This window comes from Typha angustifolia, chromosome 11 (genome assembly GCF_048772165.1).
Source record: "Typha angustifolia cultivar Huaian chromosome 11, ASM4877216v1, whole genome shotgun sequence".
NCBI classification, from domain to species: Eukaryota; Viridiplantae; Streptophyta; class Magnoliopsida; order Poales; family Typhaceae; genus Typha; species Typha angustifolia.
Window position 1 is genome coordinate 2,601,441 of NC_133249.1, and position 267,221 is coordinate 2,868,661.

The 267,221-nt window shown below is 38.4% G+C and overlaps 49 protein-coding genes, 1 non-coding gene and 1 pseudogene across 99 annotated transcripts in view; 19 read left to right on the forward strand and 32 right to left on the reverse strand.

Moving 5' to 3' along the window:
• The first annotated feature begins 1,292 nt into the window (after positions 1-1,292).
• On the forward strand, positions 1,293-4,550 carry LOC140770919 (transcription factor TCP3-like). Of its 2 annotated transcripts, none has more exons than XM_073112248.1 (3): positions 1,293-1,480; positions 3,326-3,445; positions 3,624-4,550. In XM_073112248.1, exon 3 carries the CDS (start codon positions 3,686-3,688, stop codon positions 4,400-4,402), a length of 717 nt encoding a protein of 238 aa, XP_072968349.1. In that variant the 5' UTR covers positions 1,293-1,480; positions 3,326-3,445; positions 3,624-3,685; the 3' UTR covers positions 4,403-4,550. The 2 variants fall into 2 exon arrangements, with proteins under 2 accessions (XP_072968349.1, XP_072968350.1); XM_073112249.1 differs by lacking the exon at positions 1,293-1,480 and adding an exon at positions 1,659-1,673.
• Positions 4,551-6,149: 1,599 nt separating this feature from the next.
• LOC140769475 (RING-H2 finger protein ATL39-like) lies at positions 6,150-7,091 on the forward strand. Its single transcript, XM_073110169.1, has one exon. The coding sequence runs from the start codon at positions 6,423-6,425 to the stop codon at positions 7,089-7,091; it is 669 nt and encodes a 222-aa protein (XP_072966270.1). The 5' UTR covers positions 6,150-6,422.
• Positions 7,092-7,489: 398 nt separating this feature from the next.
• LOC140769473 (uncharacterized) lies at positions 7,490-9,837 on the forward strand. Its single transcript, XM_073110167.1, has one exon. It carries the CDS (start codon positions 7,490-7,492, stop codon positions 8,996-8,998), a length of 1,509 nt encoding a protein of 502 aa, XP_072966268.1. The 3' UTR covers positions 8,999-9,837.
• Positions 9,838-9,870: 33 nt separating this feature from the next.
• On the forward strand, positions 9,871-12,223 carry LOC140769474 (basic leucine zipper 34-like). The gene is made up of 4 exons (XM_073110168.1): positions 9,871-10,870; positions 11,310-11,400; positions 11,509-11,635; positions 11,772-12,223. The coding sequence occupies exons 1-4, from the start codon at positions 10,464-10,466 to the stop codon at positions 11,885-11,887; spliced, it is 741 nt and encodes a 246-aa protein (XP_072966269.1). The 5' UTR covers positions 9,871-10,463; the 3' UTR covers positions 11,888-12,223.
• Positions 12,224-15,646: 3,423 nt separating this feature from the next.
• Positions 15,647-22,405, reverse strand: LOC140769521 (phospho-N-acetylmuramoyl-pentapeptide-transferase homolog). 4 transcript variants are annotated; one of them, XR_012105921.1, is made up of 9 exons: positions 21,971-22,402; positions 21,818-21,892; positions 21,516-21,748; positions 20,244-20,694; positions 20,051-20,115; positions 19,030-19,223; positions 17,762-17,970; positions 16,321-16,778; positions 15,647-16,149 (listed from the first exon to the last, which is right to left on the reverse strand). XR_012105921.1 is itself a non-coding variant. In XM_073110234.1 (9 exons), the coding sequence occupies exons 1-9, from the start codon at positions 22,079-22,081 to the stop codon at positions 16,515-16,517; spliced, it is 1,434 nt and encodes a 477-aa protein (XP_072966335.1). In that variant the 5' UTR covers positions 22,082-22,405; the 3' UTR covers positions 16,178-16,514. The 4 variants fall into 4 exon arrangements, 3 of the variants coding, with proteins under 3 accessions (XP_072966335.1, XP_072966333.1, XP_072966334.1); XM_073110234.1 differs by lacking the exon at positions 15,647-16,149 and having other exon boundaries at positions 16,178-16,522; positions 16,691-16,778; positions 21,971-22,405; XM_073110232.1 differs by lacking the exon at positions 15,647-16,149 and having other exon boundaries at positions 16,178-16,778.
• Positions 22,406-22,838: 433 nt separating this feature from the next.
• LOC140771394 (la-related protein 6A-like) lies at positions 22,839-27,334 on the reverse strand. The gene is made up of 11 exons (XM_073112916.1): positions 27,001-27,334; positions 26,379-26,460; positions 25,210-25,304; positions 24,944-25,015; positions 24,769-24,848; positions 24,602-24,683; positions 24,251-24,298; positions 24,093-24,161; positions 23,898-24,023; positions 23,393-23,450; positions 22,839-23,123 (listed from the first exon to the last, which is right to left on the reverse strand). The coding sequence occupies exons 1-11, from the start codon at positions 27,274-27,276 to the stop codon at positions 22,975-22,977; spliced, it is 1,137 nt and encodes a 378-aa protein (XP_072969017.1). The 5' UTR covers positions 27,277-27,334; the 3' UTR covers positions 22,839-22,974.
• A 1,299-nt stretch (positions 27,335-28,633) lies between these two features.
• On the forward strand, positions 28,634-32,221 carry LOC140769486 (protein BIIDXI-like). Its single transcript, XM_073110183.1, has 4 exons — positions 28,634-28,825; positions 29,891-30,058; positions 30,158-30,490; positions 30,565-32,221. Exons 1-4 carry the CDS (start codon positions 28,741-28,743, stop codon positions 31,158-31,160), a joined length of 1,182 nt encoding a protein of 393 aa, XP_072966284.1. The 5' UTR covers positions 28,634-28,740; the 3' UTR covers positions 31,161-32,221.
• Positions 32,222-37,134: 4,913 nt separating this feature from the next.
• Positions 37,135-39,101, forward strand: LOC140770513 (gibberellin 2-beta-dioxygenase 3-like). Its single transcript, XM_073111733.1, has 3 exons — positions 37,135-37,708; positions 37,843-38,188; positions 38,528-39,101. Exons 1-3 carry the CDS (start codon positions 37,203-37,205, stop codon positions 38,771-38,773), a joined length of 1,098 nt encoding a protein of 365 aa, XP_072967834.1. The 5' UTR covers positions 37,135-37,202; the 3' UTR covers positions 38,774-39,101.
• A 2,825-nt stretch (positions 39,102-41,926) lies between these two features.
• Positions 41,927-44,705, reverse strand: LOC140770763 (uncharacterized). Its single transcript, XM_073112027.1, has 5 exons — positions 44,400-44,705; positions 44,102-44,236; positions 43,564-43,803; positions 42,369-42,428; positions 41,927-42,278 (listed from the first exon to the last, which is right to left on the reverse strand). Exons 1-5 carry the CDS (start codon positions 44,517-44,519, stop codon positions 42,174-42,176), a joined length of 660 nt encoding a protein of 219 aa, XP_072968128.1. The 5' UTR covers positions 44,520-44,705; the 3' UTR covers positions 41,927-42,173.
• An 872-nt stretch (positions 44,706-45,577) lies between these two features.
• On the reverse strand, positions 45,578-48,019 carry LOC140770802 (interactor of constitutive active ROPs 4-like). 3 transcript variants are annotated; one of them, XM_073112080.1, is made up of 4 exons: positions 47,472-48,019; positions 46,894-46,953; positions 46,674-46,806; positions 45,578-46,599 (listed from the first exon to the last, which is right to left on the reverse strand). In XM_073112080.1, the coding sequence occupies exons 1-4, from the start codon at positions 47,699-47,701 to the stop codon at positions 45,799-45,801; spliced, it is 1,224 nt and encodes a 407-aa protein (XP_072968181.1). In that variant the 5' UTR covers positions 47,702-48,019; the 3' UTR covers positions 45,578-45,798. The 3 variants fall into 3 exon arrangements, with proteins under 3 accessions (XP_072968181.1, XP_072968182.1, XP_072968183.1); XM_073112081.1 differs by having other exon boundaries at positions 45,581-46,599; positions 46,674-46,803; positions 47,472-48,005; XM_073112082.1 differs by lacking the exon at positions 47,472-48,019 and adding an exon at positions 47,041-47,456 and having other exon boundaries at positions 45,583-46,599; positions 46,674-46,803.
• A 3,333-nt stretch (positions 48,020-51,352) lies between these two features.
• LOC140770766 (heavy metal-associated isoprenylated plant protein 28-like) lies at positions 51,353-52,296 on the reverse strand. The gene is made up of 3 exons (XM_073112031.1): positions 52,149-52,296; positions 51,987-52,062; positions 51,353-51,888 (listed from the first exon to the last, which is right to left on the reverse strand). Exons 1-3 carry the CDS (start codon positions 52,152-52,154, stop codon positions 51,527-51,529), a joined length of 444 nt encoding a protein of 147 aa, XP_072968132.1. The 5' UTR covers positions 52,155-52,296; the 3' UTR covers positions 51,353-51,526.
• Positions 52,297-53,913: 1,617 nt separating this feature from the next.
• LOC140770988 (protein CONSERVED ONLY IN THE GREEN LINEAGE 160, chloroplastic) lies at positions 53,914-57,876 on the forward strand. Of its 3 annotated transcripts, none has more exons than XR_012106083.1 (10): positions 53,914-54,373; positions 54,493-54,548; positions 54,632-54,728; positions 54,819-54,917; positions 55,325-55,405; positions 55,596-55,687; positions 56,447-56,539; positions 56,917-56,985; positions 57,144-57,346; positions 57,439-57,876. XR_012106083.1 is itself a non-coding variant. In XM_073112334.1 (9 exons), exons 1-9 carry the CDS (start codon positions 54,041-54,043, stop codon positions 57,268-57,270), a joined length of 1,047 nt encoding a protein of 348 aa, XP_072968435.1. In that variant the 5' UTR covers positions 53,914-54,040; the 3' UTR covers positions 57,271-57,876. The 3 variants fall into 3 exon arrangements, 1 of the variants encoding a protein (XP_072968435.1); XR_012106082.1 differs by having other exon boundaries at positions 57,144-57,340; XM_073112334.1 differs by having other exon boundaries at positions 57,144-57,876.
• Positions 57,877-58,675: 799 nt separating this feature from the next.
• Positions 58,676-59,481, reverse strand: LOC140770537 (dof zinc finger protein 5-like). The gene has a single exon (XM_073111763.1). The coding sequence runs from the start codon at positions 59,366-59,368 to the stop codon at positions 58,874-58,876; it is 495 nt and encodes a 164-aa protein (XP_072967864.1). The 5' UTR covers positions 59,369-59,481; the 3' UTR covers positions 58,676-58,873.
• A 5,949-nt stretch (positions 59,482-65,430) lies between these two features.
• Positions 65,431-74,486, forward strand: LOC140769904 (phosphatidate cytidylyltransferase 1-like). 8 transcript variants are annotated; one of them, XM_073110798.1, is made up of 13 exons: positions 65,431-65,571; positions 65,635-65,744; positions 66,187-66,281; positions 66,675-66,922; positions 67,070-67,221; positions 68,610-68,751; positions 69,635-69,791; positions 70,249-70,296; positions 70,407-70,493; positions 72,391-72,519; positions 72,618-72,674; positions 74,024-74,107; positions 74,194-74,486. In XM_073110798.1, the coding sequence occupies exons 3-13, from the start codon at positions 66,204-66,206 to the stop codon at positions 74,281-74,283; spliced, it is 1,272 nt and encodes a 423-aa protein (XP_072966899.1). In that variant the 5' UTR covers positions 65,431-65,571; positions 65,635-65,744; positions 66,187-66,203; the 3' UTR covers positions 74,284-74,486. The 8 variants fall into 8 exon arrangements, with proteins under 8 accessions (XP_072966899.1, XP_072966895.1, XP_072966897.1 ...); XM_073110794.1 differs by having other exon boundaries at positions 65,638-65,775; XM_073110796.1 differs by having other exon boundaries at positions 65,638-65,771.
• A 1,408-nt stretch (positions 74,487-75,894) lies between these two features.
• Positions 75,895-80,908, reverse strand: LOC140770241 (trihelix transcription factor ENAP2-like). Of its 2 annotated transcripts, XM_073111321.1 has the most exons (3): positions 80,693-80,908; positions 79,672-80,629; positions 75,895-76,205 (listed from the first exon to the last, which is right to left on the reverse strand). In XM_073111321.1, the coding sequence occupies exons 2-3, from the start codon at positions 80,543-80,545 to the stop codon at positions 76,195-76,197; spliced, it is 885 nt and encodes a 294-aa protein (XP_072967422.1). In that variant the 5' UTR covers positions 80,546-80,629; positions 80,693-80,908; the 3' UTR covers positions 75,895-76,194. The 2 variants fall into 2 exon arrangements, with proteins under 2 accessions (XP_072967422.1, XP_072967421.1); XM_073111320.1 differs by having other exon boundaries at positions 79,672-80,907.
• Positions 80,909-84,558: 3,650 nt separating this feature from the next.
• On the reverse strand, positions 84,559-85,679 carry LOC140770801 (uncharacterized). The gene has a single exon (XM_073112079.1). The coding sequence runs from the start codon at positions 85,411-85,413 to the stop codon at positions 84,928-84,930; it is 486 nt and encodes a 161-aa protein (XP_072968180.1). The 5' UTR covers positions 85,414-85,679; the 3' UTR covers positions 84,559-84,927.
• Positions 85,680-88,237: 2,558 nt separating this feature from the next.
• Positions 88,238-100,957, reverse strand: LOC140769903 (probable serine/threonine-protein kinase SIS8). Its single transcript, XM_073110791.1, has 17 exons — positions 100,651-100,957; positions 99,038-99,436; positions 97,774-97,977; positions 96,028-96,219; positions 95,641-95,900; positions 94,771-94,896; positions 94,464-94,556; positions 93,781-93,870; positions 93,547-93,633; positions 92,777-92,897; positions 91,627-91,903; positions 90,659-90,782; positions 90,545-90,564; positions 90,215-90,371; positions 88,831-89,119; positions 88,648-88,720; positions 88,238-88,551 (listed from the first exon to the last, which is right to left on the reverse strand). The coding sequence occupies exons 2-17, from the start codon at positions 99,284-99,286 to the stop codon at positions 88,469-88,471; spliced, it is 2,445 nt and encodes an 814-aa protein (XP_072966892.1). The 5' UTR covers positions 99,287-99,436; positions 100,651-100,957; the 3' UTR covers positions 88,238-88,468.
• Positions 100,958-102,096: 1,139 nt separating this feature from the next.
• On the reverse strand, positions 102,097-103,052 carry LOC140770448 (abscisic acid receptor PYL12-like). The gene has a single exon (XM_073111647.1). It carries the CDS (start codon positions 102,827-102,829, stop codon positions 102,266-102,268), a length of 564 nt encoding a protein of 187 aa, XP_072967748.1. The 5' UTR covers positions 102,830-103,052; the 3' UTR covers positions 102,097-102,265.
• Positions 103,053-106,314: 3,262 nt separating this feature from the next.
• LOC140770446 (uncharacterized) lies at positions 106,315-109,858 on the forward strand. 3 transcript variants are annotated; one of them, XR_012106027.1, is made up of 3 exons: positions 106,315-108,487; positions 108,563-108,779; positions 109,262-109,855. XR_012106027.1 is itself a non-coding variant. In XM_073111645.1 (2 exons), the coding sequence occupies exons 1-2, from the start codon at positions 107,663-107,665 to the stop codon at positions 108,602-108,604; spliced, it is 867 nt and encodes a 288-aa protein (XP_072967746.1). In that variant the 5' UTR covers positions 106,315-107,662; the 3' UTR covers positions 108,605-109,858. The 3 variants fall into 3 exon arrangements, 2 of the variants coding, with proteins under 2 accessions (XP_072967746.1, XP_072967747.1); XM_073111645.1 differs by having other exon boundaries at positions 108,563-109,858; XM_073111646.1 differs by having other exon boundaries at positions 106,321-108,457; positions 108,563-109,857.
• A 322-nt stretch (positions 109,859-110,180) lies between these two features.
• LOC140770449 (multiprotein-bridging factor 1b-like) lies at positions 110,181-112,139 on the forward strand. Of its 2 annotated transcripts, XR_012106028.1 has the most exons (5): positions 110,181-110,420; positions 110,849-110,932; positions 111,376-111,458; positions 111,545-111,811; positions 111,907-112,139. XR_012106028.1 is itself a non-coding variant. In XM_073111648.1 (4 exons), exons 1-4 carry the CDS (start codon positions 110,279-110,281, stop codon positions 111,662-111,664), a joined length of 429 nt encoding a protein of 142 aa, XP_072967749.1. In that variant the 5' UTR covers positions 110,181-110,278; the 3' UTR covers positions 111,665-111,897. The 2 variants fall into 2 exon arrangements, 1 of the variants encoding a protein (XP_072967749.1); XM_073111648.1 differs by lacking the exon at positions 111,907-112,139 and having other exon boundaries at positions 111,545-111,897.
• Positions 112,140-113,585: 1,446 nt separating this feature from the next.
• LOC140770770 (tubby-like F-box protein 9) lies at positions 113,586-116,465 on the reverse strand. The gene is made up of 4 exons (XM_073112036.1): positions 116,008-116,465; positions 115,682-115,769; positions 114,871-115,000; positions 113,586-114,390 (listed from the first exon to the last, which is right to left on the reverse strand). The coding sequence occupies exons 1-4, from the start codon at positions 116,344-116,346 to the stop codon at positions 113,835-113,837; spliced, it is 1,113 nt and encodes a 370-aa protein (XP_072968137.1). The 5' UTR covers positions 116,347-116,465; the 3' UTR covers positions 113,586-113,834.
• Positions 116,466-119,438: 2,973 nt separating this feature from the next.
• Positions 119,439-126,792, forward strand: LOC140770236 (protein MALE DISCOVERER 2-like). Of its 4 annotated transcripts, none has more exons than XM_073111312.1 (14): positions 119,439-119,684; positions 119,817-120,021; positions 120,128-120,260; positions 121,106-121,177; positions 122,091-122,234; positions 122,310-122,450; positions 123,404-123,499; positions 123,615-123,676; positions 123,753-124,190; positions 124,797-124,987; positions 125,089-125,221; positions 125,315-125,469; positions 125,737-125,919; positions 126,062-126,792. In XM_073111312.1, exons 2-14 carry the CDS (start codon positions 119,916-119,918, stop codon positions 126,320-126,322), a joined length of 2,115 nt encoding a protein of 704 aa, XP_072967413.1. In that variant the 5' UTR covers positions 119,439-119,684; positions 119,817-119,915; the 3' UTR covers positions 126,323-126,792. The 4 variants fall into 4 exon arrangements, with proteins under 4 accessions (XP_072967413.1, XP_072967414.1, XP_072967415.1 ...); XM_073111313.1 differs by having other exon boundaries at positions 123,756-124,190; XM_073111314.1 differs by having other exon boundaries at positions 123,621-123,676.
• Positions 126,793-127,224: 432 nt separating this feature from the next.
• On the reverse strand, positions 127,225-128,530 carry LOC140770238 (protein DOG1-like 3). The gene has a single exon (XM_073111317.1). The coding sequence runs from the start codon at positions 127,964-127,966 to the stop codon at positions 127,280-127,282; it is 687 nt and encodes a 228-aa protein (XP_072967418.1). The 5' UTR covers positions 127,967-128,530; the 3' UTR covers positions 127,225-127,279.
• Positions 128,531-129,067: 537 nt separating this feature from the next.
• On the reverse strand, positions 129,068-132,594 carry LOC140770237 (CBL-interacting protein kinase 19-like). Of its 2 annotated transcripts, XR_012106009.1 has the most exons (3): positions 131,000-132,594; positions 130,676-130,760; positions 129,068-129,755 (listed from the first exon to the last, which is right to left on the reverse strand). XR_012106009.1 is itself a non-coding variant. In XM_073111316.1 (2 exons), the coding sequence occupies exon 1, from the start codon at positions 132,443-132,445 to the stop codon at positions 131,006-131,008; it is 1,440 nt and encodes a 479-aa protein (XP_072967417.1). In that variant the 5' UTR covers positions 132,446-132,594; the 3' UTR covers positions 129,068-129,755; positions 131,000-131,005. The 2 variants fall into 2 exon arrangements, 1 of the variants encoding a protein (XP_072967417.1); XM_073111316.1 differs by lacking the exon at positions 130,676-130,760.
• A 4,242-nt stretch (positions 132,595-136,836) lies between these two features.
• Positions 136,837-143,598, forward strand: LOC140770695 (uncharacterized). 3 transcript variants are annotated; one of them, XM_073111949.1, is made up of 9 exons: positions 136,837-137,415; positions 137,582-137,642; positions 138,900-139,156; positions 139,794-139,995; positions 140,866-140,997; positions 141,115-141,221; positions 141,314-141,432; positions 142,513-142,609; positions 142,822-143,598. In XM_073111949.1, exons 1-8 carry the CDS (start codon positions 136,999-137,001, stop codon positions 142,577-142,579), a joined length of 1,362 nt encoding a protein of 453 aa, XP_072968050.1. In that variant the 5' UTR covers positions 136,837-136,998; the 3' UTR covers positions 142,580-142,609; positions 142,822-143,598. The 3 variants fall into 3 exon arrangements, with proteins under 3 accessions (XP_072968050.1, XP_072968048.1, XP_072968047.1); XM_073111947.1 differs by having other exon boundaries at positions 142,825-143,597; XM_073111946.1 differs by lacking the exon at positions 142,822-143,598 and having other exon boundaries at positions 142,513-142,795.
• A 1,835-nt stretch (positions 143,599-145,433) lies between these two features.
• LOC140770918 (nucleobase-ascorbate transporter 2-like) lies at positions 145,434-149,920 on the forward strand. Its single transcript, XM_073112247.1, has 14 exons — positions 145,434-145,842; positions 145,943-146,040; positions 146,650-146,826; positions 146,972-147,072; positions 147,384-147,459; positions 147,966-148,025; positions 148,131-148,315; positions 148,390-148,486; positions 148,572-148,658; positions 148,763-148,821; positions 148,898-148,989; positions 149,071-149,148; positions 149,258-149,418; positions 149,526-149,920. Exons 1-14 carry the CDS (start codon positions 145,752-145,754, stop codon positions 149,736-149,738), a joined length of 1,575 nt encoding a protein of 524 aa, XP_072968348.1. The 5' UTR covers positions 145,434-145,751; the 3' UTR covers positions 149,739-149,920.
• A 2,163-nt stretch (positions 149,921-152,083) lies between these two features.
• LOC140769739 (uncharacterized) lies at positions 152,084-152,851 on the forward strand. The gene is made up of 2 exons (XM_073110593.1): positions 152,084-152,439; positions 152,547-152,851. The coding sequence occupies exons 1-2, from the start codon at positions 152,302-152,304 to the stop codon at positions 152,688-152,690; spliced, it is 282 nt and encodes a 93-aa protein (XP_072966694.1). The 5' UTR covers positions 152,084-152,301; the 3' UTR covers positions 152,691-152,851.
• Positions 152,852-153,040: 189 nt separating this feature from the next.
• Positions 153,041-154,057, reverse strand: LOC140769738 (glyoxylate/hydroxypyruvate/pyruvate reductase 2KGR-like; annotated as a pseudogene).
• A 108-nt stretch (positions 154,058-154,165) lies between these two features.
• Positions 154,166-159,067, reverse strand: LOC140769736 (aspartate aminotransferase, cytoplasmic-like). The gene is made up of 12 exons (XM_073110590.1): positions 158,794-159,067; positions 158,623-158,694; positions 158,476-158,537; positions 158,296-158,379; positions 157,574-157,673; positions 157,357-157,477; positions 156,962-157,125; positions 156,540-156,677; positions 155,832-155,953; positions 155,509-155,603; positions 154,686-154,806; positions 154,166-154,540 (listed from the first exon to the last, which is right to left on the reverse strand). Exons 1-12 carry the CDS (start codon positions 159,019-159,021, stop codon positions 154,456-154,458), a joined length of 1,392 nt encoding a protein of 463 aa, XP_072966691.1. The 5' UTR covers positions 159,022-159,067; the 3' UTR covers positions 154,166-154,455.
• A 2,304-nt stretch (positions 159,068-161,371) lies between these two features.
• Positions 161,372-171,767, forward strand: LOC140769737 (proline iminopeptidase). Of its 2 annotated transcripts, XR_012105949.1 has the most exons (12): positions 161,372-161,530; positions 162,086-162,288; positions 162,747-162,845; positions 162,930-163,040; positions 163,111-163,173; positions 163,321-163,414; positions 168,523-168,620; positions 168,809-168,910; positions 169,769-169,882; positions 170,358-170,511; positions 170,690-170,764; positions 171,409-171,452. XR_012105949.1 is itself a non-coding variant. In XM_073110591.1 (11 exons), the coding sequence occupies exons 1-11, from the start codon at positions 161,410-161,412 to the stop codon at positions 171,496-171,498; spliced, it is 1,170 nt and encodes a 389-aa protein (XP_072966692.1). In that variant the 5' UTR covers positions 161,372-161,409; the 3' UTR covers positions 171,499-171,767. The 2 variants fall into 2 exon arrangements, 1 of the variants encoding a protein (XP_072966692.1); XM_073110591.1 differs by lacking the exon at positions 170,358-170,511 and having other exon boundaries at positions 171,409-171,767.
• Positions 171,768-171,858: 91 nt separating this feature from the next.
• Positions 171,859-175,873, reverse strand: LOC140771422 (homeobox-leucine zipper protein GLABRA 2). The gene is made up of 11 exons (XM_073112969.1): positions 175,655-175,873; positions 175,279-175,538; positions 175,043-175,160; positions 174,737-174,931; positions 174,150-174,530; positions 173,807-173,908; positions 173,516-173,725; positions 173,225-173,399; positions 172,877-173,145; positions 172,696-172,782; positions 171,859-172,610 (listed from the first exon to the last, which is right to left on the reverse strand). The coding sequence occupies exons 1-11, from the start codon at positions 175,715-175,717 to the stop codon at positions 172,227-172,229; spliced, it is 2,244 nt and encodes a 747-aa protein (XP_072969070.1). The 5' UTR covers positions 175,718-175,873; the 3' UTR covers positions 171,859-172,226.
• Positions 175,874-178,194: 2,321 nt separating this feature from the next.
• LOC140770838 (probable protein ABIL5) lies at positions 178,195-180,815 on the reverse strand. Of its 2 annotated transcripts, none has more exons than XM_073112132.1 (7): positions 180,572-180,815; positions 180,381-180,463; positions 179,510-179,657; positions 179,191-179,290; positions 178,952-179,098; positions 178,766-178,842; positions 178,195-178,495 (listed from the first exon to the last, which is right to left on the reverse strand). In XM_073112132.1, exons 1-7 carry the CDS (start codon positions 180,680-180,682, stop codon positions 178,403-178,405), a joined length of 759 nt encoding a protein of 252 aa, XP_072968233.1. In that variant the 5' UTR covers positions 180,683-180,815; the 3' UTR covers positions 178,195-178,402. The 2 variants fall into 2 exon arrangements, with proteins under 2 accessions (XP_072968233.1, XP_072968232.1); XM_073112131.1 differs by having other exon boundaries at positions 178,201-178,495; positions 178,952-179,101; positions 180,572-180,812.
• Positions 180,816-181,910: 1,095 nt separating this feature from the next.
• LOC140770895 (protein CURVATURE THYLAKOID 1C, chloroplastic) lies at positions 181,911-184,828 on the forward strand. Its single transcript, XM_073112221.1, has 7 exons — positions 181,911-182,077; positions 182,161-182,269; positions 183,185-183,276; positions 183,682-183,768; positions 183,950-184,012; positions 184,127-184,164; positions 184,625-184,828. Exons 2-7 carry the CDS (start codon positions 182,170-182,172, stop codon positions 184,677-184,679), a joined length of 435 nt encoding a protein of 144 aa, XP_072968322.1. The 5' UTR covers positions 181,911-182,077; positions 182,161-182,169; the 3' UTR covers positions 184,680-184,828.
• A 187-nt stretch (positions 184,829-185,015) lies between these two features.
• Positions 185,016-188,962, reverse strand: LOC140770894 (uncharacterized). The gene is made up of 13 exons (XM_073112220.1): positions 188,689-188,962; positions 188,535-188,611; positions 188,379-188,459; positions 188,064-188,192; positions 187,879-187,965; positions 187,612-187,665; positions 187,415-187,505; positions 187,261-187,331; positions 187,093-187,162; positions 186,519-186,571; positions 186,268-186,361; positions 185,757-185,854; positions 185,016-185,321 (listed from the first exon to the last, which is right to left on the reverse strand). The coding sequence occupies exons 1-13, from the start codon at positions 188,888-188,890 to the stop codon at positions 185,232-185,234; spliced, it is 1,197 nt and encodes a 398-aa protein (XP_072968321.1). The 5' UTR covers positions 188,891-188,962; the 3' UTR covers positions 185,016-185,231.
• A 477-nt stretch (positions 188,963-189,439) lies between these two features.
• Positions 189,440-196,713, reverse strand: LOC140769631 (protein tesmin/TSO1-like CXC 5). Of its 2 annotated transcripts, none has more exons than XM_073110418.1 (9): positions 196,100-196,713; positions 195,313-195,420; positions 194,262-194,439; positions 193,197-193,553; positions 192,623-192,723; positions 192,418-192,512; positions 191,282-191,686; positions 190,002-190,312; positions 189,440-189,902 (listed from the first exon to the last, which is right to left on the reverse strand). In XM_073110418.1, exons 1-8 carry the CDS (start codon positions 196,360-196,362, stop codon positions 190,113-190,115), a joined length of 1,707 nt encoding a protein of 568 aa, XP_072966519.1. In that variant the 5' UTR covers positions 196,363-196,713; the 3' UTR covers positions 189,440-189,902; positions 190,002-190,112. The 2 variants fall into 2 exon arrangements, with proteins under 2 accessions (XP_072966519.1, XP_072966518.1); XM_073110417.1 differs by having other exon boundaries at positions 189,442-189,873.
• Positions 196,714-197,251: 538 nt separating this feature from the next.
• Positions 197,252-201,448, forward strand: LOC140769630 (pentatricopeptide repeat-containing protein At2g33760). 4 transcript variants are annotated; one of them, XM_073110415.1, is made up of 5 exons: positions 197,252-199,273; positions 199,361-200,537; positions 200,683-200,797; positions 200,923-201,135; positions 201,230-201,448. In XM_073110415.1, the coding sequence occupies exon 1, from the start codon at positions 197,261-197,263 to the stop codon at positions 199,013-199,015; it is 1,755 nt and encodes a 584-aa protein (XP_072966516.1). In that variant the 5' UTR covers positions 197,252-197,260; the 3' UTR covers positions 199,016-199,273; positions 199,361-200,537; positions 200,683-200,797; positions 200,923-201,135; positions 201,230-201,448. The 4 variants fall into 4 exon arrangements, with proteins under 4 accessions (XP_072966516.1, XP_072966514.1, XP_072966513.1 ...); XM_073110413.1 differs by having other exon boundaries at positions 200,683-200,754; XM_073110412.1 differs by having other exon boundaries at positions 200,683-201,135.
• Positions 201,449-201,581: 133 nt separating this feature from the next.
• LOC140769632 (rac-like GTP-binding protein 2) lies at positions 201,582-204,782 on the reverse strand. Its single transcript, XM_073110419.1, has 8 exons — positions 204,381-204,782; positions 203,746-203,833; positions 203,555-203,664; positions 203,047-203,110; positions 202,874-202,938; positions 202,730-202,795; positions 202,497-202,606; positions 201,582-201,844 (listed from the first exon to the last, which is right to left on the reverse strand). Exons 1-8 carry the CDS (start codon positions 204,477-204,479, stop codon positions 201,808-201,810), a joined length of 639 nt encoding a protein of 212 aa, XP_072966520.1. The 5' UTR covers positions 204,480-204,782; the 3' UTR covers positions 201,582-201,807.
• An 892-nt stretch (positions 204,783-205,674) lies between these two features.
• Positions 205,675-212,850, reverse strand: LOC140771242 (peroxiredoxin-2C). The gene is made up of 3 exons (XM_073112698.1): positions 212,619-212,850; positions 211,582-211,661; positions 205,675-206,163 (listed from the first exon to the last, which is right to left on the reverse strand). The coding sequence occupies exons 1-3, from the start codon at positions 212,771-212,773 to the stop codon at positions 205,910-205,912; spliced, it is 489 nt and encodes a 162-aa protein (XP_072968799.1). The 5' UTR covers positions 212,774-212,850; the 3' UTR covers positions 205,675-205,909.
• Positions 212,851-213,644: 794 nt separating this feature from the next.
• Positions 213,645-215,902, reverse strand: LOC140770579 (protein NRT1/ PTR FAMILY 1.2-like). 2 transcript variants are annotated; one of them, XM_073111831.1, is made up of 4 exons: positions 215,731-215,902; positions 215,366-215,583; positions 214,715-215,277; positions 213,645-214,634 (listed from the first exon to the last, which is right to left on the reverse strand). In XM_073111831.1, the coding sequence occupies exons 1-4, from the start codon at positions 215,813-215,815 to the stop codon at positions 213,749-213,751; spliced, it is 1,752 nt and encodes a 583-aa protein (XP_072967932.1). In that variant the 5' UTR covers positions 215,816-215,902; the 3' UTR covers positions 213,645-213,748. The 2 variants fall into 2 exon arrangements, with proteins under 2 accessions (XP_072967932.1, XP_072967933.1); XM_073111832.1 differs by having other exon boundaries at positions 213,646-214,634; positions 215,735-215,874.
• Positions 215,903-217,013: 1,111 nt separating this feature from the next.
• LOC140770765 (beta-arabinofuranosyltransferase RAY1) lies at positions 217,014-221,692 on the forward strand. Of its 2 annotated transcripts, none has more exons than XM_073112030.1 (6): positions 217,014-217,244; positions 217,327-217,667; positions 218,155-218,407; positions 218,494-219,315; positions 219,409-219,655; positions 220,525-221,692. In XM_073112030.1, the coding sequence occupies exons 1-6, from the start codon at positions 217,158-217,160 to the stop codon at positions 220,962-220,964; spliced, it is 2,190 nt and encodes a 729-aa protein (XP_072968131.1). In that variant the 5' UTR covers positions 217,014-217,157; the 3' UTR covers positions 220,965-221,692. The 2 variants fall into 2 exon arrangements, with proteins under 2 accessions (XP_072968131.1, XP_072968130.1); XM_073112029.1 differs by having other exon boundaries at positions 217,015-217,244; positions 218,488-219,315.
• A 932-nt stretch (positions 221,693-222,624) lies between these two features.
• On the reverse strand, positions 222,625-226,357 carry LOC140771168 (transcription factor bHLH68-like). Of its 3 annotated transcripts, none has more exons than XM_073112600.1 (8): positions 225,826-226,351; positions 225,317-225,632; positions 224,986-225,057; positions 224,801-224,866; positions 224,540-224,605; positions 224,263-224,316; positions 223,677-223,724; positions 222,625-223,589 (listed from the first exon to the last, which is right to left on the reverse strand). In XM_073112600.1, exons 1-8 carry the CDS (start codon positions 226,107-226,109, stop codon positions 223,437-223,439), a joined length of 1,059 nt encoding a protein of 352 aa, XP_072968701.1. In that variant the 5' UTR covers positions 226,110-226,351; the 3' UTR covers positions 222,625-223,436. The 3 variants fall into 3 exon arrangements, with proteins under 3 accessions (XP_072968701.1, XP_072968702.1, XP_072968703.1); XM_073112601.1 differs by having other exon boundaries at positions 223,677-223,721; positions 225,826-226,350; XM_073112602.1 differs by lacking the exon at positions 224,263-224,316 and having other exon boundaries at positions 223,677-223,721; positions 225,826-226,357.
• A 3,888-nt stretch (positions 226,358-230,245) lies between these two features.
• Positions 230,246-230,327, reverse strand: TRNAS-CGA (transfer RNA serine (anticodon CGA)). Its single transcript has one exon. It is a non-coding gene; the product is annotated as a tRNA-Ser (tRNA).
• A 233-nt stretch (positions 230,328-230,560) lies between these two features.
• LOC140770791 (uncharacterized) lies at positions 230,561-232,337 on the reverse strand. Of its 2 annotated transcripts, none has more exons than XM_073112064.1 (2): positions 231,338-232,337; positions 230,561-231,161 (listed from the first exon to the last, which is right to left on the reverse strand). In XM_073112064.1, the coding sequence occupies exons 1-2, from the start codon at positions 232,202-232,204 to the stop codon at positions 231,000-231,002; spliced, it is 1,029 nt and encodes a 342-aa protein (XP_072968165.1). In that variant the 5' UTR covers positions 232,205-232,337; the 3' UTR covers positions 230,561-230,999. The 2 variants fall into 2 exon arrangements, with proteins under 2 accessions (XP_072968165.1, XP_072968166.1); XM_073112065.1 differs by having other exon boundaries at positions 230,562-231,158.
• Positions 232,338-235,122: 2,785 nt separating this feature from the next.
• LOC140771446 (L-gulonolactone oxidase 3) lies at positions 235,123-237,566 on the forward strand. Its single transcript, XM_073113009.1, has 4 exons — positions 235,123-235,532; positions 235,609-235,942; positions 236,029-236,284; positions 236,573-237,566. The coding sequence occupies exons 1-4, from the start codon at positions 235,192-235,194 to the stop codon at positions 237,394-237,396; spliced, it is 1,755 nt and encodes a 584-aa protein (XP_072969110.1). The 5' UTR covers positions 235,123-235,191; the 3' UTR covers positions 237,397-237,566.
• On the reverse strand, positions 236,956-240,596 carry LOC140771447 (uncharacterized). 2 transcript variants are annotated; one of them, XM_073113011.1, is made up of 5 exons: positions 240,243-240,596; positions 239,189-239,633; positions 238,935-239,050; positions 238,102-238,547; positions 236,956-237,092 (listed from the first exon to the last, which is right to left on the reverse strand). In XM_073113011.1, exons 1-4 carry the CDS (start codon positions 240,562-240,564, stop codon positions 238,126-238,128), a joined length of 1,305 nt encoding a protein of 434 aa, XP_072969112.1. In that variant the 5' UTR covers positions 240,565-240,596; the 3' UTR covers positions 236,956-237,092; positions 238,102-238,125. The 2 variants fall into 2 exon arrangements, with proteins under 2 accessions (XP_072969112.1, XP_072969111.1); XM_073113010.1 differs by lacking the exon at positions 236,956-237,092 and having other exon boundaries at positions 237,870-238,547.
• A 349-nt stretch (positions 240,597-240,945) lies between these two features.
• On the reverse strand, positions 240,946-242,636 carry LOC140769797 (uncharacterized). Its single transcript, XM_073110666.1, has 4 exons — positions 241,971-242,636; positions 241,763-241,864; positions 241,574-241,623; positions 240,946-241,186 (listed from the first exon to the last, which is right to left on the reverse strand). Exons 1-4 carry the CDS (start codon positions 242,160-242,162, stop codon positions 240,946-240,948), a joined length of 585 nt encoding a protein of 194 aa, XP_072966767.1. The 5' UTR covers positions 242,163-242,636.
• A 658-nt stretch (positions 242,637-243,294) lies between these two features.
• Positions 243,295-246,562, reverse strand: LOC140770731 (uncharacterized). The gene is made up of 2 exons (XM_073111990.1): positions 246,045-246,562; positions 243,295-243,471 (listed from the first exon to the last, which is right to left on the reverse strand). Exons 1-2 carry the CDS (start codon positions 246,445-246,447, stop codon positions 243,464-243,466), a joined length of 411 nt encoding a protein of 136 aa, XP_072968091.1. The 5' UTR covers positions 246,448-246,562; the 3' UTR covers positions 243,295-243,463.
• Positions 246,563-247,723: 1,161 nt separating this feature from the next.
• LOC140771316 (probable RNA methyltransferase At5g51130) lies at positions 247,724-252,812 on the reverse strand. Of its 13 annotated transcripts, none has more exons than XR_012106142.1 (9): positions 252,644-252,812; positions 251,966-252,080; positions 251,338-251,385; positions 250,155-250,428; positions 249,897-249,984; positions 249,749-249,814; positions 248,513-248,581; positions 248,203-248,293; positions 247,724-248,095 (listed from the first exon to the last, which is right to left on the reverse strand). XR_012106142.1 is itself a non-coding variant. In XM_073112802.1 (9 exons), the coding sequence occupies exons 1-8, from the start codon at positions 252,746-252,748 to the stop codon at positions 248,267-248,269; spliced, it is 792 nt and encodes a 263-aa protein (XP_072968903.1). In that variant the 5' UTR covers positions 252,749-252,812; the 3' UTR covers positions 247,724-248,095; positions 248,237-248,266. The 13 variants fall into 13 exon arrangements, 4 of the variants coding, with proteins under 4 accessions (XP_072968903.1, XP_072968902.1, XP_072968900.1 ...); XR_012106143.1 differs by having other exon boundaries at positions 247,724-248,110; XR_012106144.1 differs by having other exon boundaries at positions 248,198-248,293.
• Positions 252,813-253,947: 1,135 nt separating this feature from the next.
• On the reverse strand, positions 253,948-256,737 carry LOC140769801 (ABC transporter G family member 1-like). Its single transcript, XM_073110669.1, has 8 exons — positions 256,284-256,737; positions 256,138-256,217; positions 255,572-256,036; positions 255,399-255,485; positions 255,190-255,321; positions 254,859-255,050; positions 254,681-254,767; positions 253,948-254,604 (listed from the first exon to the last, which is right to left on the reverse strand). Exons 1-8 carry the CDS (start codon positions 256,735-256,737, stop codon positions 253,948-253,950), a joined length of 2,154 nt encoding a protein of 717 aa, XP_072966770.1.
• Positions 256,738-261,108: 4,371 nt separating this feature from the next.
• On the reverse strand, positions 261,109-262,657 carry LOC140770526 (E3 ubiquitin-protein ligase ATL42-like). Its single transcript, XM_073111751.1, has one exon. The coding sequence runs from the start codon at positions 262,472-262,474 to the stop codon at positions 261,221-261,223; it is 1,254 nt and encodes a 417-aa protein (XP_072967852.1). The 5' UTR covers positions 262,475-262,657; the 3' UTR covers positions 261,109-261,220.
• A 1,733-nt stretch (positions 262,658-264,390) lies between these two features.
• LOC140770948 (carotenoid 9,10(9',10')-cleavage dioxygenase 1-like) overlaps positions 264,391-267,221 on the reverse strand; it is a 6,799-nt gene continuing 3,968 nt past the window's right edge. Inside the window, exons 6-15 of the mRNA XM_073112283.1 lie at positions 266,494-266,756; positions 266,208-266,387; positions 266,035-266,113; positions 265,875-265,956; positions 265,708-265,770; positions 265,500-265,638; positions 265,073-265,391; positions 264,933-264,979; positions 264,678-264,833; positions 264,391-264,501 (exon numbers count right to left, since the gene is read on the reverse strand). Of these exons, the coding sequence (XP_072968384.1) occupies positions 264,391-264,501; positions 264,678-264,833; positions 264,933-264,979; positions 265,073-265,391; positions 265,500-265,638; positions 265,708-265,770; positions 265,875-265,956; positions 266,035-266,113; positions 266,208-266,387; positions 266,494-266,756 (1,439 nt within the window). The remainder of the gene's footprint in view (positions 264,502-264,677; positions 264,834-264,932; positions 264,980-265,072; positions 265,392-265,499; positions 265,639-265,707; positions 265,771-265,874; positions 265,957-266,034; positions 266,114-266,207; positions 266,388-266,493; positions 266,757-267,221) is intronic.

The following is a 267,221-nucleotide window of genomic DNA, read 5'->3' on the forward strand; positions in this document are numbered from 1 at the left end:
TTATGACCAAAAGTAAACCTAAACAGCATATAAATACTTTCAAAAAAACAGATATAATAGTTTAAATCAAAAGTATAAAGAGTAGTAGCATGCATGCCAAGTTCGCACTACTTTTGATAGAAAAGTTAATCCAAACTTTGCACCATCTAGGAACCCACTAATCTGAGTATCAGTTAACTGGTTTAAGTGTTTAACTAGATAGGTAGAAAAGAATAAAAATAAAAAGTAAAATGCCTTTTAGGGCATTGGGTAGAGCGTATAATACGACATAGTACTCTATTGTCAGCAAGAGTGTGACAGATTAATAGGTTACCATGATAATTAAAGATTAAAACCTAGCAGTCAATCAAAAGGCGAAATGTGTATAGATTGGATCTCACCTTCTTCTTTTTTCAAATGAGAAAGGTTATACACTGATTATTTCATTAAGTTCTAATAATGTTCACATTATTACTCGATACACACGAGAAAAAAATATGTATAAAACAACAACCCTAAGTATATTTAAGCTTGCCAAATAGATGATGCAGGAGATCTAGGATGGGAGGGAATCAGCCGAGTTATTGCGGGTACAGAAGAGCAAATTCTCGAGGGCGATATAGAGGAGAAGATAAGATTGGACATGAGAGATGTGAGGAAGAGTAAATACAAAAACAAAGAGAGAAAATGAGGCAAAGATGACGGTGACAAGGAATTTATCGTTGAAGAGGAATGAGAAAAATAGGAGAATCCTTACATTACATTAGGATAGAAACGTCTTTTCACTCCTTCAAGCCAAAATAATTAGGGAAGGGCAAAGTGAACCGTAGGAAGAGAAGAGAACAAAACTTGCAGCGATAGTTAAAAGAGAAAGTTAAACAAGTATAGTAGCAAACATTTTTATTTATGTGGATGAATAGTAAATAGTTGAACCATTATGACACATCAATTTTCCTGGTGATATATAGTGTTTTAGTTTCTTTGCAAATTTCTATATATGCAGATCCAGAAGACGATGCTACTAGAAAAGATTAAATAAACATGCTAAAATTTAAGATTTTTGATCAATTGTCTAACATAATATCAGAGATTAATTTTATTTAGAGTTCAACAGCACAACGATGTATAAAAGCTGCACATTACTTAGCGGCTTAAGTTCTTAATTAGGTCAAAAAAAATATAAAAGAAACGATTTAATAACACAGGACTGGACCAAGTTGAGAGACTCTTGCACTTTATAATGGCGTTTTGATATAAAATATCCAAATGTACTAAAACCTAAACTAAGTTCACAACTTTCCCTCATAGGAGTCGGCACACCAAAGCGCAATGCCACCATGAAAATAGTGGGTTAGTAGCTAGTAATGGAGGATGACAATAGTATGCAGGATCTTGGTACCATTACGATGGATTTTCTAAAATCTGTGGATTTGTAAGAAGATCCAGAGATGGCATTAATTAAGTTTTTTGAGCTTTGGCTGCATCAACGAAGACAACAAAGGTACACAAATTATTCCTTTTCCAAATCCCCTTTTAAGCACCTCTCCCAAAGTTTAATCGATGCAAACGAACACATAACCAACTCTAGCCTTTTTCCAACTCCTTGATGCACTTCTATTATCATATTCGCATCTTTCTCTCCTTACTTTTATGTGCGGAATTGTGGATGCATCTCGAGAAAGAAGTTGATCTAGGTTTGTTTTCAAGCTTTACTTTTCTAAGCATCGATTAAGAAAAGGAATGACTTTATTCTTAAGAATCTTATGATAAGGGACTTGTTTATTGAGGAATTATTTACCATCTTGACGGGTATACCGTTGAAATGGACAACTTGGTTTTGACAAACAATATTATCGTTGGAAGAAAAAAAATTCTGCCCATGACCTGTATGACGAAATGGCTCACTAATTCCCACATCCACTTCCTCCCCTCTCTTGTCAACCGTGAATAAAGAAGCTCGTTCGATTCTAGTCCACATCTTACTCTGGGCTACTTTGTACACTTGATTAACTTAAACGTTCTGCTGATGCTCGGATCAAAGTGGGAAGATTAGGTCATGTCTACATTTGAATCTAAAAAGTCCTCCTACTCTGTGCAATCCCTACCAATGGAGAAGTTGCAGCATTATTCTCTTATTAAGTAGTAATAGTAAGTTGAAGTTAGGTTAGAGTAGCTCCAACTAACCTAGAACAAACTTAGGATTGGTTTAGATTATCCTAAGTGAGCAAAAAGCTTTTTTTGTTATTTAATTAGAGAGCATAGAACAATATTAGGAAGCAAAGTTAAAATAACACACACATTTATTCCAATATCCACCCATTTGCCCTCTTGTTAATATGTTACGATATGGTAATATATTATGGTTTAGAATTGGTTGAACAGTGTAGTGTGACTATAATATATAAAATTATAATTTATATTTAACTCTAATCTATTTCTTGTTTTTTTTTTCTCAAGAAAATAATACATATCTATTTACATTCAACTATGAAAATGATAATGAGATCAATTTAATCACTTTTATCCCTTATTCCAACTGAATTAAAATAAAATTTTATTTTATTATAAAATAAATCCTTGTTTTATTTCAATTCTAATTTTTCACCCTCGCCTCCTCCCTCATCTAACTCCTCCTCGGATACAGAGGCCTCAATTAGCAACTAACCTTACTGCCGGCTCCTGCAATTAGGATATTAATCATCGATTAAAAAGAAAATCAATGGGTTACCGAATTATATCACCTTTCTTTCAATCTAGGCCGTAGATTTTTAATCAACGGTTCATATCCCAACTTCATGGGCCCAAATACGTAGGCCCAAACAAAACTTGGCCTGGCCACTGAGAGTTTTGCAGTTAGTCGATCTCATTCACGTCCTCACTTCGTTGTCTTCTTTCCAGTTCCCATTGCAATAATAATAACTCAACTGGTGGAATGCAATGGATTTCACATGCATCGATCCCCTTAACTGCAGCGAGCTCTGTCGACGTACAAGGTGGCCTGGCATGTATAGTTGAGAGCTTAGAAGAGATGGTACTAATACTACTGATGCCAAGCAGTCTACTGATCTATTCCGAACTATTACTTCGCCACTTTGGACCCTCTCTTCATGTTTGAAATAGTGAGCATCCACTACGATCATTGCCCCCATTTGCCCTGCTGTACTTATTTGCATGTACGTAACTTGTGCTGGCTCGGTCATGATGTGTTTTTTGATAATATCTCAGCCATATTCCATTCGAATTAAACTTCTATTTTCAGGATTTAATATTTGTTAGGAAGATCAATTTTTGTCATGAAAATTAATTAGATAAAAACATTTTATGTATATTACCTTGTTGTTGGCAGTTCCAGGAGATAAAAGGACAGATGGATTCCTCCAAAGAAAAGTCTCAATGAGGAGTCTCTCTCTACCCTTTCGCAATCCCGAAGAGGATCTAAGACAAGATATCCAATCAAGAAAAGAAGGCAGATAAACGTTTCATTCTTTCTATTCCTTTATAATTATTTAGGCCTGGAAATGTAAATTAATTTGTGTGGTAGGCTAAGCCGCTGATCTACCCAAAACTCCCCAAAAGCTAGCCTTTGTTTTCCTGACTCTTGTAATGGGTTAAATTCTCCTTTATCTCGTTGTTTGTCTATGTAGGTATAAAAGTTGGAATAAGGTAGCGAATAAATGTAACAAGTCGAGAAAGTCTTTATTCGAAGATGTCCGATAACCGTCACCGCCGCCAGCACCACCACTTTATCCACCAAGTAGGAGGCCACGTAGCCCGCCCGACCGGGCGAAAAGATCGGCATAGCAAGGTGTGCACCGCCCGCGGCCTACGTGACCGTCGCGTCCGGCTCTCCGCCTACACCGCCATCCAATTCTACGACGTCCAGGACCGTCTCGGCTACGACCGGCCGAGTAAAGCCGTCGACTGGCTCATCGAGAACGCCAGGGCCGCCATCGACGAGCTCCCCGTCCCTTCCCGGCCGTCCGATCACCACCACGTTAACAACGACGGAATTCTTCCAACTTGTTCAGATGCCAACGACATCGCCGCAGCCATCAAGTCGAGTAGCCAGAGCTACTACCCAGTTGAGTTCGAGATGTCTCAGAATTCAGCTTGGGCAGAGCACAACCAGAGGATGGCTTCTTGGGAGGTGGCGGAGGCTAGCGGAGAGTATGGCTTCAATCAGAGCCAGTTCTTTACACAGAGGGAACCCCTTCAGTCCAGTGTTTTACCTTCTTTTCGCGCTTGGTTGGATCCGATTGCTTCTTACGTCGTCGGCGGTGGATTCTCCGGATTCAATATTCAAGAAAAGACTCAGGGTGAAGAAGAGCATGATGGTAGTGAGAACAAGCTCTCCTCTACTTTCTCCGGATTCCATACTCAAATTTCGAATTACTCAAAACCTCAGAACGAGTTTCATGGTTAGATCTTGTTGTTATTGTTGTTGTTATTAGTTGGAGTACGAAGGATTAGCAGAGCAGAGAGGAATACATTGGACTACTGCTGTAGGATTAAACAGCAAGAACTTTATGGATTATATTATGCATTCAACTTCCTCATAATAAACTATGCACTACGAGGTTGCAAATTTCAATGCCTTTTTGAGATGGATGCTTAGGACATGTCATTTTCCTCGTACAGTGTCAGATCCAATTGCCAGGCTTACAACCCACTTTACATTGCATCGCCTACAATCCAACATCCTATTTAAACAGTGACCAGGAAAAGGAAAAACAATAACAATAATAATAATAATAATAATGGTAACAAAAATGCAGCCATGTTTTGGAACAGTTTTGTCTGGTAAAGAGGATCTGGAACTAACTGTTAGTAAAATGATAGGTGGCATGTGTCTGATGCTATACTTTCTTCCTCCCATTTGCTGCAAGTGGCTATCTTTTGGGTGCAAATTCCGACTACTTTTTCTGCATGCTACTTTTGGCTGGGGAACTTGGCGGGAATTTCCTCACCAGGAGTCGGCATTTTGGTGTCATTGAGTACTGGTATCCCTTTTTTTTTCCTTTCAAGATTCCATAGGAGAGGATCAAGTGATCAACCCAAAACCTGATATATTCCGACAAATATTATAGTATCACCTCTACAAATAATGCATACTATTTCTTATTTCAGAAAAATAAATTATCAAAATATCCTATTATCATTCCCACTTTATAAGTTATTAATTCGACCCTTATATTTATTAATGGCTAAGAATATTCTGAGTTAACTTTAGCGCTGCGGCATCTATTGAATTAGATAATATTTTATTAACTTTTAAAGACAAAGTCTAAGATAGCCCTTATATGATCTTAAAATATAGCTTTATTTTATTTTTCACTTAATTTAAAACTTACTCTATAACATCAAGGGGGCCTTTGGTTTCATGCATTTTAAGATGTAGTATTTTTTTTTTTTTTGGTGTTATATTAAATGAGAAACCAAGTTTAAGTGGATATCAAAATAATTCATACGTGCCCAAATTAATCCTCAGAAAGGGTACTTCCTAGGGTCTATGAAAAGAAAATTGGTTTTTCTAAATGCATGAAGTCAAACAAACCCTAAGATTATATTTTTCATATATTGTTAACTCAGCTCATCAAATAAAATTAATGTGTTTTTGAGATATTAAAAATAAAATAAAGGAGTTGAATAAAGTACTCAAAAGGCCGTCTAGGCCCAACTAGCGAACCGGCCCGTAGAATCCAAAAATCCTCATAGGATAGCAGGAAAGTAAAAAAGAAGAAAGAAAAAAGAAAAGAGAAAAAGAAGCCATTTCTAGATGAAATACTCCTGAACTTTTTATTGGCCTATATATAAAGTCTTCGGTGCAGACCTCGTAGTGTTTGCTCCCACGTACGTCACACCGAGACTATATTCGGATCCACAAATTAAGTGGGAACATGAGACTCGGACTTCATCGGCAGTCATCTAAGAACGAGTTGATGCATGCATGGAGGAGACCCAAGTGGCTAATAAAAAGATTTGGAGGTGATGCTACCATATATCTTATGTTTAAACTTTAATATTTAAGATGGATAAAAGATTAGCTCCTTATCTTAAGCCCAAATAGCCGGTTGAATTTAAAAAAAAAAAAAAAAAAAAGAGTAAGAAATGAGATTTGAACTGCTCACATTAACGAATGAGAACACGAAATCGGGAAGAATCCGGTTCCAAATTAATTTGTCGTAGTAGTTGAAATAGCACGGCATAAGCGAGTTCTTCACGTTATTATTGTAAAGTGCCAGTCTAGTCAACGATAGAATTTAGAATAATCAAATTTCACATTTCTTCCTCTATCTAGTATGGCAACCGATCAAATTTTGCCAACTAACCCAACTGCAGGAAACTCGTTTGGCTTGAAATGCAGGGGGACAATCTACTCTGATAGATGATAAAAGAAGTATCACTAGCCACCAAAACATATCACAAACACCAACACCACCGTCATGTCGAACACCGCCATCCCACCGGAACCCGACTACTTGCTCGATTTCGACGAGAGGCAATCAAATTACAACCTCAACACCAAGATCCTCGCCACCGCGATCATCTCCCTTGCCTTCGTCATCGCCTTCGTCATCCTCCTCCACCTTTACATCCGCCGCTCCCGCAGCCGCTCCGCCGTCAACAACCTCCTCCACATCAGCTTCAACACCGCCGCCGCAGCGGCCCACGACGATCCCGCGACAGCAAGAACCGGCCTTGATCCAGCCGCCATAGCAGCGCTCCCTTCCTTCCCTTACGAGCAAAGGGACGAGGCGAGTCGCGCCGAGTGCGCGGTATGCTTGAGCTCAATAGACGGAGGGGAGACGGTCCGGTCGCTGCCCGGCTGCGGTCACATGTTCCACGTGGCATGCATCGATATGTGGCTCGCGTCCAACTCCTCGTGCCCGGTGTGCCGAGCTGGAGTGGAGCCACGTCAGGAGTTAGCTCAGGAGTCGTCTAGTAATGGAGCCGTAGAATCATCCCAGGAGGGCACGTCGGCTGCGAAGGAGGCCGGCTCGATCTCGGTGCGGCTGAGCGCGTCATTGCATAGGATGTTAAGCAGGGAGAGGTCAGGGAGGAGAGTTCAAGATGATCGAGTAGTGGAAGATTTAGAGAGGCAGCAGCAGTAAAATTTCTTCTACTTTTTCAACTTTTAATATGTTGATCTATATTTCATTATGCATACGTATAAACACTAGTTTTGAATGAGTTGAGTGGTCATGCATAGCATAGGGTTGTTGTTGTTGGTTAGTGAGTGGGGCCTAGAGATGGGTTAAGTGGGGATAGTTTCAAAGGATTTGGTAGACTTTGATTTGGTTTCCACATGGTAGTTAATTTTGTGCAAGGATTTGGAGTATTTAATCTCTAACAACTCCCAAACAATCCCGTTGGACATTCTGAGGTAGTTGTAAACAAATAGAGTTCTGAAGGCCCATTTAGTTGAGCCTGTTCAAGTGAACATGGGCCCAGACAATATTTCCAAGTTCCAACCCCGTTTCCACCTCATTCTGGTTGCCTCGAAAGCCTAATGGCTTCTACCACCTCCTCCTCCGCAGACCGCGATGACTTCTTTCGCCACGAGCCCCTCTTCCGCGCCATCGGCCTCTATGACTTCGCCTGCCTCCCCCTCGACCTCCCCCTCCGCTCTGACCTCGTCTCCCTCCTCGCTTCCCACTACGACCCCGTTTCCCACCTTAGCCTCGTCCGCGGCTCCGCCATTTCACTGACACGTGATGACCTTGCCGTCGCTCTCGCCCTCCCTTTGAATCCGGAACCGGTGGAGTTCGACGCCGAGATATTCTCGGATGCGGAGCCCGTTGAGACCATTGTGCGGTTCATAGTGGAGCGGATGCTGCTTCGGTCGGAAGAGGAAGTGGGGGTAATGCAGGCGGAGGAAGAGGCGGCGGTGAGATTGGTGAAGGAGGGGAAAGCCCATTTGGTGGATTGGGCTGGAGTGATGTGGGCGTTGGTGGAGAGGGATCTCTTGGAGGCCTCGCGGTCCGGGAGGTGTTGTTCGTACGGCTTGCACCTCCAATGTTTGATGAAATGTCAGAGGCCTGAGCTGTTTGAAGATAGTGGGAAAATAAGAGATGCTGCCTCTAGTATGCAGCGTTGCAGCGTGAGAGTGGCTGTTGGTGTGGATTGCGAGGATGTGGATAAAGAGAGAAGAGATGGCCCTGCAGCTAGGCTTTGTTCTTCGGAGGAGTTAAATTCTGTGGAATTTCTTGACATGGTGAGTGGTGATGCTTCTTGTAGTCCTCTGGTGCAACCCCTTGAACCGACTTCTGGAGAATCATTGCATATGAGTATTGACACATGTAAAATATCGGCAAACAATGATTCCAATAGTTTGTTCTTGACTCTGAATAGCTGCAAGGGGGAAATGGTTAAAATCAATGACGAGGACGACGATAATCAGAAGTGCATGCCCAATTTTGGGTCTTCAGACCATGAAGCATCAGATTTTGATACTTGCGTGGAGCAAGTACAAAGTTGGATGCGGAAGAGTAAGATGATGTGTGTCGAAAGGAATCGAGAGTACAGGAATACCCAAGCAAAGATTTGGCACGTGAAGGAGTTGATGCAGAAAAAGGATCACATTATCCAATCCTTGGAGAAAGCCAGGGTAGCAGAGTTAGAGAAGAGGCAGCTCCAGACTTGCCGGTTGAAGAACGAGCTCAGAGTAATGAGCTCTTTAGTTTATGGTTACAGAAAAGCTTTGAAAGATACCAAGAGTGCATTTGCTGAGTATAGAAAATATTTTCCAGAGGATCACAATTCTCTTGGCAAGGATGTCAGTGGGACTAGTGGATTGATACTTAGTAATGTGGAGTTGGAAAAGCAACATTTGATGGAGAAACTGGGACTGCATTTCCTGGCTGCAGAGTTAATCAACAAATTTCAAAAGGATTGGTGCTTGAAATTTGCAGAATGTGCTGAGTGGTTTACGAATATGGCTAGGAAATTGGTGGAACTAAATAGGGAGGTTGAAATTCTTTGGAGAAGGTTAGAGGATCCAGTAGCTATGACAGAGTAACTCTTTAGTTTATCCTGAAGATAGCTTATGCATAGAAAAAAAGGAGGCTTTTATTGCATTTCATGTAGGTCAGGAAACATAGGTATGTGTAAAGTGCAAAGATTTTAGACTCACAGAAACAAACCCTTTGATGCTCTTGAATTATATAAGACGCTCTTCTCTTGTAAAATAAATTGATAATCCACAGTTTAGTTTTGTGTTTTTCTGACTAGCAGATGCTCATTATATTTGTGTAAATTAAATTGATAGCCACATAGTACATCTGTTCAGTCATAGAAACATAGAGTTGGACCAGATAAAGCTATGTCTTCCATTTTTGCACCTATTTCTGGGGCCGCAGCAGGAGCTCCTGATAGGATTAACCCACCATGTTAATGGTGCCAGGAGCTGATGTAATTCGAGTTACTGTGTGTGTCCCTGATCTGGTCTTATTGTGGCTCGACCATTTTAGCCTGCATACTCCCTTTCTTTTGTGTCCTTTTCCTTTTCATCCCCACATGCACTGCTTTTTCTCTTTTCCTCAAATCCGGAATGTGGAGGAACAAACTAGACATTGCTGTGATATTATTATGGGCATTTACGATATCCTTGATTTGATTTCGTTAGGCCAAAAGTTGTTATATCGTACATAAAATATGGTTGGGTGCATGGGCAATCATTGGTTCATATCGATCGACGACCCTAATCTATTAATTTACATCCGCACATTTGTTAACCTCTTGGACGATCCCTTCACTTAGTCCAAGTTGCAGCGAGACTGTTTTAAGTTTCAGAGGGTGGCAGGAAGCCTCAGAGAGAAGATAGAAGAGAAAGGAATACATAATAGAAAGAGAGGGGAGGGATTCGTATTGGAAAGGAAAAGGGGAGGGGGGGCAAGGAGACACAAAGGGAAGGAACTGCATGTGAAAGTGGAAGGTTGTGATACAAAGCAAGTAGCCGAGTAGAAGTAGGAGGCGTGCTAACTTTTGCACATGGCAAGGCATGATTCAACTCTTACAACTATCTCTCTCTCTCTCTCTCACACACACACACACACACACTCTGGAGATCTCTAAGCAATTAATGGAGAGATTAGTACCATCTTTATGTTGTTAATGAACTCATTCCTTCATCACTAAACATAAAAAAAGGAGGTCGGGTGACATGGACACGTGGTTGCGGATTCCTCCGCTTTAATTAAACTGACCCTCTGCAACTTTCCTGTAATACCGTTGAGCCCTAACTCCCCCCCACCTTCACTTCTCTCTCTCTCTCTCTCTCTCTCTTCTCTCTAGCTGTTGCAAGCTGTCACCCTCTATTCTTCTTCCCTCCTTCCACAAGAGAAAATGCGACCTGCCACATGATCACTGGGCAAGAAAACAACTAGAAGAAGTTAAAAGAGAGAGAGAGAGAGAAAGAGAGAGAGGTACTAATTCCAAGAAAACAACATCTCGAATGTCTACATTTGCATGAGAGAGAGAGCTTAATGGCGCAGCTTCCTCCCAAGATCCCACGCCCCTCCCCTCTCTCCCCAATGCTGACTCCCTCCTCCCAATTGCAACCCTCCTGGGTGGACGAATTCCTCGACTTCTCCGCCGCCAAGCGTGGCGAGCAACGCTCCGCCGTCAGCGGCTCGGTCGCCTTCCTCGAGGCCCCACTCGCCGACTTCGACTGCCTCGACGCCGACGCCGACAAGATCATGTCCATGTTCTCCGACGACGTGCCGCCCTCCAGTTCGCCGTCCGATCATAATAGCATCAACGACGACGACGACAAGCCGACGGGCGACGAGTCCGAGGACGCCCTGAGCGCGTGCAAGGTCGAGCCACAAGATGCGCCGGCTCAAGCTTTCGCGACAGTGGAGACAATCTTCGACCCTAAGCGAGTCAAGAGGTGAGCCCAAGAGCCCTAAATTTTACTCATTCCAGCTTATATCGTAACAATCTTATTATCCAAAAGCCTATGCTATCAGGAAAAATAAAAAAACTTATCTAGTCTTCAATTGACTAAAGAAATAAAGAACAAATTGAACACCAATAACTACACTACCCTCCTAATACGTTCAAAAAATTAATAACCTTACAATATTGGTGGATGATTAGGGCATTTTCCGGCAATTGTTAGTAGACAGTATGAGCCTTAAGGCACCTATTGTATCAAAGAGAAGTAATGAATTTTAAATGTTAAAGACATAGTATACGTTGTTAGTTAATTATCTAAATGCTTAAGCTTGTGGATTAACTGATTATCTAAACAGTTATCTAACATGTAATTAGTCTTAAAAATTATCCAAGCTTCTGAAGTTTAACTTTGGATTGGAATAATGGAACAGGATATTAGCCAATAGACAGTCGGCGCAGCGGTCAAGAGTGAGGAAGCTGCAGTACATCTCAGAGCTCGAGCGCAGCGTGACAACATTGCAGGTACTTGCAGTCTGAGTTATGTATATACCATCTTCTTGATGGTTGTTTGCAATTTTGATCACTTAGCTTTGATCTTCTTGTTGTAAAATGGCAATGGCATTAACGCAGACAGAGGTATCAGTGTTGTCTCCTCGAGTGGCATTCCTCGATCACCAGCGTTCGGTTCTGTCGGTCGGAAACAGCCATCTCAAGCAGCGCATCGCCGCTCTCGCGCAGGATAAATTTTTTAAGGATGGTGAGTTACTTCATTAATTATATTGTTAGTGTACCTAAAAATTTAGTAGACCAACGTGCATGCAGACATAATTGATACCTAAGTCTAGTGGAACTCAGCTGACCTTGTTTTAATTATCTGGAACTAATTGATGCAGCCCACCAGGAGGCACTTAAGAACGAGATAGAGAGACTGAGGCAGGTTTATCACCAGCAAAGTCTCAAGAACATTGCAGATCCGATTGCACACTCACAGAAAGAGTTACTAAGCTGACATGATATATAATTATATATATATAGTGATGGTCGACAGAAAGATTATGCAGCAGTCCCTGTGACAATTTTATGCTTAGGGATTGAGGTGGTGGTATTTATTATTCACCAACGTGTTGTGGTTAAGGTGGTGCTGGTAGTTGTTGTATTCTTTGTGTGCATTCTTCATGCATTTTATTTTTCCTCTATTTTTATGGGATAAAAAAGCATGGTGATCATGGTGGTGTAATTTTACTATTTGTTTAAGATTGTTCTTGCTTTTGCTTTTCTTGGAAGCATTGCCACCGGAGTACTGTACTGCCTGAATTAGTGGATCAGAAGACGATTTATTTTTTTAACACTCACTTTTTTCTACTAGCTTATACATGATAACGTTTTTTATTTCTTCTTTTTTTTGTTGTTCACTTTGAAAATGAAGGGGGCCATTTTTATCTCAGTATTTATGCAAATATGAGCAGAATCATCAGTACTCTTTGGCTCTCTGCATAACATTTATCTGGAAAGAAATTAAATGGAATAAAGGGTATAGACAATAACAACATTGAAACACGTATACGAATCCTCTCATCTCCGAGTAGTGGGATAACATAAAAATTAGCATGCCTCGTTCAGTTAATTACTATGGTCTTTTAACCTCAAAAATCACGAAAGTTCTGGGCCTTGTGTATTGGGCCGGCCCAAATGGACGTTTATAAAGTAAGGTCAATTTATAATATTGTAAGGTGTAATGTAGCTAACCTTTGGTCAAACTTAACTTGAAATTAATTTTAAATCTAATTATAGAATCAAGTCTGAATTAAAATAATTTTAATTCAAATTAATTTCGAGCTTGAACTACGCTTGAGCCTGATAAGCTTAGATTTCAAATGAGACCTGTATCACTGATGAAGATATAAGAACCGAATAATATTATGAGTACTCAAATATTGATCTAAAAATTTATGTTAATCATATATATTATATATATATTATTAAGTTTTATTTAGTTGAGCTTAGTTGATCAAGCTCTGCCTGAAATTAATCTCAAGCATGTTTAAAACAGATTAAGCTTAAACCATTTGACTCTTAGCGAGCCGACATGGGTTATTTTGACAGCACACGTCCAAATGCAATAAAGATAATTAATATGACGAAATAAGTGAGACTAATTCAATATGCAAAGGTAACATACAATTTTCTTTGAAAAAAAAAGAGTTAAACAGATCTCACCCACTAGATACTTAATAGTCTTAATATAATTAACACACTTAACTCACCACCAAATTAATCACTCACTCCCACAAGGGACTATACACAGTTTGCTCCATGGAAGCCTCATCATCACTATAGCAGTAGCAGTAGAAAGAAGAGTAGTCTCCTCTCGGATGATCTCCGACGCACTCGTCGACATACCAATCACCCATCTCCATCTCTACCCAATCGAACGGGTCGTCGTCGGCGACGTACGTCGGATAATATTTCGAGCATACCTCATGGCTATCGAGATCCGATAAGATGTTATCCAACCCACAGTCCTCACAGTCCTCGTGAGGGTGCATTAAATCCAGAGCAACCTTCTCTTCTTCAACCTCCACACGATGCGTCTCCTCCAATAACTCCGTTAGGATCTCACCGTCGATCTCCGGCACCTCCATCTCTTGCTCCTCGAAGCCAATCTCCCAACACCCACTTGCCATGGATCCAAGAGCTTGGTGAATGGTGACTACTAAGATTAGCTACGAGGCAAATGGTTTAAATACATGATGGATATATATCGCCCATTTGCCACACCTAACGTCTTATCCACCTAACACCGGTTGCACTTTATAGGTGAAATAGATGGAGTGTAGATCGGAGCACGGGCTTAGTGCCGTTAATTAGCAAACCAAGCAGTACGTCTTGAGACATAAGCCAAAAAAAGAAGAAGAAGGGATGTTTATTGCAGTTTGCACCCTATAGTTTTGTTATTTTTAAATTAATTATTGATAAAATAAACAGAAAAAAAGGGGGTGATAAGTTAAGTAGCGTGTTTTGTATGAATTAATGATAAATGCAGGGGTCAAATTGAAAATAGTGAAAAGAGCTGGAGTCCGAAGAGCAGAACGTAGGGTGCGAAGTGAAAAATCCCTTGATAAAAAAAAAAAGAAGGAACGAAGAGTGGAGTCACGGGAGCACATGTAGGCGTGGAGGAAGGGAGACAGGAGGACATGTGATAATTAAAGAGATTTGGATTAATGACAGAGTGGGGAACGATTCCAGACTGTAAAGGAGAAGTGGGATATATATATATCTTGATAAGGGATTTTTCTTTTTGTTGTAAAAATAAAAGAGTTAAATTGTATAGATTAACTACTACCGTTACAGATGGCGGGTATTTAAGAGACCTTTTTATTTTAATAGATGTTGAATGTGGATCAAAGGTCATAATTAAACGTAGAGATGTTGGCCAACTCAAGCTTGTTTGGACTGAAAGAATCAATCATGCCATTGCATGCTTGGGCTAATTAATTATTTTCCTTGAGGTGGTTGTGTTAGCCAGGGTATGTATAGAATGTTAATATTTGACAGCCAAACATGGAAGCATGTCTTCCACCTATCAGTATCCAGGGCCATGCTATGTGGGAAAAACAAGGACGAGGGGCCATGTTTTCAGAGCTTCATGCTGCTGGAACACTAAATATGTTGGATTAGACATTCTAACTGAGACCCATGTCTGATTGTTAAATATAGTTTTAAGTATATCTTTAATATCCATGGAGTAAGAGACTTGAGAATTCTTTAACTAATTATGAGATTATGAGAGGTCTCCTATTGTAATTATGATAAATTATACTAGGAGAAGAATGTAGGTTTTAGATGTCTATGTAAATATTTTGAGTTAGTCCTTTTGTATGGGGTAAAAACCTGTGGTGAGTGCATTAAGAATCCACGGTTGATGTCCATAAAGAGTCATGTAGAGATATGCACAGAGTAGCATAAAGTAAGTGTGAAAGCGCTAGTAGATTGCCTTAAAAATATTTATATGGAGTCAATATATCGACAACAAAAAATTATATATATACAATAAGAGAATATTATATGGTTAGTCGTGTATAAATTTTATACTAAAGCTGAGTGTGGTTTCTCAGGTGGGGTCTGTGTACTCCATATCTTGTATAGTAAATTTGCTGTTGTTTCGTAATTTTATTATATTAAAATGGTTTCCCATTATATATTTGCTATTTAAGTTTATTATGATCAATTTGTTCTCTTGTATTGTTTGGTGAGATTGAATTACACATGGAGAGCGAGAATGCTTCAGACTATTAATTTTATGTTATGTACAAAGAAACTTCAGGGTCAGGAAAGTAAAATGGGATAATTTCGACGAAGGATTTTTTTTTTTAAGATGATTTCAGAATAGATCTTGGGCTGCAGAGGAGTTGTGTGTGTGTAGATATATAAAAGTTTAAAATCTCAAAATGCTTGGAGCAGGCGTGAAATTTGTAGCATATTGGGCCTGGACCGCAATGCTTCTCATGGGCTAACAGTTCAAGAAGGCAAGCTTTGGTAAATTGCTAGGCCTGCAGTCCAAAGCCCAGCAAAATTAACACGTCGAGATATGATGTTAGACGCCCATATTCTCCTATAGCCTTGCTTCGATGGAATCGGTCAAACCTCCTCTCACAAGTACGTGCAGTTCCTTTTGGCTTATTAAATGTAGATGCTATTATAAAAAGAAATGAAACAAAAGATACACGATAGAACTGGAGGACAGCTATCGATACGAACATCACGAGCTGAGCTGTCCTGTAATAAAAACCAGTTGTTGCTGATACCTCCTTTTTCAGGAGCAGAGCATCAAATGAATGGAAATGAAGATGATTATTCTAGAATTGTCATCGCAATTCCTCAACAACTTGTGGGGCCCTATCTATTCAATGCATCCTTCTTCTCAAAGGTTGCATGAAGCAATAACCAGTATGTTTTCCCACGTACTCATCTGCATGAAAATTCCTACAATCTCCTAGATGGGTAAACTTGGCAGTTGTTCTTAGGAGCTATGGTAGGATTAATGAAACAATAACCTTAACTCTTTTTTTTCTTTCTTTCTTTTTTTTGAGAAATAAGCAGTAGCCTTACTAATTGATAAACCAATACAAAGTTCGGTGGATGACCACATGAATAATCAGGCAATACTTAATATGCAATTGAAGTAACATGCTTTACTGGTACCTCGTACACCTTTTGCAATATTTCCAGTAGCAACTTTTGCCCTGAGGTAGTCGGAGCTGCAGATTTACGCTGGATCAAGCACAAAGAAGAGGAACTATTGTCATGTTATTAAGGTCATCTATTAAAATTGAGATTGTTATCATATAAACCTAGAAAAACTTGAGGATATTTAGCTATCCAGTCTTGATTACTGAGCAAACAAGAGAACTAATTTACTATAAGGAAACTACAAGACATCACCAATTATTCGCAGTTGACTTGAAAACTTCTCTCTTTTGACAGTACTTCAACTGTATCGCTCGTCATCAGAGAATTCTGACTTATCCAGCAGCCTTCCTAATATTTTCTCGCATTTGACATAAGAGACACACAAATGAGAGACATCTGACCGGTTTCCATCTTCCTTGTTTCAAATGATACACCAAAGGTATGTACTAAAACCCTATGTGAAACACTTAATCAGTGAACAATAATACGAGGAGCAGGAAGAATGTCAGAACGAAGATAGTAGCAAGTCATGCTGAAATTAGACCAATATAACCAGCAAACAGGGCCAGGATGTATGATATAGCATAAGCACTTGCAACAATGACTGGTTCTTTAAACCCACATAGTTCGAAGTGATGGTGCACGGGTGCCATACGAAAGAAGCGCCTTCGAACTCCATAGAACCTTTCAGTAGCCTTCATATGAAGAACCTGACAGATGAAATAGCCTTCAGTTTGGGAGATTTGTCAGCATAGGCTGAGGACATAATTAACTAGTTGCACATTAAGAAGGAAATGACTTCCACGAGTTTGTGTTGGCAAATATCCCAAACAAAAGTTCTACCATATGAGATGAAAGACATGAATCAAGTACATACTTTCATTGAAGATCACATGAACCATAATTTCAGATAACCAATCTAGATTTTTCTGGCCAATGTGAAGAAAATAATAACCAATTACTATATTAGTCTAATACATAAATGTCAGAGTACTATTTTGCTCAAGCTGAAATTAAAATGATTTCAAAATAGGCCTTCCGATTGGTCTATGAGAACAGGCCCTCCTCTAGTACAGAAATATTTTGCTCGATTTAAAGGTTTGAATTCTCCAGCATACAAAATGGTCCTTCGCCGACTAGATAGGTTGTGTAACTAGAAAAAGGAAAGCAAATTGTTTTGGCTATACGAAAAGTAGCTGTTCTGAGTAAAGCTAGCCTGTTTCACTGATAGAAGCTAGCCTGACTAGCTAGCATATGTAATTTGATGGCCCCTACCATGTGTAGATCTAAGAGGAAATCTATTGTTTCTTAAGTTCTTGAAAGAATCCGGTCCCAACCTTTTGACATCATGAATTCCCAAATATCGGAAATTATAGGGCAGCATATCAATTTCCTATTTTACACGTATGATGTCCCATATACTATTTCCCATTTTCAGTACAGTGACTATCAAATACAGGGTTGTTTGCCAATCACAGACTAATTTAATCATGAAAAATAAGAAGCAAGATGCATGATTGTACTTTCTATATCACAAACAAGAGCAACCAAATAGAAAATGAAAGGTATGAAAAATGAGAAAGAAGAAAGCATAGGTAAAAAGTATTGGTGTCAATACATCCACATTAAACAAGCAATTGTCCTAGGGTGTATCCTCAAACCAACAGTACAGATAAAGGATAAATAACCATACCTGAATTATGACTGACATTACTTCCATGAAGAAAAGACCAGATGCTACAAATAGTGGAAAAAACATCCCAGTACAGGAGGCCATTGCAGCAAGTGCTCCGCCAAGTGCCAAGGATCCAGTGTCCCCCATAAATATAGAGGCTTTGTATCGATTATGAAACAGAAACCCAATGCACGACCCAGCCATCGAGGCTCCAAAAACAGCTAGATCTGTTTATATTGAACAATTGGTAACTAGTAAGAACTTTTTCAATACATTTAGAATACATACCAAATATTAAATCAAGAAAGCAATCATCAAATCTACTGCTGTAAAATGTCAACAAACTGAAAGAGATATATCTATTTGATCTCACACTAGTAAGTATATGACAACATATAGCTTTACATCCTAATTGTTAGGGTCAACTTCATGAATCCTTTTCCCTTGTTTAGCTTATTTAGGAAGCAAGATCACCAAATATACTGAGACTTTCAGTTGTAGAAAGAAAAAACTAAAAATTATAGGCAAAATGTGACTTAAAGTATGCGCACTAGTTACAAGTGAAAAATAATAGATAAGTAGAAACCACAACAATTATGGTGTTGCTATGAATTGTTACAAGATAATAGAACTATACAAGATATTTCAAAATTGCAGATGAGCCACCCCAAGTCCAAGTCCTAACCTTCTATTATGGGAAAATATTTTCCGAAAAAAAGAGAGTAAAGAAGAACCATGGGAAGATAAATAAATAGAGTCCATGGGAGAGTCTCAACCAAGGATCTATGAGCTGCCAGCACTATTGTTGGCATGAGGTGACAGGGTGTTAGGCATAGTGTTGGGCAGCATGGAAGCAGCCTGCCATCAAGACAACAATGGCAAAGAGAGATAAACATAGAAAGAAGGAGAAGAGGGCAATGTTGTTTATTCTTGAATGGACAGAGGGGCCGAGAAAAATTGTAGGAGAAAAGAGGGATAGTTTTCCAGACCTAACCCTCTGTAACTTATGTTATGAGGAAGTGGGTTTCCGATCCTCTCAACCATTTCTACTAAACATGGGATAAGCACAAATAATTTTTCTTTCTCAATTTATTAGCAAAATCAAGTAAGTTATTGAAAGAAAAAAATGGTAATCATAATATTGATAATAAATGATAGCTACGGGTGTCACACCATGTGTCAACAGAAAGAAAGCTTAAAAAATAAAATAAAGAACATTCTAGGATTCAGGTGCTTGACAAGTTCCAAAAGTATGAAAAGATAAGTCCACAGAGCACTCTACTGACCAGGACATATTGCAATGACAGCTACAGACATCCCAACAAAAGCAAGTGCAGCTGCTCCTCCAGCTAATCCATCAAGCCCGTCAGTCAAGTTAACTCCATTCCCCATTGCAGCGAAAGAAAATGTTGTCAAAACCAGATACAATTTTCCGAGATAGACAAGGCCAAATGGTGGAGGCAGAGGAGCCAACAATTTCCTTCATTGGACAATTGCAAAGAATTAATACCAAAGGCAGAACGGAAACAATGTACTGCAAGTTGGAGATTCCATTGCAGTACAACTCATATTCATACTAAGGCAAACTTAAGTTCAATAACAGACAATTCCTGGAACCAGCAGTAGTGAAAGTATGATTCTTCCTTTCAGAATAGAACAGCATATGCAGTTGAGTAACAAGATAAAGAAAGAAATAGTTTGATTTTAGAGAAGTACAGGAAGATTTATCTCCGACAGTCTCTCATTTCACATTCATCCATTGGGATGGACAAACCTTATCCTCAACTACATTGAAAAGATACACTGTCTTCTGCTACAAAGATCAACATTCAATATGTGATCCAAGCATCTTCAAGATATTGCATGCGATCTCTATGGTCATGCTTTTTATCATCTCTCCATACACTAAAATCTAGTGACAAAAGATGTAGGATCTCATAATAGCTTGATTTTAGAGAAGAACAGGAAATTTGCTAGCTATCTCTTTATATGGTTCAGCTGATTATCTCTGTATGCCAATAATACTGCCCTACAGATGCTCCAGCAATCAATTCTGGACCCAAATTTCTTTATCTCTTTTTTACTTAGGATTTCTATGAATACATATGTACATAGAACTTGAAGCTTCCATGTTAATAAATGATAGTTTAAATGAATATCCTCAAATCAGTTCATTTATGTGGAAGGTGCATTAAGTTTCACCTTAGTATTGGGGAAAATAAGAAAACAATCAGCCAACAAATTCAATTTGACACTTGTAATGCATTAACATTCAAAAGTGTTGATCTTACAGATTATGAGATATACATGTTGTATGGTGTGGGTATGCTTGCTGAATCCAACCAAAAAGAGAACAATGTCCCGGCAGCTACCTGTTAAAGCATCATAATGTTGTTGTTAGTTAATAATTAACTTAGAAATACAACAGCTTAATTAACACACACACACTAAGAGAGAGAGAGAGAGAGAGAGAGAGAGAGAGAGAGAGAGAGAGAATTGCCTGTAAGCTTAGTTTCACCCATCCTGACAACCCATAATTGTGACTCTTAATGCAACTTAAAAGGTCGTCAAGTAATCCAATTGCAGCAAATGCAATAGTTGCTACCATTGCTCCATTTACTTGGATGGAACTATCACCAACTACGAATCTAGATACAATAATGCCAATAGGAATAAAAAATAGTCCACCCATTGTTGGGGTTCCGCATTTGGAAGAGTGCGTACTTGGCCCTTCTTTCCTAAGTATCTGGTGAATCTTCATGTTATCAACTAAAGGAACATATATAAATCCAGCAAATGCAGATAAAATTGCTGACAATGTAAAAGGTTGCGTTAAGAAAAAAGGCTTCAACGGTAGTCTAATAATCCGCCACGAACACCAGTCGAACCATAAAAGAAACACGCCTATGAAGGTGATCAACCAAAAATTAATCAACACTCCTGCTCGAATTCTGCCATTTGAAAAGAAAAACTAGTTTTGTGTTAGCAATTGTATATCCCATTACATGGAATGCATGAAGAGAATAGCAAATAAGATAAGCTATGAAACATTTTCATGGCATCCTGACCAAAAATCTTAGATCATGTACATGCTGGGTCTATAAGGTGTAAAGGTACTTCAACGGTTTACCATAAACCATAACAAGAAATGTCCTGAGGCCCAAAATTCTTTCACGTGTTAATTGGACACAGTAACATTTGCTAGAAGAGCACAAGAATGTTGAACTCCAGTATTCCAACTGAAGCTTGGAAATGCTTGACCTATTCTTAAACTCGAAATAGCAGCACCATCTGCCAATTGAGGGCATTTTATCGGATTGTAAGACTAGGACATACAATGCCTAAAAAGTGTAGAGAGCTAACATCAAATTACTGGAAAGAAATAGAATCTACTCCTATAAATGGAAATAACAAATAGAAAAGTATACAAAGTTAGAACAACCTTGATCAAACCATAATGAAAGAAATTACGAGACTAGTATCTACCAGATGTCTTTCATGATGCAAATTATCTTAAAAAATTCAACTTCTAATTCATGGTGCAGATGAGGCGATGGATGTACTAATTAGGTAATACAACATGATTATCATTATTATCATTATCTAAACCCTTTCTAATCAAGTGTTGAAATGAATATAGTCCAAGTTGACAAATGCAATTTGGACGACGAGTTGTCAACCTATTGTCAGGCCTCTGTCGTTTCTATGTGGTCAAATTAGCAAAAACCACGTGAAACTAAGAGTTCACGCACGGTTTTAGCAACCTCCTCACCTTCTCCTTTTGCGAGCTTGTCGAAGGTTTGAGAACCGGTGGGTCGCCACCGTCAAAGAAGCATCAGGCGTTTCAACTCGATTCTTATTCACCGGCAAATCGACATCAACATAAGGATAAACAAGCAGATCACCATCACTCTCCTCGCCCTCACTTGAATAGGCATTGTAAAAGGACTTCCCTCCACAAACGCCACTGCTGTCCTCTTCCAGCGAAGGAATATCTCCAGGACCCTACCATATAAAATCCGAATCAGAACACAAGGGGGTAAAAAAATCTAATAAAAAAAAATCCCAGCTCACATCATCGATCACAGCTATTTGAAATAACCGATTGCGACGATTATATCTTCTCCGGATGGATCTGAATTTAGGGAGCTGTAAAAGATGAGGATGAGAAACAACATCGAGATAGCGATTTGATCAAAGAAAGCCGCAAAGTGACCGAGAGATTACGAGACAGGCGGATCGGAGAGCCGCGGCGGGGATCGGAAGAGTCGGCGTTGCGAGGGTTCGACGAAACCCTAAGCGGAGGAGGACGTGGGCATTTGCGACGGACGAAGACATGGGATGCGAAATGGAAAGGGAGGGTGGCGATAGGATCGAGGCGTTGGCGTCGCATCCGAGTGTTATTTATAGGTTAGAGAGATGACGGCGACGACGACGAAAAGAAAGAGCGAGAGAGATGGGAAGCGAGAAACTCGTTTGAGATCGCGGCTGTTGTCTTCCCCAGAGGAGTATGGTAGCATCCAAGGCAGGTGAGAAGGGTGATGCTTCTGTTGAGTTCCGGCTTCCGACTTCCGAGAGAGTGGACTTTCTGTTGAGAGTGACACAAAGTTATATTACAGTTAAGTGGGCCTCAATTTGAAGTTTGAGAAGACGTCGCCCAACAACAGAATACCAAATTGCAATTCTGTAGACTTCCTTGTTTTATCTATAATATAAAAAGACATCGCATTACGCAAGCAGTTCCATTTGATTAAGACAATAGACTAATAGTATTTACTACCAATTTCAGGCATCCAATGCGTGAGGTTAATTTTATTAATACAGCTATTATAGATTTATTTAATTCTGAATAATTACAGTTATAGATGTTTGCACTCAGTATGTTTGCCTTCGAATCGAATATAAGATCGATAGTTGCCTGCAAAAGAGGAGGAAACTTTTCACAAACCTTAGGATTGGAACCTAAAATGGCATCACTTTGGTCACAATATACTAACAAAGTTTTATAAGAATACAAGTAAAATAAATTATCCGCTTAGAGGAGAGAAGAAAACGAGACACAGATACACAGGTCTACAGTGCAAACTACTTGCAGTTAGTTGTACATATAGACAATTCATTAATATAAAACTCGATAACACAGCAGTAAGTAGTTCTTATGCTATTACATTCCATATCTTTTGTAAAAAATCCAAGCATAAGAGCATCTGGAATACAACTCATGAGTGCATCTATGCATCTTGGTTACTGGTTTTGTCCTCAGAATTAATAGGTTTACCACGTCCAACTGCAAAACCTCTTGTTCCATCCGGCATCCTTGGTCCTGGAATGGGCTTGATTGTGAACTCACTAGTAGAACCGGCAGGAACATATCCGTGGCCTGAGTTGTAGAGTCGAGTACATCAGATAATGTATCAGAAAATAAAATGATAGACAGTTACATGAGAAGATGTTTCAGAAAATAAAATGACAGCAGCATCATAGCGAAACTACTACTATAATGCAGTCAATCTATAGTTTTCCTACTTGAGCCTGGATTTGATTACCCATAGAGCAGCATATTGCCATCAAATTATAGAGAGATTGATTGACAGTAGCATTACATATTGTAGAGCTATGTAACTTGCATTTTTCTGAATACAACCTTACCTCTATTTTTATGCCGATTTCTGCGCCCTCCTTTAGCATTAGCCGTTTGCTCCTCTTCCTAGACAAAAGAAGTCAAAATATGTAGAATGTGAACTATCAGGGAGAAGAATAGCAATTTGTGCCCGTACAACTGATTGAAGACATTATGCTTGAAAACAGAATGCTGACCAAAATAATAAACTAAACTATCGAGAGCAAAAATTTAGCACAAACACATGGCAACACATTCAAGAAGAATTTTTAATCAATTTATCAATAAAGAAGGTATATCATCTTCAGCATTTGCCAAAAGGTTCAGTATAAATTTCAACCAACAATTTCTGGATCATAGTGGAGATGAAAGATCATCCTCCTAGCCCAGAAAATTTTTCTTTCACATTCACAAACATTGGATGTAACATGAAATTACAATAGCTTACAGCAGCAACAGCTGAAGCGGACAGACAAATAATTGCAACATTCAGAAGTTCTAAAATCAGCATATTTCTAAAGAAGAAAGTCATACCGTCTCATCTTGGTGGCTTCCAGATTTTATCTTCTCTCTGTCTAGAGCAACCCTGCCTCCTTGATTATCATTCTTCTTCTTAAAGATCGTCTCTTTGTCTCCTTTTTGGAACAGCCCATGTTTTTCCTAATATTTTTAAAGTTTAGTTGCAAAACAAGACAACAACTCTAAGTAACAGCATTAGACGCAAAATACCATTCGCTTAGACAATTGCTCAACACGCATACCACTTCTCCAATTCTTTTTGTCATTTAGGGTGGCTACCTGAGACAGTTGCAAAATGATGATTAGGCATGTTTATCTCATGAAGTTTAAAAATCTACAGGAGTCCAGAAGGCACATGAAACACTCACTGCTGCCTCAGCTGCCTCCGGTGATTGATACTCAACAAGGGCATGTACCTGCAAATCAGAACAAGGAAAAATAAGAGAATTTTATGGAACTCTAAGAACAAGAAGCTAGTTTGATATAATAGATGACAAAAGAGGCAGACACTCTCACAGATCAAAATTTAAAAAATCTAAAAGTTTTTGCTTTTGCAAGTTGTCAGAAAATTTCCTAACTAATATTAGATATAAAATAAAATAATACCATCAATTTAAACAAATATTGCTGAAGGTAATAAAGAAGCTCCACAAGAAGTACACAGGTTCACCTGAGTTTTAGAAACAAGATGAAGCAATAAGGGCTTAGTGGGAACACACCTTACTACTGAACTTACTTTCCGACCTCTTAGTCGCTGCTCCATCTACCGAATGTGGATCATGAATGGTTATATTTAAAATACTGAAATACAAGATAGTAAAATGAGTCTTTAGAGATATAACTAGCTTGTTGGCAATTGGAGTATTAAGAGTAATGGAACACTTACTTGCCAATTTTGCCAAATATTTTTTGAATATGTTCTGTTGAGCAATTCTCTGGTAGATTCTCCACTATAACAGTCCGTAACTGACACAAGTTAGCCCAGAGGTTAAAAGAATATGAATATCGACTAGCTGCAGCAAAATTGTAATGCAATTTAAAGTGGAATCCAAGGAACAAACCTTCATGCTTTTAGAATCAGTAACTGGTAATGGATGTAATCTCTTCACTTTTTTCCCATCCAAACTAACAACCTGTAAAGATGAGAAAAGATGTATGAAATAAACATCTATTAACTTGCAAAACATCCTGAGTGCAATCCTCATAAGACGTGGTATTAAATACGCCATTAATAATGCATGGTTACTTGATGAGTTCAAGTATGAGTTTTCCAGATTTATATACACTAGGAAAAGGAAAATCTGAAAGCTTAATAGGAGAAACCTACAAGCTGTGACGATGTCCTGAGTGCAGCTTCAAGCAAAGAGAGGTCCTGAACTAGCTTTTTCATTCTTCTAAACGATGCAACAAGTGCGATAGGGACTGCAATAAAAATATTGTCAATTTGCAATTTCACATCATTATGTCACTTTGAAAGTTTCTCATCTTTATACCATTTTTTACATCACTATACCCTGTCTAGATGGTAGAATTTGCAATTGACATGACAATGATTGGTATTCAGTTATGCCACAATTACTTTTGTACCCTAATCGTTGCAATAAGTGGACATTCTGGGTGTATCATTGAAGATGGAGGTGTCCTGGGTGACTAGTAAAAATAATTAAGCTTTATTCTAAAGTTAATCAACAAAAAACCTGAAAAGTCTTGCTCTTTAATTCTGCGATGAATTAAGCACAGGAAGCCAAGAGAGGTTTTAAAACATTAAATGACTCGGGAGAAGAATTATATATAGAATGTCGAGAAAAGCACGAACATTGCTCAAGGCTTATTTCATCTAGACAAACTCTTGCCTAACAAGGCTTTCATAACTAACTCTAATCTTCATATTACTCACCAGTCATCAGAATAGAGTGAATCAGATACAATTTCTTGAGTAGTCATACGGATCTAAACTAGATGCTCAGCACAACTGTGGAAAAGCTGCACCAGGAGGATCTAAGTCAAGGGCCCGTCATAAGTACCTGTTATACTTCGTCATTTTCATCTCTATTCTTCCGACTGATGGATTACTACTATGTGCACCCCCCACCGCTCATGTGCAAATCAATCAACTCAATCAGCTACACAGTTATGTCCAGTTACAGATATATAACAGTACGAGGGTGGTGCTATATGAGTAAAGAATCAAACTATGTCCTATTGAAAAAGAAAATGAAAAACAGCAGCAAGGAAATTCGCATATGATCAAGAACAGAGGAGAAAAAGAACCTAATTTTCCCTATGTCCCTATTATGTGCATCATGAAGAATAAAATATGATATCAAAAAAGTTGAAAGAAGTCTTTTTTATGTTTCTTTTTTCTTTTCGGTTAGGACCCGACAATTACTTGGCATATCAAGAAATCTGCATCAATCTTGTAATAGATGCCCCTTCAAACTCCAATTGCAACAGTAAAACAATGTGAACCTGAATTACAAAAGATGTAACACTTACCAAACCCTTCCTTGCCCTTCTTCACAAATTTCAACAAAAATTGATCTGTAGGAAGATTTTCATCACTAAAGTAGTACTCAACCTGCAAAATTGTAGTCTTTTGATTGTGATAATATAAACAAAGAAGCATATAAGACAAATCATAGAAATGTAAATGTCAGTTATCATTCATAGAGTTTACATTAATTACAGTCATTCCATTTCTGATGTCAGAGCTACATCTTAGCAAGGTTCCATCCCACTATCAAATAAACCAGTACTATCCCACTCCTCATTCTACTATCATTGAATCATAACACTACCAAAAAGAAACGATTTTTTTCATGCCGTCCCATTCTACTTCTCATCGAAGCATACATTCTACAGTTGCCTACAAATTCCACTTCTCAGCTATAAATGCATACTACAAAAAAAAAAACAGATCGAATTTTGCAATGCCAAAAATATTTATAACCCAATTATAATATCTGACGAACTTGTGTTCTTCGAGTTTATTCACGCTCCGCATTCCCGAATGTTAAAAGTTCATTATTTTATTTGCATTCCACTACTCCATATACTAAAGGCATCCAGAAAAACCAATCATGGTCCAAAAACAAGAAGAAAGAATTGAATAAATCACCTGCCGCACGATCTGCTCCCGGAGCTCATCAGAGAGAAGAGCGACACCATTTAAGGTTACATCTTGCTCTTGTGGGGCATCGGCAAATACCTCAGATTGCAGTAATGGATCAACAAGAGATGGCTCTTTCTCTTCGTATTCGGCAGCAGGAGGAGGAGGAGGAGCGATCTCAGCCATCGGAGATAAATCGACAGCGGATGAGGAAACCTCCTCTCGGAAGCCAAGGACTCCTGTGGAGTCGGAGGAGGTGTCGGGCTCGGGAGAACCCTTTTCCATTGCAGCGCCGAGCAGCCGCCACCGCCTCCTCCTCCTTTCCTCACTCGGTATAATCACTCCGAGTGCTTCTCTTATATAGCGGTGAGCCAGAGTAGAGCTGACTTGCTATTACTAGTATGGGCTAGCCTTGGGCTTAGGGGATCGCATAATTTCCTTGTCTAAGGCCCAAAAACAACCGACATTGAAACAGCCACACAGCTACTAGCAATTAGTCAAATTTTTACCCTAATTTTTCTCCTCCTTTTATTTGTTAGACCACCGGCTACACAAAGATGTTAGCCTTTTTTTTTATATAAAATTTTATTTTAATTATAGATTAGATAGAGTGATTAGTTCTTTTTGCTAATATTTTATTATAATTATAGGCTAGATAAAAAGATTAACTCTTCACGATAAAATAAATAGGCTAAATAACTAAATCAATTGTTTCAACAAAAGAAAACATCACAACAAGCTCAAAATATACTTATATAAAATAGTATTAGTTGTAAAATAACTTTTAAACTACTTTAGCTATCTTTATTTTTTAAAACCTGCATAGAAAAACTTATATCAGTTTAAACTATTATGATGTTTGATTTATAAATAACTGCAAAGTAGAAGAATTATATTTGATATGATATCAAAAATAATAAATAACAAATTTATGAGATATTTTAGAAAAAAATAGAGGAGAGAAGAGAGAGAGCAAATAAGGATAAGAGGATAGAAGAATAGTATTAATAAACTAGTATTGAAATAAACTGTTATTTGAATACTAATCTACTATAGGCTCCTTATACTGGAATAGATTTATACTTATTTTGCAACCAAATTAAACCCAAGTATATAACAACATGATTTGCTTTCCCACATACCTTCCATCTATTCACCTCAATGCTTATCATCTTGGAAGGCGTGCATTCCACACCAAATTCCTAGCAAAGTTTTTTTTGTCCAAAAGATCGCCTACATTAATGCTATATTATAATGGAGAAATGGCCCACCACCGCTGCTTTTATGGGGCAATGGGATTATTACGTGTGGACCCGTCACCAGCCGAAAGACGGACGGATCTATCAATTTAAAACACTACACTTAAATTTAATGACTTGTGTCGTCCGGAACATATACTAAATAAAAGACTAAAATAGATTTGTTACAATGTCCTGTCTTGCTTTGCACTTCAAGGATATCAGACTTTGCGATTGCAGTTTTAGTACAAAGAAACTGTTATAGAATACTATGTAGCTCATTTGCAGATTTGGGTCACCACCAGCCTTTTGGTCTGGGGTTGCAAAAACCATCATAATATCGTCGTCGGTTAATTTTAATTATAAAATAGAAAAAAAAGGGAATCAGCTGATAAAAGGGCGTGGGCAGCTCCCCTCCCAGTGTGAGACAGTGAGAGGTGAGTGGGTCTTCTTTCCTAGCTATTGTGTCCTTGAGAGGAAGAAAGAGAGAGAGACAGTCAGCGTTCCAGAGATGGGCGAGTCTTCAACTCGGAGCACCCTCTGCTTCCTGTCGCTGCTACTTCTCTCCCAGTTCGTCTCGGCCGCAGTAGAAGATGGTATGATCCATTTCCCCCTCTTACTTCTCTCTTTTTGTTCACAGCATTCAGTGTTGTTTTATGTGGGTCTTGTTGAGGAGAATGGCTGATCTCCTTAATAGGGCTTGTGATTTTGGAGGTGGAGGTTTTGGAGTGGGAAAATGGAAGCTTGATAGGTTAAGAGATAACTAACAATGGATAATTATTACTCAAGAGAAGGAAGGAAAAGAAGAAAAATAAAAGAAAGTAGATTAACCCCCAATACTAGAAGGAATTTTCTAATTTCTTTTATTGCGACATGTTAAGAGATGATCACTCGGCTTAAGTTTATGGTCCACATTTCAGCTTTGGATGGCTTAATGTATTTATTTTCGATTGATCATGGATTATGAGTTGGCTACCAGTGAATAGCTAATTTGGTAATAAGTACTTATTATTGCGTTTATCTCATTGCACAGCTGTCTTGTCATTTGCTCTTCTTAATTTTCGCGTTGCCTTGAACGTGACTTGCTCGTACTTATTGCTATTATAGCATGGCACCTAGGCTTAGCGAAATTCGGAGCCTTTGCCGCTCCATCCTCAATATATTCTCTCCATTGTATCGAAAATTCCAATCAACGCTGGGACGAGAGGAAACTACCAAGCGGAACGAACACTTGTTGGGTCAGAGAATATTGATAGCTTTGCCAGTGCCAGAATAATCTTGTAGGAGTAAATTACACGCCCACATGATCAAAAGTTAAAATAGTAAATTGCATCCATAGTGATCCTCATATTCTATTTGGTTTATTGGCTTGCGTTCCCACTTCCAAACACTATCCATATTCTTATAGTAAATTGCATCCATCGTGATCCTCTTGTTCTATTCCGTTTATTGGCTTGAACGCTATCCACATTCTTGTGCTTTGACAAGTGAGTGGGTCCACCATGATTTGGAATACCGAGGAGTCGGTGCGTCTGTTGGCCATTCACCACCCACATGATTCTGTTACCGTGATGGTGTTCTCCTTTGATGTCTCCGATCCTTAAATATTATGATTCATATAGTTGCATAGAGTAATGCTAAGCCACGATAACTCTCTGCAGGCTTGCTCAACAATGGCGACTTCGAGACAGCTCCGGCCGGTGGATTCGCAAATGCCGTCGCCTTTGGTGATGGGAACAAGTCACTCCCAGGTTGGACCACCAATGGAACAGTGGAGCTCATCTCCTCGGGCCAAAAGCAAGGCGGCATGATCCTCATCGTGCCACAAGGTGACTAGCTAACTCAGTTCAATTCCATGCATTCATGCGCAACAAGCCTATGCTTCTTCCAGTTCAACAAAGTGTTTGTGAATATTCCATTGTGAACAGGGGAGCATGCTGTACGGCTGGGCAACGATGCAGAGATTGCACAGGTGGTCGAGCTGGAGAAGGGGTCGGAGTACGCGGTAACGTTCAGCGCCGCACGGACTTGTGCGCAGCTCGAGTCACTGAACGTGTCAGTGGGGAGCGCGTCGCAGTCGGTGGACCTCCAGACGCTGTACAGCGTCGAGGGGTGGGATGCGTACTCGTGGGCATTCCAGGCGGCAGAGGAGGAGGGCCGGCTGGCGTTCAAGAACCCCGGCATGGAGGATGATCCTACCTGCGGGCCTGTAATTGACAACATCGCTGTCAAGAAGCTCTTCACCCCTGATAGATCTAAAGGTCCGGCGGAATTCTTGAAAAGCTCGATTTATAATGTCTAAAGGATAACTATATTATGCATTGCCTTGATACAGATAATGTGGCCATCAATGGTGACTTTGAGGAAGGCCCCTGGATGTTCCCCAACGCCACCCTCGGTGTCCTCCTCCCAACCAACCTCAACGAGGAGACCTCCTCCCTCCCCGGCTGGATCATCGAGTCAAACCGCGCCGTCCGTTACATCGACTCCGACCACTACACCGTCCCCCAGGGGAAGCGCGCGATCGAGCTTCTCTCAGGCAAGGAAGGCATCATCTCCCAGATGGTAGAGACAACTCCGCAGAAGCAGTACAGCCTCACCTTCACCTTAGGCTCCGCAGGGGATTCGTGTCAACCACCTATGGCCGTCACGGCCTTTGCAGGAGACCAAACCCAAAATTTCCATTACTCCCCGACGGGCAATGCGACGCGCCAAGCCGGAAACCTTACTTTCATGGCACGGGCCGAAAGGTCGCGCATTGCCTTCTACAGCATCTACTACAATACGAGGAGCGACGACCGAAGCTCGCTATGCGGGCCGGTGGTGGATGAGGTGAACGTCTGGGGGTTGTCTGGTTCCACTGGTTTGAAGGCGAGAGGAGCTCTTTTTCTTGGTCTGGTCCTTGCAGTAGTAGCTTCACTCGTAGCTTAGAATTGTTTTTATCTCTGTTTTTGGTAGTAACGGGTTTTAGTATGCGAAGCAAGTCCCTGTAGGAGATGTTTGCCGTTGTTTTGCTTTGATTTGAAAGTGATTCGCATATAGAAGAACCGTCTGCACGATTCATCTCCTCTAATTAGAAATTGCAACCAAGGAAACTCCGTGGTGTATATAAAACTTTACCCTGAAGCTGATATGGATCGATATGATTTGTAAAATATCGAACCCGATCTGAGTTGGATCCGAATCCGACATCCTAACCTTGACTTCCCCTCTCCGGCAAGCAAAAACCTACTCCCTCCAACGGTTAGTTCTGTCGTACCCACCCACTCGCCGCACGCCACGCGTACACTTTAACGGCTAGTTCACACAAAGTGGTCCCCACCCACGCGCGACTGCCGGAATTCGAACGTTTCCGGAGGTCCACCTTTCCCAACGGCTATGTTTTTCTTGTCCCCTCGAATCTGAGCCTATAAATAGCTCACCCAAATCACCCCTTCAGCCATAAGAAGTACCGGAGACCACCAAAGCCCAATTGAAGAGGAGAGGAGGAGAAAGGAAGCTAATAGCTCTACTTATCTCTTTGCTTTCCAACTTTTCCCCCTTTTCTTATCTATCTTCTCTTTAGCTACTTACTGAGAATGGAAGCCTTGATGAAGCTTGCACTTCTGCTCGCAATGCTCCTTGCCTTGGTTGTTGCTAACGCACAGGAGGACTTGGCTCCGGCTCCGGCGCCGTCGATGGAGAGCGGCGCGTTCGCCGCGGTTCCGGGCGTTTGTGCTCTCTTGCTGACTTCTCTTGCTTCACTCGTTGCTCTCTTTGCTCATTGAGGCCCATTTCTCATGGCAGATGGGTGAGAGATGTCATTTTAAGAGGACTATACTATCTGTGAGCCGGGAACTCTCTTTTTGTGCGTGTTCGTGTGTGTGTGTGTGTGTGTGTGTGTGTGTGTGTGTGTTGCTAGAGATATGATGTATGGATTTGCATATGTTAATCTCCCTTTACTCCATATAAGGGAGACATTTGGTTGATATAATAGACATATTTATTGTTCATTTAGTTGCAAATGGACCCATCTCTGTGAATTCGATTAGTTTCCCTCAATCTCTTATGAGAGATGGAGAATACTAGACGGGGAGGAGGAAGGCAAAGACTACTAACCTATACGATGAAAAAATACCGCTAAAATTGCCCAATAGCATTGAAAGCAAACTCAATCAAGATCTATAAAATATTACAAATAAATGAAGCCCATATTATGGATAAAGCTTTTTTTTCAATATTTAAGGCGAAGAAATATGATTCAAAATTTCTGATGCCCAGGAATTGGAAAGAAGGAACTTGGCTATTGGGCCGATTACTTCCAAGCGGCAAGATTCCATCGAATTTATGAGTAACAAAGAAGGGCCCCAACTTGGGGGTTAGCCCGGCCCAACTTAGGTAGTAGTTGAGATTAGACCACACTACATCAAATCTCAAATCTCTTTGAAGATTATGCCATCATACGGACTTTGACAAACCCATCCACGCATGAACTCCCCAGATCTGTCAATTATTGCTCCATTATATATCCTCCTGACCCAGGACCCAGGCCATATCACGCCTAGTGCCGATGAGTTGGATCTTCTAGACAACAGCATGCTCTTATCGTAGCTATTAAATGCCAGGTTTTCAATTAGATCGGCAACTCGTATTGTGCCAGCGGATAACATCACAAGAAGAAGATACAGATAAAAAGCTTGATAGTGGCGGTCTAGATGGTTAGATATAAAAAGTGGGCACATTTCAAGTGGCGTCTGGTTTATAAATAACAAATACTTATTTAAATTATGCTTTTTATTTTAGATGTATTTTACAATCAAACACATATTTATGTATATTTTAGTCAAATTTTATATAATCATGTGACAAATTATTTACAAAATTTCATTATTAGTAGAGTTAGTGATAAAATTATATACATTTTCTAAATAAAATTTACCTATATATAGTTAGTAATTAAATACAAATTTTATATAACTTATTCAAAGTAATTATTACGTTTTATAATCAAACAATAAAATATAAATAAAATAATAGATATATATATAAATTATATTTAAGAGGTATACATAAAATTATCCTTTACGTACAAATCAAAGGAGGCTATTAATAATAGCCACGCATAGCTATTTCAAAGGCTACACATCGGCTGAAATAGAAATAGAAATAGATGTGAATGACATTTTAGGTTGCAGATATAAAAAAAAAAATCGTGCCTCGGTGCTAGCAAACTTGCACCGCTAGGATTTTTTAGACATTTCTATTTTATCTTCCCTCTTTTTAAGGGTTTTCTTGGTCGCCTAAGACTTTCTAACTATGGGAGGGATATCTTTTGTTCCTTGGATTTTTCTTTTTTTTCCCATTCCTCCTTCGGTCATGATTGGGGCATGGACATTAGAAGTCAATGTGAATGCATTTGGTGGTCAAATGAGAGAAAGCTGGCTAGTCTACTCGTTCTTAATTTGATATATATATATATATATATATATAATTAGCATAATATTGCATGCAGGTTAGGTCGGATTTTGTGATTGGTGGTAGTTGATGCAAGTGATGATAACATATAAAATTCCAATCATTGTATAGTATAGTATAGTATAGTATAGTATAGTATCTTAATATATGGGCGAGAGGCAGGAAAAATTTGAGCCGCGGTTGTAAATTGTGGGTGTTTATAATAAGTATAAGTCAAGAATGTGATGGGATAGATTGCAGGTGGTCTATTTCTTTGATACAAATTTGGGTGATTGACAACGAAATAAGGGCTGCTAATTTAACGAGCATCAATTAGCTAACTTGGGTGATGGACAGCTAATGTGCATGGTTCTTGATTCCCAGAATAAAATAGGCAGTGGAATCAAAGTTCTTGATACTCTATCATTAAAGAAGAGAATAGCAATTAGCAGCCATTGACTTGGCTGGAGAATAGAATGTTTTAGACAAATCAAACTTTCCTTGGGATTGCATAGACTTTGTGGTATTTCTTAAAAGTCAAAATTTCGCCGTATAGCGACATGTTAGATTCTTGGGTGATCAATGTCAGTGAAGATTGTTTTATTCTTTTGTGTAGAATTCAACACAATTTGCAAGGTGATGAAAGCCTTCTAGAGACTCATAACATCTAAGCACACAAGCTTCATACTTAGTTGAACACAGATTAGACAATAAAATAAATTATCATATATATGGCAAGCAAAATAAGGTCTCAAGTATAATTAAGATCAGAGGGAAAAGGGCGTATGCTATTATTGATAGCAATATAGAAAAAATACGATAATAGACTCTTACTGTACATGTCTTTAGTTGAAGCAAAACATAAGCATGAAAGCGTCATATCTTTATTGTTTCGTCAAAACTATATAAAAACTTGGCGTGCAAAATCTGCTATTGCTAAAAAGTGACATTAGGAATAGAGAAAAAAATGAAAGAGATGGGTAAAAAAACTTAGACCTTGCATCAATCCTTACTGTGGACCCAACACTGCCATCTCATATTTATCTGTATGCTTACAAACTCAACTTCATCTTCGTTGTTGGCGAAGCTGAAGGAGTCACGACAAGGATGAAATGATTAACATCGGAAGCTATCTATTGTGGGGCGAGCTTAGTTACCATTGATTTGGTCGATTATAAATAATGAGAAAAACAGCCAGAGAGAAAAAGCGTGACATGATTAGAGTTGTAAATAACGATGAGCAATGTCATGTGTTGATGAATGTGGAGAGTTGGATAGTGTCAGTCAAGGAAGTGGGATTATGGGAGGTGGAAGAGGACAAGAAGAAGAGAGTTGACAAATAGTGCGATGACATGGTGAGGGGAAGGGGAGAGGAATGAGAGATAAGAAAAGAAAGAGGAGAAAGAAGAGGAGTAGGAGAGATGAGCAAGTTTTGCTAGCATAATAAGTTTGAAATTAATTTTGCTAGCATAATAAGTTTGAAATTAATTTCAAGTCAGATCTTGATGATGACCCGACTTGATAAGATTCAAAAATAATAATCTAATATTTTATATAAATATTTAGACCAAGATCTAAATACTCATAATATTATTAATAAGATCTTATATTTCAAGCTTGATTTAGATTTCAATTAATTTAGACTTAGAAATTGCTTATCATTGATCGATTTACCTCAGGCTAGGCTCGATCTCCAAATTAGCTCCAATTAAGAAAACAAAATTTAATTAAAATTAAAGCTTATAATCAAGCTAGTTGAGAGCTTTATTAATCCTTCTCTTTCTCTTCTTCTCCGATACAGCTAATATAATCCAGTCGATCTCCCTAAGGGATAACGCGAGTGCCAAGTAGTCAACCAGGTCGACGTGTCCATCTGGGATAGGGTGGGTTGAGTGCTTGGGTGTGTGTGTGTGTGTGAAGGGGAAAGGGGCTACAGAAGTCCACGCCGGATGGCGACGCACGATTGCGTCTAAAATTCTCCGAAAAGGAGAGCTGCAATAATAATAAACGCATCGCAATCCCGAAGAGTTCCAAGGAAGTCATGCATAACGAAATGGACCCCAGAGACGTGCAGTAATAACCCAGAGATGCCATTGCTCATTACTATCACTCTCCTATAGTGGTTATCCAGTCGAGGTCATTTCCGTCATTCTCCTTCACGCTTTCAATTATCGGCTCCAGCCCACACTACCATGATGATGAAATGTATCTATAATTAGATATAGACATAGATATATATATATATATATACTCCTTCCTTTCTTTTCTTTTAATTTTTATTTCCTCTTAATCTTAAGTTAAAAGAGTATTATACTACTTAACTGTCCTCCTTAAAAATATAAAAATAAGATTGTATTAGTTATTTCGTATACTCTATCTCCTGAAAGATGAGATTATAATAATATTCCACCTGAGAGTGGGAGGATAATTAATTTAAGTTGGAGATAAATTATTCCTTATCTTATCTGGATAAGTAACTATGTAAGTAAACGCGTGCAATCAAAACACACAGGATAAGAAGAGTTGCAGAGTTTGGCCAATAACCCGCTATTTATAGTTTTGCAAGCAAATCTTTGTGGGATTATGTGAAGAAGGCAAAGGCCCAAGGGGTGGGAGTGGGAATAGTAGTTCATTTAAAAGCTTTTGTCAAATAGTGGATAATGTTCGAAATTAAGGTATGCAGAGGCCGGATCCTAAGTTGTAGTACTGACAGGTACGTGGGAGAGGTCCGATCGATAGGTTGGTCCTCCTGAATTGATAGCAGTGGATTAGTTGCATGTATGTACAGTAAGAGTCTGTGCATTGGATATCTCAAAGTGTTGTCTTTATTGCATCATCCACCAACTTCTTCATGGGGCCACAGTACTCAAATCTAACCCCCTCTCCCCCCCTTCCCCTCTCTCAAAAAGAAAGATAGAAAGATAGAAAGAAAGAAAGGTTGTAGAAATTTTTAACAAATTAACTGCATTTTATTAATCATGCCGATGAATTACTCATCTCCTCATTGTTACATACATGCTTTTGTTTTTCTAATAATCCACTGGTTGGAAATTGAAACTTTGTCTTGATTGGGACATTTGGTCCAACCTAGTGTCTCTGCTACGTAAGTTTTTAACTCTATGTTTGACCTAATAATAGACGGATAGAGAGTTAATATTTCTTGTTAAATGACTACATTTACCTTAAGGGTCTTATGAAGACTCGACCCAACCCTAGATTTTGACCAGGAGAAATTTGCACGACGGATCTCTTAACAGAGGAGATTGTCTTCCTCATTGACTAGCTATACTACTATGATTAAATCATTAATTATTTTAAAAACTTTAGATTTAAAAGAAAAATATATGTATATATATATATATATATATATTAAGTGGGGGAAAGAAAAAAAAAAAAAAAGAGAAAGTTGTAGGATAATTAATTCACCACCAGCTCTATGTCCTCGTCTATGATGTGTGTCCCCATGCAACCTTCTTACCCCCAGGCTCCTTTTAGACGGATACCCTCTGCTCTGCCTTTCCTCTGTTTATATAACACCTCATGAGACCTCTTCTTTCACATGCAATTCCATCACCACCCTCTTCTTCCTCCCCTCTCTCTTTCTCTCTCATCTTCCCTTGGTTCTTCTCCTCTCTTCAAGCCATGGTGGTCTTAGCCAATCCCGCAATTGACCAAATAGCCCTCGTGACCTCCCCCAAGCCCACTCCCTACTTCTCCACCATCCCTGTCATCGACCTCCAAGACCCTGGCTCGCCGGACGCCCTGGTCGAGGCGTGCGAAGAGTTCGGCTTCTTTAAAGTCGTCAACCATGGCATCCCCACGGAGCTCATGGAGAGATTGGAGTCCGAGGCTGTCAAATTCTTCTCCCTGCCTCAGGTGGAGAAGGACAAGTCTGGGCCTCCCAATCCATTTGGGTATGGGAACAAGAAGATTGGGCCTAATGGCGATGTTGGTTGGTTGGAGTACCTCCTCCTCGCCATCAACTCCGACTCTTTATGTCAAACATCTGTTGATTTTCTAAGTGAGCCCTCTGCTCGTTTATTTCGGTAAGAAATCTGAAACTATATATATATATATATGTGTGTGTGTGTGTGTAATGTAAGCTTCCTTCTTCTTTTTTTAAAGAGGAAAAAAAGAGAGACAAACTTTCTCTTATTTGGGTTGGTGGAATTGGTTGCAGCTCTGCTTTGAATGATTACATAAGTGCAGTGCGGAAGTTGGCAATTGAGGTGTTAGAGGTGATGGCAGAAGGGCTACAAATAACATCTAGAGATATTTTCAGCAAACTGCTGATGGACGACGAGAGTGATCAAGTCTTTAGGCTCAATCACTACCCACCTAGCCCTCTGATCCAGGGCTTCAATCGTAGCTTGACAGGGTTTGGCGAGCACACAGACCCACAGATCATCTCCGTCCTGAGATCAAACAGCGCCGCAGGCCTCCAGATTGCTTTGAAAGATGGGAGGTGGGCCTCCGTTCCATCAGACCACCAATCCTTCTTCATCAACGTCGGCGATTCCTTGCAGGTAAAAACTACAATAAAAATATGGCATCCTCGTTTCTTATTTCCTCAACTTGTTTTCTTGTGGTCAAAAATAGACCATGTCCAATCGTAGTCAGCACAAAAACAGTGCTCTAGATGTTGTGCCAATTGTTCATATCTTCTAAAGTTGCATGTCGTCCTATGGGTTGCCAACGGATGAGCGGGGGCGCACCCACATATACATAAGTAAAGAGTATAGTAAATAAGTTAAGCTGTTAGTTAACGTACTAATAATAATGTCTATATATATATACACCTATACATATATCGCATAGGATATGATAGGATTGATTAAATTTTTCTCATGGGCCGTGCGTTGTAGGTTCTAACAAATGGGAGGTTCAGGAGTGTGAGGCATAGGGTGCTGGCCAACGGTTTCAAATCCAGGGTTTCGCTCATCTATTTTGGAGGGCCACCATTAACAGAGAGGATTGCACCATTGCCACAGTTGATGGGAGAGGGGGAGCAGAGCTTGTACAGGGAGTTCACATGGGAAGAGTACAAGAGGGCAGCCTATAAATCAAGGCTGGGTGACAACAGGCTTGGGCAGTTTGAGAAGCATCAGTGAGTACGACTACTTGCACTACCATTTGATTGATCCTGATCCTGACGGATGGATGGATGGATGGATGGATGGGTGCACATTGGGTTGGGTTGGGGTTTGCTTTCTTACTATTTGGGATGTTGGGTTTGACCATGGAGCAGCTGACCATGGTTGTGGATCGCCAATTATAGTAACAAAAGAGGTTCTCTGTCCTCCTCCTTCCTTTTTGTAATCTTTTGTCTCTTCCCTCCCATGGCAAAGCCCATTCTATGTACATATATAAAGTGTAATGGTTTATTGATAATTATTATAGTTCAAAGTAAAACAAGGTACGTTTGGTTTGGCTTTTCAAATGGTAACAAGAGATGGAATCCATTGACGCAAAGTAATTACTCCTCCATCCCCTCTGTCTCAAAGACTTCTCTGTGTCTAAAAAGAGTGGTCCTTTGCTAGGCATGGAGCAACTCAAATGACCAGAATATAAATGCTTGGAGAAAAGTGCTATGAATGCATTCGTAGTACAGGCAACACCCCCCAAAAAAATAAAAAATAAAAAATAAAAATAAATAAACCTATTGTTCAGAAACGCTGACATCTGTCCAAGGTACAGAGAATAGTATTAGCTTCGCTAAAGATCAAGATTTTAAATTACAGTTCATGTAATAAAAGTTTGGAATGGTGTTGCTGAGTTGCTACTTGGTCAAAGTTGAACATTAAAACAAAATTGTACCAAGCTTCGAATACATCATAAACACTACGATCAGAACTCTCAGACCGTTGGCCACGTCTCCAACCTTCGGGAGCTTTTCCTGCCACATTGATTCATTGCTGAGTAGGGCCATGCCAATGCAAGTACTCCTCTCGAAGATTTAATTAACGTATGTCCGGAAGAACTAGAAAAAACAGAGAAATAGCATCGAATATCGAGCCTAGCTATATATTCTTTTTATTTTTCCTTTAATTTTCAATAAAGAGTTCTTGTACCAGCAAAGACTATGCTCTCTCTCTCTCTCTCTGTCTTCCTCTCCTTTATTCACCAGATAACTAAAGTGAGTTTAAGCCATAAGAATCCTTAAAAATATAAGTAAAAATTATTCCTTTTAAACAAAAAAATTATATAACCTTCACGTGCAGAAACGTAGGATCTAATGGCGAACTTTTTGTCTACGTACTTTTAAATTAAGGAATAGCTTCGGGGGCCATAAAGGGCGTCGGCTAGAATTCTAAATTATAGTAGTAGTCAAAAAGTGTTAGCAATATTTAAAGAGGCTTTCATGGTGATACTTCGGCGCCGTTGAATTGGAAAGCACAAAGAATGGAAATGAATAATGGAAGAAGAAGAAGAAGAAGAAGGAGAAGGAGAAGAAGAAGAGGAATTGAAAGGAGTAAAGCGAGCACATTCCTCTATATAGAATAAATATATGTTCCCCTTTTATTCTCTTTAGGAGGAATAATACATGCTTTCTCCCACTTCAGATACCCAACAACTCCAAATCACTGACTAGGACTTGGAAGGAAAAGAAGGGAGGAAGAAAGAGATTCCTACCTACCTACTTCTAATTCCAAGAGGCCAATTGATGAGAAGCTTTTGAACTTTTTAGCCGCCCAATGCGTTGTGGGAAAGGAAGCTTCCTTCTGTCTCAAATTGATCGTGGGTGTGTTGGGACGATCAAAGGTGGAAAAAAAGAAAGAAAGAAAGAAAGAAAAAAAAAAGTAGTGGAAGTTTTTGGTGGCAGCTCGTGGCCAGTAATTATGATTTATTCACGTTTAAGAAAAAATTAAAAATATTTGATAAAAATAAGTGGGATTATTGTGATTAGTAAATGATATGTGAAATATATAAAAACATGTAAAATGTCGCTAAAATAAGAAAAAAAAAATTTGGATAACTTACTTTTAATTTCACTTTCTTTATTGGAACACCATGACTATTAAAAAACTAACAATATTTTTTTTTAATTTTTATCAATTAAATGGGTCGTTTGTTTGATTGAATGAAATAGTTTATGTGAAACATGAGATAATATATTGGATTAGGAAAATAGGACAATCCTTTTATTATAAATATTTTAATTCCAGGTTTTAGTTGGAATAATTTTTTTTAGAATATGTCACTTAATTTTTGGAAAATGTAAATGACAAATTTATCACCACTTATTTATAGTGATATATTATAGTTTGGATTTTGGTAACATAGTAAAATGTTTATAATGAAAAATAATTTGATATAATATGTGATGTTATTTATATTATGATAAATTAAATTAATTACCTTTAGTGAAAGAACTGTAAAAAATAACCGTGATAAGATAATATAATTGGTGACAAAAATTACAATTTATATTTAATTTTAAAAATATTTCCTATCTTTCTAAAACAAATACAAATATCTATTCACATCAACTAGAGAAAAGTTAACAAAGTCAATTTGAATATTTTGATATCTCATTCCAACTTCACAATAAAATATCATTATCCCATATTTTGTATGCCAACATTATTCCAACGAGAATAAGAATATATATATATTTTTTAATTCTGAAATAAATCTTCATTTTATTATAATTCTAATTCAAATATTTTTGTTATCCCACAGCAAATTGGGAGAAAAGATCAGAATAGTGATTGGAATTGGCCACGGATGTTTCTTCCTCCTTGATGTTACGAGTAGTGAGTGGTGAAGAAATTTAAACGACCATCCTTGTCTAGTTATGATCTCCACATCCTTCCGTGCTTGTGGGTCTGGAAAACTAGTGATTGGCAAGTCCGTTTGTGGTTCCAAAAGTTCCCAACTATTCTATAGAAGAGGGGAAGTGGACTGTTAAACCAACTACTAAGACCTTGATAGAGCCCATTACATCAGACAAGCTTTTAGTTTAGAGATCCTATTCGGTAGTTCTACGACCGTTAAAACCACCACCATATGCTACAGAAGATAATATACCAAAGACAAACGAGACTTAGCTCAAATGGGCAAAAATTTCACCTCCAACGACATGTCAACAGAGGGAAGGAGAAGAAGACACCCTCCTCTTCTTCGGAAATGAGCTCCACCAAACTTAAAACTTAAGTGAATAAGTATCCCTCCATTTCCCTACAGTGGGGATAAAGGGTTTTCAGCACCGCTAGGGTTAAAGAAATGCAATGAAGGGTTTAAAACATAACGAGTTTTCAGAGTCTCATGTAAATCCAACTTCCATATAGTCACAGTGTGGCAGAGATGAATAATTTGAGACAGCTCCTTGACCTCGCGATAAACCTCAGGTCATCACAAACTGATAAGTTGTCTACATCTTTTGAAAGAACATCAGTTATACTATACAACGTTTGTTCTAGAGCACCCAAAATATATACATTGAGAATTATGCTACGCAAAAACATTGTAGATAGAAATTTTCTCCTGCTTGATGTATGTTGGAGATATTTAAGGGTAACCCTTCAACGGACCGGCAGCCTTCCCCAATTTTGCATCAGTCCAAGCTTTTGCAATTGTCCGTTTCATATCATTGTCGCCTTCTTCGTACATGTTCTGCAAAAGAAAAAAGAAAAAAAAAAAGCCTTGTCAATCCATCGTGACATGAGGAAGACTTGAACAAGAGAAAAGGGTAAGAAAGAATACCTTCATCAAATTCATGATCCCTGCCATTGGGTCCTTATCTTTGTCCACACTTGGCTTCAGCTGTAGATAAATAGGGAGTATGACTCATCAAGTAATTGATATTATAAGGTAAACGTCGAATCATGGAACAGGGCACACATAGTGTGGTTCATAAAAAGGTATATTAATGTGGTTGTAGACAAATAGAAAGGCTCCAGTCAAATAATCTATTTAATCCCCCCTCCTCTCCTAAACAAACAGGTCTACAAAGATGAATTCTTCAGATTGTTCCAATCTATAACTGATATGTTGAAAGGTAGTTGCGTAAGCATCAGCAAACAATGAAGGGACAAAGATATTGGAGACGTCAGAGAGGAAACTTAGAAAAAAAGAGAGGAACATAATCTATTTAAAATTTTAAACGAAAGAAAATCATTGATGCCCAATGGACAAGTGCATATCTTGTTTCTAGTGACCCAAAGTATGACAAGCTGGAACAAACTGTTCATCTCCCTTGTTCTTTTCATTTTCTCATATAAACTCAGGGTAGAAGAACAACATAACATTTTCAGGGCTTTTTGAAGAAAAGGTTGGAGGAATAGAATGCTACTGAAATGCAAGGTCCTTATCAAAGGTGTGGTTTTTTGTTGACTAATTTGTTTCATCGGTCCTTTGAGGTCCATTTAGCACTTATGCTGATTTTATGGTAATAACAAGCACAGTAAAGCTAGCAAATATAGCCATTAAATGCAAATTTGCCCTATACATTGTAATTATGAGACATGGTTCTCATCATGCTTTTCATGAGGTGAGGGTTAAAATATGATACGCATTAACTTGTATGTTCACTAGAATCACTACCTATGCTCGAAAGCATCAATAAATGCCACCACTCATGATTCATGAACCACCCCAAAAGCGAGAAATCATTTTATCTACTAATAGTAGCCCAAAGTGATTCCCCTCATAAGCCTTAACCAAAAATAAAAATGAAAAAAAAAGAGAGAAAAGATCAGCAAAACAAAATATCAGGAATGCAAGTGCATGCCTCATAAGCCATAGCAACACGTAATCCTCTCTGTGCATCATAAACACAAATATTGATATGGAAAAGTTCGCAACTTTAAAGAGTTTTGTGATAGTTGTGATTTGTCTAGTTTTAGTGAAAAGCAAAAAAAAAAAATGAAAAAGAGAAGTGACAACATTACTGGTGTACCTTGTCTTCCTTGAAGTGTAGATCCAACCAATTACCCTTTGAAGCTTTGAATAATGTTATAACAACCCTTGTAGGCTTAACTAGTAACTTGCACTTCTCAGGAACTATTTCTTTGTTTAATTTTGGTATGGCACAGCGGTAATTCTTCCCTTTGACATTATTAAACTTTACATCCACCGACATGGGCTTAAAAGTAGTCTCCACCTTCTCTTGCTCTACACCTTCAAGGAAAATATAGATCTGAAGCAGAAAAGTGAACGTAGAATGAGATCAATCTACTATGGATTAAAATATGAATGCAAACATTATCTTATATTTTTAGCAGTATATTGCACGACTAAAATTATATCTTTTACCATTAGCATGCCATGAACAAACTTCACAATTTTATTTGCATTGCCTAATTAACCAAAAGCACCTAACAATCACGAAGTTAGCATTTATAGATCATCACTCGATCAAAACATAAACCATTAATCTTACTAAATAAAATCTTTGGAATTATAGTGTAGCATTAACAAGAGAACAGAGCACATACCCTGATCTTATCGTTATCTTGATCCCAGCTAAAAGATCCTAGTGTGACATAATTCAAAGCAGTCGCTGTCGCAGATGCCTTCTCAGTAGAATTTGTAGCCTGCGTTGCTTGTGCTGCTGCAGTTACCCTCGGTAACTATCAATAAACATAAAACCGTCAAATATTACATTAATGCGATAGATAAAGAATTGGTCCATAATGAGTTTGACTTGCAACTGTTCGACGAGAGTTCCGACAGAGAGAAATGGAATATCACAATGATGATATCGAATACAGATGTATCTAGAGAAAAAGGAACCTCGGCGTCGAGATTACGGATCTCAGAGGAGAGGAAGGAGACGACACGGGGCCTCTTAGCAATGCTCTCGAGATGCTTCAGCTCCTCGATGTCCAGCCTCAGTTGCTGATGCTCCGCCATTGCCTCCTTCTTGTTCCCAGGATCGATCACTCGCAACCTTTCGATGCGAAATGGTAAGACGAACAGAGAAGGATAGAATCGTTTAATGGGATTTGGTCCCTAGGGTTTTTATCTGGAATGAGGGAAGATTCTTTAGACAGAACCGAAGCGGCGAGAGCCGAGTGGTGCAAACTCCTGGGAATGTTCCAGAATTCCGAGACTAAAATTTATTATTAAATTTCCTCTGAAAATATAACGCTCAATAATATAAATAATCTAAATTACGTAAATTCTACCGTAGGTATCCATATTTATTATTTTAAAAAATAATACTTGTATTCTAAAATAAGAATATAATATTTATTTTTAATGTAAAGTGAAAAGAAATAGAAAATTATATTGTTTTTTAAATTCAATATAAATTAAGTCGATGTGATAAATATTAAAAATAAATTAGTAATTAGGTTAAATAATATGTAATTTTAATGAATAAAATTTATATTCTATAATAAAATTATTATGATATTTGATTTTATTTTAAAATAAAAAAGTATATTTCATAATAATAAACTTATTTCTCAAATAAAAAGGAGCTTATATATATATATATATATATACACACACACTAATTTTCAATGTTGTATATTTAAATAAAATTATTAGCCAAATGCTAGATATGCTGGAATAGTTCACACTATCGGCAAATAAGAGAAATAAATATCAAATGCAGAACCTATAATAACAACTGGCCGGCTAACTGTAGCTTCATCTCGATTGCCATAAATTTCGAAGCAGCGAAGTAGGAACACAGAGCAGGGGAAGTGAGCAATATAGCACAGTTGTGTATAGATGGCGAATAGCAGCATCACCATGGACAGCGACAAGCAGACAACATCGAGGAGGAACCGATGGCAAACAAGCAAATGAGACTGTTGAGAGAGAAGGACGAAGGAGAAAGGATATAGAGGGAGAATGAGTGGGAGAAGAGAAGAGGATCATCCCACTTTAGTTTTTTTGGTGGGTTCATCAGCCCATGGGCTTCAAACAGAATGGAAGAAGAGTATTATCCCACAACCCAAAATGGCTAATGTGAGGTTATCACTTGTCAGTAGTATCATAATTCATAAACAAGGAGACAAAACCAAACCATCTTGGTTGTTCCATAACAACAAGATAACAAATACAACAAGAAGCATAACATAACAAAAGAAAGGAGGAAGAAGAAAGACTATCATCCCATATCATCAAAAACAAAAAAGGCTAGTTAACAATAATTATAATCTAAGCAAGTGAAGTCCTACTACTTCTGCTGACCCTTCTTCTTCCACAACTCCCCAAACATCTTCATCCCTCCTCCCCTCCTCTTCCCTCCCCCAAATCCCAATTCTTCTCCTCCCACCATCGGCGAACCCCACCCTACTACGCCCCCATTCCCGCCCACCAAGTGTTTGTCCATCGACCCGCACCTCCCCGCCACCCTCCTCCCCACAAATCCCTCCCCATTTCCCTCTTCCAGCACCGCCGCCGCCTCCTCCGCCGCCTTCCTCCACTGCTCCGACTGCACCCTCATCCTCCCAATCTCCGCTTCCATCTCCCTCCTCGCCCTCTCCGCCGCCTCCAGTTCCTCCCTCAGCCGCCCCGCCTTCTTCTCCATCTCCTCCTCCGCCGCCTCGACCTTCTCTCTGAGCCGCGCGTTCTCCGCTTCGAGAACCCCCACCTCCCTCTCCTTCTCCAACAGCTTCGCCTTCAGCTCTAATACCTCCCTGTCATCGATCACTTTCTCGGTCTCCTCTGTTCCTTTCTCCGCCACTTGCTCGTCATCCCTCTCGTTCTTCTCAGATTCGACGGGCACTACTACTTCGAACACGTCGGTGGCGGGAGAAGTAGTGCTGCTCTCCTCTTCCTCCTCTTTCGTCGTTGCTTCTTCTTCAACCACTTCTTGACTACTTACACTAATTTGCTTCTTAGCCTCCTCGAGCTTTACCTGCGTCTCCAACTTCGCGGCCTCCACGGAGGCCAACTCCTCTCTCAATTTCTTCATCTCTTCCTGCGCTTTGGTCAGCTTCGCCTCCAAGCTCGCCACCCTCGTCCCGCGCTTCTTCTGAACAAAAAAATTTCAAATTTCGACCGTCGGATTATAATGGACGGTGATGAATAGGAGTTTTGGGTGTGCACCTCGGGAAGCGGGCTGCGAGGGGAGCTGGCGTTGCGGTGGTGCGAGCTATTGGATTCGGAACAGACGGTGGGCCGGAGGTGGAGCGGCGCCCGCGGGGACTGCCGCTGCTGCGGCAACTCGGAGGAGCCTCTGCTATGAGTAAATTAGAGATTAATTATTTAACTGCCGTAAAATAATAGGAAATTATACGAATTAATGCAGCAAATAGTGTTTAATTACCTCGACCTCGGCATGTGGGTTACGTGATGTAGCTCAAAGCTCCAAGTATTTGTCGGCCTCCTGAAACGTTAAAAAAAGAAAGAACGAATGAGATGTTAGGGATGGCAGTTTTATATATAAACCTTCTACACTTTTCTTTATCAATACCAAGGTTGAAATTTGAAATTGGAAACTCCACCAAGTATATACACTCTTTATGTCATATTTTTAAAGTTGAATTGGATAAGATAAGACGACGCCCACATGGTGTGCGGGAGCCTGCCTCTCATAGCATAGCATAGCATTCATGTCACCGGCTCCTCTTTACTTCTCTGCTCAGTTAGTACAGTACGTATATCATTCAAATTCAAAAGGGGCATTCCTGTTCATTTAGAGAGATCACAGGAGATCTAGCAGCATTGTCTCGTAGCTTTCGCAACCTTTGAGCATTGCCAAAGGACCACAACATAAGGGTTCAACTGAATCCATTGATCAACTTATTTTTGCTAGCAAAGCTTAGATAGATATCACAACTTGGAAGAGAAAAAAGAAAAAGTAGAAGGGATAAGATGATGAACAAGGAAACAAACAAAACTTACCTGAAGATGAATCTCCTCAGACCATCAAATAAACCTCCAACTTGGTATAAATTTCCCCCCCAAGAGAAATGGACCTGACAAGCTCTCAAGAGAAGAGAAGAGAAGAGAAGAGAGGCGAAAGAGGACAAAGGATAAGAGAAGAGAAAGCCAAAGGTACTTATAGAGGGTGGACTCATAAAAGAGAGAGTGTGTGTTCTTTTTGGGGGCACATGTGTGGTTTTGGTTGGCATTTGCTATTTTTGTTTACTGAGCAGCAAAGCATTCAGGATCAGTGGCTGAGATGTTACTATAACCATGTCTGCTGTTCGTAGTGAAACAGGGAGAGTTTTGAAGCGTGCATTTGAATTAAAGTGTCGTTGCTTTGGAATCGGGGACGACAAATAAATAGATCTCCAACGGTCCTCGCGCTCTAAAATCTCTGCCTCTTTTTGTCTCGGAAAGCTAACCTATTTTGTCATGTCTTCCTTATTAACGTGATCTTCTACTTTCACGGTCGCAGGAGTTTCTCACTCGTCAGCCTTCTCTTTGCATCCAAATCTTCCGGACTGCACCTAATGCTTCTCACAAGAAATAACAAAAAGTAAGAAGCAAATGATACATTTGCTAAAAGATCCATGAAAAAGGGATAGAAATAACATTTCTATTGTAAATGGGTAATTCTTATATTTGTTTGGTTTATGACAGAATATGATGAACCAAAAGTCCAACTACTCGGATGACACTAACAATTAAAATGATTTACAATTTAGTCAACTTAAGGACAAAGGCAGTATCACTATCGCCTTAAACTAGAATTGCTTCAGGGGAGAGGAAGCTTTGCATAGGGCCACCGACAAGGCAGTGGTGATAGGCTGGAGCAATTAAACCTACCAATCCATCTCAAGAACCATGTGCTATGCCATGCTCATCAAAAGATTAAAATCAAAGATACAGATAGTGAGTGACTGTTGGATTCTCACAGTATCCACCACCAACTTTTGACTGGAAGAGGTATGGGGTGCCAGCAACGATTCATGTAGATGAGAAGAGACAAACATTGCATGTGATCACACTGGATTTGGAGAGCCCACTGATCTCTCTTTTTCCTAAACAACCTACTTCCCCAACTAAGCTATTAATGACGATGGCAAGGCCCCACAGCTCACCCACTGATGGGAGAAGACAATCCTCATGCATCATGGGCTTCGAAATTGACACAAATGAAAGTAGTATGATTTGGTATGAGATTAAAAGTAGACAGTGGATTATAGTACACTTAGAAAGAAACTGGAGAAACAAACTACTTCCAACTACTTTCCTTACTGCTGAAGACTTGAGTTATGAACATCATTAAGTACAATGGGGGCAGCCTAAAAAGATTAAATAGAAGATTTTAGACAGTTTATAACATTCAACAACGCGACTCCGTGAATAACCTTCCAAATTACGACATTATTACATGAGAAATTTTTTGTCACTGGGTTGTCATCACTCCCAACTCGTATATAGACGTGTCCATTCCCTTGCTGCATCATCCCAGAAAAGTTCCACGAAGATAAACAAGGACGTAAAGATCAATTAATATATGATACACAGAAATTGTGCTAATATCACAGATATTATGGACTGAAATGGTGTGACTCATGGCAGAACTGGGAGTGTAACTTATTGCTTTACCTGTTTCTACAGCCTCTGCTTCGTTTGTCTTCCAGTGCTTTGCGATGTTGTCAGACAGTGGATCGTCTGGGTTTGGCGCACTGAGAAGTGCCTGAATACTGGAAATTATCAAGTAATAATATGCTGCATCAGTTAATATACAAAAGGACTAGGCAAATGAAAAAAAAAAAAAAAAAGACAGCCAGAAATAAATGAAATTGAAATATTCATGAACAATTCAATATTGTTGACTCCTCTGTAGTACGTATCGTGAATACAGACATGAAAACAAGATAAAAACAGGTTAAGAAACAGTGGAAAACTGATACATGAATTATGGAACATCAGTACTGTCATTTATTGATATGAATTCTGGATTGGACAATGATAAAGAGAAATAAGTGGTGAACAGTATAAAAGTATACTTCTCTAGATGAAACTTATTTATTGCAGTACCAGCATGAGGGCACAGAGGAAATAATCACAATCACCTCAAAAGAACAGTTCAAATCTGGAGCGCAGGACTCCATTTGTCCTTCAAAATATCAAAGCATATTCTTCCAAGCTGCATAAATCAAGTTGTCGAGTTGAACTAGGAGCTAGTTGGAAAAGTAAAAGAAAATGAGGAATGGTTACTTGCCTTGTTAATGTTCCGATGATGTATTTTGGTGAGAAAGCGAACCTGTTTCAGTAGCAACCAAAACAAAATACGTAACAGCTAAGCAGAATTGCAAATCAGCACGATAGAAACTGAGCATAAGCAATATAGTATATCCTTGATGCCTAGTGGAAGGGCCATAGGGCTATAATGCAACTACAATACAACAGTTTTATAGAAAATGACCAAGTTCATAATCAATTGCTGATGCAGAAGCTACAAAAAGGAAGGGGGGGAATGGAACTACTAATTTTCTTCCTTTTCTGAGATAAGAAGTGTGATAAAACTGCCCAGTAATAGTTAGTTGTGTATGTGTATGTAGACGAACCAATCTGCAGAAACTAATTAGGATACTGGAAAGGAAAACATTGGCAAAGTAGACACATTTATCTTCCAGTTTCTTTAAATACCTATAATTTTAGAATCATTTATCAGATCGATACTGTTTTTTTTTTTTGGTAGAAATTATGCTTGTTCCATCTTCAGATATATCAAGGATATATATAGCAGCTGTATAGGATAAGTTGTGGAGTGTCAATTTGTCAACTAAGATGGTTTAAAATGCCCAGCAGAGATAAAATAGTACACCAATATGGAGAAGTGACTGTATTAAAGAAGGTGTTATTGAGACTTGGGAGTAAGGAGAACACAGAATAACAATTGATTGTACGTACGTACCATGGCAAACAACTTCTCCTCTGATCTCCAGTTATCTTTGAATCCATTTGTAAATGAAAGGACTCAATGAATTTCACGTAATAGAAGTCCAACTCTCCATCAGAATCCTTTACACTCAAAAACCAATCTGACTGATCAGAAAGTGTGACAAGGATTCTTTGGGTTAAATGTGAGCTAGCATTCATGTGACACAGAACTTAACTAGTTGACTGATTATGTAAGGTGTAGTTCCAATTATGATGCATATGCATAAAACCTATAACTGGGAGAATTAGCTAACTCCATGTGTAAAAATTAGAAGAAAAAGAAAATCCTCAATACTCACTGCACAAAATGAAAGTATTCTAAATTGGTTGAATCTCCAGACATAATGTGAGTATGTTGATGTGCATAAGCAAGCAGAACCTATTTGACTTATAGGGGTTGTTTAGTTGAAAGCTTTTCTAAATGCTGTATTAATCTAAAAACTATTGTTTGTTTGGTGCATTAAATTTGAAACATAGTGTTTTGAAAAATTAATTGAAATACTATTGTTTGTTTTTGTTTTCTGCTTACTTTCACTTACTGTTTTTGCTTCTACTTTGTTTGTGTATTTTTATTAGGATTTAAGGGTGTAATCGTGCCGATTTGTTTCTAGCTTTGGGTTAATGACGAAGCTTGGCCCAATTAATCGAGATCAAGGATTAACGAGTCGCTCAATAACAATAATTTTGTTGAATCTTAAGACACTGTCAAACCTAAATATACTTGATAGGTAAAACACAACCGCTAATCTATAACTGTAGTTTTTTTCACTAAATATACAATACCAAATCTTATCAAGCTAAACATGTTCAAACTTGATCAAAAATTAATTTTAAGGTTAAAAGATATTGTTAAAAAATGACTCATTTAACTTAGAGCCGAGAGCTTTATTCCAGCTGAGAAGTCGTCGAGCTGAAAACTAGTAACCATTCCTTAAAAAACTAAAGCTGTGGAAATAAACATCATTCAGTTCCATACAAACTCAACTGAACTCAAGCAAACTGAAAAAATAAAATAAAAAAAAGTATTAAGAATTTAATAATATCACATGAGATAATCTTCACATAATAGAACAGCCGTTAGCGTTCTCATCACTAAAGATATCCCCAGCCCTCTGACCAACTACGGCCGAGTGGTTTGGGTAGGCATGCATGCGAGAGTCATCGTAGCCGTGCTTGTAGTAGTTGTAGGATGACGACGCCGCCGGATAGCCGCCGTAGCTGACGTGGCTCTGAACCAAAGCCGGGTGGTGTTGTTGTTGGTAGTAGTATTGCTGGGTTTGGTGCTCCCCGTTGTACGTATAAGGCCAGAGCACCGCCCTCCTCCCCGTCTTCCTCGCTGCCTTGAGAACCTTCTTCTGGTCTACCCGCCCTGTGACCGTAACCTTCTGCCTTCCCATATCTATCTCAACTTCATCCACCCCTGCTTAGTTTGACAAGTTGATAAACTTTATTAAGTTGATTAACTCTATTAAGATTATATATACATATACATATATAACCTTTTTGAGTTAAAAATACCTTCAAGCTTCTGAATCGCCTTCCTTATCTTGCTCTCGCAGCCGGCGCAGTCCATGTGAACGCACATCTCGACGATCTACACGCACAAAAGAACCGAAACCCAAATCTTATAGACGAATCCATGCAAAACTAAACACTTTTTTGAGAGCTAAAGAAACTCACCGTCATCGTAGTGTTTATCTGTGTAGAACTCGCAGCTCTTTCTCCTTTTACTCCAACGACAGTTAATGCAAGGCAAATAGATCCAACTCTTGGATTCGATGAGTACTGGAAGCTCGACTGGCATAAATATATATAGAGAGAGAAGAGAGACGCGTCGTGGTTCTTACTTCTTAGTACTATCCAGTCTTATAAAACTAATTATTCCACCGACTATTCCAGCTCATCGTTAAGGGGCCTTCCCCAGCCAATGGGAGAGCTCCGCGTTTGTACCTTACGCGCAAAGTCTGCGGTACGTGGGGGAATACCTCGTTACAATTGAGCCGTCCAAACAGCAATCGGCAAGAACACCAACAACGTTACGACGTGTTAGTCCGTGGTGCTTCCACGTAGGCGTCATGGATGTTTGCTGTTTGATAGGAGGAGCGACCGGCCCCACGGCGGCCGGATCTTGTCACGCGGTTCCTTCGGGGAGTGAATTTGCCGTTGCTTTCCATTTCCTCGTTCGCAGGTGCAACGTTCGGTGAGATGGCCGGGCGCTCATCACACGTTATATGTGATTAGCTAGCTCCCAAACAGAAGTTAAGCTAGTTTTTGATATATATATATATATATATATATATATATATTGCTCTTAAGTGACAAATAATAACTTTATACACAGTGATGTCCCAATAAGAAAACTGACAAAATTCAAAAGATCTTGTCTTCCGGAGCGGAGACAAATTTAGGGGGCCAAGCAATTGGAAATTTTTAAAAATTAAGGGTCGAAATGAAAATTAACACTAATATATATTATATTATCGTCCATGAATCTGAATAACAGAGCAAATTATGGGGCCACAGGCTCACAGCATGTGATCACATGGGAATGGGTTTCTTTGGTTTTTTTAATTTTTTTTGAGTTCCATGAGATATATTTTTAAAATTATTTATGAGACCGTGGGCCCGCACATGGACGGAACTAAAAATCAAATCGGTTCTAAATATTGCTAAATAATTATTTTAAATTAAATGTCGCTAAGATTTATTTTAAACTCTCGTGTTGTCGAATTGCTATTCTAAGCCAATCGTTAAATTATTAACTGGATCGATCTTCTGAGCCAAACTATTAAATCACTAAATAATATATTTTATAATACTATTTGAGATCAGAGTATAACATAATAAAGATCACTGGCCAAGGAAATGGTTCGGAGAAAAGAGACAGAGGAAATGGATTCTCTTAGTCGGCGTTTTCGGATTGGGTAAGCAACTGATCGACTTTTTAAAGTCAAACAGTGGATATCGTGCCACATATCCAGATCGTACGGACTCTTATACGTGGACTGGTGGGGGGGAATCCTTTCGCGTGGCCAGATCGTGGCTTCGTTTTTCACGCCTTCTTGATGCCAGCCCAGATAGAATTTGGGCTTGGTTCGTCCAAATCCTCATGGGCTCGAGCCCCACCGCCAAATGTGTGTGATTAATTTTGATAGTGCGACTAGAACATCTCCAATAAGAACAATTATTTATTGTAACGTTGAATAATGTTCGAACTATGTAAGATTAAACGTTAGAGTTAGCTATTATATTGGGCATCCTCCTTTTTATTTAGTAAACTAGTAAACAAAATAAAACTAGTTAAGATGAAAGTAAATTTAGTATCTTCCTCAATGCACTATTTTGCGAAAAATATATAATGTGATCTACACAAATTAGAGGTTCAGAATTCGAGCTACAAAAATTATCTTAAAAAGGATGGTTCTTTTATGCAAATATCCAAAGATTCTATACGATTGGACTGCGAGGAGGACACCTCGACTCAGCTCCTAATCGTACATTTCTTCTTCGTTCGATCACATTCACTCCTCAATTACACTACTCCCAGATATTTGCCTCGCGCCTCGCCAACGATGGCAATCCTAAGCGCCGCCGCCACCGCCGCCGGTTTCCGCCGCACGCACGTGAGGTCGGATTCTTCCCCTGTCCCCGACGAAACTAACGCTCCCCTTCCGACCAAGGTGGTGCTCCCCAAGGGAAAGCCGCTCAAGTGGTCGACCGGGGTCGCCCCCGGCGAGTACGGGGGTCCGCCTACCACCACCAAGCTCCGCAAGTACTGGGGTGGCCGTGGCGACGAAGATCCCGTCACTGCCACCGACGACTTCATCTGGAATAAGGATTTCCTCTCCCGAATGCAGCGCCTCCTGAAAGAGGATTCGTCTACCCCTAATCCCCCAATTTCCTTGGTATCTCCCTTTTTCTTCGGTCAAATTTGGATCTCTGTATTGGGTTGGATTGCTGTTTAGCTCGAATTCTCGTTGTCAAAATTTGATATTGAGGTCGTTTCAATGGTTAATTTGAGCAGAAGGAGGAGGAGGATTCCGGGTTTCTTAGTCTTAATCGAGCAATGAACCTGAACAGGTTTATCCTATCCTGCCCTACCACCTGCCTCTAAGAAGTTGTGTTGCTTCTATATTTGTTTAATCATTTGTGACGTCTTGCAGCGTCGAGATTGATTTGAGTAACGAGCTGAAGCCACCGACAAAACCAGTGTTGGAACAGCAGGTAGAGGCTGCAAGGCTCGGCCTATCCACCACGCAAGTGAGATGTTCTTGCTTTGATTGCGAAACTTGAGGTTTATCGGGTTTAAGTTCTACTAAATGCTAAGTAGCTATTTGAATGTTTAATTAGAGTCCAAATGGTGGCGCAGCACCAAGATGGAGATTGGCTCCAACACGACGAGAGCAGGCAAAATGGGACAGGGCAAGTAAGGGTGCCACTGGTGGCAGTGTAAGCACCACTCTGAAAATGGCACCTTCTTTTTTTAAACAGTCCATTAGTATGATTAGATAATTATGGCCTTTTTTCAGTTCTTCTATCAATTTCATTTATATATGCTTTTATATTAGCTTGTTGGCCTAAGACTCAGAAGCAGGAAGAAACTTCATTGCTTAATCTCTAATTTGATTTTTGCGTTATTTATGGCTTTCATTATTGGAAAGCACCCAACTCTGAGCCACTAATTGGTCATTTAACTGGCAAATGCATATTGTTTGGATCTGAATTGAATCCAAATGTCCAATGGCAATGAGTAGTGAGGTTTAAGTAATTATCCACAGCATCAGTACAATATTTTCAAGTCAATTATTTCTTGATAGAACTCAAATGGTGCATCCTGTGTTTATGTGCTATTTTAGGATGAAATATTACGTGAATCAAGGAGGGAACGGGGTGATCCCAAGGTATTGGCAGCTCAGTCTCGAGAGCAGTATTTCAAGGTATCCTCTTTGCATAGTGTTGGCTGAGTGGATTATTTTTAGATTGGTAATTGTAAATTTGACTGCATATACACTTATCACCATCTCTGTAAGTTAAGAGTTAAATTATGCAAGTATAGTAGCTTACAATCCCTCGTGCAAAGAATATCATGGTTCATTAGTTGGTAATTATAACTGTATTCTCTTGCAGTTGAAGCAGAAGATGCAAAGTCTTACACTAGGGGTTGGTGGCATTGGTGTAGTATCAGCATACATTTCCTACTCACCAGAAGTTGCGGCAAGGTATTCTATTTATCTATTATTAAAGTAATGGTGAAGTTCAAAATTTAAAACTGTAGATATTTCCTCTTTTTCATTGTGTTTTTTTTCTTCTTGTACTTCCTTATTTTTTATAGTTGCAATAATCTACTGTATGCTATTTCTTCTAAGTTCATAAATTGAGGTTTTTATTTATGATTTTCATCATGTTTTAATGGGAGAATCATCTGCAGGGAATTCTCAAGTTTTGTTTTCTGAATATTAAGTATGATGATACATCGTCTGCATCCCTAAAATGTGACAATTAAATCCTTTTAAGACAAGCACACAATATGTGTTCATGATTGAATTTATGAGCTTATGATCAATTGTGATTTTCCAAGATAATGAATCATAAAGCAAAACGAAGGGACTGAAGCTGGCTAGACTCTTGAATTTAATCGTAGCATTAGTCTGAGAAACTTTACATAGTTGGTGTCTGCCCAGATGCCCCCTAGGAAAAGCAACATGGATATTTAGAAACATTATATGACAGAATGATTTGCCCAATGAAAGGGTTTGAAAGCAATTATATTAAAATTTCTGCTCCTCAAAGTATATTGTGAGCATATGTGCAAGCTGTTGAGTAGTTTATATTTCAATTATGTTCAGGAGCAACAGCTACGTTGTACTCTTACTAAACTGGAAAATATAAAATCTGAGGTTTAGCTTGTATGATTGTTATCATCTCTCTCACTATATCTCTAATTTTGCAAAATCACATAATTCAAATCCTTTCTTCAGCTTTGGCGCAGGGTTGATTGGTTCTCTGATATATATTCGAATGCTCAGCAATACTATTGATTCTATGGCAGATGGAGCTAAAGGACTTGTCAAGTATGTACTTTCTACTTTATTTAGTTGTAGAATATATGTTTATACACGTTACAGCAATTATTCAGGACTGTAACGGCAGTAGTGCAACTCATTTGCAGACATCAGCTATAGATGTGCATGTACAAATTAGTCAAAGGTTGGACAACCTCCTCTTTTAGGATGCTTGGAGATAGAAACACATGCATGTATATTTCCAAGGGTCACGTCAGTCTAATAGAGTTTGACCCTTCAAAGCACTGGGCTACTAGAGCTTCACCATTAAGTTGTTCCTAGATTACATGTTTTTGTTAATGGCAGGAGTTTTGGTCGTTTTGATACTCTTGCAAGGTCTGGCGCCTATAAAGATTACATTATGTTTATTCTGAATATATCTGCAGGGGTGCTGCTGGACAACCAAGGCTACTGGTTCCAGTAGTACTTGTCATGGTGTACAATAGGTGGAATGAGTAAGTATACATCTGAAATACTTCACCTATCTTCTTCTTGTGCCAACTAGCTGTCAAATTAGTATCTGACTATCAGCTTTCACTGGGGTGCCTTCTAAATGCCCCTCAATTTCTTTCATTTTTAAATTAGATTGCTAACATCCTCTATTCCAAACCAGGATACTAGTTCCAGATTATGGTCTCATGCACCTGCAGCTGATACCAATGCTCCTTGGCTTTTTCACATATAAGATTGCTACTTTTATTCAAGCTATTCAGGATGCTGTATCTGTAGTTGAAAAGTAGCAATCTTGAACGTCAAATTGTGCAGAGCTGTACACTTGCATAAATGTCGATGCTGCTACGTGCATTAATGGTAGAGGTTATGTTTCCACAGCATTAATGGCAAGTTTCTTGTAGGGACAAGCCAAAATTGGGAGCAATCTGATTAAAATTACGGTACAAATATGGCAGGTTTATTTTTGACAAATCTGTATAGAAGATAGGAATTTCATAAGGCATAATCAAGAAGAAACATGCAAAATTCTATTACTCGCTGCTACAAGGGCGAAAGGAATAAGCTGATGGATGTCCTTGTTCTACTTATAGCTGGGGGAGTCGGCATTGAAGCTCGAGAGAGGTAAATTATTTGTGAAGGCCAGAGCCTACAGACATGCTGCAAATAACTATTTCTGTCTGAGTTAATTGATTATTGTTTTCCGTTACGATGATGCATATCTTGCTGTACTATGAGGACATCCCATAGACCTCCTTTTTTAATATTGGGTCTTGCAATGAACGATGGACCATCATGCCTTGATGGCTTATGAAAATGATGGATATTTGTAAGTCTTCCTTGTAGTCAGCTACTTTTCCACACTCAATATTATCAAAAAGAAGATCTGATAATTATATTTCTCAGGTTGCAAGTTTTGCCATTCACGGTTCAATGACTTCCAATACCAACTATCAGCACTCGTGATAGGTTGTGTTTTGACTAAACCTATGTCATCTGTGGACTTGGCATTAACTCAAAAGGGTTAGCACCATGATAGGCGTATACATATTGTTAATAAAATAACTTGAATAATAACTATAACTCACGCATAATCATCTGACAAAAAAGAAAAAGAGGTTTTGGTGCTTAAATAATTGCTCTTTTTTTATTAAAAAAAAATTCTAATGACAGAAAAAAAATAGCACTTGTCCTCTATTATCTTAGATGCATGCACAATTAGCTTGTCAACTAGTAAACCAGATGGTACGCATATTTCTTTGACGCTAACGACTTCTCAAATGTGTTCTCACTTTCATTAAAAGTTTCCAAATAATCCATCTGACCAACCTTCTTGAAAACAAGAAGAAAAGGAGAGTGTATCTGACAAGGAAAAAAAAACACGGATTTATTGCAGCTGTGGTCCAATAATTTTCCTACACGCATTACTTGGCAATCTTAATTGACCCCAAACCATTTCCACTAAAAATTCTAATTTTTTTTAATGAGATTTATCATTTGATTATATCGAGAAATGGATTCATACAAAATAGTTGATAATAGAGACACCAAATGGATGTTAGACATGTATAAAATGGGTTATTAAAAAAATAGAACACGTATAAAATGAGATACTAATAAATTAGGATAGATTAAGGAGATGTTTTAACATTCCATTTAGTTTCTCATGCAAATGCTCATAAAAGAGAGATAAAAGATAGAAATCGATGGTCACATCTGGTGATGTGCTAATTCATTCAAGCTGTACACAGTACGATACACGACACATGGAGGCAAACCATTGGAAGAAAGAAGAACCCACACCCACACCGTTTTACCTCACCTCACCTCACCTCACCTCACCACATCAAACCTTTCCATGTGCGAGCCGCCTCACACCGTACGAAATCCGAGTCAACGGAGCCTATCGCTGAACCCCCGGTCCAGGATCCACCGGTCCACCTCGACCAGCTCGCCGCAAGAGAGCGAACCCGACGACGGCGCCGGCGACGGGAAGTCCAGTACGGTCGAGGCGGCTGCGCCGCCTCGGGTGGCGCCGGCGAGGCGATTCTTGCGGCGTCCCGCGCCGACGGGGACGTTGCGGAGCGCGCCGCCGGCGGTCCAGTAGCGGTGGCACGCCTTGCAGAAGTGGCGCGGTTGGTTCACGTTGTAGTTGTTGAAGTAGCAGAACTTGGTCTCCCGGCTCCGGCAGCGGGGGCACGGAAGAGCCGCCGCGGCCGCCGCCCTCTCCGCCGCCGCTGCGGTTTCTTCCGCCGCCGTGGCCTGCGGAGCCGGCGGCTGAGCCGCCGGCTCCTCCTCCTCCTTCGGCCTCCTGCGGTGATCCGGCTGGATGACCGTGCCGAAGAGCTTAAACCTCGGTGCGCCGCCGGTCGCCTCGACTTCCGCCATTATTGATGTCCAGAGATAGGGAGAGGAGTGGAGATGAGAGGAGAGAGAGAGAAGGGGGGGAGACCCATACAAGGAGGTATATAAACTATATAAGAGAGTGGAATAGGTCCTCATTTGGTATATATATATATATATATATATATATATGCCAATCCTTTTTTAATGCAATCTCTCACTGGATTTTGTTGGGTTTGTTTTATTATAGTGGCTAATCTCACTGATGTATTTAATGGGTAGATGTGAACTAGTTTGACAGAGGTGATAGGCATTAATGAAGGGGTAAATTTGGCATGGAATTTTGTTGGTCTGATAAAGTTTTCCTATCTTCTTCTTTTTTTTGGGTCACGTGTATTTATCTTATTTATATGAGTTTTTAGCTAATAACAAGATTTAGGTTGAATTCCTTCATACGTTTTTCATCAAAAAAAAAAACAAAAAAACCCACTAAATTCATACGTTTATTTATTTTTAAATATACACAATTGCCATGTTTATTATAAGTTTTAATGTGTCTAGATGTTGGTATGCGTAAAGGATGGTGGATATGATCCATTCTAATATGACGTGTATATAGTACTTCCTCACCCTATATAAATGGTATATAATCATATTTTATGTTATAGATCCGATTATGACATGTTCTTCCGGATGTGAAAAATATTTCCATACGACCACAAAACTAGTATTTTGTAGTCTTTGCTCGTATATATTTAAATCTCATTGTATATCTTTAGTTTTAAAAATAAAGTAGGACTCTAATAAATATAACAAGAGCCATTGCGGCTTTTCTTTCTCTCTATCTCTACAGTAGTAGGAAGCACTTAGAACTGAAAAAGGGGTCAGTAAAAAGGGAAAAGTAAGAAAAAGAACAAAAAAAAAAAAAAGAAAAAAAGAAAGAAAGAAAGAAGTGATAGCTTGCTTTAGACTTTAGCTTTGGATTCGTTTTTGCCTTTCTTCTCTACTTTTTTCTTTCTTTCTCCTCCCCTTTTATTTCCCAGTACGCAACTCTGGACTCTCTCTGTCTGATGGTTATGGTCAGAGTAGTCCAACACCAGTAGTTGTTAAGCCACTAATCCAATGGAACTCTCATTTATAAGGCATAAACAAACACTGATTATTGCACATAAATTAGAGCTATTCAGAGAATTAAGATTCTAACTTTTAACCAAACAGAATTGTAAATTATATTTCACCCAATGTATGAGAAAAGCTTCTATCAAAGATAGATACTTGATAAGATGTTTGCCTTCTAAAAAGTAGGGGAAGAACATCTTGGCTTTGGCTTCTTTCCAAACTACCATTGCCTATTACTGGCCAACCTTGATTGAGCTCTAAGTGTCAGATCAAAATAGAGGGAGGAGGAGGGGGAGGGGGGCTTATCTGTTAAGGAACATTCATAAAGCAATTCAAAAAGAAGGCTCACAACTTTAATCAATTGATCACTTTTTGGAGATATAACTATGTAAAAGGGGAACCTATCTTTTTCTTTCACTTGAAAAGGATATGCTTTTGGGGTACCTTTGGAGCTGCAACAATATTAAAAGCTGTAGGTCAGAAGAAAGTAGGAATTGGTTAGGTTGGAAAGGCCATCCTGCCATGTTGCTAGCTTTTTAAAAATTCTTTATTTTCTTGTATAATCCTCTATAATTCATATTTGTATGAATTATTTCCTAAAACACATAGTTTTTATATGTATACTGTTACAAATTCTTGTTTTTTTGCATGGATATTTCTTGAATTTATTTAGCGGTTAAAATTTAAAAAATTTAGACATAAAAAATGAAATTATTATTATTATTTTCTTCGTTTTTATCTTCTTTTGTTAAATTATTGAGACTTAACTTGAAAACTGACCGAGTGAATATCTATGCAAATACTAAAGTTAGAAGAATATATAAATAAATAAGGAATTTTTTAACAGTATATATATTAAAAAAAAAAAAAACTTTCCATGACCATGGCTAAATCTTAAAACAAAAGTAATCCTTTTAGAATAATGCCATTCCATTGAATTAAAATATAGTCAGGACAACCATTGCCTTTTTCTTTTCTAGGGTTCATCCCACCTCCACCATACCATTAATTAACACACAATTGTTTATGGGCAAATCCTGGAATTCCCAATGTTGGTGGACTGACTTTTGAGTCCTTTCTTCTTTCTTCTTTTGCTTTCTTTGAAGATAAGGAGGTTGGAAAAGTAGGTATGAATCTTGAGAGAGAGAGAGAGAGCAGGAGAAATCAACCATACTATATAAAGCTACACATTTTAAGTTTGGATTCTCTTAACCATTAGAGTGGGAGCTTTTGAATATTTTTTTCTTGAGCATTTGTCGAACATTCTTCATGTTTTTTATTGTAAATATATTCAAAAAATGAATTAATAAAAAGAACTCTTTGGGTATTTTTTCGGAAGATTAAAATGATTTTTTTTTTTTGCAAGATCACACATTTTATTTTATTCCGCTCGTAAAACTATATAGTTATTTATATACTGTAAACTTAAACACTTAATCTCTTTGTAGTTCAAAGCAGATTGCACTATTAGTTAAGAGCATAAGAAAACTTAATTAGTCCTAAATAGATATAATCTAACTTGAGAATGGTGAAGATAGTTTAGTTACTTAGTAACGTACTTTGAATACTTAAGTTTAACACACAGAGAATAAATATAAATTTTTTATTTACTATCTAGAAATTATATAGATGGTAAGAAAGGTTTTGGCATCATACTTCTATCTACTAAGATGAAAGACATGATATGCAAAGAGTGTTAGGACTTTTGGGTTGAGTCATGAAAACAGCGTGTTGTCACGTTTAAATGTTTGTATCAAGATAAAGTATCCTCTCTTTTATCTACTTCGTTAATTTCGAGCCCTCTTTTTTGACTGAGTGAACTAAGATTAGTTACAAACTCTTGGGAACAAATTAGATAGAAAAGTCAAACCCAAATCGTCTCACCTACGTAAATTAATTAGTAGATCCAAACAAATTTGTTTTTCTTTACCGTAAAATTCCAAGATTTTGAGAGAGAAAAACCAAACATGGAATAGAAAAGTGTATCCATATGTGATGTGAATGCTATCATGCTCATAGAAATTGACGTGCTATAACTGATTATCTATGAAATTTATTGTATCCGTGGTTGCAGAAGATATATATTATTATGGATAAAATTATTATTTTAGTGGCATAGTATTTTAGCTCAATAGCTCAATTCAGTTAATGATTCGATGGTGCAGTTAGTTTGAAGGAGTAACTCAGAAGTGCGATGGGTTTGAAGGAGCAATTTGATAGCGCGACGATTTTAGACAACTTACTGTATTAACTAAAGCAAGCTTGGTGGAGTCTAAGTGAATCTATATATATGAATGATTGACTCTTTATCCAACCCATATGAATGATAAAAAGAAACATAGGATATGCATACATTTATCTTTTAATACATTGAATCTTACTAAATTTCAAAGTTTATGCACCTAAATTCTTATCCTTTTATCAGTTATAACTAAATATTTAGGCCTTTTACCAATTATAACTAAATTAAAATTTTTAATTTTTCTAACATACATGATTAAACTAGACTTTGATTTTGAATGTTAGACAAATTTGTAGAGGATTGGACAAGTTTTTCGACGCATCTAAATTAGTACCGATTAAACTTTAGATTCTAAAGACATAATAAAATTCACATCTATTCAATATATTTATCATATCTTTATTTAAAATTTGACCGATATTATTTTAAATATGTTAAAAAGCTTACCCAATATTATCTTAGGTATTCAAATTTAACATCTAATTTGATTAAATATATTAAAAACAAATAGAGGTCATACTTTAGTCTAGATAGCATGGAAATAAAGTGAGAGGGTGATACAAATAAAATTATAAGAGGTGAAGTAAATTTAGACCTGATTATAAAAGGTAAAATATAATTTCCTCAAAAAAAATAATATAAAAAAGCGTTACCTCGTGGAGCTCCTCTTGGTCTCTTGGGTTATTTTATTGATATTTTGTGGAAGAATAATAAAGAAAGGCCAAGCTTTAGATCTTCCACAAAGAACGGTGGAATAGCACTTAATACTACCAGGTAGTAGTCACCCACTGACCCACTTGTGAATTATAAAAAGAATAGGAGTTGGTGGTCATCTAGAAAGATTAAATTCAAGTTATATTGAGCCTATTATCCTTTTATCATAAGATTTCTTTTGCAACTTAAATATTCCAATTCCGAGAGTGTTAAAATGCATGATATCTAATATAATATCAAAGCTAATCTTTTGATACGATAGAATAGCATATTTTATTATCTAGTGTTTATTCATACGTCATTAATTTACTACCTAATAATATAGACTTTTAAGTCAATTGATTATCTAACAAGTATGACTTAATTTATGGCAAAGATATGTGAAAATGACAACTCTGTGGCAACCATATGCCTCATTTATCTCAAGTATATCCTATTCACACTAGAAAAATAAGAGGGAGGGAGCTTAAAAAAAAAAGTGTATATATTTATATTATGTGAACAATAATTCTATTTAGTAGAGCTGCCACATGGCTGCAACTTAAGTGCACATCCCAAAGCTTAAATCCAGTCATCGTTTGAATTAAACAACAAAATCTCTCCTAGATCACGCAAAGAAAAAAGAGATGAGAAAAGAAGAGAATTTTGGATTTTCTAAAGTATTTGTCAAGAGCCCGATCAGGTTATTGTTATGCCATTCTTTAATTGTGATTAATTTTGCTTATTTCCTTATCATGTAGACTTGACAGTTTTTAATTGCAGATTATGTAGATAAGTTTGCAAAAGGGTCCAATCCTTATGATGAAACTATCTATGTCAGACAAATTCTACCTTTTGGAACTATTGTGATTTTAGATTTATTTTTTTCTCCTGTCTAACTTACTTGGTCGGCAGCTAGGGTTGTCAAGAAAAAGTCCTTGGCCTTGTTAGGCTCATCATGGGCTAGACTTGCTTAGACTCGTCCTTGGGCTTGTGAGGCTTGTGGATTCAAGCTTGGCTCGACTCAAAAATATAATTGAGCTAAGTCGAGTCGGCATTGGTGAGCTCAAGCTCGACTTGATTAGGCTCGGTACTACGTCACTATATCAGCATATATGTGTGTGTATTTAGAACTGTTGGATCTTACAGCTGCCTGCTAGTATGGTGTGTATATTGGAGGATACTTTGGGAAATCTAGTCTCTAACCTAAACTCATAGCCAAATCTAACTCTCACCTTTTTCAAACTCTTAAGTTTCGGTCAAAACCCTCTATGTGTGTGTGTATTTAGAACCATTGGATCTTACGTCTACAGGATAATATGACGTGTATATTGGAGAATACTTTGGAAAACCTAGTCTCTAACTGAAAGTCATCGCCAAATCCAACTCTCAACTTTCTCAAACTCTTAAGTTTCAATCAAAACCCTCGAGGCCTCAATTCTCCATCTCCAAGCCTCAAACTCATCGCCACCGACCACTAGCCACTGTCATTGCGTTGAGGTTGCCTCTAAAGTCCAAATCCTCACAATCTCGCTGACGTTGTCACCATGGGCCCCAGTCTCATCGACGTCCTACAACCGTTGATCTTGAGTCCAAATCCTCTCAACATCGCACAATTGCTTAACATGGATCTAAGTTTGTCTACTCCTTCACCTTGAGCTATTATTGCATATATCTTCTATTTTCATCTATGATAGTTATCTAGTCTAATCTGAATTTTACTGACTTTAGTTATGCTTAATGAGTTGTCGAATCGAGCTCGAGACTTATCAAGTTGGAGATGAGTCGAGCTAAGATAAGCTTTTGTTGTTCAACTTATTTATAGACTCAACTTGTTACCTAGTTTGATTCGGATCGAATTCGGGTAAAAATTCTTACATAATTCAATACATATTATGATACATATAGATTTTTTGCAAAATAAAATTGGATATGGATACGGTCAAGTAAACTTTTTCGAAGACGAATACGGATATCGGATAGCCGTGTACCTTATAATTTGTAAATAATATGCCCTACCCGCTAGATCCGACCCGTTAACCCATAATAAACCCTTACCCGATTACCCTCTTCATCTCGACTCTTCTTCTCGCCCTAGCCGCCTCCGCGACCTCGCCCTTACTGTACTTTCCCTCACTCTCTCCGACGGTCCGAGCGTGTCGGCACTGGGGCCCCTGTCTACCTCACCGCCGAGGTAACACGTATCTCTTCTCCTCTTTTGCCTCTAGATCCATGCATGAACTGGATCATCCCGCAGCAGGTTCTGCTCGCCGTGAGGAACGACGAGGAATTGGGGAAATTACTCGCCGGGGTCACGATCACCCACGGCGCGGTGCTTCCTAACATTATCCCCGTCGAAGTCGGCCAGTAAGGAGACGAAATCGACTGCAAAGGGCATGTAAAAAAAAAAAACAAACAAACTTATTATCAAATGAATCCTTGGATGACTATATTAGCACGGATAGAGTCCTCTTGTTATTGGCAAATCAAATTGAGAAACCTTGAAAAATATGAAATGAAATTTGTAATCTTTAAGCATTAGAGATAATAAGTTGGTTGATGTTAGAAACTATGAATAACATGATAGGGGATTTCATGAGGCGTTTAACAATTGACGTACAGCACTGCAGGAGCGAATATTTAGAAATTTCAGAAAAAATTTGTTCTACCTGTTACATGTATTATAGTTTTTTTTTTTCCAATGTAAATAGTTCTATCAAAAGTAAGCATGCAGAAGATTTGAGTAATTGGATGTTGTACTTTGAGTGCTGGTTTCTTAATTTCTTCTCATGAACTTGGGATTTGATAGATTGTGAAGTAGGAACCATGCAAAAGGATAGCAGCTCCAGTGACACTCCATCAAATCATGTGGGGCGTGTTCGGCATCGCAAACGCTCTAATGAGGTTAGTTAGCTGATGATCCTTGCGAAATAGTATGCTAGTTACTCTCCAATTCTGCTTATTTTTAAGTTTCTGTAACATGTCGGCAACCAGCATGAGTGAACGAGAGAAACAATGTTGCCAAGGGTTTAGGGTTCCTCGAGATGCTTATTTTTAAGTCAAATCACTTTGCTTGCGCCCTTTGTTCTGTTTTCCACTCTTATGATTTTCAATGTTTGCTAGCTTGACATTGAAAAAGTGAATAGTCATAGGGATAATTTTTATCTGCTCGGTTCTCTTCGCATTACTGTATCCTGATGTATGTGGTTCAGGACTAAAAAGTTTATAGTCTATATGAGGGATATTGCTATTATGTTGCTACTTTCTTTAAGCTAACATCAATGACTATCCTTTTAGGTTCCTCCAGATGCAAATAAAGAACCAAATTTGCTCGTTAATGACAGGAGCAAATATAAATCAATGCTTATTCGTACATACTCCTCATTATGGATGATAGGAGGTTTTGTGTTGATAATATACATGGGTCATCTATACATCTGGGCTATGATTGTTGTCATTCAAATTTTTATGGCTAAGGAACTGTTTAATCTACTCCGAACAGCCAACGAAGAGAGACAACTTCCTGGATTCAGACTCTTAAATTGGTATTCCTCTTTTCACTTTTTCTGTAATGAACTCATATAATATCAAATTGCCATTCGTCGTCCTGTTATTTTGTTTGAGTGAACATGATTGAGCAATAGTTCTGCATCAAATCGTTTAGACAATTTCTCTTTTTTAAATTTTTGCAGGCACTTTTTCTTCACTGCAATGTTGTTTACCTACGGTCGCTTTCTCAGTAAACAACTTGTTAACACTGTAACATCAGATAAGTTGTTATATCAGCTTGTGAGCGGGCTCATCAAGTATCAGATGTTTATTTGCTACTTTCTTTATATTGCAGGTAATTGTGATTTCTTCATTTAACATATGAGTACTATTCCTATTGTAAACCTTAGGACAAAATGCCTAGGAAACCTTAATGTTTCACATGAGTTTTCTTACTACAAGAGAATATTAGATAATTGTCGGTCCTTCCCTTCCATGATCCGGAAGGAACTACTCATAATTGTTTACCTTCTTATTTCGTGGGCTGTCGAATTGCTCTCTTTTATGATGTTATTGCAGGCAAATCTTATATAAGATGAAAGATGATGAGCTGCGTTGCATGAGGATATATAATCAATGATGGGTAAGCTTATAAGTGATCTAAGGACCAATGGATATACAAATCATCTAAACGAATTAGGAAAACATAACAAAGTGTAAGATGAAAAGGCTATTACTATTTATGACAATTACTATCATGATTCATGAGTGATCCATGACTTCAGAATTTAGACATCAAGAGCTAGAATGTGAATGTACCTCCATTGGTAAGTAATTAAATTCAGCACAATCCTCTGGTACTAACAGATATGCCCATCAAGAGCTAGAATGTGAATGTACCTCCATTGGTAAGTAATTAAATTCAGTACAATCATCTGGTACTAACAGACATGAGGATAAAATTGAACAACAGTAGGCTCCCCGTTTTGCTTTAGGATGAAATTGCACATGGGTGGTAAGAGCCTTGTCAAAACATTTGACTAGCAATTTTGACAAAATGATTTTCTAATTTAAGCAATCCATATGATCCCATAACTTACTGTTAACACAATATATAAATGTCTCTGCAGAATGCAAATTATTTTCAATACGAAATTTTAATTTAATGCATGTAGTCAGTTAGATCCCCACTGATAGATTTATAAAAATTTGAAGATGTTTATCGACTTAACATTATTAAACTTCTAGATTTTTTAGTCTTTTGTATTATTTTCTATCTTTTAGATTTTTGCTGGTGTTAATTGTTTAACAAATGATTGTTTACCATATGAATATACTGTTGGCATTTACTATATTGGTTATACCTTATTGTCTTTGATAGTTTGTAGTAAGGCTTTTCTTTTCTTACTAAGACTCACAAGAAGCTGCCACAATCTTTTGGAACTATTGACATTGAAAGCTCATGTACCAAAACTCAGTTTCATTTGGAAAATACAAAAGTTTTGTCTTTTGGTTAGATACTTTAAATTCAGATACATAAAAAGTGTGGTGAATTGTTGAAAATATGGCTCTTGTCTGATTGCTTACTAAATCAGTATTCTCTTCTCTAGTTAGTCAGGTGGCTTAACTGAATGATAAGATAGTTGTCAGATCAAGAGTTCTTTATATTATGTTTCCTTACTGTGCATTTTCAGATATCCATGCATTAACAGTGAAGTAATCAACGTTTTATTGATGGCCTAGGATTTGTATGGTTCATTCTCACTTTGAAGAAAAAGATGTACAAGTATCAGTTTAGCCAATATGCGTGGACGCACATGATCCTTCTGATGGTTTTTGCCCAGTCTTCTTTTACTGTGGCAAATATATTTGAAGGAATATTCTGGTAAACTTTGTTGATGAATGTTTTGTATTCTGACATGAGTAAAGTAAAAAGTTAATCTGATGAAACATATTTGACTTGTGTTTTTCTTGTATGAAAAACATTTTAGATTTTTCTTTTAGTTGCTCATTTGATACTTACTCTTATTAAACATAGTTTAGTCATTGAGTGAACCAAATATCTATATCCTCTATTCTCAATCATGTGTACATAAATATGGATATTAGAATGGCATAAATACGCATGACTCTAGGAAAATGAGATAGCTTTCCTCATCATTGACATTGAGGAACTTAGCAACAATGAAAATGTTTCTTATCGTATATGCCCACTATTTCTTATATGGATCTTGTTATAAGCATTTCATTAAACAAACTGTAGTTATAAGTTATATCTTCTGTATTCTTCTGTAGTATATGATAAGTAGGCAGGATTGTTGAGGAGTTGTATATGAGGAGTTGTATATCTATAGTTTTTTTTTTTGTGTATAAATTTTATCAGAAAGGATCAGAAAGGCATGTTTCTTGGGTTTTCAACTTTTGGGTAGTTCAGGACATCTCGCTTTAAACAATTTCATACATTTCAAATACCATTTCTTTCTTTAATACAAGGTGAGCTAACATTTATTATTTAGTGCCTTTCTATTTTTGCAACTCCATTGACCTTCCCTCCAGATGGGAATTCAGGTCTAATGTTTAACTCGACAGTTCTCTTGATTTGAACATCTTCCTTGCTGGTTATGCATATGAAATGGAGCAAAAGAATTTTTGTTTTTGTTTTAATTGTTTCATTAGATACAACAAATAGTAGCTCTGCTTTTACTTTTAAACTACTGTTCTACTCAAAAGTATGTTATCATTTATGCAAAGAGTTGGTTTGTATGCAGGTTCCTCTTACCAGCTTCACTCATCGTGATCAATGACATTGCTGCATATTTCTTTGGATTCTTCTTTGGTAGAACACCTTTAATCAAACTCTCTCCAAAGAAAACATGGGAGGGTTTTATTGGTGCATCAGTGACAACTATGTTCTCTGCGTTTGTGGTAAACATGATAGGCTCTCTCCATTGTTAATAGCTTTTCTATTATCTTGTTCTTTGTTAGTTTGATTACTTCTAGTAGGCTTTTCTGGTCCTGTTGTTATTGTTCAGAGGTACTTTGTTCTTATATGGCAACTAAGCAATTTATGTTAGATTTGTTTCAAATGTTATTTCAATGACATAAATAGTTATATCACAATATATTAAGGAAATCAACTAAGTGGATCAAAGTCATTCCAGTCTTTTCAATCTGTCCTTTTACTTCTTCTTTGTTAGCTGTTTTTCAGCTACAGAAAACTGGTATATATTCTTTGAATTAATTTCATTCCGTTTGCAAATTTAACAAGCAAGCACTTATTCATGGGAGCTGCTAGTCAATCTATAGAGCTTAGCATCTTATTGACAAACTTTATGTACCATCAAACAGAGTCCAACCATTACAATTTTATTGTTTTGTGCAGTTAGCAAATGTAATGGGTCGCTTCCAATGGTTAACATGTCCAAGAAAGGTGTTCTTTCTTTCTTTGTTTCTTTCTCTAAGTTGCATGAATGATTTTGATTGACATTACTGTCTTTATAATGTTATTTGTTGATTGATTTAGCCTTAAACTACTTACAGGACTTGTCCACCGGGTGGCTGCACTGTGATCCTGGTCCCATGTTTAAGCCAGAATACTATTCATTACATGGATGGGTACCTCAGTGGGTGAGAAAACACTTAAACTTCACCTGCATGTAATGATGTAAATTTCCTTTTGTCTGCCTCTGCAAGAGGGATCTATCTTTGTTGACAAGATGGTTGCCTTTTTCAAGTAAACATTTAAAAGATTGTCTTTATGCCTTTTGGTTTATTCTGGACAGAAATGGGTCTCTGGTTCTCTTCTTTGCAGCTAGAGTTATTTTAAATATGATATGCATTTCTAAGATTCGTGTAAGCATCTGATCTGCTTATACGGCTAAGCTTGTTTGGTTTAGCTCCATTGTGAATTAAAGGTTAAGGGATGCATGCTAAGTCCTCGTTATTTGGTTAATTTGTTGATGAATGTCGATACCTAATTATGTTGCCTGTCCTAGATCGAGTTAAATAGCCACTGGTAATTTGTATTCTTCCTGACTGTAGATCCTTTGGTACACTGTCAATTATCTTCATCCATAGTAACATAAAAATCTGAATTTGTTGATTCTTTTTCTGCTACTGATGTCATGTGCTAACTTATGACCTGTATAAGGGCACATGCATGGATTTCCATGCTGGCATAGTACAGACAAGTGGCACGAGGGGTGCCGCTCGACACTCCTCTCTCATCCCTACAAAGCCATCGGAGGAGGAAAATAATGGTGGATCATCCACTACTTTAAGTTAGATATGCAAAGCAAAGCAGGTCCTTTTATTCTTGACCTGTTAAGAGCTTTTAAAATTTTTCTTTAACATTGGTTAGGGCACACGCAAGAGAGAAAGAGAGGAGGGCAGCGGTGAGTGGCAGAAGCTCCCTCTCCCTCTCTTGCATGGGGTGGCAATGAAGTTCTATTCTTGCAGCACAGTCGGCAGGTGTCATGACACGTGCCTTGCCATGCCAAAACCTTGGGCCATGACTAGAGAACAATCTAGATTGTGCTGTCAACTGAGATTTATCTGCAATGCCTTTGGCTGTTTGTTCGTGCAATGGCGATATACTTGCCAACTGAAAAAGAGATAGGTTAAGCCTACCAAATTATGAAAAATGTAAATCTGATGAGAAACATATGTTACTGTTGGCTTTCTGTTTGTTGAGAGTAAATTCCCAAGTGAATGGAGAGATGGGCCAACTTTGTAATATATATGAAGGCTGAAATAAATCATCTACAAACTTTGCATTTATTTATCATTAAAATACCATTAGTTAATCAGATGTTAGGATTTTGTAACTGTTAAGAAAACATCACTATTTTCATGTTAATCCAGATTATGCACAATTGGCTCAAGATTTAGTGAATGATCAAAAGGGCCTTAGCCTAAAAAGTATTTTCTTTTTATTGGCATAAACTTGATAGTTGGGTAGAGTGATTTCAACAAGAAGTAGGACGACGGATGGTGGTGCTGGAGAAGTTGGGGTGGTGGGGGTCAAGTCATATTGTAAAGAAATGGTCTGATAACATAAGGGGAAGTCTAATGGAGATGAAGTTACTGCAGGAAGGGGACTGGACAAGTGAAAGCAGAAGGTTTGCTGAGTTGGTGGAGAAGAGTGTAAAAGTGAAGTGCGACAGGCCCTAAATTGATGAAGAACATTGAGGATACATATTTGTAACTTTATTTTACTTATTGATATGGTTAGAGAGAGGTGAAGAGATTGGAGGGAGAGAAGAGGGAGTGATATGTTGAATTATTACTTTGGTGTATTTTACTTCTCAATGGTCTGTTAAGGAGTAATATACCCGTAAACATTTAAAATGTTATGCACGTGATTACTTGACTTTGTTTTTAGCTTATTTTCTTTTGTTTATTTATCTGTTTCTTTTCCTTATGATTAATATCTAATATATATATATATATATATATATATATTTTTTTTTTTCTTTTTTTTTTCTGTTATTCCGTATCTAATCTGCTTCTTTTCTCCCTGCAGTGCCCTTGGAAAGAGGTTCCAGTTTTACCTGTGCAGTGGCATGCTTTAGCTCTAGGTTTATTTGCATCAATAATAGCACCATTTGGAGGATTTTTTGCAAGTGGTTTCAAAAGGGCTTTTAAGTTTAAGGTGCTCATTTGCTGATTACAGAATTAAAATTATTCGAATTGGAACGTACTATCTCATAACATGTTGTCTTTTTATTTATTTATTTGAAATTTTTGTAGGATTTTGGCGACAGCATTCCCGGTCATGGTGGAATTACTGATAGAATGGATTGTCAAGTAAGTTTCTTTGACTTCAGATAATTCTTAGTGTCAGAATTTAGATTGGGATCTGGGTGATACTTGTATCTTTCTTCTAATCCACCATACTTCAAATGCTAGTAAAATACTTAGCTTTAAGCAAAAGTGCTGGACTCTTTTATTTGTGGTTTGTCTTGCACAAACTTGAACTTAATGGGTCAATGATCTGTACTTGAACAATATATCACACATGAACATAAGAAACTAACTGTAAGCTCCATTTTACTGGTTTGAACTAGAATCCAAGTTCTTTCGTCACAAAAAAAGAACCCCCCTAAAATTCAAGTTCTTCAAAGTAAGAGCTACATCAAATATTGTTCACACTTCTAAGTTTTCCTTGGTAACACAAATTCAAGGTTTGTATTCTCAATCAATTCTATGTACTTTGCTTCTTGCATGTAGGCTATAAAGCTTTTGTTTTGTGATTGAGAAAATATTTTAGTTTCCATAATCTAAAAAGAAGATGCCTTCCAAATGAGAGTAATTGTATTACTTCTTTCATATGCCATCTGCACAAATTTATTTACTGCTTTTCATCATGCTCTGACTCAGCTTTTATCACAATTCTACTGACTGAGAATAACTACGGGTAAGACTCCAAAAGAGAAATTTAGGGTGGGCAATAAATGTTCACCTGCCAATCCAAAGACTACCAACTTGTTAGTTTGCCTCCAAAAAAATCATGGTCCATTAGCTATTAGGTTGGGAGCCAGGAGCGGATCCCATGTGCATGGACCTAAAGCTGATCAGTATCTTGGATTTGGACTGGTTTCTGATCCTGATAGTGGTATCTGGTATGGCAGACACTACCTGGATCTTGCATGGAACTAATCTAACACAATTCTTGCCTTGCGTGGTGGTTGACATTCTCTTATAGAGCTAAGATACTTAAACAAATAATTTATGTTCTTATTTGCCATGTTGATTTTCTTTTAAGCTCTTAGAAAGAATAATAAATTTGTATTGCTGTGAAATTTTTTTAACCTCATGTATGAGGAATTGGAGATAGAATTTTAGTTAGCTAGAATGCACCCGAAGCATTTTATGTACTCTTGTTTCATATTTGTATAATAACAGGAAAAAGGAAGAAATTATTTTGTCCCATTGAATTTCCTTGTCCTAAGCTGTTTTCCATCTAAAGAAACAAAAGCAGTAAAGTCAAATGTTTGTAACGACGACAGTTGTTGATCTTCGTTGCTTATTTTCTTTGTGAACTGTATTGTGTAACACTGAGGGAGAAAGAATACCAACAAATATTGAACACAAAGAGAAAAAAAGTTGCAACTTGTATTTCTGTGCTGAACTAGTTTCTTTGCTATTTGTTTTAGATGGTTATGGCCGTATTTGCATACATATACCATCAATCATTTGTCATGTCTCAGAACTATTCAGTTGAGATGATTCTGGAGCAGGTACCGCATTTCTCCCCTTTCTGCTATTTAGTTCTTTTGTTATTCTTTATGGCATATCACCAGAAACAATTTTGCTTCTTGTCTAGATCCTAAGGAACCTCACTTTTGAGGAGCAGCATATTCTATACGACCAGCTTGGGAAGATCTTTTACGAAAGGAACTTGATGCAAACCTAAATCCACTGGTGTAGTTGATTATTTACGCCTCTATGTCACATGTACATGGTGATGTGTACTAAATGCTGAGGCGATCACATAGTTCCAATTCTATGTATAGTTCTCCTAAAATGCAATACCGTACTTCCTATTTCCAACGTTGTATAGAATTTGATGATATATAATTGTTTAATTGTATTTAGGTGTGATCTTCCTCTTCTAGTACTTATTCATCTACTTTTTGTTTAGTGTATGGAAGTTTGTTACGTTTTGTATTCTTAACCTCAGCGTAGCACAAAATTTGGAAAATTCGTGGTTGGTTTACCTTGAACAACATGCCATCTGGAATGTACCATGGATAATGCATGTTGTGGGACCTCTTTATCTTGCATATGAATTTAAAGCTGGAGGAATTCATTTAGGTTAGCAAGCAGGTATTGCATCTTGTTGATATTTTCTAGCGTTTAATCTTTTACTTCATTATATACCATGGTTAATGCATGTTGTGGGACCTCTTTATCTTGCATATGAATTTAAAGCTGGATGGTTAATGCATGTTGTGGGACTTCTTTATCTTGCACATGAATTTAAAGCTGGAGGAATTCATTTAGGTTAGCAAGCAGGTATTGCATCTTGTTGATATTTTCTAGCGTTTAATCTTTTACTTCATTATATACCATGGTTAATGCATGTTGTGGGACCTCTTTATCTTGCATATGAATTTAAAGCTGGATGGTTAATGCATGTTGTGGGACTTCTTTATCTTGCATATGAATTTAAAGCTGGAGGAATTCATTTAGGTTAGCAAGCAGGTATTTCATCTTGTTGATATTTTCTAGCGTTTAATCTTTTACTTCATTATATACCATGGTTAATGCATGTTGTGGGACCTCTTTATCTTGCATATGAATTTAAAGCTGGAGGAATTCATTTAGGTTAGCAAGCAGGTATTGCATCTTGTTGATATTTTCGAGCTTTTAATCTTTTACTTCATTATATGTGGCTTAGATGGGAGAAACCGGTAAATGGAAGAAAGGATTATTGTAGTCGGCCCTATCTTAGATGAGAAAGGTTGTTGACGTAATCAATTGCTAGTTCTTTTATTGCATGAGAAATATAAGACAGTGAGTTTGGCATCGCAGTCATGAACTCATCCGTTGAGCTCGTGATTATATCGTATTGATCCACACTCCTAGCATCAGTTTCAAGAAGTAAAAATGTTATCGACAACGGATTAGTGCTATTCACCAATTCCTTTTCCAAAAAGGAAAAAGTAAAGCCATAATTTCTTGAAAAAAAGTCGCTATTCTTCTAACACAGTTTGTGTTCTCTCTCTTTTCTTATTTACCATAAGCAAATCCGAAGTCCATCTGAAGCGCAGTTAAATCGCCACAATTCTAGCTACTATGATCAGAAATAAAAAACCAGCCATCTGTACCAACTATAATCAGATAGAATTGATGGACAAATTATGTAGCTTGAAACTTCAAATCAAATAACCATATTAAAACAATAGATTCACGGTGAAAGAATTCATGTCGATAGGTCATTTCTCCAAACAACCTAATATCTTCTACAATGACAGCCAACATAAAAATTTACAGATTCTGAGATAAATTGATAGCATTCATATACAGCAATTATTTGACTATAATAAAAAACAAGTTCAATTAGATACTTGCAGTCATATTAGAGCATTGGAAGTACAATGAAACAAAAGCAAACATAAACATTGGGTATTAGTACTTCTATACAACTAACAGGTTCTTCACGGTTATATAACTGAAAGACTTCACATACAGACTATTTTGATTAACTGAGGTTGACACAACCAGTCTTCCAGATGCAGGTGAAAGGAGAGAATGGTGTTTGATGAACCAATGCTTGCTTGCCAGCCATCATCTAACAGCAAAATTACTTTCGTGAATCTAACTACAAATAGTCTGCAATGTAAAATGCATAAACAATAATCAGGCGACAACCTAAACAAAGTTGAACTCGATGAATAATAATATTCATGTATGCAAGTTAAAAGGCAATGACCAATTGTTTATCTTATCAAGGGCCAAAGAAACGAATTAGCACACAAATTCTCAAGTATAAATGATGATATTGCATCTCAGATGAATATGACCCTCTATTACCTAGAGTTGGATATGAGTGCAAGACAAGTACATGTCTAGAGATCCTTTTACTCCCATGAAAATTACTACAAGTGACTGGCTGCATAATTAATTACACCTCTCATATATCCACCACATCATGTTATGGTGAAATACTGCAATTATTCAATATGGTCACACTTAAATAAATGAGAAAGACAGTAAATAAATGTAGCCTCACTAACCCATCTGGTTCAAGCCATAAAAAACTACAAATCACCATGCTCAGGCCATGCAAAATACTGTATAATTGGTATAACAAAAATGTACATTAGATTATTTACCTCAGCAGAGAAGATAACTCCATAACTAAAAATTTAAAATGAGCTCATTAATTACTATTATTTTTTAATTGAATTAAAACATGGGCTATATCTACATCCTACACTGTATCATGGTAGAAAGACTATCAATATAAAGTAGAATAAATGAAAAAGAAATGTTGTGGATGGACAGAATCTCAATTGTAGGCCCGGAAACCGCTGAAGTCACAAATTTTTTGGACTTATTTTTCATAGCCCAATTTTTAGCTTAGGAATATCAATATACCAAGGTAAGGGCAATACCGCATTTCTGGGGAATCATGGCTGTTTTCCTGGTTTACTTTAGGATTACAGTTTTAGGAACCACAGAAACAATTTCTTGGGACAAGGCTATTCACATATTGCTTGCCTGAGATAATGCAGTAAAGGAAGCCTCACACAATAAAATGCCATATTTTTGAAATAATAAAAGATTAGATTTTGATGAGCTGAAAGATTTATTTGCGGGGCTTTCCTTCAATAATTTAAAAAATTCCTGTTTCTCTCCCCTTCTCCTTCCTTTTTCCCCTATTTCCCTCTCTTTTAGTATCTAGCTTCTAAATTCAGTTAGGACAGATAGACCCTGTTCTCAACTCATTGAGAAATGATGTAACCTTGCTTATGTGGTGCAAATCATTCCAATACTTTGGGATGATCTTCTGAATGCAAATCATTCAAATACTTTGTGATGAGGAATAGAATTATCTGGTGATTGCAACTTATCAAACACAAGTTTTTCACATACATGCATTGTTTTTCTAATCAATATCCGGACGAAAGATAAACAATAAAATTCACTTTAGCAATAACAAATAAAAAGTGAACTAAATAGTCCGAATTACATGAAAAAGCAAACACTGGGTTGTTGCATCTCACTTGGGCCTGCTTTAGTCACTTCAATTATGTAAACTTAATATATGTTAAATCATATCTTCATCTCTTGGACATCTCCAATGCATACATGTGTTTGTGTGTGTGTGTGTGTGAGTTTGTGCAAGTGTTGTGTGTGCACACACACACATCCCTGTAGGTATAAAAATTATGCTTAAGGAATTCCCATGCCACCAGATCTTTTATTTTTTTTACTCATGCCATCCAATACTAACTCAAGAGACTATGCACAAGGCACCTAACAATTTGGATCTAGGGAGAGAAAGATGTACATAGCCTTAGCAATATTACACAGAGGTTGTTTCCATGAGTTGTGTAATAGGCAAGCCTTACCATCGCATTGCGGGACTCCCTTATATAAGGATACATTTTTTTCCCCTAAATAATGTAGTTTTTCAGTGCATACAAAACTAGTGTTGGAGGAGTGAAAACTGAGAAATAATAAACAGATAACTGCTAGTTTTGCAATTTCTTTATGAGAAATAGTTTATGTAGTTATTACACTCAGAAGCATAAAGAGTTTATAATTACACCAACAGTAACCATAAGAAATATGGTATTCCACAGAATATGGAACTATTTCTTTGCTATTTGATAAAGGAGTCCAAAATCTTACCTTCTCAGAAGTATATACTTCATGTCCATAGATTATTCCTATGACATGAAAATGACGATAAGACTGACAATTATGATCCTCTCACTTACAACAGGGACCAATGACCGAATAAAACTTGGTCTAACCTATATGGGACTGTTTGAAAAGTTAACTTGATCTAGTGGCAAGCCTTAGAATAACAGAGATGAGATGTTACTTGTATGTCTTTTTATAGGAAATGCCTCTAAGTATGCATTCTGCTTTTTACCAGTTTCTCATGAATTGAGAAAACAAGTTTCACTAGTGACATTATGCAGCATTTCTGATAACTTTTCTAGCCACTTATGTGAATTAAAGATGCCATAGACTCCACTTCACAGGAGCTTCTATCCTTAAGGGTGTTGCTCTAATTTTTAGGACTATGCTCAAAGATTCAGAAAATTTGAGTACTCTCAGAACATTGGGAGCAAGCCATCAACATTATGGAAACTGATAAACCTATTAGATTGGTATGCATACAAAACTAATCGTGAAAGTCCCACCTTTGAGCTTCAAGTTCAAGGATTTCACTAAAATGGTACGAGAAAACCTAATCAAGTTTGTTATTTCCAAAAATTCAACCATCTTTCTATGACAGCTAGAGTGAAGAGTTCTTGTGATGCAGCAGTAAGTACTAAACATACATTCCTTGAAATAATCCAAAGATCTTAGAGCAATGGGTTTGTCTTGAGACATGTAGGAAAAAAAATTGTATGAGGATGTGAAAAGTCACGATTAACATGAAGATGAAGAAGCACTCATCTACCTTTTACATCGCCTTCTTATCTATAGTTTAAGAAACTTTATGAGAATAGGACTTCTACTGATCTGGTCCAAACCAATTCACCTCATTGGTCTCTTAATCAGAACAACTTGCCCGACTGAAATTTATCCACTCCTAAACAAGTCAAGTTACCTCATTGCGTGCATACAGCTTGATGACAATTTAGACAACCTCAACCTCAAGCGACCTCAAAGTTACTTCCAGATAACAGCTATATTAAACCAAGCAGATGCCTCCAGCTATGAACTTATAGCAAACTACCTTAAGAGTAACAAACGTTATCCAAATCTAATGCTTTTGCCTACTACTCTAAATGCATTCTGTCAGATATAAGATGGTGTACATCAATACAACTGCAAGTGAAATGAACCCTAACACCAAGTGAAGAAATCGTCCCACCATCTTAGAGCTTCAAGGATTAGCAAAAAGTCGATAACAAATGAACCAAAAAATCTAACTAAGAAAGGATCTCCAAATGCCTCCAACGAGAAGTAAGACACATGCAACACAGAAAACCAAAATCAAAATTTAACCTAAAAAATCAAAGAAAAGAAAGCATAATAATTCATCAACCCTAGAAACTAAAAAGTAAACAAAGAACGGCACTAGAGGAGGAACAGATCTGAAATTGCTCACCAGAATCCGCCCGCTTGGTTCGCTTGATATTCTCGAGCTGCACCTGTGAATCCACAAAGATCTGCATCCGCTGCAACTCGAGCTCCTTGGCGAACTCCATCCGCTGCTTCTCAAGCTCCATCATCTGCTTTTGCTTGGCCACCTCTACCCTTTCGTAGATCTCCGCGAACCTCTCGATTGCCCTCGCCAGCTGCCCTATCCCATCCCCCTCGGCCGCTCCACCTCCTCCTCTATTCAACGACAAAGACCTCGACGAAGACCCTGAGTCCTCCTCTTCCTCTTCCTCATCCTTCGCCGCCGCAGCTGCCGCCGCAGCTGCCTTTCTAATGAACGAGTTGTCAACAGGAAGAGCCGCCGGCAGCGGCGATGGGGCAGGCCGCTTCTCCACCGGGCGGGCGGCGGCAGCGGCTGCAACAGCTGCCGCCGCCGGGAGGGGAGATCCCCTCCGGTTGAAGGGCAACGGAAGCGCGAGAGGGGGCGAAGACGAGGGCCTCTTACCGGCGCCCGAGGAGGGGGTAGATGAGCCGATTAGGGCATCGAGGCGGGTGTAGAAGGGCCACTGGCTTCCGGCGGCGCCTCCGCCGTAGATCTTAGCCTTCTCTACCTTGTACTTCTTCTTCAGCGTATCGATCCGGTTCTTACACTGGACGTCGGTGCGCGGCGGCCTTTTACCTCCATCTCCGGCAAGGTGCGAGTTTACGGCGTTGGCCACTTCTTGCCAGTCCTTCTGACGGAGGTTGCCGCGGTTGAGCTCGACGTAACGGTCCCCCCACGCCTCCACTAACGCCGCCGTCTCCCCCTCGCTCCAGCAATCCTCGCGGTAGGGCAACGCCGGGTTCGGCGGCCGCGACGGCGTCGTCTCCCTACCGTCCATCAGATACAATCACAAATCGCCCCTTCGGATCAGAAAAACAGAAAACCCCTTTCTCCTCTTCGCTCCCGTTCCCTTTATTTTGCTCTGCAATTTTTGGTTTGGTGAGGAAGAAAGGGGCAAAAGAGAGAGCGAGAGCGGGCGACGCACCGGCAATGGGGAGATACACGTGAGAAGCATGTGATAGCCGCCGGGGGAGGGGAATGGGCGCGTGTGCCGACGAACACGCGAAGGGAAGGGGGGGATCATTGCTGGCGTCAGCGTGGGGGCCGAGGATTGGATCAGATCGGAGCATCACCGCCGTTGGATCTGGGGACGAGTTTGACCGGGGAAACGGTCGGGGAGGGTAATAAAAAGGGGGAATAAAAATTATTCTGGAAGGCGGATAAGGACGAGGAGTTATTCCGGGATTCGGAGAAGGGGAGTCGGAGTTACGAAAGTACCCTCCCGGTCGGACAAGGGACGAGGGGAGAAGGAGGGGTAACGCTGGGAATAAGAGCCGGATTTTGTTTTGTCCTCGGTATCAGCGGTATCAGAGGTGAGCTGCTCGCCGTTGGATTGGTAGGAAAAGGTATTAGCGAGCCGTCGTTGGTTTTGTCTTGGTATGCGGACGGAGAAAAGTATGCGAAGGAGAGTCGAAAAAGGAAAGGGGGCGAGCGCGCGCGAGAGAGATAGATAGAGTTTTGGTGGGCGGTCGAATCGAGGAATAAAATATTATTTTATTTTTAACTCTCACCCGTTTCTCTTATGTATTTGAAAGAAAATAAGAAATTTATAAATGAACGTCCCATATTTTATTTATTTTATAATTTACACTTCTTTCGTAATTTTGTAACTCAATCCTTATTTTTCTTTATAATTCTTGTTTAACATTCTATTATTATTTTAATTTTAATTAAATTATTAAAATATTCTCACAAACTATTTTTTCTCCTTTTAAAAAACACATAAATAATTTAGATATTTTATATATTATAATAAAATATTTCTTTGCTAGTAACGTTTAAATTAACAAGAGTTAAATGAGAATTATAAGAAGAAAAAAAAAAAAGTAGGAGTTAGGATTACAAAAATCTAAAAATCAGAGTGTAAATCATAAATAAATAAAATATAGGATTTGGGTATGAGACGGGTTTGATCTAATATTGGGCTGTGGGCTTGGACCTCTTCTTCTTAGGCCTCAATGTCGACTTAACCCTTCCAAATTGGGCCTGGCCTGTATATGTAAACTAAGACGATTTCAAGTAGAAACTCGGTTTATCCTTTGGATCTCCATAAAACAGAGCGATTAGATGAAACATCACTATAATCTCCTTACGATAATTAGTGATGAATATGATTAGAGAGCACCGAGTAAGTTAAAGGAGTCATGGCGACATCTCTATAATCTTGCTGGAGACTGGACAGCTGAGTTTAATAAATTTATCGGATTAGGATAGCGATTTGTGATCGAGAAAAAAGGGATTTTTTATTCACTTATAACTTTGTCCTTTTAATTTTATGGGGGAAGAGAAGCAACTTTTAGCTGTCATCTATTAAATGGTCCCTCGGTCTCTCGAGTTCGGTTTCTATCAATTAGCACGTAAAAGAGGTAGTTGTGTTTATTGAGAGGTTGAGTTGATTCTTTTTTGATTGTTAGTCAGAGAACTATTAACATCTTCCAATTGCAAAATGACAATTACTCATTACAAAGTTTAGATTAATTTTTTTTACACCTTTTGAGTCAAAATGGTGATAGATTAGGATTTTCTATAGAATGAAAAGAGAGATAATTGCGATGATCCTAAATGGCTGGATACATTTGACTGAGCATAGACCGAAATATAATAAAGTAAAAGTATCAAGCAAGTAATAAAAAAAAATGCAAGCACTCAGGTAAAGATATGAGCAAAGGAGATATGCTGATGACCTTAGAAGCAAGACTTTCTATTGGCAATTAAAAGCAACACCATAAAGAAGCACGACAATAGATATGACGGAGAAATATAGGTGTAAGAATATGAGAGGGGTGATGTCATATGGCTTTATTAAGACCACAGATGACCCAACACCTCAAACCTTCGAAATGCTATAACCCAATAGGAAATTCTAAGAAAGAGGATAAGAAGAAAACCATGGATGCAAGGAGAGCACCATGGCATCAACAAAAGGTGATCCACGATGACCTCCAATCGTGATCGACATCAGATTCGCCCTTGATGGAATTAATGGAGACTCTATTAATAGGGAGGAGGGTGGAGAGCACTAGATGTCTAGAACAGATAATAAGAATTACGAGAGTGGAGCTTATTAGCCAAGAGGTAGAAATCATATGAGGAGATCAGTGAGGTCACCGAGTGCGATAGTAAGGTGGAGAACATCGACATTAGAAGGGAGAATTCAGAAGCAGTATAGGGTTTTGAGATAGTCAACGACATATTAAAGGAGAAAGATGACTCTATCTCGAGAATCATCGTCTTGTCGGAGATGGAGATGGAGATGACAACCTCATAATAGCAACGGTGGGGAGGGGGGGGGGTGAGAAGAGAAAATGAGTTGGAAGGAGAAGGATGAGAAAATAGAGAGAATAAGTGAAAAAGGGGGAAAATGATAGAAAGGAGGATTAAAAGACTTAAAACAGAGAAAAAGTCACCATCCTCTCTCCTAACCACTCGGGCCGACGCTCTATAGCATGAAAGGAGGTTTAATCACTTTCTTTAGTCTACGAGCTCATAATCTATAACAAAAAATTAATCCTCCTAGAGATTAGAAATTTACTAAATACAAACATAGTATATATAATTTCAACATGGTTGTTAGATTCAAGGGTAGGAGAGTCCCACGAGATTAAAGTGTTATTTTGCTAAAGGAGCACATGAGCTCCAATAGAGATTCGAGTACTAAAAGGCGACGGTGATTGAGGGAGTCCACAAAGGTTGTGATCAGTGCTCCATGGAAGGAAGGCTTTGCTATGATTGTGGATGTGGTCCATCTTCTGGATATGCAAGAACAACTGGCCCACTTTAGCGGTGCACTTCCCCTCGAATAATTCTCCTTTTAGGTTGTGCTTATCTCTCATTATTTTCTTCTTTTTTAATGAAGAGAAATTTATTAGTTCATTGAAAATACTCTGATGTTGGTTCTCTTAGTAGACAATTATTATTATTATAGATACCCAATTTGACTGGTTTTTCTTAAGATTTTTCAATCTACAAATGAATAAAAAAAAAGGTGTAAATTAAAAATAATTACATAGTGCAGGGTGTGAAATGAAAAAAAAAGCTTACTTTGTTCAAGGTGGCTTTATTTAAATATGTAAAGTGATGCTTTTATTGGCACCAAACCGTTCCCACCAATGTATTGGATCCAATGCCACCACCAACCAAATTATGAAGTTAAACGGCGCAAGCCTTGAAAAAAGATTAACATTTATCTAGTGATTAGTCATCATAGTAGGGGGATTAATTAGACATGATCCACTAATTAATGTACCCCAATTAGGCTACAAGCCAACACTTATGGTGTTGGTTAATTCTGTTGGCATTCATTCTCCTGGGAGAGAAGAAAAGAGTCATAAATATGCTTGTAGAATGTATCTATAATGATGCAGTCCACCATTGGAAGATCAAAAAGTAGTCTCAAATTGATGAAAATAATTGTATACCTTATAGACTTTACACCAATAGACTAGGATCACTTATCACTTGGTTAGATACAATACTAGTAGTGGAACAAAGTAAAGAGAAGAACATCATTATGTCTCTTTATTTGAAGGTATTAATCCAATAAAGGACCATCATTATGCAAATTTGTAAGGGAGTTTAGCTTAAACATGATTGAAGAATAAGGAGAGTAATGAGGCTCGATTCCAGACCCAAAAAAAAAAAAAAAAAACTCTTATCTCCATTGGTTAATTTTCACATCTAAGTGGACTGCAATTAATACATAACAATTTGTTATTGTGATGTACAAAACCTCTGGTTTTGAGCATTTTTTATATAAGAATTAGATTTATAATAACAAAATGTGCATCGACTATAAAATATATGCACTCAATTTTATAAATGCAGTTATAAATTACAAAACGCGAGAATAATTTGGTATTGTTGTGAGGACTGCTAGTGAACAAAGTGGTAGTAGCCTGGTAGGTCCTCATACTGCATTCTTTTTCCCAAAGGAGAGATGAAACCCAATCCTAAGGTAACTATTGTATGATTGTATCTTCCTCTTTTCTCTATCAAGATCTCCACACCCACACTCACAACCATGAAGATATTAAGTATCTATCTTTACAAAGACACAACTGGATTGTAAAGGAAGCAAGAAGATGCTTTGAATTAAGAGGAAAAAAGAAAAAGAGAAGAAAATAAGAAAGAGAGAAAGATAAATAAAAAAAGTAACCATGTTCAGAAATCATTCTCAGAGATGCTCTCCAGATGCGGCCGCCAGACGGCGACGCGGCCGCGCCGCCGGTCCCTCTGGGACGACACGTTCTCTCGGAGAATCTCCGATAGATAGCGCTCGTTGAGGAGAAGCGCGGCCTTGTCGGTGGACACGCAGTCGAGGTTCTCCCCATCCCTCTTCTTCCTCCTCCTCCTCGCAGAGGCCGCGGTCTTCGACGACGGTGTTGACGAGACCGGGATGAGGAAGTAAATTTTCCCTTTCTGCAGCTCGGCAGTCGGCGGGAGTATCACCGCTTTCCGGTTCCCGCCGTCGTCCCCGCACGGCGACGGCGGCTTCCGGAGGACGTGCTTGGGGTGCGCCTGCATGATCTCGCCGGCGCTGACCGTGCCGCTGATCTCCTCGACGCGCCCATTGGCGTGCACGATCCGGATGACGTCGAGCGCGCCGCACGGGAGGATGCAGGCGATGCAACACCTTATCGTGTCCATTTAATTCTCTCTCTCTCTCTCTCTCTCTCTCTCTCTCTCTCTCTCTCTCTCTCTCTCTCTCTATCTACAATCTTTAGTACTACTTCTACCTCAAAGTGAGGTGGACATAGGAAGAGATAAAAGGAGATTGCAATGAGTACTCTTAAAGAGGTAAAGAATGCTCTTCATTAAAATGGAAGGTAGTGAGCTTTGGAGACTATACAAAGACTTGATGGCATAGATATCTCTCTCTCTCTCTCTCTCTTTAAAAAATAAAATAAAAAAATATTATTAGTAGTAGCTTTTTAGTGGAAAGGATTGGGATTTGATAAAAATTCACCTCTGGCTTGAATCATTGCACCATCCAAAGTCGTGTACTTTGGACTTTTAGGTGTGAGATAAGAAGAGTTCATGGGCTCATCATGTAAGCAGGGGGAGGGAGGAAGGGGACCCAATCCCTATACAATAATTGGGAGCGATCCGATGCGGGAGCGGGGCGGCGTGGGTCGCTCCCATTGGTTCCGCCAGGTGAGACGTCGATGGAGACTAGGCGCGTGGCGCGGCCTGAGTGGGCTCGGAGGTGGGGGCACGGAAAGCGAGAGATACTGGGGCGGCACGTGTGACGTGTCGCGTGGGGGAGATTGGCGAGCGGGCCGGGCCATGTGGGTGAGTTGGGTTCGAGGTGGATGTCCATTGGGTTCGGTGCGGTGCGGTGGATAAGAGATTTGATTAACAAGTGGGACAAGGGAGGGTTCGCCGGATTGGATTGGATTGGATTGGATCGGATTAGATTGTATATATCTTCGAGACGTGATACCCGCGGTTAAGCGTACAAATGGGACGGATCCCGAGGTTTCATACATGCTGAACACTTCATCCTATCGCATACATTTTAATTACCTCATAAAAGATATATAAACAACTATAGGATTTATATAAGCACAATCAGAGTCATTAAATACATTAGCATGAATTCAACAAATTTAGACATAACTCTAAAGGGTTGACTTTAATATCCGTCAACATATTGATCGAGCACGATAGTTGACATTTGTCATAGCATGAATTCTTCTATTGTTGGGCATTAATAATATTAAGACTGAAATATAGGTTGTTCTTTTATAAACTTTTCATAATCATGTTCACCTTATCCAGATCATAAATAAATTCTGAACCCAAAAAAAAAAAAAAAAAAAAAAAAACTAATAAAAAGTAGGTATGCAACAATCAATCAAATCACATCGATCCTTACCTAAATAATTTATCCCTGACCACATACATACATGGATCAACTGCGGCGTTTTATGAAACCCTAAAAGAAAAATTTTACTGCATGGAAGGGGCCAGTCATCATCATCCTTTACGCCTTGCACATTCCAAGCCCATAATTTGTCAACTTTCACGTTGGACGGCCGCTTTAATCCATGAAGATTAAAGAGTGATTGTATTCCTGTGGCCATACGCATCTTTAGGAGGAATAGACACTCATATATCTTACCTTCTTCTGACAGTGACTCACACAATGGCACCCTTTATTCTTCTGGGTCTTATCACTGTTTAAGAAGTTGCAACTCATTATTATATCCATGAAATAGATTGATCCTATTTGAAATCACTCGGTACCAAAGCATATTTTAGATTCACAACTCTTTTATATATTAGAATGTAACATGAGTTGGTAGGTTAAAATTAACTCAGATGTCTTTAGAGGGACCAAAAAAAAGAGTAAAAATATAAATATAAATATTCCTGCAGAGTTTTATTTTATTTTATTTATTTGAGAAAAAGAAGGAAGTGTCTAGTGTACTACTAGTGCACCTCACGAGCATAGCCGTTACGGAGGTCAGGCAGTGGACTGGTCCACCGCTACAGACAATTAAAGATGGAGTCGGTTGGGCCGTTGAAATGCTACCCAATCATAGTGAAAGGGAGATGAAGAGTTTATGCTTTACAATGGGTGTTAACATCAAGAAGCATAATTTGCGGGGTCGTAATAAAACTATATATCTTTTTAAACTACATTTGGGTCTCCTTAGCAATTTAAGGTTGTTAAAATAGTCGATTAAAATATTCTTATTTGGTTTTATATACCTCTAAACTTTGTATTTCTGTGAATGCCGCTTTCTAGTTACTATATATTAAAATCTGAAGCATTTATTAATAAATATGTATTTATTTGAGATCGATGTATCTAATAAAGAATAAGAATGTTTTTGTCATTTTAACAAGATTTAACTGGTCGCTAACTTTATGGCTATCTATGTAGAAACAAAGATTTTAAGTGCACTCGCCCAAACACCGAATGTTTTTAAGAGGTATAATATATTTATTTATGAACTTAGAGGGATAAATACATAAATAAGAGAATTTAGAGAGGTATACATGCAACAACAACCATATGTAATCTAGATTTAACTAGATTAGAAGCCGTTTTGTGTGTGAATGTGTCATTTTGCCTTCCTAAGAACGAGATAACAAACTGCTAGTCTCCAGTCTCCACTATAGAATCATCCATCAGGCACACAGTATGAGAGTATGACAGAATTGAGAGTTGAGTCGGTTCCTAAAAAGCGTGGAAATTTTGTCAATTAGTTCGTAGGATCTTTTTCCTTGTCGTCTGCTCTCCCTCTTTCTCATGGTCCATCAGTACACCCTGACATTTGAAATATGGAGGTTGGTCCACATGAGAATTGTGGTTGTTGGCAAAGCAGCAAACTCGGGTATAAAGATTTACTTGCATTTGCTAGGACTGCAGCAATCTATCTCTTTTTTATTTTCATCCTCAGATACAGAAAAGATATAATGAGACAACAGCCATGCTGAGATGAATTAACAAAAGATCGTGTTGGTTTGTAGCAGAAGAACAGAATGGCATTTCTTAGCATGTCTGGATATTGACTGTTTTGATACAAGCACAAATGTACTTTTATTTGCTATTTTACATTACTGAAAAGATATCAGATTATATCGTTTCTGTAGAACCTTAGGATGCTGAGAGGAACTCATGTATGAGAACAAAAACACAAGCTATATGTTTATCTCTACACTTGCTGTACATGATCAACGACAGCTCAATTCAACTGAGAGCATACTCGCAATCAAGCAGGCGAGTGAGGATCTCTTGGCAGCTCGGTCTCTCGTTGGGTTCTGCCCAACAATCTTCAAGCAAATTGAAAAAAAAAAAGTAGGTTAGAAATTAAACGGTGGATTGACCTTTTCAAAGATCCTAAATCAGTTATCTTTTACTGGATATACCTGCGATTAGCTTGCCAAGGGGACCTTCAGGAACCTCAAGCCGTGCCCCTTCATTGGCAACCGCATATACTACCTAAGATGACAAAGAGTAAAGAGGAAAGCATATGAGGAAAAGAAACAAAAGGGAACAGTTCTAAGGATAGTCTCCTGGAATGAGCAGCTAGTACAATAAAAATGGCTTACTTGAACTGCTGGTACCCCTTCCCACGGTCTACCCAATGTGCAAAGCTCCCAAATGATAACTCCAAGGCTGAAAATATCACATTTTTCTGTGAAAGGTTCATTCCGCATGAGTTCAGGAGCCATCCATTCTGGTGTGCCGGCAGAGGAGTTATCACTCATGGGAGCATCTGGAATTACTCGTGAAAGACCGAAATCACATATCTTTACTGTCCAATGCTTGTTCACAAGGCAATTTGCACTTTTCAAGTCCCGATGGACTATCTTCATGCGGTGTATGCACATCAAACCCCTTTAATGACAAGCAATAAATTGTCAGATACCATCCTGCAAAATGTCTATTATTCCAAAAGAAAAAATATCCAGAAATAGCAACTGTACATTAAGCTACCATATTCAAATGGAAACTAGCTTAAGATCCCTTCTGCAATAGCTAGATTCAATTAAGGTCCACTACACTGTACTACTATAAAGCAATTAAGCATTGATAGCATGCAAGGACAAGTTGGTCAACAAACCAATATGTGAATGATTTGCGAAAGCAGACAGAGGTGATGATGCAGTAACAAGAGACTAAGTCGGATAAGAGAAATTATTCATGACAGAAGTCAAAAATCTTTGTGAGGCTTTATAGATAGACAGCGAAAATCAAGGGTACATTTTTCATCAGAAGTGGTAGACAAAAATAATCAAGCCTACTTCAGGGAGGATTGGACCAACTGAGTTTAAGACACGAGATGCAGAGAAAAGAACTGTCACAGTACGACAGTAGCTGAGAAATCAAAGAAGAAATGATTGTGCAAAAGTGATGTCAAGGATAGAAAGATAAAAAAGTAATCAAAGAAGAAATGATTGTCTTTTGCTCTTAAGATTATATGATCGAATGACTATAAATCAAGATGGCATACGATCACCCAATGCCAAGAGAAATATAAATGATCATTGAAGCAATAGAAGATTGCACTATCGCCACCAAGGAGCAATGATGCAACATAAAAGTACACTCAGCCAAGCAGATACCAACGCAGGGTCTAAAAAATGTAAGCAACCTCACCCCATTAATGGAGAGGCTGACTTGGTTGCAGGGAGGCAAGAACTACTATTACACAAAAGTCACACCAGCAGACATCATTAAGTTAAAATAAATTATGCTTTAAGCAAAAAAAAAATTAATACCCTATTAAAGTATATAAATGCCTTCATAAGCCATTTCAACCATTTGAACTAATAGCTCACAAAACAACCATAAGTAGAAACAGTCAAAGCTAAAGAAGTCTACAAGGACACCATGAATAATACAAACATAAATGAGAAATACAAAGTAAAGGAAACAAGGGTGAATATAATCGAGAGAAGAGATGACTGATGTGATTTGATTGGTATTAACCTGCAAATATCACGGAGCATTTTGAGTCTCTTGCGCCAACTAAGCTTCTTTTTCTGCCCACTCATATGTATAAGATAATATAAAGAACCCATTTCCATATATTCTGTGACCATTGACAAATGTGGAGGCTTCATGCAGGCACCAAGAAACAATATAACTGTATTAACAGAAAAAAAAAATTCAAATATGGTGATTGATAGTTTCTTCAGCATCCTTCTCTCCTAAATAGTGTACTGTAGTACAAGAAATGGCAATATAGAGACCGTAACAACAAGAAATAATCACATATATACAAGTTTAGTTTGTATAAAGTTGAATGAAGATGATTACCATTTGGATGTCGAAGCCGACTGAAATGACAACAAAAGTTTCATGGTTAGCAAACAAGCATATAGAGAAAGCAAATACAGTGAAATGCTGCTCCAGGATGAAGATATATGGTACCTCAGTATGTATATTTCATTGCAGAAGTCTTCCATGTTTTCAGTTGTCAGATCTTGCTCTAAGAAAACTTTAATTGCAACATCAGTGCCATTCCATATGCCGCGGAAAACTTCACCAAAAAACCCTAATGAAGGAAAATAACAATCACATTGACAGATTCTCATGCTCAAATCAGAAGTTTAAATAAATGCTTATTTAAGCAACGTTATGCTAGAAAAAGACATGATCTAAATCAGATAATAGCTGATGAAAACGCCTAAAAGCAACATGGAAATTCATTGGAGTAAGGATGCACTAATTTTCATAAAAAATTGTCATCTTCTAATCAGCTTTGGTGCAACCTATGCTACCGTAGTTCACTTCTTAAGCAAACATTCAGCATAGTAATACTGAAAAAAGAAAAGAGAAAAGGTAAAAAAAAAGAAGAAACTGAAGCTGAAAGAGCCATGTGAAGAGTGAATAGTAATCAACAAATTCTCACATTCTACAGAGATAACCTTCGAGGTCATTTTGGAGGGATTACTTGAAGCTTAGGTAATCCTACGACCTACACTAAGATCCAATGGAGCAGGATCAAGGATTTTCTGATAATCATTTCAAGTTGTAAATAGACATTCTAGGAAAGGTCAACCAAACAACGAAGTAGAAATATAAGACAAGAATGAACATGAAAAGAGAACACCAAGCACATTACTTACTGGCTTTTTGAAGTCAGCTTCCCTCCTAGTCTACTAAACCACAAGGACAATGAACTGATATATTTTTTTATATTTTTTCTTCTATAAGTATCTGTAAGACCATAGAGCCTAAACAGAATTGAAAGATGACTGTTGATTAAGATACAAGTGCAGACGTGAAAGACGTAATCAAGCAGCTAATATGTTAACTTGAAGGCAAACTTTGTACAAGTGCAGCTGCAGTGAAGTTCTTTTAAATTATGAGAATAAAAGGAATGGAGGAGTTCTTGCCTATTCCAACCCGTGTGCCAACAGTAATCTCGGAAAATTCAATATTCCATTCTTCAAAAGGCAATAAGGGCTTATTGAGAAATGGTGAATTCTGCAACACTTTGTTCCAAGTTGAGATAACGCGCTCTGGTCTCAGAAAATCAGAAGCCTCACTCCTTTCAGAAGATTGAAACCTGTATTCATGGGGAGACGAAGGTAAGGATATCGCCTTTTGAGTGGACGTGGTGCGATTTCTTGACCCATTGATTGCAGCGGATAGTCTCCCAGATACTTCATCCTGACCATCAAGTATAAAAGAACTTCAAAATTCAAATCCCAGAATATTATATCAAATTAAACAGAATATGAGAAAACACTTTGACTGGAAAGCAACATGTAATATGACTATAGTTATGCTGGGCAAGAAGTTTTCATAGAAGTGAAGCATGGAGATACAGAAAACCTGAACTGATAGATATAAGATAAACAGTCACAACAAGCCAACAGATTACAACTTTCTGCCAGATTAGATTGGGTGCCGGAACTCATTGTTTAACTTCAACAGATTATGACTCAGGCAGTAGAGTAAATTTGTAACAGGATTACAGAAAAAGGCTATATCTTTCAGGTGCTTCTATAAGAAGAGAAATTGGGAATAAGCATAAAAAGAAACCAAGATCTCACAAACATCATAATTCATAAATATGTAAAAAATAGGATATGAACTTCAAATACACAAACAAGTCTTGTAAGGCTGGAAAGGTTAACTAGGCATGTCAGTGTTGAACTCCTTCCCACCGCAAGTATGGAAGGAAGATATTCTGGTGTATACCTATCGTCAGACTGACAAATAAGTTAACCAAAGTAATTTGTTTATAAAAACAACAGGTACAAGATAAATACAGAAAGTCAGAAAGTCAGAAAGAACCTACATACAAAAGGATGACACATTTTGATATAAAAACTGCTGCTGCCTCACAGAGGGAACAATTATATTAGGATTATTAGCATCGAAATGCAATCCTCAACATGATAAAATTATGTCTATGGATAAGATACATCAGAATATCTGATGTAACCAAGATATGAGTCATATGTTTACCTAAAGATGACCTGCAAAATACCAACAAATGAAGAAAATGAAAAGAGCACTCCTAATAGTAAAATGTACATTTTCAGGTTGATCGATCAAGTTGTTCTGGTTGTTTGCAGAGTAAGAACATGAACTTTCATCAGCACGATCCTTTAAGAGGCGATTTTGCTTTAGAGTTTCATTCATTGCTCGAACAGCCCTACAGGAAAACAAAAAAGGACAATAGAATACCATAGAAACATTGATTATGCATGGTACCAAAATGCTTAGATTTTGCCACTAAAGAAATAAGGATATAGCTCATAATGGCATCATATGAGCATACATAAATAAAGAACAATTTGTCGAGTAAAGAAAAAGTTAAGACTTGGATCAAGTGTTGGCACCAACAAACAACCACTTGCAAGATGGTACTTAAATTTACCATATTGGATGGAAAACCGTAGAGATATATCATGATCAATACATAGAAAACTATGTCTAGACTGAACTTATCTAATTAAGAATGTACTAATCAATAGTCAGATTCCTGCAAAAGAGATACTTTGGCCAGCAAAACCTTCACGAAAGTCCAATATCTCACAACATGAGGAAACAAAAAAATAGAGTATGTTCCCTAAAGAGAGCATTCCTCATATTGCAAAACATAGGAGTTTCTTCTGCTGTAAGCTAGATCAGAATAGAGAGGTCTAAAATACTGTAAGTTAAGAGTACCAAACAGTATCACGAGAAAAAAAAAAGTGAGATAAGAGAAAGAACATCTATAAATGTGAACAAGGACGCAACAGTAGAATATCAATCTCACAATACAGTATCAGACACTCAAGTGAAATGAAGTAAGCATCAACCTCACAATATCATCACCAATCTCAGGAGTAATGCTAATGCTTCGTCTTCGTATTCGACGAACATCAGATGTTGATGCACCCTCTGACCTGCAAGTTAACAATAGTTAGCAATTTGAAGTTAAAAATTGGCTTTCACAATGCCAAAGCTTCCTGAAATAAAAATTCTTCTGGCTTTGGCACCAACAGGAGCAGGTGCAACTCCAGCCAAATCTAGCTACAAATTAATTTCAAAACCTTGATGTAGCTACACCATCTTCTGTAAATGGTTGACTGTCACCACCAAGAATGGATCTTCCCCTTGCTCTGAATTGAGGATGCTCTGGACTGCACCAACAAATAAATGGAAGATAACTTTTTGACAGAGTTTTCTATAGAAAAAAGAACAAAACCGAAGAAAGAGAGGGTAACTCGTGTGCTTATCTACATCATCCATCAATATTAAGCAAGTACTGAAAGGATAAGTGTCCGAACCTACCAGTCTCATGAATAATTGCTAAAAGCCATAAGTCATACAAGATGACTGAAGAAACATGGAGATGGTTCCGATATTATGCAATTCATTAAATTCTAACACAAGATCTATGCTAGAAGGGAGATCCACTTAATAATCTAGCCTAGCATTGTAAAAATCTACAAGATCCAATAGATTATATGAAACTCATAGATAGAAAAGATACAATAAATCTTACAAATTTCAAGTTTCAAGAAACTTCTGAATTCTAAATATCAGCTAATTTTAAAACTTTATGACTAAGAGTACTATGAAACTATAGCTCTAAAAACAACAGAGATTATTTTCTGACATGAAGACAATCAGATTATATCACATAACCAAAGTAGAAGAAGATAACAGAATCCATCAATGTCAGAGAAGTTGATAAGAAAATAAAAGGTTAATAGATTTGAGTAAGGAAGACCTTGAACTAGAATTTTGTTGTTCTTCAGAAACAGCTTTCCTGCGGCTTCGCCTCCAGAAAGCATTTGCAATGTTTGGTTCACTATGCGACGTGCTGATCCAGGCACCAACAACAATTTATTATGTACTGAAAGTTGATCATATCAATTATATTCCAGAATAATGGAAAAACCATTTAAATCCATTACACCAGAGGGATCAAAGAGACATGGGAAAATTTACTACTGATCAAATTAATACTTACTGAGTAAACTAATAAATTAACTGATGAATAGCTCTTATGTCTATAAGTTTAGTAGTGGGACTACCTTAGCTTTCCCTCTGTAAATGTTGTTGATCTCAGCATCACACTACGCAGCGAATGGCCAGATATATTTGATGATGCATCCATTCTCCGCTGGAACAGAGACTGAATGTTTTCATCTCGCTCTGAACTGCCGCAATGGAAGAATAGCAGGACAGCACAACCAGCACGAGTTATCAGGAACATAAGTAATGCAGTTAGATTTGCACAAATTTGAAAAGTAAATTATAAATAGAATACAGAGAAATAGGAACAGCTTGGCTACAAATCTTGAAATGTCAGGAAGCATCACATTAAACAATACCTTCCGTATGCATCTATATGAGTGGCATCTATTCAAGTCATCTACTTACAAGTTACAAGATCAAGCTGCTAGCCCCGACTATTTGGGATCAGCTATCTAGGAAATTATATTGGACAAATAAGAAGTAAATTATTCTAAAACTACAATTGCCTTCACAGAATCACTAGGTTTTTATTAACAAGGAAAAAAATTGCAAATACTTTAAATTAGTTATAGTTAAACCTTAAACATAACTAGTTGAAGTACAAAATTAGTTTTACATGTTTTAGCTCTATAATTAACCCACCATAGCCTAAATAGAAAAAATTAGTAAATACAAGAAATGAAAAGACCAATAACCATAATTTCTTTCAAATGCTAATAACTAGCCTAAAACTCAGCAACTTTCTTATACAGGAGATATAATATAAACAAAGTGGGTCTCAATGGAATTAACAGAAGCAACTGAAAAGACAATAATTGGACCAAGTTTCAAATTTATTTCTGGCTAACAAGATTATCTTTTAAACAGATAATAATAGAAGGGTTGAGATAGCTAAATAATTCTCAGCAGATTTCAAGTTGACATACCCTTCAGCTTCAGTTTTATCAGAAAACCCATATAGTGGACTATTGGGTTCAAGAGGAGAGTCGCAAGAGTCATTCTCAGCTGAGTCACTCTCCCCTGCTGCAGAAATATGTGATACAAAGATAGCCTTGGCTGAGAATGGAATTAGTTGTCCTGGAAAGCGCATAAGATCAACTAGTAGTTCAACTGAATTCAGCAAGACTACCACTGACATATGCTTGTATGAGTCTGCAGTTTCAGCAGAACCATCATTTGGCAGCCCCTGTCAAAGCATAAGGTTTTGACAACTAAGAACTTGCATGTCCACTTGAACGGGGGATAAGAAAGCACCATATCTAACAACGGATCCATACAGTCAATTGAATACAGAAAATGTAATGGCAGCTTACCACAACAAGTTTGCTCTCTAGACCAACAGCATCCGCTAGAACCTTAAATAGAATTGCACGGGGGCGACATGATCCATTCCTTATCTGCCCCAAAAGTTGGACCCCTTTATTTTCCATTAAATGAGGCATATCTTCAACAGCAGCTTTTGCAGGACTAAGCTCTGGATTAGGGCGTTTATAAAAGTCAAAGACCTGAACATAAGAATTCACTGATTAGACATGAAACGATACAAAATGGACAAAAAACATTAGGCGGAAATTTGATTAACATTGTAACATGATGAGGTCAGTTTTCTGGAGTTGATATTATATTGTTTTCAACACTCTTGACATTTCCATTATGTCTATTGTACAAGGCATGACTTTGTCCCGTAATCAACAGTCACTTACATCTAGGGCGGTCAAAAAAGCCCGTGGACTCATTTAGAGCTTAGCGAGCCGATTTTTGGGCTCGAATGTGTTAGCTGAGCTGAGCTAAGCTGGAGCTAACTCGATTAGGCTCGACACATACACACACATATATATACTACTAATCTGTACGAGGGATAGTATAGAAAGTGGGTTGCATGAATGCAATCCATTTGTTTTTGATAGCTTGTGACCCACCACCACATGAAGACAAAAAAATCATGTCACCTTTCCACTTAAATGGATACCACCACCAGCATGTGACCCACCACCAAGGTGAGGTTTCATGTCCCTATTCCTCGGTCTACTACAGCCATGAGCTCATGAGCAGAGAAGAAGATTTCCTTCCTCTCCTCTTTCACGCACGATGGAGATTGCTTCGATGCCTTATCTCCGGATGGAACCATCAAGGTGTTGGATACCAACTCTGGCTCCATGGTGGCAGATTGGAAGGACCCAGATGTGGAGACCACAATTTCTTGCATTTTATGTTATTATGTCGAAAAAAATTTGATGATCTTCCATTATTACTTCTGACTTCTCTCTCAATGTTTTTCAATATTCCCCTTTTTCCTCTTCTACTCTCCGTTGCCATATTCTTTTACTCCATGTCCATAGAGAAAGGCCACAAATCAGCTGCTGCATGATGCTCTTCTAACGACCAGTGAACACTCTTCTATGCCTGCCCCCAAACCTTCCCATCGAGTTATTGAGCTGAGCTCGAGCCTCATCGAGCTATAGAAGAACTGAGCTGAGTTGAGCTAAGCTTCTCCAGCTCAAATCGAGCTCGAGCTGGGAAAATCCAGCAATTGAGCTGAGTCGGGCTTAGCTCGCTCAAGCTCAAATCGTTTACACCCCTACTTACATCCAAATAAGAATAGAGGGGAAGCTACTGTAGTGTGAAGGGAAAATAACAATAGGAGAAAGCAACAAAATAATTAGCAAATTAGGGGTCGTTTGGTTTCATGTGTTTTTAATTTTCTATATACATTATTTGTAGTGTTATATGAGAAATCATTGTAAACAAAAGTCTCATATCTTTCCTCTTTCTTTCAACTAAAGGTTGAGAGGATGTGTTTTGACACCCATTTAAATGAATTGAATGCCAAGATGCTGCATGTGAGCCCATTCTAGCTATTGAAAAAGATATTCCATGGGTTTTATAAATTAAAAACGGATATGTATATTATATTTTATAAGTATAGATGTAATTTTTTTTAGATATAGCTAAACAGCTCTTCAGTCTTCTTAAAAATGGTTCCTTCGGCCTATTCTTTTTGAAGCAAGGTCTTGAAATATTGATCTCAAGTTGTGTTTCAAATGGTTTGAAAAACTTACCAAACCCGCAATCTTTTTTATTTGTAAAGCAGGGTTTCTATTTAACCCTTTCACCAGTGCTGCACTTAACTGCTTCAACATGGAAAGCTTCTTATCCTTCTCTGAGTCTACAAGAATGATATCAGCCTTAACTCCGTTCATACCAAGAGAGTGCAGATCTTCTAGAGAGGGAATGTTGGCATAAAATTCCTTGAGTGTTTTATCCTGCAAGAGTTTAGTCAAAAGTTGAATATGCTTGTTCAACAGACAACAGCTAGAGATTCACCACAAAAGTGCAACAAGCAAAAATTGTGCTATGATGTTCAACAGTAATATTAGTTTAGAAGGAAACATAATATTTAAATTTATGCTAACTATTTTCCGAAGAGAATTAAAAGACATTGAATTGAAGTAACTAGAAAGAAGAACTATGAAGGACATGTCGAACAATGAATATAATCCTCATATTTGGAATAAACATTTCCCTTATTTACCAAATCATTACATGAGCATTTAGCCTGAAGATTAACTTCCAGGCCGATAATTATCAAAAAGTGCTGCTCTCAAACAGTAGAAAGGAGTGAGTTTTCAACAGCATCCGCCCTTTCTGTTAACATGTTTTCTACAATTCTCTTGCACATACATTTAGAAACATGATAAAAATAAAAAATGCACAAACATATTCATGGATGCGCGTGTGGTGATGTGATGTTATATCTTTCACACTATATGGTTTATACTACTGGACGATTGCAGCCATTTTGAATCTGAACAGTGGGAGATAGCGTTCTGTAAGAATATCTGGTCCAAAAAAAAATTTTGTGCAATAGTTTTGTCACTCATCTTGATTTCAAAAAGCATTTACATAACTTAAATTAGTGAACAGTTGCAGATTAAAAATGTTCAAGAAAATGAATCTAGCTAACATTGATCATCACTACCAAGCATGATATAAATGATCATTAATAGTACTCTTCGTATTAACCAAAATTGAACATGAATAATGTTGATCCTACTTAACTGTCAAGGGTAGTAAGAACTAAAAAGTCCATATCAAAACATGCTAGAATTTCACATGGAAATGTGATATTAGAAAGACGCCATTGACATTTGAAACAAAACAAAAATATCATGATATATTAAAGTAAAGTAAAATTTCTACGTCAAAACAGCAACTATAATATAAGTACTCAGAACCAAGTGTGAGCAAAACTGTATAATATGTAAGCAATAAAATATCTAAAACTCACTTATGAAACTTAATACTCTAAACTCTATTTCTCACCGGAATGATTGAATAAAAACCATTAGGTATTGGCCCAGAAAAAGCTCCAGCTGACCACAGTATCTGAGAAGCATTCTGGGACGAGTGTTCAGCTTTTCCAACAGTGCATCCAGATTCCTTACCAGCTAAAATCTCTTCTTGTTGTGCCAATGACACCGATTGTAGTTTTTCAATGAAGTCTGGAGGCCACCAAGAAGCACTAGAAGTCCTTGGTTCAGATTTGTCTGAACCACCCGGCATCTCTTCCATGCTTTAAAATTTAAAGGATATGGAACATGAGATGATTTTCTCTCAACTTGCATCGCAACATTTGGCCTACATGATCAAACCTCATGCTACAAAATGGCGGCCTCACAATTTTCCTGAGTACATTACACCTCATATTGGCATATTTAGCACCTGCAAAAGATTGATTTGGAGAAGGAAGTTAATAAAATCATTTGGATGTTCCAAATTCAATTCATGGATAAGATATAAAAGTGTAAGATGAATCCTATTCACGGACTTGATTAATTGACAAAGTTCAACAGTTACAGAAATCGTAACCAGATTATGGAGTCTGCACTAGGACTTGATCAGGTCAGATTTGATTAAACATGTTCAAGAACTGGATTTAACCATTTAGCATTGATCCATACATGCATTAGATCCCAATCAGAAATGTAACTCACTGCCCATATTTGGTACATTCATCAACAAATAAGTCGGACTTGTGTCAAATTCAGAATGGGCCATTGGACCAGATTCCAATTTAAATAGGATAAGGTAATACTTAATACACAGTCAAAACTAAAAAACAAAATGGAAAACATGCATGATATTTATTATATCATAAGCAAAAGAAAGGAAATTTGCTACTTTAAGATCCAAAACCCAACGTAACAACAATTTTGCTTTCCAATATACCATGCCACCAAATATTGATTAAAGTAACAAGAATTCAAAATTTTAATCCATTAAGAAAGATAAGAGGACTAAGAGAAAGAAAAAAAAGAAACAAATTGCTGTAGCAGAATTGAACATGTCTTTCTTCATTAAACAAGAATAAAAATCAAAACAACGAATACATATGAACTTATGAACTAAACATGTCGCGCATATATTCACCAGTTGTGGTACTGGAATTTACTAATTTTCTCGCTAACTTCACTTGAAACCAAGAACGCAGCGACAGTCAGGGCAAGCGGAGAACAAAGCACTATTCCACTAAAAGTTGCTCCCACACGTTATTTTTTTTATAAAAAAAAATCAAGTATGTGATGCTATTTTTAGTAAACAATGTTGATTAGAAGAATCCTTGTGCTTGCTATTGAAATTAGTATAAACAAGACAAACGGCTTGCGGATCATACAGAATTTCTAACAAACTATGCATCCATCAATTTGCCAACACAAACATTTCAGTCTTCAGAGTTTTCCAACTATAATCTAATAGATCTCAGAGCAGCTAAGTGGACCTTTTCTGTTATCTCTTGATGATCACGAACGAATAATACAAATTCATAAAGACCATGAATATACAAAACGAGTACTAGATAGCGTCGATGAAACCATCAGAAAGCCCCAAATTTAAGCGGAAAGAAAACTGAATCAAGTGAAATCAATGCAACTTACACGAATTTATGCCGGAAGTGATCCAGATGCTGCGAGGCGAATCCAGTGGAAACGAATTCTTCCGACCGGCTCAAATCGGAAGAACGCCGAAAGGTACAGATCTCAAAGAAGAATGACTCACAGATCTACATTGGATCTATCTCCCCGCAAACCAAGCCCGATCCCGTGACAATTGTCGACGGGGATGATGCAATCTAGGGCATCTACTCAAGGAAAGAGAACGGAAAAGAGAGGGAGAGGGAGAGGGACACAGAGAAGTCTTGAATAGATGGAGAGTGCTACGAGACAGAGAAAGAGAGAGGGGAAGGGAATGGCGTTTTGAGATATTTATAAGGAGATTGAGGGAATTTCGATCAATTTGCGACTTTTTTTTTTTTATTTGGTTTGTTAATTCGCTTTATGACTTCGGATATCTGAAGTCTTGCTGCTCAGTCTCTAACAGCAAGTCTCATTCCTCCCGAAAAACCCGGACTTCTAACCTAAGCTTAAACAAAAGCTTGTTCTTAACTAAGTCGGTTAACCCGCTTAAAACTTGTGTGAGTTAAGTAAGTAAGTAAGATATTAAAGAGGAGACCCGATTGCTGATCTATTTATCCGCCTTTAATGGTAGGTTATTATTTAACTTTTAAATAAAGATTTTACCTTTAAGGGTATCTGAACAAGAAAAAACCGTTAAAATTATTTTTATCATTGGACGTAATATTAATAATGGGCGAAATTTGGACCAGATTGAACGCACTCGGCTGCAAGTCCTAATTGGTCAAGACAAAACGAACGGCTGAGATTAGACCCTCAGGATATTCGGGGGCGAGCGGGGACGACAACGTAGTTTCCACAGCGACTGGGGGCCGAGGTGTAAAGTGTCGGGGTGGAGGTGGGGGGACTGGGGGAGGAGAGGGCTGGTGGTGGGTCACGTGCAATTCCCCCTCGGGGCGGGTGCCAGGAGGGCTTCTTGTGGGGCCCAAAGTTTGCCAGCTGGTACTTTGCTGGCACTGCTTTGTCCGTCCAATCTCTTACTGTTGTTCTATGGGTAAACTAGTAAAAACACGTGGCAGATAGTAAGGTCCGTGATCCGAATAAACGTAACACGTCACCATCTCAGAATCGCACTCGATTAGGCCTCGGGCTGCGGGTCGCACTAGCTGTCGAGGATCCGAAACCCGAATTCAAGTTTGGTTGCTGCTTGCTAGCAACGATCAATGATCGTCACGGCACGTCGAAGATCTGTACCGACTACCGAGCCAAAGGGCCCATTAAGTAATATGTGGAGTAGAGATTGAGGGAGTAGACTCCAGAGCCCAATAAGGTACCAAAGCCCATAGATCCACCACCGAGAACTACGGAAGGGTACGTGACGATGTTATTTATTTGCTTGCAAAAAGTAACGTCATTTGACAACACAAATCGCATTAAAAAGAAACCAAAACATTAAAATAACTTGCAGTATTTGATGATTTACAGACACCTACTTGACTACTTGCTCAGCTCAAACCAAAACAAGTCGCAACTCATTTAATTACACCATCTATTTACAGTGACGTTAAATCAGCACTTAAGACTGCTGCTGCCACACCTGTGTACTACCTACACAAACTACGCCGCCAACCACCATCCATCAGCCATGCTGACCGTTGGATCCGTATCGTGCGGCCATTCCTTCGGCGACGTGGGCGAGAGACCTGAGGTTACACTTTATGATGGTGTCCGCGAAGATGCACGTCTCCTCTTCCGTGCTCCCACGTGGCACGTTCACCACGTACGACTCCACCACGACGGTGGCCCCCTCGTCGTCCACGTGGAGGCTGATGGTTGACCTGTAATTGACGAGGCGGTGGTCTCCGCCAACGATGGAGAACCCCATCACGTGCTGCTCATCGTCCAGCTTGTCGAGCCGCTCCGTGCTGACGCCGGCGGGCAGCCCGGACACCACGCGCACCTCCCGCACGCTGCCGACGCCCCCGTCCCCCGCTTGCAACGCGCACGTGCGCACGAACCGCTTGTACTCCTGCGGCCGGTCGAACCGGCGCACCAGCGACCACACCAGCGGGAGCGGCGCCGACACACGCTGCACGTGCACGGAGCCGCACTGCCCGGGGCTACGTTGCAGGCTGTGGTGGCGCCGAATGGCCTCCTGAGTCGCCGGGATCATAGCCCGGCCGCTGCTCGGTAGCCACGGCATGTTTCGAGATTCGAGTCCCAGCTGCCAATGGATCGATCTACATCGTAGGGTCGGTGGGTTTGTGGTATGTACATATACATATACATACACACATAAATATACATATGTGGAAAGTGGCTTGGACGGTGGTGGACTGGTGATGAGAAACCGAAACCGACTTGAGGGGGGAGTGGCAGGGCATGTGTTAATTTGGACGACCGAGGAAACCACACCCGTATGAACTTATCGGTTTTGTCCACCCTCGTAAACAGGGAGTATTTGTTTCTAAAATAACGTCTCGTTTCCCGTATATAAAACGGAGTGATAGGTCGGCGAAACGAAGCGGTCTATGCGGCTGTTTTGGCCGGTAGTGAAGTGGAGAGTCCTGCGCATGTGGAGCCCTCGATCGTGCCAATCACGATCCATGTCCACGTTGCACTATGGTAGAGAAGCTCAGTATAGTGAGTAAGGAGGGTTCTGGCCCCCATTCGTTTTCACGTATTCCTTATGGATTAGACTCGAGCCGTTCCGTGGGGCCCTTTTTGGCATGCTCCTTGGTTTGTTTACTTTCATGATCATCCCTTGGAAGGCTTGACTAGGGAGAGAGAGAGGCGGGAGTCTTAAATGTCATAGTAAGCATGGGGACTTGTAGTTGTGCGACCGCGACCGTGGCTAGCTGATGCATGGAGCTATCTTGTTGACGTGGCTTGTTTTTGGACCTCTGTAGTGCTTGATGAACTGCTGGAATGATGGCCACCTTTTCCGGAATCTTTGTCGTTGTCATTGGTTCGTTACTTTCTCGTCGTCGTCGTCGCCGCCGTCTGCTTACTTGACTGTGAATCCGGTACGCTCCAATCTCGGTGTGGAGAATTTCTTAATGCTTACTGCATGTTTTGGATAGCCTACTTTCCCACAGAAGTTTATTTATGTAAACATTTTGACTTTTCTTACGAAGTTTTAGAAAGATTGAAAACTTTTTCTTTGGAAGAAAATTTTGAAAGGAAAATATTTCATTAAGGAAACACATTTTTCCTAAGAAAGAAACCACTAGCTCACCAAATTATTTTTCCTACGCTCTCTCCCTCACTCTTTTTCTCGCACTGTCTCCTTCCATCCCTCTCTTCCCTTCTTTATCACTATTCTTCTCTTTCTCCACCTGCTGCTACCACCAACCCCATCGTGACCACCACATTCTCCATCTCCTCCTCCCGTCTCTCTCTCTCTCTTTAACTTTTCCCTACAAAATTTCTTAAACTAACTAATCCAAAGTAAATTTCTTACTGCTTTTACTTTTTAATTTCTATATTTAAATTTTTCTATAAAAATTATTCCTTACTTGATAAAATGATTTAAATTTTATATTTTATATATCAACACTAACTTTCACTCCTGAGCTGAGATACTTTAATGAGCACATATAAATAATTTAATTTAAATATATAAAATTTTATATTTTCAGACAAACATAATCATGATAAAATTTTAACCTATAATTTCTGTTCTGATATTATCTTAACTCATTAATTAATCTAAAAACTAAATTATTATAAAAAATAGTTTTATATTTTACATTTTATACTCCATACTCCAAAAGCTTAAGCCTCTATTTATCCATATATCCTTTCAGGTATCATAAGATTAAAAACTAAAGGGCCTCGAAGAAGGAATACAAAAGGTCGTCTGACAGCAGAAAGAGCCTTTCAATGAGAGGGAATTAGTTAGGACCGCTCTCTAGTAGAAAGACCCATCCCAACTTGCTAAACGAAGAAGATCTCCTTAATTTCTTCTTCTATCTCCATCCTCTTTCTTTGTTATAACGACATAGGAATTTTAATGATTTACACCTACATGCTTTCCCCTAAAAAGGGATGCTGAGCGATCAGGTCGAATTGGTTAAATCATCGTCTTATTGATCATTTATTCTTCTTCTTCTTCTTCTTCTTCTTCTATTCCTTTCTACGGATTCAACTTCCACCTGCAACTTTTTTCTAGGTTTAATGAAGTTTCTAAGCCTTTTCTTCTACGTAACAACGCATCTTAATAAATTGATGAGCAAACTCTTGTGGATGTGTTGCTATTAGCATGTCTTTTTCGCTTCATTTCAATTCCTGCTCATCAATTCCAGTCCATCTCTGCCGTGTTGGTTTCACATTCATTAGAATTATTAGCATCGAGTAAAAAGAGAATTTGCTTCAATCACCAATCACATCTTCTGTATTGAATTTAACGTATAAATCTCCACCCATAATTCTTCTCTTTTTTTTCCCTTATCCAATTATAGATGACAATTTATTAGGCAATAACAAAGGGAAGAGAGAGGGAGAGAGAGTATTCTTTGAACAATTCATAATCGTCATTGCTCACGTCTAAGGCAATTAATGTGCACATTAATAATAGAGTACGTATAAATTAAAAAGAAAAAAAAAATCGAGTATATCCATCAGAAGTGTTCCATTTGCTTCTCTAGCTAATCCTTGATCAGTTCATATTCGTCATTGCTAACGTCCAGGAAGCATTTAAACTTTTTTTTCTCTCTCTTTTGTGAGTCTTAATTCTTTAAGCTCGAAATATTAAAACACATGCCAGAAGAATCTTTAACAGATATTTGCACTTCATATTCCTAGCATTGAATAACACAACCATCTCCTTAGGCATGGTAGTAGTCCACAAGATTCATCATAAACTGGGTAAAATGCTACCTTTCTGCACACAAATCTTGCGAAATACACCCAAAAAAAAAAAAAATCCTCACCAAAATTAAATTGTTCCTTCTCTTGCAAAGGAAATCAGCTTCAAGATTTCAATCTAGTGCACTTAATTACTTGCATTTAGAATTAATAGGTGGTATTTGTTCAATAAAGTGCACTCTCGCATGCCTTCATCATATGGCTAAGTGGCATATATAAGCCTAGGAGCACATGCATGCTAGACTTGAAAATAAGCCATAATTACTTACCAAATTTAATATATCACGAGGTCTATTAACTTTTTAAATTTTTTTAATTAAAATTAATTTATTTTGATTGAGCATTTTAATCTAGGGTTATATCTTCACCTGATCAACAATTTTTACAGTGAAAATTTATTTTGATTTATAAACCATATAATAGAAAGGAAAGTAAAAAAAAAAAAAAATTTACCCTAAAATTTGATAAAAGACTAATACAAGGAAGAAGAAAGAGAGATATTGATTGAAATGATAGTAAATTAAAGTGACGTCCAGAAAGAAGTAAATATTACTATGCTAGTATAGTTCTAAATTATTATTTATTTATTATATTAAAATAAATATACTTTTATCTCACAAATCGTTCAGGGGCACTGCAATTGGGTGCACCCTAAATAAAGTTGGTATAAAGTCCACAAATGTTCACATAGATTGAAATAACTGGCATACTATCCAAATCTACATCTATACTAAATGACACTGTGAAGTGTTGATGCACATCAGGACGTAATATAGATAGAGAAATCCAACTCCATATCTTTAAGAATAACCACCAAATTCCTAGACATCACATTCAGCAAAATTTCCCCAGTATTATCCAAAACTGAGGAGAGAAGTAGGCCCAGGTTGAGTGAAATTATAACGGAAATTTTTTTCTTAGTCCAAGTCGCCCGGTCAAAGACTCAAAGCTGATGCAGAATATTTGACCATTAGAAGCTGACTCGCTCTCTCACCTCAACCCAACCCCTCCTCCACGAAACTTCACCACTAATTTATGATCAGATAAGTACTCCATGATCAAATCCGATCATGTGAGCAGACAACCAATTGGTCATAGATCTCAGGGCCAGTATGCCTTTGATCGATTAATTCCCTTTTTTACTGGTCAAACATCTGATCCCCTTTTCTATCTCTCTATATATCACTTCCAATCTTCCATGCATGATATTAAGAGGTGCAGCTAAGAGAAGAGAAGAATTTGAACCTGGCGAATTATATATTATGATGGGAAGAAAGAAGGAAACCAGTCACGGTGAACAGGAGGCTCGTAGCGCCTCCCCCTCCGCCTCCGCCGCTGCCGCTGCTACGATTACTACTAGCAGTGGGCAAGTAGTAACGATATCTGAGTTCATTTCCCGTTTTGGTACTCTCTTTCTCTCTCCCCCTCTCTATTAATTCACTAAACCACGTATCATTCAGTCAAAAGAGCAAGGAGACAAAGCCCTGCTTAATTAATTTCGACTTGGTCTCTGGAGTTTCTTTGAGTAAAAATCTATTGGTATGTCCGAGTGCAGATGAGGCTGCAAAGAAACGACTGGATCTTATGAGCAAGAGATTGCGGGATTTGGAGATGCAGATGGAAGCACTGGAGGCTCAGGTTGGCAAAGCAAGCGACTCTTGCGAGTGGGCTTGATTCGGCTCTCTCGCCTCTGCAAATTTGAGTTGTGAATTTAGGTGCCGACTCTGTTCGGAATGGCAGCTAGTAAATTTTTGTTGATCTATGTTGTGATTCTAAAGAGGATTTTGAGGATCCAAAGGCTCGTGAACTGGAGTGAGATCCAACTCTGAGAGGATGGTTTACTTTTTTTTTTCTTTTACAATTTTTTCAATTCTTCTCCTATTAGCGTGAAGGCAATTAAGTTAGGAGGGCTAAAAACTTAAATCATCGTCGTTTTTAACTGAGCTAGTGAGCAGCAATACCGTTGACTCAAAAGCGGAAGCTGCTAATATTAGCTATATATTTAAACTAAAAATCGAGAATTTGTTAGAATGCGTTCGGATTGGAAAATGATAATTAGGAATATTACAGACTAAAAATTCATAATAATCCAACACCTAAGAGCGAATAAAGATGGATCGTGAAATTAGATCCGAAAACTAAAATATAGATCCGAATACAACCTCATATGTTTAATGCTTTTCCGAACAAATCGTTCTCCCGCTGTTCCTTTTTTACCCCCATGGACCCGCACCAACTCGCTCCCGCCCTCGAGCAACTCCATCTCGACGACGAAGCCCTCCTCCCCTCCCCTCTCCAGCCTAACCCTAATCCTCCTCACCCTCACCCTCACCTCCGCCCATCCAACTCCACTGCATTCAAGAGGGAGGAAAGGAGGAAGCGAAGACAGCTCAAGCGACTCCACAAGCTCCAGTCCTACTCCAATCCACCCCCCGACCATCCACAACCATCTGATCGCCGCGATCCGCCGCTCACCGACCTCCCGTGGCCGTGCGAACCCCTCATCCCCTCAACTCTCGTCCCCACCGAGTGGCCTCCGGCCGTCTCCCCCGCCGCCGGAGGCAAACCACCTCCGCATCCTCCCTCCGTCGCCGTCAAGGCGCAGGCAAATGGTGTGAAGGCTTCCCGCGCCTTCTTCTCCACCGGCGACGCAGAGGATGATCCGTTCGAGGAGGAGGAAGACGAGGAGGAGGGACAGGCTAGGGCATGCCGGTTCTTCTCCGACTTGTTCGAGACGGACGGGGGATTGAGGGGCTACTACGAGGGGAATCAGGAGAAGGGGGAGTTCTCCTGCCTCGTCTGCGAGGGTATCGGGGTTAGGTCTTGGCGGAAGTTCCCCAGCTGCGCCGGGCTCGTGCAGCACGCGCGCACGATTTCGAAGACGAGGCAGCCGTGGGCGCACCGGGGGTTCGCGGAAGCCGTTTGCCGAGTTCTCGGGTGGGAAACGGACCGGCTTCCGTCGGTAAAAGCCCTTTTGCCTTCTAGTTCGAGAGTACTATTGAACTCCTTAATATGTATCATTATCAATTTATCATCATGTTTATGGAGTCAAAATTTTAAAATGCAGGTGGGCTCTGATGGATATGATGAAGGCGAATTGGATATCTGATCTGATTGATGTTGTACTAATACTCTAGGGATTAGTTTTGATTTTTGAAGGTAATGGCTCGGATTTTGCCTATTCGATAGCTTGTAGTATATTATCATTCGATTTCGAAAGAAAATTTTGACAGATTAGTACAGAAAACTCTCAGTGTTGCCGCAAATCCAGGTTGTGCCTCAAGGTAATGCCTCTCTCACTATAAAGTTTCATTTCAATTTCGTAACTTTTGTTGCATGGAGTTATTTGGCCCTTATAGCACTTGGCTGTAAGGAGTAGAGGGGCCAAGTTAGTATTTAGAGTTCTATGATCCTTCTTGTTTGTTCTAGTGATATCTTAAGCACTTTTTAAAAAGTGAAAATTGAAATTAGTTTCCAGCCTAATCTAAAATATGAAGCCTATTTCGGGCGCATGACAAGTAGAATTAAATTCAAGTCAAGGTTAGTATTGAATTTTGGACGGTCTGGAGTTAATAGAATTAAATTAAAAAATGTTATCAAATTAAATTAAAGTTTATTATTAGCTAACCTGTTCCGAGTTTAATCCAATTAACCAAGTTTGATTTGTTTCAAATATGAGCTGAGCTTGATGGAGCCAGCTTGATTATTTTGACGGCCCTATTTTGACGACGACCATTGACTATTGGTGTTGGTGATGAAATCTTAGGGCACTTATTTTAAGATACTCCAATATAAGCCAAGGAATGCAACCCGACGACGTGCTCCAACAGTAGGACATTTTTTAGGACCACCATTCCACAAAGACCTAGTCTTTATCGGAGACCCTTTCTTATGAGCAAAACTTATCCGAACCCAAGGAGATGGCTTATCCTATTAGGGCTACAAAGGGAATACTAATAAAAAAAGAAAACGCTTTACTGTAATCTTATGTAGCTTTCAAAATCGAACTAATTTTGCACCGAAGGAAAACTAACTGACACGAAACCGACTATTTGCATAAAAAAATTCTTAAATTTTCATAATACAAAATTAGATCTTTAAAATTAAGTGTATGTTTTTTTAAATATTAGATACTTATCTTTTTATAATAAACTACACAGTTTATATGAAACATACATGCAAAATCTTATTTTTACTATTTAAAATTTTTTGAAAAAAATTTATGCAAATGCTCCCATATAAAAGTATGCAACTTATCTTTACAATTTAATAAATAGCCTATATTTTATTTCTGTGGCTAATTAAATTATTGGAATTTTGAGGCTTTCGGATATATGAGACAACAAGGCAAATGATTTAATAAAAATTATTAATTTTTCTCTTCTAATTGATTGAGATTAAATGATACTAAATAAAATTAATCAGAAGTTTAATCATTTTTCTAAATTATAAAAATAAATTAATTATATTTTATTTTTCTCTTAGCTATCTATTTTTTATATAAAAATAAAAATAATAATAAATTAATAGAAGTTAACACGTCTATTATTAAGAAAATATTATAAGAATAAATAAAAACAATATTTTTATTAATTAATCTAGTCGTATACCTAAAATATCTTATATACCCAACTTATTTAGATAAAAATTATTTTTAATAACTAATTGATTAGTATTGAATCATTACTCAAACAAGAAGCAAACCGAGGTCCTAGCCCCATACCTCTCTCTATCAAACCCTAAGAACCCCCTGCAACTTCATCGCAAACACCACTCGGTCGGAATGGCCGGAATCGGTCCGATTAGCCAAGATTGGGAGCCGGTTGTGATCCGGAAGAAGGCGCCGAACTCTGCCGCCAAGAAGGACGATAAAGCCGTCAACGCCGCCCGTCGCAGCGGCGCCGAGATCGAGACCGTCAAGAAGTGTATGCCCTATCCCCCATCCCTCCTCCTTCTTCTCCTTCAAGATCGCCATGGATCTATCTCCATCTCTGCTATTGCTCTATTTTGTAGTGAATACGATTTGTTTCCGTAGGAATAAGCGGATTCAAAGGTAGATAAATCTTTTGGGCTTCACCGAGGCTCATGCTACGTTTTTCTCATCCCTAGACGAAATATTATTCTCGCCTGGCGGAAGGAAGAGATGCGGATAAGAAAGGATTGCCTTCTTTTGCAATGTCAAAATTTTCGTGTGGATATATACATTATTTGCTTTGATCCTTTTTATATAGGCGTATTACTTTTAGCCCTCTTGTATCTTAGTGTTTTTTAGATGAATCAAGCCATCGACTAATGATTCGACTGTTAATCATGTAAATTTCTTCTCTTTTGTGTGTGTGTGGTGGTTTTGCAGCTAATGCTGGTACGAATAGAGCTGCTTCTAGCAGCACATCCTTGAACACGAGGAAGCTTGATGAGGATAATGAGAATCTTTCTCGTAAGTGATGATTTCAATTTCACTAGGTGGTTCATATACTGTTGTTTTTTTCTTTAATTTTTTGAGTTCTCCTGCTTCTTATCTTTGTGAAATTGTTAATGATTATAAATATTTCTCTCATTTCTCTCTTTAGCTTGTGGAGTTATCAGTTATCATTCTTTTGAATCCAGTTTGTTTGTGATGGCAGCATTTTAAAATTAAATGATACTCAAAGTGCTCTGTAGGCAATAGGTAACCAGATCATTAAGCCAATTTTTCTGCAGCAGGGGATAAGTTTAGAAACCCCTTGTTGGAGGAATTAGCCTCATAATTGGTTTGTGTTGTTTTTTATATGTTAAAATTGAGAAAAGAAATTGGTCTGTTTGCCCATGGATATTGCTTGATTTACTTAAATTTTCTTTTGAATATGACAAATCCACTTTTCAATTTTGAATTTCAACTAGATGAACGTGTGCCGAGTGAACTGAAGAAAAATCTCATGCAAGCTCGACTGGATAAAAAGCTTACGCAGGCTAAGCTTGCACAGGTATCATTTGGATACTCATGTGATATAAGCCAGATAAATTTCATCTGATCGAAAATTTGACCTTCTTAACTTGCTGCATGGTACAGCTGATCAACGAGAAGCCACAAATCATTCAGGAGTACGAGTCAGGGAAGGCCATTCCGAATCAGCAAATTATCACAAAACTGGAGAGGGCCCTCGGTGTGAAACTGCGAGGCAAAAAATAATCTAGAGCTCGCATGGTATCGGTGCATCTGCATCTGAATTTCATGTGCAGCTTGTTTGTCCTTTTGGGTTTGTGCAGATTGTGTTGGTTGCATGCATGAGAAACTCTGCTGTTTAGGATTGTCAGGACTCTATGTTGTGCTCCTTATGTATGTGTGATCAAGTGAACTTGCAAACTCTGTGGTTGTTGCTCTAAGCTCTGTTTCATATAATCTTTATGCACATGTTTCTTCAACTTGTTCAGCTGAAGATAGAGCGGCTCAATTACTCCATGCAGAGTTCAAATTAATCCTTGGATTTGGAAAAGATAAGCAGGTTATGATATTCAACCATAGCAGGCAGGCCTTTGTATCTCAGGGGGCTTGAAGAGAAGATGTACTTTAGAGGAAAGGAAGTCAGCCTGCAGCCCATTAGATTCTTGCTCCAATGGGACTCTAATTCAAGCTTCAACTTTGGAGCTTGAGAGAGATTTTAGAAGTGAGTTCTAAATTACTGTTATATTTTAAATTATAAAATTACCCTACATTAGTTTTATATGTTTAAATTATAAATTGGCCTCCAGTGATGAAGGAATTTTTTTTTTTTTGAATTTATCTATATCATTTTTCTTACTAATAATTTAAACTTAGTATATATTTAATTTGCTAATCAAATTTTAATAAAAATATTATTATTAGGAAGGCCTCGTCAAAACTGTCAAAATAAGTCTGATATTAAATTATTTTGTAATTAATATTTTATTTATTACTATTTAGAATCGATCATTATCCTATAGTTTTATATTATTTAATAATAATAACAACTAAAATAGAGTGTATGGAACTCTAAAATATAATTAGCTCCAATGGGCTCCAAATGTAGAACCATATTGGGAGATGTATATTAATCAACCTAGTCATTAAAGCAAATTTCACTGTAACTAGTTCAATTAGTAATTTGTCATATTGCGGAACATTTGATCAAAATAAACAATCATTAATTTAGTTATAAATTAGTTATGGTAGCAGATGTGAATATGCTTTAGGATGGCGAACCTTTTGTTTATGTTGTAATTAAGGAGGAATAAACTAAATAAAAGACTCATTCAGATATATTCTATATTGTGTCTATATAGATAGATCACCATATATCTTGCTCGAGTTAAAGCTATTAGTTGGAAGAAGGAAAATTTACACAGGCAAATTGTGAGAGTTCTGTTACAGATATCGGACTGTATTCCAGAATTTTTGGTGTAAAACAAGAGTATTTGTAACTCTATTTTGTTATGTAAACAGGTCTGGAATTAAAACCTCTGGAAACTTGATTACTTTTAGAGTGAATGTTTAGCTGCAAACATTGTCTTTATTTGTAACTCTATGTAGTTTTACCAACCAACCAACCTTTTCCTAGAAAGAAAACAAGGTGTATGAGACTCCCAACAACGCCCAGCTTGGGGCCTTACTCCTATTACATGTTGCTGTAATTGGATATTGAATTTGAGGATGAAAGACTTGTCATCACAGGTACGTTAAGCACCCACCAAGAATAACTAGTTAGAATACTATGCTTCAATTTCCTAGCTAGCTGAACCACACTTACCTACTACACTTCATAACTCTGCCTGCTACTAATTTGAACCTACCATTATTTACCTGTCATAATCCCATGGTTGCATCCTTCTATCCCCCTATCTTATCTGTAGCTCGGGGCTATTTATATCAACAACCACCTAGCTAACATCACACCTGCTTCTCTCTCTCTCTCTCAAAAACAAAAACAAAAAACAAGAATAAAATTAAAAAATAAAAAAAGAAAGAAAGAAGAAAGAAGCCAAGAACCACACCTGCTTCAAACGATATTAAGCCCATACTTCATATTAAATATTTTATACGGAAGGATGATGGAATTTTCATGTACCATGATTTCTAGGATGCCCCTGGCACGAGATAAACACACTGATTTTATCATTCAAATTGCCACCGTAACAAATTTATACAATATGTCATCACGTTCAAGGAAGAAGAGGATAAAAGAAACAGGAGACTAAAATCGACAAGCATAAGATATGGAACACTCTCCCTAGCACAAAAGAAAACCCCCAAACATACCATACCTCCAAGCCTACAGAGAGAAAAGGGGGAAAAAAAATACAGAAACAGAATCAGCCCAAATATGATATATCTAGCGAAGTTATTATTCACAGGCAAGCTTTGTACCAAAGCTGGTAAGGCAGATCGCGAATGCCTGAAAGGCTGAGAGAGGCTGTCGGTAATCCATGGTAAACAGGTCGTCGCCAACCTTTCCAAACTGGAGCAGCACTGTTTCCTCGTCACCCCATGGTTGACTGGGATCAGCAGTCGCCACTAGCTGGAAATTCTTCACTGAGGCAACTGTGACCCGGCCATGGAAATTTAAGCACCAGCACTGCAGATGCTCATGCCACCTGGGAGCTTTATTCTTCAGAATTGTGAGCCCAGTGAGATCTTTCAGCTTCGACTTTGAAGGATCGCCTTCAGCGGTATCTTGAGCTGAAGGACATTGTAGAATGCAGTGCATTCTTCTTGGTCCTCTTGATTTGAGGAGGTTGAATTTATAGGACACTTGTCCAATTTCAAAATTGCCAGCTGAGACTTGTGGACTGATCCGCTTGCTGGCAAAACGACGCAATGATCTGCTGCTTGATGGCTTAGCTCCATTGTATGGTGGCTGACTGTCATAGATAGTAAACTTTGTGCCTAGAAAATCAGATCTGCAAGGAACATCAAGCAACATACTGAGATCTATGAAAGGGAATATGCTAATATTCTAGGCGAAACATTTAGTACTTAAACTGGTTTAAGGATAAAGTAAATCGAAGTTAGGGAAGAAAGTGTGAAACTAAAATCACAAGTTCCTATAAATTTTCATATAAAAGCGATTTAGGACTTCACTAAGTGTGAAACACAATTGCCTAGCTTAAAGTGCTCCTAAGTTTATGACACATTATATGCTTGGTTATAAGTCCTTGGTATAACCAACTACATGTCATAGCTGTCTCCCATCAACTTTGAATGCAGTGAAATATTCTGTCTAATGCATGTTACCAAAAAAAAAGTTTAATAGAATATACCATGTGCAGCTCCTTTCTCACAAATTGAGTACCAAAAAGAATATGATTTACATGGAAAAGAAACCGAGGGTGTATATATAAAGCCTGTAGAGATGGAAATTTCAAATACTGATGCATCACCTTAGTTTTCCAACATAAGCATTGCTTCCTTGGAACAAATCATCAGCATCAAGAGAGATGATGTACTCTGTGTGGGCACCATTTCTAAACCTTCGCGCTGCCAATAGGAACTTCCCTTTATCCATGAACGCTGAAAGGAAGACCAAATACACCACAGATCAAAGAATCGCAACAGTATGCTATATTAGCCAAGACAACGAAGAAAATCAAGGTCCAAACAGGCAGTGAGATACATATGAATGAAGGACAATGGCAAATCAAGATCAAAATTCTCGAAGTTGTATAATATAGTCTGAATGGACGATGAAACTGTTCCCAATAATATCACAGGAACATGGCTGGCCATATCTTTTAGATCACAGATTTGTATCATTTGGTGTGTTGTCTCCACCCAGAGGATGCTTGATGTAGAATTAAGGTTTCCATGAATGTAGTTGTGGTTACTTGGTTTTCCCTATGCTAGAAATGTGAAACTTACATGTTCACTATAACTTGCACAAGAAAAATATATATATATATACTGATCTTAAAATGGATCTACCTGGCACCACCTCACACTCCCGATCTCTCCAAGATTGATATATTTAAAATTACATCTTTCACAATAATGAAGGATACCAATTAGTAAATCGTACAAGTTCCTAAACAAATATTGCATATCTATGTCTACTCTTTTACAAGTAAATGAATAAATGCTGCATTCGCATCATATCATCAGCATTTAGCATGTAAGATGTACTATCGGAAAAGGCTCTAGATAAAATATAAACAAAGAGACATACATGACATTCGCTGGTTGGAATCAACTTACTTTGTGTCAAGGCGAGATACAGATAAAACGTTGAGTTCTTCTTGTTCCTTTTGATAAAGCATTGCATGGGAGAATCCCTCGGCCCTGGCTATTTCATCACCACATTTACATACCACAGCCCATTAATTTATCAAAACTCCCAACACAACAAAAACCAAATTATCACAAATTTCTACCCCCAGAATCATCAAGTAAACTAATTCCCCTCACGAAAATTTATTACAACAACAGCCTTATATACATCAAAATCCACGGAAACAGAATCCTCGACAAAACCTAATTAAATTGATCTCCAAACACCAAATCCAAAGAGAATTAAGACTTACCTGTTTGAGCGAGGAAGGGAAGGTGATTTTTCCGCATTCCAGAGGGGGTCGGATGATCCCCTTGGCGATCTCTCGCCACCGCCGGCAGACGCAGGCGCAGGACACGACGTCCTTCCGCGGCGGCCACTTCTCGCCTCCGGCCTCCACCCTCCTCACGATCTCAGCCAGGATCTCTGGCAGCATCGTCGACCACCTGTCGTCCTCCGCCACCTCCACCTCATCCTCCGCCTCCTCTCCGGCCGGCGAAACCCTAGGATCTCCGGCGATCTCCCCGGATAACGACGATAGCGACCACGGCAAGGGGCTCCGCCTCATGAGCAGCGCCCTTCGCCGAGACATCTCGCCTTTCCCTCTCTCTCTCTCTCTCTCCGCTCGCCCTCTGTAAGAGGTAAGCTTCGTCGTCCCTTCTCTCCTCGGGAGCTCTACCCCTCTTTTTTTTTTCTTCTATTTTTCAAAAAATCCATTTTATTATTTGTACTTCTCTTTTTTTAATTGGAGAGGGAAGTGGCACAACCACACAAGGGATCATCTGCAATTCCCTACATACAGCCTATTTAGATTGCCTGCCTGGTAATCAGGTATCCATCCAGCTGTTAAAAGCATAAAAACCCAAGTATTTTATTAAATTTCCGTTTAACACCCTACATCTACCAGAATTAACTTCAAATAGTTAGAGCACAAGTGCACAACGTATCTGATATGAAAAATCACCAAAAATGAGGGTGCGATCTGCGAATTGCGGCAGTGCAGGTGAGTCGGTCGGCACGTCCTCATCCGCACGGGTTCCTCCTGGAGAGGATCCGAAGCCAGGGTCAAAATGGGAAAATAACAGAAGAGGATTTAGGGCTCTATCCGTGCGCTCCAATAATGCGAATTCTTCTGGGGTCCCGGGTTGTAAATAGTTTTCTATAATATAATATAATATATATATATAATCAGAGGATTAAGTAGGATAAAGGGACGCGTATTCGTGTTATCGTGACAGGGTTATCGCTCTGATGACGACCTCTTCCTCCTCTCCCTTTCGTCCACCGTCCTCTGACTCGGTCGTCCATATCGGGCTAAGTTTGATTCCTCCCACCGTCATGGACCATGTCTAGCTCTAGGTCTAGGTATCTAGCCCATCCCACTCGTGGAATTCACGTGACGATTTTATTTATTATTATTATTATTATTTATTATTATTATTATTATTATTATTATTATTATCTCTAGGAGACACTATGTTTTACCCGGGCTTAGGCGTAAATTATATTCTTTTGTAGTTATATTTAAATTAAAATCCGTTATTTTTTTTATCATATTTTATTAATTTATATGTCTTATTTAAAGATACTTATTAAAATAAAATTATAAATAATTGAATGAAATAATATCAATTCGATCTCAATAATATATATATTACAATCCGTTCCGTTATCACCTTAGATGAGTTAAAAAAATATTTTTAGTTATCTAGTACTTGCGGGTAAAGTATAAATTCCCTTATCTCTAAATCTATAAACTGTTGCATTTGTTTTGTTATTATGTGCCATATTAAATCCTTTTTAAAATGTCTTTTTTATTTAATGTTTTCCGAAGAAATAATAAGTGGGTGTTGTATGATCACTTTAAATTCCTATAAAAACTATTTTACTCTTAAAGAAAAGATTGGAAAATTTTAAAATAAAACAATTATGAGACTATCTTCATTAAAATAATTAAAAATGATAAATATATTTTTTATAATATAAAGAGTCAATGTGTACATCTTAGTGTAATCGGTTATTGTATTATTATTATTCTTATTATTATTATTGATTGGAGACTAAAAGGCTAACTAGATTAGCATGGAGTTAAGTTAGTAAGAGGCAAAGCAAAGACCAAAATCTAAGGAGGGGCAAATACTATTCTATCTATTCTAATTTTACACCAGAGGGCAGAGGGGCAAAATAATAACAAAAATAGCAAAGCTGCCAGGTCACAGCTTGTTCCTCAAATTTGAAAATTAAACGCCAAGTCAACTGGTTCAGATGTGCTACAGCTACCATTCGACATTAGTTTGTGATAGATAAAAATAAAAATTTCATCATGGAAACAACGAAAAAAAATTAAACATTATTTAAATTTAAAAAAACTAATTTAGATTCATTTATTTATCGAGTTTCTTGATTCTGGAAGGCCACTGCTTACAGGCATGCTAGACATAGTTTTCATGTTTTTGTTTCGTATTCTTTGTCCGGAACATAATCTTTTTGGAGATTTTTCCACACATCTGATTGTAGTGTTATTGTGAAGAGAATACTTATGATTCGGAGTTCATTTAATCCATGTCATTTTATGTCGAATAATGGAGTTTATTCTACCCCAAGTGTATATTTTCTAGGTAAATTATTCATAATTCAATAAAAAAAAAAGTGTGCTTTTAATATAAAAATAGATGCATTAGTTTTTAAATAGCCAACCTCGCTTTTACTAATGAAAAAAAAAGGGCTTGGATAAATGAAGAATGACTCAATTTTAGCTTATCTAATTTTTATTTCAAACTTAAGTAACTGACTTATCAAATTAAAGACTTATGAACTTTCATAAAAATATAGTCTAATTTAAAGATGATATAATAATAATTTGGTTATTTTTATACTATATTAATGACATAAAATATTGATGCTAATGGAACCCCACCACTTTTTAATTAAAAATTTGAACGATTATAATTTAGTTTGGACACTCAAGAATTAAAGGCATAAGTTTGAACTATAAAAGATAAATTAAAATCGAGCTAAATTAGATGATATACTATAATTTACCCTTATTATTATAATAGATAATATTATTTAGTCCTCCAAACTATCCCAATTTTTTACATATATTTTTAAATTTTTTTTAACCATATAACCTCTCCGAATCAAAAGGTTTGTTGCATTAGACTTTTATTTAATTATTTTTTTTAAATTTAATAGGATATATATAAATATTTTTTAATTTTGAGAGTGTATATAAATAATAAAAAGAGTTCAATAATATATATGAAAAATAATAATAATAATGTAGGAGTTCTAAGTAACATTATTATTATTATTATTATTATCTACACTTCTGGTCCCAAGTCGTGCACCCCATGTCGGAAAACTTGGAATTAGCACAAATATTAAAGCGAAAAAAGGGAGGGATTAGAGAGAGAGTCGCACGACGGGTGGTGATGAGCTCGGTCAAGAAGAAAACGCGTGGCATCATTCCGACCTTCAATCCCTACGGTCGCGGGGGCCCACCGCAACAGCCAATGTTGCGCGGGAAGGAAAAATTAACCTCGTCTGTAGCCGGCGGCGACCGTTACCCCGCCGTCAAAGCGACCTCTCCCAAGTAATTCCAAAGAATTACAGGGGCTAAAACGAAAAAGGAGTATGCGGGGATAAGGGGGAAGAAAAACAATTAAAAAAGATCTCGTTGCCGTATCGATCCCGTCGCTAGATGGCGACGATTTTGGAACATCGTCGTTGCCTTTGAGTAGGACGGATTTGAAAAACCAGGGAAAAAAATATTAGGGTTATCTCTACGTGCGTTGATTTCTCTTGGTTCTTTGTTGTTAATATTATTTTACTCTACTTTCTTGGTGTTACTCGTAAGCACATCGGATCCAAGAACGAAACCCTCAGTTCCTTCCCCCTTTTGTTGCATCGAGGCATCGTTTACAGCCTGTAAGAATCCATTCTTCCTTCGCTCCATTTTACACCTCTCTCCCTTTTGGATTGGATCACTTGAGCTCAAAGCAATCGCTTTTGTACTCTTGAGCGACTTTTCTATTCAAATGTAAGGCCTCTTCTTCGCAGGTGAAAATTTGAGCTTGGTGGACATGAGAAAAATTGCACTCGATGGTTCGCAACATTGATTTCAGAGACTGGAGATCTCAGTGAGTTCGGCTCAAGGAGATGGGAGGAAGATGGAATTCTTTCGGGTTCCATCTGCACAAGTTTCTGTCCGCAGTTTTGATGCTCCATTTCTTGAGCGATGAATGCTTCTCGTTAAATATTGAAGGTATTTAGATATTACCTGTTGCAAGTTACACTTTTGATCCTATTTGTGTTGTTGCGATGAATTGATGCTATAATTGCTTTACTCTTGATCTGTTGTGGCGTTGAAGGATTGGCTTTGTTAAAGTTTCGATCGAGAGTGGAGGTTGATCCGTACGGGGTATTGGAAAATTGGGATCCTAGAGACAGCAATCCTTGCAATTGGAACGGTGTTCATTGTGATGATGACAAAGTAGTTATGCTGTGAGTTTGTTCTCATTTTACTGCGACATACTCTGTGCTTTCTGACATAAGCAAAGATGGCTGCTCTGCCCATTGTTATTGTTTAGAATATAAACAATTGAATACTCGCATAACTAACTAGGTGGGAGGACCCAGAAGATATAAAGCCTCTAAAACAAAATTGGGTATATTTGTGTTGTGAGATGCTACTCTTGTTTGTCTATATTTTCTAGTTAATGCTTGAGCAACTTCCAACCAGTACTCTAAGGTCTTCTCAGCTCATCTCTAAGCTTTTCATTTGGTTTTACCTGAAAAGCTTCACTACATTCTATCTCAATCTCAGCATCTTTCTGTTGCTTCTGTCTTTTAAGTCGATGCCCATTCCCTTGCATCATTTAAGTTGCTCTTCACTGTACATTTACATATATTACCTTCATCCAGCATTTGTGAGTGTTCACAGTTATCAAACAGCCTTGGCAACATTAGAGATACGGGTAGTTAACACTTTTATAGAGGCTCTATACAAGAGAAAATGAGGAAGATGGACAATGAACAAGGAACAAAAAGAAAAGCAAAGAAAGAAAAGGAGATCGCATAGAATTGTGAAATCGAATCATTAAATTGCACTGTTGGGCCATAAATGATAAATCATGAATTCTGAATGGCGGCCTGCAATCTTAGATTTACTCAGGAAGATTACTTGAATACTTGGATTTCTATTGAATTGCATATTTCAGTAAAAACTACAGAATGAACTTCTCATTGTAAAAGATTATATCCATCCAGATGCGGTGTTTTATAGCAACGGAACATCTTTTAATGCTCGTATGTTGTTATACTGAAGTCTGAGAATGTGTCAACTGCAGGAACCTAAATGAACAGTCTCTAGTTGGAACTTTGGCTCCGGAGCTTGGGAAACTCAGTCACTTGAGAGCTCTGTGAGTAGCTGTTTTAATTGTCTATTTTACTAAAAAAGCTGCATATACATATCGTCATTAGGTATTTAGACAGATAGCCTTATGTAACAGAAGCGATCTCCTTTTCCTACTTTACCAAACACTCAATTTGCAACATTTCTTTTAATTTAAAGATAGGTTACATAATTCTATCTGAATAGTTAACGCAGAGATGGACCTTCGCCAAAGTTATTCAAGACAATAGTTGAACTGGAAGAAGCTACTATCACTTAAAAACCTAAATGTTTTAGTTGTTAATTATGAGATTTGTGTCAATGTGTAAAAAAATGCAAATACCATGAAATAGTATACTACAATTCAACAAAAATTAATGAATTTAGGGAACTCATTTAAACAAACTGAATTAGATTGAACTCCTTTTTACTCTCTGTGATGGTTGTAACTGCTCAGTGATATTCACATATAAAGAATCAGAGTTTTCATTTGCATCCTTTTGAAAGGTATGCATGGTTACCTAAAAGGCAGGTTGCATAATGTTGTTGATGTCAAATGGCATTAAATATGAGCATGACCAGCATTTATACACACACGCACACACGCATCCTTGCTTAATAAAGCATAAAGTACCATAAAATCTGGCCATGCGACATTTATATGGAAACATGTTACATATAATTCTGTGGTCCACCTGTCAATTGCATTCATATGCTGTTGTTGGTAACTTAAGATGCTACTTGCATGAAACTAGTCAAGTAATACCTTTTACTGCTTTTTCAGAATCCATATTTTCAGAACTAGCAAAAAAGTGAAAAAATCAAGTCATCTTTTATAAATTGTCTTTGTAGTTTTTCATAATAGTATCAAGACAGATTGTCTAGGTTTTCCACTTCAGTCCTTACTGAACTTTCAAATTGTATATATTCTCTACTGGCAGTTTGCTTTCTAAGAACAATTTTGCTGGTCTTATCCCTAAAGAAATTGGACGGCTTGCTATGTTGGAGATATTGGACCTACGGAATAACAACTTGGGTGGTGTAATTCCAGTGGAATTAGGAGAAATGCAATCACTTAAGCATCTGTAAGTCAATTGGCCTTAATATGCTTTTACTCCATCATCTAAAGATGGGCTTGATTATGTTATGCTTTGTTACAGTCTTGTTTGCTATAACAACTTTGATGCTGGCACACCTTGGACTGGAGAACCTAACATGCACGCTGATCTGAAATATGAACCGGACCGTTCTTGTAAATTAGATGCTGAGAGTGGCAGTTTAAACCGAAAAGTTGGTTACTGGTAAGGCAGCTCATTTGTAATTCATGAAAACTTTTCATCTGAATGGTATTACGATTTCTGTTCTTCCAACCAAATAGTTGTGTCTACTTGTTTATTGTTGAGAGGAACTTGCACTCTATATCTTGTTTCATCTTGACAACTCATTCAAACTTCTAATAGCAAAAGTGCATCTAGGAAACTAAATGGATTTCAAAGATAGCATGGAATTCCACTTATTTTTCTTTTTTACCTTTTGTCTCCCCCCCCCCACCAACGATCAGGTTTTGACACAAACAGTGACCTAAAAGGCTAAAGCATAAGCTAGTTTCATTTTAAAGCCCTCTGTTTGGAAAGATGAAGATTTAATTGGAAAAGTTATAAACTTCTAATAGATCCTTTAAAAGATGGCTATTTTATGGTTGGAAACAAATGGCAAGTAACCTATAACACTAGAAAATCTGCAAGGACCTTGCGAGAGATCACGAGTAGAAGCAACTGCATTTTCTGTTCTTGTAGATTATAATACAATGAGGACAATTGGATTCATATAAAAGGTGCTTGCATATAGAGATAGATATAGACACTTAAATTCTCACACGTACTGTATTTTGGACTACACTAATAAAGCATCTAGTGAGCCCATTCTTTGACTTATGTCTAGTCATCATGTTTATAATATCAAACTCAAGCTTTCGAATAAAAAATATATATATTATAAAAATCTATTATAATACTTAGAAGTTCCTCAATTAGACACTAATGGCCAATGCTATTTGAAGTGTATGACTTACTAGTACAATATAACTGTTGTTTATTACAAGACCCTGGCAGAGACAAATGCTATAGGAGCCTTTGATCCAGTTGAGAGTACTGCTCACTTTTTTTTTCTCTGCTAGCATTATAATTCCTCTACAGTATTACCATTAAGTAGATGAATTCTTGTAGAACCTCTTATTATTATCATGTTTCTTCAGCCTCTGGCAGGGTGGTTTGCAAAAACTGAAGATGGTTAGCTCCATTGCTCTTTTGCTTAAAGGAAACATGCAACAAGTTTTTGGTACTTTATCCTTGTAAGATTCTGGTCTATCTTATTCCTATGTTTCTCCTGGTTCAACTATGACAATTACTTGTCTGTAGTACAGACCCTTTAAATATCTTGACAATATAACTTTTTTCACTATCAAGGTTCAGGTTCAAAGCAGGCCCTTCATCTGAACTTGACAAGGGACATGGTGACAATCTATATGGTAATGCACAATGTTTATTGGTCATTTGATTTCCAAAACAAGGATTCATAAGAATAATGATGTTCTTTCTTATCAGCAGCCAGCTCTCGTGAGTTTTTTGGTATACCAAATTCAATTGCATATATTGCTCGTCGTAGGCTGTTGGAGAAAACCGGCAACCTCCCTGCTACTTCTGGAAGTAGTAGCCCCGCAAAGAAAGCTGTTTCTGTTCCACCTTTTGGAAGTGGTTCATATCCAGCATTTGTTCCCAAAACAAACAAGACAAAATCATCTCCACCACCTGCACCAGCAGTAAAGCCACCAGAGAGCCCATCAACGCCAACAAAGCCTTTGGTAAATGAACCCACATCAAGTAAAAGATCGACACTGTTGTATGTTCTTGTACTTCCTGTGGCTGCATTGTTGCTTACTATGGGAGCAGGCATGCTTCTGGCATGCCGCAGCAAGGGAGTAGCAACAATAGGCCCTTGGAAGACTGGAATAAGTGGACAGTTACAGAAGGCATTTGTAACAGGTGAATCCTTCAACTACTAATGTTTTTGTGGTGTGCAGTTTGACATGTTGATTGGAAGGCAGTAATCATCTTACAATTATGCTACCTGAATGGATCTCAATGTTATGCAGTAGACTTGACATAGTACTGCACATAGCAGAAAGGATATAGGATGTTAGAAATTCTCAGAGGAACAAATCATTATAGAACATTCAACAAAGAGTTTTTGACAAAAGTAAAATTGAGCAATTAGACATCATTTTGGCATTATTAAAGTATCTCAAACAACATGACTTAAGCAATAGAGAGATGTTAGTTATAGAGGAGTGAAAGAGGGCATCTGCCTTATGGGTTATCTAGTGATAGTTAACGTGGAGTTTGCTGTTTATACTCTATATACTTATCAGGCATAGATCTGTTTTCTTATGACGATGTAGTTGTTTTCTGGGATTTTCTTATGATGGCGTAGTTTTTTCTGGAATTTCAAACATACTACCTATTCTTTTATGCCTTAAGGTAAGAGGTATCTGGTGATTCTGTTGCTTTCGTAGTAAGGGGTTGTTTCATATAGTTTTTCACAATCAAATTCGATACACAAGATGACTGTTGATTTCATTTTTTCTTCAGGGGTGCCAAAATTGAATCGTACAGAACTGGAAGGTGCTTGCGAAGATTTTAGTAACATTATTATCACTTTTCCAGAATATACTGTGTTTAAGGGAACATTGTCAAGTGGAGTAGAGATAGCAGTTGCATCCACTGCAATTACATCTACTAAAGATTGGTCAAAGCGTTCTGAAGCACAGTTCAGGAAAAAGGTTTTTCATTCCTGTGATCTTTGTTATTTCTAACAACACTAAATAAATATTGCACCTTTTAAACTGAGTATTGACTTGTTTTGTCCATCTTGGATGTGCAGATAGATACACTCTCACAGATAAACCATAAGAACTTTGTCAATCTTCTCGGTTACTGTGAGGAGGATGAGCCTTTTATGCGAATGATGGTTTTTGAGTATGCAACTAATGGGACACTTTATGAACATCTTCATGGTAAAAGTTATCAGAGTCCACGCTTTACAAAAATCTTGACTCAAATAGTTTAGATATGGTCAGAATATCACATTCGTTGCAACTCTTTTGCAGTTGAAGAATTCGACCACATTGATTGGACTGCAAGAATGAGGATTATTATGGGAACAGCATACTGTCTTCAACATATGCATCAGCTCAACCCCCCCATAGCACACCCTGACTTGCAGTCAAGTTCTATCTTTTTATCAGAAGATTATGCCGCTAAGGTACTCTTTTTTTCTTTTCCTTTTGCAGTCCCATCTAGGCTTCCTACATATTAGGGAACCAGGAGGTTATGGCTGTTTTTTTTTTCTTTCCTTATTTGGTCTTAACCCATTCAAATGACAATCCCATCACCCTCCGATGAGCTCTGGTTGATCTGAGTCAACATCCACATGTTGTAGCCTTGTGCGACTTTTAGGAGATGAGTGTATTGCCCTTGCTTAGGAAACAACCACTAGCTCCTTGTGATGTGCTAATATAATGTCCTGCAGGTTGCAGACATCAGCGTTTGGAAAGATGTTATTGCAAAAGAAAAGATAACAGGAGATGGCAATTATCTCTCTGAATCAACATCTGCTGATCCAGCAGGAAATGTGTACTGTTTTGGAATACTTTTACTTGAAATTATTTCTGGAAAGTCCCCATATTTTGAAGATGGCTCCCTTATAAACTTGGTAAGCTGAGTTCCCATCTCTCTGCAAGTAATGGTAGTTAAGATGCACTGCTTTTCTTTTCTCCAGTGAAAAACACTATTTCCCTTGAGTAAATGGTGTGTTGTTTTTTTCCTGACATTTCTCGTCTGCTGAAAATTTACAGGCTTTGGAATGTATGAATGAGAACAGAAGTATTGGCTCTTTGCTCGACCCTAAATTGAAGACTCATAAAGATAAAGAGCTGGACGTTATTTGTGAGGTCATCCAGGATTGCATACATCAGGATCCTAAGAGAAGGCTAAAAATAAACGAAGTTGTTACTAAACTAAGGGAGGGAATAGAGATTTCACCAGAAGCAGCAGCCCCGAGACTTTCTCCGCTATGGTGGGCGGAACTTGAGATCCTTTCTGTTGAAGCAAGCTAGTGGCAATAAAAATGTTGCCTAACTCGAGATCCTCTTTGTAGATACATGCTTGTACATTTCATATTTATAGTATCCCTGGTGTTGTGGGTTCCAGTGTGGTGGACTCTGTGTCTCAAAGACATCTCTTCGGTGGCAGATCCTACAATTTCTTCCCCTTGAGCAAGCAAATTTGTTTGTGATCCAACGGTATCTTGTTTTTACAATGTATACTCTGTGTGTGATAGATAGTAGTAGAGTACCAACCACCAAACATTGCAGGATGGCAGCATATGACTAAAGCCAGCAACTTCGTGATGTATAAGTTATAACATAGCTGAGATGCTAAATGTGTAGTTTATTGTGTACTGGAATTGTAAAACTCTCCCCATCTTTTGTCTGTGGCTTTCAAGATGAGTTTGTTTTGCTACTGCTAATTTCCATCTGTAGTCCCCACTCTTTTTAAATGAATGTGAAATCTAATATTTCCAAAAGGCAAATACTTCAAATACACTATTCTAATTCTTAATATTAATCCTACGAACAATTACCTTATCTGATTCAAAATAATAACAGACTACTACATGGATGAAACTCTTGTCCCATACTATACTTAAATACTGAATTAAATTTTTGTCTAATATATTGATTCAAAATCAATAGAGTTTAATTTTAATATGTTCATTTTGAATTAGGAGTTAATAAGTATAAAATCTCTTTTATACTTTTCAAAAATATATAGATTATAAAGATATGAAACGAAATTTTTATTTAGATGGACATATAAAATTCTATAGTTTTGGAATAGACTCTAAATCCGGAGCATCCAAACAGGTCGCCTAATTTTTCTTTAAATTTTTTTTAAAAAAAAGGCGGCCTAAAAAGAATTTTCTGGTATCTTTCCATATTTTATTCCATCTCCAAGAACAAAACACAAACCACTCAGGACTCCACTATTACTAATCACACTAGCCGTACTTCCTAAACCCAAAACCCTCTCCTTCTTCCTCTTTCTCTCTCGAGCCCGTATTCCCTAAACCCGTACTCCAAGTCCGCCGCTGCGACCAGGAACTCCGCCGCCTGGACCGAACCCAGCAGCCCCACCACCCCGCGGAGCGTCCGCATCCGCAACTCATCCGCCCGGCCCATCACCCACCCGATCCGGCCTACCACGAGGTCCAGATGCACCTCCCCCTCCTGGATCCGCCCCATCTCCTCCCCGATCTCGTCCTCCTCCTCCACCGTCCGCCGCTGGATCTCGTCGATCCGGCTCACCTGGACCGGGCTTAGGTCCCCGAGATCGCCGGAGTGGACCCCGAGGAGGAGGTCTTCCAGCTGGGCCTCGAACCGGCGGCCGGATTCGGAGTGGAGGAGGTGGATCAGGGTGTTGGGCCGCCAACCCGCGATCCAATAGGCGACGCTGCGCTCCAACGAGCTGGCCCACGGGGTCGTGAATGCCTTTACCGGGTCGGACCTTGTCAGGTCGGAGCGGGTTCGGTAGTAGGACTCGTAGTGAGCTATCGTTCGGGTGATAAGGGAAGGGAGGGCGGTGTGGTTACCGGTGTAGAGGCATGCGCGCAGCTCGTGGCGGAGGGAGCGGAGTTGTTGGAGCCATAGGTGGAAGAAGGAGAAGGTGGGCTCCCACTCCGAATCCGACTCCGACTCCATGGCCACAAAAGTAGGAGCGGGAGGTTAAAGGTGGGTTTTTATTTATTTATATAGTGAAGGAGGAATTGATCTCGGCCGTGCGTTAGGTGGGAACGGACGGCCGGGGATGCGCCACTACAGGTGAAACATGGCGAGTTATGACTCGCTTGGAGCTGCTGCTGCTACTTGTGGTGGTGCCAAGTCGCATAGGTGCTTGAGGAACAGGTGGAACGGAGGAGCATGGGATTCGTTCTAAGTTCTAACCCCTCCTCTCTCTCTCTCTCTCTCTCTCTCTCTCTCTCTCTCTCTCTCTCTCTCTCTCTCTCTCGTAAGTTAGATAATGCATTGTTTTGCGTGACATTGTAGAAGAAATTTATACGACGCCGCCGCAAAAGTTGGGTTTCTTTTTCCTCCTCTGTTTGTTTCAGCTGATCTCTCGAATAATGTTATACCGATTTCACTTTTATAGTCACAGCGGCGATCATGGACTAGAAGCTTTGTTCTTTCTTGAAAGAGAGAAGAATGAGTTATGAGTCTATGTTGCTTCCAAACTAAATATAAATTAGACTTTGTTTGTTTATAAGCAACATTATTTGATGCTTCTTTTTGGCTACTTTATTTATGGTTTACATTTAGTAATATGATTATAAAGTAGGATTATCTTAAGGATCACTTGAATGCATCGGAACTTGCATCTATAAGAATCTTGATATTTTTAATGCTAATTGTTGCTCCGTCGTATATGAGCTGGGCCTTGTTTGACCGATGAAAGGTAATTCAGAGATAATATTACACCTATTATTATATTTTTATTATAGTCTAGAGAAAAGTCATTTAGTTGCGGTAATGAGATTTTATAGTATTTAATTACAAACTATGAATACAAAATTGTTACCAGACGGGGCTCAGATTTACTCTTCTTACGTTTCCAGTAGACAAAACAAACTCCATTGTGAGTGGAAAATTAGTACTATCTGGCAGTTCGTTAGTGGAGATCTTTGACACTTCGTTGCACAAAACTTCATCTTCCAAATTAAAGTATGACTCATAGTTGACCACCTACCCTGAGCATGATATATTGATACCACACCGTTCAAAGTTTGATTTCACAACCATTCAGTATAAAGTGCCAAATCTGACCCTCTGATTGCATGCTGTCAACTTCAACTGTAAAAATAAACCAATCCTTCATTCAGAACTTAATTGAATGCATTCGTAAACATAAAAGCCATATCTAAAGCACTGATTCAATCTTCTACATCAACAATCCAACCATGGATTCCTACATAAACGGTCCTCTTGACATCTAGAGAAATTTTGACTCTGAAAATTTTGAAATTCATATACACTTAAATTCGGATGTATTTCACTTGTAACTGTTGCAGGTGATTCTTGATTAGCTGCATCTAACGACCCTTGTTGAGAAAAGTTCTTGCTTCAGATTTGGAACATGCATAGCGGTAGATGTTAGACTATCATGAATACGAAGACTTCACATGGCACAAGAAGCTTCCGAAAAGGAGTATCTTAGAACTCCCAAGTATTTATCATGTAGACCTGAATCTTGATGCCAATCTTGCGCTTCATGTCCTTAACAACTGTAGCTTTTTCAAGGGGATCCTTCTTCATGCTCCCAGAATAGGCTTTCTTTCTTAGTTACAGTATATGGCCCTTCAACCCAAATACAAGAACCCATCTACTCAGCTTAAGGATTAAGATGCATTACATATGTTGGAGTTGACTTATTAATCGAAGTCCTTTCATCTATCAGTTAGAATTTGCTGATCCTTTCTTCTTTATTCTACCACACCTGTCAAAAGAAGATCTGTAAGCAGCTAAATTTTGAGCGGTTCCTTATGTTGTAATTCTCTATCTTTAATACTGTTTGCATGAGTATACAATGAATCACAGTTTGAATTTACAACGCATCAAACTTCAACTGTACACAGATACTAAACAGAAGAACAACTGTTTCCTAAACATAATTTTTGACGAAACTTCTAAACTAAATCTTAGCAGCATTAATATGTAATACATGATAGAACAGACTAATTAAGATAGGCAGTTAAAAGATACAGGCACCTAAATGGACATCCAATTATTGTCAAAGTGATCGATTGTAGCAAAATATGACACAATTTTGCTGCCCAAAATAGAGTCCTGCTAGATGAAGAGGTTAGCGTGATTAAACACTTCAAAAATAGTGAACCGCAAGAGACTTTGAAAGAAGATGCAGCGATGGATTTGGTAGAGTTTCAAACAGGTTCAAGTATTTTAACAGGCTAGATGAGAATCTCCTGCTAGTAAAGAATAGAAAAGGATTTATGGCTGAGAAATCATGATATCTTGGATGCAAGATTGGAGCAAGAGAAAGGAAAAAAAAAAATGTAGGGTTAGACCTCAGATAAGAAGAACTTGTAAAATAACTTTGACAACTCAAGTTTTGTAGATTAGATGGAATGAGATGCTAATTTTTCCAAGGGGTTTATTTCTTATAGTGCTGAACAGTCCAAAAGACTTCCTAGTTCATCCTAAGCACTAGTTTGCCATGGACAGCAATACTTATCTCAAGGAGATCTACTTTCAAATATTTCACCACATACTGCTGAAACGATAGAATGCAGGGTGATCATAGTCTCAAAATCTGCAGTTACTAACTAAAGTATACGTATGAACCAAATCAGAAGTAAATGAAATACATTTACAAGGCATAAGTAGAGGATGGAATACCTAAAAATTGCAGTAAGAAACACCCTCCTTTTAAGCTAAGATGTCCAATCCACTGCATCATAACTTGATCAACACATGCCCTCTTCTATATTAGAAGATGAAATTGGAACAAATTATATATATGATCTCCAAACTGAATGACGCAGGTACTTCTTGCTAATACATAAATAACAACTTTGATCTCTCTAATACAAGAACCAGAAGGGATGACGCAAATAAAGATACTATACAGAAAACCAGATTAAGATTTCTTCTTCTGTCAGAGCAAAAGCAAAAACATGACATATTAAGAAGGAGAGAAGAGGAAAAGTAGCTTAGTTTGACCTCATTCTACTCTGTATCAGAAGCAATGCTGGGAACGGAAGCCGACTGGTAGACGAGATGCCGCAACCCAGGCTTGAGCTCCTTGTTACAGAACTCCTCATACTCGTCTCTATCCCCCGCCTTCTTCTTCACCTCCACCACCACAAGTGATGGTGTGAGCTCAAATATCTCTGCGCCTATCGTCAAGGGACCCTTCTCCCCTTCCCTCGTTCCCTCCAGGCTCACTCTCCAATCCTTCTTCCTCACCGAAAAGCTCACGACTTTGGCAATCTCCTCCAATTTTGTTATGATCGTCGACACCGGCTCCCCCGATATGAACCTCGTCTCCTCCCCCCTCTCCTCAAACAGCCCTGAGAGATCAAACCCCCTCGAGAACGATATGATATCAAAGGCGTTGAGACTGGCGGGACGTGGAAGCGTCCGGCGCCTCTCCTCCGACAAAGTAGCTGGGCAGGAGGCGACGGATGAATCTGATTCAGACCCGGATTCCGATGCGGCATCATCGGGAGGCCGATCGCTGGGTCCCGATCCCTCGTCGTCCGTAAAGCCATCATCAACACTATGGAATTGGTCATCCTCAATATAGAATTTAATCTGTCGGAATCCCTTTTTGAACCACCGGTTATCCATGATTTCAGGAATGGTAATTCGCGTCTCCGGATTGGTATCGAGCAAGCGAGAGAGAAGCTTGGAGAGATCCGACGAGAACCACCGCGGGCATCGGAATTCCCCTTTGTAGATCTTCCGATACATCGCCATCACATTCTGGTCATGGAAGGGGAGGTACCCCGCCATGAGAACGAACAAGATAACCCCACAGGACCAAATGTCCACCTTGGCACCGTCGTACCCCTTCCTCCCGAGCACCTCCGGCGCCACGTAAGCAGGGGTGCCGCAGAAGGTGTGGAGCAGCCCGTCTTGCCTCAATTGGTCGGAGACGGCGGAGAGGCCGAAGTCGGAGACTTTGAGGTCGCCGTTGTCGTCGACGAGGAGGTTCTCGGGCTTGAGATCGCGGTGGAAGACGCCACGCGCGTGGCAGAATCCGACGGCGGAGACGAGTTGTTGGAAGTATCGGCGGGCCGTGTCCTCCTTGAGCCGGCCCTTGGCGACCCGCGCGAAGAGCTCGCCGCCTCGGACGAACTCCATGACGAAGTAGATCTTGGTCTTGGTGGCCATGACCTCGTGGAGCTGGACGATGTTCGGGTGACGGACGCGGCGGAGGATGGAGATCTCGCGCTTGATGTGGGCGACGAGACCGCCCTTTAGGATGCGCTCCTTGTCTAATACTTTGATCGCAACGCTCTCGCTGGTGACGGCGTGGCGGGCGTGGTAGACCTTGGCGAAGGTGCCGTGGCCAAGGAGCTTGCCGACGTCGTAACGGCCGAGGAGGAGGCCGCGAGTCTCCTTCCTCGTGCGCTTCTCCGCCGATGCCGGGATCGCCGCCATCGGCGTTGGCTTCTTCTTCTCTTTCTCTCCTCTTTCTCCCTCTAGATTTGGTTATAGATTAAAACTTAGGGCGTGGAGAAGAAGACGGCCGGCAGTGGTGAGAAAGGAAGATGTCGTTGGAAACGCCGTAACTTATGTAATCTTTTTCCTTTTTGGGTTGCATATAATAAACTATATATATATATATATATATATAATCCTTACAGTATTCTACGATGAAAAAATTTCTCCTCACTTCCAAGTTCCAACTGCAAGAAATAATATTGATTCGATCTAGACATTGTCTAGTAAAAAAAGGTGAAAAATAATATTATCCTCTCAAATTAAAAACTTAACGGATTCTTTTGGGTGCAAATTGTCTTCTTACATTTTTTTTAAATTATATTTGCAAAAGCAGTACAATCTGTTTATTTAAATAGAATATTCCGAGGTAGACTGACTTAATATGCTGTTCAATTTGTATTATTGCAAATTTGTATTGTGGGACAGAGAAGAAAAGAGGAAACAATAATATTTTACTTAAATTGCAGAAATATTCCTTATAAAACGAAAGGTATTCCATAACTATGTCGGTACTGAGGAGATTTGCAAAGAGGCCAAAGGTGCAGAAGAGAGAGAGAGAGAGAGAGAGATAGGATTTTTTACAAGTAGCTTCTGGTGGTGATATGTTTATTGCTTCGTTAATTTGTTGGAAAGATTAGATGCTTTTGGTTGCTTAATAAAATGCTTAAAAAGAAAAAGGAAGAGAGGAGAGTCGACCAGCTCAACGCTTACCACTTACCAGTCGTTGAGCCTAACGGACACGTGGCCAAAAAGAAAGGGTGACGTGAGTATACATTATGATACCCAGCTGGGCGGACTCGGTTACACTTACACAAAATGAGTTGAGTTCGGTAGATGTAGGCATCTACATTCTACAAGAAGATCCTGTGCTGGGTTCCCTTTGAATGGGTGGTAAACTGCCGATAAGCTGCTTCGGAGAACGTAGCAAACTTGTATTCCCTTTGCGTGTAAACGGTCGCCACGTTAAAGGTCCCCAATATTGAAGGCAAGGTGAGACTAGTCCAAACTGAAAGTCTCACTGCCACAAACCCGCTTCTCTCATCTTATCCATTTAAACGATGCTTATTGTTATAGTCTGCTACAATTTAATTAAACAGTAGTTTTCTTGTCGTCATTAAATTTAATCCATGGATTTTGGCTAACTGTAACAATTTCCACATGTCTCCATCACTTGAAAGTGGTCCGGCTTACTTTTTGCAGACTATAGAGAACTTTTCTACCACATTGAAGGAATGCGAACGCAATAAGCAAGTAAAGGACAGTCGTGCTTCAAATCATATTTAGACCGGTCATTATATATAAATGTCTAAGTTATAGATATGAGTAATTGACATCAATGACAGGTTTAGGTTTATTAGGTAGCATACATAGATTGTCAATTTGTCGTACATGGATTGCTTAAGAGAAAGTGATATTTAAATTTAGGGATTTTTTTATTGTTGCCCCCTCCTTTTTTAACTTATTTATGTTTCAATCTCTCCTTTTTAACGGGTCTAAGTTGACTTTTTTATTGTGAAATTTTGAAAAGATCAAAAAAAAAAAAAAAAAAAAAAAAAAAAAAAGGAGATGGAGCCCAACATGTGTGGTGCGTGGTACGCAATGAATGGTTGCCAGAGTGATGGGGCTCCCCTTATTGAGCCACATCTCTCTTATACCAGCCAGAACTCTGGGTTGAACTAAGGTTAGAATGGGCCTTCCCATTATTTAGAAAATTAGCATATCTAGTGGACTATCACCTTTGCTAATAATTAATAATAAAAGGTAGTGACACAGCTATATATGGTAGAACTAATTATTTGTCATGTTAAAACTTTGCTTATACATAATGTATACAATATAATACCTAATTATTCTATGTTGATGATGTTCATAATTATGCTTGTTAATTACTGTGTTGATATTCGGCTGACATGATAGCATTCCACAAGTGCACATGCACTACTTTGAGGAGTCTAACTAATTCGTCTCAACAATAATTACATCTCCCCGACAATGGTAAAAAGCAAGAAAACTATACTATAATACATAAGCCTATTGTCACGGACTAAGTCTTTGAGATAGACAAAGACTGTGCGGCACTCAATTTTTAAATAACAAAGTTAAGTCAGCCGTTCGCTTCCCAAGCGATGCACCTGTTTTGGATTGCGACAAAGCAAAGACAAGTAAAATACAATGTTTGGCAAACAAGTTTGCGATTCTCTATTAATTAGAAAAGAAGTTACAAGATATGCCAATGACAAGAAATTTAAAGGGCCAGGATAGCCATCGAGGGCAAAATGAACACCATTGAACCAGTGGCACTTCGGTTGCGAAGCTGGCTCACTTAATGCTTCTCGATAGTTCTCCTATACTACTAAGTATGAGCATCCCCAATTCTGCAACCCGGGGGGTTCAAAGGTCTTGTGGGGCATTACGTTCTGAAAGTAAGCCCCATTTGGATTTTGGCCCATGAGTTTTATAGGCACATGCGGGGAAAAACCCAAACTAGTGTTGCGACGACACTAATATTGCAATTCCAAGGTTGCTTCGCAAGGAGCTCTTGAAGGAAACCAAAAGACACACAATAATATGCAAAAGACATGGGGTTGGCATCCCATTTACATACTCAAAAGATAAAAATACAATAGGACTGACATTGCGAACAAAATGGTCCTAACACTACGCTTGAGGTATTAATACATGGATCCTACACAGTTAGGTTGTCATTGCCAGGCAATTGACGAGAGTAAAATTCCTTAAAAGTATTAAGATAATTGTAGAAGGGTGAAATGATGTGGATCCATAGGTACCCAATGATATAGGGTTAAGACATCCTAGAGCAACAGCTCATAACTTCAGCATAGGTAGTGCGATGATGTTGAAGTGCGATGATGTTGAGTTGATGGCTCGGGTGAGTAGCATTGATACGATGTTGATTCATTATGATAAGCTTACAGCTGATGTCTTTTAATCTACGGAGATAGGCTATTTGTTGGATAATTGGCGAACGATTTTATTACTAAATTCTACTCTCCCTCTTAGTGTATTTATTTTGGGTGAGTATGGGCATTGGACTAGTTGCCCCTGTGTTAGGTGTAGTAGGGGTGTCAATCAATGGGTCTATTGATAAGCGAGTCAAGTGGACTAGATAATATACTATAAGTTTAGCATGTGCAGGAGTCAATTGTACTAACTTATATAATTTGATGTTTGTTTACATTATTTATATGTGATTTGTTGAGTAGACATTTAACATGAGTATACATATAACATAGTGATAAATTTGAGATTACTTTGACATCATATTTTTCTTTAACTATCTAAGTACTTATAAGTTGGGTGTCAATGAATAAATTTTGGTATCATATAAAATTCTTTATATATTATTATGCTAGAGATAGTGTCATTAAATGAACGATAAATTCATCCATATTTGGTATATGATGCAGATTAATTTCTCTTTTTTTTAAAAAAAAAACCTATGGACATAAGTCCATCTATACCTATTATAATAAAAATCAAGTTTGAAGCGATGAACATATGATTTAATTATTATTGGGATAGAGTACTTTACATCAAACTCAAAACTACATAAATAAAGTAAAATTCTATCAAAGCCTTTACATAAACACAAAAAATCTAACTTTTGATAATTTCGTGATGACCACGGAGGATTCGAGTTAGCTAAGAAGCAAACCTACCTACACCCTAGTAGACCTCTACTACTAGGGTTCAAAAATTTTCTTCCCTTGTGAATCTCTCCATAAGTGCCAATATTGATGCCTTTTCCCCTCTCCAACACCAAAAAGCTCGGAGGGGGAAGAGGCATTTCCTCATTTTCTTTATCCAGATATTTTTTTCTTCCTCTATTCTTCTCTTCTCTCTCTCCCTTCTCTTCCTCTATTTGTCCTTACTATTAGCCATCGCTAGGGCTCGCAAAATAATCCAGCCAACTTGATCAAGCTTAGATGAAAAAAATAAGCTAACTGAGCTTAATCTTCAAAATAGACTCCGAAATAATTTCGAGCCAAGTTTGATCATGAATCGGCTTAATCAAGTAAGCTTAATAAGGCTCAAAATAATTATATATATATATACATATTAGTAATACTTTATATATTAGGTTATACTTTTGTATTTTACTTAAGTGGATTATTATGTACTCTATTACTTGAGGTCGAGTTCAAAATTAGCTTAAATTAAAATAATTTTAATTCAAATATCTGGATCCAAATTGATGAAGTTAAACGGGTTCGGGTACAATTTCACCATCTATTCGATCGGATTCGATCCGGTTACACGCCCTACATGGGTGTACCGTAACTAGGCTATCCCGCTCCGGACCTGGGTCTCGAGATTTCGGGCTAGTTTTTTGTTCCACCGAGTCTATCTAGAAGCAAACCTCTCTCGCCGATAATTCCCTTCTCTTTCATCGGCAAAGTGTCTCTTTCCTCCTCCTCCTCTCTGCCGCCTGACCACCGAGCCCATCTCCTCTTCCCCAAGAACCTCCCATGGCAGCGGAGACCGAAGGCATCGCCCTCCTCTCCGCTGCGTACAACGATGAGGAGGAAGAAGACGACGAGACACACGAAGAACCCGACCGGTACGACTCCGCCGGCGTGTCGGACTCCGGTGGATCACAGAAGCCGTCGGAATCCTCCCTCGAGAAGCCTTCTCCCTTGCCACAGTCTAGATCTCCTTTCCTCGCCGACCTCGGCGAGGATCATAAAACCCTAAGGAGCCCCATTGCTCCAACGCCGCCGTTGTCTCGGTCGCAGCACTCTTCTCCATTCCCCTTGACCACCCCTTCTCCTCCTCCGCCGCGGTCTGATTCGATTGCGGAGGCTTTGGATCCGCAGAGGATGAGGAGGGCGCTCGCGATTGTGGACTACGCGCACGATGAGGCCGCAATGTCTCCCGAGACGGAGGTGATCTTTGAGCTGATCTCATCTGTGCTTCTCGATTTTTTTCTTTCTATGGCTACAGAATTTGAATGTATTGGTGTTATTATGTAGCTATAAATTTTGGCTTATCTGGTTTTGGTGAGTTATTTTCTATTTTATCCGTCTTAAACTTTCTAGTTGTTCTTGACAGGAGGGGGAGATTCTTAGCGGCGATCGTGTTGTGTCCGGTGCTGACGTTCAAGTTATTGACGGTAAGGGTTTACTCGGTCATTTTAGTTGTCTTGCTTTATGCTTGATCTATGTTGATTAATGTGTGCCCTCCTTTTTATCAATACTAGAACAAATCAGCAGCAAACTTTTCATGCATGATGACTTGTCTATTTGCACTTAGAAATGGATGCTTACTTATACAAGCTTGAATTGAGATCAGGTGAACATCTTCCTTGATATCTGCAGTAACTCATTTGATTGGTATCTCCAAATTAGATTGTGTTGCTGACAAATCATTTGGTCTTAATTATAAACCAAAATCTAGAACCTTTTTGTCCTCAGGGGATTTATCCTTAGGTTCTTACATTTTTGTTCTTGTGGTTTAACAGTTAATTGTCATGCGCAATTTGTAAAATTCACCAACCTGTACGCAAAAGGTGCAAGCCGTTATTGCAGATTGTTTTTCTCGTTTATCAATGAAGAGGTAGAAAAGTATATTTTTGTTTGCAGGAGCATTTTCTTTTAGGAAGTTGTTTGAGACCCTAACATAGTATTTCTTTTATATGGCTAATAGCATCTGTTGGCCTACCAACCCAGTCAATTCCTGATGAACACATGCTAAGCAATACAGGAAATTTTTTTCCTTGTAGAATTCTTTTATTTAAATAGGGTAATATGGCTCATTTTATGGGTGGAATTCAAAAAAATATTACCATTGTAAATTCACAATTGTGTTCTATGGTTATACTTGAAGAAAGTAAATGGGTACATTTACCATAAATTCATGGCTATGCTTTGTTAGACTCAAAATATGGTACAGACTACAGATTATCAATTTAAAGCTGTGAGACACTCAATAATTTTTTTTATTTATTAAACTATATTGGCTATTTTCTCTGGATTCGTTCTGATGGTCCCTTAACTTAAGAATATATCTTCATCTCATTGATACAAATCAGAAGCTTTTGGTGAGATATCTGTTGGATTTTAATAGGAATAATTGCAATACTTTTTACATCTCAGAGTACTTTTAGGATCTGGCGCCGTTTGCCCATTTAGTTTGTGAATGATCTATTTGTTCCTGATGATTTATGGACTTTCTATTCCACAGTTCTCATTAGCTAGATACATCATGATTTTTATATAATTAATCTTTCTTGTTCTGAATTTTGGATGCTTCATCATCGTTCCAGAAATGTGTCTTTAATAGAAGTACCATCTGATATGATCTCAGTAATCAATAATCATTGTTCAGTTATCATCCTTTGTCCTTTGACTTCTGTTTCTTTTCTTAATAGGAAATCTTGACGAAAGAACACCACCTGGAACGGTGCATATTCTGACACCAAGGACTCAATTAGAACCTTCTCAGACTTCTGATGTACCTGAACAGGTCAAATCTGAGACCATTATGGCAGTGGATTTTACTGGAACAAAGCCTGAAGTAGCTCAGGCTGAGGAAGCTGCTACTGTTTCAGTTGATATGCAAAAGGATGATCCGCTGAGTTGTTTCCTTCCTCCACCTGTCACAACCAAATGCTCTGAGGAGTTGCAGGTATTTGTGGCAACAAATTAAAGAATTACTTCAAATTACTCATTATTTTCTCATGCCCAAATACAACCTAGTAGACATGGATTTCTATGAAGTTCCAAAATTTGCTGTGTTATACTGTTATAAAGCGTACAATTGTTTATATCATAGAGCATTTTTTGTTTACTTAAAAATTGGCACATAAACTCGTGCTTCATTCTTATGAATATCACACCATGGCAGCTAAGATGCGCTTCATTATTGTGCGCACCGATTTCTTTTACTCCATTAATACATGTGTTTACTCATATACTACAATCTTGTGAATTTAACTTCATTTACTAATGATTGTAATTTGATTGCATTCATTTTTTTAGACATATAATCACCTAGCTACACTTCAGAAATCAAAACATTGCGTATTTATATGTACTTTGATGATTCTAATTAAACTGAATTTGAAGCTCTGTTAATGATTGGGTTCTTGCGTTTCTTGACTAGAAAATTGATGTGCAAATTTTATGCAATTGTAACTGAAAGATTATGTAAGAAGATATTGCATGGATCCATGTTATCTGTTACTCTTGTACCTTTAGCATGCCCACTTTTTTCCCTCTTTTTTTGGTCACTGATTCTAATATTTTTTGTGCCATTGTTTCAGCAAAAAATGAACAGATTTCTTGCATATAAGAAGTCCGGGAAAAGTTTTAACGCTGATTTGCGCAATAGAAAGGATTACAGGAATCCAGATTTCTTGCAGCATGCTGTGAGGTATCAAGATATAGATCAGATAGGGACTTGCTTCAGTAAGGATGTGTTTGACCCTCATGGGTACGACAAAAGCGACTACTATGATGAAATAGGTCATTAAGAGTTCCTTTTGTATTTTGTTGATTCATCCAAATGTCCTTTTGAGTTCATTTTAATCAGTGATGAGATCTGCCTTCGAGTTTGTTTCTATTTGTGTAACTTTTGCACTATGAACTATGAAGTATGTTTAGATATACACTATTGCATTTTTCTATGTAATGTAGTTTGGAAAATACATAACCAGAAAAGGGCGATGTGTAAACAATAGGGCTCAAGAGATGATTCTAGCAATACCCTAACCAACTATTGCAAGTTAGGTTATTTGGCTTAAGGATTCGTAAGTATTTTATGTAAATCTACTTCTCCCCAATAACAGGTAGCTAGACGATGATGATTGGTGTGCAGTATATAATTTTAAATTTCATTTTGAAATTTGTATAGTTAATAGGATGGTCTGCAGGTAGTCTTTGGACAATGGTCCAGAAGCAAATGCTCAAAATAGGTATAAAAATTGGAAGGCAATATTTTGTCATAGGAAAAACACTATAGACTCTGTGTTTATGTGCTTTAATTTTATTTAAATTGAGAGGTTGTAACATTTGGTTGTATATAAGGAAGTGTATCTCCAATTTATTCACTCACAATAAAGAACACTAATGACAAATTTTTCATGATATATTAAAGGAAACCACATTGAACTAATGAACTTACTTTACTGGAATTTCCTGTAAAGAGCCAATTTCCATGTGAGTTATGTATCTGTAATTACTGAGTATGTCTTAATATATGAATTATATGCTTGTGATGTTCCTCTTTCTCTCTCTCTCTCTCTCTCTCTTTTTTCTCGCTTTCCAAGTCTATATGCTACCAGTCGCGTTACTTTTAAACCATGACTTTTGACATGGATTATGTTTTTATTACAGAGGCTGACATGAAGCGTGAATTGGAACGGAAGGAGCAGGAAAGGAAAAAAAGCCAGAAAGTCGATTTTGTTGCAGGACCAACACAACCTTCTATGGTCGCACCAATACTGAAGACAAGGGCACAGATTCCAGGTACTATTATTTATACGCACTAGAATTTCTCTTTGTTTCTAGGTGTGCCTTTGGTCACTTCGAGATGTGTTCTGACAGTAGTTGATGTCTTTTCTATCTTGCTTATTTTATGGCCAGTTGTTGGCACTTCGGCTGTAGCTAGCAGTGGATTACCACCAGTTCCAGCAACTGTAGATGCTGCAATGAAAGATATTAGGCAAAGCAAGAAAACAAAATGGGATAAGGTTGAGTTAATTCTTGTATATATAATCTTAAATGTAAATGTTGTGATTTAGAAGTAAATATTGTACTAATATATATTATTTTTGCTATTTAGATTGATGATGATGTAAAGAGTAGCACACTTTCTGCTGGACATGATAAATTATCGACAGTTGGAGTTCATGCAGCACTTCTAACTGCTGCCAATGCTGGTGCTGGATATACTGCTTTTGCGTAAGTCTTATTGGTACCAAGAGTGTTCGTCTCTTCAAGTCTCCTGTTTTTGACAAAATAGAAAGAGATTTTTATGTGTTTGATGAGGCAGCGGTTAGTTCTTAAATGCTAATTGAATGGTCAGTATATTTAATATTAAATTAGTTAGTTTATAAATTATTCATGTTGGACTATGCTAGGAGACAAGGCATATATGACTTGTTTCCATTCTGATGATGACAAATCAGTGAGTTCTTACATCTGTATATCTGCCTTGTAATATAGTCCATCAAAAATTTTCCAGTAATTTATTATCAACTTTATGAGTTCTTACTTGTAATAATTAGTGGCCGGCTAACCTTCTGTGCTATTCCAAGTTAAAACACTCACAAACTTTCATCTGTTAATTTAAGTACTTCCACTCATGTCCCTGAAACATATTGAGGCGCCTCTTCACTAGCCTTCTTCAGATTTTCATATTTACTTTCTTATACCAATAATTTTAATTGATTATCCAACCTTCTTTTGTTCACCTACAATGACTCATGACTTCTCCACTTTAGCAATCTTAAATGCTGGGTTTCTTATATTGTTGCTCAAACCTTCATTATTGTCTATCCTTTTAATTTATGCAAGATTAAAGTCTTGTTTCTGTTAATAGATTTCTCTTGGAATGTCAAGGAAGTGCATCATATGACCATCCACATGGCACCTAAAAATGCCCTTCTTTACTCTACCTCCCCAGCTCTAAACAACTGAGTACAAAAATTTAAATCATTTGTCTGTTATAAAAAACCATTGAATTGTCCAATGCATTATTCTTGTCCATTAGAGTTTTTGATTTAGATATACAATTATAATTGACTAAATCAAGTACCCATAAAGGGTAGGAGAGATACAGCAGTCTCTATATGAAGCTGTAGAGATCTGATTGTAGAACATTACGAACTAGTACTTGATCATTTTCTTCAAAAGAAAGAGAGATCTGATTGTGTAAAAATTGGATGTACATCTTTTGATGATTACTAGACTTGTATCTTTGCCATGTCAAGGCATAGCCAGACTATATCAAGTGATTCTTTCTGTTAATTTCAATTGCAGGCAGCAGAAGAGAAGGGAAGCTGAAGAGAAAAGGACAAGTGAGAGAAGGTTTGACAAAAGATCATGATCTGCGTCTCATCCTTGCAGAACAAGAAAGGTGGTGCTTCGACTTATTTCTGTAACATGTTGAAAGTGTTCTAATCGTACACCTTGTCACTATATCTTTGCTAATGAGAAATCTATACTTGTGAGAGTAGTTCGTCCACCCCAGGATTTTTCTGTCAGATATTATATGCATATATAATATTAGGAATTGAACAATATATTCATCAATAGTTGAATCTTTCTCCTTTTCCACTTCCTTTTTAGCAGGATTAATAGATGAGGCCTAGCTGGCAAACAGTTTTTTGTTCCATGCATTTCCTGACATGGAGACGCAGCTATGTGGTCATCCTCTACATTTCCACGTGAAGTTTGACGGACCTGGAGAAATCCAGCAAGTTACTAATGCAGGGCAGTACCATCTATAAACGTTTACTGCAAGTTTGGGGAGAAGAGGAGACATTATCTGGCCGAGTTTTTCAGATAACATTATTTACAACAGTGTCATTATGTACTATACAAGAAAAGAACTTAGCAACATGAGATATGGGATGAAGATGTTTAGGGTGATTATTGATGTTTGTAGAAATAGGGGGGAAAGAACTAGCGTGGTACACGTTTGTCATTTGAGGATTCGTTTTACGGGATTAGTTGAGATGATTTAGACGTGTCCTCCGTATTTTAGTTGAGCATGTTTTACGTGAGCCAAATAGTGGGAAAAAGAATTCATGGAAGAACCTATCAGCTACAGTCCACACCCATATATTTGAAGTAAAGAGGCCGCCGAAAGAGGAGGAATCTATCGAAAAAACACTCACAAAGTTGACAAGTGTTCCACCTCACTCCTTATCTTGATGACTATTATTATTCTTTTCTTGCTTTTCTCAATCTTAGAATCTGCCCTCTTTTCTTTTTGTAGTCACTTGGTTATCAAGGGAACCAGGACTAAGCTTTTCTACATTGTTTAGTAGGTGCCTGGTGAAGTCAATGATCACCTATGATGTGTTCCGGATGCTATTAAAAGAGATTGGATTTTATTCAATAAATTGGAGAATTCAAGCCAATGGTGATTGACCCATCGTAGGGTCACAAGCTCATAGACTAATTATCAGTTACACAAAGCGGTTAATTTTTCTTAATATTTAAGTTGAAATAATAAGACAAATTCTTTCTAGAAACATCTCATAATGGGGTTAAATCATAAATATTGACACTTCAGTCAAAATTCTATTTAACATTCACCCTCTATGCCATGGATTGATAGAATAAGTTCCCTTTTTAAAAAAAAAAAAAATTTAAAATGAGAATTCGATTACTGAGGTACAATAGCCGTCATCCTCCTTCAAATGCTTAGAAGTTAGGCCATGGTAAAGGTAAAAGAAGGGACGCCTGCATCATTGCATGGAACCCACACCTAAATGAGCGTTACCTGTGTACCAAAGGGTGAGAACTGGGTATTTAACGCTTGGGTCTGTTAAACTAACTTTAAAAGGTCGATATAGTCGTTGGAAGATTCGCCGCTGCGTCTCTCACCGTCGATGCTGACTCAGATCACCGACCTCAGTCCACTTGTCATTATTAAGCTGACTCACTCGTCTTCCTTTTTCCAGCGTGTAAGCAGTAAGCTCCTTTGTCCATGGCAGAATTGAAGAGGTATTCTCGTGTTATATAATTTTAAAACTTAGACATTAGAAAATCTTCTTGTTAAAAAAAGGACAATATAATATGACCATTTGGGGAGGCGTGAAGTAGGAAGGCCATTAAGTTTGCTTATTATATTGGTGTCAGTACGATGGATGGTATTGAAAAAGGCTGAAACGGTTCAAATCAAAGGAGGGAAGAAAGAAAAACTTGGATGATAGGAATAACATTTTCCAATATTCGATTCGGATCCAAGCGGCTTCTTGTTTTCTAGCAAATCCTCGAGTAAGCAAATCCACCTCAAGGATGAGTACTTCAGATTTGGTGGATATCACATCTGCTTGACAATTTGATGACTCTTTTCAATAGTCATTGATATAGTTACTCATTCATTTCTCAAGATATCTGGTACTCCAAATATTAATGATAAGGAACGAATTTAAGTGTAATGATTTGTACAAGATCTTTTTTTTTTAAAAAAAAAAAACGTTCTAAGATCTTAACCAATAGATTCCTTCTAATTTAAGAAGATTGCAGCAGTAATTGTCTTGGTTATGTTTCCAGTATTTGATTCTTCCATTTCTTTGCATTCAACTGGTGTGACTCAACTACAAGGATTCTTCCTGGAAGTATGGAACACTAGAAATCTGTCATGGCATTCAACTCTTTGAGAATAGTCATTGTATTCTCCACTCTACTGACTATTTTTTGAAGTCCTTTTTGAGGTTTTTGGCCAACAAATAGATTAGAATATTGTCACTTAATGATGCAACTAGTAATCAGTCAATTTTTAATCATTTCATAGAAACACTAAAATGAGTACGTAAAAAGAGACTGCAGTGCAATGTACAAAAAAGAAATAGAGAGATTACTGCACTGTTAACATGGATTGTTCTCCTATGCCCTTTATTTTCTCATTTGAATTCCAATTCAAGCATTGGGCAAATTACTTCACACTGAATCTGGAGACCAACATAAATGCCATGCCAGTTGCCAGAGCCTACTCTTTTTTTTAATTCATTTTTCCTCAGAAACCAATCAGACACGACGACAAGCAACGGTAACTTTTCTTTTCCCACTTTTAATTTTTTTTTCCTATAGTCCTTGGAGCATTTAACGTGGGAACTGTGAAGGGGCATTTTGGTCATAAAATCACCAACGGGCCATTTGCCAGAGCTTGAGAGAAAGAGATAAAAAGGAAGCAGCATATAAAGGAGAGTGGGGGTGGGTGGCGAGTGTCGCTCTCTCTCTCTCTCTCTCTCTCTAAGCTCACAGCCCTTATCACTCTCTTTTTATCTCTCTAGTTCAAGCCACTTTCCCTCTTCCTTCTTTTTCATCATCCCCACAGCTTTCTAAATAATTCTTCAGCCTTTCTTGCCTCTGCTTCCTTTTGCCTTGTTTTGTTGATTGATTCCCTGCTCTTGGTATCCCTCAAAGAGAAATTCCATCTGGGTTCTTCTCCTCCGCTTGAGTAACTGCTCTAATCGAAGAAAGTTGTGATCTTTATTTGGTTTTGGTGATTTCTCCTAGTGTTTTTGTCGAATTTTTTGCTTGAGATGGCGGAAATTAAACCGGAGGAGATCACTCATCTGCCCATGGATCAGCTGCAGGGCTTTGAGTATTGCATAGACTCCAACCCATCGTGGGGTATGTTAGATGACTTACTGTTTCTTCCGGTTTCCGAGTTCTTTCTTTCTCTTCGATGTAAACAAGTCTGATCATAATCTGGTTTTGTGATTTCTTGTAGGAGAAGCAATTGCTTTGGGCTTTCAGCACTACATATTAGCGCTGGGTACGGCTGTGATGATTCCCACCTTGCTGGTTCCCAGAATGGGAGGAAGTGATGTGAGATTTAGTCTCCCGCAATTTACATAGACTAAGCCATCTCATTAGTTTTGGTAGTGGAAGGATAACAACTAAGTCGTTCATAAAATTTCGTAGAAGCATATGTAGAACAAGTTGGGTCTGTTAACATTCTATTATTGAACATATATGGCTGATTGTTGAAGGGGACTGAGAGTACAATCTAGCTATTTATTGTGTCCTTTTTTGTTTTTCTCTTTCGGCAAGATGGGAGGGTGATCATGTCGAACATGTTTGCCCTATCAGTTTGTCATGTTTTCTTGCCGTTCCAATGGTTAAAGCACTTCATTGAACTGAAAACTTTTGACTTTTTGAGGATATACTGTTGGGTTATGTGCTACAAATGTTTGTTACCTATACGACATACTCAAAGTTTGGACTTCTAATTCATCCTTTAGCTATATGAAGTGTGATTCTCTCAAATATCCATTCCATGTGGTGTAAGTATTTACATATTTAAAAGAACAAAGAAGACCCAATCAGCATGTTGTTGTTGTTGTTGTTGTTGTTGTTGTTGTTGTTGTTGTTGTTGTTGTTAATGGCATATGCCTATTATTTTTGGCTTTAACGGCGGTCTTGATTTAAATGCAGGATGATAAGGTCAGGGTGGTTCAGACATTACTCTTTGTGACTGGAATAAACACATTGCTGCAAACATTATTTGGTACTCGTCTTCCCACTGTTATCGGCGGCTCGTTTGCATTCGTAGTCCCTATCATCTCAATAATACACGACTCTTCTCTAGCTCAAATACCCGATGACCATGATGTGAGTGAGCTACTTTTCTAGTCTAGCTTTACTTGATTGCAGTACTTTTTTGACTTTATATGATCACCCTTTTATACGTAAATTATCCAGCAAGCACATTTATCTGCCCAATATTGAGTGCTGCTTTGTTTTCTCTCATGACCAGAGATTCCTACAGACGATGAGGGCCATACAAGGGGCATTGATAGTCTCTTCTAGCATTCAGATTATTCTGGGTTACAGCCAGTTGTGGGGCATATGCTCCAGGTACATGAGCTACTCCTTACCTTTTTATCTTTCTATCTATGCATGCAACTTTTGGCATGGTGTGTTGCCCATGGTGGGCCTCAATTTATCAATCATCACTATATTATATGTACACCACTATGGAGACTTTACACCGCCCATTTTTTGTGAACCTCAGTTTAGAAATTAGAATTGGTCCGAATTTTATCTGAAAATGATATAGTGATGCCATATGCTGCAAGTTTAGTCAAAATTAGTACTCTAATATGGCGATAATGATGCGAGGAACTCAAAATGAGATGATGAAGATAATGATTTCTTATGTGGTTCAGATTTTTCAGCCCGCTGGGAATGGTTCCTGTGGTTGCATTGGTGGGGTTTGGCCTATTCGACAGAGGATTCCCTGTGGTACCACTTCAATTGCTTTTTCTTTTGATCTTTCTGCCGTAGAATTTGTCGTCTTCTTTTAGTTATCTCAATTGTGTATTTTTCTTGTAAACTACAAAATTTTAATTGCTAGCAAACTATAGGAATGCCAGATCTGGTGAAGTGGTCAGACAATTAGACGGTCTAAAAGTAAATTTCTAGTTTAGAGTTTTCTTATGCTTTAACCTTTGGATTACCTTTTCTATATTATAAGAAAGTGTCTTTTATGAATCTTCTTTAAATTAGTAGGATATTTCCTTTCTGTTGTGACCTGCTTATGTAAATAAAGCAGAAAGGACCATTACAAGTGACATCGCGTTTCTTTGGTAGGTTCTTAATGATATGCAAAATTTGTTCTCCAAACTTATATAAACATACAGATTATATATACATTAGGAAATCCTTCCAAGAAAGTTATGCTTTTAAAACAACCAATATTCTGCATTGGTTACATCTAATATTCTAATCTGTGAATACCTTTGCATTAGGTTGGGAGATGTGTGGAGATTGGTCTACCAATGCTGCTCCTATTCATTGCATTTTCTCAGGTTAAATAAAAAAGATTCACATTAGTTCCTGTTTCCATAACTATAGTGTAATTGTTTGCACAACAATGCTAAACCATCTTGATCTCTTGTTTCCTCCTTTCTCAGTATCTGAAGCATATACATGCTAAGCATGTGCCCATACTGGAGAGGTTCTCTCTTCTGATCTCTATTACTCTCATCTGGGCCTATGCCCACATCCTCACAGCAAGTGGTGCATATAAACATAGCCCTGAACTCACACAGGTCAATTGCCGCACGGACCGTGCCAATCTCATCTCCTCTGCTCCATGGTTAGTGCTCATCCCCCTTTTACTCCCCTCTCATCCTTTTGTTTCTGCGTATGCTAAAATATAGGTGATTCCAGGATAAAGATCCCTTACCCATTGCAATGGGGTGCCCCAACATTTGATGCTGGTCATTCTTTCGGGATGATGGCTGCTGTATTAGTATCGTTGATAGAGGTAATGTACACTGGTTGGTATGTAGAGTAATTTATTGCGGGCTTTCTAGTGAGGTTGAGCTAATAGGAACCTCCTCATCTTTTAGTCAACGGGTGCCTACAAAGCTGCAGCGCGACTAGCAAGTGCAACACCACCTCCGGCTCACGTCCTGAGCAGGGGCATTGGGTGGCAGGTGAGTAAACTTCAGCTAGTATTCAAGCTTCTCTGTCCTACTTATGAAGTAATTTGGATTGATCACATCGACGGTGTCGCATGATTTACTTTGTAAACAAATAGGGAATTGGCATACTACTGGATGGGCTATTTGGCACAGTGACTGGCTCTACTGTCTCAGTGTAAGTGCATGATTCTTAGTTCATCAATTTTCATCATATTGAAAATTGTTATGAATCAATATGGTAAACAATGCAGGGAGAATGTTGGGCTTCTAGGATCTACGAGAGTTGGAAGCCGTAGAGTCATACAGATTTCAGCTGGTTTCATGATCTTCTTCTCTATATTGGGTGAGCTATCATCTAAGCCATAATGCACTAATCGAAGTACTTAAGCTGCAATAATTACAGATTACTCTTTTGTTGCTCTAGGAAAATTTGGAGCATTGTTTGCTTCGATCCCATTTACAATCTTCGCTGCCGTATATTGTGTTCTGTTTGGGCTTGTTGGTAAGTATTTTTATCTATAGTTGTAGCCAAAAACCTTCTTCATTGCCGGTGTTCCAAACTTAAAAGTTTCTTGTTTTATAATCTAATACTATTGATGCAATGTTCTCAGCGGCGGTAGGGCTCTCCTTCTTACAGTTCACTAATATGAACTCAATGCGCAACCTCTTCATTGCCGGCGTCTCACTTTTCCTTGGTCTATCTATTCCTGAGTACTTCTTCCGCTACAGCATGAGCGCGCAGCATGGTCCTGCTCACACAAAGGCTGGATGGGTTTGTACACCTCCCACATATATTTGTCTTTTGGTTGCAGATAATAGATTGGATCAAATTTCTGATATATATATTCTCCAGTTTCTCATGAATTTAAGTGAATGCAGTTCAATGACTACATTAACACAATCTTCTCCTCCCCACCGACTGTTGCATTAATCGTTGCCGTTTTCTTGGATAACACTCTCGACTTCAAGGATACAGCGAGAGATAGAGGGATGCCGTGGTGGGTCAGATTCCGGACGTTCAAGGGAGACAGCAGGAACGAAGAGTTCTACACTCTGCCGTTCAACCTCAACCGCTTCTTCCCGCCGTCTTGAGTGACTCAAGATGGAGGAGATTGATTGGATGAGGGGACGAAAAGATGGGAAGACTCAGATTGCTGAGCAGAGCCAAGTACATACAGTAGTAGTACCAGCAAAATTTGTAGGGTGATTGCTTGGATTTCTACTTTGTGTGTATATTTTTAATTTGTTTAGCAATAAAACCAATTATTTTTCCATCTTGCTGTTGTTGTTGATATTTGTACATTTAAACCAACCTGATATTCTATGTTAGTTTAAAGAAGATAAAAAAAAAAAGGAAGAGTAAGTAGCAAGTGCGTCAATTTAGTTTAAATATAAAAAAGAAGTTCAAATATTAAGAACTATCACTTACATTCTTGAGAAATAGATGATTTTTTCTCTCACGGGCTGTATAGGGTCGCACCATCGTAACCGTAAACTTTCCCGTCTCGTCTCTCCTGGCCGGAACGGTTAGAGGGAGGGAGGAAAAGGTTGTCTTCTCCGTGCCGAGGCATGACCTTTCTTCCTCTCCCCTTCTCCGTGCAAAGGAGCCTTGAATTGTGCAGCGAGGAGTGAGGAAGATTTCTGTGGTCCTTTTCTCATTTGGAATCTATCCTTTTGGAAGGGAGGAGAAGGTATTTCTTCTCTTACCCTTGAAGTGATCGTTGAGAGGGTCGAGTCGGACTTTTTGAGCTAACTGGATAGCCGGGTCGGATTTATTTAGTCTGTTACCGTCCACTAGTCTATAAATATCCGGCTTGGGTTAAGCGTAACAAATAACAGAACAAGTTCAATTTAAAAAATATTATATTTTATTGGATCAAATATAATGGGCCTCTATGAAGATATTTTAATTATTTTTTATAGAAATATATCTATATATTAATATCTAGTTTATTAAATTCAATGTCGGACTAAAAAAGATTATAAAAAAATATATATATTATTATGAGTCTGACCATGAATAGACGTAGCGAGTCGGGCTTTTGGGCCAAAGCTAACTGAGCAAAAGCTTAGCTCATATTGTCTACTACAGTTTCGGGCTCGAGTCGTGCCGGACCCAAACCAAGTGGGTTTGGGCCGAGTTTGCGTGGGAAAGCCTAATGATAACCCCTCCCCGCTTCTCCGGGCGTCATCGGTGCTGGTGGTGAGGGTGAATATTGTCTGGTGCTGGTGGTGAGGGTGCATATTGTCTATATCTTTTTATTTTTTATTAGTAGGTTGATATCTTTGGCCTTTAGAGATCACAGCACCATGCCTTGGATCGTAGGTTGACTCAGAGGTCTCCTGCATCTATGAATCTACTGAAGTGTATTTTATCATTATTTTTTTAGTATCAAAGTATCGTTATTCTATCTTTTCTCTTATTTATATATCTTATTGTAATTGTTTGAATGCTAATAAAATTTATAGCCTATCTGGCTTCTTCTCTATAAAAGAAAATCTAGCATTACTTTGTCCATTATGTCAATTTGATAATATGGTACACTAAACTAACTTGTAATCTATTATTCTTCTAGTTTGATATCTAAATGATATTATTCTCTGTGGTGCTAATAAAAGGATGAATTGAAAATTATACATCAAGGTGCAACCTTTTCAATTAAAATTTCCTGCAATATCCCATACAGTTCAATGCAATGATTAATGGGCAACTACTCTCTATTGGTTGGGCATTACATCATCCAATTTGTCATTTCCTTTCATCTGGGTATGGTTGATGTAATGTTCGGCCAACTGGAGAGATGGATCTGTGAGACTATTTGAGATTTTTGAGAGGGAATCGCTACTGCTTATGAACAGGCATTTAGTACCTCTCCGAGGTGCTGCTTTGAAAAATATGGCAGGAGTAAGAACAAACTTGAGGGAACTCTTTGCATTTATTATCCTTCACAGTTTCACACTCTACCTTTTTAATCTTTACCTAGATTTTGCTTTTATTGTCTCAAAAATATCTTGTGTTAATTTTAATCTAACATCAACTAATGGAATAGGAAATAGAAAATCTAACATACCCCTCATAGAATTCAGTTATAAATGTACTCACTTTGCATCTAAAATTAATTAAAACATCTATATGGTAAATTGTAAATGAAAATAAAGGCACAATGGAGAGCAGTTTTGATGAACTTTCCTTAACTTCAATTGGGTACATGAGACAATAGTGTTCTTGATATTTATGCCAAGTCATTGCGTTCCTGTAAAAGTTATCACCATTGAGGCACTGACTAGGATATGAGTGGATCAGATCAAAGAGCCGACAATCTTTGGATACCCACATGAAGAAAAGTATCCAGTTGAAAAAAAAAAGTGTCCTTGACGTGTATTAATATCCAAGGTTCTATATATATATATATCTAACATTTAGCATTTAGAATTATGGATTAAATTTGTACCTCTCCTCCTTTATCCCTGAATTCTTTTTGTTGTTTTGTAGAGGATTAGCTAACATGTCACATACACGAAAGCAAATAGTAGAGCATTTAAAAGAGGAGGAAGAGTCTGTACCAACTTTGAAAGTTTAGAAGCACAAACTTGGGCACCTCTGGAGTTGAGGGAGGAGGAAGAGAGAAGATATAGTATACAGGTAGAAGGAAATATGTTGGAAGGGAAAGCAATGATCCAAGACACAGATATGCCACTAAAGATGCAGATGCAAGCCATGTCATCTGCCTCCGAGGCTCTCGATCTCTTCGATGTCTTGGATTGCAGAAGCATCGCTGGCCACATCAAGAAGGTATTCCACCATTAACATCAGTTCAAGCTTCTACTCCACAATCATGCCCTCTGTTCTTCATTCCTCATCCCTTTCAGTTCTTTTCCCCTTTCTTCCTCTGGCTGCAGGAGTTTGATTTGATCTATGGGACTGGTTGGCAGTGTGTGGTAGGCTCTAGCTTTGGCTGCTACTTCACACATACGGAAGGAACCTTCATCTACTTCAATTTGGAGTCCCTCAAGTTTCTCATATTTAAAGGAGCTGCTGTATAAGAACCAACTAGTTGAAAGATAAAGATATGTTATATACTACTGGCTACTGAAATCACTGAGGATGTAACACTGGAGGAGCTTTCTCGTATTCGGCAGAGTACGACTCATGTACATAATCCCTACGCACACTTGAATTTGTAGCTTTTAATATTGGTTCCGAACTGCTCTGTTTCCATCTCTGTCACCAAAATTCTGCTGGATTTGCTGTCTAGTTGGTTCCGTATGGTTGGAGGTTACATTCAGGAATTACTAACTGAGATTATATGGTGGATCATCATCATCTGTGAAAATTCTCAGGCCAAAATTAAATCAATTGAGAGACGTGAGTAATATAATTTTTTATTGCAGTTGGGAAATAATCTAAAATATGAAAACGATATCCAGTTTTAATGACAGTATGTGGAAGTCTAATATTCAATTTCATGAACAAGGAAGGTTCTTTGTGCTTGCTTATCATAAGAAATGCCGAAAAAGATGGAAAACCTCGGTCTTTTTTGTTTCTTTTACTTTTATCTTTTCACCAGGAAGAACTAAAAATAATTCATCAGATTGCGACAGAGATTCTTTCTCCTTTAGTTGCAATCAGAGGCCCAACAGCCGCCTTTGAATTGAATCTATCACTGTCATAGAAGATAAAAACAGTGGAAATGGATGAATTGTTTTCTGCCAGATAAATCTACAACAAGAAAGAAGAGAACATCTCGATTCAAGAGAATCACTTCTTTAAACGATGATTTGTGCGCCAGATATAAAACCAGCTAGACAAACATACCTCCAATACGAACAGATCCAAATGAAACATTAATCTTGAACGACGAAAGCTCTAGGAACTTTTCAGCGTCTTATGATCACAGCACTGGAGTCAACAAGGGCTTATCTAGTACATGTGCCTCTTAGTTCCCAAGAACAAGATCTGCCATTACTCTGACTGTGAGTTTCTATAGTGGCACTTCCAACATGAGGCATCAACACCACATTATCCAATTGAAATAGTTCTTCTGGTACCTCAAACTAATGCTCAAACAGAGCGGCCACCCCAAACTCTGGATCATCCATGTGAGCACCACGTCCGATGTTTACAAGCACACCATTTCGGCCGATGCATCTATCACCTCGTGGTTGAAAATTGTGGTAGGTTTCCTCTGTTAGTGAGCATGCCACAGTTAGCACCTGGCAGTTAGACGCCTGCTCAAGAACATTAGGGAAGTATTTATAGTTTGTGTCTAGTTTCTTGGTTCTTGAACAATAGCAGATGGGGCAGCCAAAAGCTTCAGCACTCTCGGCCACTGCTAGACCGATCTGACCTAGGCCAACAATACCCACAGTTTTTCCACTAAACTGCATTAAATTGAAACACTTAACTTGAGTGCTCACCACAGGTCTATCACATTTCTTGATCTGATTAAAATTTAATTACTACTAAATTGAAAAGGAGAAATATAATTTACATCTAGGCTAAAAATTCAGAACATATCTTCCGCAAAGTTGGCATCAAGACCAGAGTCTTTATTTCCACACAAATGTAATTATGTAGCTTAATAGACTTACAAATCCACATCCCAGTAAGAGTCCATATATAACGAGGTCTTGGCTACATTTTTCAATATCAAAATCTTCTCTGGAACCCGCTTTACTTGTCATGTTGCAGGTTAAGTTATTACAAGGCAAGAACCAAATAAGAAGCTTTAAAAATCCACTCAAAACTTGTGGATGCTGTAATAAGTGACTATAATCGAACAGTTATCATGTATCAGGTATTCGTCAATCAGTTCATGTGAGTAACGGCGGCATGTATGGCATCTGATAGATGGGGGACCGTTTTGGAGTTTAAACCAGCCATGCTGATCCTCCTGCACAAAATTTATTCTCTTAATATTGACAGGTCAAGAAAGTTATTCAAATAATTTAACAAAGGTTCAGTTCACATTCAAAACTTGATGAGGATGGCATTTCCTAGAAAAAGAACATAGTATGGGCAATGCAGAAAAAGGTTACCCATCAGAAGTCATGTAAATGTGATACTCTCTTGTCATGAAGGCCACTTGCTCCTTGTTGAGCCCCGTGAAAGTGAACATTCCAATCTGCTTGATAATGTGACTCCAGTCTCCAGGTGTTCCTGCATCAGGGAAGTGTGTGGCAGAGAACTAATTTAATACCAGGATGGGCTGGACTGATAGAGCATTGTATATACCATCAAAAATTGCATGTAAAATGCCCAGAAGACCCAAACAAGGATGCAATTATGCAACGCGCATTTTTATATATATATATATATATATATATATATATATATGATAAAAAGAAAGTACGAAATTTGAGAGTGACTTCCCTTAGACTATTCTGCTAATACTCTATAGGCTACAATTATTTTACTTGTGAAAAGGATCAAAACAGGCTTAAAGCACGGGCAAAGCAAAGATATTCCCAAATTGTCCCAAATTTCTCCAGCAAAGATCATGCAAGCCTATATTATGAACTTTCTTAAGACTCAAAACTTCCACAGTCAGCAGTATGTATAGCAATTAAGCAACTGAGGAAACCAAGGAGAAACACATCCAAAAGCTGAAATAAGAGGTGCAGCATTATTGTAATAAATTTAAGTTGGTATAATTTAGCTATACACTATTAACCGAAATATTCATCAATTCGATTAAATTATAGGGAAGCTGCATAATCCAGGCATATGAACCTTTCAACATTCTCAGAACACAGTATAAGAAAGTCTTAGAGAGTTTATCAAATGCTGAAAAGAGAACTAATGGTATATGCTCGTAAATGGGATGGCATTCCTCAGGAAAAGGTTCAAGGAATTTAATACCTCTGGCACGCAAAGCATCAAAAAGCTGATGGCGCATGCTGATTATTCGATCTGCCATGGCTTTCAACTCGATCGTCCAGTCTTTGTACATTTCTCTAGGAAAGAGACAAGGTAGAGTCATCATCTTGAAAAATGAAAAGGGACTCAACAATATGATATCATTGAATTCCTTTTCCTATGTTAAAAAGATGCCTAATCTTTAGCGCAACTACAAAAAATTTTGGAACAGCTTGGAAAATTTTCTTTTGGTCAGACACAACCTCACAAGGTAGCCTATTGGCTCTAAAAGTGAGAAATCTTAAACACAGAGACAGATATAATACCTATCTTTAAGAATTGTAGCCACGATAGAGGCTCCATGAATTGGAGGATTTGAATACATGGGCCTAATCACAAGCTTCAGCTGGCTTTCAACCCTAACAGCCACGTCAGCACCTCTACAAACCTGAAAAATGAAACTGATGATCAGATGGATACCTCACAGGTTCTTTAGAAGAGGTATAAAGCAAACATGCAGAATGGGAACATTGTAACTAAAGAAACATATTACACTGTAGTCTGCTTTGAATAGTTATGTAAATAATCATCTTCGTGGCAGTTGAAATTCTAAAAAACCTAATTCTGTATGTAAGTCAATTCCAGGCATGGAAGAATGATGTACTTTTTCAACTAACAAGATTGATGATGATGGTCCAGATTGATAGATGTATGACCCAGATCATTAATAGTGACAGCCAATATTGAAAATCAGCATTAGCACTAAGCAGCAGCACAACTCCCTGTTGCAATTAACTCCCTGCTTTAGTACTGTGGATATGTCACTGCAACTTATTAAGACCAAGCATAAGGAATACACTTAAAAGACAGCATATAACAAGATGCTGTTACGTGTTAACTGCTCCACTAATTATATAGGCCTTGCATGTGGTTTTTAGAAAACAAGCATTAGCCTCCACTTCGCACACAAAAACATGCATATACAGGAAGATAATTTCTAGCATGAGAGTTGGTAAGAAAGCCAGCACTCTTACAATGCTTAGAGCACCAACTCGTTCCCCATACAGGCCCATGTTCTTTGCATAGCTTTGGGCTGTAAGACATTCACCGCCATCAGCAACAAACATACGAACTGATTGTGCATCTGCATCGAGGTTTCCACTTGCAAATCCCTATGGAAAATATTTAACAATTAGATGCATATGCAGAAATCAGGAAATAGTTAAAGCACCTAACAGAACTGTATAGAAATCCATTCTCCTCACTATTGGCAAACTATGAGAGTTTGCCCACAGATACTTTATTTAAAGCTTTAAACATTAGGAGGATGTAAGTTTTATGACATTCACAAGGATATGTTTTAGGTGGACTCTAAACTTGGAAAGGAACTCTACAATGAGGCTATGGCAACAAAGAGTAAGACACAGAAAGTGTTGTTCCTCAATTTTGGATTTACCTGATAAGCACTGTCAAAAAAGGGAAGCAATCCTTTTGATCTCATAAGTTGTCTAATCTGCTCCCACTGATCTGGAGTTGGATCTACTCCAGTAGGGTTATGTGCACATGCATGAAGAAGAACTATCGCTCCTGAAGGAGCAGAACCAAGATCTTCCACCAGACCTGTTTTAGAGGACAATCTTATTTCAGGTAAATCATCACAACATTTGGTTTAAATGGTCAAATAAAAATTAATGCAAACATAAGAACAATGAAATGGAAAAGGAGTCTAAATTAACCTACTTCACAAAACAGCAACAAAAGTACGAATGCAATATGAACACATACATTATATGCTATCATTTTTCAGAAATTAGGAGTTGCCATATATGTAACAAGTGAGAAGCCTGGTACCTTGGAAGTTAAGTCCCCGTGTTGCTGGATCATAATAGCGATATGTCTTGACAGACAAACCTGCTAAAGTGAATATCTTTGTATGATTTCCCCATGTTGGCAGCGGAATGTATATAGTGCGCTGGAGGACAGATTAAAAGTTTAGTTGCAGAACTTCTCAAAAAAGCTTCGCGGTACATGATTAGCACAAGATGAGAAGGAAGGAAAATATGCATACTTCATGGTAATGCCTGGCAAGAAACTCAGCTCCAACTCTTAAGGAACCAGTTCCTGATAAGCATTGCACAGTAGCCACTCTATTTTCTTGAATAGCAGGACTGTTCCAGGAAGAAGGAAGGTAATCAATGACCACAATATGATAACAAGAGGAGCTAGATAAGTATTACTTAACAAGTAAAGCAGAGATATTGCTTTTCTACGCAGAATTTCAATGCAAAATATGAACACACAACAGCCTAAATATTGATGAACGTGTATACAGAAAAACATATATATGAAATCTCAAATTTCGCCTAAACATGTTGCACTGGAAAAGTTTCCATGTTAATTTTTACTATAGCACTTAGGGGCCGTTTGGTAACATGTATTTAAAGATTCAGCATCTATAGATTTAAAATGAGAAATCAATATATACAAGTCTTATATCTTACTTTTCTTTCCATTAAAAAGGTCTGAGAAATATATTTTGACACTCAACTTAAGTGGATGTCAAGATGTTATATGTGAGCCCATTTTAGACCTTGGAAAATATATTTCGAGGAATCCATAAACTAAATTTTGGTTTTTATATTAAACTTATATGTGTTGATGCAGTTTTTCTGATCAAATGGCCCCTTAATGTCGCAATTAAAAAAGCATCCACATTGCCCCGACATATTTGCTCATTTAGTAAGAAGAAAACCGCCAGGCAATTTATTAAATTCAAACTCTTATATGCACCTGTCAGCTCCAAAGATAAGCTTAGCACTCAGCTTATTGAAATCGGCCAATCCGGTGATCGGTAGATATTCCTTAACACGAGATCTGACAAACATCCATAGGAAGGCATGAGGACATAACAAATGAATAACCAATCTAAAATTTAGACAATCAATAGAAGTTATAGAATAAAAACCATACGGATCGTTAACCAGCATCTGCTCAGCCCGCCTGACCACATTCAAAACGAGCGGCTTCCCTTCCTGTTTCCGACCAAAGAACCGATCAAATCGAAGAACAGTGCCACCTAACAAGAATCACCAAATACAAAACTTCCACAAATTTCACCTCAGTCCTGTAAGCTCCAACTCCCAGATTCACTTTAATCGGACTCGGATCCTTGTTATACGCTACCGTCACCTACTCATCAGACACCGATCAAACTTAAGGGAATTGATACCAATAAAAATCGATAAACCATGGAAAAAAGCGAGATCGATAGAAGATAGAGCTTCTTACACCAAGGATCGCATCCTCCGGAGCCTGGGCAACGTTGGCGAACACGGAGCCTCCGTAGAACCCGGCGGTGGGACAAGGAGCAATTAACTCGTTAGGATCACCAGACGCCATTGGAGGAGATCCGAGCGAGGAGGAAAAAGACAGGGAGTGGCCGCCCAAATGGCGAGCCAGTGTACTTAACCTCCGCTCCGTTGACAGGCTCACCCCGCGCGTGCTAGCCTCACCCATTACTTTTCTCTTAACGTGCGCTGGCGCGTATGTTTAGAAAAAAAAGAGAACTGATCGCCTGTGTGCGCACCCTGGTTTCTTATAAACGGAGGCGGGTGTGTGACGCGGCAGGATAAATGCCGTTGAGATGGTGACGTACCGAGAATGGGCGAAATGACGAGACACGTGGTGGTAAGTATTCAGAAGCACGATGTTCGAAGAAGGCACGCAACCCGAGCTTGAAATGATCGTTTTTGACCAACTATATCCTATATCCAAATTATTCACCTAATGGAGTTGTAAACAGATGTTTCACGTACAAAAAGCTTTTAATATTTTATCTTAAATATAAGTTTGGGAATGCGTTAAGGACGAGAGGAAAGTGAAGACAATATTTAATTTATTAATAAAAGATGAACGAATAATTTTATCGTTTTTCTTATTTGTCTTTAATAGAAAAAAGGTCGACTATTTTAACACAAATTATATTAATAAGTTCAGTTCTTTTTTAATTTAAAACTATAACCCGAGTGATTCGTTAATTGGTTTACCCAGACACTAGATTGGACCAAGTGGAAGTTCCCAAGACAGGTCGAGCATATACCTAGTCCCCAAACCTATTTGGATGAGCTTGGTTTTCTTGGTGATGGATATGAGCATTCTTAGTTTTACGTTCACAAATTAAAAGAAAATTAAAAATCGAAAATAGTGAAAGATATTCATCCACCTACTTACAAATCCACTAGTTCCAAATCTGTCAAACCTATTCACTTTGCCTACTCTTATCATCTTTTGAGTCCAACACGTATCATACTCATTAACTCACTTATGAGTGTTATGACCCTCTCTTTGTACGATTCGAGTGATTGACAAGGATATTCTCTCTATTTTCTACTGACTTCTGGTTAATCTTCTTTTGCCACTCGGCTCCGTCTTTTAGTATTGCTGCAAACTAGTTAGCTAAACAGAGTCACACTTGTGCGTTGGCCGTCGGAAGGACTCTTGCGGCCTTGCACTCTGGTCCTTAGCCCATTTTTGTATAGACACATTCAAGGTGTCTTGCAAGATAAATTTTTTTATCCAATACAGATATATATATACAGTTGAGGATAATTTTCTATTAGAATAAATATACATGTCGGATATAATTTTTTGAATATGCATACGAATATCGAATATCCGTTTTATTGACATATGTTTTGATTAATTTATAGTTTTTAGTTTGCTCATTCAAATATTAATTATTGATATTGTTAATAATAATGTGTTGTATATTATTTTTGCTAATTTTATATATATTTGACATGCAATATTTTTTTTAAGTTTTAATTTTGTGTTAATTATATTCTAAAAATATTATAATTTGTCTAAAATTTGATTTCATTAAGATTCGGTCCACTATAGGAAAATTAATCGTATCTGTTTAGTTAGGATATGATTTTAAAATTAGTTATTCATCAAATATTTGTATTCAAATCTATATCAAAAAATAAAAAATATGAATCCGAATGTGATTATGCTAGAAATATTATATTATAAATATTTAATTAACTTTAAGCTAAATTTAAGTGAAGTCCACGTATTATTAATGATAGATTAATGGTAGACTCAAAAAAGTTCAAAGAGTATTTTAATTTTATATATTCACTTATTTAAATTTATAAAAGGAAGTGAATAAAAATTGATTTTAAAATAACTATCATATAAAATAAAAAATAAAGAGAGGTAAATTTATCACTATATTAAATATTTGAGATATATTAATATAATTATAAATGTTAAGTTTCTTATCTATAATTATTTTGTGCGCAAGGACATCCATGCAACATCCGTGCCCGGTTGAGGAATTTGTATTAAGGATAGTGTTCAAAACTAGACTAGAGTATATATATATATATATATATATATATATATATTTAGCTAATACATAACAATGTGATGCAAATCTCGAAGCGCACACTATCGTGGGCCAGATGATGATGTTACAAACTTAGAGTTTTTAATCAAAATAGATTTATTTTTAATTTTTTTTTTACTGAAATAGATTATTTTTAAATTTATTTACCAAATGAGGTTTAATTTACTATGGCCTTAATAAAAATGCTAATCACTTCAGTGTTTTTATCGCGAGATAATTCTTTCCTTAAACCAATGAAAGACTTTAAATAGATTTATATATAAAATACTGAACAGATCAACGTTTTAGCACTGATGAGTGTTTTTGTTAAGACTCAAGTGAATTAGATCATATTTGTTAAATAAAATAAGTTTGATGATAATCCTGGTAAAAAGGTTTTAGAACGGGGCTAGTTAGGTCAAAAACTCACAAACTTACAGAACTCGTTCGGGTCGAATCATCGCGATTTCCGACCTGGTCTCTCGAATCAATTCGAGAATACTACGAACAAGATGAGGTGCAACTCACTCCTCTCCACCATTTCCCTTCTAAACCCCGTCGCCACCGTTACTCCCAATCCCTCGCTTCCACGATTCCTTCCATCTCTCTTCCGCACCCGCAAGATTCTCTCTGGTCTCTCTCTCTCTCCCTCTCCCCTCCAATTGCAAATAAACAACGCTGATTCTTGATCTCTCCTTGAATCATGATGCCGATTTGGAGAATGCTTTGCTAGATAGACTTGCAAGGATTTGTTTTTGTTTTTGTTTTTTTTCCGTCATCTTTCTCTTGCGATTTTTTCAGAATTTTTATTTTGGAGTTCTTCCTGCTTAATTCTAGTCGTGTTATAAAGCCCAGATAATGCTGACCTTTATTGTTATAATCCCATTACGGGCGATGGATAAGTCATGCCTAACTAAGGATCTACACTAGTGCTAAGAAAGCTTGTTATATTCTCCAAATGACTCTTCTTTCCTTGATTCATATTTATTACATGCCATATTCAGCTATAATTTCAGATCTATTCAGTGTAGCTTATGCTATGTGTTTCTTTGCAATAAGAATAGTGAAAGAAGCGAATGTGCTTGTTATCAATTTATCGGCATGTGATGTAGGATATCTATGATATGTACCAGAAATTTGTTTTATTGCTTGTTTATCACTTAACGGGAGGTTTTGAATGATATGCAGGGAGAAACAAGTTGCTTGGTCGAGCTGACAATTGCCGTTCTCCTTGTGTCCAGCAATTGACGGCAGTTATGGGTTCATCAAATCATTCTGAAGAGTTTAATAGAAACCTTCATGCACATATAGAGCCTTACAGTTCAGGATTTCTGAAGGTCTCAGAAATCCATACATTGTACTGGGAACAATCAGGGAATCCCGACGGGCATGTGAGTATGCATCACTTGTATTGTTCAAACAAAAAACAAAACTTTTCTTTATAGTTCTCAGACCTTTCCACGCGTTCCATTGTAGATCTTTTTTGAATGATCTAGAAATTTAGATGTTCATCTCATGAGAAATTATAGGAAATATGCATGGAATAGTCTAAAGATGTTTAAGTAGTCCTATAATATGAAGTTTGAACAACTTTCGTGAAAGAATTGTTGGTTGGACCTATCCTTGCTTTCTCTATAGTAGAGACATCTATGGACCAATGAGAAGATACAACCCAAAGTCAGATGGTCTGGAGCTGAACTTTTATAATTTTATTAGTTTGGATATTCTCGACTTGAAGAATGTCTTTGTATTTTTTCTAACATTGGCATCAAATTCATCCTTATCTTTTCTTACCCTTAGTTTTGTTGTCATTTTTGTACTCTATTTGACAAATCCTACTTATTGCTAGCCTGTTGTCTTTCTTCATGGGGGTCCAGGAGCTGGTACCTCACCCAGTAACAGAAGATTCTTTGACCCAGAGTTCTATAGGATCATTTTGTTTGATCAGGTGCACTTCTGATCTCAAACTTTCAATATCTTTAATTACAAGTTAAAGAAATTCATTCTTCATTTCTTCTATTTCTGTTTCCAGCGTGGTGCAGGGAGAAGTACTCCACATGCCTGCTTAGAAAATAATACAACTTGGGACTTAGTTGATGACATTGAAAAGCTCAGAGAACATTTAGACATTCCAGAATGGCAGGTAATTTTGCCTCATATGGTTGTTCTCTTGGTCATGTTGTCGAACTCTAACAAATTTCAGAATAACGAAGGTATTTGGTGGTTCCTGGGGAAGCACTTTGGCCCTTGCATACAGCCAATTACACCCTGACAAGGTGAATAATTAATTGTCTTCTCATTATTATGCATCTTCTCAGAGGTTGAGTCTCTGCTTGGTCCATCATTATATAGCTATTAGAGATATTTCTGACTTTCTTCCAAGTAGAATTACTGTCAACAGATCTTTTATGCTGCTATGTTAGGTCACTGGTATTATTCTCAGAGGCATTTTCTTGCTAAGGAAGAAGGAGCTTGATTGGTTTTATGAAGGTGGTGCAGCAGCTATCTTCCCTGATGGTATGATGTTTTAGGTTTGCTTTTATTTCTTGGAGTAATTTTTAGCTCTAGCACAGTAGCACCCTTTGCACAGCTTGATAAATAGATGTTTCTTGATTTGACCTCCTTATTTTTAATATCTAAAGAAGGCACCATTAATTATAATATTTCAATTATATAATTTATGGTTATCATATGAACAAATTATTGAATTAGCAAAACCATGCTCACCAGCTCAGATGCCTGTTACGAACCTCCCTTTTGGCTATGGCTCTGATACCAGCTTGTTACGATCCTTCCTCGGCTATAGGCTCTGATACCAGATTGATACGAACTTGCACGGAACTTTGAGATCAGATCCCGAAATATCCCGCCGTTGGATCGCTGTGAAATTTTGATATGTTGTAGGCCCGGAAAAGAGCTTTCCAACGGATCTAGTTTCAGGCGGATCGGAGATGGGGATCTCGAAATATCGTTCGTTTAGTGGACGAACGTCAGGATACTCTGTTTTGGATTCCGTGGATGAAGGCACGAAATCCTAGGTAATGGTGGATTGTGGAGGGCCGGTGTTGATGGGGTGGCACCGGTGTAAAAGTGATGGTGGAAGGGTTATGGATGATGGAAAGGTTAGAGATAGCGATGGATAAATTGGAAGAAGGGGGAGAAGAGGGCCACTCCTAAGGGACTAGGGTGATTGGCCTGTCGAGGGAGATTAGAAGCGGCGTTGCCGGGGAGATTGAGGGAACGGGAGCGAAGAAGATGAAGGAGGCAAGGCAAACTCAATTCTCAATAATCAATAATAATTTTGGTTGCCCTACACATACTTTTATAGGCTAACCAACAACTCAATCTTATCCTAAAACACAATCTTATCCTAAAACTCAATCTTATCCTAAAACTCAATCTTATCCTAAAACTCAATCTTATCCTAAGGTAAATCCAAGCTTGAGACGATGTCGGTGAAGTCCGAATCGTATCAATCCACCACGCTTCCGCAACCTTGTCCTCAAGGTTTGAAATTTGGGAAGCGATCCATGATGTCTGCCTCTAGCTCCCATGTAGACTCGTCAGTAGGTTTGCCCAACCACTCAATCAGCACTTCAGTCTCTAATCTGGATCCTTGGCGTCTTCTCCTACGACTTAGGACTCGAACCGGCTCAGTGGAGCCATCTTCCTCCATTGGTTCGGGTAAGGTCGAACCCACTACATGGTTAGGCCCGATCTGGGCCTTCAATGCCGAGACATGGAAGACGGGATGTATCCTGGTTCCTTCAGGTAGGTCCAATCGGTAAGCTACTGGACCGATTCGTTGTAGCACTCGGTACGGACCATAGTACTTGTATCCCAACTTTTGGTTCAAAATGGGTCTCAATGTGGATTGTCGATACGGTTGAGCTCGAACGAACACCAATTGATCCACCTCAAATTCTCGCTCACGTCGGCCTTTGTCATGCGTTTGCTTCATGCGGTTTTGTGCTGTGGCTAGGTGAGTCTTGAGCCGTCTCAATGTTTCATCTCGATCAGCAAGCTCCAAGTCAAGCTCAGTCCTATCCGTCGCCGCGAGTCTATCGTAGGCACGCAAGACAGGGGGAGTGCGCCCATAAACCGCCTCAAATGGGGTCATGCCAATGCTTGAGTGATGAGCGGTATTGTATGACCACTCAGCCCAGGGAAGAAATTTGACCCAATCCTTTGGTCGATCCGCCACAAAGCATCGCAAGTATTGCTCTAGTCCACGATTCACCACCTCGGTTTGGCCATCCGTCTCGGGGTGATATGCTGAACTAAGATTGATTTGAGTCCCTTGCAATCTGAAGAACTCGGACCAAAACTCACTTATGAAGATGCGATCCCGGTCTGACACGATAGTCCTAGGCATCCCATGCAAGCGTGCCACTTCCCGAACAAAAATTTCAGCAACCCTTTTTGCTGAAAACGGGTGAGACAATGTTATGAAATGTGCATACTTGCTCAGTCTATCCACCACAACAAACACCACCGATTGTCCTCGAACTTCCGGCAGCCCCTCGATGAAGTCCATGGAGATATCCTCCCAAATACGCTCTGGTATCGGTAGTGGTTGCAGTAGCCCGCTAGGCTTGAGTGCCTCTGATTTGGTTCGTTGGCAGATTTGACATTCACGCACATACTTCTTCACGTCCGTCTTCATCCCAGTCCAAGTACAGTTTTGGGCCAGCCGCTTGTAAGTACGTAATACCCCTTCATGACCTGCTATAGGAGTATCATGGAAGTGTGACATCAATAGCCTCCGTAGCTCTTCGTTTCGGGGTACCTTGATTCGCCCGCGCTCTAGTACTAACCCATTGCGCTCCTCGTGCTCGGGGTTGCTTGAGGGGTTCGCTCTCAACTCCTCCATGAGTCGGACCAGATCACTATCCTCTGCACTGGCTCTTCGTAGATCTGAAAAGAAAGGAAAAGTGGGTGCCGAGAAAGAAGCGAGCCCCCTTTCTTTTGGAAGTTCAAGCAGCGGTTTACTTCCATCCAACAACACTCTCTGATCATCTCTCCAAAAAGTCAATGTGAGGCTTATAAAATCAAAGGTCACGGGCCCCAAGCTCCGAAGCCATTGGGTCCCTAAAACAATATCGGCACCTTGCAAGGCCAATGGATAAAGATCCAATGTGAAAATTTGGCCTTGCACCTTCAATTCTGCACCTCCACAAATAGAATCTGCTCGCAAGGTGGTGCCATCTCCAATCGTCACATCGAACCCTTCCGTGGGTTCCGACTCGAGCCCAATCTTCCTAAGGAGCCTCATGTCAATGAAGTTGTGGGTGGACCCGGTGTCAATCAAGATTCTCACTGTGGTTTTCTTGATTACACCGTTCACCCACAAGGTCTTTGGCGCGGCTGTCCCCGAATAGGCGTCGAGGGAGATTTTGGCCATCGTGTCCTCCGCGTGATGTTGCTCCTCAACTTCTTCTCCTCGATGTCCAGCCACATCTGCACTTTCAGCTGCCATGGGTGGAAGATCGTGGCCTTCTCCTTTGAGTGGTAGCTTGGCAGGGAGCTGCAACGTCATCGCTGGTGATGAAGCTGTCGTGGTCGACTGTCGATTGACCGAGGAGAATGGTAGAAGATCGCTGGAGGCCATATGCGATTTCTTCTTAGTTGCCGACTCACTATGGTTGCAAAGGGAGCTAGTGAAAGGCCGCCCAAGTGTCGAAATTCGCGGTTTCGGATCATCTCCTTCACCACCGATGAGGATTCCTAATGAGGGATATCCAGCGACCAGGTGTGGCGTAGCCAGCACTTCGCGATTTGTCGACAAGGTCTCCGGTGCATGGGAAGATGTGGAGGTTCCGAGGGCTGCTACAATGGTTGCAGATCTCATTGTAGTTGGTGGCAGTTCGTTGCGGCTGACCATAGGTCGAGGTGTAGAATCTCGCTCTTGCTGGATAGCCGAACTTTCCCCTATTTTTGTGATGAACGGGGAGGCCGTGGAGGATGTTGGGTATGTTGTGGAGGGTTCCCAATGCTGTCTTGTGATTGCCTTGCTTGTTGAAAAAGGTTTCGTCCATGCCCGTATTTCCTGCATCATCTCCATCATTATTTGCTTGTTGATGGCAATCTGTTTGGAAATAGACCCCAACATGGATAGAACGCTAGGTTCTTCCGTATTCCTATTAGATCGAGTGATCGTCATTGGAAGCGCTTGTCCGAGGAACGGTGGCTCTGATACCAGCTTGTTACGAACCTCCCTTTTGGCTATGGCTCTGATACCAGCTTGTTACGATCCTTCCTCGGCTATAGGCTCTGATACCAGATTGATACGAACTTGCACGGAACTTTGAGATCAGATCCCGAAATATCCCGCCGTTGGATCGCTGTGAAATTTTGATATGTTGTAGGCCCGGAAAAGAGCTTTCCAACGGATCTAGTTTCAGGCGGATCGGAGATGGGGATCTCGAAATATCGTTCGTTTAGTGGACGAACGTCAGGATACTCTGTTTTGGATTCCGTGGATGAAGGCACGAAATCCTAGGTAATGGTGGATTGTGGAGGGCCGGTGTTGATGGGGTGGCACCGGTGTAAAAGTGATGGTGGAAGGGTTATGGATGATGGAAAGGTTAGAGATAGCGATGGATAAATTGGAAGAAGGGGGAGAAGAGGGCCACTCCTAAGGGACTAGGGTGATTGGCCTGTCGAGGGAGATTAGAAGCGGCGTTGCCGGGGAGATTGAGGGAACGGGAGCGAAGAAGATGAAGGAGGCAAGGCAAACTCAATTCTCAATAATCAATAATAATTTTGGTTGCCCTACACATACTTTTATAGGCTAACCAACAACTCAATCTTATCCTAAAACACAATCTTATCCTAAAACTCAATCTTATCCTAAAACTCAATCTTATCCTAAAACTCAATCTTATCCTAAGGTAAATCCAAGCTTGAGACGATGTCGGTGAAGTCCGAATCGTATCAATGCCCTTAACTATTTAGTGTTGACTTCTCCTGGCATCCTGCTCCAAACAAATCTAGTAATTCTTTTGTTAGGATTTCTGCCTTCCATACATCTTAACTGCAGAGCTTTCTTGCTTTAATTTGCTTTATTGTCAGATCAGACCTTTCTTTTGTGCTGATATTTAATGGGAGGACTGCAGCATGACAACCTAAACCCAATATATACCCATCTCTTAGACCCACCTTTATACTCGAGAAAACCATGTCCAGTTGGGTCTGCATGATGTGTCCTAGTGAATGATTCACATTGTTGCAATGTCTGGGATAGGCATGATTTACCCAGCATTACCTTCATTATTAGAGGTGCTACTTTTATTCTCGAACCTATGGCGATTTGAGTGCAAGAGATAAGCCTTAACAGCTAGCACACTAGGTGGTAGCACTGAGAGCTTCTGTCATATGAACTCACAGTTGTACTTTTTTGAAGGATGACTGTCTTGAAAGGAGTAATAGATGTAAATAACGACATATTTGCAGCCTCTTGGTTTCTTAGTTATTTTTTCCATGCAACTATGCTCCTGCAGCTTTTCTGTCTCTTGTTTCATGTAAATAACTATATACCTGCAGCATACATTAGTGCAGATCTACATTTATATGGCAGATCAGTTGTTCATACTTGAAATGTTGCTATTCACATGAATTTTCAGCATGGGAGCCCTTTAGAGATTTCATTCCAGAAGATGAAAGGAATAATTTTATTGTTGCATATAGCAAAAGGCTAAATTCTCCTGATATTGGTGTCCAGGTAAGCACTTACTTTTTCTCTCGACAGTGATAGAAATTCTATGAATGTGGTGTCCTTAGTGCTTGATGTTCATATATGCCTATGCTTTTCAAACATACTATACTAGGAATGAGATGTGGTGTATTTTAAGTCTGAGTGACCCCTAATTTACCTGCATCTTAAGAAGGTCCTGTATCTTTCTCATTCAGGTTCAGGCTGCTAAAATTTGGACAACATGGGAGATGATGACTGCACATCTCATTCACAATGAAGAAAATATCAAAAGAGGGGAAGATGATAATTTCTCACTGGTAAGTCCTTTTCATGTGTTCATATTATTTGGTCAGTCTTTTTCTAACTTCAACTTACTTTGATCTATAAACCGGATCCCCTCACTGTTCAAGTTCCGGATGAGCAAAACTTAGTTGGCTAAATAATTTGATTCATATGCTGTAACTTGTTTAAAAACATGAATTTTCTATGCCCAGAAAAGGAAAGCAGCTGCTGAAAAAATTGGTTAGTAGCCACCTCATGTTTTAGTTTGCTACCACCCGAACTTGTAGTCATCTTAAATAGTTTTTCCAATACAAATTGGTAAACTTTACTACTATGTTCCAGATATAGGCTCACTACCTTGTTTGAGCTATTTTAATCTATGTTGCTGCTAAGTTTAAGAGACTTTATGCATTATGGGTACAATGCGGAGTAACAATTATTTAAAACCATATTTGTTCTGTTGGTTATTATCTTTACAGTTCAAACTGCTGCTAAACAGAAGCTACTAACCTCCTTTCCTTTTTCTGTAAGTTCAAGTGATTTGATCTTCTATTACAAAATTCTAATGTTATTTTGGCTTTTTCAGATATCCTTGACAACTATAGAATGAAGCAATATAATGTACTAGATAAATTGATAAAATGCAGAATGTTTATTGTGTCCTAAAAGTATGTTGACTTTCAAATTAAATGACAAAATGTGGAACGGTTATTGTGTCCTAAAAGTATGTTGACTGTCAAATTAATGACATCTTTATGTTTGGCATATTTGTCCATGCCATTAATGTGGATAATGTGCGGTTTGTTATATTTCTATCATGCTTAACCATACGCTACATCTAATCTTGAGAAAAGGTCTGCTCAAGTAGTCTGATTTCTTGTACCTTCTTGCAGGCATTTGCACGGATTGAAAACCACTATTTTTTGAATAAAGGTTTTCTGCCCTCTGATTCATACCTTTTGGACAATGTTGATAAGATTCGCCACATTAAAACTGTTATTGTACAGGTATTATTTTCTTATTTTGCCAAATAGAGATGAATTAATTCTGCATTTTTTCTTTTCTTTCTTGTTTACTGACTAGCAACTACAGTGTTTGGTGCTCTGCTTCACTAACTAGAAACTCCAATTACTTCTGAGATAGGCATGTCCATGTAATTTCTTCTATACCATACTTCTAAATTCTAATCATTGCCATTTGATCCAACAAACTCTTCAGAGACTTTATAAATTCCAAGTCATAGCATGGCCAACTTTAGAGTTTAGACTGATTTATCTATATTCTTGACTAGACGTTTGGCATATCCAGGTTGATTTTGTTGAGTTTTGACTTGCTTCAGCAAGATGTAAGGTCACTGTTCTAGACATTCCTTTTTGTTGGGGGTCTTGTCCTTTCAGTGCACATTTTGAATTTTGTTATAATTGAGTCCATCGTCTTTCTATTTTTCATTTATGAGTGCTTGAGAACAATTATGGGATGCAGGGTCAGCTATCCCGGAAGACATTTTGTTGAGCTATACTGGTTCACCACATAAAATGTTTGAATTCTGATTCCTTTCTTACGCCAATGGAAATTCTACATGGTGATATTGTCTTCTTATTTGGCATGTCCTTGTATTTGCTGCATCTCACTTTGGGTGAGTTGCATTTTAGGATCCCTTTTCTTTTAATTTATCTTATGTTTAACCTCCAATATGTTATTCTGAAGATATCTGCCTTCTAATACAACTTTCATGACCCTCTAATGGCTGGTTCGCCATTTTACAAGAATGTAGGCAGCTTGTTTGGTATCTGAAAACTGTTAAAACTTGGCAGGGAAGATACGATGTTTGCTGCCCGATGATGTCAGCCTGGGATCTTCATAAAGCATGGCCAGAGGCAGAATTAAAGGTCAGAGTAGTCAAAATTGGTTCCATAATATTTAGAATACTGACAGTTATTTTACATCAAATAAGAGCATCATCTGTTAAATCACTATATAATTTTGCCGAAGAAAATCTCCAATATTCTTTGTGGGTTATTATTAATCTTTTTTCATATTGACCTTTCCTGATGTGTGTAATTCTTTAACCGTTAAAAAAGTTATTTTTTTCTTAGGATATTGAAAAACAATTTACTTGTTTAAAGTTCTGTTATTTGTGGATTTCAACTGAAACTGATGTTCTCTCTTTCTTGCCACTCCAATCATTGGTATGACAGTTGTGTTTACACATTATTTTGAAATTGTGCTTGCTTTCATTTTGGGAAAATGAAATACATTTGGATGGTCGATGTTAGGTCCATAGTTGACAACAAGTTTATCCTCAAGTAGATTTAAGTAGATTTTGATAACTTCGAGTTATCTATCCAAAGCCAAAATGGTTGAGGATTATTACGGTAATCAGTGATAAAAGATCTGGCTATGCTGTGTGTCTTTGAATTTGGATGAGATTGAAAACTGTATTAACATTCTAAGCATGCGCTTATGTTATCTGCCTCCATTGGCATTTGATAAGAATCAAAATATACTAACATTGTCTTACATATGGATGCAGGTAGTCCCAGACGCAGGTCATTCGGCCAATGAAATTGGGATCGCTGCTGAGCTGGTTGCAGCTAATGAAAGATTTAAAAGTAGATATTGAGAAAGGATATGGCTTAACTAAAATTGTCGGCTAATGAAGCAAGCCCTCCTTGTTCCATGCAATCTATTAGCTTGTTAAAATAATGTGCAAGTGAATTCCATACTATATATTCTTCACATTACAAAGAGGTACGGCCGTACGGGTCCAGTCCTATTGGAAACTGATAAGTATTGCCTCCTTTACTTTTTTGGTTTCTTTTTTCCCGAGTTTCAAGGGCTATTTGTATAAAAGAGCTCTTAAATTTTAGTAATAGAAGGATTAAGTTCTTGTGAGCACCTCCTATATAAATTATTATATAAAAAAAAATGTATATCTAATGTAGAAAATGGGCACTCCAATCTTCAGCTATAATTAGATTGATTCTGGAATCTAAAATATGCGGAAGAATGTTGCTTTACATAAAAACAACTACATATATTAGTGGACATTTTGGTAGGATGGATAGGAATTGTGACAGATCCACATGTGAATCTATTTTTCTGGATTAGGACAACAATAGACAACAAAAAGTTTTAGAATAGATGTACGTCATTTCATTTTTCTCGAGGGATGCCAGAGAGTGTTTACGGAGGACACAATGCACCTGTGCAGTGCTATGTTGACGCTGTGTCTGCGGCTACAAATCTAACGTCACCTGTCACTTCTCCTTGACGTATTGTATGCTATAACCGTTGAAAAGAATTGCAGCTTATCCAAGGTTATTCTAACAATTAGCTTCTGTTCGATAATCACCCGTCCTCACACTGCAAGGCTTTCTTAATGTTATGCAATGTGCATGAAACGAGAGAGGTTGCAGTTTCCACGGACTCTGTCGTCAGCTTGGTTAAAGCCGAGGAGCTTGCAAGGATTTGGAATGCCACCGTAAGAAGTGAGCCTCCTTCCGTCGTTTTCTCCTCTTTTCTTGATGTAATCACGAGGGACTTGGCGTCAGGCCCATCAGGAAGTATGGAGAACCCGGATGGTAATATGGTGATGTTGCTTGAGTCGCATCCAGTCATCACAGATCGCAAGCTATCGACATCCACCGGTGCATACACGATCATCGATTCATATGCATTTGTGCAACTGTCCTGAAGAACCCACATGCTATTGTTTTCGGTGGATTTTGTTGCCTGAATTCAAGCAAAGAAGAATTATAACTTTTATCTGAATCAGATAGAAGTTTCAGTTGATGTTTTAGATATGATCTGAACTCACATGGACTGTAACTGAGTTACCGCGATCTTGGCCCTTCGCAAGATTCACAATAGTTTGAGTAGGGCCTTCAGATAGCATGACATCCCACTGAAATCATCAACAGAATCATCAGTTTTACGTTTTATGCCGAGGTTTGATCAATTGCAGAGTGAATTCAACTATCATCAAACTATATCTTTACCTCAGTTCTTCGCGACTCGTCTTTCAAGAAATCGAAGAGAACCATGGAGGAAACAGGCAGCCATGTTGACAAAGCTGCACAAACAATGGTTCCTTGAGGTTCTCCAGGTTCATTTATGTTCTTCCGGGATGTGAACTTGATCTCCTCGCCGTCCTTTGACGCCTTATGCCATGTACGGTACCGCGATCCGCCGATATTGCAACAAAAGCTTGAAGTCATTCTATGAGCAAGATTCAGAATACTCTTCCTTCCTACTAGTGTGGAAACTCCTGAAGGAAATAGTATGTGAGGTGAAAAAGAAAAGAATTGTCAAGCTTCGGTTGATTGGTACTGGAGTTGTTTCATTACCATTTGAATCCTTAGTTGGAACATTTGTTGCCACGAAGAAAACCAGCCTCTCACATTGGAGTTGCAGTGTTGCCATCCAGTGTCTAGCACCAAATGCTAGGCCATTTACGACTATCGGTCGGTACATCGTCGGAACTACAGAGCTTTGGCATTCAATGTGCTCCATCCAAGTCACCTAATTTACACAGAAATCAAATATGGGCAGTTGGGCACATAGATTAACGGAAAATAGCTCTTCATTCAATTTTATCTTGGCAGGTGAAGCAATAAACTAGGAGCTAAGCAACTTACTTTGCAGTGACCATTGGCTTGGTCCTCTATGATGCAGCCTGAAGGATTCTTTCGGCATTTAACAAGTGATGCGTCTATCGTCTCTTCAATTTTATCCACGGATACATCCACAATTGCCCATTTCTCAGGGCTCAATTGCTTGCAGTACCGAACGAAGTAGAATTCTCTTGTGGGTATCATAGGTGTAAGCATTTGAAGCTCGGCAAACATCTAAAAGAAATCAAGGTAACAATGATATCTTAGTATTTTTTTTTAACCTTCTGAACAATGATATGGGTTACAGAAATTTACCAGTTGCAATGTTCCGTCCTTGCTTTCACTCTCTCCAGTATAAATAAAGTCTAAAGTGGCCGCCTTGGAGACCATGCAAGGAAAGAGTTCCTTCCATTGGTTCTGCAAGAAGTTGAAAGAGTAGTAGCTTCAGACTAGTGAAAGCTTATTTGCCGAGAACACCAATCACTTAGGAAGTTTGCAGTTTTAACTTTTTTATATTTTTCTCTGATGAACCGAATAGAAGTAGCTATATGCTGACCGAAATCTTAAATACAAGAGTTTAAACTATTGCTGCAGATTCAAATAATTATAAAGTACAACTGCAAGAAGGATTAATTCGAAACAGAAGTACTAACTGTACCACATCAACGAAAGCCTGCACAAGGCGTTTGATGTCGAGAAAGACAATTCCAGTCTCCCTCGAGGCTTCAATTGATCGCTTGACCTGCCTCTTGCTAGAACCATTAGGCGAGAATTCTCGAATATACTCATCATAATTTAGTATTTCTCGACCGGTCTCGATGCTTCGGATCCATAATGGTTCCTGGGAGGAAGCCATCTTGATCAGCTCATCCAAGGCCAGTTTGGCAAGCTCTAAAATCCTTGATTTCTCGAGCCCAAAAGATCCGCTGTAGCAGTCTAAGGTGCTAATGTTATTCTGGTTGGTTCCTGCAGAGCATGAGGAACTTGGCGATCCACCTCCATCTGCAATCTTTCCTTGCGTTCCTTGCAATTTTTTGATCTACATGTTGTAGAAGTTCGTTCAGAATATATGCAGTTAATAAGAGCAGCAGCAATTAAAGCATTCATTGCATGTGAAGAATCTACTCAAAAACATGGTAGTGCTTTACTACTCCATTATGATTTAGCTCAATCTTTCAGCTATGTCATTCCTTAACTTGGATAAAGAAGTTGCATTTTATCCCTAGTGGAAGTTAATTCACAGACCTCAGCTTTGAGCCTGGCATTCTCTATGCGTAATTGCTGCTCCTCAGTAGTCATTGCAGTGTCCTTGCCTGAGGTAGCAAAGCCACAATTTGGACAGCAAGCTTTCTTGACCGTCTCCCTCATGGCGCGGTTTTCCTCTCGCAGTTTCTCCATCTCCGACTTCAGCAGCGAATTCTCATGGCGTTCCTGAATTGCCTGATGCATTGTAGCAGTTTCTCATTAGCCATTGGTTGCAACAAGATAATAAGAAAATGTACAAGAATTCATAGCATTAGCATATGGCACAAAAGTTGTTTGCATGAGTACCTTGATTTGGGTTCTCCTGTTCTGGAACCAGAACTTGACTTGCCTCGGCGAAAGGCCTAATTGCTTGCTCAATTGCTGCCTCTGCTTCTCATCTGGGTGGGGTGACTCCTTGAACAACCTGATATTTTTGACTCAATCTCTCTTGTTAACGGAACTACTTACTACTCACTACATGCATGAATGATTTACTACTATAATATAGAGAAGTTATAGTATGAAAGCTAATCAAAACTCACGCTTCCATCTCTCTAATCTGTTCAACTGTGTGCCTATGATACTTCTTCCTCTTCTTCTTCTTCCTCTTATCTCCTGCCTCCTCTTCCTCGTCCTCCTCCTCCGCAGATCCATTCCCTTCGCCATCGTCATCTGATCGGTCCCCCGGACCGGTGTTCTCACTGCTGATCTCCACTGTATCCTCTCTACGCCCTCCACCGCTCCCCTCGTCCCCTTCCTCCACTTCCTCTCTAACTGCTGCGGCATTACGAAACACACCAGCCTAATTGTAGTGCAAAAGTGAAGAAGAAGAAGAAAAAAAGTTCATGAATAGTGACATCTCAAAACAGTTGCAAGAAGAACGCAAATAAGAGATTAGAGGATTAAGACAGTGCTAACGAGTGATAGAGAGAGTGCTGGGGATGCGAAGAAATCTTTGGTATGTGAGTTGACGTGATCCATCCTTTAGAAAACTCTATTGAGCATTGGAGAGTTAATAAGAGTTTTGAACATGGGAGGGAGTTAAAAGAGAATAAGTAGAGAGAGAGAGAGAGAGAGGATCTGGAATATGAAAGGTGAAATAAAGAACATACAACAAAGAGAATGATTTGAAGAAGAAGAAGAAGAAGAAGAAGAAGAAGAAGAAGAGTTTATTGAAGGGGGGCTGTTAGGATTGAATGTTAGTTACGGGTGGGAGAAGTCATTATGGACAAAAAGGCCAGCTTGAGATGGTTAGCAAAGCCAAATCTTGGCTTGGACTCATAGACAAAGCTATGGGACCAATAAGAACAAGTAGAGTGCGTTCAACCTTTAGCTTTTGTTGTTCTCAGCACCACTCTCTTATGGCAATCACAACCATTGTTATATACTAAACTCATTAAAACCAAATAACAAATCTAGTGCTTTACATAAATTTCCTTTTAATATAGAAGCACTCAAGTTCCTTCTCAATTATACTCTGTGATCCTCTAAGTTCCTATATTCCTTCTTGTGCCATTAGGTTTTCCACCTATTTCCAAATTGAGTCAGGGTGGGCAGACAGTTCAATAAACATTGCACCACACAGCTCTCTGGCTGGACTAAAGATTGACCCTCAAGGCACATAAAATTCTTTAGATCATGAGATAGAGAGTTTGTATGGCTATTTAGTGGACCAAGATGACTGTTCGGCACTGTATCGTGTTACAGCAGTCATTAGCATGAATGGTTGTTCAGTTGTCAGGCAATGAATTCAGGAACTGGCTGTTGTGTATCAGAATCAGATGAATGCTTGATGCGAAAGAAAGAGGAATACTTCATTGAAATTTTGAAGTAATAAATATGAATTCAATGCAAAAAATACATCCTTCTCACACAACACGCAACACGCAACACGCAATAAGCAACAAATAGTCTCTTGAGAAGAGAAAAAACATGTGACTTCAGAAATTCTCAAGATCAATTTCATTCAAACAGATTTGAAGTTTGGATTAGGCAACCAACCAGATGACTGGTGGATGAGGTGAAAAAGTGCATAGATTCAGTATGTTATCCTTTAGAGTTGCAACTTATTGTTTGTGCCCTCCTAATTCCCCTTTACAGTAATATGGTGGCCAATGAACTTACGAACTTGCATCCAAGTTATTCAAATTCTTTCCAGAAAAAGAATCAAAGTGAATAGCCAGCTTCTGTCATAAAAGAACATGGTACTCATGGGATATAAAAATTTTGATTACTCAGTATCTCATTCTCAGAGATTTCTGTCCAAAACAGACCAAAAAATGTGATATGTAATAGGAGAACAAATAAGTAATCAATGAATATTCGATATGAATAATTATAGTAACAAGCATTTTTGCAGATTATTGTATCACTACTCACTAGTTTTAAAGTTTAAACTATCTTCATATTATAATCCTTTAGTACTTCATAGACTGATTTCTGATCATACTTCATGATAGGCTGAATGTTATGATCATATTATCTATCCAAAAACATAAGCAGACACTGTTCAGTCAACAGAGTTGTTGATAGGCAGGTGAGGAATGGTAGAGGAGATGATCACATGGAATTAAGGAAACCAGCAACGCCACCCAGAGTAATTACTTCTTTGGTTATCTATCATCTTTCTTGCAGCATTCCTTTTCCTTGATTGCAGAACTACCTTTTCACAGATTTAAGGTGAAGACAAGAAAATCAAAACATCAAAGAAGCCGTAATTAGGATCTCCCAGCAATTTCTTACAAATTCAGAATTTTGAATTCATCACTTCATTTACTATTACACTGACAGACACTGAATTGCCATTGATCGATTTCTCTTTGGAACTATTGTTTCTTTCTTTTTTGAGGGAAAAGTCCATAGACATTGCATTCAAACTGAGAAGTATTGTTTCTTTAAAATGTGAAATCATGGCTGAAATGGAGTTCATTAAGCTGAGTCAAATTGATGTATTAGTCCTTGACTGTCTCTATCATATACTGCAACAGCACGTAAACTTGATTACTCACAGCTTGGTTTCTAAACTAAGAAGTAACGTGCAGAAGAAATTTAATATCAAGAGGAGACAATGATAACAGTTCATGGCCCAGACAATGGATAAGCCTACCTACCTATGTCATAATCCATTTGTGCCAAATTCCGATCATGGAATTAAGCTGAGAATCTCAAGAAATCCAAAGAAAAGAGCCAGACTTTATCTTGAAGGAAGGTTGCTGAAGCCAACTTTAACTTTTCCTAAGATTGGTAGACATAGAATGGTAGTTGAGTAGAACTTTAAAAAGTGTGGTGAATGCTGCATCGTTAAGATGAGTATTACAATTACAACAAATGAACTGTACGCTGAGAATTCAAAATTTTCATTATCTTCCAGCAATTTCGCCTCAAAATGTAAATTATGACAGAATAAGGGAGGTTGAAGTGTTTCAACACAAGGCCTGACACTGTTAATAGTACCCATCTGATATTATTTGTTGGTTCCAGCAATTTATAATTTTTTTTTCCTTTTTCTATTTGGAACTAAATAGTGCTAGCATCATTCTATTTCAGAGCTAATATCATAAATTTGTCTTGTTCATACATGTAACTGATACTGACACAGACTCGAGATTACAGGGCCTAAATCTTGAATACAAGATCTACACGACTTCCTCCTATGCTACTATCCTTTTATGCCTTTCTTCTGTTCATTCGGAGAAATGACAGGAAATTGCTCGCTTGCGTGCTCTTCTTCTTATCATCGCGTCCCACAATACGAGCATCCTGCAGTGAAATCGATAATATTAATCTAGCAACTTTCTTATTTATCTACTTTACTGTTCTTTAAAATATTACATAGAAAGAGAATTCATCAAGCCAAAGTTTCAGCACAAACGAAATGTTATATACTTATATCATAGCCTATAAGACGTGAAGCCAGTAATTGCAATTCTTATTATGCTGGCATTAGGCTAACATGCATGCTGTTTTACTTTTAGTCATTCCTGATGACATGGGTAGCAGTAATCATTTGAAGTAAACTTTAAGCATTACCTCTACTTTCAGACCAAATGATTTCATCAGTGTGGACGGGCTGTACCGATCGGAGTGTAACATTGCAAGCTCTTTTCCTGGAAGAAAATCAGGACCACATTATAGATCAATTATGATCTTCGAAACCTAAAACTAAAAATTTGGATCCACTATGATCCAGAGCGACCAGGCTCACTAGCTTCTTACCATAAATTCGGTTTCCAGCGTGCGACTTGGCACTGACAGTAGTTGGCGAATCAGCCAGTATGATTAACTGATCATTCTTATATTGAGGCTCAAAAACTTTCGAATCCTCATCTCTGGAGATACAGCTCTGTTCTTCTGTCCTCTGAGCTGCTGTTTCAAAGAAAAATGAGATAGAAAAAGATTAAAAATTCTTCTCTCAAGTAAGAGCCAAAAGATTACTAACAAAATAATTTATTTACATTGTGAGAGGTAATGCAGGTGATGCCGCGGTAGCTTGGCCTTCCATCTCACGGTAGAGAGCTCGAGAAGAAGGGCAAATTGTTGGCATGTGAGAAGCCTCTGGTGCCATGCAATGCTTATCAGATAGCGTGCACATAAAAACTTACTGATAAAAGGTCAAAATGTCAATAAGAATCATTTCGAAAACCTTCTCTGACTCTGACCACCATATAGAATTACCATGTTCTCCATATTCTAACATCTTCAACTTTGAAACATATTGAACTAAATAGTTATTCCTTCTAAATTTTGTAACAGTAGTTTCTTCTACATGTTTACCTGTTTCAAGCAGTCGATCTTTTGCTCTGTCTGCATGAGCTCACTGTTGTCATTGAGTTGGAGTTCGAGCTTGGATGAAACATTCCCCAAATGATCGATCACAGTAACAATTGCGTCGGATATGTAGCTCTTCGTGCTCTGCAAGATCCTTTTGCCATGGCAAGAGAACACCATTTTAGAGAAGTAACTCTCCATATCTATTAGAACCCACTCGGAAAAATTACTGGTTGCAGGAATTTCCTGCGGTCAGACTAGTTGCTATTCTATTATTAGGTACCAGCCAAACAAAGGGCCGCCAGGTGCTCTGCTGTTGCAAGTTCACGCAAACGAGGGCTTACTTTGGTGCGAATTTGCAAGGTATAAGTAATCCTAGATTGTGATAACTAACTAAAGCTAGAGAAGAATACTGGTTTTTATATTTTATATTCTAAAAAGTTATGAGTAAACTTAAAATAAATGGTCGAAATGACAGATGGGTCTGAAAGGATTCGTTGTTTAGATATTCGTTTTAGATGGACGTGTTTTAGTCTGTGGTAATTCATGTTTTGTTCTATTGCCCAAGTACGCGTTATCTGTTAGAACTGCGTACTTGCTTCTATCTTTGGATAAAACAGAGTGTGATGTCTTTGTTTGTTTCCGAATGAAAACTGAGCCTTGTATATATATATATATGTATGTATATGTATTATGATTATTCACCAATTAATCTAAAGATTTAAGTTATTACAGGACAGAGTTTTTCTTCTCTTTAATATTCTAACAGTTTGCAAGTAACTTGTTTGCTAATATGAATATAAAGTGGAATTATCTTGCAAATTATTCGGATAAAGACGGAAGATGTTGAGGAGAATTGAAGCAGAGTTGGACTCACATTTTCTTTTTCTCTGCCTTCAGGAATGCATCCTTGCTGCAGTCAGCAGCCTTGTATAGTTGAGAGCGCAAGTCCTTCAGTTCCTACGGTCAAATAGATAAGCTTGCAAAGCTCATCCTCATCTTCATGAACAAAACAAAAAAGAAAAAAAAGAAGAAGAAGAATAACAGAGCTTGGTCAAGGAGCTTAACTCTAAGAGCTATTCTGAAGTCCTCTGCATCTGTTTTGGCATCTGAGTTCATAAAAGATGTGGTGATTGGGTTGAAGCGTTTCTCCTGCTCTTCTTTAATTTCCATCTCCATTGAAGAAGAAGAAGAAGAAGAAGAAGAAGAAGAAGAAGAAGAAGAAGAAGAAGAAGAAGAAAGAGGACTGGAATGACAAAGGAAGAATGAGAAGAGATGAGGAGTGAGAGAAAGATGACAAGAAATGTTGGTCATCTCGTGATATCTCTCTTAGGCTAACTAGACGCAAAACAAGATCACTTTTGGTGGCTTTTGGAAGTATGTAGCCGGACCAAGGAGACCGTTGCACGACAGGTGACCAGTGCGATCACGGGTGCGGATTCTTTCCAACTTCCAGCAATCTGGGTACGTGGCATTCCTTCACTTAGTATATTAAAATTGAATATTCAAATAGGTCCTCACAACTAATGAGAGACTGCCGTGTAGTCGGTTGTAATAGATTCCTACGTCAGGCTGTGGAGGATCTTTTGTCCATGGATCATGGTAGTACTAAATATTTGAATAATATTATGTTTATCCAACCTTAAATATTTACTATCGATAAAATTATTTATTTTAGGTTTAATAGTTTGGCACAGCGGCTTAACTTGGTTGATAACTCAGCGAGCGTTTAGTTCATCATCCTTTTGCTCTTAAATAATTAATATATATATACATATATTGATGTACATTATAAAAAATAAACTATACTTAGGAGAGTAGATTGATTCTTTTAACTCCAAACGAATTTACTATAAAAAAATTATTTAGTATTAGTGGCTTAGTTTGGTAATTTGATTCAATTCAATTTAAAAGCTCAACAGTGTGTCGGCTTCGGAAAAACAGCTCAAGGATGCAATGACTCAGCAACAATCAACTTAAAATAATATTACGATCCAATAATAATTTAAAAATTAAATTGGACGGCACATTATCTTAATTTATATATAGTAGGAGCAGTGTCTTTATATTAATAAAAGAGAGTTAGATCCTTTTTGTCTACCGTGATTTTATCTCTATCACGTATCTGGATAGTGATAGTTATAAAATGAAAAGATAACGTAACTTCAACATTTTGTCTTGGCGTTTGAGAAGCTTATTTTGCGCCAAAGTTTGTTATGGATGGTTTTCACTTTCAGGAATAATCTATAATATGTAGCAAATTTGTCCATTTAAATAACACAGTAAATGGGTGGATTCTCTCTAATTAGTAGTAGCACTGTAGCAGTACTGCAGCAGTAGCTAGCTGTTGGGTAAACCAAACGAGGGAAGGCATCTGCAAATATCCTAAAAGACAAGGGGAAATCTGAAAAAAAGTACCAAAACGATCTAATCTAGAGGTCCTCTTCTCTCATCCGTTTGGAGTGGTCACTAGTTGTCTTCTCAGTAATCTCATTTCTTCATCAGATTTTACGTTCATCAGTCCAATTCATTTCGGAGATTTGGATTCTTGGCCTGGAATAGAGAAAAACCCTTGTAAGAAATGTCGATTTTTTTCACCTTTTTTCATCATTTTCTTATGGATTTTTTTTTTTCTTATTTTTTCCACGCATTCGCAGATAATAGGCATGGCTTCTATATTTGCCGTTGCTCCACCATCATTTATTCTCTGTGGAAATAAAACCCTTTTGAGGAATCCTCGACAGATTCCATCTCCCAAAGTTGCAGGTGACTTTTACTGCCCTGAGCGAAGTGTCGTTGAATTGTAGTTAGCTTCTTTTATCTTCTTGGAGTGTCTCAGATTAGCGATGTTTGTATATTCTACTGGGTTGTCTTAGCTGCTCTCAACTTTCGCTTTTTGTTGATAAGTGAGTTCATTTTACCAATTGGATAGTAAAGAACCACAGTTTTACTTGTCATTATTGTGCCAGTTGCTTGAATAATGTTCCTCTTGAATTGTTGTGATAGATCTTTCCAAGTATTATTGTATCAATTCTTAACGAATTGGTCAAACTTATGAGTGAAGATATGGAAAGAAAGATAAAATATATATGTTTCTAGACCTCTTCTCAAAATTATAGTTAGTGACATTGAAAAGTGGTCATCTAGGAAGATATCCTTCATTACATCTTCCTTAACATATCATGAAGGGGAGGAGCTAGTAATTCTGTGTAAATAACCTCCAAAAATAGTTTCACTTTAGTGACAATAAAAAATTTCAGGAATAATGATGTTGTTGTGATCTTCTTGGAATCCTTGGCGACTGCTGATTGGTAAATTTCTTACATAGCTTCTAGCTGGAACTTTTTCTCTACAATGAGAGCTAGCACATGTTGCTTATGCAACAATATTCTCTATGATAAATTAGCATGTATCTCACTAGTTGATTGCTATGTTCTTCTGTGAACATTAAGATATCCTTTCCTCTTTTTAAAGATGCAAACAACAATTTTAAGATGTCATGTTTAATATTAGGATATGTAGTGTTCATAGTGATTTATATCGAGTTTTTCTTGGTGTGGTGGGCTTGAATTTGTATCATGTATTAGATAGTGAATCTGTATCCCTGAAGGGCCTTAGGTCTTTCATCCATCTGGTCAACAGTTTCCAGCTTTCAATTTTATAGTTGACATTTTGATGCAGGTAGAAAGAGACTTGCAATATTTACTGCAAAAGCCAGTGGAGATGGTTCTGAATCTTCATCAAACAGTATTGTCAAATATGTTGAGAAAGCTGTGAGTTATTCATCATTGGTTTAATATGTCAAACAATAATTGCTTTGACTGGTGAGATGAGCAGAAGGAAATAACATAAACAAACTTGAACTAGTAAAACATCCAACGTTGTGTAGATGTCTCGCCACATTTTACGTTAGAACTTAGAAGTGAGACATCATCACATTATGACATTTATATATGATGATTCTATGGATGAGCCGTACTGAAGAAAAAAGCCAGTCATTTTTGTTCTACTTGTTTCTGATTCATCATCACGCTTTATAGATAATGTGTACAACCATGGCGTGATGGCATTTCACTTCCAGTTGTGTCATTACTAGCCAGTTGCTGATTTCTTACTTATGGTTATAGAATGAAGCACATAAAAAAATTATATCTCTCTCTTCTGTATCTTTAAAACAGTGGAACAGCTCTGAAGATCGCATTGCTCTAGCTGGGTTGGGTTTTGCTGCCATTGTTGCAGCTTGGGCTTCCACAAATCTTGTTGCGGTAACTGCTGACATGTTTGCCGGTCCTTTCTGATTTTCAAATTTCTTAAGTGATTGATTACTCAACCATGCAGAAAAGAATAGAAGATCTACATTTTGTCCATAATGCAATTTTAAATAAAGTTTAGCCATCTGATTCTTCATATCTTTTGCCTTCTGATTTGTGGAAAAAAAATTTGCAGGCCATTGACAAGCTTCCTCTTGTTCCAAGTGCCCTTGAATTCATCGGGATATTGTTTTCCTGGGTTAGTATTAAAGCATTCTTCCACACTATTTTGATATATTGAAGTGTGAGTGAAGGTAGAAAATGCTCTTAATTCTCTTAATTTGCTAACCGGTTAGTTTTTTTCATTATACAGTGGTTTATATATCGGTATCTCCTATTCAAACCGGACAGGTAAGAAGTTGATCCAAAGTTAAATTCTCAATATTTGCTTTCCACATGAATGGTTACTTCTTCTAGTATAAGTTGATTCTGAGGAGAATAATAAATATAATGGCATTGCTATAGTAAAGTGATTTGATAGGAAACCTTTAATGAGAGTTGCTTTGTTCTTAATTCACAGAACTCTCATCTTCTCGGATGTTCATATGGAAAATTTGATTTATGGGTGTATATCTATGTTAAATAGTTGATATTCCAATCATGTTCTCTAGTATTTTCTTGTTATAAAATGGAATAATGTTTGGATAAAGTTTGGTCCGACGTGATTTACAGTTGCCATTTAGTGATAGTGTTAGATGAAATAATTTTCGTGTCAATGTATTTCAGTTTCTAGATGGAGTTTCTTCTCTTTTAACAAATTATGACCACTTGCAGGTATGATTCTTTACTCATTCATTTCAATTGTTTACAGGGAAGAGTTGCTGAGAAATATGAAGAACTCACTATCAGATATCTTTAGTCAGTGAAAAACTGTATATCAGTGCTTTTATGGGTAAATTAATTTAAAAGAAGCCGTTGTATGCCTGTACAGTATCGTAGACTGCAACTATGCATTGTTTAGTTGGAACAATCATTCATTGGCTTGTTGCAATCCGTGGCATTTTGCACACTAAAATTTTGTGGTAATCTCTTTCGTATTAATATATAGGCTTATTATTATTCTTTAATGATATTTCCTCTTTTCCCCCCCTGTTTTCATCTCCTTATAATTGGAAGATTAAGACATCAATAATTCCTTTATTCTTCCAGGATACAATGAACATCTGTTGGTTCAAACACAAGCTACACAAACGCAACTCATGTGAATGGAACAGCGATTGCATTATTTGTCTATCATCTAGGATAATCTGATACACCTGAACAGCCTTACAATACAAGGCAACTAGCTAGTTCAAGTTCAGAAAAAAAAAAAACATAGCTTTGCAAACTTCTCCTTGGATAATAGTACAAGATCTGAAATTAAAAAAAAAAACAAAAACAAAAAGGGAACTTGGAAGCAGCAACCTCATGGAATTTCCTTATTGCTTGAGGAACTTGTCAAACCAGTCACTTGCTTCCTTCACCATCCAGACAGTCATTTTATGCCCAATTCCTGGCTCTGCTTCCAGCTGTACAAGAGATAGTAACTATGAGCATCATCTTCCAACATTTTCATGGACATTACAATGGAATTGGCTGCTTCAGACTGGAAGAAATGCTGATTTGCGTACTTATTTCCTCAACAACGAATAGGGTTAATGAGAAGATGAAGATAAGGGTGCTTCTTTGAGGAAAGATAATACTTTATGGGACATTGATCACAGTGAAATCAGATTTAATTGATTTTGGTTCACTAGTTACCGCTAAAGAAAGAAGGTATTTTCTGAAAATCCACATCAAAAATTCTTACTCTATATCTACCAAGCCAGGCAGATATCTATAGGGAATTGCTCAACTATGCGAAAATGACTACATTGGAGAGCTGGGTCGATAAGATTATAATAGATGAAGCAGTAAATAGCAAAATGAAAGAAGCATGGGATTACATGTCTGTTGGCCCATACCTTAAAATTTTCTGGGCAATTCGCCTCTTTATAGGCCTCCACTGCTTGCAAAGTAGGAGCTTCTAGACCTGCAAGTGGACAGCGAGGATCCTTCGCACCTGTTATGGCACAGTATTGACAGTTTAGTTATCAGCAAAAGGCAATAATTAGTCCAGAATACTCAATTAGATAAGCATGAATTAATTAATCCAAAAAAAAAAAAAAACTATAAGCTCCATCGTAAGATATAATACTAAAGTTCCTTCAGATCCTTCAGGAAAATGATTTCCTTCCTGTGTATACTTACTTTTGATTACCCTCCTAATTCTAATCTACTCGTATTATGACACCTCGATATGTTTACTAATCCCATAGGATGATAGAAACACTTTAAGCTAGACTGCAGCTTTAATTGATGAAAACAAACAAGGGTATCTCTTTGGAGATGAGCAGGGAAACGATGCAGTAAACATTAAAGCCTACAAGTTTGTCAACCTACTAGAATCACAGAAAAAAAATGCACTAGTTATACCATTCAAAATGAGCAGAGGGCGTGGGGTAATGGCAGGAACTGTATAAGGTGCATCAAACTGCCCTGCTAGGCCTGGAGCAATTCTATCCCAAACCTGATGGAAACAGAAAATACCGTGGTCTATTAATAGAAATCAAAATCATAATGAATTTATTATGTAAAATCCAAGAAATATAGGAGATTTACAAAAAAAAATAGTGCAGCAACAAAAGTTACATAGCAGCATGTGCATCATCTAATAAAGCACCAACCTTTTCCACAACTTCTTTGTCAATGACATCCTTTTGTAAATCAATCCGCGCTTCTGGAGGAAACAAAAGAAGTTGTATTAGTTGTATACAAATGATGGAAGGCAGGCATAAAGTATTACCAGCAATATAATGTATATAGGAAGAAACTGAATCAGGTTACTGTTAGAGCTAATATGTTTACTACTAAAAGATACGTGAGAAAAAAAATGAAGCTGCCATCTAAATACTAACTTATCTATTTCTCACAGACAATTACCATATATTGAAGCTAAGAAAGGAGAATTGGAATCTATTTAAATAAATGCCAAAGCGTGCCATAAGAAAGGTGCCTACTCTTGTTGCGTGCCGAAAGAAAGGTGCTTATTCTAGTTGTTATTGCAAAAGACTCTTTCAGTCCATCAAGCAACTTGTAAGAGATATAATATAAGCTAAGCAAAGAACACACCAAATATGTCATGCCTAACCTTGAGATATCTCAAATTGTAAATGAGCTATATTGCATATTTACCATCATTAGGATAGCATACAGAGGGGAAAAGGGGGAAAAACAATTTAATCGCACTTGTACACCGACCTTCAAATACAGGCTTTATACTGTCAACTCGAGCCTGCCATTTATCATTATCTATGGCCCACCGAAAACCCTATGATGTAAATAGCTAAGCTCAGTTTAACCACAAATAACATTTGTATAAACATTTTAATCAATAGAATATTATAATCTTCCCAAGGGCTAACACACCTGAACGCCAATTATAGGAACAACCACAGAATAGCGGGTGTCTGCTGCTGCAGCAAGCCATGCATGCATTCCTGCATTAAAAAGATTCCTCATGATTGATGAAAAAGTTTTATTCCTTATCATATTACTATGTTATAAATATGTCCTATCCAACCTCCAAGCGATTCACCCGTGATCCCAATTCTAGCAGGATCAATATCCTCCCTCTGTATAAGATAATCTGCCAACTTTATAAGGTCCCATGCCTGTGAATATTAAACTTCAGTTTGTTCCTCTATATGTTGGCAAGAAAATGCTGCCAAGAGAACATAATGTTGTAATCAGACATCCTATGACTGCAAAACTAATTACCGTGTCAAAGATGAAAGGCATAGTATCACCATTTTTCCACGCTGAAACCAGAGCCTATTGAGAAAGGAAAAGGTTAAAACTAGCAGTATAAAATTAGGGACAAAGCTTTGTGAGCAGAGGTTCAATATATCAAACAGGCTAGTAGAGAAAATGATGAAAATACCAAGAGAAGTTAGTAAATGCATGATTGGAATATCAAGGGAAGAAAACTATGTGGTTTCTTGCAGAAGGCACAAAAAATTTATATTTGAGCGAGCTAATACTTACATCAAGGTATGTTGTCTGGCTAGTGGCCCTCTCTCCATGATAACGAGAATCAATAGCAACGGCTACATATCCCCTTGAAGCATATGCCTAGAGAACCAAATCCAAACTTTAAGGGCCACAGTACGATATGATTTTACTAAGCTACCAAGAAATCTGACAACTCATAAAGAGTGATCTTATCTTACCTCCAATAGTGGTCTCAACCATTCCTTACATTTGTAAGAGCTATGTAGGATCACAATAGCTGGCCTTCTTTGGGGAAGACACTCCTTCAAGCTCAAAATTAGCACCGGCAAACGACCCTGCTCTCCATTCTGGGAGAGGTCATTAAATCGCATTATTTCTCATATACTCTTCCAATTATCCAATTCAATTAGGTCATAATTTATGAAAAATTAGGACCCCAATTATATGGTTACAGCACCCGTAGATCTAGCATTTCTTCGAACACCATAGATTCAAGGATGGAGTCCAACAACAAAAGAGAGTCATCTAATTACCTCAGTGACCAAGTACAGGTTTTCCTCAACCAATCTATCCTTGAAGTCGTCAATATTTTCCTTTGGACACGACTCCATCACCTGCAAGATGATCTCAAGCGATCTCAAGCCTACACAAGTAAGTACAAAAAACACAACTTTGGTAACACTACCAACCTCCCTCGAACCAGGTTGAATTATTCCCTGATACAACGGATCCGTCACGGGATTCCCTTTCTCCACGGAGAGAGGAACTGGCCACAGATTGAATCCATTAGAAGACATATTTAAGATTGGATCGGAAAAGGAGGGGGAGGTTTCGATTGGAGACCTTCGAGTTCTAGCCTCCGGCTGCGTAAGGTTTCGAGAAGACCGCAGCGAAGCTTCTCGGCGGCGGCAGACATTTCGGCGACGGGGTAGGAAGCTGCTTGTCGGTATCGGAGACGGATCGGTTGCAGGTATTTATAACTGCCGAGATGAGGGGGATGAGCGAGAGACGTCGCACGTGGCATCCCGGCTGGGAAGGCGTGCATGGTGGCGCCAATGGTCCGGCAAGTAACGTGTCAGATATCTATTGGCTCCCAATCGCTATGCCGTACTACTACATGGCTTAATTTTCTCTCCGATTCCTGAAATATTATATATATTATATATATATATATCCAACGCATTGCTCCAAAGCTGGAGATATATGATTGAAAGAAAAGAAAAGGACCATTCAATAAATATAGAGAAAGAAAAGAAAAGAAAAAATAACAATATTTCATGGGATGTGCTTTCTGTGAATTGTGATCTTAATTTGTCACATAAACTATGTCCAAGAATTTAACATTACATCATATGACAAAAGAAACATTATTAAATAAACCCTTTATCAATATTAGTTTTTTTGTGTGTGTATTATAGTTTTTTTTTTATTTTTTTATTGCAATGGTCTTTTAAAAATAGGGAAAAATTTATATAACAAAGAAGAAGAAGAAGAAGATAGGATAATTTGACTACCGAGTGGTTGGTGTACCAATCACGAAATTTGGATATAATACCCACAAGTAAGAAAGATTTATTTTAAAAAAAAGACCTTGCATTTATTGAATGGTCTTTTTTTATGTCATTCAGACAGACAGAGAAAAGGATGTCTTTTTTTTATGTTTCTCATGGTACGCACATCGTGGCACGATCAGTTTGCAATCGTCCTGTTCGTCCGTGTTACAGAAAATCGACTCCAGTGGAAAAAAAATATTTAAGCTGCTTTTCATGTTTCAGTCCTTTTGCCAATAGAATAACGTTCTGCATCCAAAAACCACCGGTTCTGATTTGAAGTACTTTATATTTTTCTCTAACTGAGGAAGGTGCTGAAAGGCTTCTCTTTCAAGTAGACCCATAGTGTCCTTTTTTTCGCAATTTTCTTTTTATTGGGGATTCTTTTAAGTTTATATGTCCTCCAATTCAGCATCAACTGCTGATGAGAAAGTTGTCAATTCAGTGTCAGCAGCCAGAATGTTTCTACCTTCAAGTTCTGCGTAGTAATCACAACATCAGGTCGACCTGGAAATAGAGAAAAGTAATAGACTACATTTTCCATAAATTATACTAATACAGGATGCCAGAAAAATGAGAGACTTGAATGAATTCAAATTTATTTACCTGAGTTTCAATACAAGTTTCCAACAGCATACTCAATCTGTTGGAATATCTATGAAAGAGGCAGCAATGCGCTATCGAGTATTGCTGCGTTCTTTCTTTTTCTTTATTTTTCTACATCTCAGTATTCTCAATCTTAGGTTTTTTGTCAGCGGGTCCAACAGCCGGATATTTACTGGAACTTGTGGGAATTGCTTTTACAACCTGAGATCCATCTGCAGCTCTAGGTACAGAGGTTCTAGCGACACCATTGGTGATCGATTCCTGATGAGCAGACTGTTCAGATTTTATGGCCATCAAGGAGTGCCTTTCTTCTGCAATAATCAGAGAAGCAAGCATTATTTGCGCAGTACTTGTGGGGAAGAAAAAGAAAGTAGGAGCCACCAAGTGTCAAGAAACCTTTTTCTGGTTAGAGAGTAAATCCTTCTTTTCATGTGGCAGTTCAATAACATAATATTTTTAGTTGCACCTATAATAATCTCATAAGCTTTATACAATGAAGTCATCATTAATGTCATGATGTGGTAGGGCTTCTTTGAGTGAAATTGTTCTGGTCTAAAGGAGCTAAGATTAGTATAAGCTGTATACAAAAAGGCACACTGATAGAGGACATTAAATTGGGTTCAAACATACAGCTACTTAATGGAGGACATGAAAAGAAAAGAACAATAAGATATAGGAGGTTATTTCCTAATTTCTGAAATCCTAAATCCTGGTTTTTGAGGCCGTCAAATATCACCTTACAAACAATCAACAAAATGGCATCCTCTTGCACGAGACTGTTGCTAACGGAGGGGTTTAGAGGGAATAATTAGGCATCAGCATTCCAACATTTTACCTTACAATGATTTGATGAACTGCATCAATTTATAGAAATTACTTCACTAGTTCACTTGACCACCTCAAAAGTAAAGATGAAACTACTACCTATTTGTGGACAACTTATTACTTATTAGGCGTCCAAATAGGCTACTTTGACTCATGATCCATGAACAATTGATTATTTTCAATCAGCAAAAAGTTCTGTAAGTTGACTTAATATATTCACAAGCATCTGAACCAAGGCTAGCATAGGTGAGATAAGGTTAGCCAGTATGTCAAAGTAATTGAGTCAACAGCAGAAGGCAGAACTGAAAAAAAAATAGAAACATAAAAGATACGTAAAAGAGTTAAGAAAGTGGGAAGAATCACATTCAGGCTATGAATCACTCATGGCATGACAAAAACTGACAATAAGGAATACTAAAAGACCGGCACAAAGAGCTATAGGTAGTTTGTTGTACCTTTCATTCTTCCATAGGTCACAAGCTTGCGAAGGCTATCCCGGAATTCTGTCAATATGCACCTCTCTTGCTCTGCATAAACATCTGATATGCTCTGGTTGTAGGGAGACCTCAGAGCTGCAACAGCATTTTGAGATGTCATAAACATTGTATCTTGCTCATCGCACATTAACGCTAATGTTCCAGGAGACATAGGCCTGTTGGCTTTCTGTCCATCAGCAATGTCAGATCCAGATTCTTCCATATTTGTTTTATCAGCATGAGTTCCACTTGAACAGTCATCAGCTGATGCTTTTTGAACATCAGCTTCATTATGTCTGCCTTCTCTATCATGGTTTGTTGAGGCAAGAGAACTTTCTGTTTGGTCTTCCTTCTCTGCTAGCTTCTCCTCCTGAGCCTTCCTACCTACATTATTTTAATTTTTATTTTGCAAATTAGAGCAATAATATGACAATAACCACATACTAAAGACTCAGACACTTGGAGGCAACTCAAAAGATGCCGTCCTTTATGAACTTGGACATCCTAGCAAAAAAACAACTTTTGCTAAGAAAATGTCAAGTTAATTACCAAAATATTATAATCAAAATTGTCAAGGAAAAATGCCAGAATTGCTCCAAAAGAGGGACCAAAACAGCATTTTTAATTCACAAACTAACATTTTCTGTACTTCATGTCAACTGAGAAAAAGTGCATTGAGATGAAAGGCCATGTCTTTCACGTAGGTCTCTATGCCATTAGTATGTGTTTGTTTAGATAACAGAAAGCAAGTAACGTTGTATCATCATGATTAGGAGCAATGTGCCATTCTGGTTGCACTCATTTATGTCTTGCTCAAAGCCTTGTTTTTGGTCCCACAATTGACAACAACAGAAACGAATAGAAGCCACATTAAAGCATCCAATTCGACACGCAGGAATATTTTGCCAAATATTTCAGTATTCGCAGCCCATACTTATGCAGATATCTTTGGATCTAAATCATGAGGCAAGTAATTGTCAGGCGCACCAGAGATGCAGGTGCAAATTACAAGAACTGATTAACAAGGCTCAAGAATAAGATTCATATATATTCATCATAAAAATTACTGTATAAGGCATGCATGATGGTAAGTCTCCCTTATGCTAATAGCATACCAGAAAATGCTTTAGCAACCTCTCCTGATATTGTCACCAAGATCTTGCAGAGCTCCTTTACATCCTCTGTTTGGATGACATCTGCTAGCAAAGGCCTGCAGGACAACATAAAATGATATAAGGCAAAAGAATGTTTGTAACTTGAAGGAAAATTCAAGATCTTATAAGGAGATCACACAAAGGTTATTTGAAGATGGGATCCTACCTGTAAGTAACTCTGGAAGATCCCAGAGTGGCAAGATTGGTACTACGACTCGCAGGAACGGAAGCAAAAGAAGTAGGCACAGTAGTATTCAATTGACTAGCCTGATAGTAGGTAGCAATGTTAACAACAGCAATAATCCGAACTACTAATTCTTATACTGACTGGTTCTGTCTCATCATTAGACATGATCATGATGAGGACCACTTGAAAGAAGCCCAAAGTAAATCAATAAAACTAAGTATTTTACTTTCCAAATCAACAAGTATCTTCTAATATTCAAGCACAAACAACAGCAGAAAACCACAACTCCAGTTATTTTGATCTACTATATCTATATCGATATATTTCCTCCATTCATCTCTATTTAGGGCAAGTTTCTTTGCTAAATTAAGCTTATCATATCTTTTTAGCCTTTCTCTCTTTAAGGGCGTTGGCACCATGAGCTTCATAATCATGAAGCACAAAGAAGTGAAGAAATGACAAATTCTTGGATTCTATTCTGCAGTCTATATCTTCACTGCAAAGTCATAGATTAGATAAAGTTCATGTTACCTCTGATATTTCAGAAGATTACCTGGGGAAGTTGCACAATCCTGTGCATGGGCTGATTGCTCACTGATGTGCTAAATAAGAGCTCCTGGTTCTTTCTTTTTCTAGATGCTGAAGGAGAAAGAAATCCAGAAGGTCCAATTGCACCATTTAAGGCTGCATTTGCTGCCTGCTGCATGTAGAGGGTGCTTCCATGGTCACCATGGAAAAGAGCCCTCCTCTCTTCACTCCCTTCAAAGTTCTTGCAATCCATACATTTGCAATTCTCAGAGCAGAGTATATTGGCTTGAAAGCACTCGCAGTACTTCTTGAGGCACCCCGATTTCTTGCAATGGCATCCTTTATTGTGCTTTCCTACCAAGGTGAGTTCTCCTGCCTCCTCCTGGCACATGAAAATGAATTCACTTCAGGAGTCAGCATGAGAATGACTAGATGAAATTATGTTCTTAAACCAAGCATCACCTTGAAAATAGATCTTGTTACTTATTTACTTTGATTTCTTTTGCCTGTTATCTTCTTCTGGAAAATTATATGTGCACCTACATATATTGCAGATTTATATGATATTTCCTTGTACAAAGCAAGAAAACAAGAACTAAAACAGCACACCCATTGTTTATGAAAAATAATTAATAAAAATTGAAAAATAGTAACAAAGACTAAGAATGATTTAATAGCAATACTGCCATTAACAAGCTAGGAGCTATCAATATTGCTGGTTAGAATCCCCATGCAATGTAGAATACTTAGGTCCACAATTATATAGAAATATAATTGAGTCACATTCGCTTATGATTTCGATATTTAGAGAACAAAAATAATGATAGGAAAGAAAAATCAAACCAGACAGCGGAAGGTGATACATCAAGTTCCCCACTGTAGGATTTGATCTTTGATTAATCAGAAAGCCAAGAAGTTGGCATATAATTGACAGTAAGTTGAACTAATAGATAGCAAAGTTACCATTTCTATGCATATGTATCTAGCATGCTCCCACCAAACATCACAACAAATGACTATCAGACCACAAAGATTAATTTTCACCAAACAAACTAATGACATTGATATAAAGAAAAACTTCAACACATACCCTACTGTCCCGAATTGCATGAGGACTACTGCCGATCTTAGGCCTAAATGCATCAGGATTCCTTTCCAATGTAGCATCAACAGCTTCACGCCTAGCAGCCTCATTCTCGACATTGTTAAAACAGTTTGTGCAATTGCATCCATCACAGTAAACCCCAGATGCAAAACATTCACAGTACCTAACGTGCATAATAACAATGAGATCTAGACATTTGATAAGATTATCAACCAAAAAAAGAGCAGCAATTCTGATATTCCATCATATGAATTCAGAGCACCATTACTATACATAATGAAAGCCAAAAAGGTATCAGAAGAACAAAGAATGTTTAAAGATAAGTTCAACTTTTATTGATAAATGCATATTCCTTGATTGAAAAGTTAGAAACAATCAGTAGATCAAAATATAAAAAAAGAAAGAACAGAAACTAGTGTGCTCATGTTTCACATATATTAAGTAATCATTATTCAGTCGATGGCTAAAAGTGGAACATCACAACAAAGTGTCAGTCATAAACATTTCATGCTGTAATAGCCACATCAGACGGCCAGCATTACTTCAATATGACTAGTCCGGTGGGCAAGAGATGAATAGTTTAGATTGTGTTCGTTAATCTAGTAAGAATAACTATCTTACCAATAATATGCCATTTGTTTATGCTGTTATTACGAGCAGTGAACAATAAATCATGTTTAGAAAAGACAAGATTCAGTCCAAACCGTATCTTTCTATGATGTCTATTGTAGACCAAAAAGGAAGACAAGATCCAGTTCAACAGTCCTTTCTGGTTTACAATAGACATCATAGAAAGGTACGATTTGGACTGGTGCAGTCTTCACTTAATATGATGTGTGAGAATCATAATTATTTACACCATGCAGGACCAAATGGAAGACCAAGTACAGTAAATGTAATGGACTCAGCTGATACAGTCCAAGTGTCAAAACAATATATCAGAATAGAGAATTAGTAACATCTTTTAGCACAAAAAGCTATCTGACAGCATCATAGACCATAAAATTATTCTAAAATGAAATGGTATTTAACCTACAGCTTCAAACATTTAGAGTGTCGGCAGTTGCAATTCTTTTTCCTTGTAGGTGTGCCATCTTTTGTTTCATACAAGAGCCGTGACCGTGACTTCGGGGACTCCGGCTTCCTGAAGAAAGACAAAGGGCAATTAACAGTTAGGGACACAACTTGGCGAGGATAAAATTTCCAACAGTTCATAAAGAATCTATTTTATTAGATGAAGGCAAAAGTCTTTCCACGTATGACCATGGCGTAGCCACAATCAATCAAGCATCAGATCACGCACTCAAACTATGCCATCACAGTACCTCTGTAATAGATCCCAAAAAAAAATTGATATCAAACAGAAAATCATCATCTAGGTAATTTTTAACAATTTACTTACTGGTAACAAGTGCGCAAACTAAAAAGGAAATCTTTTAATTGTTAGTACCACCGATAAATGAAAAGGTATGGTCAATATCAATGTAGTTCGCATCAAAACAACTGAGTTTGCTCCATGATATCCAGATATAGAGCTTCAAACTTTTCCCAACGTTCCTTTTACTTTCTAAATACAGAAATGTGTTAAATTTATCAACTGGAAGAAAAGAAAGCCCAAAAAAGAGCGACGATACACTTTTGAGTCCATCAAAAATTCAAATTGGATAGGAAATTCCATGGGCAAAAAAATAACTGATAACAAGACGGGATCATTCTACGAGCAGCCAAATCAGAGACATCAACCGAAAATTCATAAAAAGAAGAGAAAAGTTGCTCCCCAGCAGATCGATAACAAAGACAAAACTGAGAAGCGAGGAACTCACACAGCAAGCGGAATTGAAGGACGTGAGATTTGCTGAGTCTGTGACTGTGGAGGCGGCGGTGGCGGTGGAAGAAACTGCTGCTTTTGCTGCGGCGGCCGATGGTCTAGCGCCATCGACACCGCTGCAGCAGCCGCCGCCACCGCCGGATTGTTGGAATAGGAAGTCGAGGTGAAATCTAGTTGTCTAACAAGCTTCTTAGGTTGGAAATCCGCCGGTGTCGACGCCGACGCAGCTGGTTGAACCCCTTTCTCCTTTCCCGCCATCGATCTGGGGATTCTCTAACCAACCAAAGGGGAAAAGGACAGTGATTTCCAGTCAAAAGACTTAAAACCCTAATACCCACATAAGATTACACAGGAAATTTCAGAGCCCACGGCCACCGACTCGGAGATCAGGGAGTAGCAGCGTCGCAAGAGATATTTAGACCGTCAGATGCGATCCGAATGGATCGGATCCACCGGTGCGGTGCGCCGGAGAGGTGAGCAAGGTGGGATTTTTATACTATATCACTCTTTATCTCTCTTCCACTTCGGTTGCGGGAATTGCTTCGAGAGCTCTGGGAAGGAGGGAGAAAGGAAGAAGAGAAGGCCCTCTCTCTCTATCTCTCTCTCTCTCTCTCTTTCTCTCTCTCTTTTTCTATCTCTCCCTCTCTACTTTTGAACTCGAATTGATTCGGACGGGTAGAGATGAGTGATAGACAGATCTGACGGATGATATTTTGGGAGCAGATCGTTTGGTTAAAATTCATAGACGCCGAGTTGTTGAGCTCTTCACCGTCGGATCAAAAGATAACGAAGAGACGTTTTATTTGTTTATTCTTTCGAATTGTGTTGTTTTCAGCGGAGATTTCTATTAAAAAATCGTAGCGTAATTAGGGCCGTCGGATTACCAGAAATTTTTTGAGATCAGACGGATAATAAAAGCGGAAAGAGAGGGAGGTAATATACTAATATTAAATTGGTAGAGAAAGAGAAAATGCGGAAGGAGAGGGAGACGGACGGCTGAGATTTCTCTAGGTTGGTTCGGTAAAATAAATGTAATCTAATTGGGCCGTCGTCTGAAGCTACTGGGCCGGGCTTTAGGTGGATAAGAGGGCTCATAGTGTACGAGTTAAGAGATAAACTCGAATCCATTCATATAAACTATCGAATCAAGTATCTAATGACGGCTTCGTCCTCATCCTCCTCCTCCCACTCCCCCACCTACTTAGCCCTCCTCCGCGCCGGCCCCCGCCTCTTCCCTCTCAAGCAAGTCCACGCCCGCCTGCTCGTCTCCGGCTCCCATCGCTCCCTCGCCCTCCTCACCAAGCTCCTCTCATTGTCCTGCGCCTCCCGCTCCTTATCCTACACGCACCTCCTCCTCGCCTCCATCCCCAACCCCGACTCCTTCCTCTTCGACTCCCTCATCAGGACCGCCGCCAAATCCAGACTTCCCTTCGACGCCATTCTCTTCTACCGCCGCATGCTCAAGACCCAGCTCGAGCCCTCGAATTATACCTTCACTTCGGTCACCAAGGCCTGCGCGGATCTCTCGGCTTCAAAAGTCGGTAGAATTATCCATTCCCATGTTATATTTAATGGGTTTGGACAGGATTGTTTCGTTCAGACAGCTTTGGTGGTTTTTTACGCGAAATGTGGCGACTTGAGTGTGGCACGAAAGTTGTTCGATGAAATGCCTGAAAGGAGTGTCATTGCGTGGAATGCGATGATTTCTGGGTATGAACAGAATGGGTTTGGAGAAAAGGCTATTGACGTATTTCGGAAGATGAGGGTGGTGGGAGAGGAACCGGATTCGGCCACGCTGGTGAGCTTGCTCTCGGCTTGTTCTCAAGTTGGTGCCTTGGGATTGGGGCGGTGGGTGGATTGTTATATCTGTGAGAGAGGAATGGATGTTGATGTTGTTCTTGGCACGTCCCTCATGAATATGTATGCGAGGTGTGGGTATGTGCAGAAGGCTCGGGAAAGATTTGATGTGATGAAGGAACGAAATGTTATTGCTTGGACTGCGATGATTTCGGGTTATGGAATGCATGGTTATGGGTGTGAAGCAGTTGAATTGTTCTGGCGGATGAGAGATGAGGGCCCATCGCCCAATGATGTCACCTTTGTAGCAGTTCTATCAGCGTGTGCCCATGCAGGACTTGTTACCCAAGGCCGGGAGGCTTTTGAGTCCATGAGGAGGGACTACGGCTTGGTTCCACGAGCTGAGCACCATGTCTGTATGGTTGATATGTATGGCAGGGCGGGGCTTCTTGAAGATGCAATGCAATTTATAAGGGACTGGATACCAGGGGGTATAGGGCCAGAAGTTTGGACAGCTATGCTTGGGGCATGCAAAATGCACAAGGATTTCAATCTTGGAGTGGAAGTGGCTGAGCGACTTCTAGCTACAGAGCCAGAGAATCCTGCACACTATGTGCTCCTTTCCAACATGTATGCATTAGCCGGTAGAATGGATCGGGTTGAGGATATCAGGAATATCATGATCAGAAGAGGTTTGAAGAAGAAAACTGGGTATAGCCTGATAGAGATCAATGATGCAGCCCACGTATTTCGCATGGGTGACACATATCACCCACAAAGTGCAGAAATTTACAGATATTTGGAGGAAATGATTCGTAAAATCAGAGAGGCAGGGTATGTGCCAGAAACTGACTCAGTGTTGCATGAGTTGGAAGAAGAGGAGAGGGAGGTTGCACTAAGATTCCATAGTGAGAAACTGGCTGTAGCATTTGGACTTATGAGTATCAATGATGAGACACCAATCAGGATCATAAAGAACCTTAGGATGTGTGGCGATTGCCATCTTGCTATCAAGTTCATATCAGTTGTTGCAAAAAGAGAGATAATAATAAGAGATAAGCATCGCTTCCACCATTTCAAAGATGGCCATTGTTCTTGTCTGGAGTATTGGTGACTCAATGTTTGGTTAACCAAGGAAGAGAAGCATAATTTGACTCTTGTTGATTGCAATCCAAGGATGGGATAATCCATCTGCTTCAAGTTCAGACAGGTTGAATTATGATATTAGTGAAACATATTTATCCTCCCAGGATGATATCTTTGTTGTACCATGATACCATCATAATTCCAGTTTAACATTCATGAGTCAGATATTTGGGAGTACATGGAGTCAGCTAAGTTGCCTCATTATTAAAGCTAGAAGAGATGTGAGGTTTGCACTAGATGCTATCTTTCCTTCCCTTATATCTGTGTTATCTTTTGACTAACATGAACTACCATTAATTTCTTTTTCTTTCAGCTGCTGTTAAAAGATGGTGGTTAGTAAAGTGTATCTCCATGTCAAGGAGAATTAAGAAGATCAATGGATGTGATGTCATGATTGCATTCTAAGGAATAGGTGATTATGTGCACCGAATATGCTGGACAGGAAGGTGAAGGAAAACTGGCATAAATTCATCCTTCATGAACAGAAACAGACTGAGACACACTACTTGACCTACAACACCTGTTGTAAGAAGCAAAGTGAAGAATTCTATCAGTTTTGGCAGAGCTCAAAGGCCCAGTGGATGAAGCAACTGGCATAAAGGATAGTGCATATTGTATCTTGGTTATCATATCCAATGCTGCTCCGACATCGCAACACCATGGCATTTTGCTGGTTCTAGAAGGGACTATTCGTTCCAAGGAGCTATAGTGTGACCACTTTCTGTATTTACTATGTACATCTATTATCTGGAGCAAGTAAAATGATGCTTGCGTTCTTTGATATGCTAAAGAGCAATAGGAGTTATTAGTATAAAGCGTAGTCTGAAATGAGTTGTATTTTCTTAAGATTTCATGCGTCTCCTTTCTATACCAGACCTCACTTAGACTCCTGATGAATTTTCTGCTACTTCCTTATAGGATAGCACTTCAAAGATCCTTAAATTTGTTTTAATAACAGCCGGGTACGCTTATCTACTGTTTATTTTTTATAAGATCTGATAAATAAACTTTGTTCTTTATGCTTGAGACAGGTAAATGCCTCTGAATTTATTGTATCTTTATTAATGAGTTGGTGTCCAGTGTGTAAATTTGGAGCCATCCATTTAGCATTGCATCGGTCTTATCACCTTTATGTAAAACATGCATGGGAACAACCATACTAGAGGAAGGCCATGCCAAGCAAATCCTTGGACGATAAGCACAAAGATATGTAGCTAAGGCCTGGAAACTATATTAGGCCTACCAAAACACAAACATCTTGTGCTCCATTGATTACTGTCAGTTCTGGTGAGGTGGCACAATGGAAGGAGATAGTTCCTATGGCAGTGAGAAGAGCAATGGCAAGAACTCTCCAGTGCAGCATCCACCTGTGCGTTCTCCTTCGGCTTGCCCACAAGACCACGAAGTCAAGCCTACAAAAGTGGAGGCCGAACATGTTGGCCACTCGTGGACCACTGGCCTCTTTGACTGTGCATGCACTCAAACCAATAGTAAGGATGACATTTAACTTTTATCATACTTTTGTGTCCTAAATTTATTCAAGTTACAGTACTTTGAAGTCTCATTAGGAAGCAAGTCTTACAACTTTTATGTGAAGCGAGCTTTATCTAACTCTAAAATGTCCTTGCAATGCAGCTCTGATGACAGCGTGCTTCCCATGTCTAACCTTCGGACAGATTGCAGAGATTATAGACGAGGGAGAAACCAGTAAGAACACACAAAGAACCATACCTATATATGCAGAGAGATGGTAGTTTTATGGCTTTAGTTTTGAAATACAATTCCGAAGAAGAGATTAAACCAATCAATATGCTTCCTGTTATACTGATTCATCAATTGGGAGTCATCTTATTTCCCTAATGAATGCCTTTGTAGGTTGTACTCTGGGCAGTTTCTTGTATTTGTTATTGGCTCCAACTCTGTGCACCTGTTGGGTTTTGGGTTCTAACTACAGATCTAAACTGAGAGAAAAGTATAATCTGGTCCAGGCTCCAGCTGAGGATTGTGTTGTACATCTCTTCTGCCCATGCTGCGCTCTCTGCCAAGAGTTCAGAGAGCTCCAGAATAGAGGAATTGACCCTTCTCTAGGTTTGCCACACCTTACTCTTCAATATTAGGAAGTCCCAAATTTATCGGGTTTGAGTAGCTGAGTTGTTATGCATGTATACATGCTCTTTTGCAGGTTGGATGGGTCATCTCGCTAAGGAGCAGGAAACTAGAACTGCTCCTCCTCAAAGCCAATCCATGAGTACATGAAAAGATTTCTTCTGTTGGGTGGTGCTATTCATTTCATTTGTGAGGAAGTGTTGCCATTGTGTTGTTGAGGCACCTGGAATTGTGCACCTTTCGAACAATATCTGATATTTTGTGCTCCATTCTGTTGGTAATAAAAGAATTATTTTATTCCAATTGTATGGTTATGTTAGCTTCTTTGCGACAAACTAGGAAGAAATTGGCACATATATCCACAGTTTCTTACAGGTAACTGGAGATAGTAATAATGTTCTTCCAGCATAGCCACCTGCAGGATCTTAATGTGGTTGTCACACCGAACAAAAAGAGTATGGTTTGGATAAATTCATTCACTAAGTACATTACTTTAGAAAATATTATGTAAATTTCGTTCTTACATTCTATATAGAGCATGAGAGAACCAAAAGTTCCCTCTCTATCCACTAAACAAAGAACCTGCTAAACAAAATATACTAGGATGTCTTCAAGCACACTGGGAGATTCATCAACATGAAAGAAACTTCAGGCCTATGTGGCACACATGCTTCCGCCGCACATTAAAGTCCTGCAGCATTTGTAAAAGAGATAAGCATATTGATGTTACTGCTATTATGTTATTGTTATATAAGTGTTTGAGAGATTGAATGCTCTAAACAGTGCAATAATTTTTTCAATTCAGTAACAGATAATTCTAATTATTATTGTCCCAACCAATGTTTGCATAAAGCTAAACATTTGAAGAAAACAAGTACTAGGAATTCAGACAGAATATATTGACTTCCATAAATGTCTGCGGAAGCTAGGATATATGCTATTTAGGTATAACAGTTATGCCCGGTAATAAGCTGCACTAGGTAAATTGACAATTGGTTGCATATTGTATACTATATAGCCAATGCCTTGCTGTTTCAAGAGAAAATCAGAATTGCAACTATATGCCTATTTCATCTTCATAGAATTACTACTACTATAAGAAACATTTTATAATTCATGACATCATCAAATTTCGACTTAAAATCATAAAACATGACTGATTGATTCAATCTCTTAATAGCAGATTATTACTTGGTTTCATGCTCACTTCAATTTTTGTTGTCTTAATCGAGATGTGTTAGTAATACCTCTGCTTGAAGAGTGTAAGGCAGTAAACATTTTATACAGCAGTAGATGTTCAAAATACAGTAACTTGGAAGTAAAGATTACGATGGCCTACTTACATCACTGAGCATCCAGAGCTTCGTCTAGTTTTTTTCTTTGCCATGATCTCCTTCCTTCGTGGAGGTTGCAGAACCACTTTAATTGCAGTGTCAAAAACCGCTTTAATGTTCTAGGTAGAGCAACAGAATTGGAAACAGGCATTAGTCCAAAAATGTAGTACATTCTAACTTGAACCACTACAATAATTAATCCTATTTCCCAAAGCAAAAGGAAAAGATGAGAGGTATAATACCTGTTGAGTTTTAGAACTGCACTCTATGTATGCAGCAGCACCTATTTGCTTCCGAAGCTCTTCACCCTTTACCACAAAGAGAGCGACTTTAATATCCTAAGATACATTTTTCACTGCTAGGGAGATGGACTCAGATATACTTACTTGTGCTGATGTTATTGTAGAGGCACTGGGATGGTCTGCAAGATATCCTTTGTCGTCACGAAGATCTGAGACAAAGTTCAGAAAGGTTTTGGTACTGTGGAAGTAGCAGCATATGCCAAAATATGGAGAGTATTACATCCATATGATAGAATAGAATTCAAAATAATACACACCTAGCTTAGTTCCCACCAGCACAATTGGAACATTTGGTGCAAAACGGCGAAGCTCAGGCATCCACTGATTTAAAAATGAGCCATAAAGACTATTATAATTCATCAAAATACTTGTCCAAGATAACAAAATAAAAAGAATCCTAATGAGAGAAAAAGGTGTATTGTTTCACATTAAAACATGAAAAGATGAATATTAGAACCCTTTTGTGAATCTCAAATGTGGCGAAAAATTTAAAGAAATTTCTAGATGTCTTAATCTAGGCCTCACTTTGAAACTAAAGCTGATCTTTTTTTCAAATGTCATCCTAAAGTTTGAATACTTAGGTTACATCAAAAGTAGAAAAAGCTATTTGGTCAACATCCTAATGTTAGACCAGGAAATTGAAAAAAGAAATCAGAGATTCATAGCTTTTACTTTCCAGCGAAAGCAACCGAAATGCTAAAATCTTGTAAACTTGTAGTGAAAGTAATGAAGGCAGATTGAAAGAGTGGTGGTTTCACCAAATACCTTCTTGAGGACATTCTCATAGCTTGCCCTACTAATCAAAGAGAAAGCCAACACAAAAATGTCTGCACCTCTATAACTGAGTGGCCTCAGTCTACTGTAGTCTTCTTGTCCTGTGAAACCAACAAGAGAGTTGAGAGCTTCCAAATTTATCACCATAAATCTAGCAAAATCAGGAGGAAAAAAAAATTTACCTGCAGTGTCCCACAATCCCAAATTTACAATGCTTCCATCCACAGAAACATTAGCACTGAAATTGTCAAAGACTGTAGGAATGTAATCCTGGCCAAAATCAAATGGACCATATAACTACAAAATCTCTTGTTAATCTCACATGAGGAACAGTAATGAGGGAATGATTAGCTGAGATTCCCCCAACAATTTTAACAGAGTCAAGTTTGCAATTTCGACATCACGGAGACCCATAAAATGCAGAAGAGAATAACTTCACACAGAAAGTACATTCCTGCCCAAAATCAAATGGACCATATGACTACAAAATCTCTCGTTAATCTCACATGAGGAACAGTACTGAGGGAATTATTAGCTCAGATTCCCCCCCAACAATTTAATAGAGTCAAGTTGCAATTTTGAGATCACAGAGACCCATAAGATGCAGAACAGAAGAACTTCGCAAAGAAACTAAAGCCAACCAAAGACATTCCTCGAAAAAGAAAGAGAGAAGGAAAGTTGAGCATAAGGCATACCAAAAACGAGAGGAATATTCTAATACTTCAAGAAAAAATACTAGTAAAATTCATTGCACACCCAAAAAGAAGTTCTACTAATCATGTTGGCATTGTGAAGAGAGAAGGGTCTTAACACATACAGTTGGGAACTTGTTGCTGGTGTAACAGATGAGCATGCAGGTCTTCCCCACAGCCCCATCTCCAACAGTCACACATTTAATGAACTTTGTAGCACTCATCCCTTCCTACCCAAACTTAGAATCACCGAGAGGAGTTCCCACTTCTAAGGTGAGTTTGAGATCTTTGAGGGAGGAGGAGACGAGAGAGAGACAAAAGAGTTGGGCTTTCTCACTGTAGAGTGTTTGTATTGTGTCAACTGTTAATGGGGGAAAAAGAGAGATGGAGACAAAGCTACTTTCTTGGTTCTTCTCTGCATCCTGTAACAAACAATAAACAGCAAACTGCATGCTGAGCCATGCAACCACTGACACGTACACATCAGACATAGATTCCAAGCGCAAAGTACAATCTCGACATGAATTCCGGATCATCGGACTCAAAAGGAGAGCAAAAACAAATCTAAAAAGCCCTTGAGATTATAATTTAAATGTTTGAAATGTGGCGAGCAACGGAGGACTCCTCTTCTCTTCTCTTCTCTTCTCTTCTCTTCTCTTCTCTTCCTTCTCTCTTTCTCTTTTCTTTCCAACGGAGTAGTACGTGGGTCCACCTAAAGTTGGGCCTTATAGGAGTGGGCCCCACTACCGCCCAACATAAAGATGCGTGCGTATCTTGCCGAGTAGCCGTTGCCGCGCTTCCCGAGGCATGCTGTCCTCCGAGTTCAATAATAAAGGGCGGATCTTTGGAAGACTCGCGACCATATCTATGGACCACGCTTGTGCTTGTCCCCGTTACTTTTATTAATAGGAGAGACATTTGACCGTTGGAAAGCTATCCCTATTCAAATTTCATAATGGGCTTTGAAGAGTGTTAGGTTTCGATAAAAGAAAAAGTGCTACGTTTCGGTTTTCTCTTTGCTCACGAGAAGTGGAGATTAAAACCCAAGTTAGTTTAAATAATAAAAGATAATTATACGCAAATTCTTTAAAACTATTATCTATTTTCATATAAATTTTCCGTTTTATTTTTTGTGAGGCCGAGTAAAATGATCATGAAGACATCTTAAACGTGGTATTTTTTTAATAAAGATAATTAAATGGACAATTGACACAACATAGTTTAGTAAGACAAACGTGTTATAAAAACAATAAATTTAAGGTGTTCATAAGATATAATTACCCCTTAAAAAAGATATAATGAAAACTTGATCCACAGAGTCAAGTTTGCAGGTGATTCTGGAACAACTCAATCCAGAAGGATAGCCTCATTCATACACATTGGGCTGGGCAGCGCATTCCAAAAGAGAAACTACCAACATTCAAAAGATCATAATAGATAATGTATACTCCAAAAGGTTCATATAGAACTTATTCAAAAGATACAGATTAAGTACCAACTAAAGGAGGCTCATGTACTGCAGCACTCAAGAAACAAAGTCATCAAAGTACCAAACACCATAAAAACTTGAAAAGCATGAGATTTTAGTCCGCGTAAAGAGAAACAACCAAGTTGGAAGTTCATATCAGAAGCACTAGAATGCTTCTGAACTTTCTTAGAGTGCCTTGAGGATCTCATCTGCCCCTGATATGGTGAATGCACCGCCCTCCTCAATGTTGGCTACCTTGACCTTCAGGTCATCAGCAAGAAGAGCAAACCTTCGGGAACGAATCCCAAGCCCTTTCTCAGAAAGGTCAAGCTCAAGACCAAGTGCACGGGTGTAAATTCCTGAGCCATCAGAGATGAACTTAACATGCTTGTTCTCAGGATATGTCTTCGCCCAAGCCTTCATGACGAAGGGGTCATTAACTGCAGCAGAAATAAAAACAAAATGCTAAGAAATATGTAGTCTTACTGATGCTATAACAACGTGGAAAACTATGCATTAGAGAGACTTCCGCTAATGCTTTGACCATTTTAGGAATTTTTACTACAAGAGTAACAAAATAGCAATGACAAAGGAACATAGTTTCTAGTCCTATTATCAGAAAAATGATTAGATTGGCAATCACATCAGAACACTAGGATAAGTGACGACTACATCGTATTCAACAATTAGGAAGATTAAGGTAGATGAACAGTGGCTTTTCTTAAAGAAAATCACACTTGTCAGAAACATTTGTATTGGAAAGAAATATCAACAATAGATTCAGTTACTATTGTAATTGATTTGGTTAATCTTTTATTTTTTTGTTATCTACAGTCCTTGTATAGTTACCTTCATTGTATATAGCAGCTCTATCCTAATTTGTTGGATAGATAAGCTTGATTATAGGAGAGGCTGTTGTACACGATTCATCTCAATGAAAATACAATCTTCTCATTCTATTTGCTTTCTCCCTTTTATATGGTATCAATGCTAGAACATTAGCAACCAAATTCTATGGCAGCCATACCCTGATCCACCGAAACATTCATTACCCTCAATGGTTGAAGATGATTATTCTTCTTTCCAAGATGTTGTTCTACCAGATCCATAGATCCATGAAAGGCAGAGAAAGAAAAAATCCCCTGCCAACTTCTCCAATTCTTACTTCATCCATCATTCTGAATTGGTCCTCGTTTCTAAACCCCTTAATAGAGATAACCACTCCGGTTGGTTCCAAGATCCATGATTTGAGCCTTGAATACAAGAAATAAGCTCAGATTCATTAATGAGTCTATCTCAACTCCTTCAAAAGCAGATAATCCTGAAGATCACGCCATCCGATCAAGATGTAATGACATTATCCATTCTTGGATAGTTAACATCTGTGATCTAGAAATCACCGACAGTGTAAATTTTTATTCCACTACAAGAGAAGTTTAGGAGGACCTCGACCCTCGATCCTTTCAAGACAACCTAACTCACATCTTCTAGATCCAACGGGATATCGCCTTCCACAAACATGAAACTACCTTTGTTTTCACCTATTACACTCGATTGAAAACCCTATGAAATGGGCTAGGGATGCATTGTGAAACACCACAATCGGAGCAAGTAATGCAATTTCTAATGGGTTTGAATGAATCTTACAATACAATCCGCAGCCAAATCCTCCTAATGAAATCTTTCCCTTCGGTTCACAAAGCATACTCCTTTATTGCTCAAGAGGAGAAGCAACGTCATCTACGTGTTGCTTCCTCCTCCACCGAGCCAACCTTAGTTGTTGCCATGGCCATCCGCAAGCTCCATCCATCGGCGCCAGGGAAGAGTGAGAGGAGCGATCAGCCTTATGAGGCCCAGTCCAATTGCGATCACCTTGATTTTAATCACCAACGTCGTGGACCTAGTCTTGAAAAGTTGCAACCCCATTGCACCTATTCTGATGCCAATGGACATTGGGTCCAAAAATATTACAAACTCCATGGCTACTCTCCTGGTCATCCAAAGTCTAAGTCCAATCCGAGCTTAGGCTTTGGTCAACCCAATTACGCTGCAGTTAACCAAGTGTGCCATGAAGAAGGTGGATCTAACACCACATTTACAAAAGCCCAATTAAAATAGATTATGAAACTTCTCAATAACCGGGCAGAAGGTATCCCCAATCCTAAGGTAAATGCAGTCACAAAATCAAGTTTGTCTAAATTAGCTCATCGTAATTGAATTATCGATAGTGGTGCAACCAATCATATCACCTTATTATCAAAAATAAGGCACAAAGGCAAAAGTTGCTCGTTGTCACCCGTATTATTACCTAGTGGAGAGAAGGCCAAAACTATTGTTAAAGGATCCATACCATTGAATTCTATCTAAAAATTGCATGATGTATTATCTGTTTCTACATTCAAAGCTGATTTGGCGATTGATAAAGGGCTTAAATTGTTCAGTGACATTTTTTCTTATTGGTGTATTTTGCAAGATCTAGATATGAGAAAGATATGGTTTAGGTGAAATGGTTGACAGACTCTATTATCTAGTGGCATTAGGAGCTAAAAAATATACTACTAAACAAGTCATATCCTCAAACCAATTGGCATACAATCTCACCATCTCTCCTATCAACTTTTGGGACAACCACTTAGAACATGTATCGTCTTCCCGTTTGAATTTTATTGCCTAACAATTTTTAAAGTTTTTTGCTAATTCCAATAAAGCTTGCTCTAATTGTCCACTTGCCAAACAAAGTCGTTTACCTTTTAATGTCCGTAATACTTTCTCTATCAAACAATTTGATGTTATTCATTGTGATATTTGGGGTTGCTATCGACATATTTCCCTTTCTGATTCTCATTAATTTCTCACCACTGTCTACGATTATTCACATTTTACTTAGATATTTTTGATGCGACATAAAGATGAAACACAACTGCTTTTAAAGCATTTTTTTAGTTATATTTCTACTCAATTTGAAACTCGCGTCAAAATTGTTCGAAGTGATAATGATGGCGAATTTATCTCTTTACTGTTTTTTTCAAGATAACGATGTCCTTTTTCAACATTCTTGCTTCTACACACCTCAACAAAATGAGGTTGTGGAACGCAAACACCATCACATTTTCATATCATCAATCGAGTACCCTCTCCAATTCTAGCCGACAAAACACCATTCGAGCTTTTTTACTCAAAATTTCCTATTTTTTTTCCACCTATGTGTTTTTGGTTACTTGGCTTATGCCACCAACGTCTATACTTCTCATAAATTTAACTACTAAGCTATACCTTCCATTTTCATTAGCTATCCGATAGGTCAAAAAGGTTACAAACTTTTTGATTTATCAACCAAAAGAATTTTCACAAGCAGAGACGTCCACTTTAAAGAAGATATTTTTCCTTATTCTCCAAATAATACCTATTTTCTACTCTTTCCATTGACCCAAACAGCAAGCCCATTACAGGGAGATGATACATGCCCATTAAGCCCATATGACCATTCCTTCGAACCAACACTAATACTGAACCCAACTCACCCACCTCACCATCATCTAACCCACCATCTTCTCTACAATCCCCGAATGCTGCCCTATCCTCCACACATCGTTGCTGAGACCGCTCGCCTCCACCGATTCCACCTAAAACTTCTTCCCTAAACACCCTTCTCCACTCTACTTTCTCACCGCCACCGCCACCACCACCCAACCGTACTACCACCATTCACTCTACTAGAACACAAGAACCACCACCACTAGCTGGTATTCCTCCCAGTCGCTCCATTTGACAATCTAATCCACTCGTGACGTTAATGATTACCTCTGCTCCACCATCACACATCCTTGCTTTGATCAAGACACCTTCTCTTCTCCAGATTTGCGCAAAAAGACAAGGTACCCACTGACCAATTACATCTCCTATCATCTCTATACAACTGTTCACAAATCGTTTCTTGCTTCTGTCAATCAAGAACGAGAACCAGCCTCTTACAATGAAGCTATCACCAACCCTGCATGGCATGTCGCAATGAAGTTTGAGTTAGATGACCTTGCCGCCAACGTCACATGGAATCTAACTCTTTTCCAGCAGGCAAGAAACCAATAGGATGTCGGTGAGTTTACAAGTTCAAACATATATATGATGGCACAATAAAGTAATATAAGGCATGTCTTGTTACAAAAGGCTTCACCAAAATGGAGGGGATCGACTACCAAAAAAACTCTCTTACAGCAAATAAAATTTTTGTCTGTGGTCTTCTTGCATTACCTGTTGCCAAGGGCTGGCCACTCCATCAACTTGACATCTACAACGCCTTCCTCCACAGTGACCTGATTGAGGAGATTTACATGTCTCCACCCCCGGGGCTTCGAAAACAAGGGGAGGAATATTGTGTGTTGCCTACACAAATCGCTCCACGGATTAAAGCAAGCCTTTCGCCGGTGGTTTTCAAAGTTTTCTTCTGTCATCACTTTTACTGACTTTGTACAATCACGAGTTGACTACCCCTTCTTCACCAAAAAGAAAGGCCTATTAAATGTTGCTCCAATGGACACTCCTATGGAGAGAAGCTTAAAACTGTCTAACAAAGATGAATTGCTTAAAGACCTACGCCGATACAAAAGATTTGTTGCCCGCCTAATATATTTTCAAGACCAGATATCATCTATTTTATTTGTGTCTTGAGTAGGTTCATGCATTAACCAAGAAGACGTCGTATGTAAGTAGCCTTATGCGTTGTTCGATATCTAAAGGGTGCCTCAGGTCAAGATCTATTCTTTTTTCAAACAGTGACTTAAAATTGCGAACCTATTGTGATTCGGACTAGGGAGGTTGTCCTCTTACTAGACGGTTCACTACAAGCTACTGTGTTCCTTGGGCCATCAATAATATCATGGAGATCAAAACGACAAAAAATAGTATTATTGTCTTCAATCGAAGCAGAATACCGTGCAATGACTAGAGCTTGTTGTGAGCTAACATGACTTCAGTACTTATTATTAGACTTAGGCCTTATTCATCATGGACCTGCTTCTTTATACTGTGACAACAAAGTTGCTTTGCATATAGCAATCAATCCAGTCTTTCATGAACACACAAGACACATAGAAATGGACTGTCACTACATCCAAGACAAAATCCAAGATGGTTCAATAATTACCAAGTATATTGGTTCAACTCATTAATTGGCAGATTTATTAGCTAAACCTTTCGAAAAGGAAACCCTTGTGCCTATGGTTCGCAAGTCAGGACTGCAGGATATCCACTCTCCAACTTGAGCAGGAGTGTTGGAAAGAAATATCGACAACAGATTCAATTACTATTGTAATTGATTTGGTTAATCTGTTGTTATCTTTTTATTTTCTACATTCCTTGTATAGTTATTCACCTTCCTTGTACATAGTAACTCTATCCTAATTTGTTGGATAGGTATGTTGTAATCTCCTCCTATTTATGTACACAATTCATCTCAATGAAAATACAATCTTCTCATTCTATTAGATTTCTCCCTTTTACAATTGGACTGCTTTTCTAGGATATAATCACAGAATGAAGATGAATTCTAGCTCTCCCCAATATTTGAGATCTGCTGATGTCAAATTTCAGAGTGAATAATAGACATTTCTAAGTTATGTTAACAATCACACCAGCAGATATGGAGACATCAATAACTGGAAATAGGTTTCCACTCCCTATAAGTTAAAATTATAGGTCTGTGGAATGCCTCAAATTGACTGCCCTGTCAGGATAGATATATTAGATCTCATCCGCTAATACTACAAGCGTGTACATATGAGAAGCTTAATAATAAATGCAAAATCTATAAACTTCAAACAGATGAACTCACAGTAATTTAAAAAGAAAGGATGGCAATATACCACTAACAAGAAGGATCTCATCAACACCCTTGGATTTCAGCTCTTCTGCACTTTGAATGAAGCTAGGCACATGCTGCATACTGCACCAACTTATATAATCAGCTAAAAGCTAAAACAAATATCCAACAAATATCCAACAAATCACATTAGTTGACGTTCCTAGTTGTTTAGAATCTTGTAGATCAGTTATGACAAAGCAGCTCTTCAAGTATGTTTTACCATCATTCGATTATGTCTACAACCAAAAATCAAGCTCATCAGTTTTTCAAATAGCCAATTACTAAACCAAAAGTAGTATTTTCTTTCTATTATATTGCATCATTATATTACTGTGCTCATCCATGTAAAGTAGATTGACAATCATACTCAATTTACCATTAACAACTGCAAAACATCATTATTTATAAACGTTTGGTCAATATATATTTAGAATTAGTAGATTGTCCGATCTAGTAAATGGGTTAGTTAGTCTGGATTGTACAGTTACCAAACATGTGATTCTAATATACTTTCCCAGAGGAAACAATATAGTGTGTATCTAATTCCAACTAACAGGTGCAAGATGAAAAAATATCCTACCAACATAATGACTACTAGAATTTAGTTTTCCTTGCTAACATGGAAATCACTTCAGGAAGAATCCATTTATTTTCATTTTCAGAATTAAGAATTAAAAGTTTTCACCTTTTTTACTCCAATTCAGTAGAATCAGCAGCAAGATTTAATATCCGGACTTTACTTCTAAAATTCCCTTAGAAAAAAAAAAGACTCTACTTTTAAAACCATTTATTGACTTAAAAGTTGTCAGAGAAAAAGATAACATTTTTTACTTCCTCTATAATAAAAAGAAAAGGAGCTTCTCGTTTTACTTCCTCTTTATTTCTTTATTTTTCGCGTTGCAAATAGTTCTTATTTTATTACAATTTCCCATAAACAAGGAAGACCAAAACGAAGCAAAAAAAAAAACTGCGAATGGCATGGATCGGTAGGAAATACCATTCCGGCACATAATAAAAGGAACGGGCAAGAGTGATTACCTGCAAGTGGGGGTGAAGGCACCGGGGACACCGAAGAGGATGACCTTCTTGCCGGCGGCGAGGGCATGGATGGAAACTTGCTGGAGCTTGTCGTCCTCATCGAACCAACCCAAAGTACCGTCGGGGATCGAGTCGCCTACTGCGATCGGAGCCATATCTTTCCCTCTTTAGATCGGAGATGGAGATAGAGATGGAGATGCCAATACATAAGGGGGGAGGGCGAGGGTTATTTATTGGGCAAATGATCCGATAATAACTGAAATTATACATCACTTTTTTAAATTATAAGACTAAATTAGTCATAGTTTATTTCTTTCTTAGCTATTCAAATTTTATAAAATATAAAAATAATAATAAATTATTAGAAGTTGACACTCTTACGATTAAAACAACGGTTATAAGAATAGCAATAAAAGAAATACTTAAATTCTATTTTTTTTTTTAATTTATCTAGTCACATATATAAAATATTTATATTTAGTATAGAAATCATTGCTCTATTTATTGACCGCACGAATTACTCTACTGTAGACAGCATATAAAGAATAAAGAAAATTGGTACAAATACCATACTACTCGGAAACGATGTGCACGTGCAGTGCAACGGTGCAAGGTGTGATTTACACCTATGATGAAATAAAATGTGAGTATATTAAAACTGAATCCTTTTCTTTTTTCCTCAACATCATTTACACTCTTTACTAAGATAGTTTTCTTTTATTTATTTTTTACTTTTCTGAGAGTACTGAAATCTAATCATGTTATTCAACTTTATTCTTTTTAGCAACTAACGTATTCGAATTAAAGATGTTTGTTGGATCTTTGTATAGCATCGAATTCACCTTGACAACCATCAGCTACCTCACGCCATACCCGCCGGATCAACTCCAGCGGAGGTACAGGCCAAGCAAGAAAAGACAGGCTAACTTGGAAGCAAGGAGAAGGAGACAGTGAATGATCTGCCACTCCCGCCTACCGGTTTAAGGGAGAAGGAAGGAAAGCGGCACGACGCCTGAACAGAGCAATGAACAACAAGAAAAATCACAACTTTAAAGCAAGCAACTAGTGTTTCTTCACATACATTCCTAAGGAGTATTACAGTCGCTTGCATGCTTTTACAAGGAGGAACTCTATGGAGATCCACTCTGCAGCTCTTCCTTTACTTCCCTCTCTTCCCACACCCTATTCTCCCCCTCTTCACCATATGCCCGACTACAAAGAAGGAAGTAGAAACAATTAACAACACATAGGAATGCAGTGAACCAGTAGTAGTAGTCATAGTGCCCCTTGTTTAGATTGTTGTCCAGCCAGCCTACTCTTCCACTCCCCTTACTGACCTTCTCGATGAGCTGAACAATTAGAGTACCAACCAAGTTACCAACACCCATTCCGAAGGAAAACATAGAGATTCCAATGCTTGCCATGCTCTTAGGGAACTCAGAGTAGTAGAACTCTATCTGCCCAATTATGTTAAAGGCCTCAGCTAAGCCAGTCAAGCAGTACTGTGGAACTAGCCACATTGCAGACATGTTCACCACCCCTTTGCCATTCCCCGCGAGGCCTTGCTCGATCGCAGTTCTCCGTCGAACACGTTCCACGCTCGCCGCCACCGCTGTGGCGACGCATAGTAACATCAAACCTATCCCCATCCGCTGCTTTAGGCCAAGGCCCCGAGGCCTACCGGTGATTTTTGCGAGGCGAGGGACGACTACACGATCGTAGATGGCGACCCATACAGTTATTGTGATGATTGCGAAGACGCTGAAAGAAGCTGCGGGTATCTGGAAATGAGATCCGAGGTGGCGGTCCATGGTGCCCGCTTGTAGAACCGGAAGCGATTGCTGGTTGATGACCACCGCCGTCATGATTCCGGTAGACCAGAGGGGGATCACTCGGATTACGGACTTCAGGTCTTCTACTTGCTCCACAGTTGATAAGCTCCATGGATTTGAAGCAGACCCATCAGAGTTCAAATCCTTCTCAGGATTTCTTATAATGCAAGCTTTGTTCAAGAACCTGAAATGAGTTAAATTGGAAGGCAAGACAGTAAGAAGACCATGCGTGCAGAAACCGAGCGATATACTGTTTGAACGTACCTTAATTTCTCTGATGGAACTTTGAGTTTTGACTTGCTATGATACCACTGGCCGTCGGTTGTCGGCGGTGGAAGGGCTAGTCTTCGGTTTCGCAAACTCGCGACGATCACTTGAAGTAGCCCTGATAACATGCTCTTGTCAGCTTCCAACTTGATGTACAGAGGAGAGCCTAGCAGGAATAAGATGACAGAGAGCAGCATGAGTGCTGCCGAGACACCGAAACCGATCGGCCATCCATCCTTTTCTTGTATATAGACGACGACCGTCACCGCGATCACGATGGAGATCCCGAGGGACGTGTAATACCAGTTGAAGAAGGACTGCAGCCTCCTCTCATTGTGAGGGTTGTTCTTCTGGTTCAACTGGTCTGCACCAAAGGCTAACGAGCAGGGCCTAATCCCACCTGCTCCTACTGACATGAAAGCGAAAGCCGAGAAAAGAAGGGGAAATTGCCATGGAGCAATGGAGGCATTACTGGCAAGACAAGAACTACCATCATCTCTACAATAAGGAGGTTTCTTGTAAGTAGGTAGCGTTGCAGTTAGCAATAGAAGAACCATCCCCTTGCACAAAAGGAAGACACTATTAGTATCTGAATTTGTAACCATGAAAGCAATAAGATTATGAGAATGGAAACCAGAAGTTTCTTACAATTAGACTCACAACCGATCCGATAGCGATCACTTTGAAGCGGCCTAGATATGAATCAGACAAGAAAGCCCCAAAAATTGGTAGGAAATTTGTCACTGCTCCCCAGATATAGAGGACACTCAAGCCAGTGGCAGAACTCATATGGTATATTTTTGTGAGGTAAATGATCATATTTGCATGAAGCCCACTGCTTGCAACCCTTTCGAAAATTTCATTCGCTAGAAAAGATACGAGCATATGCATATAAATGAATCCACATAAACATTAAGTACATAGAAAGATACTAATTTTCTAGTTTGACTGCAAATTATTAATGAAGACAGACATAGGATACAAAAGAAGGAAAAGGATTAAGAAATAATTACCCACAATAAAAGGTATAGTCGTAAGACCACCCTTCTTCATTGTTTGTTGTGGAGTTTCCTCCAAATGATCTGCAGGAATTTCCATTAATTCTCTCACTCTATGCTGATATGACCAAACAGAAAAAGAAAAAAAAAACAGCAGAGGAAGATGGAGGGAGAAGGTAAGAGATGGTAAGCATTTCATGGAGTACACCTCTATATATATTAATAGCTTGGTTAATTCTTATACAATTAGCTCTCCTTTTGATCCTATCTACATTGGTCCTAAGCACTAAGGAGTATCTCTGCGGACCATCTCTAGCATTAGTCACTAATTTTAAAACTGGTCACTGGGCTAAATATTCCTTCCACTTCATTATCTAATGGCACTGATTGAGAAGATGGAATAAAGCGATCTCCAAAGAAGAACATTACTTGAAGCTAACATAAATTTTTATGGAAGAATAAGGTGCCTCGTATAAATCTGAATTATAAAATTGCGAAATGTTTTAATGCCATTTGAGGTAATTACGTGGTAAACAGGAAAAACATTATTATAGATTCACCGCTTCGATTATTAAAAAAAAAGTCCATTGAGATGGGAGGGGGAAAAAAATGCTTACTTACATTGACAAGCAAACTTTTTACATCGACAAAGACGGCAGGGGATCCAAACTAGTGTGATAAATCCATGGAACTTTGGACTAATCCCCCTGGAGTATTCTATATTTAAGTACCATAATGATGAGCTTAACCATATGTGACAAAGTCTTTGTGAGGTTACTGAGGAGAAATGTTACATGATTTCTAATTTTGTTTTTTCGATGGTTGTTGTTATTGTTGTTGTCGATCCCGAAAGAATTAGGGATTTAATCAAAGTGGCAGCCCGATTTTGTAATAAAAAAGTACAATAAATTTAAAAAATAGTTACCTAATTCAGTTTTTTTTTTATTCTTTTCTGTGTTGAAATAATAAATATTACCTTTAGACAAGCAATAAATGTTATCACCTCATCTTGTTTGTCAAGTGTTTATGGGCAAATCATTAGGCGGGCCGGGCCCACTAATATTAGTGGAGATATAGATTGACGACGTGGCACTACGGAAGTGGAGGGAAAATAGATGGAAGGGAAAGGGAAGCAATTAGCAGGCAGCTTAGTGCTAAGTGAAATTACTCGCTCTCCCTTAGTGCTAAATAACTTTATTAAAATCCAATGAAATAGATACAAACTTAATAAATGAATGGCACCACCAAGTCATGCGTGCCTACTCGTAAGTCGTAACCTAACATTTGGTCAAAGTCCAAACTACGTGGCTCGCGCCTTCGTACCCTCTTGATTATTAGATTTATTTCTTCTGACTTCCGTTAAAGCTCCACTCCCGAAGTCTTCTCTTCCCTGCTTCCTCCTCTCGCTTTCAATCTCTCCCAACTCCAAATCCCTCGTCGGGATGCTGCTTCCCATTGTCTCCGATCCACGATTCGAACCCCATTTCCCACCCTCCTCTCGCCGCCTCCGCCGCAGCGTCGCGTTTTTGGTAGCGAATCATTGTATCAACTCCGAGCGAATCCATCGGGATAACGCTTCCTAAACTTTTTCTTCCACCTTATTCTCCTCAGGGGATGTTGGGATGGATCGCTTCTTGTGGATGGATCTTGGTCTTCTTCTTGATCACCGCCTCCCTCTACTCCGCTCTCGACCGCTTCCGGTGCCAGATGGAAGCATGCGGCGGGGAGCCGGAAGGATGGGATATGCCGTTGGTCACCATCTTCGCGGCGCCGCGGCCGTTGCTGTCGGATGAGGTGGATCCGGTGTGGATGAGGCAGGAGCTGGCAGTGCGGTCGTGGACCGCGCTGTCGCTGTACGTTGATGTCGTTCTCTTCGGGAAGCATCCTTCGATTCTTGCCCTCGCGAAAAGTCTTGGGCCGCAAGTCACCGTCGAGACAGAGATCGATTCCACGTAAGTATCGTGGTAATGTGGTTGGAGTCAGCTTTCATTTTAGTAAATATTGTTGATGTTGTTCTACAACTTCTCTTGAATCACGAATTTGATGTTGATGTTTGAATAATATCACGTTCTTTTTTGGGTATCGGAATGATATAGTAGTTAAGCTAGATATTTCCAGTTAAATATTATAACTCCATGATAGACAAAATGTTTGATCCTTTATTTACTTTGGATCTTGAAAGTCTATAAATTCGATTGGAGTAGGTAAGAGAAGACTTGTAATTTCATGCTTATTTTTCAGCAGGCAATCTTCATAGGAATACCACTATACAATTATTTCGTGTCTAAAATAGTTTTCTTGAAATAAGATCACATGCTTTAACGTCTGTAAAGCAGTTTCAGAGGTTAGAAACAGAGCGTATGCCGATATGCCTGTCTTAGATTGAATACAATCCAAGATCATGAAATAGTTGCTACTTATGATGTCTCCTTATTTTAGGTTTCTGGGAACGCCATTCTTTCATTCAATGATTGCAAGATCACAAGCTACTCGTACTGACATTTCTATTCTTGTTGATCCTGAGACCATTATTCTGCCTGACATCCTTACCACCCTGAGCTACATTCACAAAATTAAGAGTGACTGGTTCCTTGTTTCTCTGTCACGAAGTGTTTCACATTTTCCATATCGGTTAGTTGACAATGGACAGCACTGGGTGCACGAAGATGGTAGAAAGATAGAAATTAAGAAGGTATTGATGAATCTGTCTAGAGAAACCTAAATAGTTTCTTTCTGTTGTAAATTCATGAATAAACTTCTTTCTTTGACCAGTTGCAGGAATTTCTATCTCACAATTGGAAGGAGAGCAATTCAAGTGAGAGGCTTCTTATTGCATGGAATAATGTCGATCTACCTCTACATGATGGAATTCTTCCTCCTTTCTTATATGGAAAAGGGCTTCATGATTTGTGGCTTATGAATGAGGTTCTGTCATCTGAAACGAGATTCATATTTGATGCCAGTGATTTAGCATTCAGTTTTTATCCTGAAAGATTAGGCCTTTGGCCTAACAATTTCTCAAGAGTTAGCAAGATTGATACAGAAAGAATTTGGGAGTTCAAAGGAAACTATCATCTAGCTGCACTTTATGGATCACTTCCCTTCCAACAGAGTAACATTCCGAATAGTTTGTATAAAATTGTGGAGTGGTTGGGACATTATTATCTTGTAAGTGAAGCAAAAAGAACTGTTCATCCTCTGGAAGGACCTGACCAGCTAGCATCTCATAGCCTGGAGGTGGTGCTAGGTCAAGAAGTTGAAAAGCCACAGCCAATAACAAGTTTCTTGAATTATTGGAGACAGAAGAAATGGAAAAGTTGTGTGCAGGATATTAGTTCAATGAGCAAAGTAAATCAATTATTTACTCTAAAAGTACGCAAGTTCCCTGTTGAAGTTTCAGGTCCAATACATTTACCATTGTCTTTGGAATCACTCCTACGTCTTGTTGCAGATAAGGATAAATCGATCGTGCTTGGTATTGCTGGATTTAGTTACAGGGACATGCTTATGAGTTGGGTATGCCGCTTACGTCAGCTAGGTGTTACAAATTTTGTAGTCTGTGCTCTTGATTCTGAGACATACGAGTTCTCAGTTTTGCAGGTATGAACTCACGTCTTGGTTTTTCATCTGATCTTAGATCCTTTGTCAAAATAATGGAAGTTGTGTACTAATGCCAAAATTTCTTATTTATAGGGTTTGCCAGTCTTTAAGGATACACTCTCTCCAAGAAATGTCAGCTTTGATGATTGTCACTTTGGCACAGAATGTTTTCAGCGAGTAACCAAAGCGAAATCCCGAATAGTTTTGCAGATTCTGAAACTAGGATACAATGTTCTATTAAGTGATGTTGATATCTATTGGTTTGATAATCCGCTACCATTGTTCCTCTCCTTTGGCCCCGCTATATTGGGGGCACAATCTGATGAATTCAATGAAACAGGTAAAACTCAAGCACACGTCCTTGATACTTGCCACACCATTCCTCAATATTCATTCCGGCTAGGTAGTTATTGCTTATGTCTAGTCAACAAGAATTTTCTTTTTTCTGTTTTCTATATACAAATATCAGGACCAACCTTAACCGAGCCACTTCTGCTTTTCCTTTGCTATACATCACGCTTATTCTCATTCATATAGCCAGCTTAACAAAGTGGCTAATGATATATAAATTCAAACATTTCAAACATTTGATTATCTGAAGATATTATATGATTTATCCCAGTAGCCAAAATTCTGCTGATATTATCATTTTCTTTTTCCTGATATTATCAGAGATTCAGACTTTCAGAGCTTAGGTACGACTTAATGGAATGATTACCACAAACATATACAAGAAATTCTTTTACATAGTAATAACTGTTTTACAAGTAACATATACTGTAAATTTGTTTTAAATAGAATAATATTTTCTTCAAAACTCATAATTTTTTTAAGATTATTTAAAGTTGTCTACTTCTTGATCTTCCGAAGGATGTGGTAATTTTCTGTTTTGATCACTGTGTGCAGCCTATATGGTACATAAATTTAATTGGTCACCATAGTTGACTATTCTAGTTCTTCCTCAGAAAAAGATGGCAGCCTTATGGTGTGACTTGTCTTTAGCAGGAAACGAATATGTATCACGAGTAAAAACATACAAACAGAATAGATTTTTTTTTTTTGTTGTATTTTATCAAAAACTTGGTATTAGCATTTGTTTCCAGTCCGTTTATTTTTATTCTGAGACAAGGATCTAGAAAAGAAGAGTAATTCTTGCTTTCTTTGTCCTTCAACCTAGTTCCATGCTTTGTAACATTCTTCTGTTGGCAGGACCTATAAACTTACCACGTCGATTGAACTCTGGCTTTTACTTTGCTCGGTCTGATCCAGTAACAATTGCTGCTATGGAGATGGTAGTGAGACATGCATCAGCTTCAAGCTTGTCTGAGCAACCGAGCTTCTATGATGTTTTATGTGGGGAAGGGGGAGCCAACCGTGTGGGTGACAACCAGTGTCTGGAGCCAAAAACAAACCTAACTGTCCTTTTCCTGGATAGGAACTACTTCCCCAATGGAGCTTACAAAAGCCTCTGGGAGAAGAACGATGTCAGATCTGCCTGTCAGAATATTGGATGCTTCATCCTTCATAACAATTGGATAAATGGAAGGAAGAGAAAACTTGAGCGACAGGTACTCTCTGGCCTGTGGGAGTATGATCCTAGCTCTAGGTTATGCATGCAAAATTGGTACACCACCAAGTCGAGGAAGTAATTTTCAATATTGGCACTGGCCTTAAGCCCTCAGTACTCTGCTGCAGCGAGTGACTGGGAATTATATCATATCTGTGACTCTTGCAAGCATATTAGTACCTCAGATTGAAGTACTCGTGAATCATATATGCTTAGGGTGCTGCAAAGGAAAATATTGAGTACTTCTTGTTATCCATTGGGAAGGGTGTTGCAAGATTGTGCAGAAAGAAGTTTTGAGATTCCTGATTGTGGATGGACTTCACTCATCTTTTGTTCATCACTTTGAGAACTCAGATTGCTTTATACACCAAGTCTGGTAAACTCATTCCCTGTTTTGATATAAAGTTGGATGATCAGTACTGGATAGGTCTGCAAATCATATGTTCCTTGGCATCCTCTATTTTATAGAGAATTGAAGAGGAAAAAGTGCGCCGCAAATAATGAGCGCTCTGCTTCCTGTAGAGCTTGTCTATTGCACTCTAAGGAACATAATTTTGAGAATAGTTATTGCCTGTGGGATGGACTACTGTGGTTGAATTTCTGACCGGTAGCCTAATCTACCAGGGAGACTGTAAAGCAAAAGGTTGCCAATAGACCGAAAGAGGAAGGTTTACCATTGAAGGAGGTAGTTGATAAGAAATCGGATGAGGAGGAACCTGAATAGAGTTTTGATTAAGGAATTTTATGTATTGAATGAAATGTGGACACTTTTTCTTCAAAAGATAATGGAAGAGGAGTTGAGCTGCAGAAGCATATATCTCTACCTGGATGAAAGCCCAAATTTAGTTTTCTCCTGGAGAAACACCTATGTCTGATAGATCACTTGGATTCAACTTTGATCTAATTTAAGTTTCTGCTGCTACTTTAACTTGTAGATCGTGTATCCAGTTGTTCATGCCTCTTTGATGACGACACCATATGGATTGGATGGGATTGTATTTTTCAATCAAGATAGAAATTACTATGTTTTTTTCACATTATGGTGGCTAAGGGGCTACTGCTGTCCATCGAAAGCAATTGTCAGGACCAGCAGATGTGCCAAGCAAATGGAGCCAGCCATGTCCTATCTTGTAACTCTTCCCTTTTCGGAATTACCTCTTATTAAAACTAACGTAGGGTTGAAATCATTTTTAACAACAATACCTTGTAATTGATATCGATGAGCAGATTATCTATTAATTCTGAATGAACATGTGTCTATCTATGTGCAAATCCACATGCCAACTAGAATAGTTAAAGAAATAGAAAATAAGCTACATGTCTTCTCTCTTTGTAAATTATTGGGTGTAGTTCTCATTCGCAGATGAAGCCTACAAGATAGTAATATTCTCATCTCACATGCTTACTCTGTGCCCCAGTCTACAGCGATGGGCTTCTTTAGTGCAGCCTTGGTTTGATAATAATCTATTATCACTTCTTCTAAAAGCAAGCATTTCTGTATATAATATGCTGACTATAACTTCATTCTCATCCTAAATGAGCAACATTACCCAAACCCAATTTTATCTCAAGGTAAAAGAAAAGGAATACACGGTTCACACCCTTAGAAAACTAGTTGACTAAATGTTTAAGTTGTTAGATAATAAACCAATAATTATATATAATATTTTTTTAACACGCTCTCTCATATATGGCCCATCCCATGACACAGTACATGGGCAAATGGATAGGCGTTAGAAGAGTTGATTTCAAAGATTTAAGTCATTAGATAATGGGTTGATGATATATATTATGCCTTTAACAACAAGTTATACATGAGGTCAAATATATGTACAAAGTATGCATGCCCACCTTCATCATATACAAAACACAAAATTTGGAATCCAAGGCAACGTTAAAGATGAACACATAATTAGCTAGCATACCACGACGATTAGCAGATAGATATATAGATCGGAGTCAAACAAGAGACCATCACAAAGTCCTCCGGGTATCTTCCTCAGTCTCCAGTAATTTGATCATTGGTAGGAGCCACTAACAATGAATCGAATTATTACTCGCTCTCTGTCCTTCAAAGTTAAGCAGTAACGGCTAGTGTTTACAAGCCTTACTCATATAAGGCATATCCACAAACACCTGAAAGGCATCCTATCTATCCTCACAGAAAGTGGCAATATTTACATATAACTGTTATAAAGGGTGTTTTCTGCAATATTTAGATAAATCGCGTACTATACAACAAAGTATTTGTCATCTGATCTTAAAGCTAATCACACTGGAGAACACGTAAGCCAAGGAGATCTTAGCTACCTTTCTTAGAATGATCAAGAATTCTAAAGGGTTATCTCTTGCCACCTACTTGCATCTCTCACTGGTCACTAATATCACTGCAAATTAAGTACAATAGAGTGTATGGTGAATGAGCAAGAAAACCTTGTTGCATGCCCTACATTAATTAATCAACTAATGCATAGCATCATGAGCAATCATCCTTAGTTTCTATTTCTCCGCAGGGTGACTGCTCATGATGTTATATCCACCTCCAAGTTTACTGTCAAAATCCATCGCCCAACGCCGGAGCCGGAGCCGCCGGAGCCGGAGCCCAGTAGTCGGCGCCGTTATCGTTTCCGACGTGCAGAGTTAAGGATACTGGAACCAGGCATAGCCCTCTACTCCTCAAATCCTTCTTTGGTTCATCATCAACATCCTGCATTTAATTAAGTGGAATGTAACAAATAATATATACAATTATATAGCCCTTTTGGTAACTTTACAACTGTTGATTGAATGATACCTGATCAGGTGGTCCTCTTCTACTCATGGAAGTATCACTTACCATCTGCTAGAGAAAAGAACATAAGAAAGGTTAATCAAAGGTGTAGTAGTACTTAAATCTGCTTTGCTAACAGCTATATTATATATGCTTTTTTGGTGCTTTAAAGTAATCAGTGTGAAGCCTGTAAAGCTAGAACTTTGTTGCTCAATTATAACGATTGATTTAAAGATCTCGACATGCTTTGAGAAACAAGGTGTATTATTAAAGAGAGAGGAACGGAAAGTAAGTACATTTCTTCTGTATCTTTTCGTATCTTATTTATAGTGGACTTTACGATCATTTTTTTGTAATATCAAATTCTAAATTTATCTTCTGTAATTCTTTTAAAATCTATTTCTAAAAAGAGAAGAAAATTGTCAGTGTAATTAGATAATTCAGGGATATGATGTAAGGGGTCAAAATATAATTAATCCTAAAACAATTATCTATCTATTTGATCTTTTAATTTCTCTTTATTAATCGTTATAGAGAGATAGCGATGGCATTGGCAGCATTGGGAATAGGGAAGGATGGGGATATCTATATAGTGTTAATAGTTACTCACAGGCTGCAGCCTCGAGTGCTTTGATCCATTACCCAAGTACGGCAAGCTAAGGGCCTGCAAGGAAAAAAAAAAGGAAAAGAATGGGAGGTGGGTATAATCCCTGAAACACATGACACCAAGTAACTAAAAGACACTGCCAGGATTGCAGCAACTTTTGCTGCGTGCTCTCAAACAGTTCTCAAACGATCTCTCCATGTTCAGGTGCTTTCATGAGAGAGAGAGAGAGAGAGAGAGAGAGAGAGAGAGAGAGAGAGAGAGAGAGAGAGAGAGAGAGGACCTCAATTTGACCCTGGAGGAATCTGATATAGCCAATGGCCTCTTGTAGAACGGAAGCGGTGTCAGTCTGGAAAAGGAGAAGGCCCATGTCAGATCACCTTTATTTGAACATTTAAAGAAATAGAAGAGGGTGGAAAGATTAATATTATATGAAGGATGGAACAACTAAAGTTTTGTATTGCTGTTTTTTGCGTTTTTTTTTTGCGTAGACCTACATTGGTTGCATACACTTGCATATGTATAAGGAGGGCTACGGTAATACCTTTCCAAATGGAGAAACTATCTGATGAAGAACAGTTATCCTATCTCCCAACTTCTCCTTCCTCACCTGAAACAAGTATCAAAATGCCAAGCACTTTTACTTAATTTTACCTGGATATGAGAGAGAGAGAGAGAGAGAGAGAGAGAGAGAGAGAGAGTTTATTAGTTAATAAAATGGATAAAAACCTTGAGAGGTGATTGTGCTGTGGAGGTCTGGACTCTGGCCTTCTTGAAAGCTGAACCAGTTGAGCTGTTGCACTAGATAAAGAAGGAAGGAAGAACCAAAAAAAAAAAGAGTGTAAGAAGCAAATTTGGATCTCTGAAATCCATCCATGGATTTGCTCTTTGAAGCTGCTCTATGACTGGTTATAATTGAGATTACATACGCAATCATTTACTCAGATCCTTGTATGGTGAAGTATATCACATAGACTACTACTCCAATAAGATTGTCCAATGAAGATAAAAAATAAATAATTAGTCAGTGAAAATAAAAAACTCTTTCCCTCCCTCTCACCTCAGATGAGTGTTCAGATTGCTGGTGCTGCCTTGCTGCCTTGCAACTCGAGAAGTCCAGCATCTTGCTGCTTAAATTTGTTGTGATACATGACCTAGTAGAGGAGGCTGGTAAGGCTTGGTTCCATGGAGGCATAGATATAGGGATCTCTTCACTCCCATCTTGATACATGTATCCACCTTCACAGTTTTCTTGCTTCACACCAAGTAGATCGGTAGCTTCTGATGGGCATATCAACTGACTCTCCCAATAGTCCATTCTCTTTGGTTGGAGTGGAGTAAAACTGCATCTCTCCTCTTCCTCTACCAATCCTCCCCTGGATATATTCATGAAAGATAAGTATATATATCAAACGAGTTGTGGATTCTAAGCCTAAAAAATTCGAAAAAACCCTTGAATTTAGCAGAAAGAGGTTGGATACTATAATTCTACTGTAAACAATTAAGTGAAACACATAAAGAAAAGGAGATATCTAGAGAGAGAGAGAGAGAGAGAGTAGAGATCATTACAGAAGTAGTTGGCTCCATGACTCAGGAAGATGGTCTTGGTTATCCTGCCAAGGGGTGGATGGAAAAAAGTTGGGTGGCTGTGTATATTGAGGATAGATAGATGAAGAGGGAGAAGAAGAAGAGGATGATGATGCTGACGAAGCTGAAGAGGAGGAAGAAGAAGGCAGGAGTTGAGAGATCTCCTGAGGTGTTGGTGGCTTCAGGTTATTCATGTTCCACCAGGTAGTAGGGTTTCCTCCTATCATTTGCTGCAGAAGAGAGCCCTGAAACATCTCTCTATTCATGCCTTGGCCCTTGGGAGTTAGTAGTAAAATAAACTCCTCTCTTTGATCTCCACTGCTCAAGTCAATCTACTGATGCATGCTTGGCTTCACTTACTTTCTCATGAAGCTTAAGAGACAAGGCACAGGCCTTTTGTTTGGAAGAACCTGGTTTCAAGGGATAGGGATGTATAGTCTTGTATTGTTTGCCCCTTCAATTCCTTTACATCATCTTTTCCCTAAAAACAATTATATATTTTTTTTCCTTCCCTCTTTCTTCTTCCTCCTCCCTTTATTTTTGCTTTTGCTTTGTCACAAAGTGGGACAGGAAAGGTGGTGGCAGTGTTCTCAGACCAATTAAAAGGAATGTTTTTGGGAGGTGGTTAGTTCTTAATTTGGGTGGAGAGCTAGGTTAGGATTAGGGTTAGGGTTAGGGTTAGGGTTATATGCATATCAATTTTTCTTCTTTGTTCTTTATCATTTCTATGATCAACAGGACCTAGGAAATGACAAGGCATGAGTCCACCTTACTTTGAAAATGATCACTCAAAGTGATTACAGGATAGGGACCACACATCATCTATTATTAATTTCTTCATTAGTGCTTAATTTGATAGTAACTGATGTAATCCATGTGACCCTATCTTAATTATTTTAAGTAGACCACAATAATGTAGAGAGCTATATATATATATATATAGGTAGTTAATTGCACACTGGCAATATATCTTTTCAACTGCATATTAAGGAAGAGAATGGAAGCCAACAACAAAACAATCTTAGAAGAATGGTGTAATATTTGAAACAAAGAATATACAGGAGCAAATCCTGTTGTGTCATTTTCCTTTGTCCTTATCTTTTACAAATATATCTTTTATTCCATCTAAAATGGCATTTCATGTCCTCAACCTCAGTTACATAAGATTCTCACTCCACCTAGCTTTCACAATTATATGCACTAATGGGTGATCTGCAAACAATTCCAATGTCTCAGTTAAGTATATAATCATATCCTATATTTTTAACAAGGGTGTGTACTACATGAATCATAGTTTTTCTCACATTTACCTTAAATTAGTTGCCTTTTGCTTTACCTTTTCCTATTTCCTTTTTCTTATTTGTTCCTTTTAGATGTCTTTTATGTGTCAAAAGATCTGATTTTATTTTGAAACGTGATCATGTGATTCAATCTCTTTTCTGTGTCTCCTTCTCCATGGACATGGAGCCCAAACAAAATTGAGCATATGGGAATGTTGTGGGAGCTAAGGTGCTGCTTGAAATATAAGTGTTTTAATTATAGCTTATTCTAGTGATTTGGTCTAATTTTAACTACAAAAATATATGTAACAATGGCTGTAATTTATGAAGTACGGAGAGGTAAATTGAAATGAAAATTAGTGAAGAAGACACCTGGAAAGTAACAAGAGGATCGATCCACGAACGATATGATGAGATGGAGAGAAGACTTGAGCCAACGGTCAGCGTACCACGTGCCATTCGCACGTGTAGAGTAACAGAGAAAGCTCACAGGAGGGGGAGGGGGAGGGGGAGGGGGTTTAAAACTTAAAATAAGAAAAGAAAAGAAGAAGAAGAAGAAGAAGAAGGAAGGAATAAAAACTATGAGAGGAAATAGAAAAGAAATAAAAAGCAAAAGGTAGTGTGAGGCATAAGTTGACAACATCCAAAGCCGAGTGGGTGGGACCCGGCGTGCCCTCGCCGTCCCTAGGAGAAAAGTGGAGCCCACCATAAAGCAGCCGACAGCTAAAGATAATCCTCGATTTTGACGTGTAACAACTTCCCTACGTGACAAACATTTTACTCTACAAAAAAATTAAATTTCTCTACATGAAACACGTGTCAACCAAATGGTCATCGTGTACTCCTCTTCTTTCTTCTCTTTTCTTCTCCCTAATCCACCCATCTACTGTCGATCTAATCATATTTACCTAGAGTTAATGCGTCATAGCATGCATCATTCATGTGTCATCCATATTACATACTAACCTGCTCATCTCACCTTCTTCTTCTCTTTTTCTTTTTTCTTTTATTTTTTAGTTGAGAAAAATAAAAGGTATTAGTTGTCATAAGAATAGAATTTAGATATTTACAATGGAGATTAGACAAAGAGCATCTAAAACCATTGCTTTATTCTTCACAGGCATAATAGCTTTGCGGATCAGGATAAAGAAGTGATTCCTATCGCAATTTGCTCATTATCATCTCACCAAGCGATTACTATTGATTTAATATAAGTTTTAAGCTCTGTCTTCAGGTTACTCTCTCTTCCTCTCTCTAGTTATATGCAATACTCCCAAAGAAGTCTTCAGCATCGATCTGCCTCTTTCCATGGAAGCTCTTCACCAACCTCTTAGTTCGCTACAACGCCCTCCCATTTCCCTCCATTGGAATATTTTTGTTAGATTAGTTTAGAATTTGTGAGGAGTTGGTGGGAAGATTGTGTCAAAGCACGGAGAAAAGAACATCTGCGTGCAGAGTGGCTCCACCAAAGGCATGCGTGACTGCTCTTCAATCCTAAATTTCTGGGTGAGAGTGAACTTATAAAGGACGTCATGAGAGTGGTATTGGCACAGACATTACTGAGATCAATCCATTTTCTTTAAAATATTAAATAAGATAAATAAACTACGTCAACTCATCAGTCAAGACGTCTCACCTTAAATCTTTATTAAAAAAAAGAATAATAGCATTAGTTCTAATATAAGATTCTATACTTATAGCATATATATATATATATATATATGAACACTTCTATACCGTGGGATTAGTCATCCATGTTATGCCTCACTTTCTACTGTTGGCTAGCCATGCTATGTACTCTTAGAAGTTTAAGAAGGCCCCCACCACTAATCACAACAAATCAGCAACAAGACATAGGATTATCTTTAATCTATGTCTTAGCCAGAGAAGGAAAAAAAAGAAAAAAGACGATAGTGTAAGAAAAGAGATTTTACAGTAACAAAATGCCTTGAAGAATTTGAATTGCTAGCGAGCAAGGTTTCTTTAAAGCAGCTACTTATCATCACAGCATGAACTAAGGCATCCCTCCAATGGTGATATGTAGTTGGACGTTGACATTGTTGTTCTCCAATGATAAGCTCTTTAATTGAAAGATTCTAGTATTATTGAGATGCCGATATCAAAGTCAGATTCTTTAGCTGATCTAGCCAGCGCCTCGCCCTTACCCCAATCCTGGAAACCACATAATCGAGCATGGATCTTAGATTTAAGACCGTGCTGATAGCTCGCCCTATTACCATGCAAATAACGATCACTGCACCGAGCTCCAGGTTCACCTTAAGGGTGTCCACTAGCCAAGCGACGGACTGTAAACTTTCATGGATGTCAAAGGATACGAGCATTAAGAGCACAAGCGAGAACGCCATGAGGAGCCATAGGAACAGAACTGAGATGCTTAGGAGGAGGATGGAAGAGACGAGAGAGCCATGGAGGATGGTTAAGAGGAGGAGATCCAAGTTGGGCACCATCATTCCAGAGGCAAAGTAAAATTGAGAGATCTAGAGAGATAGAGATAGATATTACTTATATACAAGGGATAGAGTGACATGCACTCATTCTCTAGGAGATGGTTATGACCCATGTGGCCAGAAACCTGCAACTCTAGACAAGGAATTCAAGTATATTTGAGGTAGGTGATTAGATGATGAAGCATTTATAAGAACAGAGGGTTTACAGTAACTCTGCAATATATTCTTAGTCACTCAAGCTTTGTTACCTCCGTCACACGGAACCTTTAACAGAAAGGTTCTTCATCTAAATGGTTTGGCTAAGATAAAGCTGCAAACAGTACTAATGGATAGATTTAGACAGAGGAAAAGGTGAGATTAGAAAGTAAATTAAAGAGAAAATACCTTGCCTTGTGACTTTGTGAGCAGAGTCTTATTCCTTTGTAATTTAATTTAATTTAATTTTTTTTTAGAAAAAAGGAGTAGACTCTAATACCTAGTAGTATGAAAAGTGGAGAAGTGTACCAGATGAGAGTTCTTAATCGCAGTTTAATTCGAAAGCAAGATTAATTGTTTCTAGAGGTACAATTAGCATATCATGTATGAAAATGAAATAGTTAAGAGAGAAATTTATAAGAAAATAATCAGAACAATATAAATAAATAAAAAATTCTTCGTCGACAGCAGGATTCGAACCTGCGCAGGCAAAGCCCAACAGATTTCGAGTCTGTCTCCTTAACCACTCGGACATATCGACTCATTAAAATTAATTAAGAATTCATTAAATCAATAGATAAACAGAACCTGATAACCATTCCTAGAATTTCACTCCCTACTAAATCGGGCCTAAACAGAACCCAAAACTAGGAATGGCCTATTGGGCCTAAAAAGATCCAACCCGCCCAAGACCGAGAAAGTCTTACTCCCGTTTATGAAAAGATTTGTATATTTTATGATTATCGTTATCAATGGCAGATTAGTAGAAAAAGGCATTTGATGCTGCGACTAATTCCTATTAGTTACAGTACACAACAATGAGGGAGAGTTAATAAGCCTAAGTTAACCACACGATTAGAAGATACGAAAGGCGAAGATAATTATTTCCTCAATGAAACAGGGGACCACAACAAACAGTAGAAAGAACTGCCCATCGTCAGATGATGATCAAACGGCTACTGCAAACATGATCTCTTTCCGTAACACCAACGAACACACTTTACTGTCATCCACTCTCCACCACGTGATTGTAATCAGACGTCAATTACGATCCACTCTCCCCCTGCTGTGGGATCGCCACCTGCAGCACCGTCCTCAGAAATCGTAGCACGAACCGACGAGACCATCAACACCAACACCAACACCAACAACAACACCAACAAACTCCTCCTCCTCAAAACTACACCAAATTAGGCACCCACGAATGAACAGTTTAGCACCCACCAATCCCGTCCCACGCCAGATCCAGCTGGCCGCTCTCCTGCAACGCAAGGAGAAGCTGGGCCCCCTTCCTCCTCCCCCTCGCGCTGCACTCCCCCTGCATCGCCGCTACCACCGCCCTCGCCACCTCAGACGGTGGCGCCGTCCTATCCTGCTAAAATATAGTAAAAAAAGCCTTAAATAATACCTCTATATATTATTTCTATGTATTATATAATATATATATGTGTGTGTGATAAATAAAATAGAATTTAAGTATTTTGGTAGAATTATCCAATGTAAGAGGAGTTGATAAATCTAGAACTATCTTGTTATATAAAATGTTCACACCTCCCCACCGCCGCCGCTGTAGATGGCCGCCATCACCCCGATCGCACACTCCCTCCCCCTCCCCGCCATCCCCTCTGCCGCCCTCGCCAGCGCCGCTGCAGTCACCTCGTGCGCCCTGACCTCCGCCGCCCCCTCCGGCACCGTGCATAGCAGCTCCAGCGCGGCCAATGCCCGCTCCGCCGTCGCCCCAGCGGGCCCAGACGAAGCCACTGCCTCAACTGCCGCGACTGCGGCCCCTGCCTCCACCGCTGCCCTTCGATTTCCCTCCGCCTGCAGCAGCACGGCCAGCAACACCTTCGCCGCCGCCCGAGCAGCCGTCGGGTCCCGCAGCGACGCCACGATCCCGTCCATCACCGGGCGAGGGAGGCCGCCGCACGGGTGCGGCGGGTCGCCGGCGAGCGCACGCTCGAGTAGCCGGAGGGCGACGAGGCGCTCATCGGCTGCGAACTGGAGCTCTGCGGCGTGGAACACGTCGGAGAGATCACCTGGGTCGGAGGGTGGCGCCGCCGTAGCCGGAGACGGCGACGGATCCGGTGGCTTCTGCTGCTGTGGGTGGTGGAGAGGGAAGCGCCATTGCGTAAAGCTCTGGGAGGTGGAGGAAGAGGAGGAGGACGATGAGGAAGACGGAAGAGGGCGCTCTTGGTCAGTTTGGGGAGGCGGGTCGGAGGAAATGGGCGGTGGAGGAGTCGCCGGCACCGGCTGCGGAGCGGCCGAGGGAGGCGGAGACGGCGGGGGTAGCACGGCGGTGGCGTCGGGGCTGGATGGGTAGGTGGGACTGAGGGCAGATTGAGTGCAGTTGCGGAAGATGCCGCAGGAGAAGAGAGCCCGCGGCGGCGGCTTTAGCTTGGGGTGCGGGGTCCGGTTCATCGCGGCGGAGACGGCCGGGGGGCAATCTCGTAATTTGGGATGGGTATCTCTGGGTAGTAAAAGAAGATAATGAGGAGAGTGAGAGTGAGAGTGAGAGTGAGAGGAGAGTGAGAGGAGAGGAGAGGAGTGGAAGAGGTGGGGTGGTGGAAGAGTGTTATAAAGAAGGGGGTGGGGGTGGAGTGTACTTGGTGTGTGAGTCTTGCATAAAGTGTGGTTGCATGTGGTTGCATGAAAGAGAAGGAAAAGAGGCACAGTCCTGCGTTGCTTCTTTTGGGTGCCGGAAGCATTTATTATGGCGATAACGTCAGTATTTCTGACGTGGAAAAGAAAATATGCTTACAGTAATGCAACATTTGTTACACTGTGATATCATATGAGTCAAAGGAACTCAGCTCTGTCACTAGACTTCCAAGACATTTCAATCAAATCGATACTACCTTAAGCTTGATTTTTCTACACTCAACGGAGCATAACAATATAATTACAGGTGATCGTTTAAATAAAGAAAAATTCTTCAAAACAAGGTAAGGTATAAGAGTAAAAATGTCCCCGATAATAAAGTGAATACTGCACTATCTTTTTTTTTTTAATGCTTTCATCCTTTTTTAAGCCTCAAATCTTAAAGCCCAAGAGTGCGATTTACCTCAGGAACCTTATTGAAGGATTTCCTAATAAACAACTAATTCATGTTTAGTTGCCAACTGTTTAGTCAAATTTTGTAACAGCAATAAATTCTTCGGTCCACTTTGTTAAAAGGATAGACTTTAAAGATTCCATACTCCCGGGACACTGGGCTGTAATAATTTACAGACTTTGGCTGGTTTGAATGCTAATTTAATCTTCTTTTAAATAATAATAATAATAACAACAACACGGAGACCATAGGAATAGGATAAGCCCCTGCAGAAACAAGACGTACAGCTAGAGGAGTCTCTTAACTCAGGGAGAGAGTGAGACAAGAGAAAGTCAAGATTTTCGAGGCTAAACTGTGAAACCGTGGCAAGAAGCTAGGAGGTCGTCTACTGGGAGAGCAAGCAAAGCAAAGCAAAGCAAGGGCAATAAGAGCCGAGCAGAATTATTACACTCCAATAACTCATAAACTTTCCAATTCGGTGAAAAGGAACACGTACCTCAACTTTTTCACCTAATCAGTATAAATAGCAGATAGCAACCAGTGATGTGGTATTTCTCGGCCAACTTTTATCCTTTTTCTTTTTCAGAAAAAAAAAAGAAAAGAGAAAAGAAAATAAATAAAAGCATTACAATCTGGTGCACATAAACACACATACACTTGTCCTGACACATGGGCTCCAGGCCATGTGATGAGAGGTGAGTGAGCCTCTGGGTGCTGTCGAACTGCGTTACGGATGGTCCCCCACACCCCTTCTTCTCCTCCTCCTCCTCCTCCTCCTCCTCCTCTTCTCTTCTGGCAGTACCTTCTCTTAGAGCTTTTTAACCCATTCTAATTTAATGGTTCTTTCGTTAGTTGCCTTGCAAGCTTGCTCCAAAAAGTGGCCTTGTAAAGCTTGAAGGAAATGTTGAAAGGTTTTGCTCGTGGAATCTAGCCATCAGTATCAATGTTACTTTGGGATGTGGTACCTTGTTTTCTTTCGGATGGGAAGATTTCTCTGCAGTCATATCTCCCTGTTAGACTTGGGACTCCACGTTCAAAAGAATTTCTTCTTTCTTTTCTTTTTAGTCATTTGAGTGTGACTTGAGATGAAGCACCGTAGAATGAGTTGTAGATTTCATGGCATGTAGGTTGGCACTGTTTTCAAAACCTTTGGTCGTAACTTTTTAACTTCTAACATTAGACGTCAGTGACCCAAGTTAAGCACTTAATCCACCTGATCTAAACCTTAAGTACATATCACATCACCTGGCAACTCTGTACCTTCTGCGGACATCTCAAACAACTTGCACATCCTCTTATTCCCTCTTGCCCTGCCTGCTCTCTATTTAAAATCATCTCTACAGTAGTTTCTCATACGGAATTAAGTTGCAAGAATATATTATGGAAGGACAGCAAACTTGGAATTCTTGGAGTCATTTCTTCCTAAACATGTTGACTTGCCTCTTTGAGTTAATTTTATAATTTAATTTTTGGATAAATTACAGTTTATCCTTATTTGGATTGACCCATATATGCTAAACTTCAGCACTTAATCCTACTATGATCTAAGATCAAATTGCAATAGGTAGACAATTGCTAACGGAAATGTGAAGAATTAAATATACAATGATGGTAGAAATAATTTTTAGTCATTTGTACTATTAGTTTTGGATTAAAAAAAAATCTAATAATAATTATTTAGTTTGAGCCATAGATGATTAATTGCATACTTAATTGCATCTATCTATGTTACAATTCATCAAGTCATCACCTAACAAAAGAGCACTGCGACATGCTTTACTCATACACTCCCTCAAAACATGCTTTACTCAACCAATGAAGCAAGCTTGAAGCATCATACAAAATACCAAGCAGTAATAAAAGATGAAAAACATCATGGATTAGATAACTGATCATCTTCATATCATTTATAGGTCAAATCAGATACATATTTAGATATACTCTAATATTATTCTACCATCAAATTGCTGCCTATAGTGTTCTGAATTAATTATTACGTTTGTGGATCTAGATTTTGACAAGCTATTTCAACTCTTAATTCCGACCAATAATATTCAAGCAAAGTCTTCCACTAGCGCCGAGTCATGAGTTGTGAAAAGGGCAACTTTACGTGAAATAATATTATGTCAGTTGGCAGAGAGTATACCAATCTCGAGGATAGTAACGACCGCCACAAACAAAGAGACACATCGAGAAAATTAGTTGCCAGTAGTGACTGATCCCTAGAATGGATACAAGGATTATATTTATATATGTTCAAAGGCCAAGCAGCAATAATTGCAAACCAAGAGGGAAGAACACCCACCCCTCTCTTTAATGCTTTAAGTTTCATTCTAGCTACCTTGCCAATCCAATGGCATCCATCGTAGTCCTTCTCCACTACTCCCTTGTTGTTGTAGTTCTCTCACTGAATCCAACAACAATAGATGCAGTACCGCCGGCTTCGCCCATCCGATGCAACGGAACGGGCTGCGTGCTCTCCAACGCATACGGCGCGTGGGGTGATCGGAAGGAGTGCTTGGTCCGGTCGGTCATCTACCCGACAACCGAGGATGAGCTCCTGTCGGCGGTGGCCATGGCAAGCCAGAAGAGGTTGAAGGCCAAGGTGGTGAGTGGATTCTCCCACACGATACCCAAGCTTGCATGCCCACCGACAGAGAACTCGATCCTGATAAGTACAGAGAAATACAACAGGTAAAAGTTAAGTCTAAAAGTTTAAATCAGTTAAAGAACGGTGATTTTAATTTATACGGGTTCAAATGGACGCCAGGGGTATAAAAGTCAACCCGGTTGATCGCACGGTGATGGTGGACTCTGGTGTAGGGCTTCGAGATCTCATCGACGCGGTGGAGGCGGCCGGACTGAGTTTGGTGGCGGCGCCGTACTGGGAGGGGGTCAGCATTGGTGGGTTAGTGAGCACTGGCTCACATGGGAGCTCATGGTGGGGTAGAGGAGGAGCAGTGCATGACCATGTGGTGGGCCTTAGCATTTTGGTTCCTGCTGGCGAAGCAGAAGGGTTTGCAAAGATCATTAGATTGCAACCTGGAGATCCATTGTTTAATGCAGCCCTGGTGTCCTTAGGTCTACTCGGGGTCATATCTAAGGCGAGTGTTATGTCTCTCCAAACAAAGTTTGGATGGTTGCTATTGTTATTAAGTCTTTAACTAATTAAAGCTAGGCTGTGAATTAGGTGACAATCTCACTGGAAGAACAATTCAAGAGAAGCATTACCTATAGTTTCCAAGACGATGCACACTTTGAAGATGAGTACGTTGGCCATGCTCAGAACCATGAGTTCGGAGACATCACCTGGTACCCCTCGCAGCATAAAGCGGTGTACAGGTACGATGATCGAGTTCCCTTGAACAGTCCCGGAGATGGGATGAATGACTTCCTTGGATTCCAATCAAATCCCATCTTGCTTTCAACTGCAGTGAGAGCTTCAGGTACCACTGTCTTTTTCCGGTAGATGCTTTCCTTTTTATCGCCTTCCTTTCGAAAGTTAAGCTCGAAGACTAGTATTTACAACTTTGCTCTCAATACTCTCAGTGGAGCATAAATGCATAATTACAAATATCTCGACGGCAACTACCTGCTTCTGATTACAACAGCGTGATATGAACATAAAAAAGAAGAAGAAAAGTAGCTACTACTCACAGTATATCACCACTCTTGCAATTCACAGTATTCTGAATTTTAAGCAAATCAAAATGACCTTTCTCAATTTGTTGCAGAAAAGGCACTAGAGAAATCGAGAAACATCCGTGGGAAATGCAGTATGGCAAGTACAGAGATATGGTACAAGGAGTTAATCGGCAATGGCTTGAAAAATAGTGTGATTTTTACCGGCTATCCGGTATTAGGTCATCAGGGCAAGATGCAGACCTCAGGTTCCTGTCTACACTCACCACCATCAAGCAGACTAAGTATGTGTGCCTGGGATCCCAGAATCAAAGGAATGTTCTTCTATGAGACGACAGCAATCTTTCCTGTCTCAGTGTTTAAAAACTTCATTCTTGATGTTAAGAAGCTAAGGGACCTCCAGCCAGATAATTTCTGCGGCACTGATATCTACAACGGGTTCTTAATTCGGTTTATCAAGAGCTCAGAAGCATACCTTGGTCAGTCTGAGGATTCTGTAGTCCTGGATTTTAACTACTATAGATCTGACGATCCTTCAACGCCTAGGCTGAACCAGGATGTCTGGGAAGAGGTGGAACAGATGGCATTCTTCAAATATGGAGCTAAACCTCACTGGGGGAAGAACAGAAAGGTTGCTTTCTTAGGTGTGCAGCAAAAGTATGCAAATCTGAACAAATTCATCATGGCAAATAAGCAACTGGATCCTCTAGGCATGTTTAGCAGTCCGTCGTCGGATGAGGTATTCTTCGGGAAGGAAACGGCGGTGAAAGATGATGGATGTGCATTGGAAGGTCTGTGCATCTGTTCAGATGATAGGCATTGCAGTCCTAGCCAAGGGTATTTGTGCAAGCCAGGTCTTGTATTTAAAGAAGCTAGGGTCTGCAGATTTACTAAGGATGATAGTTCTCTGATTTAAATTGTTGGCACTAATCAAGAGATCTTCTGAATAGTAAGAACAGCTTCATAATTAGTTTCAACCTTTGGTGGTTGATTTCGACTATTGAGAAGCGTGTAAACTGTTCTTTTCCTCATAAATTATAAGAAATCTGTCTCAAAATGAATTAAATCCTCCATAGCTACATTGCCACTAAAACATCTGAGCTACAGGACCTAGAAAATAAGAAATCAATAACTATTTTCTCTTAGTAAAATAGGAAATAAGACTGATCAACATGTGGAAACTTGAGAAAATAGTAATACTGCTGGAGGGAACAAGCTAAATGTGAGGCAATGGAACCAGACTAATATACATAGATAAGTAATTTCTAAAGGTATTTTAGCTTTTTGTATGCCCCCATGTGGGCAGCCTCTCACCAAAAGAAGAGGTTACAGAAAATGTCCCTCTGAAACACAAGAACTTTTCACCCATGGTTGCTCGTGTATCAAGCATCAATGCAGTGGTAAAGGGAGAACATGATAATTTCAGACTGTTGACAATAGGCTTCAGTTTATGCACAGATAACTTGTAAAAGAAAGTTGAAGTACCAAAAATTTGGTATTCATGTAAATCCATAAGATAAAAAGCCTTATGGGCATGATGTGAGGTACAAAACACACACACTTAGAGATCAAACAGATGTCATATTTTACATGCAACAAAGACGCACTAGAAAATGGTTACCTTCAAAATTTTCTCTGCATACAGTTAGGAGGTTGAGGAAGATATCTGGACATATACCATCTGAGTATAACCATTGAACACCGAAGCTTCTAATCTTCCTAGACCAAGCCTTTGAAATAAGCCATACCGACCATCTTCAATGATCGGATCAGGTGCTCGTGCCGGATCATATCTCGTTTGATGGGTAAGGGAGGGACCAGCCACTGGAGGGAGCTCCCAGTAGATATCCAATATTGACTCCAAAAGCCTGCTGTTCTCAAAATGGTGTGCATAGGTGATTGCTTTATTGCTATGGTTAAAATCATCAAGCATGTACCCTCTAACACCCCACCAAGCATCCCCTTTGCCACATAATTCATCTATGTCCACAGCCTTCTCCCAAAACATTTTCCTCTTTGACCTTATTCTTGCTTCATCACTATCTTTAAAGCAGCTATGTCCACCACCTACAGAAAAGAAATACAATCCAGAAGTTTGATTTTTTTTCCCCCTCTTTATGAGCTAAATAATGTTAAGGGACTTTAAAGAAAAAACAATGTCTGAAATAACTGAACATTGTTCGAAGTATTGCATTATCTGGTTTAACATGGATATTGGGAACATCAATAGAGGAAGTGAGGAAATTGAGGAGATGCTAGAGATAGAACATCAACAGAGGAGTGGGGAAGCAACAAGATAAGGAGCTTTTATTTCCTTGGATAAACACAAAACAAAAGGAAAGTAGCAGAAACAAATGAAACTTATGAAAAGGAGATAAAGATGAAATTCAGTGCATGTCTAAATTGAACATTAAATATTCAAATATCAGAAGACCGGAGGATAAGTCTACATACCTCTAATGTAAGACTGATCACATATCTGCCTTAAGGAATAATGGTCTCCAGTTCCAGTGTCATAGTTGTCCTCAAATATGAGGTTCTGAAATCCAGCCTTTAAGGCCTGCCGCAGTCTATACATGCAAACATGAGAAATAAAAAGACCAAAACTTAAAACAGATTCTACTTATAGTAGAAGGATTATCAGTTAGTGGCAAGTGATGAATGATGACATAAATCTATGTAAACATATGTACAATGGGCTAAAGTACCTTTTCAATTCATTTTGGTGGTCGTCAAAGAATACAAGCACCCGGCTAAGATCTGAAATTCCATGTTTCTTCATAACCTTTCCCCAATCTACACTCCCAAAATCAAGAAAATCCTTCCCAGTAAAATAAGTACAGTTCCCATCGACATAAGCAGGCCCCTTCTTCAAATACTTCCCCGGGTGGCGAGGTGAGAGCGATATAATGTGAGTCTCTGGCATAGCCTGCCGCAAAACCCATGTGGAATGGCCCTTGAAGGCACCACTCTCTATCATCAGTTCCGGCTTGAGCCATCGAGCCATGAACCAGAGCCCAAAGCTATGGTCAAAACCCATCCCATACATGTTATTCTTAATGGGACGGGTCTCATATATCGGCACAAATTCCTCCAATCCCTTGAGCAGGTCCTTTGTAGTCCACTCTACTGTCTTTCCATGTTTCGATCTGCCTTTTGCCAAGAACAAGAATTAAGATACTCAAGCAATGAATAAACTCTTATACTTGTCGAGTGGCTCACAAAAACTCACTTTTAAGCTATGTCTAAGCATCACATTACTATGTCATGTCAGATGGTTGCCATCAATGCAAGTAAAATGGAATCTAAAGCAAAAATAACTAGCAAGAATCAAGAATCATGCTACCTATAGGAAATTAAACCAGAGAACAGAAGCAACCAAAATTTCCCTCACCTCCATTAGTAAAAAAAACCCCACAAAAAAGAATACGAAATTTATGGCAATTAAGAAACAGATAAGAAGATGGTAAATGAGTCCGAAAATTTCATTTTCATACTCTACCTAAAACATCATGAGTTACAAGTCGTATAGTTGCTATCAATATAGATGCAAAACGGAACCTAGAGCAAAAAATAAAAAGGGGTTACCCAAAATTCCACTATCACAATGAGTAAGATATCCTCTACCCATCAACACTGCGGAAATGCTCGAAAACTAACAAATTAGAACATAAGAAAACCACCCAAAATCCAAACTTTAACACTCCAAAGACCGAGAACTCATCAGATCTACCAGGAAATGGGATTCAAATTGGTACTTACACCAGGGCACGCCGAGGGATCCGAAGTCGGAGGCGAGGCCTTCGAGGCGACCGACCAAGAACGAAGCGCGGTAAAGGGAGTCGTACGGGGAGACGCACGCGATGGGGCGAGAGCGGAATAAGAAGAGGGAAGTGACGAGAATGAGGAGGATAAGGGCGGATGAGGAGGCTGCGAGGCAATTGGGGGATGAGGCGAAGCGCGGATGACTAGCGATCCGAGCAAAGAAGAAGGCGTGCTTCCGAATCTTCGATTCATCATCGACCATTGCCTCCTCCTCTGGGTTTGTTGGAGATCGACGAGAAGAGAGCATACTTTCCTGCATAGATTCGGCTTATTCGTGCCGTTCCCTGATTGCTCTATTTAATTCATCTCAACAGGTTATGCTACCATGCTCAGTTACAAGTTTACCCAGAAAACAACCTTTATTTTAAGTTTATTATCTTTTACTCCCCCTCTTCTTTCTGGACTTTTACGTTCTGAACCCTGGCATTATGCTTAATTATGGCTAGCCCACCAAGTGAGCATCGATCGTATTCGTGAGGCTTTTTAATACTTCGTAGATTTGTATAGCAAGAGAGGGTGATATCATGCAACAATATGGACTTTGCTTCATTCATACCCAATATTAGTAATGTAGCCTGTAACAAGAATTTTAAAGAACAACTTTAAGCCATCAACGTGAACTATTATATATACAATTTCATTACAACCTAAGTTCTAAATCTAACTCCTCCGTGTTGCTTGGAGTACTCATTGTTTCCATTGACTGGTTGCTTCCATGCTGCTGTATCTTCTTGTGAGGTGAGTCCTGTGGAATCTTCAAGTTTGGAGTTGAGTTGCATGATGATGAATGTTCATAAACATTTGGCCCAAAGAGAGGAATAATCGCAGTTTGTGGTGCATATTCATTAGGTGGAACATCCTCGTTGCGATTCGATAGAGACCTAGTCAATCAATTTAGGCAAATATTTTAATGTATTTTTAAAAATTATAATCTTAATCCAATGGCTATAATAATCAGTTTTTCGGTACTGGTTTCAAAACCAAATTACGTAAGAAAAATAATATATTAGTTAAGAAGATTTAATTACGTGTGCCTAACTTCCCAATTTTCTTATTATACTTTTGAAGATCTTAACCATTAGATCTTCATCAAACTGATTGATAAATAATTAAGAAGCGCTCTACAATTTTTTTTTTCTATTAAGATTTTTCTCTTAAATATTACATAACATATTAGAATGGCTAAGACTAGAGAAAATTTCTAGACCGAAACAATTCTTGAAGTTGATATGAATGAACAACACTTGAGCATAGGATTATATATGTACCTGAATTCACTGCATCCAGTTTCACTGCTTAAAGTCCCTCCATATGCCATCTGAATCATGGAGAGTAGTATCATCTTAGAAAAATAGATGAATATATTTGACATATTATTGATATCATGTATCTGATATCAAACTAAATAGCAATGATGATATTGTTGATTCATTCTGTCTGAATAAATATGATTATACCATGAAGCTTGGATGAAGAGAATTCAGTGATGACGGTGCGGCGATGACGACTGAAGAAGATGGCAAGGATGGAAGTGCAGTTGTCAATCTCACTTCCTCTTGCTTCATGCACAACAGAAAAGAAAAACTCAGTTTAGACTACAAAGACTAGATGGAAATATTGCATCTACCATATGAATCATGAGAGAGAGAGAGAGAGAGAGGAAACCATGTTAAGATTAGAGTGGAATGAAGACTGTAGTGGAGGAATCAATCCAGCAATCTCATTTTGTAATCTGATCCACTCCAACTTAGCCACTCCAATCCCTCTCTGAGGTTGCTTTAACTTGTCTGAGTTGCTCTTCCTCCCTCTCTTAGAAGAACTGGGCTTTCTCCATTGTCCGAAGTTGTTGGTATCCATCTCTTTCTCTATAATTACAACACAAAACAATTCAAAGAGAAACTAGAATATAAAGGCAATTGACGGGCATTGGAGAGACTTGGGAGTTTATAGTGTCATGAACCACATGACCATGTGATTTATATCGATTGCACTAAATAAAAGACTTTGGTGCTTGGTTTGTCAAAGGGATGACAATAAGGATATTTGGCATATAATAATACCGGTGTAACTTTGGCAAGAAATCTACGTTAAGATATACTTTCCCCTTTTGGTAGTTAAGAATCTAGGGAAGATATTGGTGGACTTTGCATGGTAATATTGGCAAAAGAAAGATCTGCGAGAGATTTTAGTATAAGAAATTAAGCTAGCTAGCTAGTTTTTCTTTGTATTTTCCGGTATGAACTTAAATGAATCCATAATTTACTTTTTATTATAGTTTCTCAATATGAAATGATTTGACTAAGATTATATCTATGTATTATAAAATCCAACTTGTATATCAAATTTACTAAGTATTCCGTCATTGTTTCCTCACTTAATACCCACTATCTAGAAGTCGATTTATATTTTTGTTACCATACCATTTCACGTGTTACTAGGACCACTAGATAAGGATTAGTCGTCAATTTCTCTGTCAAACAAATTTAAAAATGATTAGCCGTCAATTTGTACATAAGAAGCTAGGTAATATGGGGAAATTAAAACGACACTTGGTACGTTGCAAGCTACTATTTTATTAGAAAAGATTCCGTTTGTCTCCAAAGCTACCATGTTGGACAAAGCATCCCTTGATTCCGTCAGGCTAGAACATCAAATCCATGTGTGTAATATGTTGGATTCTGTTTGCAACCAACTTAGGATTGCAACTTACAATTTACTATGTTTTGGAAGACTTTATCGTGGTTTTAAAAAGTATATTAAGAGTATAATATTCTTCTTTTGCAATCTTGATAACTTATAGAATGATGTTAAAGATGTTTATATACTTTTGCTATTAAGGTTCACTTGTTTTACCCCTAAACTATGTTGTTATCGATACTGTTAGCTTTATCTGAGTTGGTGATCATTAGACAGAGTTGGGCTTATGATTGGACCATCATAGCAGTTGTTGCATGTTTCTCCTAGCAATTTTCAAATCCAACTCATGAGCTGATCAAGAAATACTTTTTCATATTTCATCAGGTTTGACAGACTGCAACTTGCTGAGCATCAATTAATCTAATGCATAGGCATCTATAAGACAACTCAACAGACAATCACACCCATAACTCTGAATAACAATTTTATAACTTGCCTCTAGAGATGACCACCTTGGATCATTAATTGCCTGAAAGAAGTGGAAATAAACCCAGTTAAAATTTCATCAAGAATATGAAGTACAAAATTTACAGAAGTAAACAGCAATTTATAGGTCATGAGAATTTCTCTTCTTTCACCACAGTCCCATCTAAAGGCGAAATAAGATTAGCTAGCTCTTAGATTCAATTATTTAGAACTATCCATGTGAAATAATTAAAAGCAAGAACAGTTTAATGACCATCTATGTCATAGTGTATGGATCTTTGTAATCGTTACGGTTAAGGAGAAGGACATGAATCTTAGTAATGACAAAACTAGCACAAGACAAAGTGGAGATAACATCACACTATAAATAGAAATATTACTGACGTATCTGCTGATTTCATCACTTCTTAAAATAGTATCAATGATTCAATGCACCAAGGATATTACTACACTAGGAAAGCACCGTATCTGTCTTCAATTCTTTTAAGGAAAAAAAAAAAAGAGGTTTGGCGACCACATCTTAGTCATCATCAGGCTGAAGGTCTTGCAGCAACAGTAACCAAAATATAGATTATCTGCTGACAAGCCGCATTGACTGTACAAGAAGAATAGAACTGAAGTAGTACATAAATTTCTAGAGAATTGTACATTGTACTCTGAAAAAATTACTGATCATTGTCCAGATAAGCAACTTTCTCATTCAACAGAAATATTTCATGGCATAATAATCATAATCATGCTTGTAAACTTTAGGGTTACATCTATATTTAGCAGGAAAAGAGGCAAGGGATTCTGCTTGATTAGTACGAAATTGGCAAAAAGAAGAAAGAGCTACTGCAAAAAGATCCAAAAAAAAATATATTTCTCATTTTGTTTTCACATCAAGCCAATGAGGCTACGTAAATCAGTAAATCATCTAGATGACTTAAACTCTACTTTCAAGTTTCAACAACACACCAGAGATATAAATTAACCCATTATGTTACAATAAATTTAACAACACTAACGGACAAAAGTCAAGTCTCACCATAATGAGGACATTTGGGGTGGATGAGCAGGATAATTAGAAAACATAAGAATAAGAAATAAGAACTTGTTTATATGATACAGACATGTCAAACACATACCACATAGTGCACTACTGCAGAAGAAGATTTCCTTCAAGAAATGATTCATTGAGAGGAGAAGACACAAATAACTTATGATAGGAAGAAAACACATAACGGCCCTTGATTTGACCAAAATCTTTTCACTAAAAAGATGAATGAAGGAATAAAAGATGCATATAGCCCAACTCAAATAATTGAGATTTTGCCCAAATTCAATTCCCAACTTAGTATTTGCTTTCTTTAGAAATATATATCATTGGTTTCCAGTACTCTCAGGGGTAACCTTAGACAGAAGAAAGCACATGAGTCGTAACATCAGACAAGAGCACATATCTGTAAATAGAAGAATTCAGACAATGGAGCATGATCTTTGGGTCCACCTCTCAGTTGGATGTAAATATTATTTATAAATTGTTTTGAATATCCTTTAGCTGAAGTTTAGTTCAGAATAAGACCAAGTAAGCAATTCAATTTGTTGTTTAATGACTTGATTTCTTGATTAAATCCCTACAGATAAGTTCCCCTACAAACATAGCAGTAAGTAACATATTCCCATGATATGGGTTAAACAGGTTGGATGACTTAAACCTTTCAATTGTTAATTAAACACAAGCAATTGACACCTTAATAATTAGGGCCTCACTAAATTATGCTACACAAAAGGATATATTTAATTTCTCTCAGGAACATATTGTCAATAATTCTATCATACACCAGCATATAGTGCAAGTTGTAAAGAAGTAATCAACATGTCCATGAAGGAAAGAATGTTTCAGAAAGTAAAAGGAGAAAAGGAAAAAAGAATTCAGAATATCCTCCAGCAGCAACAAAAGAAATACAGATAAAAACAATCTTAGGAAGATAAAACAAAGAATTTACCAATGAGGGTATCTCGGTAAACCTATGACCGCGAGTAGTGTTATGGCATGGCAGATGTTCTTATCCTAATTTTCTAGAACTATAGATTGATATGTAAAATATTTTAATTTTGCACTCTAGCAATACTACAAACACATTTCTTAAACACATTTCCATATTATATAATAAAAAAGATGATCTTGCCACCAATCTTAGCTTTCCCGGCAGAATCACAAGATATCTCCTATAACATTATCTTTCTCTCGCTACTTTCTTGTTAAGAGAACATCATCTGACACTTTCATTTTAGGATTGTATCTTGCCCCAGTAAAATTAGAACTTGTTTTCCAGTGAATCACAAAGTCTGAGTCAAGATTCTTCTCTTACAAAATTTAGAAATATCGAACGAATAACAACATTTACATAATAACTTTAACTGAGAAAACGTATGAAAGACCCATCTCAGTATCTCATTCAGTATGACTACATCAAGAGTTCAGAAAACCATATGAAATATCAAAATCCCATATAAACCTAAATGGCAGATATAATCAATTAAATCCAATATAACTTACACGACAACAACTTGGGAAAAAGTGGAATTTTGTTACAAATGTACAAAAAAAAACCTAAAATTAACATGAATCACCTCGGGGAATACAAATCCAAACACCGAGGACGATGAGCGCCGTGCCAAGAAGCGTGGGTCCCATCCGCGTCTCTTCGCCGAGGAGCATAGCGGCCACTGCGGTGGCAGCGAAGGTGGTGGCGTTGGTGACTGGGACGGCGATGGAGATCGGAGCTCCACCGAGGAGGTAGAAGAAGGCGGCGGAAGCCGACAGGTTTACGAGGAAGGGAACGGAGTACTGCCACGTGAGGAGGAGGTCGAGCCACTTCAGAACCGCCGCGCCTAGGAGGGGGAGGCGCCGATCGGACTGTCGGCGACCCGCGCGGAGCTTCCGGTCCCAGACGAGCGCGCCGCGGCGCATCACGGCGTTCGTAGCGCCCCACACGAGGCCCACGGCAATCATTTTCTCCACGTCGGCGATCATGGCGCAGAGATCGGAGATCGAAGAGAGAGAGAGCGAGCGAGAGAGGTGTGACTCGAATTGGGTTTAACTTAATTTTGGCAAAATGGGTTGGGTCGGGTCCGTCGGGCTCTTCAGAAGCTCCCATAAATATTAAAAATAAAATACACTCAAATAAATCAAATCTTGAAAACAAAAATGCTAGTTTAGCACCACACACACACACACACACACACACACATATATATATATATATATATATATATATATATATATATATATATATATATATATATTCACATGGACTATAATAATTACATACTTAAAGAAAAATGTTCAAAATGAACTTACGAAGTAGTTGCATAACTAGCCACGGTCACAACCTATTGTCCTCATGTTAATTTACCTCAAAGGGCAAGGATGGGCTATATAGGATACATGCTCATGACCAGCACTAATCACCAGCTTGCTCTGCCACTCATCAGGATGTGGCATGGATGGCTGCATGGCTGCTGATCTCCTCCATTGCTGTGGATAGTGATGCATGGCTGGCAAGCTACCTCTCTGCATCTCAATCTCATCGACATCGCTGCGCGCCGAGCTCATTGCAGTTAGCCCCTGCAAGCAACTCACCACCATGTAGAGTAGAATGCGAAGTCCTAGGATTACGCCGATGATCAACAGAGCAGCTAAAAAGTAGCCGCTCGCTGATCGATGTGCAGTTGAGCACCCGAGAAAACCTAAGCACACCATTTTTTAATGAGAGCTTTTTGTTGCCATCATCTCAAGCTCTTCCTTTGATTTGGATACAAAGTTACAAAGAAGTGGGAAGATCAATTCCTTGCTTGTAGGGATGGCAGGAACCTTTTGCACCTATGCCTTACTTGGAGAGTCAGCTGTAGTGGTTATTTAGCTCATTACCTTATCCTCCCATTTTTGAGATTGGGTCAGCTCAGCCTTGTCTCACAAGATCTTTAAGATTCACTGCAAAATTGTATCCATAAAATGAAAGTATTCACTGCAATGTGGATTATGAAAGAAACAAATATCCCATGCATGCAGAAAACTTCTTCCTATGCCTCTATGGCTGTTTGAATCTTACCCACACTATCACTTTATCAATGATGCAGCATGTAAGGTATTCCTTAGCACACTTAAGAGAGCACCTGACATAAAAGAATAAATAAAGAAGAAGGAAATACTCATCCTTCCTCAATCATTAACAAATGGCCAATAGTGAGATCCATACCAGCACTCATTAGAAGGTACTACTCATAATTGCTGAAACATACAAAACGAATGACAAAATTAAATTCACTTTCTAATTATAACCATCAAAAGACATACTGTAATTTACATGGACATTTTAATGTATAACATAGTTTCTGAGTTTCTACAGTGCTCCCAAGAGACTGGTATTAGTGTAATTATACAAAGAAAAAAAAAGATATGGAGCCTTCATTTTCATCCTTGAAATAGATGTGGGAAACAACCTTCCTTTTCTTGTTTTTGAGGCAGCTTTTGTTCCAAAAGATTACTGCAGATTGGGCATACCGCAATACTATTTCAATTTTAATGCCAGGAGTCTGCCATATAAGAAGAAAACATCAGCAGCTTATTCCTTTGCAAAGTCTCCAGGTCATGAGCGCTCAGTTGGTCACCAAATTGAATCCTGCAAAACCCTTAACTGCATGAGAAAATGCCAAATTCAGCCTGTGAGAATGATTTAGTCTAGTCATATTGAAGAGCAAGACATTTGGTGCAAGAATGTAACTGTACTTTAACTTGGCCAGAAGCCCAGAACTGTGACCACCTTGTGTCCATCAATCTCACTTGCGAAAGGCTATGATTGGTCGGTCAAAACCAGTAACTGTACCAGATAAATTGTCAGTAATAACGTCTGCGGTCCTGAATCCAACCTACAAGGACCAGACTAAATGATCAACAGCTGATTGAATAAAACTTATAAAGTCACTCTTACAATAGCAAAATCCCTCACTGACAATCTGTAATTCCAATATGTTGATAATTCTCGGATTTACAACTGGAAGACCTAAAGATGCACTATCATTTATTTTGACAACTGTACCTTGTCCAGAAGTATTTCTTGAAATTTTTCTGGATGCAAAAGAATAATATTGTAGTTGGCCTTTGTTGTCTGCAAAAAATAAGAGTATGACAACTCAGCTAAAGCTATATTTATGTTAATTAGAAAAGTCACTAGAAGAAATAGTAAACAAAAATTAGATTTGCAAAGTTATTTAAATTACAAAGGTTACAACTGTCCACTTAACTAATATAATTATCTCAAGTCTCAAGTCTCAACATTCACAACCAGATCAAAAATGAGCTCTATTATGTATATCCCAAAACAATGACATAACCAATGAAAAGAAAAAGGTTATCTCCCAAATTCTGGCCCAAATCTAAACTACGCCTAACGTCTGGATACCAAAATCAAAATGATACTTTCAGATACCGTCACCTGCTAAAGTATCAATCTAATCTTGAATAAGTTTAATTGCATAATTTCTTTTCTTTCTTTCTTTTTTTCTTTTTCTGATAGGATTGTTGATTGACTCGATCTGTTACATATTTAGACATAGATTAACTTATATAATATGATTGTGAAAGCCATCCTTAATAGAACTTTAACAAAAACCACTCTACAAGAATGACATATTGACATTAGACAGCTTATCATGGATCACATCTTGGTAACAGATATTCTTAATATAACTACTCGCAAACAATTGAATAGATCTAAAAGACAATGAAAAGTACAAGCTAATTTCCTCTCATAGAACACTCATTTAATCACATCTAACATATAATAACTAGTCTCCAATAATAAGAAATAACATTCTCCAGTCTCCCTAGAAATTCTTAACATCTTCAACTATAATAGATGGATCCTTCAATCACTAGGAACAGATGTTGTGAATCTATTGAAATTCTTTAAAAAGTGGTGAAACTGATGCCCTCCCTATTCCTCAGTGCACATACTTCCTCAACACAGGCAGAGTCTGTGATGCACATCATGTGGTTATCAATCAGCCTTAGTCAGAAGATGCTAATCTAGAGTGCTTGGTACACTTCTATACTTATTAATAGAAATTTAGAAGCAATGAAATATTTCACCATTGATAATCTATCCAATAAGTACAGAGGTGGACAGTGAAATTAACAGAAAAAAAAAAGCCTCCCTACTGTATTTTGATAGTCAATGGAAAATGGAACTATGTGAACTTCAAATGAGAGCTGAACAGTAACAAAACAACCAGAGAAAATAAGAACTGAAATACATTATTCAGCTGTATATTACATCAGAAACGACTCGGTTTCTTTTATACGAAGTCCATGGCTGAGGCTCCAACAGAAGAATCCCACCCTAGCAGAAGAATAGGCAAATTAGGGACAGGGAAGAATGGTTAGATATTAAGAAAACTTAGCAGAATAAATTCAAGATTTACCGGCCTAAGAAGTTTCCATATCTTTGTAAACAAAGTAATGAGACCATCATCACCCCAATTCAAATGGATCCACTTTGTTACACTCAAACTGCATCCAGAATAAGAAAAACTTAATTTAGCAACTTCACAAATGAGATTGTCTCCATAACTAAAATAATCATGTTTACTTATATTCTGACAATCTGACCTATAAATAAAAGGCACTACAGTGAAAGCCACACTTCTGTAAGTACTAACTTAGTTACAATACAAACTTACCAAAGAACCGTATCATATTTCTCTATTGAACATCCATGCAAACTCTCAACAAAATTTTCACAACTGAAAGATACTATTTTGAAGAGATCCCCTTGTCTATCAGGAAACACACCACATTTGGAGGTATCCGTCTTGCCATTTGAAGTTTGAGAGCTTTTCTTTCCCAAACAGCTTGGACTATCTAAAACTGGCATTTCGGAGACCCTTGTTCTTCTATTTATGTTGTCCAATCTAGCCATCTTTCTTAAATGCCAATAAGCAGCTTCAATCAAGTCTAAGAAGCACAAACAACATTCAGTAATCTTTTAATGTTAGAAGTAAAAAACCAGCAAAGAGTGAAGAGTGGTTTCATTTAAGTAGGAGGTTTTCTAGGAAGGAGGGAAAAAATCCCAAAAGAGGACGCGATAGCACTTGATATCGCATAGGCTAGTAGATAATAGCTCTAAAGAGAGGAGTGAAAGAATAAGATTCATATAGCCAACCCAAAAGAGTTGGACAGAAAAGCTAGGTACTGATTATTGCTAAAAAAGAGTTATAGGAGATTAGCTTGAAACATTCTGTTTCATCTCCATGCATCTAAAGCAATTCAGTATTTCAGATTAGTCCATTTCTGGACTCAGGAATAGGTAAACAGATACACAATGACTTCATTCCCTTGATATAATCTCATTCAAATTTTACCAAATTTTCCAACGTATATATAAACACCTTACATTAGCACTCCAGTAAAACTATTATACCTCTGTAATGAAATAGATAGGGGATTTATATTGCCCCAACGATAATCCACTCCTTTAAACCTGCAATGACAAGATTCCCAAAAGTTCAAAAGTATTGATTCTATCCACCAGTTGTCACCGGACTCACTATCAACTTAAAATGCAAGGCCAACATGCATTATTGGGTCAAGGAGGTGGATTATCGAATAAGGACTGGCATTTATGTCAATAGATATTGAACAATGAAATTCAGATCACCTGGTTTGTTGAATGGTAGGTTATGCTATACAAGTTCATTAATCTAATAATTTTCACATTTTATTATTGCAAATGTTAGAAACACACCCACGAACAATAAGAAAACAGAAAGACCTTAAAAAGGTTGATTTTTTTTTAAATTACATATTTCAAAAAGTAAAACTCACTAAACCTACTAATAATATCAAACTAATTAGTAAACTAACCTGCATCAATATCAATTCCGTGGATGCTTCGACATAGAAATTTCCTTGCTGCATAAGAACACCAAAGAAGGAAAGAAGAAAAGGGAACATTCATTATTAGATGGTCAGAAATGCTTGGTACAAAATCATAAGGTTGTCGTGTGCAACATCCATAAAAAAAGTTAAGATCAAATAAGCTAAAAGAAAACATACTTCAGGATATAGAAACATATATAGGATCAAACTTTTGCGGTCTGATGACCAACTTTATTATTACTAAAGTGGACTTCCTAACCATGCAAATCTGAAGTCATTAATCACAAAAATATCAAAGTTGAATATGAGAGCATATGCAAGACAACAAAAGTAAATAGATTTTGAGATTGGAAGCCATTGATTTGGAAATTATAAGTGCAAGCCTGCAAGGGCATTCTCATCTCTTAAAGTATCCGAACAAAAATCCTCTTAGGTTCACTTTTTATTGGAAATAATTTTCTTCTTGACTATAGAGATATACACTGACTTTATGAAAGTACAAAACATGTCAACATCAGTAAGGTTCCCATTGTCACAAAAAAGGGCAAGAGTAAAGTTCAATCAAATGATTTTGAAAAGAAATAAAATTGCATGACAGTCCGAGAAGTATTACCTATGGTAACTGTTATCAAACCCTGATTGCATCCAATGTCAAGGCAATCCTTCCCTTCAAACCATTCCCTCTTAAATATTGCAAGTCGTGGATCTTCGTTCACATTACGGTCAATCTATAAAAGAATTAATGTAACATTTTCTTCAGCTGAGATGGTGAAAGTAAGTCTACCAAGCGAAAGTTATCAAGTTGCATGCAAACCATTAAAATCTCACCTGGAGCTACAAATATCAGTCATAATTAAAATATTAAATCAACGCGAACTAATTCAGTAAAGCAAGCATAAGAACAATAGCCAATATTCATGATAAATTAATATGCGGCCAGGAGGACTATAGATAAATTCAATATGAAGAAACAAAGAACACCAAAACTGTGCACTAAATTGCAAATGCTTCGAAATTTTGAACCTTGAATTGGATTAAAATTAGAGATTCTCTTCTCTACCCAATGGTTTGGAACCAAATTCTCAACCTCAAGAAAAACGCCAGTTAATCTCACGGCATACACATACGATTTCTTAGAATGAGTTCACGTGTCTTTTCGACAAACCTAGCACCACCCAACAACCAAAATCTAATAAATCTCAGAAAGCAAGCTCCTTTTTCTCGCAAAACAGAACAAGAAATAAAAAAAAAGCTTCCAACCACTGAAAAGGATGGCGAAAGAAAGGTTTACTCGATAGCCGTAGTAGTTCTTGTAGTTGCCATAGATGAAGACCTCCTTCCTCTTGCGGCTTTTTGCCTCCTTCGGCTTTTTGTCTCCTTGGGCTTCCGCTGCCATCTCTTCTCGAAGCTCGAACACCTCAAAGAGGCAGAGGAGAAGGCGAAGAGGAGGCAGCGGAAACCCTCGGCAATACGGGTTTCGGTTTTATATTGGCCAAGTTAGATCCGAATCCGATATTTATGGTCGAATATGGTCGGTTATTCTTGTTTCAATAACTATTGAAGGATATTTTTGCATGTACACCCCTTAAAAATTTCTTATTTGTGTATTACTTTTGAAATTTTATATTTGCATCTAAACTCTTCATGACTCAGTTAGTTTTTATGTGGATACTTTTTAACTCCAGTAAATTAAATTGAAAAATATAAATATTGTTAAATTGAAAAATTCTATCTTTTTATGTTTTTAGGGCACCTAATGCGAAAAATAAACAACCAAATGTTTTAAGAAACCCAAGATTGATATTATTATTTTGTTTAAAATTACATAAGTTTTTTGATAGACCTTTTCTCACCTTGTCATATGGCTGAGACTAGTAATTTAATACTTACCTCTAATTTTTCTCTCATTATTTAAAAACTAAAATTATAAAATTTTCCATAAATTAATCAAAAAGTATCAGTAACCCTCGTTTAGCTTGCAATGATGTAGTGTGATGGCGATGTTATGGATTCATACAATTTATTTTCGTACAGTTTGACTCAATTTCGGCCTATCCCTCGATTAAAACTTAAATACTCAATTTTCTATAGTCTAAACTACGTTACAATCATTAGTCAACTATTAATTGAAGCACAAAATATTGGCTCTAATAAAAATATTATAATTTACTCATGGTAGGATAGTTAAATTATTTTGTAATTTATTCATGAAAGAAAATATTGGCGCCAATTAAATACCTATTTAAGTAATTAAATTTAAAGAACAAGAATATTTCAGATTAAAATCTGAGTTAAAACTTATATATAAGCCATTGATCTAGTGAGAGAGAGAAAGAGAGATTTTGAAAAGCCCAACGGAGTATTGTGAGGTTTATATAAATATATGCAGCCAAACTAGGCCAGATACAAAAAACTTACACTTGAAGCAGTATACATGCCGTTGTTCCAATAAACATACGACAATCACGATACAACACGAACAATTTGAGACGATTAGGAAATCAAACGCATACCCATTTCAAATCACCACTCATTATGTAATATAGTCATATATTCATGTATATATATATATATATATATATACTTAACCTGAAGTCAAGAGGGTAGTTCCATCACAGGCTCGGATCGAAAGAGACCAAATCTGAGTCCTTTCACCATTGGCTTAATCTTCTCGCACGTCTTAATAATCACCAAGAACAGCACCCGATAAGTTATCACCATCCCGACCAAGATCCCCAGATCCACCCACTTGTTGTAGCTCGTCTCAGATTGAAAGATCTCGTTGAGAATAAAATCCCCGGTGATTACCGGCGGCCCTCCTGCTTGGTTATTGGGGAAGGTCAACCCCAAGAACTCGTTCTTGTAGAAGCCTTGGTTGGCGTACTTATGGAACGAGATGTAGTACATGGGATACTTCCAAACTGGCTTCGGGAGATCCCGCGGCAATCTAAAGAAGCCGCCGTTGAGCATCATCAGCCCCTGGATGCCTGCTCCGGTGATGATGCCCATGAGGAAGTCCGGCACGACGCTGGCGACGATCATCATCAAGCTCTCGACCAGCAGCATGCACATGAAGAGGAGGAGGGCGAAGTAGCCGAAGTGCTCCACGCCTCTCTGGAGCCCGCTCATGTAGTACGCCATGGCGCCTGGGATTATCGACACGAGAGCCAAGTACGGAGCGGAAGAGAGGGTGTTGGCGATCACGAATGTCAGTACGCCGTAGTGCCCGTTTAGCCTCTCTCTTCCAAAGATCTACCATTTGAGAAATATTAAATAAAATTGAAAAATTAGTCATAAAATTCCCAAAGATGTAAATTAATCAATGCACCTTCATATCCTCCACAAAAGAAGGGAATCCTCCAATCGTCATGAAGGTTAGGAATCCAGAGATGAAGCCGATCATTGAGCTCCTAGCCTGTACATGATAGACTCAAGAGTAATATTAGATCACCAATTGACTTAATCGTTTAATTAGGTAGCATGCATGATCATATTAATTAACATACTTGGATTGATGTGTAAGCATGGCCTATCTTGTAGAAGATGGATCCAACGCAGAGGCAAAGAGAAATATAAATAACAAAGCGTAGCCAGTAGTAGCCCCAGTCTCTGTACATGTTAACAAAGGATCTCCTCGTGAGGACGATGCACTGAGTTAGGAACCCAGCATGACCACCTCTCTCCACCAGATTTCCATCCTTCTATATATATTATTTACACCCCCCCACCCCCAAAAAGAAAAATATTAATTAGAACATGATGATGCACGCAAGAAGAGGAAGATGTAGGGGGTGTAAATGATAAGCTAATTGAATCAGCTGGTCGACAATATAATACCGTTCGTCGTATCTCTGCGATTTCAGCTAACACCTTTTGTGATTCAGCGGAGTCCTTGTAAGCGCTTAGAAGGGTGCTAATTGCTAGAGCTGTGCTTGGCTCAGCTTCGTTCCTCTCGTCACTGTCATTAACCTAATTATGACAGCTAGGGATCATAATTTTTTTAATTTAATTCCTCCAATTAGCGAGAAGAGGTTAGATGAGTATACCTTGTCGAAGTCCTTGTTGATCATCTTTAAGAAGTGATCAGATGGATTTCTAAGCACAGGGCAGGGAAAACCATTCAATGCGAAGAACTGCGTGCAAATAGTTTTCTTAGTATGAATAATTAATATCTACGTGCAGGTTAATATTTTTATATATATGTATGTATGTATGTAACCTTGCTAGTTTGTGAAGCTGGACCGAAGTAAACAGTGTTGCCATAGGCAAGTAAGCAAAGGCCATGGAAGAGCTCGAAGACTTCGCTGCTCGGCTGATGGACGGAGGCGATCACCGTCATCCCTTCGCGGGACGCCAGCCTCGTGATCCGGTCCATGACGTAGTAGGACGCGGCGCTATCCAGGCCGCTCGTCGGCTCGTCGAGGAACAAGAGCTTAGGCCTCGTCAAGAGCTCCATGCAGATGCTAACTCTCCTCTTCTGCCCTCCGCTTATGCCTTTGGATGACCATCCTCCAATCGTCGTGTCCATGGACTCTCCCAGTCCCATCTCTAAGATCGTCTCCTCCGCCCTCGCCCTCTTCTCCGACCTCGACATCGAGTCCGGCAGCTGCAGCTGCGCCGAGTAGTACACGGCTTCTCTCACCGTCAGCGTCCTCATCAGTACATCGTCTTGAGTCACGTACGCCTTATATTAAGATTACCCCCACAAAAGAAAGAAATAATCTCACATTTTCAAATTTATCTAACTATTGCGCAAAATAGAAGCATGATAAGATTCATATATACTGATGTTCCAAATGCGAGCTTCTGCTTTCTTCCATTGATCAAGATCGTTCCTGACTGCTTGACGTTCGACTCCAGTCTTCCTATATAAATATGTATAATTTTAATATGATATCAGAACGAGCTAATTTCGAAATGAGAATATATACCTGCTAAGGTATCGAGAAGCGTAGACTTGCCGCACCCCGACGGCCCCATGATAGCTAAGACCTCGCCCGGCCGGGCGTACCCGTTGAGACCGGAAAGGATCTGAGTTCGCCGGCCTTTGCTGTCCAATGCGTGGACCCAAAGATTCTCCCACGTGATAAAGATTCCTCTCTCATGCTGCGGGTGGCTACTACACTCTTCAGTCTCTCTTCGACGTTCATCGCTCATCTGATCTTGCAACGACATGTTCTCTGGGCTTCTGTAACGAGCGCGGTGCACCACCGGAGGCGGGACAGAGAAGGTGTAGATGAACGAGACGGCGCCTGGGATTCTCAGCGGCGAGTCGCCGGGGCTAATGCCTTGCATCTCGACGCCGGCGGCGTCGTGAAGCAGGAGAGGAGTCGACGGAGCTGGCCTTCTCGTGTATCTCTGCGGATCTTGGGGTGGAGAAGCCATGAGAAGTTTTAGATGTGGAGAGATGAACAGGAGAAATTAAGATAATAGTTATTAACCTAGCCAGCTGGTTGGCTATATATCATATATGCCCTTGGTTAATTTAGTTGGTATTTTTGATTGCCCCAACATATATACTAAGATATTATAGCCTCATGTTTTGTGGCAATTAAGACCAGTTCAAGTACATAGTATTAAGTTTGGTACACTTTTTTATCACACCTAGAAACAATTCCTTTGACATAATTACACTGGCTAACTAATGAATTAATATTGTAACTTGTTAACGATCAAATGTAGTTAACTTGTTAAATTATAGAGTCTTAATTGTTAATTCCGGTGTTATGATTTTATTATAACATAGCTACTAATCATCATCTGGCTTGAAAGAAAATTCTCTAGAAACTTAGAAACCACAGGAATAGATCTTTGGGATATTACAATACGTGAGCTAGCAGTTACTAATTAATATCCCCTAAAGATAATTTAATTAGGAAGTTGTTGGTGATCCCTTGGATGATACTTGTTGATATGATGCATGAATAGATTAGGAGCAACCGGGCAATAGATTTTATTATATTTTCTTTCCCGTTAGCAATTCCTTTGGCAGAAGGTTTTTGACTGGCTTTTCTTTCTCAAATAATTAAACCTAACCTTCGTTTTATTAACATTCCTCTTAGTTATTATAAGTCAAAGAGTACCTGTCTTGGCTTTTATTTTTAAGCTCATTTTTTTCTTGCAGTCTAAAATATAATTGTGGCATCCAGTGAGAAGTTCATGTGAACGATACAAACAATGGACTGTATATAATACTGCAAATTTATCCCAGATCGAGAATGACTAATTAGTTTTATTATTTTCAATTATTAGTGATATCTTAACATCGATACTTTTATATTCAACAAAATATATTCTTATAGTTATTAAATGTAGTATGGCGTGTGGGCAGGATGTAGGAAAAACTCTTGACTTCTCTACTTGTAATTTTCTTTTTAATAATAAGGTCAGTTCATTAGGAAAATTGAATGCTAACAACCATTTCGTTAGAAGATCTAAAGAACTAATAAAACCTTTAATTTACTCACATGAGCACGAATTGGAATGCTCTGATGAAAACTTAGGCGAAGTTATGCGAGTCCAGTCGTCTAATAACTATTAGTAAAAACTTTGATGACATAATTATAGTTGATAATAATGTAACCTTTATAATGGTCTACTTCGAGTCCTTCGGCTGTCAAGCATAAATTAGATGTTGACATTGTTATGATACTTCGAATATATATATTTTATTAGATTGTTTTAGATTTTATTTTAGCACGTCTTTAGAATTGAGTTGTAATATAAAACCCCAAGGACAATGTAAGTTAAAGGCAATGTTTTAGCCTTTATAAACCAACTGTAGTTAAGATACATAGGCTTCAGTTGGTATTTTAGTAGTTGTTTTAATAAATGGTAAAAGAGTTGTTAATGAAGTTATAAGGAATCTTAATGATATTTATGTTTCAAATTTCAGTTTCGGTTTTTAATTTATTTTTGTATTAACCCCTAAAAAAAGAAATATTTCAAGCTAAAATAGAATAATTTAGCCTTTCTAGTCCATAATAAATATTAAAGTTAGCCTTTCTAGCCCCTAATCTTCTCAGAAAGGAAAATGGAAGTTATAAGGAATCTAATACTGATATTAGCTTCATTAAATGTTAAAAATTATTCCAAAGCAAACCTTAATTAATTAGGTCGGCATAGAGTTAATTACAAGAAATTAGAGTTTAATTTTCTAATGATTTTGACTAACATGACTATCATTATGTATAATAACTTAGAAATTAACAACTCGGGACTTCAGATGGATTGAGGATTATTAACACGATTCCGTTGGAGAATCCTGTGTGCAAGCAATATTAAGAAGAACAACTAAACAGGCCCTTAGGGTGGATTTAATTTCACCACGTATTGCAAAATTTAATAGTTAATATATACTCCATAATTTTATCACAATTTCAGTCAATGAGCCATTATTATTCAAAGTTATATCTTAAAAACATTATGTTTTACCTCTCTATAGTTAGACATAAATTCACTTTACCTAGGGCTGTCAAAATAATCGAGCCGGCTCGAGCTCAGCTCGATAATGCTCAATCAAGCTCGGCTCGAAAATAGGCTGAACCAAGCTTGCTCATTAAAGCTAGGCTCGAAATTAAATTTGAGCCAAGCTTGATCCCAAACCGGCTCGATAAGACTCGATATATATATATATATATATATATATATATATATATATATGAGTAATATCAAACTAATATAAACTATAAGATCAAAACCCTTTTACCTATTCAGAATTTTAGTCATTATTTTCTAACACAATTATTTTTATTGTTTGTAATTTATATTTTGGTTGCTTGTAGTTTTTTGACACAATTATCTTTGTTACTTATAATTTATATTTTGGTGGCTCGTAGTTTTTTAACCCATTTATCTTTATTGCTTATAATTTATATTTTAGTAATATTTATATCTTTATAATTGAATTAGGTTTTATTTCAAGCTTGATTCAAGCCTAAATTAATTCAAGCTTGCTCAGACTCGAAAATGATTTGAAATTGATAAGACTTAAAATTACTAATTGAGTAGCTCGTTTAAGCTCAAAATTGGCTCTGATTGGAATTATTTCAATTCAAGGTTGATCACAAAGACGGGCTTGAAATTAATTCCAATCTAAGCTTGATTAGAGCTAGGCTCAATCAAGCTCGGCTCATTTACACCCCTAACTTTACCTCATTGTAGTATAGACTAAAATATAACCGTTATCTTTTTTCAATATATTTAACTAAATTAATAGTCTAATTTGAAGATCATAGAAGAGGAGAGAGGAAAGGGGAGAGAAAGAAAAAATCAAAACTTTCACATAGCTGGTCTTAAGCTGAGTAGAGTTAATGCTCAATACGGGTGCAAAGCTTATTAGATAATGGATATATCCATTTCCGTAGTGGGCTGAGAAATGCTTTCCAATCCTGGATGGGCTTAAAGTTCTTTTGGGCCAGGCCTGACGAAAGGGTTCTTTTTTTTAAAAAAAAATAATATTATAAAATTAGTTATTTTCCTTAAATTAAAGTGTAAAAATATTTGTCACTAATTCCTATCTTGCATAAAAGAAAAACATTAGACAGCTTTTAAATTAGTTTTAATAATTTACATAAAAGAAAATAGTAATTCTTTAAATTTAATTATCAGAATGATATTTTTAAAATAGTACAAAAATTTCAGTGATAATTATAATATTTTATTAAAAAGATAAGTAGCAATTACGTCAAAATTGTTTATTAAATTATTTTAAGAAAAGGGAAAGCCGGCATTTTTTCTCTGTCTATCAATTAATAATTACTTGGCCACATCATACTAACATCCGGGGTCCGTTTTACTTCACAATAAAAGAAGTTAATAATGAGTTATAAATCGAAGACTAACATGGCGATGAGCTGGCATTAAAGCGACCCTGGAATAAAAAAACGAATAAATCCGGGTTTGATTTGTTAAAATGCTTTTAACTTATAGAGTATAGACAAACAGCCCACATCTCATCGATTACGCCAACGGCCAATGGAACATTTCGTATTATTATAAAAGGTAATTTCAGGTAGACCCCTCGACTATTGTCTATTTTTAAATACGCTCTTTGCAAAACAAAATTTTAAGGACACGTAGAGTATTACATTATCTTAAACCTCTCGAATTAACTTTTATTATACCTTCTTTTTACACGTAGAGGTTTGTAATGATTTAAAGGATTTACGTTATCTGAATTTATTGAGTATATACTGACGAGATGAGAACAAAAGGCATGCAAAAAGATGACGATGGGACAAATTGGCCGGTGAGTTGCACGTGACAAGCTGCTGATTATGCACGGTGATGAACGCACTTATCTCATAATTGCTATATCTTCTTCTTTATCTTCTTCTTTTGAGGTTTATTTGAATCTAATAACGATTAGGTTCTTCATCCACATAAATTTCACTTTAAAATTAAAAAAAATAATTAAAAAAAAAAAACCGGAAAAAGAGCCGCATTTGAGCATAAGAAATATTATCTAATCAAGTAGGTAGTAGGGGGTGGGGGGCAGATGCATTTCTCGTACATCCACCGACAAGTAAGTCCAAACTTTATTGTCAGGCTTTACAATAATAATAATAATAATAATTACTATTATTATTAATTATTATTATTATTATTGCAATCTAAATTTGTTGTACGAAAAATAATTGGCTTTCATGTCACTCATGAATTTGGTGAAAGGATATGTTTGTTGACCTTGGGATGTAGACATATGAAAAAGATTGAGGTGCAGTAATGCTTGTCGACCATGTGAGGATACCATAATTACAACATTCACACTATAATTCCCCAAATTGATTTCATCAAAATAATCTTTGTATTTGCTCTAAAAATACGGGAAAAGAAAAAGAAAAAGAAAAAGAAAAGCTTATGTTAATTAAATTCTTGTGACAATATCAATTACCTCTCCTCTACTACTATCCTGAAGTGGTTGTGCTCTCCTCTCTCTTCCGGCCAACCACTGCACCGTCCGCCGCGCTATCGGCAGCCATAGCCGCCTCACCTTCTCCTCGCCGCTCCCAGCCGGTTCCCTGACCCTTTTAAATCTTGACAAGTTCGTTATCTCAGACATGGACCTCGTTGCCGCCGATATCTCCGCCGCCGCCTCCGGATTGGTACTAGTACTATCCGAATTTACTATAAAACCAGCCTTGCTCTCCAATGATCTCTTCCTCTCCATCTCCTCCTTGATTTGTAACATCCCTTCGTCGACCACCGCAGCCTTCGCTGCCGGCGCGCCGCTTCGCGGCTCCCCGGCGCCTGCTTCCGGGGCGGCGAACCGCCGGCTTGACATGACCCTGAGCATGTCGGAGTTGAGCGCCATGATGTCGGCGGAGTTAACGTCGCTCCACCGGTTCTTGAAGACGACGTCGGAGACTATTATCTTGTGCTTGAACTTGTGGAATATCTCTTGGTCGAGACTATTGACCGGGGAGTTCTCGGCCTTGCCCTTTTTGGCGAGCTTCTCCGATTTCCGGAAGCTGCCTCCGATGCTGAATCTGGACGAGGAGTGGCAGCGGAGGTCGGTGGCGTCAGTCTCCGTCTCGCGCTCCACGAAGAGGTCGTCGAGGCGGTCGGAGTACGAGAAGAGCGCCGCATCGGCGGCGTTGACTTTGGAGCGGCACAGGGGGCAGCTGGAGTGGGCCTCGAGCCACCGGTCAACGCAGGGAAGGTGGAAGGCGTGCTTGCACTTTGGGAGGAGGCGGAGGAGCTCGGCGTCGCCAAACCGGGAGAGGCAGACGGCGCACTCGAGCCCGTCGCGGGCCCCGCGGAGAGCGGAGAACCGGAAGAAGGGGAGGGACTCGATAACCGTCTTGTCGATCCCGGAGGAGCAACTCAGACCGCCACCGTCACGGCGGCGGTGGTGGCGCTCGGGGGAGTTGAAGATGTCAGACGAGGAGGCGGCGGCGGCCGGGCGGCAGAACTTGGCATACATGAGGAGGAGAAGGGTGAGGGAGAACATGACAGCGAATATGCCGATGACGATCGCGACGCTCGGCCGGAACGACACCGAGACGCTCGGCGGCGACCACAGCAACTCATCCGGCTGGACCGTCTGCGCCCCTGCTACGACAGCAACGGCGGAGAGAAAGAGCAAGAAGCAGTTGAAGCCATGAGAGAAGTATAACATGGTCGTGTTTGTTGTTTTATGGGCTTACAAGAGTTGGATTTATATCTAAACGGAAGAGCATGGTTTAGATTTAACAAAGACTCAAGCTAATTAATCAACAGGGGTTCTAATTTACAATTAGAATGGCGATAGGAGTGATACAGAGGATGTATATATTTGTAGGACAGTTGGAGTCAAAATAATAATAATAATACTAGCAATTTTGTTTTGATTTGTGATTAAACTAAAGAGCTCTTATTAAATTACGGCTGTTGACAGTGGACAATTATTGTTAATATTATTTTGGTTAATTTGGTGTAGCATGAGATCAAGAAATGTCTTCATGCACGTCACCGAATTTTAAGCTGGCAGGACCTAATACTAATATTTTTATCCGGGGTAATATTCTTGGATATTTCCATGAATTTCTCCAAATATTTATTTTTTTTTTAAAAAAGAAAAGAGAGAAACGAGAAGAAACATTTGTTAATTTTCCGGCATGCAAGATTCTCATATTCCTCCTGTCCCTTCTCTGCAGGCCATTGCCCAAATATTTTTCAACTTGAACAATCCATACATCTAATTCACATAGAAGTGATAGCATGTCGGTATTATGTATCATTATGCCTAGATCGATTGAATTATTACTCTCTCTTTTTTTATATAAATCCTATTATTTATTTTTTGTGATATATTGACCAACTTAATTATCTTTGTGCATTATAAGGGCTATTAGTGGAAAAAAGGAGAAAAATTAAGAGTAAGATGATCATTTAACAGTGTAAACTTAGATAGTTATGGAGATCGAAATGTAGCAAAAATTAAAACAAAAAAAGAGTTTATATGATAATAGTCAATAGCTCAGAGGGTTTAAATATAGTAAACCTTGTAGTATGATTTGCCTAATATGTGCACTAATATATATATATATATATCTGATGCCTTACATTTAGTGATATACGCTAATCTTAACAAATAAGAAGACATATCAATGATGATAACATGGTGGATTTGACTTCCTTTGATCTCTTTAACTCCATGAGAACAAACTCAAGCGAAGTCAAAAGGTTTCACGAGCCAGAATCTTCTCTTTACTTCATTTATAAACTGCAAGTGGAGCATGAACAAATGGGAGACAATACTTTCTCACTCCATTGCCTTAATCTCTTGGTTGTCATTTTTGAATCAAACGTAGCTTGTTATATCTAGTTGATGCCAAATCACATGCTAATGGATCTGGAATGGGTTACATTTGGTCCATTCTGAGCTTATAATACACAAACAGTAGGAAGATACTTCTTCTCTTAGCTTTGGAAGTTTTTATGTCAAGATAATGGCCAAAGTCAACCCTGATATATACTTGTAACTTACATATATGTCCATGTTCATCACTAATCTTAATTAGTGGCCATGTTTCATGCAAAGAACTGCACATGATTCGATGCACTTGGAGAAGAATAAAATGATAAAATAGGGGGAAAAAAAAATCAATGGCTGTCTATTTAAAGTCAGCGTAAACCATTTCAGAGATCCTCAACTACTATATTAGATCTCATATTTTCCGGATGAGAGAAAGAAAGACGAAAACAATCAGATATTGAGGAAGAGGTTGGATTTGGAATCTTGTAAACGGAAGAGAAGAGAAAGAGAAGAGAAGTGAAGAGGATCTTTTAAGGGCACATATGGGTCCCCTGATATTACCTTGCTCTGTTGTAGATTGATGCTATTGTATATAGCAACAAGAGAGAGTTGCTGGTGAGAATTGTTTGTTTTTGTTTCTATAATCCAAATGGTTACAAGAGATGCTATCTAATGAGTTAAACAAAGAGCGCAGAATATTTTATTGATGACTTCAATAGTAATGGATTGCACAAATTTCATTGATGACTTCAATAGTTCATGACACTTTCACAAATCCAAAAGATTTTCATCTCATATTAAGTTGCTCTAGAAATGAATGTACCATGAAAACCATAGGGAACTCTTTGCGGCAATGTTATTTTCGCAACCGGATCACTCCCAAATTTGCTAGCGTCGATAATGTATACCTGTAACACATTAGCATGGAATTTTATGAGTTGAGTCTGTATTCTTGATCGTAAGAAAGTAGGTAACTGAGCAATGGAATATAACACTATAACTAAGCAGCTAAAATGTTTGAAACAAGCAAAGTAGATAAGATAAAAAGAGTTCCAGAACATGAATTTAATGTTGCTGAACTCGCCTGCGATGTATTATTCTCTTCATCGTGCACGAATGAGATTATCCAGCCATCATCTTCATCTGAACCAGTCAGTCTAGGAACAAATGTTGCTCCTGAACAGAATTGGTTTCTTCCAAGCTTGTGTTGCTCCACCTTGATCAAGCCATCTTTCTCCACCTGAACCAGAACACGCAAAAGGTTAATGAATATATCAGCAAAGAAGTGTTAAAGTTGAAAAAAAAAAAGAGAGCATATATATATTGAAGTCTCCCTAACTTGCTCATTAAGATAAAATTTTGCAAAGCCTCCAAACTTAGCTGGCACTACAAAAATGAAGATAAGAACATTAGAAATATGTTAAAGGAAAAATAAAAAACCCCAGAAAGAAACACAGCATATCTTAGGCTAATCTTTACCGCAAATAGAGCTTGCTTTAGATTGTCCCACTTGCCCATATGCATAATTGTTGTATATGCCAGTGTAATGATCATTAATCACAGGGAACTCAGCAGAGAAATCAAAACCAGTTAGGTACCTCCCAGTAGCACCCCCTGTTTTCATGTTTAATCTCCATTCATGCAATCGAGGAAAGAAACGGTCATGAATGCCATTTTCAGAGCATTGTTTCTTAGCTGCCGTTGACTTGAATACTCTGGAGAACTGCTGAAATTCATCAACCCCCATTTTTGGACCAGGGATGACAGAGTCAGCTGTACGAAATCCAATAACAACCACCTGATGCACTGACGATGAGTTATTTCATAATGTTTCAATGATATGTTAAAGAGTATACATAGCGATCGAATAACGGTAAATTGAGTCAAATTGATGACATCTATCTACCTCATCACCACACTCAAAGCAGTTTATGATGTGGAAAGCACAAAATTGTTCCACATCAAACCATTTAACTGAATCTGCACTGCCATAACGAGGCATAACCCCAATTCTTGAATAACTGTCCTTCTCAAACTTGATCAACCTACATGTTTAAATTGCATGAATAGCATGATCTACAACTCCCAGAGAACAATTTGTTATAGATACTTACGGACCACCTTTGACCACCCTTTTCATATCTATGGTTAGTGGGATATCCATGATTATATTGTATCTGTAATCCAAAAGAATGAAGTCAATCATATCAACTTCTCCGTTATGTAATCCTCACATACATTCTTCTCCTCTTTATTATGCAAAACTTAAAGACAAACTTACTTTCCAGTAACTCCAATGTCATGGCAAAGGGTGCATCGATCCAGCTGTAGATCAACCTTATGCTTCAGTCTTTTGCCATCAGCTGCAATCCAAATGATACATCAGAAGCATTACCACAAATCTGAATATAAATTGAGAGAGAGAGAGAGAGAGAGAGTACCTGAGACTACTCCTAACACAAGGAAAGGCTTCTTCGCATCAATTCCAAAAATTACCAGCTCCCCTGATACCGGAGCTCTCTGTGCAATCATTTAAAATCATCAAATATTAAGTAGATTAATACATGCTTAGAAGATATAAAAAGGAAAGGGTATCTTGAAAACAATTATAGACCTTTGGATGGGCTGTGAATGGTCGATCCCATGCACCATCGACGTCCCAATTACTGCCGGTATCGAGGTTCGAAACGTCGATCTCCTGCGGCATGTGGCTCTCAGCTACTGCACAAATTTTGCCGGCATGCTCAAACACACTGGTGTTGCTGATGACCTTGTTCACCATGCCAAACCTCAGCTGTTGCATGGTTTTAAAGCTAGCTTACTACTTTGAGACACAGAGAGAGAAAAAGAAGAAACCACAGGGATTGAGTAGTAAAAAGTTACAGACTTGCAGTACGTACGAGGTTTAAGATGTAGGCGGCTAAGATGGCCGGACTGTCGCCTTCAACGGCGGGGATGAAGCAGGGCTTTTGGCGGGCTTTCTCGAGCACGAATGTGTCGGATCTGATGTAGCGGTTGTTGTAGGAAATCGCCCACGTGGCGGTATTTGGTTCCTTGGAGAAGTAGAGGGCGTGTAGCATCCCCTCGCCTTCTACCCAGATGTTGCTGGACCGGCCCAAGAAGGAGACCGCCGAGTGCAGCGCGCCGAACTGAGGGTTCGAGCCTGCAAAATTTACCAAAAGAACCTTCGCTAATTTAGTAAATCCACCTCTTTTATTTATAGGGTTCTTTATGCTTAATTATGGGAAAATGGATGACAAAAGGACAGTTTAATCCAGAGAAATATATAACAAATTGGAGGTAGTTTTTGCAAAAGTATATCGGAGAAATATGAGAAGTAATTTGTGAGTATATACAGAGAAAAGAAGATAAACTTTTGCAATATGGCTTAACTTGTAGGATGCCGATTTCAAAATCTTACATCCTAGTGCTCCTATCATTAAATACCCGGCCCTTACTGCAAAATATCATACAGAAATCTTATTAAGAAATACCCTATCTTTGATTCTTTTTTTCTTTTTGTTCTTATTAATCGTACACAATATTATGTAAGAGGCACTCTTTTGAAGTTAAATAACAAAGAATAAATAAAAATTAATAATTCTTTCATATATATATATATATATAT

Bases quoted from the DNA above. Each gene is read 5' to 3' on its own strand.
- LOC140770770 (XM_073112036.1), bottom strand. From the start codon at position 116,346: ATGTCTCGGCGAAGGGCGCTGCTCATGAGGCGGAGCCCCTTGCCGTGG. The intron at 115,770-116,007 runs GTAAGTCTTAAT...GTGATGAAATAG, and splicing joins TCCCTTCCTCGCTCAAACAG to CCAGGGCCGAGGGATTCTCC. The intron at 114,391-114,870 runs GTGATGCATCAG...TGTTCCTTGCAG, and splicing joins GCTTATGTTGGAAAACTAAG to ATCTGATTTTCTAGGCACAA.
- LOC140769630 (XM_073110412.1), top strand. From the start codon at position 197,261: ATGACGGCTTCGTCCTCATCCTCCTCCTCCCACTCCCCCACCTACTTA.
- LOC140770526 (XM_073111751.1), bottom strand. From the start codon at position 262,474: ATGTTATACTTCTCTCATGGCTTCAACTGCTTCTTGCTCTTTCTCTCC.
- LOC140770801 (XM_073112079.1), bottom strand. From the start codon at position 85,413: ATGGACACGATAAGGTGTTGCATCGCCTGCATCCTCCCGTGCGGCGCG.
- LOC140770895 (XM_073112221.1), top strand. From the start codon at position 182,170: ATGGCTTCTATATTTGCCGTTGCTCCACCATCATTTATTCTCTGTGGA. The intron at 182,270-183,184 runs GTGACTTTTACT...ATTTTGATGCAG, and splicing joins TCCATCTCCCAAAGTTGCAG to GTAGAAAGAGACTTGCAATA. The intron at 183,277-183,681 runs GTGAGTTATTCA...TCTTTAAAACAG, and splicing joins TCAAATATGTTGAGAAAGCT to TGGAACAGCTCTGAAGATCG.
- LOC140769737 (XM_073110591.1), top strand. From the start codon at position 161,410: ATGAGGTGCAACTCACTCCTCTCCACCATTTCCCTTCTAAACCCCGTC. The intron at 163,415-168,522 runs GTATGATGTTTT...ATGAATTTTCAG, and splicing joins AGCAGCTATCTTCCCTGATG to CATGGGAGCCCTTTAGAGAT. The intron at 170,765-171,408 runs GTCAGAGTAGTC...ATATGGATGCAG, and splicing joins GGCCAGAGGCAGAATTAAAG to GTAGTCCCAGACGCAGGTCA.
- LOC140771242 (XM_073112698.1), bottom strand. From the start codon at position 212,773: ATGGCTCCGATCGCAGTAGGCGACTCGATCCCCGACGGTACTTTGGGT. The intron at 211,662-212,618 runs GTAATCACTCTT...AAGTTGGTGCAG, and splicing joins GCCTTCACCCCCACTTGCAG to TATGCAGCATGTGCCTAGCT. The intron at 206,164-211,581 runs GTATATTGCCAT...TTTCTGCTGCAG, and splicing joins TGAGATCCTTCTTGTTAGTG to TTAATGACCCCTTCGTCATG.
- LOC140770236 (XM_073111312.1), top strand. From the start codon at position 119,916: ATGGGAGGAAGATGGAATTCTTTCGGGTTCCATCTGCACAAGTTTCTG. The intron at 124,988-125,088 runs GTTTTTCATTCC...TTGGATGTGCAG, and splicing joins AAGCACAGTTCAGGAAAAAG to ATAGATACACTCTCACAGAT. The intron at 125,920-126,061 runs GTAAGCTGAGTT...GAAAATTTACAG, and splicing joins ATGGCTCCCTTATAAACTTG to GCTTTGGAATGTATGAATGA.
- LOC140769474 (XM_073110168.1), top strand. From the start codon at position 10,464: ATGGCGCAGCTTCCTCCCAAGATCCCACGCCCCTCCCCTCTCTCCCCA. The intron at 10,871-11,309 runs GTGAGCCCAAGA...ATAATGGAACAG, and splicing joins GACCCTAAGCGAGTCAAGAG to GATATTAGCCAATAGACAGT. The intron at 11,636-11,771 runs GTGAGTTACTTC...TAATTGATGCAG, and splicing joins GGATAAATTTTTTAAGGATG to CCCACCAGGAGGCACTTAAG.
- LOC140770765 (XM_073112029.1), top strand. From the start codon at position 217,158: ATGCTGCTTCCCATTGTCTCCGATCCACGATTCGAACCCCATTTCCCA. The intron at 217,668-218,154 runs GTAAGTATCGTG...TCCTTATTTTAG, and splicing joins GAGACAGAGATCGATTCCAC to GTTTCTGGGAACGCCATTCT. The intron at 219,316-219,408 runs GTATGAACTCAC...TCTTATTTATAG, and splicing joins ACGAGTTCTCAGTTTTGCAG to GGTTTGCCAGTCTTTAAGGA.
- LOC140770988 (XM_073112334.1), top strand. From the start codon at position 54,041: ATGGCAATCCTAAGCGCCGCCGCCACCGCCGCCGGTTTCCGCCGCACG. The intron at 54,729-54,818 runs GTGAGATGTTCT...ATGTTTAATTAG, and splicing joins TCGGCCTATCCACCACGCAA to AGTCCAAATGGTGGCGCAGC. The intron at 56,540-56,916 runs GTATGTACTTTC...ATATATCTGCAG, and splicing joins GGAGCTAAAGGACTTGTCAA to GGGTGCTGCTGGACAACCAA.
- LOC140770731 (XM_073111990.1), bottom strand. From the start codon at position 246,447: ATGATCGCCGACGTGGAGAAAATGATTGCCGTGGGCCTCGTGTGGGGC.
- LOC140769797 (XM_073110666.1), bottom strand. From the start codon at position 242,162: ATGGATACCAACAACTTCGGACAATGGAGAAAGCCCAGTTCTTCTAAG. The intron at 241,865-241,970 runs GTTTCCTCTCTC...TTGTGCATGAAG, and splicing joins TCCACTCTAATCTTAACATG to CAAGAGGAAGTGAGATTGAC. The intron at 241,624-241,762 runs GTATAATCATAT...TCCATGATTCAG, and splicing joins CTCTTCATCCAAGCTTCATG to ATGGCATATGGAGGGACTTT.
- LOC140769739 (XM_073110593.1), top strand. From the start codon at position 152,302: ATGTTGGAAGGGAAAGCAATGATCCAAGACACAGATATGCCACTAAAG. The intron at 152,440-152,546 runs GTATTCCACCAT...CTCTGGCTGCAG, and splicing joins TCGCTGGCCACATCAAGAAG to GAGTTTGATTTGATCTATGG.
- LOC140770918 (XM_073112247.1), top strand. From the start codon at position 145,752: ATGGCGGAAATTAAACCGGAGGAGATCACTCATCTGCCCATGGATCAG. The intron at 148,026-148,130 runs GTTAAATAAAAA...CTCCTTTCTCAG, and splicing joins TATTCATTGCATTTTCTCAG to TATCTGAAGCATATACATGC. The intron at 148,487-148,571 runs GTAATGTACACT...CTCATCTTTTAG, and splicing joins TATTAGTATCGTTGATAGAG to TCAACGGGTGCCTACAAAGC.
- LOC140770802 (XM_073112080.1), bottom strand. From the start codon at position 47,701: ATGCCAACCAAAACCACACATGTGCCCCCAAAAAGAACACACACTCTC. The intron at 46,954-47,471 runs GTAAGTTTTGTT...TTAACGTTTCAG, and splicing joins CTGAGGAGATTCATCTTCAG to GAGGCCGACAAATACTTGGA. The intron at 46,807-46,893 runs GTAATTAAACAC...ATTTACTCATAG, and splicing joins ACCCACATGCCGAGGTCGAG to CAGAGGCTCCTCCGAGTTGC.
- LOC140770763 (XM_073112027.1), bottom strand. From the start codon at position 44,519: ATGGCGGAGCATCAGCAACTGAGGCTGGACATCGAGGAGCTGAAGCAT. The intron at 44,237-44,399 runs GTTCCTTTTTCT...GTTTATTGATAG, and splicing joins TCCGTAATCTCGACGCCGAG to TTACCGAGGGTAACTGCAGC. The intron at 43,804-44,101 runs GTATGTGCTCTG...TTTCTGCTTCAG, and splicing joins AAGATAACGATAAGATCAGG to ATCTATATTTTCCTTGAAGG.
- LOC140770446 (XM_073111645.1), top strand. From the start codon at position 107,663: ATGTTTAATGCTTTTCCGAACAAATCGTTCTCCCGCTGTTCCTTTTTT. The intron at 108,488-108,562 runs GTACTATTGAAC...TTTAAAATGCAG, and splicing joins TTTTGCCTTCTAGTTCGAGA to GTGGGCTCTGATGGATATGA.
- LOC140771168 (XM_073112600.1), bottom strand. From the start codon at position 226,109: ATGAATAGAGAGATGTTTCAGGGCTCTCTTCTGCAGCAAATGATAGGA. The intron at 224,867-224,985 runs GTTTTTATCCAT...TACTTGTTTCAG, and splicing joins CAGCACAATCACCTCTCAAG to GTGAGGAAGGAGAAGTTGGG. The intron at 223,725-224,262 runs GTGAGTAACTAT...TCTTTTCTCTAG, and splicing joins AGCACTCGAGGCTGCAGCCT to CAGATGGTAAGTGATACTTC.
- LOC140770919 (XM_073112248.1), top strand. From the start codon at position 3,686: ATGTCCGATAACCGTCACCGCCGCCAGCACCACCACTTTATCCACCAA.
- LOC140770513 (XM_073111733.1), top strand. From the start codon at position 37,203: ATGAGACCTCTTCTTTCACATGCAATTCCATCACCACCCTCTTCTTCC. The intron at 37,709-37,842 runs GTAAGAAATCTG...AATTGGTTGCAG, and splicing joins CCCTCTGCTCGTTTATTTCG to CTCTGCTTTGAATGATTACA. The intron at 38,189-38,527 runs GTAAAAACTACA...CGTGCGTTGTAG, and splicing joins ACGTCGGCGATTCCTTGCAG to GTTCTAACAAATGGGAGGTT.
- LOC140769801 (XM_073110669.1), bottom strand. From the start codon at position 256,737: ATGGCTTCTCCACCCCAAGATCCGCAGAGATACACGAGAAGGCCAGCT. The intron at 255,322-255,398 runs GTATACTCATCT...TGTCATAATTAG, and splicing joins TCAACAAGGACTTCGACAAG to GTTAATGACAGTGACGAGAG. The intron at 254,768-254,858 runs GTATGTTAATTA...TATCATGTACAG, and splicing joins ATGCTTACACATCAATCCAA to GCTAGGAGCTCAATGATCGG.
- LOC140771394 (XM_073112916.1), bottom strand. From the start codon at position 27,276: ATGGAAAAGGGTTCTCCCGAGCCCGACACCTCCTCCGACTCCACAGGA. The intron at 24,849-24,943 runs GTTTGTTCCTTG...AACTTGTGTCAG, and splicing joins CTGATTCTAAAAGCATGAAG to TTACGGACTGTTATAGTGGA. The intron at 24,684-24,768 runs GTAAGTGTTCCA...CTTGTATTTCAG, and splicing joins ATATTTGGCAAAATTGGCAA to TATTTTAAATATAACCATTC.
- LOC140771316 (XM_073112799.1), bottom strand. From the start codon at position 252,748: ATGGCAGCGGAAGCCCAAGGAGACAAAAAGCCGAAGGAGGCAAAAAGC. The intron at 249,985-250,154 runs GTAAGTTTGTAT...TTCTGGATGCAG, and splicing joins AAATATGATACGGTTCTTTG to TTTGAGTGTAACAAAGTGGA. The intron at 248,343-248,512 runs GTACAGTTGTCA...TGGTCCTTGTAG, and splicing joins AAGAAATACTTCTGGACAAG to GTTGGATTCAGGACCGCAGA.
- LOC140769904 (XM_073110793.1), top strand. From the start codon at position 66,204: ATGCAAAAGGATAGCAGCTCCAGTGACACTCCATCAAATCATGTGGGG. The intron at 66,923-67,069 runs GTATTCCTCTTT...AAATTTTTGCAG, and splicing joins GGATTCAGACTCTTAAATTG to GCACTTTTTCTTCACTGCAA. The intron at 74,108-74,193 runs GTACCGCATTTC...CTTCTTGTCTAG, and splicing joins TTGAGATGATTCTGGAGCAG to ATCCTAAGGAACCTCACTTT.
- LOC140769632 (XM_073110419.1), bottom strand. From the start codon at position 204,479: ATGAGTGCTACAAAGTTCATTAAATGTGTGACTGTTGGAGATGGGGCT. The intron at 203,834-204,380 runs GTATGTGTTAAG...GATTTTGGCCAG, and splicing joins CCAGCAACAAGTTCCCAACT to GATTACATTCCTACAGTCTT. The intron at 202,796-202,873 runs GTAAGTATATCT...TTTGTGGTAAAG, and splicing joins CTACAATAACATCAGCACAA to GGTGAAGAGCTTCGGAAGCA.
- LOC140770241 (XM_073111321.1), bottom strand. From the start codon at position 80,545: ATGGACGGTAGGGAGACGACGCCGTCGCGGCCGCCGAACCCGGCGTTG.
- LOC140770537 (XM_073111763.1), bottom strand. From the start codon at position 59,368: ATGGCGGAAGTCGAGGCGACCGGCGGCGCACCGAGGTTTAAGCTCTTC.
- LOC140769521 (XM_073110232.1), bottom strand. From the start codon at position 22,081: ATGTCTTCGTCCGTCGCAAATGCCCACGTCCTCCTCCGCTTAGGGTTT. The intron at 21,893-21,970 runs GTAATCTCTCGG...CATCTTTTACAG, and splicing joins CTCTCCGATCCGCCTGTCTC to CTCCCTAAATTCAGATCCAT. The intron at 20,695-21,515 runs GTGAGGAGGTTG...TTCAAATGGCAG, and splicing joins CAAGCTCGCAAAAGGAGAAG to AATTCGAGCAGGAGTGTTGA.
- LOC140769473 (XM_073110167.1), top strand. From the start codon at position 7,490: ATGGCTTCTACCACCTCCTCCTCCGCAGACCGCGATGACTTCTTTCGC.
- LOC140770238 (XM_073111317.1), bottom strand. From the start codon at position 127,966: ATGGAGTCGGAGTCGGATTCGGAGTGGGAGCCCACCTTCTCCTTCTTC.
- LOC140769903 (XM_073110791.1), bottom strand. From the start codon at position 99,286: ATGGAAGAGATGCCGGGTGGTTCAGACAAATCTGAACCAAGGACTTCT. The intron at 90,565-90,658 runs GTACCATATATC...TTGTCATTTCAG, and splicing joins AATGAAATATACATACTGAG to TCGGCTTCGACATCCAAATG. The intron at 88,721-88,830 runs GTAAGCCATTTT...TTGTCATCTTAG, and splicing joins AAGGGGTACCAGCAGTTCAA to GTAGTATATGCGGTTGCCAA.
- LOC140771422 (XM_073112969.1), bottom strand. From the start codon at position 175,717: ATGGATCACGTCAACTCACATACCAAAGATTTCTTCGCATCCCCAGCA. The intron at 173,400-173,515 runs GTAAGTTGCTTA...TGTGTAAATTAG, and splicing joins AAGCCAATGGTCACTGCAAA to GTGACTTGGATGGAGCACAT. The intron at 172,611-172,695 runs GTGAGTTCAGAT...GCTTGAATTCAG, and splicing joins GTAACTCAGTTACAGTCCAT to GCAACAAAATCCACCGAAAA.
- LOC140770894 (XM_073112220.1), bottom strand. From the start codon at position 188,890: ATGCACGCCTTCCCAGCCGGGATGCCACGTGCGACGTCTCTCGCTCAT. The intron at 188,612-188,688 runs GTCTCCAATCGA...ATCTGTGGCCAG, and splicing joins CCGGAGGCTAGAACTCGAAG to TTCCTCTCTCCGTGGAGAAA. The intron at 187,163-187,260 runs GTGTGTTAGCCC...TTTACATCATAG, and splicing joins TTCCTATAATTGGCGTTCAG to GGTTTTCGGTGGGCCATAGA.
- LOC140771446 (XM_073113009.1), top strand. From the start codon at position 235,192: ATGGCATCCATCGTAGTCCTTCTCCACTACTCCCTTGTTGTTGTAGTT. The intron at 235,943-236,028 runs GCGAGTGTTATG...GCTGTGAATTAG, and splicing joins TACTCGGGGTCATATCTAAG to GTGACAATCTCACTGGAAGA. The intron at 236,285-236,572 runs GTACCACTGTCT...AATTTGTTGCAG, and splicing joins AACTGCAGTGAGAGCTTCAG to AAAAGGCACTAGAGAAATCG.
- LOC140770766 (XM_073112031.1), bottom strand. The intron at 51,889-51,986 runs GTATTTTTAACT...CAAACTAAGCAG, and splicing joins GGCGATTCAGAAGCTTGAAG to GGGTGGATGAAGTTGAGATA.
- LOC140770791 (XM_073112064.1), bottom strand. From the start codon at position 232,204: ATGAACCGGACCCCGCACCCCAAGCTAAAGCCGCCGCCGCGGGCTCTC. The intron at 231,162-231,337 runs GTGTGAACATTT...ACTATATTTTAG, and splicing joins ACAGCGGCGGCGGTGGGGAG to CAGGATAGGACGGCGCCACC.
- LOC140770237 (XM_073111316.1), bottom strand. From the start codon at position 132,445: ATGGCGGCGATCCCGGCATCGGCGGAGAAGCGCACGAGGAAGGAGACT.
- LOC140770448 (XM_073111647.1), bottom strand. From the start codon at position 102,829: ATGCCGTGGCTACCGAGCAGCGGCCGGGCTATGATCCCGGCGACTCAG.
- LOC140769631 (XM_073110418.1), bottom strand. From the start codon at position 196,362: ATGGCGGGAAAGGAGAAAGGGGTTCAACCAGCTGCGTCGGCGTCGACA. The intron at 192,724-193,196 runs GTAATCTTCTGA...ACCTACTATCAG, and splicing joins GGATTGTGCAACTTCCCCAG to GCTAGTCAATTGAATACTAC. The intron at 191,687-192,417 runs GTATGCTATTAG...AAAATAATGTAG, and splicing joins GGTTGCTAAAGCATTTTCTG to GTAGGAAGGCTCAGGAGGAG.
- LOC140770695 (XM_073111949.1), top strand. From the start codon at position 136,999: ATGGCAGCGGAGACCGAAGGCATCGCCCTCCTCTCCGCTGCGTACAAC. The intron at 137,643-138,899 runs GTAAGGGTTTAC...TTTTCTTAATAG, and splicing joins TGACGTTCAAGTTATTGACG to GAAATCTTGACGAAAGAACA. The intron at 140,998-141,114 runs GTACTATTATTT...TTTTATGGCCAG, and splicing joins GACAAGGGCACAGATTCCAG to TTGTTGGCACTTCGGCTGTA.
- LOC140769486 (XM_073110183.1), top strand. From the start codon at position 28,741: ATGGGCGAGTCTTCAACTCGGAGCACCCTCTGCTTCCTGTCGCTGCTA. The intron at 30,059-30,157 runs GTGACTAGCTAA...CATTGTGAACAG, and splicing joins GATCCTCATCGTGCCACAAG to GGGAGCATGCTGTACGGCTG. The intron at 30,491-30,564 runs GTCCGGCGGAAT...GCCTTGATACAG, and splicing joins CACCCCTGATAGATCTAAAG to ATAATGTGGCCATCAATGGT.
- LOC140770449 (XM_073111648.1), top strand. From the start codon at position 110,279: ATGGCCGGAATCGGTCCGATTAGCCAAGATTGGGAGCCGGTTGTGATC. The intron at 110,421-110,848 runs GTATGCCCTATC...GTGGTTTTGCAG, and splicing joins GATCGAGACCGTCAAGAAGT to CTAATGCTGGTACGAATAGA. The intron at 110,933-111,375 runs GTAAGTGATGAT...AATTTCAACTAG, and splicing joins GGATAATGAGAATCTTTCTC to ATGAACGTGTGCCGAGTGAA.
- LOC140770838 (XM_073112131.1), bottom strand. From the start codon at position 180,682: ATGGAGATGGAAATTAAAGAAGAGCAGGAGAAACGCTTCAACCCAATC. The intron at 178,843-178,951 runs GTAAGAAGCTAG...ATTTTCTTCCAG, and splicing joins CGCTGGAAACCGAATTTATG to GAAAAGAGCTTGCAATGTTA. The intron at 178,496-178,765 runs GTAATGCTTAAA...ATTTCACTGCAG, and splicing joins CATTTGGTCTGAAAGTAGAG to GATGCTCGTATTGTGGGACG.
- LOC140769475 (XM_073110169.1), top strand. From the start codon at position 6,423: ATGTCGAACACCGCCATCCCACCGGAACCCGACTACTTGCTCGATTTC.
- LOC140770579 (XM_073111831.1), bottom strand. From the start codon at position 215,815: ATGGAAATTCCTGCAGATCATTTGGAGGAAACTCCACAACAAACAATG. The intron at 215,278-215,365 runs GTAAGAAACTTC...CTTTTGTGCAAG, and splicing joins GATCGGTTGTGAGTCTAATT to GGGATGGTTCTTCTATTGCT. The intron at 214,635-214,714 runs GTACGTTCAAAC...AACTCATTTCAG, and splicing joins GTTCCATCAGAGAAATTAAG to GTTCTTGAACAAAGCTTGCA.
- LOC140769736 (XM_073110590.1), bottom strand. From the start codon at position 159,021: ATGGGTGAGGCTAGCACGCGCGGGGTGAGCCTGTCAACGGAGCGGAGG. The intron at 158,380-158,475 runs GTATGGTTTTTA...GATGTTTGTCAG, and splicing joins CAGATGCTGGTTAACGATCC to ATCTCGTGTTAAGGAATATC. The intron at 157,674-158,295 runs GTGCATATAAGA...TTCCTGGAACAG, and splicing joins CTTATCTTTGGAGCTGACAG to TCCTGCTATTCAAGAAAATA.
- LOC140771447 (XM_073113011.1), bottom strand. From the start codon at position 240,564: ATGCAGGAAAGTATGCTCTCTTCTCGTCGATCTCCAACAAACCCAGAG. The intron at 239,634-240,242 runs GTAAGTACCAAT...TCTTGGCAAAAG, and splicing joins ATCCCTCGGCGTGCCCTGGT to GCAGATCGAAACATGGAAAG. The intron at 239,051-239,188 runs GTACTTTAGCCC...TTGCATGTATAG, and splicing joins CACCAAAATGAATTGAAAAG to ACTGCGGCAGGCCTTAAAGG.